General features: G+C 36.1%; 3 protein-coding genes and 2 long non-coding RNA genes across 7 annotated transcripts; 2 read left to right on the top strand and 3 right to left on the bottom strand.

Annotated features, from left to right (window-relative positions):
• The first annotated feature begins 29,298 nt into the window (after window positions 1-29,298).
• LOC149782511 (bromodomain-containing protein 7-like) lies at window positions 29,299-98,949 on the top strand. Of its 2 annotated transcripts, none has more exons than XM_089933937.1 (16): window positions 29,299-29,617; window positions 32,928-33,100; window positions 40,333-40,574; window positions 41,940-42,084; window positions 46,003-46,113; window positions 49,417-49,571; window positions 55,647-55,764; window positions 58,147-58,219; window positions 60,611-60,721; window positions 61,708-61,843; window positions 73,052-73,163; window positions 76,698-76,745; window positions 77,716-77,758; window positions 86,914-87,075; window positions 91,096-91,136; window positions 97,011-98,949. In XM_089933937.1, exons 1-16 carry the CDS (start codon window positions 29,557-29,559, stop codon window positions 97,224-97,226), a joined length of 1,947 nt encoding a protein of 648 aa, XP_089790063.1. In that variant the 5' UTR covers window positions 29,299-29,556; the 3' UTR covers window positions 97,227-98,949. The 2 variants fall into 2 exon arrangements, with proteins under 2 accessions (XP_089790063.1, XP_089790064.1); XM_089933938.1 differs by having other exon boundaries at window positions 76,701-76,745.
• An 8,691-nt stretch (window positions 98,950-107,640) lies between these two features.
• LOC149782512 (E3 ubiquitin-protein ligase MID2-like) lies at window positions 107,641-179,916 on the bottom strand. The gene is made up of 8 exons (XM_089933939.1): window positions 179,497-179,916; window positions 166,422-166,651; window positions 140,872-141,036; window positions 135,670-136,220; window positions 122,766-122,861; window positions 121,538-121,836; window positions 117,289-117,410; window positions 107,641-115,067 (listed from the first exon to the last, which is right to left on the bottom strand). Exons 2-8 carry the CDS (start codon window positions 166,495-166,497, stop codon window positions 114,511-114,513), a joined length of 1,866 nt encoding a protein of 621 aa, XP_089790065.1. The 5' UTR covers window positions 166,498-166,651; window positions 179,497-179,916; the 3' UTR covers window positions 107,641-114,510.
• On the bottom strand, window positions 152,729-156,210 carry LOC149782513 (uncharacterized). The gene is made up of 3 exons (XR_016414372.1): window positions 156,021-156,210; window positions 155,243-155,337; window positions 152,729-153,271 (listed from the first exon to the last, which is right to left on the bottom strand). It is a non-coding gene; the product is annotated as an uncharacterized LOC149782513 (long non-coding RNA).
• LOC149782514 (uncharacterized) lies at window positions 156,651-159,395 on the top strand. The gene is made up of 3 exons (XR_016414373.1): window positions 156,651-156,786; window positions 157,453-157,549; window positions 158,408-159,395. It is a non-coding gene; the product is annotated as an uncharacterized LOC149782514 (long non-coding RNA).
• A 47,991-nt stretch (window positions 179,917-227,907) lies between the features above and the next one.
• On the bottom strand, window positions 227,908-231,068 carry LOC149782515 (ubiquinol-cytochrome-c reductase complex assembly factor 2-like). 2 transcript variants are annotated; one of them, XM_089933942.1, is made up of 2 exons: window positions 230,982-231,068; window positions 227,908-228,982 (listed from the first exon to the last, which is right to left on the bottom strand). In XM_089933942.1, exon 2 carries the CDS (start codon window positions 228,948-228,950, stop codon window positions 228,597-228,599), a length of 354 nt encoding a protein of 117 aa, XP_089790068.1. In that variant the 5' UTR covers window positions 228,951-228,982; window positions 230,982-231,068; the 3' UTR covers window positions 227,908-228,596. The 2 variants fall into 2 exon arrangements, with proteins under 2 accessions (XP_089790068.1, XP_089790067.1); XM_089933941.1 differs by having other exon boundaries at window positions 230,953-231,068.
• Window positions 231,069-288,358: the final 57,290 nt, after the last annotated feature.

Genomic DNA, 288,358 nt, shown 5'->3' on the forward strand with positions numbered 1-288,358 from the left:
GGCCAAAATTATACAAGAGGGGGTCAAAAGAAGAGAAGGAAAAAAAAGTCTGACAGACAAAACTTTAGAGTTAGAAATAGTTGTTGAATCAGGAAACATAACCAATAATGCTTTATAATTTTAGTTATAAGCAATTCATTTTTAAGAGAACTGGCATATACTGAAAAAATAAAACGTATACTTTTACAATTCAGCCCAAGTAATATTCATGTTAAAATACAATGCATGTATGGTGATTTAGCAAAATACATTTGGCAGATATGCATACAGAAGAATGAAATATATATATTCTCTCAAACATATCAGTACCATATAATGATTTTAAGTTTTGGCAAGAAATCTATACCATTTCAAGTACTCTGTATAGCTGTAATTGTGTAACTGTGATTTACGATTCTGTACAAAACATACTCTGTAGAAAAGGTCACTGTGGTCACTGAACACTTTTCTATGGTACTTTGGTATTTTAGACTCTGGGTTCCTAGTTGGGGGGAGGGGGAAACTTTTCTGAAAATTAAATAGAAACTAGTCTGATATTCTATTGTTCAGAAAATATAAAACTCATTTATATCAAATAATGCATTGACACACTCTCAGTATTTTCTGCCTCTAAATGCATAGAAATCACTTACCAGGGATCATAGAAAATAAAACTACATGAAGAGTATAACTGGGAATGTCATCTGTCATTTTCTGTGATTGTCATAGAACCCTTAATTTAGCACTTTTGTATTAAAAAAAACCAATAAAACAACAACAACAACAACAACAAAGAAATGACTCCTTTTCAAGATAACTGGAGTGGAAGCCATATTTGATTTTGCATACGCACAAATTTAATGGTAGACTTTTATAATGTGACCATGTCATTCCGTATACCATGTAAACCTGACATTTTCTTAAAGAGTCACCGACACGGGAAGACTGCCCCCAGGAGCAAATGGTATATAATGTGATCAATGTTCCATCAGTGTATTTAAATTTATTCAAATTTCTCAGACACTATTCGGATCATGATACTTTCTCATTGTAACCTTATTTAGTATTATTATCTTTATAAACTGTGTGGTATTTCTTTCAGTGTTAGAACAAGGAATTCTTTTATTCATTACTAACTTTAGTTATTTGAAAACTTTCAGACAATTTTAGCACTACAATTACGCAACATGGAAAAGACACTATCAGTAGTCTTTACTGCTTTATCATATATGCTCAGAGTTCTTGGTACAAATCCTCGTCACACGGCAAGTGAATCTTTGCTTGGCATTCTTCTTAGCAGACTTTGGTATCTATATTGTCTACCTAGTAGATTCAATTCTCGAATCCATACAAGTGGGATAATGTGTACAGCAAAATGGGTTTTTCGCAAGGTAGTCCTGTACTCAACAACTTCGGACGCGATGCGTGTTCCACACTTCAACAGCCCTATCTAGTTCAGCCTATAAAATAGTCAATACAATTTTGTGAAATCATCTTCACTGTATCGTCTTTTTCGTTTCAAGTGTATTAAGGAAATGTTGTATTTCAGAAGAATAAATCAGTCAGCCAATCAGTATAATTATTTTCATGGCAAACATTGCATAAAACTGCATGCAATTCCTATGTTTGTTGTCGGTGACAAAACCATATTCTTTCTGTCTACGTTGACTCATTAAATTACCGAGTTTATATTTTAAAATGTGTCACTTCTTTTCCTACTTTTTTATCATAAATAAATCTAAGATTTCTGTTGCACATTTTATCAAGCTGCACATTAAATCATTACTCATATTTAGCGTCGTAAATTTCATAGAATTTTTTTATTGATGAAAATAATATGGATCCGAGTTAAGTTATGTGCATCCTTTTTCTGTTTCTGCAGGCTCCTTTGCCATTATTTCTTTTCAATGTGGCGTGGGTATGTCAATCGGTGGTTTGAAGTCATGACCCAGAAACCGGTTCCAATAGGGCGGAAACAGACCCATTGGCTTGTGCTGACTTCATGCATATATACATTTGCCTTCGCATGCTGAGAAAGTACATATATGGTTATATGGTGGGCATCTCCGATTTTCCGAAGATGACAGTGAGGTTTTGTCCCCAGGGACAGGAAGGTACAATGGGACATAACCCATGACATGATTCTATGGAAAGATTGGTTTAGATAGAATGCGAACTGTTTATATATACAATAGTCCAAAGATAATAGCATAATTCATGCAAATTTACAATAAATTGTAACAAAATATACAGTAATTAGTGGTTGCTTTAACCTTCTATGAAAAAAGGACTCCACATTAATGATAATGAGTACTCCCCACTCCATCAACATTAAATATTGAAAGCTTCATAAAGCTCGAAAGAGTACTTTTCGAGTTATGGGCACGGAGAAAAAAATACGCCGCAGAAAACGTGGGACCTAGTAATCACTATGTTTGACATTTTTCTCCTGAAGAGAAGAGACAAGCATGGCGTGCTGTCATACTGACTTATATAAGTGAATGGAAAATTGGATGAAAAGCAAATTAGCTAGCTTATATTCCTTTCCGATTACCCTTTTCTTAGCTAAATCATGCATAAGATAAGGCTTCAATATTGAAAATATATGTATGTTAACATATAATCACTTGAATAATTTCTAGGAAGCAAACTCGTAACAAATGTTTATCCAGATAGTCGCTTCTAAAGTAACCATCTTGTTGCACTTGTCGAAATAGATCGATCCAGAATTATAGGCATTGTTTCTTGAGGACACTCCGCCAAAATTCAACACGCTGATTTACCATGTTATCTCCACATACAACACTATCATCATCAGCACGATCGTCATGACGACATGTCCTGAGAAAAGCTTGCATTTTGTATAAAACAGTATTCTCCACTCCCAGCTCTATGCACACTATTCGAGGACAACCTTTCCAACAATTAATCGCTTCTATTAAATAATAATCAATACTACGTGCCATTCCTCCACCACTAACCTGTAATTACACTAAATGTCGCGAAAATTCATTAACGCATCCATTAATGAATATCCCGCATGCTTTTTGTTGATTATTAGAATCCATAGCCCCTTGTACATGGATACATGATTAAAGTCCGTGCAGCGTCTCAAACGGCGATTTTTCCGCAAATCGACTTCTTCAGGATCAATAATTTGCAACAGAACTCTGACACTTTCATGATAGACAACAAGACCTTCACTATAATATTTTGTGTCCATCCATCTGTATGTGTGCAAACAACCAGACTTCTCTTTCTCTTTCTGACGAAATGCGGCAACCTGGATGAGATTGGTTTATATTTCGTCCTGAACAGTCAGAAAAATTCAGTTTTCTTTGCATCGTGCGTCTGCTTATTACGATTTGATGATTATGCGCTAAAGGTTCTAAATATGTTTTTGTTAAACATTTAATCTAAAATAGAATCTTATCAAAGTGTTTAGGTTCAGTATAACCAAAGAGACGGAAGACCTTCGCATGTCTAAAGTACGGCAAGTACCGGCAAAACAGGTGCTTCCTAGTAGACTGGAAAATATGCCTGCAAATTTTTGTATGCCACGAGTGTTTCTTGTACCAATACTTAAGATTCGTGCAATCTCTCATAAAATTGAACAATAATGCTTAGTAAACTATAAAACGTTTCGTTGCTTTTCATTTTAATATGGAGGATGTATGTATATGCGATATCTGTTTCTAACAGGAGTGCCGCAAAATGGACAGTTGAGAAGCGTCTCTGCGCAGTCCAGGCATGTTAACTGTCCACACTCATGGACATATCTGATGCGGTTTAGTCGGCATATTCTACGTGTTAAGAGATTCCTCAACTGTTGGTTTGGGGTTGTAAAAAATAAAATATATATTCAACAATGCCTACGCTTGTCAATACCACAATAAACTAGATAACTTACGTTACATTTACAAGGAATTAAAAGTCTTGTGTTTCCAGCGTTATCAGCCCCAGAAATAAATAAAAAGGAAAACGGACTATATTCGCGGAGAGTGGTCTATTTAATCATGCATTTATTGTATGGGGAGTCGGGAAAGATAATTTAGTCTGAAAATTTCATATAAGACTTTTAGTTTACCCACTCAACCAAAACTATGTCGAATTTTCGAACACTCTTGTTCCGATTAAGGAAATCATAATAAACATTGATTAACAGCCACCAGGAATATTTCTTTTTATCATTAATTATTTGTTATCAATGTAATGTTTTACCGTTCTTTAAAGTCTATCTGAACAGGTATAAAGGTGATCTTTCTTAAATATCTAACTTTTGACGAGCTTGCGTCAGAATAATCACATTTCATTAGCAGCAGAGAGACTGAGCCCACCAACTATTTCGTCCAACAGAACCTTCTATCGAAAACACTCTTGATAGAAGTATTGTCTTCACAAAATAAACCCTTCTAGTCAGAAAACACTGATAAATAGGCTTTCTTCGCTGACCAGAAGGGTTATCTCATGAAAAATATCTACCTATATAACTACTTCTCGATACAAGGGTCTACTAGACGAAACATTCGGTGTTGTTTCAGTCTCTCTGCTGCTAGAAATACAAAGTATTCTAAAAATCCTAGGATTTCTAACTAAAAATTGTATCTAACCCAACTCGATACCGTGTCCGAGGATCATGTAAATTTATCGTTACAAATCCGTGTGGTTTTGCCTGAGCACGACTAAAGAAATTTCTGAATTTATTTATGTCCATGTCGCCGCTGCACCAAGTCTGATGAATATTTCGTAACGTGTGTGCGTCAACGCCGTTAAATACCGCGAGAACGTTACAGTTATCTCTGATCACTTTTGGTATTTGTGTATACCGTTGAGTTACATAAATCACATCAGTGTTTTTATGCCTGCCGCGTGAGAATATCCTGGCGGGGTTTGATGGTCGTCGCCGTTTCTGCTGCTGTGAATTAAAAATTTAAGTTAACAATAATGGCCAACATTGGAGAAGCACATTCTGCTAGACTGGCTCGAGAGCGACTAGAAGCAATAAAAAAAATCTCTTCCTGTGCGAGACAGTGTAAGACAAAAATTACAAGCACGGCAGCAAGCACAAGTTGAATTTGCAACAGGTGTAGAAGAATTATTTAAACCCGTTACAACAGCTACTGAGAAAGCTGCGGTGGTCACTGAAAGAGCTTTACTGGGAGATCCAGATGATATAACAAAACCGGGTATTCTTCCAGTGCTAAAACAAACCGCTGAGCAAACTGAAAAGATTGCTAGGAGAACTAAACAAACAAAAAAGATTTTACGAGAGCTTCCAACTGATATAGCTGCGGCAATACCGCCCAAAGAAGAAGAAGAAGATGCTTCAGAAGTAGTACCAGAAACAGCTTCAGCTAAGGCTAAGGTTGATTTGGTTGATAAATTTATAACGGGTGCTGTTGATGGTTTTAAAAAAATGCCAGAAAATCTGTTAGGTCCAATGGCTTATGTGCTTTTTAATAAGCGAAATAAATTTTTAAAACCCGAGCACGTGAAGAAAATGGGTCGTGAAGAATGGTATAAGGGTATATTTCGTGGGTATTATGATGTTCCTCAGGCTAGACAAGACAATCCTAAATGGTCTGATTTTATTGGCGGTATTAACAATTATCTTGCGAGACCTGTTCAACAACAAGAACAACAAAAGCAAGATATTCTCGTGGATCTTGGGCTTATTGATCCTCCTAAAAGTTTAACACCATTAAAAACACAATCGACTAGCATAAAAAAAACATCTGGTAAAGGTTTGGGGGTGATTTTATTCCCTGCCCTGATAATATTATCAATGATGTATCACGGTTAGAAGTTCTCTTAGGAGGAAAGCGAGCTGGAAATAACTCACCAGAAATAATTAATGAAGCAGCTGATATCTGTCAGCGATTATTTCAAGGCGGCATCATGGATACTCACATCTATCGAGAACTTATTGATGAACTCGTGGACAGCGATTGAAAATCGCCGCGACTGAAAATCGCCACGACTAGTTAAATAAATAACTAATTAAATAAAATGATCGTACACAATTCTCATCGTAGACCAGTCATGGTCAGGGTGGTAAATTCACGAGTACCCGTATACAGGATGACTTATGGAAACGGATTAGGCGATGTTGTTCAGGGTTTATTTGCGAGAATGGCACCTAAAGCAATACCGATCGCAAAACAATTATCAATGAAAGCCATTGATGTTATTAAAGATAAAGCTACTGGCGCTGTTGGTAGCGCTGCCAGTAAAACACTCCTGGCAATCAAGGACAGACTAGCACGATTAATACGTAGAAAACCTCCGCCGGTAAAATTACCAGCCACCGCAGACATGCCAGCAAATGTTAGTAAAGTAATAAATGAAGCCGCAAATCAAAAACTAACAGCCTTGATAAATCAAGGGATAAATCCTGAACAAATAAACACAAGTTTGATTGCGGGAAGTGGTCTTCGTTTTAGACGACAACTTCTATAATAAAATGTTTAAACGGGAATCCGACCCAGCATTCGACATAGACGAACCGGTTCTTAAAAATGAATCAGTGCGTGATTATCAGTATTACTCTTATGACGCACGAGAACCAAATAAACAAGGACGAATTGAACTTCAGGTTCAGGATACAAGTAGATATTTCCTGCCCGCTGAAGCATTTATTGAGGTAGAAGGAGAAATTATAAAAAAAAGATAATACAGAATATGGACCTGAGGTTAAAATCGGTTTTGTCAATAACGGAATTATGGCCTTGTTTGATAGTGCTATCGACATGATTGATGGAAACAATATTGAATCAATTCAAAAGGACGTCGATGTTGCTACAAAAATAAATGGTCTAGCAAGATATTCTGATGATTATACAAGATCAGCCGGTCCATCAATGATGTTTGCCAAGGACACTTCTAATTTTCCTAACAGTGATCAGTACAATATTAGACGACCAAGAAACGATACCAATACCGCTGACGCTGCTGTGTGGCCGGTGATTCATGGTGCTAATGAAGAATTTAATTTAGGTTTCGCTGCACGTAGACAAATGCTAAAAGGTAATCGTAGAAATTTTTCATGTGCCATTCCGCTGTCGCACATCTTTGGATTTTGCAGAGATGTCAGAAAGGTGATTTTTGGAGCAAAACATACGGTCGTGCTTGTTAGAAAAGCCAACGACAATGATGCTATATGGCGACCTCTAGGTGACGCTGGTAATGTAAACATAACAAAACTATCACTGTGGATGCCGGTAATGACTCCTGCAATTACTGAAGAACAGCGACTGCTTTCTTTTATGGATCAAGGTGGTAAAATGTTGTTATCGTGGCTTACAACAACCACAGATAGTGCTCAAAGTACCAATAACGGTTTATTCACATGGCATATAGCAACACAGCAGGGGGTTGCCGCGCCGCGACATATTTTCATTGCTCTTCAGGATGCTGCACGGGTGGGTAATGAAACACGTTCGCATATGATATTTGATCAACTTGGTATCACTGACGTTTCTCTGAAAATAAACGGGCATCAAGAACCATCTGAGAACATACTATTAGATTTTTGTAATAATCATGTTGCACGTGCATATCAACGATTGACAAAGTATCTAGCGCGTGATCTAAATATCGATGCTGGTTTGCAAATATCACAATTGGATTTTATATCTCATTATCCAATCTATTACTTCTCGTTAGAGCATCTTGATTTAACCAGACAGTCTGTCGTTGATATTCACTTTTGGGCTACCGTGAATAGAGACGTAGGAGTTATAGCTAATTACAGAGCAATCGCGGTCATACTTTCCGATAAAGCAATGTTGCTTGAAGGTGCTGGCGGCCGAATGATTTTCGCTGATGCACCAGTACAAAATATGTAAACAATTAGATCAATCTCTTATTAAATAAAATGTCATACAGTCATGTTAATGTCACTCTGACTCCTGGACAGGTGAAGAAATTGCAATCGAAGAACGCGAGCACATGTGGGACAAAAATAACACTAAAACACGATCAGCTAATGGGCGGTCCAAACAAACTGTCATTAACTAAAACCCAACTAAAACATTTCAATAAAGCAAAGCAAGCAACGACTGGAACTCAACTTGATTTCTCTCCTGCAGCTGTCAAAGATATGGTTAAAACCGGTGGTATATTTCCTCTTCTCGCCGCGATACCAGCACTGATAGCTGCTGCTGCCCCCGCAGTCGCTAAAGCAGCCGCGTTAGGGGCTGTTGGAACAGCTGCTGGAATGGCATTAAAGAAAGCCACAGGGAAAGGATACAAAAAAAAAGGGACGAGGGCTAAGACTTCCAGGAACTCCATCCTCATGGTACCCAAAACGGTTCTGAAAACCGCTGGTTTTCTACCGATGTCAAATTTTGATTTGGTCGATGCTGTTAAACAATTAAATATAAAAAATTTCAGAGCCGTCTTTATGCGAGATCAATTACCAACACGACCAAATAATCCAGAAACCGGAATTATTAATCTTGATAACAGTGATGGTCCAGGAACTCACTGGGTTGCTTACGCGATCGATCCACGTGGAATTATCTATTTTGATTTGTACGGGCTAGCACCGCCAATTGAGTTTCTGAATTATGTCAGCAGAGTACAAAGTACTCTGGTGCCAGGCACTGCAATTTGGTATTCAACGTTACCAACACAAACACTGACCGATCCTCCGATATGTGGCCTTGAAGTATTAAATGTTCTTGATGCGATCTCGAAATCAAAGATTTCTCCTCAAAAAATCGTGCACGAGTATACTATGGGTCGATTTAAACAGTTTCCTATCAAATAATGGTTGATATTCACGGAAGATCTCTTCTCAACAGAAAAGTGAAGCGCGCCGATGTGGATTTATCAAAATATGCGACCAAAGATGAAATCGATAATCTTTTAAGTCTGACCGGGATAGATCCAGATGAGGTTGTTATTTTTCAGGACCGGCACGGAAAACTAAAAACCAGCGATATCAAATGGCATGAAATAATTCGTAGGGTTCTTGGAGCTACTCCGGGTAACATCCCTGTGTTCACCGACAGCGGAAAAATCAGAGATTCGCTGATATCAATCGCGGCGCTTCGAGATGATATGCAAAAACTTGCACTAGCCCGTGTAAGTACGTCCGGTGATACAATGACAGGTGAACTCAGCATGAACGGCAACAAAATAGTGGTTTTAAGAGATCCAACATCCCCGGAAGATGCCGCAAACAAGCAATATGTAGACACGAGTGTCCACACAAGCACTAGGGCCGTTGACAGTAAACTAACCACGTTGCGGACAGAGTATGATGTTCACGTGGGCGCGTTTACAAGACTTCGAAGAAACTTCGCAAAAACTGATGATGCCGTGGATAAGTTCTTTGGGGTTCCTCCAGTCATCGATATGAAACTTTCTGAAATCAAACAAAAACTTACTGGTAACACCAGCTAAGTCAACGCGATTAATACCCGGTTAGGTGTAGTCAGAACAGATAGAAGTTTTTCAGATCAAATCGCGTTGATACAAAATAGCATTGACACGATCAAACAAACACAGCAAGATATCGTATCGGGAATTCCTGAGATCGTTAACAAAACCAGTCTGATTCAAGTCCCCACTGGAGTTACCCCCGGGCATATCACCAACATCATATATACAGTATCATCGGGATTCGCAACATAGTCCAAACAAAATAATACTATCAAATATACAGCAACAGCCACTGGTGTGTATAGACTGTCTGTGTTCAGTGCCGCTAAATTTGAAATCTTCACAACATATCCCTGGAGACATTCCACCGATAAGTATTCCGGGGTTGTGACTATCATATTAAACAAGGAAACCGAAGGAACATTTATACTGGAAGCCGCAGACAAGAAATTAACCGCACATCTTACTGGTGGTGTTTGGAATTTGTAGCTGAAACGCCTCAATTGGTTACCGCGTAAAATAATAAAATGGCATCAACGACAACTCTAATGACAGAGTCATTAAGTGCGCAGCAATATAGATATGATCAAGTACGCGAATGGCAGTCAGAGTTAAAAGATACTATTGACAAATGCGCAACAAAGATAAAAAATACAAACGGCGTGTAACTGTATTAGACACAATAGTGTATTCGGTGTCCGCGGTAGTTGCATCTACTGGGGTGCTATTATCAGCGCTGACACCAGTGACAACTGCAAGCGCGATTACAATTACAGTTTCAACATCAACGACATTTGCAGGAGTTGCTAATATTATCGCGAAAAAAATATCCTCGTGTGCGCTAACAAAATTGCACGAATATGAAAAGTTAAACAGTGCGGCCACAAGCACCTACTCGAAATTGTCGTCGTTGATATCATCCAGTCTTGACGATACAACAATATCAGATTCCGAATTCGCGCAGATGGCAGCCGCGTACAACGATTACGAAAACACAAAGTGTTTTTCAAAGAACTTCGATTTGTAACGACAGCAAACGAATAATGACGGAATTACTTCAGCAGATAGTCGCAAATACAAGCCCGGCGCGAGCATCTTTGTTAACAGTAACATCAACTAAGCCAGAATTCAGTATTAATTTTCCAACTGCGATTCCAGTAAGCGAGATCGCGTTAGGACAATTACGAGTATATCACAGTTGGCCCAATATCAGATCAAAATCGTTTGGTGGATTGTCAGCCAATAATTCGTCTGTGTTTGCATATAAAAATAACACCGATGGCACCAGAGACTGGAACGTCATTGTGTTACCAACCGGGAGCTATCAAGTCGAAGAAATCAATGAGGAATTACAACGTCGAATAAAAAACATCACCGGGAAGGAATCAAAGATAAAAATTGATGTTCATGAGCCAACGCTGTCTTCTGCGATCGAAATAAGCACCCCAGACTACGCCGTGGATATATATAATAGTTCAATCAGAACAGTGTTAGGATGGCCTGAAGTCGCTCCACTGGCACAACCAATACCACCTGAACCTAAAACGTCTGATTATATCACTGACACGCAGTCATATCACGGAATTACACCGTCATATAAACAAGAATTAGATGATCTAAAAAGGGCAACGTTGCTTAGCAGACTTTCGAGACGGGATGATGAAATCTCATGGCGATTTATACATACCATAAATCCAAGTGGGGATCATTATGTAGCTGAGTTTGTTAGATTGAGTGACTTTACTAGATTGTTTAAAATTATTAATCAGGAACATAAAACACAACTAACGCGACTACGACAACGCTTCCAAGAATATCTTTCAAAAGTAACAGATTCACGTGGAGAAATCATCAAACAAATCGAAATATTAAATCAGATTGTCGCAGACATGGAATATTTTAACTGGCGAGCAATTTACGCAATGATCAATCACACTGACGACGAAATAGAAGAATATAAACTATTTCTAACCCGTTATTCACTGACCGAAGACACGTTGCCAGATTTTAAGCTTCCCGGATACAATGTTCCTGAGCTAAAAAAATCAGTCACTGATCTCATCGATGAGTACTTCGAAGACATACTCGCACGATACAAGCAAATACTACCACCGCCAACTATACTCAGACATAGCAATAACCCCGAAGTGCAAGGCCGTCATATATCCCCGGGCATCGTAAATATAACTGAAGTGGTCGCGGTCAATCTTGTGTGTGGTGTCATTGATGGCAGTTACAGCACAGACACGACAGTATCAAATCAAGCCCAGCAAGGATTTATTCTTTATTCATTTACTCCGAAAGATATACCACCTGGATTTCTGATTGTGCAAGAACCGATCAATCCGGTTTATCTTCGATGTCATAATCCGTGGCTGACCAGAATAAATTTCGCGCTGACAGACCAGTCTGGGAATCCCCTTGATTTACGGAATGAAACGCTACATATTAGCCTCCTGGTAAAATCCTAGGATTTCCAATTAATAATATTATATTATAATAATGTCCCAAAAGTCAAAGACTTCCAAGAAAAAATGTGATGATGATTTCATTGATGATAGCAGTGACATCACAGACGACGACAGCAGTGATGTAACTGACGATGATAGCAGTGACATCACCGACGACGACAGCAGTGATGTAACTGACGATGATAGCACTGATGTAACTGACGACGATGTCACTGACATCACCGACGACGACGATAGCAGTAATGTCACCGTCAACATAAAAAATATTTCAATAAATTATAAAAAAAATATAGCATGACTCATGCATTTCACGAGATCGTCTCAATAAGATATTGCAGTAAAAATATTTTACTTTATTTTCTGCAACACTGACAAATTCACTGAAATTTATAGGGTATTTACTAGTAAAAATCACAGAAATCGTCTAATTTTTCAACCCTGATGGGGTATTAGCTAGTAAAAGTCAGTGCCGGTGACAGATTTCCTTGCATTTTCCATCGCCAATGACAGATTTCCTTGATTTTACGGGGTCTTAGCTAGTAAAAGTCAGTGTCAGTGACAGATTTCCATGACGCTATACAAATAAATAATTGCAAATCCCGCAGAAATCCCAGAAACATTTCAGTTAGTTCAGTTATTATATGCTTTTCCTGACATCGACAGATTTCCTTGACTCGAGGGGGTATTAGCTAGTAAAAGACCATCGCCGGTGACAGATTTCCTTACTTTATGGGGTATTAGCTAGTAAAAGTCAGTGTCGGCGACAGATTTCCTTGACCCGAAGGGGTATTTGCTAGTAAAAATCACAGAAATTCACAATTAATCAAGCAAGTATCATATAATGTATCACCACGTGAAATGTTTTATATATGATAAAGTACTTCTTGATAACGCTGTCAGAACCGGAAAAGTTACCCCGGTAAAAATAATTGTTGATATATACGGTCATGACGATTTTATACTGACTGATGCACAACTGAAAGTATTGATAAAAGATCATGTTGTGATCGCGCATCGCGATACACATCAAATCTTCGAATATATACGCTTATTTAGATCGTTAGATTTATATAAATCTCAAATATGTACCACCACATAAATGTTTTTGTGTATGACAAACAAGCACTCGAGCAAGCAGTCAAGGCTGCATTTGCACAAGAAGAAATTAACGTTAAATTGCTCATTGATGAATACGGAGAAGAAGATTTCTTACTAACACAGCAACAGTTAGATAGTCTCAGATGCGAGCATATTACCGCAATAGTATGTGACAGAGATCAAATTCTCAATTATGCACACTCCTGCATTGAACCCGACCAACTAATCACCCTGTTTTCATCTCCTTGACTTCAAAAATGCAAGCATTTTCAAGGGGGAGGTAAAAATAAGTAATATATTTCTTTTACTTTCGATTTCACTTCCAAGTATTTGACTTCGTCCCTGATTTCATCAGGGTGAGGTATTTACTTCCTCGTCAGTGACTTTGTCATCGCTGACTTCTGAAAATCCTAAAGGACTTTTAATGCAAACATTTTCAAGGGACATACAATGTTTCAATTTTCTAACGCGATTATTTATTATCTTTTTTGTTTCATACTCGGCTGCCAATGCCAGCCTGATCTTTTCAATTGCACGAGACAATGGAACAAATTCATTTATTTGTGCTTCTTCTACGCTGGCCAGTGATTTATACAAATCATTTTGGATCATCTTTATGAATCGATATTGAGCAGGAAGAATATAACGCCCTGCGCATTTAGATTCATATAACGATTCAAAATCGGATAGAATTGTTTCAGGATTTAGTGATATATTAAATCCTTGTTTTTCTAATTTTTTAATAGCATCAATCACATTATTGATATTTTCGTGATTCATATTTATATATATTTTTGATATTTGATATGCTAGCAAGGTTTAAAATAAAAAAAATCACATCTCCTTGAGCTTCTAGCTTATCATATGATAGGCTACCAAACTCAGGAGCGGAAACACGACCCCCAATAAGCCCCTAACCTGTCAAATAACAGTCTAGAGAGCCCAGAGGGTGTGTTTGCGAACGACGAGACATTCCCCATTTGTGAACCCCTAGCTTATTTGATATGCTAGCAAGGTTCATATAGGGACAACACATAACATATAACTTATCCTAGGTACTTAATTCTAACTTATCCTAGGACGGTACAAACACATAGTATTTACAGCATTGTATTTACAGTAGAAGCATATTTACAGCAATTGTTTTTACAATTATATAACTTATCCTAGGACGGTACAAACATATAACTTAATTCTAACTTATCCTAGGACGGTACAACATATAGACAACACAGACAGATGCGGGGTTATATTCTACGTCCAACAAAGTTGCACCCCCTCCCAAAAATAAATCCCGTTGGGTGGTAAAAGACCACCCCTGACGGGGCGATAACGGAGAAAGTTGTGCAACTTCGTTGGGTTTCGAAACCCCGTATATTATTCGGACGATATTGTATATAAACCGAATGATACTTGGGAGTTCAAAAATAGCTCAGCGTGATTTGTTTAAAACGTTTTTTCTTAAATATGATCGTGTGAAAAATACAGATGAACCATAAACCCGAACAAGTGTAATAAAATAAAGATTTCATCCTTGATTTCATCAAGAAAAAAAAGATAAATACGCGTTTGTCCCTGACTTTGTCATTCTTGATTTTATCAAGGTGATAAAATAAAGGGAAGTTTTTTACTTCCTTGTGCAGAAAACCGTCTGCTGTTACCTGTGAAGTGTTATAGCGCGCTGTCATCCTTGACGCTGTCAAGGTGACAAGGGGGAAATAATTGTATCATTGACTTTCACGCAGTCGCTGTAGAGTTATCTCCGTTTGGAAAATCCTCGGATTTTAGGGATAATGAAAAGCAATCTTCTGCTTATATGTTTTTGATAACGCGGATTTATATACATATTCTGCGACTTTTCGTACTGAAGCCACACAAATATCAAAATGCTTACTGGCTGCATTCATCGAATGAAATGTTTTTTGTTCTTTTGTATTTAAATTTATGGAAACAATCTTCTTGGCGTATTTACTATAACAACCAGTGTTTCCGAATTGACAGTTCTCGCGCTGTGTGACAACTCTCAGATTGGATAAATTATTATTAAGTTTCTGTCCATCAATGTGATCAATTACGAGACCATCTTTGATCTCTCCAAAGAAACACTTGTACACGACCCTGTGATTATAATAGTTTTTGCCTCCAGAAACCCTAAATTTAAGATAACCAGTATTATTAACAGCACCAACTGGTTTTTTCAATTTACGATATCTGACTATTCCCTCGCGAGATGCTTCATAATTTTTAATGATAGGATGTGGGATAAGTTCTTGATTCATTTATACTTCATGTATTTGTCTAATTTATAATTTGTCTGAAAACTTAGTTATATAATCGCTCTCGGATTTCAGCGCATCTCCATTATTTTTTTTTATTGTAGTATCGCTTGAGTTCACGGTATCGCTTTCCTCCGCATCCCGCACATAACTGCGTTTTACCTCTGACCCCAATACCACATCGAAGACACGGTATAGGTCCTGTGCTTCCTCGTTTTATGCTTTGTATGTGTTCACCGCAGAATTCCTTCCTGCAGGGCTTATTACAGACTGTTACAGATCCAACTTTTAACCACTTGCAGTTATTCATTTCTATATATAATATTTTTTATTTAAATATTTGTCTTAAATATAATATGAAGGAGTTATTTGGCGCCGGGAGATTCGATCTTGACAGACTAAACAGAGACTCACGACGACGGAATCTAACTGATCTATTTAATATTATCAGGGATGCCAAAAAAGAATTCCGCGACGACGGCGCTTCTCATGTATGGTCGTCATTTAAAATTATCCGCGATATTGACGAAATCATCGATGACAGCATCGATGTTGACGAAGTCATCGATGCTACAATAACTGATGCCCGAGCAAAAACAATTATTGATTATCTTCCCCTTGATAAACATCAACGCGGTAAGAAATATTTTTTCAGAATAAACTTTATTGTGCAAACAGATTCCGATACGTGGATTATCCGTGACAAACTCGACCCTGTTCTTGCTAACGGAAAGACCATTCTGTTAAGTAAAGATTCCAAACCAGGAATGCTGACCGGGATTGATAAACCATATTACGCTCGAGCGTATCCTGTGACCTCAGTCGTTTATGGAATCTATCCGGTAAAAAAACCAAAAATTGATAAACTCACCCCGATGAAAATGACTTCGTCAACATTGACAAAGTCAATGTCGGGGCTGAATTGTGTAGCCGAGCGAGTAATGGAACATTTTAAAACGAGGAAACGGTTTAACCGATCTGCGACGTGAAAAAATATTAGCATGGGCTGAGCAAGTCAAGGATACTGGGGCATCAATAAATGATGTTGCTGTGCTATCAAGTAAATTAAAATTTTCAATAACAGTAAAAACACTAACCGGGGAAATATTATATAATTCGAAGCATTATAAAAAGTCAGGATCGCCGATTGAAATTATTGATCATAACTCTCATGCATGGACTGATGCAGTTACAATATTTCCACGAGATCGTGTTGTAAAACTTTACTCGGAAAACATATTTGATGTTATTTACACGCTGAGTAAAACCGACCCTGTGTCAGTGTGGTTATTTAAGAGTTCCGAAGATGGCGAATATGATCAATTTGTAAAACCCAACGATGAATTATACCGGGCGGAGTCGTTGCAACAACAAATGAAAAAACTCGCAGAGAAATATGTGAAAGAAAACATTGAGCAATTATTGGTTAATTGTTTTACAGTTCCAAGTGTTGCCGCTCACGCCGCAAGAGAAAGAAATTCGTGGAGACCAACCCGAAGTCAGTTTCTTTCGGATATACAATTAAGTTGTGTCGAGTATGGGCATGGCGGGTTGTGGAATACCCGGTATGACTACCGGGATATGATTTCCGTGAATATGATTGCTTGCTACCCAGGAAGCTTTCTCGGGATGGGCGAGTGTCGCGAATACTTTAAGCGATTTGGACATCCCACGAACTTGATGACACGAGTTGCTATAAACGTTCCTTTACCCGACTTTGACCTGACAGGATTTGCTCGTGTGACTTCGTTTGAATTCGCCGCGAGACTTCATCCGTGCTGTTATGTTTGGTTTGGCAGACATTTCAGTGAAAAGCGCTGGGTACCAATAGTGTTATTGCGATATATGCTTGACAGCCAAATACTGGTATCGTTGACTGTCAGTGAAGCAATCATATCATATCGACCGCAGACCTCAGTTTGGTTGCCAACACCGGAGCGTGTCAGTGTAGATGAAGTTATTAGCGAGTATGCACGAGAGAGTCCAAATACCCCGATGGATGTCATTGTCGGTGAGGCTCCTAAAGTTCTCAAGATCAAACTCGGTAATAGTGAAAAAACAGCAAAAGATCTTGGACGAAGAATAATCGGTAAATTTACTCAAGGTGCTGCATATGATCACAAACTACATCACTCGCGACTGATTATCGATGATGCTGAATTGGATTTTATAATTGCTGACGCTGTTGCGAGAAATATATTGTGTAATCGGGAGGATGCGTTCTTGTCCGACGGGAAAAGGTTGGGCACAGTTGTAAGTTATATCGACGGAGAATCTCCTCAGTACACACATTTAAGATCTTCAATGCTGGCTTATGTTTCTATAAATTTGCTATCAATGATAAATCGATTCCCTGACACCGCAGTTAGAGTTGCAACGGATTCATTTTATCTAAGTAAAAGATACTTAGAATCATTGGCTCGTTTCACAAGGAAAGTCGAAGACTTTTGCGATGAATCATGGAGTTTGTGGAGAATAAAAGCGGAGATGTTACATGAATATTGTGAATCCGCTGATGTTGCAATTAAGGATGATTATTGTAAATTATCAGAAATGTCTTCGACATTGACAAAGTCAATGTTGCCATCTGTGCATGATCCAATCACTAGACACAAAACCGTTTATTTAAACGGGCCGGGTGGGTCTGGTAAGACAACTCGAGCGATTGAATTATTTGGAAAATCGGATATGATTGTGCTAACACCTACACACAGGCTCGCCAGGGAGATGAAACAACGAGGAGTCAATTCTTGTACTTATCACAGCTTTTTCAAATACAGCGGCGGTGTGTGGACGTCAGATCGAATGGGAACAAAATATATTCCCGAGAAAATAATTTGGGATGAGATATGTACGGTGCCCTTGGAAACATTAAAAACATTTCTTGATTGGCTGCTAACGAAAAATACTGCAGTGATTATGTGCGACGATCACGGTCAACAACCTCCGTTTGTCGGCGCATCTCCACATGATTGGTTAAAAGATTTTGTTGATTATTACGAAGAAGTGTCTGATGATCATAGAGCACTTGATGCAACGTTGAAAGAATTTAAAACATTAATCAGATTACAGCCGAATAAAATTCAATGTGAAATTATGCGCGAGATGATTCCTGAAACTTCGATGAGCGACTTTTGGAGCTCGTGGAAACCAGACGATTTGATAGTGGCAAGTAGAAAAATAGTCAGAGACACACTTCAACGGCAGCTATTTCAATTACAACAAAAAAAGTTTCCAATGTTGCCAGTGCCGTTATGTTATAGACCAGCTGATACGCGGTTACAAAATATAGATGTTGATAAACCAGGGCGCCTGACTGCGTCAGGGACCTTGACAGAGTCAAGGAAACAGAATTTAGTATTGAATGATATTGTGTTAGTTGATATTAATGCTGTCAAAGATGCACTAAAAATGAATAATTCCCCGTGGACGCTAGGATACGCAATGACAATTCATTCATCTCAAGGACTAACTATCAGTGATACAACTGTCTGGATTGTTGATGATCGAATCGAATAGTCAAACTTAGTCTGCCTAGCGGTGTCCAGAGTCAGAAGAATATCTCAACTGCGAAGAATTGTCTTGAAAAATCCTTCGGATTTTGAGTCAATAACTGATAAAATTAATAATGAAAACAACAGCATCACCGATGGTGATGTAATAAAAAGAAAACTCGCCGGTTACAAACAGAGTGACAAAAAAATAATCGCGACTTTGATCTTGATGTTGAATTTATTATTGAGTTAAAACAACAGCAGAATAATCACTGCGCGGGCTGTAATTGTATAATGCTATCATGGCAGTATTCGAATAAAAATTCAAGACAATTTACCGTAGACAGAAAAGATAACAATCGCGGTCATACACGTGATAATATCATGTTGACCTGTCTTGAGTGCAATCGACGTAGAGGCGCTAGCGCTAGTTAAGTGATCGCGGTGGTAATTGTGTATCCTCGGGAATTACTTGTAATTGCTCACGTGTGAATCCGCGTTGAGGAGCAGTTGAATCCAACCTGTAGATTGCTGGTCTACCAGTGGATCTTATCACAATGGATATCTTGTGTGTGGTAACACTCCAAATAGGATCAGCCGCTCTTCGTTTACCACCTTCAAGTTCACCCGGTTCATATAAATATCTAACTGTAACATCACCCAGTATTTTTTGTTTTTCTTTCTTTCGTGGTATATTTTTTTGAAAAACACCTTGTGTTTTCGTGATTGCGATGGCAGGTTTCATGTTGGTTGTTCGTGCAATCTCATTATTTAGTGCAGCTATCACGCTTGGTAATCTTGCAACCCATTCGCGCGATCTCGTGTCCTGAATAAATTCCTTCGCGTATTGATATCCAAATAACCGCTCAGCAAGTGTTCGATTGAATCGCTCAACAATTGCCTGATCCCGATGAATTTCAGTATGTCCTCGTCTGATGGTGACGTTATGTTGTTTCATCAGTGATGATACTGCACCCTGAAATTCTTTGCCAGGATCAACTTGTAATAGATTTGGCCATCGCAGACCACGTTGATAAATTCGTTCAAACGCAGAAGCAACCTCGGATGCTGTTTTAGTCGTTAACGGTTCAGCATCTTTGTATCTACTTGCAGCATCAACTACAGTTAACGCGTACTTGTATGTACGTCTTCGGATAGTATCATGTGTCAGAAATAATATATCAGCCTGATGAACCTCATTTGGCACACTAACATTAAAATGTGCAAAATGAATTTGTTTAGGGCGCGGTAGATAAATTTGCCATATTGCCTGTCGGGATAACCACTTTTTAGCAGTAACTTTTGTAACTTTTGCTGCTTCAGCGAGTTTACTAATTACTGCGTTACCTCTCCAGTATCCGCTTGGGGAATAATAAATCGACTCCATTATATACCAGTACCTAGCGCTAATTTACCTTTCATTGCGGATTTTATTAACCAGGATGCTAACTTTTCTTTGAAAGATTTATCAGTGATGGCATTTAACGCATGAATTAATTTCACGTCCGCGAGATGGCGCTGTTGTAAATCCTTACTTCGGTAAGCTACATCATGAGCATGACACGCCTTATCAATAGCATTTATCGGATATTCACCTGGATTTGGCTGATCCTGAGCATCAAGTCTGATATCAAGTCGGGTTCCAGGACCACAGTAATTATATCCTGGAAGATGTTTTTCTCCTGTGTATTTCCCCCATGGTGTTCCTGGTAACTTGGCTAACTTGGCTGCAATATCACCTCCTTTTTTTTAAATAAATTTAAACTTTTTTGTGCCACATCGTTCACACTTGCCTGTAAGCGCTTGTCGATTATTTTTTGTTGTAATTGTTGTCATATCCGCAGTTGGGGTACGTGCTCGGCATTTCACACAATATAAATCCATATTATTTTTATGATATATAAAAATGTCAAAGACATTTCAAATGGAGATAACTGACTTTTCTGCGTCAAAGCGACGAGAGCCAATCAAACATAACTCAGTGCTACCAAATTCTGTTCGAATGATTATTATAGGTCCATCTGGGTCGGGTAAGACACAGTTGTTACTTAATTTAATAATGAAGTGGATGAAGTGGGATAAATTATATTTGATAGCCCCATCTGTGGACGATCAGCGATGCTACAGCGTGTTAAAAGATTTTGACGAAAGTGCAAAATCGATAAGTGAAGAAGATGTTGTTGATTTTATAACTGATATTGATGAAGCACCGAGTATCGATGATATTGATAGGAGTATTGATAATTTAGTTGTGTACGATGATATCATGTTGGACAAACAATCAAACCCCGCCAGGATATTCTCACGCGGCAGGCATAAAAACACTGATGTGATTTATGTAACTCAACGGTATACACAAATACCAAAAGTGATCAGAGATAACTGTAACGTTCTCGCGGTATTTAACGGTGTTGACGCACACACGTTACGAAATATTCATCAGACTTGGTGCAGCGGCGACATGGACATAAATAAATTCAGAAATTTCTTTAGTCGTGCTCAGGCAAAACCACACGGATTTGTAACGATAAATTTACATGATCCTCGAACACGGTATCGAGTTGGGTTAGATACAATTTTTAGTTAGAAATCCTAGGATTTTTAGAATACTTTGTATTTCTAGCAGCAGAGAGACTGAAACAACACCGAATGTTTCGTCTAGTAGACCCTTGTATCGAGAAGTAGTTATATAGGTAGATATTTTTCATGAGATAACCCTTCTGGTCAGCGAAGAAAGCCTATTTATCAGTGTTTTCTGACTAGAAGGGTTTATTTTGTGAAGACAATACTTCTATCAAGAGTGTTTTCGATAGAAGGTTCTGTTGGACGAAATAGTTGGTGGGCTCAGTCTCTCTGCTGCTTTATTCAAGGTCGTCACTATAACATAATTAAACGAAAATTAATTTCTTGACACATCTCAAGACCAAACTAGCAGGAAATCGAAATCCGCCTTGAATTAGAATTAACTTGAACTCAGTAAAGAGCACGCCCTTATTCACTCTCAAAAGCAAAAGAACTGTTTTCATTTACTCTTTTAGTTTTAGTTTTTTATTTTAAAAAATTATGAGGGCAATTTTACATTTTTTTTTAAAAAGCGGACACCATAAAAACCGAAGTTTAAGCAGAGCATGTAGCCAGCCAATTGACCTTGAACAACCTACAGCTTTGAAGAGTACAAATAAAACACAACAGGGAAACACACACGTGCATTGCAATCGTAATCACCCGATAATATTATAAGTTGTGAATAAACACAATTTTCTCAGCTTGATTTGGTTTTCTGCAAGTAAACTCAACTATCAGTCCTGAATACGTGCTTGCTACCTTCGTTCCCTCGTCTACAAGGCTGAGGCAGCTGACAAGAACCGAACAAAATCTTGATGAAAAGGAGAATAAAGTGAAAATAACCAAACGTTTTAAGCTGTCTCTGATACCATCAAAATAACATGAAGAACGATTTTATCAATAATGTTTTGTTTCCAGCTGAGTGGTATTTTTCCACTTCGCCAAATTTGGTTGAGCAGTTTTATAATGGTTGTTGTAATGGTTGTTTGGAAGATTTTTCTATATGACATATCCAATTTAATCTTTCCCAGATGAGGTTTATTTTTTAGACCCTATCGCTATTTTCCATTCGTATAGGGTGATTTTGGAATTTAAATCTGAGTTCTTGAACCCTAGGTCTTTAAAGAGGTTAGGAAGTGTTGTTTCAGCTTTCTGTCTGTGTTCTTGGAAGTTCCTGGTGTGATTGTTATCATTGCTCATGTCCGAGGAAATGGTTAGCAAGTAGGTCAGCTTTTCATGGTTGGCTATATCATTTTTCAGCTTAAGTGTTAAGTTAATAGCTTTCCCCCGGATAGATTTTATTTTGTCCCATACTTTTTTAGAATTAGATTTGAGGTTCAATTTGGAGCAGAAGTGTTGCCACGTTTTTCCTTTGGCTAGTTTTATGACCCCTTTAAGCTGTTGTTCTTTGTCTTTATATTGGATGAAATCTATTGAGTCTCGTGTTCTCTTATATTTGTTAAGTCCTTTTTTATCTCTATTTCCTTTTTAAATTGATCATCGCGCCATGGTACTGATTGTTTAGTTTGAGTGGGTTTTTTTGTCATCTTTTTGTTGTTTTTTTTTTTGTTTTTTTTTTGGGGGGGGGTATTTAGGGTAGCTGCATTAAGTATAGTATTAATTACATTGTCATGGAATATTGTTATATCTGGGTCTTCGATCTCTTCGGTATTAATAGCGGCTAGTATGTTTCTAAAGTTATCCCAATCAGCTTTATCATATCTCCAGTTGGGTGGGGCTTCATGGGGCTTGTGCTGAAATGATATTTGGAGGGAGATTATGACGGGGAAATGGTCGCTACTTAATGTTTTTATCTTGATCAACCCACCAGTTTGTAAGTTTAGGTGCGCATATAGTAAGATCGATTGCTGAGAGGGAGCCATCCTCAGGATTAAGTCAAGACCGCTCCGGTGGCCTAGTGGTTAGAGCGTTCGCCTCGGATGCGGGAGGTCATAGGTTCGATCCACGGCCGAGTCATACCAAAGACTTACAAAAATGGTACTAACAGCTGTCTTGCTTGGCGCTCAGCATTAAGAGGTTAGTCTTAGGACTGGTCGGCCTGGTGTCAGGATAATGTGACTGGGTGGGACATCATGCTACATGTCTGCAGCACTAGACATCACTAGACATCTGCAGCACTAGACATCACTATAACCTGTCACAATGCAGACATCGTAGCGATATGACTGAAACATTGTTAAAGCTACGTTAAAAATTCAAATCACACACACACACACACACACACACACACACACAGAGGATTAGGTCGAGTTTTAGACCCATTATTGAGTACGGTTAGGTTTGATTCAGCAATCCATTCTTCCATTAATTTGCCTCTTTCATCCCTCCTACTTTCTCCCCATATTTCATTGTGAGCATTGAAGTCGCCACAAATGATTATGTTTCCATACTGGTTAGTGGAGATTTGTCAATAAGATTCTAAGTCGATTGTGTTGTCACTGTCCCTGGGTCATATATATTAGTTATTATTATATTATTCGATCCAATGTTTACTAATACAGTTTGAATTTCAGTTTTGTTATTTATGTCTTTTGACATTGGGATCGATAATGTTTCAGAGTAGGGCAGGGAATCAATTAGAAATATTGCAAGTCCTCCTCCCTTATTCCCATTGCTACGACTTTTGAGTATCAGAAGATTTTGGGTATATGTTTCGGATTCTCTGGTAAGTGTGTTTCCTGGAGGCAGAATATGTCATGTTTATTCATTGTATTAATGATTTTGTGTATTAGTTCAGGTAGGTTTATGGAAAGGCCATTGCAATTTAATTGCCAGATAGTAAGTGTTTTTAATTGTTGTAATCCATTGAGATTGGTGGGGTTTGTGGTTATGATGGGGGTCTGAGGAGTAATTGTGAATTTAGCATGATAATGTTTGGTAACACTTGAGTTTAAGTGTTCTGTGTTTTCTAATGTGGGGGTCTGGTGCTGTTAGATTTAATTGTCTCTTTGAACAGTTCAATCCACATCTGCCATGTGATGATGTTTTGATAACCTTGGTGGGGGGGGTATGACTGTGTTTTATTGGTGTTATTTATGGCTTTGATGTTTTCCTGATTGCATTCCTGCCGATTTGGTTTCAGATTCTGGTACAGTTTGGGGCGGAATAGTTTTTTTGTGGAGGTGGATTTGTTTTTTATGTTGGAATTGAGAGGTTATGTGACTTCCTTCCTTCCAATTTTATAGAAGTTGTGTTGCTGTTATTTTTTTGTTTTTGTTTTTATTTGTTTATTTTTTTTTTTTTGCTGCCTGATACGTCAAATGTTTGGGATTCATGAGGTTAATTATTTGATTTTCTTTGATAGTATAGAGGCATTCAGATGCTCTGGGGTGGTGTGGTTCTCTGCAGTTGGGGCATTTGATAATTCTCTTTTTACATGCCTCTCTATGTTGGCCCCCGCAGCGGCCGCATTTATATCTGTATCGACATTTGTTGGCGTAGTGTCCCCAATGTTGACAGTTGGTGCAGAATCGGGGTTGACAGAAGATTCCAGTCTGTGTCTTACTCCGGAGGGACCTAATTTTATCAAGGTTGTAATTGGTTCTTTTGATACTATAACTGCTTTTGTGGTGGGTAGTCCTTTACAATTTTAAGTCGGTATGCTTTTTCTAGTTTTGCCCCATTCTCATTGAGTTTTTTTTAAAGCAATGTTTGGTCATTTAAATCCTTATTATATACCTTTAGGGTTAGTACTGATTTGAAGTTCGTATTAGGAGTGGTTTGGTAGTTTTGTTGTCTGTTTTTAATTCAGAGGGGGTTTTGCTGTCAGGTTTAATAGGTTTATTTTGTATTTTGTGGTGCCTTTCGATATATACTCTAATGTGGCATAGGATTTCCAGTTGCAAGAATTTTTCCACTTGGTTGAGCGTGCTGCAGTGAACATTTAGGTAGTCAGTTTTTGGTCTAAATAACCTAAATTGCCCACCCTGTGTTCGGGAAAGGGCGCCTATAATGCTGTCGTTGCTTAGGTGGAGCAGTTGCTTGTCCCTACTGTTTATGTATAACGTATGTTAGTACTTGTATCCTGTTTCCCAGTCTGGGTTGGAGTGGTGGTGTTTGTTTTTTTTTCTCCATAGGAAGCTTTCCTTTACTTAAATAGGTTACTTGTTCCCTGGTGATGTCCATAGTAGGGGGGGGGGGGGTACTTTTAGGTGGTTGGCTGTTGGTTTTATTACCTTGATTGATCCCTGAGGGGCTTTGAGTTTGGCTGTTGTGGATTTTTTTTTTAATTCTTTGAGACATCCTGTTTTCAATTATTGTTGAATTTTGCTGCGTTGAGTGTGGATGGGGCGGGTAGTAATTTAGTTGGTTTAGCTGTGGTTTGGGTGGAGTAATAGTGGTTTTTGGTTCTTTGCTTATCAGGATGCCAATTGATGTTTTGGATTGGGTAATTTCAAGTAGTTTGTATGTTGATAGTATTGTTTTGACATCTAAGTGTTGGTCCAATTGGGGGTGGGGGTGCGATTATGTGTTCCACGTATAGTGTGGGTATTGTGTCATCTAATTCTTCATATTCGTATGACTGATCTGGGTGCTTGAAGTCTATAGGTGGGGTTGGGTCAAGATCGTTTATTGCTGCGATTGTGAGGGGAACTGGTAGTGAATGTTATATTTTTTGTTGGATTTGTTTTATTGAAGGGCTCAAGCTAGTGTCTGGCTGTCCTTTTTTTATTGGGGAATTGTTTTTAGTTTGGTTGGTGAGTGACGTTTTTCTGATATTGTTAAGTTGCCTATCTTGGTTTTCTTCTGACGTTGAGCGCCATTTTGTTTGTATACTTGTTTTGAGCCATATTGTCTAGTTGTTTGACTAAGTGGGAATAATGATTTGTTACTATTAAATTGGGACCTTTCTTTTGTAAATTCCTTAGGTTTGGACAGTTATAGATTTAGGTTTAGTTAACTTTGTGTATAGATTGATTTCAATTGATGGTTTTTATTGTAAATTTTGGTTTTATGGTATTGTCTTATTTAATTTCCCATGTAAGTTGGATTGCTTAATAATATTGTAGTAAGGTAGAGCGATCAGTTATATGCTGTAGGTATTGACTGAATTCTGTTTATTTAATAAGATTTTAACTCTTGATTAAATAGTTTATTTTTGCTTAGTGGAGATGAGAAAAAGTGGACTTGTTTTCCTTGTTTTAGGGTTATGGTGCCAATAGAATAAGATTGTTATTGTTAGTTAAGAGAAAATAGAAATATATAAGGGTAGTGCTAAGAGTAATGAGATTAAATATTTCAAAACAGCACAGAGAATGCAATTGGCCGCAGGCTTAAACTATATTACGATCTTACTGCGTGTTCCTATCGTTCTTTGTTCGAGAGTACCTTTGTTCTGTGCACTTCCTTTGTTCACGGCTAGGCGAGATGCTATTCTTTTCCTCTTCTTAGTATTATTTCTTTGTTCTTGTTTTACTGTTCCTTTGTTCTTTGGTAACTGGTGATTGTGGTAGCCGCACTCAGTAGAACTTTTAACATTATACACCAAACCGGTTTTACACAGTAAAACAAATCAAGCAAATTCAGAGATAGTTTTCAAACTTGACGTTTTGAATACTGAATAACAAAAAAAATATGTATACAATGCTGATTATGTTAATACACAAACTAATTTCATTTATGAAATAGAAATACTGATTAATAGTTTCTATCAGTAAAAGCATTCTCGGTCCTTTTTTTCAGAAAAAAAGTCCTTTTCGCGAAAGGACTTGTCTTTGATGGACCTATTGGTTTCTTTTATAATGGAGTAGAGTATCCTGCCTTTGGTAGTGGAGTTCCAGTGCTCCTGCCATTTCTGGTTAATATAGTTTCTTGTTATGCTTTGGGCTTCTGTTATGCTATATCTGAGTGGGGAAGGGTTAGGGTTCACTGACATGTTGTACGACTTTGTCGGCTAGCTCATTACCATGGATTCCTATATGCGAGGGTATCCACATGAATTCAACTATCTGATCCACCCAAGGCCTGGAACAAAATATTATCAATCGCATAGTAACCGGAAAAAACAAAATTAGCAGGAAGTTTTGGCAAACATATAGAACCCAAGCCTGCTAATATCAATTGCTATCACTACAAAACCACTGAAGACCTGCCACATATATTCAATAGCTGCTCAAAATATCAGGAAGCTAGAATGGAATTTCAAAAAGCTCAAAACAAAATTGGATCCCACCACTTACCCAGATTTCCTTAAAAATAACAACCACAACATAAATATGACCTACCAAAATATACTTAAATTCCTAGAGATTCCTATATAAAAAAAAAAATACAAAACACCCTAAAATCATAAAATAAACGACCCAACCTCACTTAAAAATACATTTCCACTAACAGATGGGCACCTTCGACAGGTCCTCTGGGACCTGAGTACTCAGCAAGGGTGTCCCTCTAGCTTAAAAATAACAATCTGTCAAATATACAATACCCACCCAAATACTCTCTAAAACCAGATAAATATACATAGACAGACTGGCGCTTTTTATACGTCCCTAGGGACCTCAGTACTCCGCAACAGTTCCCGTGTTCTTAAATTCCAAAAATATCCTTAAAAATCAACAAAAATAATATTTCTTTTAAAATTTTCTTCTCTGCTCTCTTCCTAGCCATAACATGAAAGACAGCCAAAGTAATACTGCGGCCTAATTCTGTGATACAGACCATACTAACACTAAAGCAGTACAGAGTTTTCCATCCAGTGTAATCTAGCTCATCTTTAGAGCAATTTCAGACACAAGAACCAAAACTCAGTACCCTGGAATGAGCGGACTCCTGCCTGCAGATGGTCGCCTGCCTTCCTGGTCACTACCTCCTTTGCCTCAGTCGGACACAAATAAGCATGCAACGCGCGCATGAAACACCTAACATAAATAAAAGCAAAAATAAATGAATAGCGAGTGGCACTATGGTGTCAGAATCCTTACACAATTCTATCAAGAGGCCTACAAGAACTACCCAGTCCAGCAGCTAGTAGAAGCAGCTAACTACAATCTTACGCTACACAGCTACCATTTCCTGACATTTTGTTGTTGTTGTTCTATGGTTTAACGCCATTTTTCAGCACAAAATAGGTTATACATGGCGGCCAGTATAACAGGTGGAGGAAGAACCCTGGAAAACCCAGGGAAGAACCACCGACCCACGATAAGCTACTGGCAGGCTTTCCCACGTACCCACGCTAGCCGAGCCTTGGACTCGAACCCACGCAGACAGAGGTGAAATGGCAGTGATCCGGAACGGTGAGCGCTTTCGACCACTCGGGGTCCCTCCCTGAAATTACCTGAGAGGAAGAAGGACTGTGGAGAAATGTAAAGAAGCAGAAGAAAAACGGGGAACTTCTGCTTCAAAAAAACCCCAGCCCTTCTAAGGGTTACCAATACTGCCTCTTATCCAGGGAATAATTATAGCTTGGTATCCCGTTTCGATAAAACTATTATGTACACTAACTTGATCCGTCAATCCACCGGTTCAAAATTCAAACCTGTTATGACCTAACAGAGACCAAACTTTTTATAGGTCGCTCAGACATATTAGTTATTACAAATGTGTAGGGTATCTACAACGTACACTGTGTACTAGAATTTTTACGATTATTAGAACGTAGGAAAATTTTACAACTTGTTTTGATTTGACCCAATTCCACAGGTGGCTAACACATTATTGACATTTTGTATCGTCCATTAGTACAACTAGGCTGAATTTGACTAAGTACGGACTGACGTTCTTCGGAGTGATGACATCCATTGTTGGCTTGCCGAGTTCCTTGCCCTCTTGACTCTCGGCCATCGCATAACGGTGGAGATGTGGGACAATTTCCACCCGCCTAAAGCTAGGTGTCTCTATGTGACGTCATCGTTGCGACCATTCGCAACGAGCGTTACATACTGCTTGGGTCGACACCTAGTACAGAAAATACGGACTGAAATCAACTCATTGTTAACATAAGTGTCTATTGGGCCCATTTCCACTCATGAAAGCCCTTCATTTAGGTCGTTAGAGACATATAGTCCTACGACCTGACGGCTAAATTAGCAGTGCTCCTTGAGCACATAAACGCCTGGGGGATGTGGCACTAATTCCTTCCCCCAAGGAACATTTAGCATCCCGCTGTGCGGGAATAAACCCGTTGCCCTTCTGGGCGAACGCGACGTAAATCCACTAAACCAAAAGACGTCATTTTAGCGCGTTATACCAACTGAACAAAATTTTCCACTGCGCATGCGCTAGGAAGTAAACTTCCTTTGTCTGCCGATGTAAAAAATAATGGGAAAGAAACACAAGAAGCATCACAAATCGGAGAAGAAAGCAATTGATTCATATGATGGTAGATTATAATTTTTAGCGTTTTAAACTTTTCCACATAAATACTGGAATGAACAGTTATACAATCGCAGTATGGTCTAGTTGAAAGTTCGGTGGCACCATTTTTCGTGATAAAATGACGTATTATTCTATACTATATTACACTTCATATCATACTGTGTGAAAGGTTCATCCCAGTATTTGTGATGAGAAAGGGGCGACGTGCTTATGCTTGCACAAGCGGTGTTCTGTAGCGTGTTACGAGGTCAACACATTTTTTAAATTTAAAATTAAATCCTGAGATATTTTTCCACAGCTGTTAAAATACTGGTAAAGTATCTTTTTGAGTCTTTCATATTTTTTAAAACTAGTTAAAGATTTTGTACAGGTTATAAACAGAAATATAACTGTTATCTGTCCTGAATTACCAGCTGCTGTAACAACGTCCGTTATTGTCATATTCACATGCAGTGTTCAAAGAACAAATGTTTTAGACACGGGTGACTATAAATAAATCGCAAGCCCTTACTCAAATTCCACAAGCCCAGACAACAGTTAAACGCCTCTGTCCAGTATGCTTTATCAACACAAATCCCTGAAAAATGGAATTTTTCTCAATGGCTTGAATTCATTGACCCAGAAAACTTTTTTCTTCAGTTATTGTAAACAATATCCTAGACTGGCACAAGTCGGAAACTCAACCAATGGAACTGACAAATTCAGGATTCTCTTGAGAGAAGTTGCACAAAGATGAAATTCCAGTAAAGTACTTTGACTTCCATATCAAGCAAAAAACTATATTACATATACTTGGAATGATTTATCTTCCTTTCAGCTGCTTTTCAATTCTTTATATTTCTGTTATTAGAATTCAACTTTTAATCTTTCACTGTATAGCCAGTATTGTGTTCACATGCTGTTAAAACCTGTTACATACATGTTTGAAAGTATTTGGCTTTGGTTTGTGCACTCTCATCTAGAATGTGTTGAGTAATGTAGCATAGATGAACAATGGAAATGGGTCTAAGCTTTATCTTAACTGGGTATTGCTGTTGTTTTGTTTGGCATGTCTTTAACCATTTGTCCTACTTGTTGATTGAGGTTGAGACTGAATTGTTCCATACTGTACCAGAGTTGACATGTCATGGGGACTGAGTTGTCCCTACAGGTTGTATGCTTCAGTATTTCCCTTTACCCTCATTTGTGCATCAGAGTCCTCCTAATTTTCAATTTTACTACCAGTTTTGACACAAGGTTTGTTTTATACTCAGTTCTGACACCAAGGGATTCATGTCGATCAGTCTCGCACTCCTATGGGATATACAGTGAAACCTGTCTTGAGAGACCACTGCTATGAGAGACCACCTGTTTTGAGAGACCAGATTTTCCATGCACAGATTCATTGATTATTTAGTGTTATGACCTGTTATGAGAGACCACCTGTCTTGAAAGACCAGTATTTATTGGCAGAAGGGGTGGTCTTTCAAGACAGGTTCTACTGTACTGATAACTGTATAGATATATAAAAACACAGTAACTGTATAGATATATAAAAGCACAGTATTTCTAACTAGATTCATCCAAATGTCTTCTGGGATGCAGGATGAGAAGGTATGAATACTGCAGGAAAGGTTGCTCAGGGACATGTCGGAAGGTGGCCAAACAGTATGAAATGGCTTAGTCCTACAAACGCAAAATTCTTCACTCATCAAAAGCTAGAAACACATTAAATATCTGTTATCAACAGATATCAGTCAGAAATATTCCTGGAGGATTTAATTTCTTTTCTTTTTTTTGTAGCTATTGAATATCCACACAAATAAATCAACAAAAAATAAGATTGTTGATTGGGTTTTAAGGTATACAGTTTAGTCCCATACAATGTTATCTCCATAAGTATGTCTTATTTTACTCTATTTGTTATGCATAGAAAAACTAATTCTGTAATCAGTACAACCAGTCATGTTTGGCTTAAAATCATTGTAATGGTTTTCATTAGCTGTAAGATTTAAGTTATCTTATTCATATGAAAAGAATGGACAGACAATGGGAAAATCACTTTATTTACATTTATTTTTCTCTTGCCTATATTGTAGACCTTGGCAAGAGGCAGGGTTCCTGCAGTCATGGAAATCCTGGAAAAGTTTGTAAATTACAGAAAAGCATTTCAAGGACCTTGACATTTTTAAAAGTTTCGTAAAATAGAGTAGGCTTCCTTAAAACTTCATAGACTATATCCAGGGATCTTACCACAGTTAAAAAGAGAATGTCATATCCATTAGGATGAAGTATGCCCAAAGTCAGCAGTAAAAAAAATTGTGTTAAATTTATGTGGGAACACTGCAAAGGTCACCTTCATTAAGCAGTCTCCAGTTTTTAAACAAGTGATTTAAGAGTCCTAAAGACTCCATTTTTTTTAAGGAAAGTAATTTGATTAAGCAGTCATCTGGTGTAAGAGACTGTATTCTCTGCTTCAGACAGTTCCCTTTTTAACATAGGTATATCTTTGTTATCACAATGACTAGTTTTTGTCTCATTTATAGATTTGGAGACATAATTATCACTTTTACAGTAGTGTCGAGATCAATTGACGTGTTTTACAATTAGAATACATTGATCTGTTACGGATGCTTAACTTCAAAATTAGGTAACTGTTCCCAAAAATAGATAATTCATTGAAGACAAACATACTTGTTTCATTATGATTTTGAGTGAAAATATTGGATAAATTCACTATTGCCTATATATCATTTAGTCTAGAAACTTATTTAATGATGTAATATTTAGTGTGAGAGTTTAAAAAGCTATGGATTTCAGTCACTAATTAAATTGTAACATTTTTTGCATCATTTGCAATAAAATTGTGATTTGGTACAACTTGAGCACCTGAAGGTACTGAATAAAGCACGTTTCTATGCTTGATGCATTATGTGGTGCCAGATCAGAGTCTGTGTTGTTTGTTCTACTGATTACTCTTAACAAATGGCACAGATACATACCTGCCAGTGTACTATGTGATGACCAGTGTATGTATGTGAAGTTGGGATAAGCTATCATATGTGGTATAAAAATGGTTTGTTATATCCATGAAAAGTTTAACAATTTGTAGCAGAATATCAACTTGGAAATGGGTGGAAGGTGCATATTCATGGCATGGTGAAGTTGACTTTCCTGACACTTTGAAGGCGACTATTTCAACCACTTCACCTGACAGTATGATCCCTGATGTTGATGTTGACAGTTGAGACAACTTTCTAAAGAAATCTTGACCATGTTTATTTTGTCCAATCACATTTTACCAGCCTCATACATTTACATTTTGCAATTTTTAGATGAGAGGCCAGAGAAAGAACCCTTGAAACTTGTCCTGAAAGTAGGAGCCCCAGACCCGTCCCCAGATCCCTACCGGCAGTCCCCAGCTCATGAGGAGAAACGACACAAGCACAAGAAGAAGAAGAAGAAAAAGTCCAGTGACAAGGACAAAGAAAGACATAAGCATGATGAGGTTTATAAATGGAAATGCATTGACCATCTTCATATTCTTTGAAGAATAATTGACCATAATCATTAGAATAAGTTTTTGTTTTAAATACAGTAGTCCCCCTCTTGAATAGCCCCCCTGACCAGCGGCCACACGCTCCTTACGGCCAGAATCTGTTGGCACTGACGAGTTTGTGTTCAAAAGTACCCCTCAAGAAAGACCACCCTGCTAACGCGACTAGCGGTCAGCATATTAGTGCAATAATATAAAATTCACCCCCCTCACAAGTGGCTGCATTTTATTTTAATATGTATCCAGAACCAGTATTTTATTTATAATGTGTGTTAAGTAATCCAATTTCTGTTTCCCGATGAAAGGTTTTCGTTACTGAAAGAAGTGTTGACTAAAGTACTTATACCACTAAGGTTAATATTGTATCATTTACGCCTCACGAGAAGCCACATTTATTCCATAAAGCAGAGAAAGGCTCAAACTTTAATCCACACAAACAGGTTAGTACATGTTATCCGATTAGCGTTATTGCTATGTTATCATAAGATGTCCGGTTTAGTCACTCTGATAACTGTTAAGATTACAATTATTGAACAGTAGTAACAGCTGAGAAGTGGCAGTATCGATGTGCAATACACAAGTCAGCAGGAAAATGCTTTGATAGCCTTTATGGCATCCCTTAGATGTTGAGCTTGTTCTCTTTGATAATTAGTGGCTATTACTACTGATAATAATTGTCAAGATTACAAATCCTAACGGCCACAAGGTCATATCAGCATGATGTTAATGGTGCATGATGAAGCTGTTTTGGCTTTTCTCACTTAGTGTAAAGAAATGTATAAAAACAATAGGATACCAGACTATGACTAACGAATCACGTGACAAGATCACTTCCTTTAAAAACACATGGCAATTTGTTTAAATGCATAATTGTTTTATCAGTCTTGTAGCTGGCAACTTGAATAACTTACTTCAAAAAGATCAACATGTCATCGAGGAAAAGAAAAATTCTCAGTATGGGAGAGAAAGTGAAAGTAATTCAACTGACCAAAAAGTGGAGTGGGAGGGCGAAGAACCTTGCAGAAAACTGTGATGTCAGAAAGACTCAGATAAACAATATCATGAAAGATAAGGAAACAATTCTGCAAAAGTGGGAAGATGGAATGGATGGAGAAAGGAAAATTGTTTGAGCCAGGAGATGTTTGTATCCTGATTTGAATGACAAGGTCTTTGAATGGTTTGGCACTGGGCATGCTAAGAAAATTCCACATACCGGTTGAATGATCCAAGAAAAAGCACAGATTTCAAGTCCGACACAATATTAAGTGTTCTGTCCTTAGCAGAGAATCAGCTGATGATAATAATGAAGGTGTCGAAGATTGGAACAAATGACTAATGATATATGCAGGGGATATGATAGCAAGGATATTTTTTATTGTGACTAGACTGGTTTGTTTTGTAGACTGTTACCAACAAAGTGACAGATGATTTGATCTGTAACATTATTATAAAGACAGTTTTCAAACTATATCAATGGTTATTCATAACATTCTTTTGAAAATGATGAAGCAGTTTGTTTTACATTTATTTCACAACATGCATGTGATTTTTAAATGAAAATATTAAATGTTTTAGAATTAAATGTACTTGTGACTTTCTTCATATGTATTTACTATTCGCACTAGTCATCCCCCTCTAGAAAGGCCACCCTCATTATAAGGCCAATTCCCTGCTGCAATAGGGGTGGCCTTATAAGAGGGGGACTACTGTATTACTGAAGGAAGACTTGAATGAAACAGAATATAATATATATTGTATATTTCTTAAGCATATGTAATACATACAGTCAAGCCTGCCCTAACAATTACCTTTATATAGGTTATACCTGAACTCACTGGCCATTCTTGTTTTGCTTCATGAAAATTCATCTATATAAGTCATGTATTAAATGAAAACCAGCTTTCAGAAGTTTAAGGTCAGGTATTTTCCATGCAAATAGTGGTTTCTTACTTCATCAAGCACTCTAGTGTATTAGCCATAGAAATGGAGCATTTGCTCTCCCATGAATGGCATTGTTCAGGTAAAGACAGGTCATGTGAATTTATTTGTAAACAAACAATATCATACTTATACATACATGCCAGCCATTAAGCTTTTGGCGTAGCAATTATGCTTTTTTTTCTCACTAAATTACACCTTACGTGTAACTGTATTTGGATTACACATTTTCAGTATATCCCCCTCCCAAAAAATTAATAATTTGTTTTCTCATCTTTATTAACATCCCACATACCGTATTCTAGAAGAGATGGCTTCTATGTAACTATGACATAAGTGTATGCTTGTCCAAAGACTTGTATGCACTTTCCTAACAGCATTATGTTCTATTTATAGTAGTTACCCTACTTCAAGAAACATGCTGGTTTCTACTTTCAACTTTTGACCTCGGTTTCTATTTGTAGTAGCTTCTATAGCTTACTTAGGTGAGAACAGACTGGTTTTCTGACTTTTAATCTTTGCTCGCAGATTCTTTGTTCTAATTCAGTCTGTAGGTATTTGGCACTAAAAGTCAAGTCAGATTTATTTTAGTCAGTGTGTGTTAGAGCAAAAATATTTTAAAAATAATTTCACAGATGGATTAGGAAAAGATGAAAAACCAATTCAGAGATGAATATATGAATTATACAATACAACATTCCATTTTAGGGATCTTCATGCCCCTTGCAGGGTGCATGGAAATGATTTTAATATTGGTCATGGTGGTAAAACAAGAAACCTTGAATTAGCTCATTTACTAACTCCAGTGCTAAGGTAACATCTTTTATACAGCAGAACTAAATTGTGGACACGAATTTTATAAATGCAGATGTATTATCTACCGAGTTCTTAAAAAAACATGGACTAACCTCAGCGGTAGAAAACTACATTGGTCCTTTGTTCAGACAGATGTTTCCTGATTCCAAAATTGCAGAAAATATGCATGTGCAAGAACAAAATCATCAAATATTGTTAGGTGTTTAGCAGAAGATACTTCACTTAAAATTGCAGAAGCCATGAAAATTGAGCCATTTAGTATTGCAACAGACAGGAGTAGTGATTATGACAAAAAGTTGTACCCAGTCTGTGTAAGAGACTTTGACAACAAAAAGGGCAAAGTCAGAGTGCTCTTCTTTCATAATCAGAATTAACAGTAGATTCCATGAAGAAAACATTTTATTTGTTTGCTTATAACACTTTGAATAAACTTAAGTTGGCATAATTGTATGGGGTTTTAAGCTGATACTGCATCAGTGATGACTGGAATTCATAAAGAAGTTGCATTCTATATTTTGAAAAATGTCTCCATCGTTGTACATATCAGGTTGTCTCCGTCATATGATGCACCATGCTGCAGGAAAAGCTGCTGATAAATTAGAACTCCTGAAGTATCAAGTTGTTACTCCACTCTACCTGACAATATAATTCATGCGGACATAGTTGATTTTTTTCATCTTATTTCCCAGCTAAAAGACCCAATAACTGTAAGATATAAATTTCATCGTCTTTGTCAGGTTATGAAAGGAATATTGGTTCTTTACCATTCTAATCCTGATGTGAGAGATTGTTCAGTATTGTTTACAAAAATATAACTGACTTCAGACCCAGGCTCTCTAACCCAGCACTTAGTGCTTTACTGGTGTGCAAAACATTCATAGTCTCAGCTGGTACAAAGTGTTTTGAAATGTAATATGAGAGTCGGTTGCTTTTTAAAGCTCAAAGTAATATATACGAAAACTTGAAGCAGTAATTGGTGTTAAAATTCCAGAGGGATAAAAAAATCATTTTGTACATATGCTCATAGATTTTTTATCATGTTATATGTGGATTACTCATTTTCTGCTTGGATTACTCTTTTTGTCCACTTGGACTACACTTTTTGTCCACTTGGACTACACTTTGTGTCACCAGGGGTTGGCATGTTTGCTTATACTCATTGTACTTTAGTCAAACGTTAAGTGTAACTTTAAATTGACTAATTTCTTCATTGCCTTGTTTTTTTAAATAAAAAAAAATTTGAATAAAGCCAAATTATTTAGAAATTTTGGTGTCCAGAGTAAATACCTGAGGTAAATTTTAATTCTGATGTGTGATGGGGAAATGTACTGATTACTGTACTTAATACATGTATCAGGATTAGGATTAATACAGAACTGATTTTAACCAGAATTTGCTTTACATTATCAAATTTGACCTGTTGAACAACTCCTGTATCTTTACTGCATGATCATAGTGAGCAGATCAAGATCATGGCAGGTGCCTCCAAAATATTGTTTACAATGCAAATAAACAAATTTAGCTTTCAAACATGGCTCATTTCCTTCAGAAAAGTGACTTGTAATTATCGTATGTTATAAAACAAATATGCACCTAAAGTAGTATTATAGTGTTGATATAAATCTGTATGCAAAAAGTGCATTGTGGTCCAAGAAAAACAGTTACAGTCTACATAGCAGATTTTTCTTAAATTTCCATCCATGTTTGAGATGAATGTATTAACAGACATTGAGTCATTTGGTTACTCTTTTTAATCCAAGAATAGATCATGGATCAACACTGTATACTTTAATTCATATAAGATATTACATTGATTCAGAATATTTGTGGAATGATATGCTGAAATCCTCAGAAACAATATAGATGATGAAAACTGCACATTTAGTAGTGAACATACAATAGGAATATTATTTTAACCTTTAAGTCATCACAAGTCTTTAAACAAGGTGACACATCAGTATTGGGTTAACACTTTCTATACTTGGACAAAGTCTGTTACTTTTTAAACATCTGGCTCCAAATGCAATATACAGGCAGCTGAGCTAGTTGCCTCCTTACCAGATATATAAGCAAACATGTACTTCATAAAAAAATACAGGGAAAGCTTGAATAAATCTATGAGTGAAACCCTTTTCAAGGATAAAATAATAATATACAAATGGTATATTTGTTCAAGAACCATGTTAGAGTGATGAACCTTCATTCATAGGTAACCTGTGTACACAGCCTTTTTCCATGGGTAGCTGACAGGTTTGACTGTATCAGTAATTGATGGAGTGGAACTTTGTATGAATTATATTGCTATCATTTGACATTTTTGGTTTTTACAAGTGGAGTTATGGCCCATTATTGTTGGATGCATCCCATTTGCATTCATGAATTTCCTGTTTAAGGCCCTCCAGAGCAAATTGTTGTAAGGGTCCTTTGTAATGAACCCACCATAAATAGCTCTATTTTTTGTAAAAGCTTGTATAACATTGCTGTTTATAAATTTAATGAAGTAAAGTGAACTTTTTAATGGTCTTTTTATTAGGGCTCCACTTGACAAAGCTTGTAGAGTCCTATAGTAACTATTTTGTCCATCCAGCAGTCTGCCTGTTTCAGATTTTATTTCTGCAAGATAACTTGACTGGATTTTAACCAGATTAGTGCATCTTTAGATTATAAAGACTTTGAAAGAGCTGGATTTCCAGCCTTTTGAGTAATGTTTTAGAATTGCTGCCCCTGATTACTTATCATTCAAACTTTTGTTTCAGCAACTTAACTTGATCTTTGGTTATTCTGAATCTGAAGCATACTTTTGCAGAAATGCAATCATAACATTCAGGGCTCTGAGCACCACTATTTTTCCATTGTCAAACGACTGAAGGAATGATCCCTGATAAGGGTCATGTTTCATACCTACATGCCAACATTACTCATGATATTAATTTTAGGCAGTGCAGATTTTTGATTAACACTTTGACCAAAAACATGATAAGGATTAATTTATATTAATCCATAATTTAAATTATGTCAGTCTACAAAATTTCACTGTAACGACGTTTTAAAATAAGGTGTTATTATTATAACATTATCGGGATCATTATTTATTTATATCTTGTATATTTGCTTTCATCCTTGAATATTTGATCCACTTATGTTTGAATAATGTGATTTGCAGTCATCTATATAGAACAGTCAAGAGTTAGACAAGAATGTGAATTAAGGATAAAAAAAGGATTGTATGAGTTATAAAGCAATTATTTGAAATATTTAATGTATAGAGACAGGTGTTATTGCTGTCAATTTAGTACAGTACTCCCTCTTCATAAAATTGTACATGGGGATCATAAAAGTGATGAATGTTCAGTGTTGCACATTGATCGTGGGATCATGGATTTGCTGCAAAATTTTGTCTATTTTCCCCTAAATCTTGACCACCATGCACCATCATGGCACACTTTTTTTGTCATGTGCAAATAAATACATGTACAACTTTTCTTTAGTGGCTGTCCATCCACATCTGAGTTGGCACTAGCTGTGGCCAAAGTCACTAGATGTGACTATAAGATGGCATACAGTGTCCATTTTTAATGCTATATCTGTCAATGAAAACATGAAAGATTTGTGGTAGTCAGTGCAATGTCAGAAGTTATGTGGCCTAGTGAAACATATTTTCAAGGTTAAAGTCACACCTATGGTAACAAAAAATGTATTTATTTCAGGTTGAATGAATGACAGAAGAGACTAAAATTTATTCAAATACTCAGATTGTCATTAACTGAGTGATTTATTAATTAAAATCATGCAGAACATTTGGTATTTATTATAGTAAATTCTGATTGATAATGAGTAAACACAAAAGCAAAATTGGAGCAAGATCCAGAACAGAGGATTGCATGATGAACCTTATTTCATGTTACCCAGATATTCAAACACCATAATATTTTCCTGAGTTACATGAGCACACAAAATAATGTTTATTACAATAATGTTATGTGTCCTTGATAGTACAGTACAGATGAAAAAGTTGAGGTTGCATAGCTATCAAAGCAAATGTAAAGGTTTCATTGCATTACGTACAGCTGTTCTCCTTTGTCCCATTAAAATGATGCAATTCCGCTGCCGAGTACAATACTGTGTGTTATGGTGAGGGAGTCACATCCTGCAGGATGTTTTAACAAGGTTGTCATAGCAGTGCATAAAAACAGAACAGAACTGGTATTTACTGATGTTAAATCAAATTATAATTGGTTCTGGTTAGCCAAATAAGCAATTCAAACCTGTTAATAGAATCCATGACCATACCCAAATTATATGAGTCATAGAGGTTTACTACGGTTCTGTATTGAGCAGGACCACAGTACTTATTAATGGATTCCCTATTAGAATAAGTTTCACCTTATTTTTTCCTCAAACACGACCTAAACAATTGCATCATTATTTAGGAGAAAAGACGAAAGAGGGACCGTGATTATTTGGATGATGTGAGCATTAGTCAGGAAGATGAGGTAGAAGAAGAGGAAGCAGATGAACCTTCCCGCAAGAGGACATTATTAGAGCTTGATGATGATACTACCAGGGATAGTGAGGAAATACCACACAGAGAGCATCGTTCTACTGCTGTTAAAGAAGATGAGCATGGAATCCTGAAGCAGTGCCTTCTTTACATTCAGAAAAATCTGCAGAAGTATGATTACATTTTATATATTTGTCTAGATGATAAACCGCTAGGTAGACAAGTTGAATATTAAATGCTCCTCTGTTAAACTTATTTAGCTTTTCTTCTATTCATTGTAAGAAGCAAACACAGTAAGTTCATTTGTTTGCAATAACACAAAGCTAGTTTGTTCGGGCCCGAACACTGAAATAAAAGCCATCAGTTTCACAAATCACCATATCAATTTATGATCTCCTTTTATATGTGGCAGTTCCTTTAAAAACATTGAATTCAAAAGCATCAGTTTCACAGATCACCATATCATATATGATAGTGCAATGATTGTTCAGTTTTTCTAATGTGGATATGATAATTTCTGTTAATGTTTATTTAAATTCATACTGTAAATGTTAAGATAAGCCAATGGATTTTAAATAAGTTCGTTCTTAGCAGCTCCATTGTGACCCCGAGTAATGTAGTTATTTTTGTTCATTTCCTACCCGACTTGAATCATTGATTTTGGTTTTGTAAACATGTTTATCTCAATCTGAAATCAAAACTTTGGAAATTCCCTATGCAATGCTGGTCTACCTTTGTTTACTACATTTGATATATTTTTATAAACAGACTTTCTAATTATAAATAAGATTTTATCTTGTAAACATTTGGATCCTTGAATGAAAATTTTCATTATGCAGTAGTTTTTTTATAAATAGAAAATGTTAATTGTGACATGAGGTCAAGTAGAGGACTACATAATCTTATTTTTCTAGAATTTATTCATCATGCAATAAGATCTTTGGCAGAATCATTGCTGTGTCCAATATTTCATTTGGGCTGGAATTCAAATTATTTAATTCAAGTGATGCTTCTCTAGAAATACAAAGTGATAAAAAATAACATCATTGTAAATAGAGACTTGGATTCAATATGAAATTCAAATAAGGATATATTCTTGAATTGTATTATTGTGATTCAGCAAAAGACTGTTGGCACAGCGCTACAACACAGGCCACAACAGGCACATCAACACTTAGAGTGTTTAATTTATTTTGGAATGTCACTATTAGGACTTGTGTTATAAATTCAGTTATTATTTAGGATTTAGTTCACAATACCATAAGTTCTTTTTACATTTTCACTTTGTATTCTAATAAATATTTTTTTTGCATTTTACAGAAGTTGTTGATTTTTGCTCTTTTCTGTTGTTTATGACCATAGAGTTGTAACATGGAAGCTGAGTAATGTTTTATGATGTCAGTTGACTGCTGTGGCTATGTTGCATCATCATTGTCAGTGTTCAGGTTTTATTTAAGTTTTATATTAGGAAACATTACTGCAAAGAATCTGGTGAGACCCTGAATTGTGCAGAATATTTGTGAATTTACTTTGTAGAAAAGATGTAAATGGTTTCTTTGCCTACCCTGTAAATGATGTGATAGCTCCTGGCTACTCCAGCATCATCCAGCATCCCATGGACTTCAGCACAATGCTCAGTAAGATTGAGAGTGATGAGTACAGAAGTGTTTTGGAGTACAAAGTGAGTATTGACTACTCAATATTTTACCTATAATACAATGATTGTTGGTGCATAATATTTTGCATGAACCAGAAAATATCCATTTATTTTGCTCGTGTCCCTTTGATTTGTGGTTGTTAAATAGTTCCCATGAGTCCTTCTGGATGGTGACATGCCTAATGGAGGCAACATTTTTAATATTGCCCTGGACGTATATCCCATGATGATGTCCCAGCCTAGAAGGTCGTGAACATTTAAATTAGTGAGGATTATATTAAATATTTGACCATTTTTTACAGATTTTAATCTGGTTTGCCTTTATCTTTGTGTTATTTTGGGGATTTATAAACTTACTTGGTAATATATAACCGTGATTGTGCCTATGTGCTATCCAACCTATTTATAAACATTTCTTATTACTTGACATTATGGAATCTAAAACTCAAAGGTCAAAGTTATTGAGGCCTGATGGTCAGTAATCTGCAGAGTCAATCGTTTCCCTATTAGTGCCTACAGGGAGCACTATTCAACACAGGGCAAATGTCCTCTGTGCTCTTGCTGCATTGTGCTGTTTTTCTCTTATACTGTTGTATGTACAGCCAATGAAACTTGATGGGTGTGGGTATTCATTTTGGAGGATGCTGTTTTTATTATAGGCAAAATGAGGTCACAGTGACTTACTTTTCATGCTTTATTGCCTTATTGTATTGCATTTGGATTATTCAGTGGTCACTTAAAAACAGAGAATACAGGTTTGACATGTTTATCATTTTCTATTTGGATTATTTGACACTGATAACATTTCCAGTCAGAGAGGTTTCTTTAAAACAGACAGATTGCTAAATGAAGCATACTTTAATGAGTGACATGTAAAAGTTTGCTGTATTTTACAACTCACGTATGATAACTGCTTCTTCCCCATATCATTATCATTGTACAGCTTGGTCATTATTTTAGGAAAAATTCACTTCTTCCTCTAGGGACTGAAAGGAGGCATTAATAACTCAAATGGAGACATGTTTTGAGTCAGCAAATATTTCTTATATGAACTTATATGTTAACTATGTTTATATATAAATGTATGTATGTACATATATGTGTAAATTGGCTTCTTATTCCAAGTTAGATATCATTGACAAGTTCAGTTTTATTATTTAACATTGCTGCAGAGGAAAATTCTTTCATTCATTCATATCATAATATTGATTTCATCATGTCTGTGTGTTTGTCTGTCTAGAGATGCTTGTTAGAGAGATTTCATAGAAACCAATCAGTGTAGATAAATAAAATTTTGCTGACATATATTTATATACAGATGACCTGTTTAGAATTTCAGGCCATTACAGCAATTTTTCAATTTTGTTTTACACATTTTTTTTATTTTTGACAAAAACCTTGTTAGTATATATTCTAATTGAGGTGGATAAATTAAATTCAATTAATTTATATCTGTTTATATGTAAATTAGCTGATTAGATGCTCAGGCCATTACAACAGCTTTTAAATTTCTTTACACTTTTTTCTTGTTGGGGCTCTGACTTCTTGACAAAATTCTTCTTAGTGCACTGAAGCAAACGAACACTTGATACAGACAAATGAAATTTGTTAGACATTTTTGTATGCATAAATAAATGACCTGAATAAATTTCAGTGCCAATATATAATTCAGAGTTTCAAACTTTTTTGAACTTTTAAGATTTAGACTTTTGGGTATGGAGAGGAGCAATATGGGCATTGTGGACAGATAATTGATGGAAAGTTTTCAGGTGCCGACATTCCAATTTCAGTTGTTTGCATTTCACAGGCTATCAGTTTCATCAGCATTATAACAAATCCCAATATAAGTCATTTGATTAGTCCTTTTGTTAAGCAGTTATCTTAACAAATAAAGCAACATTATTTGTATCAACCACACTGGTCTCTGAATACAGGTATTGGATTAGTCATGAATTATCACACAGTGAGTATATGTAGAATTTACTCCCTTGTTTCTTGTAAGTCAGCTGAGAAGAGCGTGACCAATTTTATCACTGGCAATTAAAAAGAACAAGGTCAATTAGTTCAGCTTGAAGTTTTGTTCCTTGTTGCTTGAGCCCTTTTGTACAGACTTGCCTAAAAGTCTTGAAAGATTTCTTTTGTAACAAGAAAATAAAAATGGGGATTAATGTTTTTTCAACATGTTTAGATAGATTCGTCTTTTCTTTTTTCACTTTTGGCAGGTAGCAATACAGGGCAGATGTACACCTCTTCATCAATAACTCAAGCACAATGGGGTCCACAAACATAGACCACATTATAAGCGAGGCTCGAGTTACCAAGGGACCTCCAAAAATTGAAAAAATCGCTTTGACATCGAGAAAATCGTTGGGGGTGTGTGTTAGGGAATTGGGCTGTTTAATGACTGAATCCTCATTTTACAATTATGTCAATAATTTTTGATAACACTCTTTTTCTAATGAAGTTGTTCGTATTCTGTTTAAATAACATGTAATTTCAAAATGTCCAACATGTGAAAGATCGTTTCAACAACCATCACATGTATGCGAAAAATCTGTGTATTATGTCACTGCTTTTTGTTTTCTTGATGAGACTGGTTCCTATACTGGTATTTAATAGTATCCTGCCAAATCAAAGCCGACAGAGCAGGGAACTAGACTAGCTTTTGATACACCACCAAACAAGATTCCTCTTTTTAAAAAACAATCAACATTTATTTCGTGAGACAATCGTTTACTCAATTTTTGTATTGTTCGGTTAGTACAGTATTGATGTCATTATATCATTTGAAGTAATAATGAAACTTCTTATCATCCTTGAGGATATCTCTAAGTGCCAGTTCAAAAATTCTCTGAAACTCGCTTGCCCACAATAGTCCGTATCTGTGAAATCAAGCTCTTTATTTTATAAAGTATTCATTTCGCTTGGCTGCCTTGTTATCTTTGATCACAGTTATGAAAGAGTCGGTTAATTTAAGGTAGTATATGTTGCATACACAATAACATTTATAACAGTGTTCGATTGACCATATGAAGTGAGTTCACCCGACATACGACTGGGGCCGCTAGACTTTTCTTTTATTCCACCTCCTTTATTTGATTCAAAAGACATAATTAACACAATAATACAAAGGAGGCCAGCTTTTAATTCAGTGCAGCAGTACAACAGATACTTCCGCAAGTCAGTTATCAAAACACGGTCGACACTTAATTAGGTTATCTGAGAAACGTTTGTGGGCATAGCTGTTACAGTAGATTGATGCATTTTACGTTTAATTACAAGAGTACACCTTGCATTTATGATGATTACACTTAAAAGGAAATAATAGATAGAACTAGAACACAAATTTCAATTGATAAAAAATTAATAAATTTGTATTTATTCATTAAGGTACTGCCTCCACTTGGCATAACTGACATTTTCATTGATCAAAATTTCTACATATCATTAATTGCGGTGTACTAGGAATGTCATTTGGAAAGAAAATGTAACAGATTGTATGACCTTTTTTTTAAATTTGATATTTCATAATGTTGATTAAAATTTTGAGGTCCTATCTACCGTTTTCAACGATAAAATGATTCCGTTACCAATTTTGATCGCGATTTTCTTCAAGTTCAACAAATAGGGATCAATTTTGGGGGTATTTTCTAGTTTTAAAAATGGGATCCACACCTGACCACGCATTATAAGCGGGTTTGCAAGTTATCAGGGCGCAAGTTATCAAAGGAGTGGTGTATCTGTTTTCAAGCAATGTTGGTACATGTAGTGGCATTTTCATAAAATATTCTCATATTTTTTTGTAAACATTTTCTTTAAATTTACATTATAAACATCATTGCAATATTCAGAAGTATTCAATAATACCCTTGTTTACTATTTTTTGTGTGTCTGTGGCTCAAGCCATTTAAATTCATGTAAACGCTATTTTTATGTTTGCAGAAAGACTTTGTATTGATGTGTAACAATGCCATGACATACAACAGGCCCGAGACCATTTATTATAAGGAGGCCAAGAAGCTTCTGCACAGTGGCATGAAACTGCTTAGTAAGGTGAGAATACCATATATACTCACTTATAAGACAAATCCAGCCACAAACAACATACACCCTTATATGCCATTGCATGGTGCACCTGAATATCAGGGCCTATATTGTTTGTTCTACTGATTATTACTAGCAAACTGCGTAGACCCAGATATGCCAGCATGTGCTGACACTTGGATCTGACTTATAAACATGTATATATGGCATTTTGACTGTTGTAAAAATAGATTTCACATTTTCCCATCTTTATTTTTCTTTCTTTTTTTCAAAATGAACGACAGAATGTCACTTTTCCCTCTTTTGAGTAATATGTAGGAATATTTGTATGTATCGGTTAGTAAGTTTCTGTCCCTTTTTCACCTGCCTGCAAAATGGCAAGACATTGTATCATTTCTTGCAGAGTGTAGATAGTAGTATTGTTATTGACAATGAGAGAGCTGCAGTAATTCAGTTGACAGGCACATCAGATTCCTAGTTTAAGTGTTGCTGGTTTGATGCCATGTCAAACTATGCATGACTAACCGCCTGTGTTTGTCCTTTGGAAAGGCACTTAGCTACCATTTCTGCAGCATGAATTGTGTTGGAATTGCTTTGAAGAACTTAAGACTTTAACACTGTATTATTGCTTAGTTAAGCGATGATGCAGTGTTAAAGTCTAAATTAAATTTTGAAGGTCATGACTTCATTAGTTCCTCAAATTTTGGTGTAACATCTTTTTAAACCCGAGTCTTGTTCACTGCTTCCTTATTTTAGCACAGAATGACAAACTCACATACCATCATAAAATATGATTACAGGTGTGGATCCAATTTTTCATATAAAAATACACCAAAAATAGATCCCCTATTTCCTGAATGTGAATAAAGTTGTAATCAAAACCATTTACCACCACCACACACACTCTTTTCTCACTATTGATGTCCACCCTTTCTCATTTATTGGTCCCATGGTAATTTGCGCCCCTCACTTATGTAGCAGTCTGTTATTTGGATCCCATTGTGTGTGAGTTATTTAGAGAGAGGCATATTCAGGTTTTCTCAGATTCCTTCGTGCTTAATATGCAGAAAGTTATGTCCTCATAATGCAGGAGTACACAACCTTTTCGGCCAAGGGCTAGATTGCATTTTCCAAGACCACTCGAGGGTCGCAAACACTATTTCTAAGACATCTTGAGGACCACAAGGACAAATTTCTTTAGTATAATTACTGTTCACGGGCCAGAATTCTGTGTTGTTTTAATTTGCCCTGTGGGCCAGACAGAACATGTTTGCAGGCCGGTTGTGCACCCCTGTCATATTGCCATTTATGGGTTAGATATTTTGTGTAGAATAATGTGCTTAAATCTATGTATAGTGCCCATTACATTTACATGATTGATCAGGTGTTCACTATGGATGTTCAATCCATATTTCTGTATCACACACTCAGACAACACCTGTTTAAGTATTTTCACTGATGTGCATACATTGATATACTAAGGTGCACCAAATCAAACCTCTGTAAGTCCCAATTTGTCTGAATTACATTCACACTCACACTGTAAAGATGCAGATATTTGGAAATATAACATAAGGGGTATGTAATAAACTCAAAACTGCATGCATGTATTGATCCCATTCAGGGGAAAGAACTTATTTAATATCGCGTGTGAATATGTTTTGGCTTCGCATCCACAATATATTGCAATGCCATATCAGTGTTGTTCTTCTGCTGACTCAAAAAATAAAGATAGTTTATGTTCTTGGATACATTTTCTCTCTTAGAGCATGTGACTTTAATTCCCCAAATAAATGTCTGATGTATATTCCAAAGGCTTTGTTAAAGTATTTAAGTAGTTATAACATTCGGCTTGTGTGGTGAGCCTGAGAAAATGAGTTCAGTTTTGATATTTTTATCATCTGACATGCTGAAGCCAGATAAACGGTGGTGGTTGTTTAAATAACATAATCATAACAATAAAGGCATCAGGTACCAAAAGCATGATAATGACATCCCATTCATAACAGTAAATGTCCAGAGGCCTAACAAAAACACCAGGTAACAAATGTGTAATAATCACACCTCATTCATAATTAGCAGTTTAAGCATGAAAAGAAATGTTTCTGTTTTGTACTTTTTAACTAAATGATTGTACCTATCTTTTAACCAACTTTCTGTACCTGAATGTTGACTAATTCTAGTATGGCTTGATGTATATTGCTCTTTTGTTCATTTTGAATTCTGAAAAATGTCTGAAATTGTGTCAGTAAGAACAAAAGAAAACAAAGCTGCAAATAAAAAATAAGGAACAAATATAACTGTAGCAATGTGCTCTAATGCAAAGATACCTAGTGAGTTTGGACCCCAAAAAAATCATGACTGAAATAAATGCACTGTCTGCAATCAATATAAATAAATCTGGATGGTACAATGTTTCCATATATTGTGTTGCACACTGTTTTGTTAAGGCAGGGTATATAGAGATCAAATGGATGTCATTACCAGTGATAGTAATGATGAGGAGGAGGGTTTTCCCCTTGCTATGGTGCATGATGCCTAGTTTAGACTGGTAACAAGGATGTTGATTTCTTGGATTAGGTTCATTCTTATAGTGACACTATCATAACAGTGATACCAATTATTGAAATATATATTTGTTGTACCATGAGGATATTGTTTGTGAAATTGGGGATAGCTACAGCAGTGTGAAAGAAACCAGATTATATGGATATCTTAAAATCATACAGCATTTAATTGGTACGTATATATTACAATTCTTTACTTTCATTCCCTCTATCACATTCCATTCAACTGTCTGCCCCTGACACGTTTTTGTCCACACTATACTTGATCATCCTAAGATTCCTGTATAAAATATAGGATCCTTTAAAAGTTCTGTATTTTATACAGTTGTCCCACAAAAAAAATTTCAAGATACTTTCAGCTTTATTATTTGGACTATGTCAATTTTCTACTAATTTCTGTTTAACCTGACAAATTTTGAATATCTTGATATCTGTCACATATAATTTATCTACATAATAAAATGTACATTTTGTCCTTTTGATTACAACTTACATAAGATTATTTTCATACAGTTGAAGGGAAATTGTCTTTTGTTGGTTCTGTGTGGGGCATGTTTTTATTTTTCACATTGGAAATATAGTCGGTTTGTGTTCCATAATTATTCTGTGCTTTATGTGTTCTATAATTATCCTATATTTTATGAAAAGTCCCATACTTGTTCTGTATTTGAGGTAAGAAATGTCTGTTTTTGCTATTAAAAAAATTTAAAATTGAAGATATATTCAGGTGTATATTTGACTTCAGGAGAAGCTGTTGAATATGAAGAGAAGCCTTGTCTTCATGGGAAGCATCACAATGGAGGAACTGGGGATAGATGAACCAGATGACACCAATGCTGTCATGGAAGCTATTGCAGAGGAGGAGAGACAACTCAAACAAAGAGAAAAGGAGAGAAAGAAGTAATGGCATTTGAACCCACTTCCATAAAACATAACATTTTACTGTCATTAAATCCTCAATTTCAATCACTATTTCACATTTAAAAACTGCCAATACTAAAAGTGTGTTATGCATGTTTTGATTATCTGATTATATTGTGATGTCTTTCAAGCAAATTATTTTATACTATCAATGTGGGATATTATAGTTTACCATCATCTGTTCAGAAAGGCAAGAATCTGTTTTGGTTTCTAGGTGACAGCTCTGTTTGATGCATTTTTAATACCTCTTGGTACATGTGTTTCCCTTAGCCCAAGGAAGGGGAGGGTTTTGTTGCTCCATTCCAAGATCACTGTTGCTAGAAATTGATTTTGTACTTTCATTTTATTTCCAGATGATACCTTTAGTTCAGGGGATTAGATTCCAACACAACTTGCTAGATGTGTTTCTTTTAGCCCTTGGAAGAACCCAGTAAAGAGATACTTGGGTCATTCACTCCAAGATGGCTAGAAATACACACATTTCATCTTTAGTTGATAATTTAAGTTATAATGATCCAGTTTTAATGCATCTTGATGTGTATGTTCCCTCTAGGCCAAAAAAGAACCATAATAATTTGAAAAACAAAAATTACAAGGTCAATGTCACTGTTGCTTAAATAAATTCGGTCATTGTTTTTAACTTTTGGTTAACTTAAGTTCTTTCTAGTTAACAGAATTCAACACAAAATAAATTGCCCTTGTTTCCTTTAGTGCCATGAAGATTCCACCTCTATTTGGGGGTTAGTACCTCCAAAGACAAGGTTACTGTAAAAAATAGATTTAGCCATAGCTTTTTATTTCCAGATATAACTTAAGCACTTCATGATGGATTAATACAAAACATTTTACATTTCTTCCTCTTGGACCAAAGACCCCTACTAATTTCTGGGGGTCCCTGAGTGGCCAAGTGGTCTAAAGCTCTCTCCATTACGGATCACTGCCATTTCACCTCTGTCTGCGTAGGTTTGAGTCTCCGATTCAGCCAGTGTGGGTATGTGAGAAAACTTGCCAGTAGCTTCTCATGTGTCGGTGGTTCTTTCCATGGTTTTCCCAGGTTCTTCCTCCACCATTAATACTGGCCGCCATGTATAGCCTATTGTGTGCTGAAAAATGGCGTTAAACCCTACAACAACAACAACAACTAATTTCTGGCTGTGCTTGTCCAACATCAACTTTTTGCAAATAAATCTTGGCACACGTGACATAGTTCTTTTACCTGAAAAGCATCCTGTTGATTTGGGAGTTGAATTACTTGAAATATAGGCTTATGTTTAGTAAAAATTAAATTTGTCCTTGTATTTTGTTTCTGGACAATAACTTAACTTATCGTTAATCTTAAGGAAATTTGGTATATATGTTTTCCTTTGCCTATAAACCCCACAAAGGATTTCAGAGTTGATAGCTTGAAGATCAAGGTCACTGTTACTACAAATTTAGTTTGACCTTGCATTTCATTTCTGAACAAGGATAGTGCATGTGTTCTCCTTAGCTGGCAGAGCATTATGTTGTTTGTAGCACTTTTATGTGTATTTTTTAGTTTATTTTATCCCACAGCAAGCAGTGGCTGGAGGGGAGGAATAGATCTTGATTTGGTCGTGTCTGTCAATCCTTCCATCACATAAGGATTATCAGCAAGACTGCAAAAACCACTGAATATACATTAAGTTTTGTAGTATATAAATATTTACATATATATGACCCAATTAGATTTTGCAGGCCATAACAGCAAATGTACAAGTTTTTTTTACATATGTAAAGCACAACTGGCTATCAGCAGTTGTTATTTTAAACTTCTCAAAAACCACTGGACAGGTTTAGACCAAATTTGGCACAGAACAGCATCCTGGCATGAAGGGGTTTCAGATGTGTACAAATGACGCTAATCTGCTATCAGTATGGCCACCGTTACTAAAAATAATAAAAACTCTTTAAACAAATTATAATAAGAAACTGTGGATCAGAATTTGATCAAATTTGAGAAAAAGCATCTTGACATCAAGACCTTTCAAGTTTATAAAATGGATAACATTCTGACAACAAATATGACCACCATTACCAAAAATAGAAGTAACTTGAAATGATGCCTGAACAAAATTTGATCAGATTTGACAGAAAACATTCTGTCATGAAAACTTTTCAAATTTTACAAATGATTCCAATCTGCCATCATGATAAAATACAGCTGCCATTATTAAATATAGCAAAACCATAAATTACTTCTCCAAACCACAGAACAGAATTTGATCACATTTGACTGAAAGTATCCCTTCATAAAGATCTTTCAGTTCGTACAAATGATGCCAATCCAACATAGGCACCATTACTAAGATTTGAAAAACCTTTGCACAGTTTCTTCTCCTAATCTGCTGAATAATATTTGACCAAATTGGATTTTAAAAAACTCTTCAGATTTTGTATCCACCATCAGATATGAATAGTGCTAAAAATAGAAAACCAGCTTCTTCTGACAAACTACTGAACAAAGTTTGTTCAGATTTGACACAAATCACCCTAGTAAATTCCAGTAAAACATGCTTGGGAAAGCACTTTCAACACAGAGTAGTCACCATAGATGCAGTATAGAATTTGTATCATTTTCTTTTAAACTCTTCGAGCAATATGAGTATCCTGACATATATTTTGTATAAAACTGTCTTCCCAGAGTACCTTGTATGTTTAAATAGAACATCCTTTGTACAAAAATTCCAGGCTGTCATCATAAATGGACAATATTACTTAAAACAGACCAACCTTTAAAAGTCATCTAAAAAACTGCCCACTACAATTGAATCAGACTTGACAGATATCATCATGATATAACATAAAAACCTTTCAGATTTGTACAAATGTTGCTTCTCCACCATCAGATATGGCCACTGCTACTACTAAAAATTGGGAAACCATGAAATGACTTCTAAAAGCCACAGAACAGAATTTGATCAAATTTGACAGAAAGCATCTTGGTATGAAGATCTTTTTAATTTGTTTAATGATGCCGATATGCCATCAAATATTTATGAAGATACAAAAACTTGACACTTTAAAACATTTGGTAACCTAACGTGGAATGAACAGACTGGAGAAATTACTGACCCAGATTTCTTGGACAAGTGCTCTTGCGTTTGGCTATTAGACCTATGTCAGTCAGATGATCAATATCAGGTCCACTTGGATCTCTTGCTTTCATTCCAGAAGCAAACATTTTTACACATCATGTTTAGCAGGTATCCTAGATGTTATTGTGCATCACTTGATATGAATCTATGGTTTTGTTTTCATGTGCATCCATCCATCCATTATCCAAACTTTTCTGTCTGGAGCAAAACTCAAACCAATCAAGTTGTCTCAATGAAACAAATGGTACACTTGTTCTTTGTATTATTCACAATTGTTCAGTTTCAGTATTTTGTTTTCACCACTTTTTTTGTCTGTCCATCCACTATTTACACTTTTACTTCCAAAGCTAAACTAAAAAACCACTGAAGATACCTCAATGAAATTGGTGTACATATTAAACTAGTGGTATAGATGTGTCTTTTGTAATTTACAGTTTTTTTTGTTTCAGTATTTTTAACATTTTTATCCATTTGTCAGCTCATCCATCATTCCATCATTCATATTATCAATTATAGAGCATGACATCAAAATTATGTAAGACATCTTATGAAATTTGGTACACATTGTTTAATTAGTGGTTCAGATGTGCATTTTACTGTTGAGTTTTCAGTTTCAGTATTTTTGATGTTCTTATCTGTTAGTGCATTTATCCATTATCAGCACTTTCCTTTTTGGTTTGAGACTCCCAAAGTATTTCAGATATATCTCAGAAAGTTGGCAAACAAATCAGACATGCAATAGATGTGCCTTTTGTTGTTCAAAATTCTTCAGTTTCAATATTTTTTATGTTTTTATCTGTTTGTCCCATGATCCATTATGCACACTTTACTTTCAGTGGCAAAACTCCAAAACTATTTAATAGATCTTTTATTAAATTTTCTACGCATTGGACTAGTGGTGTTGAAGTGCCCTTTGTTATTTTCATTTCTTCAGTTCAGTATTTTCAACATTTTAATCCAACTTTTTGTTCATCCATCCATCATTTACATTTTCGTTTCTAGACCAGAAATATAAAATTGTTTAAGATATCTCTGATAATCTTTGTAAACGTACTAGGTCATGATGTATATTTGCTATTACCATTCATCAGTTTAAGTATTTTACATGTTTTTGGTCAATTTGTCCATCCATCCATCCATTGTCCACATGTGTTGTTTCTGGAAAAGAGTAAAAAAAACTTTAAAATATCTGTGTGAAATTTGATACACATATTGAACTAGTGATTTTTCAGCTTCAACATTGTTGTGCATTTTTCTTTGCATCATTCATTCACAATTTATACATTCATTTCTGGAGCAAAACTGATGATCCCTTTGTCCTATTATGAATTTCCAATAGGTGAAGTCCTCAACAAATCATTCTGGCTTGTGGCAGACATCTTTGGCAGGGCATGGGCATGTTGGGGATTCTTTGTTGTTTTTTGTTTTTTTGGAGGCGGGTGTCCCCTGTTGTGTAATACATGGATCACTATGTCCATCTGACTTTATTTCCATAAACATAGGGTTTCTGAAACATAACCCTGAAGCCGTTCAGGATATTTCAACCAAACTTGGAACACATTTCAAGCAAGCTGTGTAGATATATATTTTGATATTTAAAAATTTTCGGCATTTAATTTTTTATGTTACTAAGGAAACCAAGTGTAGCATAAGTAGTATATAAATTTAAGAGTTCTATACCATAGGGTACTGCCATAATAATTAATATACTAAATGAGAGTGATCTACCATAGTGTGCTGTCATAAGTAGCATATAAATTGAGAGTGACTTACCATTGTGTACTTTCGTAAGTATTATACTAATTGAGAGTGACTGACCATTGTGTACTTTGATAAGTAGTATACTGATTGAGAGTGATGTACCATAAGGTACTGTCATAAGTAGTATATAAATTGCGAGTGATATACCATAGAGTACTGTCATAAGTAGTATGCTAATTGAGAGTAATCTACCATAGGGTATTTTCATAAGTAGTATACTAGTTGAGAGTGACTGACCATTGTGTACTTTGATAACTAGTATACTAATTGAGAGTGATGTACCATAAGGTAGTCATAAGTAGTATATAAATTGAGAGTGATATACCATAGGGTATTTTGATAAGTAGTATACTAGTTGAGAGTGACTGACCATTGTGTACTTTGATAACTAGTATACTAATTGAGAGTGATGTACCATAAAGTACGGGGAGTGGCTGAGTGATCTAAAATGCTCTTCATTACGGATCATTGCCATCTCACCTCTGTCTGCGTGGGTTCGAATCTTGGATTCAGCCAGTGTGGGTATGTGAGAAAGCTTGCCAGTAGCTTCTGGTGGGTCGGTGGTTCTTTCCAGGGTTTTACTGGGTTCTTCCTTCACCATTAATACTGGCCGCCATGTATAGCCTAATGTGTGCTGAAGAATGGCGTTAAATCCTACAACAACAACAACAACAACAACAACCATAAAGTACTGTCATAAATAGTATATAAATTGAGAGTGATATACCATAGGGTATTTTCATAAGTAGTATACTAGTTCAGAGTGACTGACCATTGTGTACTTTGATAACTAGTATACCAATTGAGAGTGATGTACCATAAGGTACTGTCATAAGTAGTATATAAAATGAGAGTGATGTACCATAGAGTACTATCATTAGTAGTATACTAATTGAGAGTGATCTACCATATGGTTTTTTCATAAGTAGTATACTAGTTGAGAGTGATATGCCATCGGGTATTGTCATAAGTAGTATACTAATTGAGAGTGATCTACCATAGGGTACTGTCAGATGTATTATGCTAATAGAGAGTGACGGACCACTGTATACTTTCATAAGTAGTTTACTAGTTGAGAGTTATGGACCATAGTGTACTTTCATTAGGTGTCTTTACATAAGTGTGGGACTGGGGGATATATGTTGTCTCTTGACGGCTGTAATGTTTATTTTTTCAGCTTAGGAAGGTTTGAGGCAATTCCAGACAATATGTCTGCAGAGGAGATTCTAGCACAGGCCCAGGCAGCTGCAAAGGATGCAGCAGATATGCTCACCCTTCGCAAACCCCAGAATGTGGTGTGTACTATTTATATCTTCTGAAATTTTATTTAAATTTAAAGAAAAATGAACTGCTTATGGCAGACAAATTTTATTGCATATAAAATGTGTAGAAAGGGCAAATGGCTCCATTACTTGTCTGCCATGACAGACTTTCCCAATGCACAGGCTGTTGCCATATTTGTAAGCTCAACACCTGTCAGAACAGTCATTACATACATGTGATGTTCACTCTATTCCAGTTTTGTGTTAGGATGACAGTCAGTTAAAAGTGACCCTGAGTTTTGATAGTTGTTAGAAAGATTACATTTAATTTGGATATAATTTGGTTTGATATGAAAAAAGTACACGTCTTCACATGAGCTTGGAATAATTTGCTATAAATTTTAGTGTACCTATTGAATCATTTGTAGTTCACAGAGAAAGTTGCACAAATTTGACAGCCTTATAAATTGGCTCCTTGTGTGTTTTCATCTTCATTATTTACTGTATAGTTTAATAGCAATGTTCTGTGTGATTTTTTTAACAGTCCCAAAATGAACTTTATGGCAGCAGGGAATTGGTAGAACGTTGTATCTGGGATAGATCAGAATGTGATTTAGTGATGTTACAACTGTATTGTATCCATCATGGAAAAGACTTGATGCAGATATATGAAATTAATCATCCTTATCTTTAAAAATGTTCAGTGGATTGTAATAAACCTCATGTATTGCATACTTCCATTCACTTAGTATATTCGTTCAGATCAGATATGAAAATTAGAGTTAATTTTCTTTCAGTTCTCTTCCTTTTAATGTCCACTTTACAGTAAGATTTCACAATTAATATTTAGTCCTTTTCAGATATCTGTTGTCAGTGGAGAATGGTTTTTGAGACAGAGAGAAACTGAACACTTGTAAAAAAAAAAAGTAACTTTGTCCATACATAAATGACAATTTATTAGTATACCTTTATGACTATGATATTGAATGCAGCAGCAGTTCAGAGCAGATAAATGTTCATTTGTTTCTTGCTTCTGGATTGCAAAAAGTACAAAGAAGTACTGTAAACTAGTAATATTCCTGAAATATTTATCATTTTATTTTGGTGGATTAATAATAATGATGGAATTAAATCCATTATGATTAGTTTTTGTTGAGATTGGGTATTACTATAAAGACATTGAAATAGGTAATGTTACCAGATCAGCACTTTGTTTCATATGCATTCCATTAACATTTGCATTTCATCTTTCATCTCATCATTTTTCTTAAGTGATCTTAAAATGTATCACTTTCATCCATAATTTCCTTTCAGTTTCGCTCATTTGAAACTAAATTGAAATGCATTTACCAAAGCTGTTTTCCATTTTCAGGTGTTAAATGGAGAGAACTATAGCTTTTATGTCTTGTCTTATGAAACGTTTGCTTTAATGAAATATCAGTTGCATAAAATGCAAATGACAGCATCTAATTTGCACAAAATTAAAACATAATTGCAACTGCAGTAATTGTAAAAAATATAATTCTAGAGTATTTGTCGGCAACTTTTTGTTTTTACTTTCTTTAATTATTTCTGCCTCGAAAGGAATAATGTCACAACTTGTATAAGCTGGCTGTTGTTGTAAAGAAACATCCAGGGTAATCATTTTAGCCATGGAAATTTAACATCACCTTAAAATTGTCATTTCAAATCCGTTCATGAATGGAATTTTGTTTATGATTTATCATTCTGAGTTTTGCATTAGGGCTCTGTTTCCTTCATAATGCTTTTAGAATTTCCCTTTCATTTCTTCTGTATTATGTTTGCATTCATTTTGTATTCAGTTTGCATTCATTCTTTGCTTTGTCTTTGTCTCATGCATACAAATTATCCATTTCAAGTTCCGTAAATAGTGTGGCCCTGCAAATTTCACTTCAGATAAATCATCCATTTACTCCCACACAGTGAAATTTTATCCACTTGAATATTTCATTTTGTTCTTTTGTTTATCTCGTCCCTGAATAAAGTAAGCAAAAAGATGAAATGTAATGGTCACATATCTGCTCTCCGACATAAATATGTGGACATCATTTCTTGAATGGCAGTATCCACAATTAGCATCAATGGATGTCACCAGACTTTCTAGAGAAAAAGGACATCTAAGGTTACAAGTCTTGAATGGATCAGAAAAATGAAACTATATGAATACTTTAAAATAGGTAAACTCTATATTGTGAAAACTTTTATTGGAAAAGGCTGGTTACTCTCTAGCATCAGAAGCATGGTTCAGGAGTTTCTTTCCAGTACATTTGTTTTGACTTTGTATAGTCAACCTTTAATGCATTTTATTATATTTGTCTAATGTTGTTCTGCATAGTATGATGTTTATAGCAGTGATTTGAAAAACATGCAGCATTTATGATTTATTCATTTCAGTTAAGTTTTCTGAGGAGGAGGGAGGATGGTACAACATCACTGACAGTTTTAAATCCAGAGAATGAAGGAATTGGTAAGCCGTCCTTTACTTCTCTATCATCCTGTGGATTGTCTAACCCCTAGCAGTTCGTAAATGTTGAATATGCCTGATGCGCACCCATAGGAGATAATTCATGGAGGTAGTAGTCATTGTGATTGAGTGGTTATCACAATGGACTTGTGAACAAAAGGGTGTGGGTTCGAATCCTACCATTTGATCATTCCAGGTCGGCTAGCATGGTACATCCTTGGGCAGGGCAGTCTACTCCGATTGCCTCAGCACTATATAACCTATCGGTGTTGCTGTGTCATAAAACACCAAACAAACCAAACCTGTTCTCTGATTGTAAGTCAGAACACATTGGTTTATAACAATGTTGAGATTCCCTCTGTCCCTCCCTGCATTTTTTGTGCTTTAAATGAAGCCTAGTATGGAATGATATTCACCACTTTTATCTGCTCTCACAGATGGAAATAAAACTTCACTTTTAGTTACTGTGTTAGATAAAGTTTTCTTTGCTTTTTCATATAACCTTTTTTATAATAGCTATTGTTTTTGAAATAATAATATGCCTTGATGATGTGTATTCCAATTTGTTTATGCAAATTTGTGAATAAAGGGAGATAACTTACATTAATAGTAGCTCAGATTATCAGAGCATCCAAGAACCAATGAATGTTGTTGTTTTATTAAACACAGATAAAAGAATAAAATTCAATACAGATATTTAATTTTTTTTTCTTTACTTTATTGTATAGCTATACACAAAATATGGACATGTCTTAACAAAAATGAGGACTCGGATGTTTTTATTATATAAATTGTTCATGTAACATTTAGTTTTTAGCTTCTGGTTCTGTTGTTACTAGGATAGATGAATAAAATATATCTTGATAATTGGAATCAGTTTTTATGAATATTCTGCATATTTTTTGATAATATTGTGGTTATTCTCACAAATAAGCCAAATCACTGCTGTGTATCCATGCCCTACTGAGAATTTAAGCATACCAGAAAGCAGACACATTCATTGATTCTGGTTCTTGGGGGAGGGGAATAGTTAAGTCTGTCAATAATTTGCTGTTTGCTTGACATTCAGATCATACATTTTTAAATATTGTTCTATATAAAAAAAATTATATCTTTATTTGATCCTATTTAAAACAGATTTGAAATCTCAGATTGGGTTTACTTTAAATAATTACAACTTCATGCATGCTTTACCTGAAAAGATATGTGTCATTTAATATCCAGACAGTACATTCTAAAATAAGCAGATCTTACTGTGATTTGAAGAGTAATGTAAATTTAAAATTGTGTTTGTTTAAAGTCTGAGAATTACCTGGCAAAACAATTTATTTATTTATTAGAGCCTTCAAACATTTGTTCATTTCCTTTTTTTGTTTGATGAGAGTAAATATACTGTACGATCAAGCTCTGTGGTGTAAATACCAGCATTAACAAATTAGCACCTGCCTGCCAGTCCATTGCTGATATGGCCAGGACAAATTATTTAAGTAGCTGGGCCTTGCAGCATGCTCAAAATTTTACAAGGTAATGAATGCAAATGAACCAGTAAATGTTCTAGAGGTCCATGAACCATTTAAAGTTGCTAGTCTTTCAGGCCAGGTCGACATTTATGGAAAGTGAGAACACTAGCTAATGCTTGACGCCAGAATTGCCAAAGGCTATTTAAATTTTCAGATGAGTAATCATTTCAATTCAAACTCCAAAATTGGCAACAGAAACATCTGAGTCTTGCCCTGTTGTCATCTGATGTTTGATTTTATAAGCCACTGTGACCAAGAGTGTCAAATTTTTGAGATAGTGCTAATACTAATAGGGGATTTATTTTCTTATAAAAACAACTTTCAAAACTGCATAATTTGGCATTAAAGAAAATATTAATTTTTAAAGACAAATTTTAGAGAAAAAAAACAGAATTATTAGAGAAAATGCTAGTAGATTATGGACGAAGAGGAGACCAATATCTGGAATGGAGAATTCCATTATGCAACCCATTTCTAGTATTCCAAATAATCAAACATTCTAGGGCAACATTTGGGAACTACATTGGATATTCTAGTGCCAACATAGCCATAAATGAGTGTGAACTTTATGGATTAACCAGAAATTCAGATGAACAGGTATGGTTTATGCATTAAAATAAATAAATAAATGCTAGACTTATCCCATCCCAATCTACTTTACTATTAATCATCAAGTCATGCTCCAAATACTTAATGTAGCGCAAATAAAGTGTAAATGCATGGTAGGCCTTGTTCTCCATTTGCATTTAAGCAATGAAAAACATGTTAGTTGAATTTTAAGAAACAAATCTGGATTTTACCTTCTTTTACATTTTTGTTCCTGGACCAGCTTTATGAAGTAGATATGCATAACTATCATAGTCTTCTCCTTCAGTGAGTGAGACAGAGAAGGTGGTCAGCCTTGGTTCACTGGTTGGAAAACTCACCACAGGAACAGGATGTATTACTGGATTTAAAGAAGACAAAAGAAATAAAGTGTCAGCAGGTATGGACAGTAATATATATCCAGTAAATACTAGAGTGTGGTTTTTGCATCTCTCATTGGAATTATTCCTTATCATTTTCTATACTTCTCCATATTTTTCTCACCGTCAAAGAATAAATCGGATGGAGTAATCACTTTTTTGATAGCCCTGTTGTTGTTAGTCTTATTATTCGATGCACATGAGGTTCAGATACTGTAACTCTTTTCTGTTTATTCTTAAAATATATGTCAATGTGGTCATGTAGGCATATTTAATCAAATTAAATATTAGTTCTTGTTCTTAAATTCAATACTTATATTATTTAACCAAAGTCTGCTCCGATTGGATTGTTGATTGCACCTTAAATGTCATCCCAGAACTCCCAGTCAAAAATTATTTATCGCAGTGGACGTTTACAATGGTGGCCAGGTACTAAACCGGGTCAAGAAAAGAGGATGTCAGGTCTATCAAAACTAATAATAGAATAGTACACATTTTTTCAACATTTGCTGCTTTCATTCCAGTATCACAGCGTACAACATTCAGTCTGGTTTGTAATGGATCTCACCTATAGATTGAAATCATCCAAAAACATCTACACAATTTAACTTTTGCCATATGTACTTCTAGGGTTATATAAATAATGACCTTCCAAAAGAAATATGGTTGTACAAAGATCCAAAAAAAATGAATAATCACCATTTAAAATTATGTGGAACCAAATTCTTAAAAATTACACCCATTACTGAAATTGTTGCTATTGAACACATACAAGACCTGTATAATTTGTATTATATAACTATATGACAATGGCTAACCAATTTAATTGCTTTTATGCAAGAAATCCAATCATTTTCATTCTCAACACACAAATTGGTTGTGGGCCTCTTCATTATTGTTTAATATTCTTTTCTTTATTTAATTTAACATGTTGCTCATCATAGGAAAATATTAAGTTAGGCAGAATCGTAATGAAACAAGTATGTTTTTTCTCTGTTAATTCCAGTGAATTACCTGAATTATGGACCCTTCAGTAGCCATGCCCCCATGTATGACACTTCCTTTGCCAATGTAACCAAGGAGGAGTCTGACTTGCTGTACTCAACATATGGAGATGAGTCTGGTGTGCAATATGCCAAAAGGTAATTGTGCACTGAAGAATTTTTCAATGGATTGGGTCAGATGTACATATATGTGTAGCTTGCAAAATATTTGATGGATTTTGTTTGGAAACAGGGTATCACCACTCTTTAGGGCTGTGCATCGAGGAGTCCCGAAGAAGTTACCTTTTCTGTCCATCTCTCAGTTAAACCTGTTGTAACCACTAAATTTCTGCAACCTTGCATATAAAATTGAATGCTAGTTGGTAGGTTAATTACTTGTTACATATATTTGTGCCTTTTAAATTTGTTGACTTTTGAGATCCAATTTTCATGCCGTTTTTTCTGCAATTTTTCCATTAGTTTCAGTTCTCCACAACAGAAGAACCATATAACCAGCATAGCTAAGGAACCATTCAACATATTCTGATGCTGTCAACTTAATTTTGAATATAATTATGGGCTGTTGCTTGTAACCAGTAGAGAACCATTCAGTATATTCTAATGCAGTTTGGTATGAATATTGCCAGATAGACTATTATGTGTCTTTTATTGCATTTAATATACTTTAGAAGAGGTATGACCCACCTCTACCACCACCACTTTTACAATTGCTTGTCCTCCTGACTTTGGTTTCCCTAGGAGAACTTATATTCTTTTTACACCTTTCAATGATATCATTTATGACCCCAGGTTGCTGTCATTCAGGCTTTTGTTTCCATGGCATAACCTTACTAAGCTTTGTTGAATTTTGACAATTACAGCTTTGTATCTTGAAGAGTCCTTGAATTAGATGGCTTTCCAGCATCACATGGCATCATATACAAAGGTTATGGGCACTGATCATCCATCAACCTTTAATTTACACTTTCTGAGCTTTGTTGGATTTCAGCCTGTTTTGGTATGCTGCTTTATATTCTCGAGACCTTATGTGAGTTTGATACCCAGCATTGTACAACATTTACAAGAGTTATGGCCCATGATAAACTGTCCTCCTGATTTTTGTTCCGAAACAAAACTTTACAAAACTCTCTTAGGTTTCAACTAAGTTTGATATGCAGCTGTATATTGATAATACATTAAATTGTTTTTATTTCAGGCATTCTACAATATTTACAGCAGTTGTGGAACCTGATTGTCTGTCCTCCTAATTTTGCTTTTAACAAGAAATGTTTGATTTCAACCAAAGATTTCATGCATCTATATGTTGATGAGACCTTAAATGAGTTTGATTTTGGCATTCCTACTCAATATGTTGAAGAGTTATGGCCCCTGAAATTTTGTTTTCTCCAAAGTTGGATTTTCCAGCAAATCGTAGTGAACAGTCACCATTGTAATGCACCCATCACTAATCTGCTAGTTCTATTCCAGTATAATGGGTTTTGTTTACAGATTTTTTGCTTTACTGAGCAAGATGCACATCAGCCATGAAATGTTTCTTTACATTAGGGCTATTCCAGTAAAACATATATCCCCCCCCCCCGACGACACTTCAAAAAAACTTCTGTAGGAGGTTGTGTTTCAAACTGTTTTGATTCTGACAGTGGAAGTTTGGTTAGGAAAATAACTTCTGTTGTGGGTTGTGTTAACAGAGAAATCCTCCTAGTGGTCCTAGGTGAATAAAACATTGGGTCAGAAAATAATGCCATTGCACATGAGTGCACATAATTTGTACAAATTTGCGTACTTTTGCTTTAAAAGTGATACGTGTTCTGCAAATTATGTCAGTGTCGTGGATATAAAACGTGCTTTGCGCAGTATGAAATTTTTATTAAATTTTTTACTTTAAATGTGCACTTCGCGACATAATTTGCGCTGCCAGTAACAGTCTTGCAGCTCTTGATGTGACATCCAGATCGCTTGATACCTCGGTTCGGCATGAATGACTGTTAAACTAAATTTTATTGGTTCATTTGGCCTGGGAACAAGCATTTTATGGTAGTTTTAACCTTGTTTTCATCGTGAAGTTTTACAAATGTGTGTTTTGAATAAGGACCACAAAGGAAACCAAAATGGCTGAATCACAACAGGGTTTGTCTTCCGACGACGTTTTCAGGTGGCAAATATTGGCTGGTGATAGCTATGATGACAATGAATTTCATGTATATTGGTCTGTTGGACATTGGGAAAATATCACTGGAAATACCAGTGTGTGATTTTGAGCCCAAAATTGATTACACTGTGTGGGAATAAACCTGTCGCACATGCCCTTTTGGGCACATGTGACGTAAATCCAAGTATCAATCAATCAAACCAAAATTGATTTTGAGTGCGAGTCTGATGTACCTGTTGGATGGACAGTCTGCTGGTTAGATTTATTCAAAATACCCATGTCTTAACAAGCAGACTATGGGAATGTTGGGCGTAAAGCCCTAATACATCATTATGGAAGAGAAAAAAGTCTGGCATAAGAGGCAGCAAATCACTGCTTCAAGGAAGTGAATCTTTGGCAGATCTGATGTTAGTGAAAAGTCAGAGGTTTCGGAAACGCGTAATCACTTTTATTTGGATGCCAATTTATTATTGGGGATGCAGAAGATCACTTAGGCGAGAGTCCTCCATATGCATGTAAAAGGTGGGCAGCAAAATTCAAAGACTTGCCAGTCCTGCTTCAGCCACCTGCTTAGTGGGAAAATGTGTTGATCAGTTAGCTGTGCTGATATTTACAATGACAGAATTTAGTGGCTGAAACAACACCCCCTGCCCCCAAGTACATGTCACCATTATAAGAGTACATCAAAAGAACATGCTGCAATAGCTGGGCAGCAAGATCAAAGGCTTTGACTGGCAGCTGGGTGGGAAAATCTACTGATATTTACAGTGACTGAATTCAGAGGCAGAAATACCTAGAGATGTACATGTGGTCATTTATAACAGTACATCAAATAAACAACTTTAGCTTTCATTATTGTGTTCGTTTCCGAGTGTAACAGAATAAGCAGTGCACGTAACCTCGGAATCATGACATGTTGAGACTTAGACTTAAATGAATATTTTGGGGTTCAGTGGCACACTGACGATTGTAACGAGATTCAGGAGAGTGCTAAAGTTGCTAGAACTGATATTTTGGATGGGACACTAACCAAGTGTAAGAAAGTGTGTAATGCCTAGCTTAGTGCTTTGAATAAGACCTTCCTTGTATTGACAAAATTCAGACACACTATTTTGGACAAACAAAAGCTATGTCAGTGTTATAAAGAATGTAGAAATTAAACTCGATGGAAACCAATAGTTATTATAATTTGCATAGTTTTCTGGGAGGGGACAGCAACTTTTGTTGGTGGGACTCCTATTTTTATCCAAATGAGGGTCCTGGACTCCTTGTTTTAAAATCCTAGCGAGACCTCTGGAAAACTTTTATTTTTGGAACAGAGATATCCAAGAGAGAATACCCATGGGGCCATACCTGTGAGATGTTGAAAATTGCACAACCATAAAGCTAGTTATGCATATGCATTTCAGACAGCAGGCAATGAGAGGAGTTCTCAGCACAGAATAATATTTGTACACTGAGGAGGAGGATCATATTAAATTCAAAAACAGTTAACAGAAAAATGCTCATAGGGAACATCAGAGAATCCCCATACAACATAATTAAGTGTGTAGATCTCTAGTTGACAGAACCTATTGCAACAAAAGAATAACAAGACAAACTTTCATATCATGCAGATGTATTGCCAAATGAAGTACATGCTCTCTATGTGCAAAAACATAAGAGACTGACTGATCTGTGTAAACTCAAAGCAAGATGGATAAAATTTGTTCTGTTTGTGTTCGGTTCTTCCTATGTATATTTTGAGTATGGTGATATTTTCTGCAGACCTTTTGGCACTTAGTTCCAAGCCATCATTTGGTATTTGTATTACAAATTAGATTACTGTTATTTAGTACACAACATTTTGAATCAATGCCATTAACTAATGATGAAATTGATGACAAAATACTTGATGTCATTCTGGTACATGGATTGTTTACTACACTACTAATCTGTTCATCCTGATTCTTTTTTACCATCTCCTTTAGTTTTACTGGTACCAATACTTTTAATAAAATTGTAACTTCTATTTTCTTGCAGTGTAAATATTTGTAATCATGTATTATTGTGTAAAATGTGCTTAGTTTTGTTGTAAAATCTAAAAATATTAATTAGCAAGGAACTAAGTAAAAAGTGGTTCAACTTCATGTGTGCAGAAATTATTGCCATACTACAGTATTGTTAGAAACAAGAGAATAGTTGTACAATATGTATTTTGCAAAGTTGTAGAATTAGCATTCGTATTTTCACCACATATTCCATTTAAATAATAAAATCATTATTTCTGCATAATCATATCTGTATTTTCCCAGTGGTATTAATTTTCTGATCTGATCTTGTTCGTTTCTTGTGCAATTTTTACACATCAAGAATTCTTACAGTATCATTAAAAAACAAATTACAATGTAATCTGCACTATATTGAATTGTTTGAGAAGAAATTCATTTTTTTTAACCCAAAATCACTGAAGCTGTGAGTTCTGGCATTAAAGTCTCACATTAAATAAAATTTGAAGTAGCCATGATAGTAATTTATGATGCAACTGTACTAATTTCACCTTTGGTACATTCAAATCTTGAATGTGATGGAGGAACATGGCTCCAAAATAAACATATCAATTTTAGAACCTGTTCATTGACTATGAATCAAGTATATAATCCAAGTCCAACTGTATAGTTAGAAATTTTTTAATTCTTTTGACAATATCATAATTAGCTGTCAAATATGGAGTAATCCTATGGTCTTTCTGCCATCCCAACCAATACCCCACCACATGTGACCAGGGATCGTCCTGGGCTTCGCCAATGTCGCAAATTGCGATTTTTTTTCCTTATTGGCGACAAAAATATCCCATCTGGCGATTTTTTTGGCGACAGACTTTTTGGTTATTTAATTTGTACATACAATCATAGATTTGGACTGGATAAATTAAAAGGGAGAACGAAAGGAAGCCACAAACTTGACTAAGCAATGCATTGGAATCAATCTGTTACACAAACAATCCTTTGTTCGTATTGACAACCCCATCTTTACAGTGCATTGTTACATCATAATCTGCTTATGCTGACATCTGGGCTGAGTACTGTATGCTGTGATACAGTCAATCATGCTACCGCACTATACCTACAAAAATGACCGACTTCTGAAGACGTGAATAGAACAGATACAATTAATTGAATGGCTAAATCTTCTGTTGGTTTTTTTTTTTTTTTTTTTTACATATACCAGTACAATAGTTTTGCTGAACCTTCATAGAAAACCGATAACCTTTGAAGTACCGACTACTGTGTATAAATACAAAGCAAATGGAAAAGTCTCAATCACAATTATGTCTGTTGCCAGTGCAGCATTTTACTCACTGATCTTTTCCTTTTGCCATCAATGCGTGTTACGGCTGCTGAGACTTAAACTCCGAAACAAGAAATAGCACAAAAAAACCAACAACCAGTTTTGCATAATTAATAATAATTATTTATTTCTCAAAATACAAGAGTGAAAGAATCTCTAAATTGGGTGTGAATTTATGCTTATATATACGGTCCAATATTGCCAGGTGTTGACTCGTGTAAGTTTCATTCGTGGGAATGGAGATCATATTTTGTTTGTCGAGAAAATTTATACAGCATTCGGTGATCATTCTTGGGATTTAAGAAGCAATTCACTACAAGCTTTGTGAAGCTAGCCAATGGGGGGGGGGGCTGCTGATAGACTACTGGTGTCACCTGTCAGTGCTGTGGACTGTGAACGTGGATTCAGTAAGATGAACCTCATAAAAACTGACATCAGAAATAAACTCTGCATCTCGTCTCTTCATAATTTCATGAGAATCAGCACGTACAGATGTGAAAAATTAGACTTTGAAACTGCATTCAACAAGTGGGCAGTCCTAAAATTGCGACGGATCTTCATGTAACACTTTGTAACATTTTGTTAATGCTTGTTGTAATTAAAGAATTAAGTAACCCATCTTTTGTCATTTTCATTGCCTGTTACATTAATAGACTAAATTAACACTTGGAAAAATGTACTCTACTTGTTCTGGCGACACTTTTTGAAAATTGGCGACAAAATATTGAGGTTGGCGATTTTTTTGGCGACAGCTTTTTAAAAGCCAGGACCATCCCTGCATGACCATGCCCAATGACATCACAGTAATAATCGCTATATAAATAGAGGTGACATCTTTTTGAGTATTTTGATATCAGTAGAGCCTTAACAGAGTGGAACAGTAAGAAAGAGTGACAGATATTTAAGTGTTAGGGAGATATGGAACAATGGCTTTTCCTCCCACTACCACCTCCTCATCAGAGATCACACACACACAAAACTTAGATTAAATCCTGAAATCCTGGCAGCTTCCCTGCAGGGGAGATAACTTGACTATTTTATTTGATTTTATTGGTCTCTGGTTATCCCATGGTATTTCTTTTACTCGAACATTATCTTACAGTGTGTCCAGTCAGCATAATCGGAAAAGGTTTACAGCCATTGAGAGTTGTTGAAGGACTCACATTACTACAGATATGAAAGAACAAAAACCATACTATAAATCAATGAAGATAAAATAGAGTATATGTGGGTTTGAATGTCCATGATTAGTTGATAATGAATGTAAGATTTTAGTAAAAAGAATCTTTTTGAGAGCTTGTCCTACTTGCAACTGAAAAAGTCGGAGGAAAATTGTTTTAACATAATTTCCATCCCTTTACAGACTTGAGTTTGGAAGACTCATTACTGAAATCAGCACCTGACTCTTTGAAGTATTGAAAGCACACATTTCAAACTTGTTTAGATCCAGAAAATGGTGCGGCTGTTATGGTGTTTATGGTTATCTTTTCACATAAGCTGTCATCATAGATGTGTCTATACTGATACAAATTTGATCATGAGCACTCAAAATTTTAAGTTACTGAATTTTAATATCATGGTGTTTGCACAGGTTTACAGTGGGAACTGAATTAGTACAGCAAGTCCTGAACTCTTGAATTTTGTGCAGGAACATGGAATCCAAGCAGAATACATCCAGAAAGGTTTTCAATGTTGGATTTAGTCTCCCCATTACATTTCACATTGATATGCATATTCACAGACAATTTGTATAGAAGTAGGAAAAGTAAGTGAGAAATTTAGATACATATCATAGACAAGACAAACAGTATGTGGGGGGGACAAGATCATAAGAACAGGCTGGAATAGAGAAGTATAATAAAAACAATGTTTAGAAGTGTGCCTCTTTTTTGATGTGTGCAACATTATTTCTCAGCTTCAGTAAGAAATTGCATCAAAGGGAAGACAATAAAGGGTGTACAGTTAACTAAACCAGTGTGAATTTAGCTACTTAAAAGATGTATCAAATTGATTTTAACCTTCTGGTTATATCTGTTCTGGTCTGTTTCTGTCCATTCTGGTGATTATGTCCACTGAATCAGTATGGTTTGAAATTTTTTGGCAAATTTAAAGATTGAAAAATCTTTTGGCAGATTATGTTTGTTGATTCTGGTTGTTGCTCAGTTCAAATGCATCATTGAAAAACAATGATGCAATTCTTATACTTTGTTACAAATATTTATTACAGATGCATATCTCCAGATATCGGTGAATATAGCTTGAATAAGTTATAACAGTTCTAGTTGGAACAATGGACGTTGTTAGAGAAACTTTAAGTGAGCTAAAATGTAAACTTGTTGGCAGTGTGTGATGCAGGAATTGCTTAAGACTTCTCCATCTCATATGCTCACTATGAAAAATCCATTAGTACCAACTGATGATGACTTAGGTAACTGTCAGAAAGGAATAATTGACGATATTCAAAGGTCTACAAACATTACTAGAGATAAAATTTATAAACTCATACAGATGTGGCAGAAATGATGGACTAGTACCTTTGCTGCTGTTGCCACAGTTGATTAGTAGATTTAGTTTGGTTTGGGGTTTTTGGGGTGGGGTAAAATATATTAGGTGGAGGAAGAACCCCAAAAGACCACCAACTCAAATTGGTTGATCTGTGACAAAAACTCTCTGTGAGATGTGCAAGTGATGGAAAAGCAAGCACCTTAGTACACTTGGGCACATGGAGCCTCTGTTGATTTGATGTTTATCTCCAACAGCCAAATTCATTTAGACATGAGATCTCGGGTTTCAGTAGATCATTATGGCCTTTACACCATTTCAGATGAAGGGAATCGATATATGGCAGCCAGTTTTACTGCTGAAGAAAATCCAAGTACTTTTGAGACACCAAACACCACTTATGTAGAATCACTGACTTTCCACAAGTAACTGGCAACATTCTCATTTACACATTGGAGGCAAGTAATCACATGACAGACATCTTGTACCTCTGTGCCATGGATTCTGGAAGCCCCTCAGATCTGTATCACAAGACAAGCATCTTATATCACTCTGCCATGACAGCCCCTCAGGCCAAAGGTATAAGTCTTATATGAAAGACTAGATGTGGGAGATAGAACCTGTGATAACTAGATTGAAAGTGCAGAATGTTACTGCTAGGCTAGGCCATCAGTGGTGATATAATGCTGTTGACAATACAGTTAACTGCAGTTAACTGTAATGACATTGATTTTGCAAGTACTTGACTTTCATCCATTTTTTAAAATCTAATTAATGATATAAAAATGAGGTTTTTTTTAAAACTTCATGTTAGTCTTGCAAGAAGGCATAAAAAAAAGACATTGGTAACTGAAATACATGTTCTTACAAGAAATGATATAGTGTAAAAGTAGGCAGAAATAATGCACCATCACTTCCACAGCCATTAATGTGTTTTTTCTGACAAATCATGTATTATAAGTTTACCAAAACATTTATTGAAAAACATAATAACAAGGAATCATAGCATCTGACCACACATTTAAAGCAATACAAGATTTAACTATTATTATAATCAAAAGCAGCATGCCTGAGAGCAAAGAAAAATAGCAAAACGTAGTGATCACTTTAAGGTTACAAATTCATGATTTCTGTATTAAAATAGAAATCCCTATTATTAAATCTGTATTCATGGACGTTAAATTAGTAGGTATTAAGGGACTGATCAATGACATCTACAAATAATAAGCCACCATGAAAATTTGTGATTTCACAGTATCAGAGACATACATGGCTGACAGACAAACAAACAGAAGACAAGAGATTGATTATAATGAATGAATACAATATAAAATATGCAGTAGATTATATAATCTATAAGAATTCAGTAGATTACCTCCAGCCAGCTGTCATTTAAATCACCTCTGTCCCCAACCCAATATTAAAATCGCCTCTGCTGCCCACTAACCCATAGCCAGAAATTATGTTTTAAAAAAATATACTTCTGTAGGGGGCAGTGTTTTTTGAATGAAACATATCTGACAGTGGATCATAATTTTTTAAAATTGCTTCTGTTGTGGGTTGGTTGAATTTGAAAGTGTCTTCCCCCCTGGGGGGTATATGTTTTACTGGAACAGCCCATAGAATGATTCTTTAAAAGTGTAAAAATATCAGTGACGTTCAATACTTGGAAATTTCATTTGCATTCATCATTTATAACTAACAAGTTAAGTTCCAGCTTTGTTGTTACTAGTTAGCATGTTTTTTTAATCAGTATTCCATCATCAATCCACGAGTTTGTTAGAACAAGTTTGTTGTTGCTACTCCTCAGAAACTACCAGGAGGTTTGCTGTGAAACTTTACACACATTCATCCCAAGGTCTGGTTGATCCTAGATGAAAATGGTTGTGTCCTGACACCCAGTATTGCTACTCCAGCTGAATGGATGGTCATAGTAATATAAGATTCTCATTAAAATCCTTCTTGTACTGTCTGGTTTGGTGGTGAAAATGGTATGAATAAGACACCCAAAATGGTCACTCTTGCTGTAGGTCCTGCTTCAGAACATAGAGTCATGTTGAACTTCATATGATGTCCAGACTAAAAATGATGTTGATCTGGCATCCAGTGTTACCACAATGCAACCCATCTTAAAAGGTCTTGTTATCACTACAGAAAGTCCTATCAAGATTTGGTTTTGCCAGAAGATTATTTATGCTGTCTGGTTAGTCCTAAATAACAATTTTGACATTTGCTATGCTTTCCATGGAACCATATTCAAAATCTTGCATTGCTACTCCTCCAGAATTTATGGTTATATTGACATGGGCTTTTCACCAAAAGACTTCTTTGCACTAAATTCAAGTGGTACCAATCTTGAATCTAATATGGCCACTATGACAGCCATTTTACCACTCCATTGGCCTTGTGGTGGTTAGAGTGTCCACCTCAGATGTTGGAGGTCATGGTTTCGAACCCTGGCCAAGTCATACCAAAGATTTAAAAAAATGGTACTAACAGCTGCCTCGCTAGGCACTCAGAATTAAGAGGTTAGTGTTAGGACTGGTCGGCCTGGTGTCAGGATGATTTGACTGGGTGGGACATCATGCCACATGACATGTCTGTGGCATGATGACCCAGTGCTAGACATCACTATAAACTGCCACACTGCAGACATCGTAGCGATATGACTGAATTTTTTTTACAGCTGTGTTAAATGTCCAAATCACACACACATACACACATTACAGCCAGTTTGAAAATCTTGTTGTCACTACTTCTGCTGAATTGAATGTCATATTGACATTGGGTTTTGTACCAAAGACTTCTTATGATGTCTTGTTGGACATAAACAGAAAAGGTTCAGATCTTGCGTTCAATATGGCCACCTCAGTAGTCATCTTGAAAATCTTATCTTAAGAATATAAGCGATGTTTTCAACACTCAGCAGGTAAAAGGATGAAATGGTCTTATCATTGATTACCGGAAACTTTTAAGTTGGTATTGCACCCGTCCTCACAAGCTACTCGTTTTGTGCATAAACGGGTATGCATATTAGGTAAATACTGGCAATTCTGAGACAGTGTGTCTCCTGATGTTTCTTCCCAAGCAATTCAGCCTGGATAGTCTTTCCCAGTTTCAGATATTTACTATTACATCAAGAATTGTAAACTGTTATGAAAGCATGTAGTATTGTGAACTTATCACTTCTGATGAGTGAATTAAAGTAAATGATTTACTACATTGGTGTCAACCAGCACTGTTATAAGTATACATTGATGTTGGAGCCAGCCTTTGATGTTTGAGTTCATTATCAGCCTTTGATGTTTGAGTATATTATCAGTAGAAAAGAAATCCAATTGTCCTTTAAATTTTTCATGTTTCAGTGTGATGAAGTTTGTAGAGGATGCAGGGGAATGTGCCATTAAAATTGTAGACAATCTACTGGACATTTTTACCAAAGGAGAACACACCAAGACAATGAAATTTTTAGCTCAGGTAATTATCACTCCTTGGTTAGGGGATCAAAATTTACAAAGGAAAACACACCAAGACCATGAAACGCTTAGCTCAGGTAATTATGACTCCTTGCTTAGGGGATCAAAATTTACAAAGGAAAACACACCAAGACCATGAGATGTTTAGCTCAGGTAATTATGACTCTTTGGTTTTGGGGATCAAAATTTACAAAGGAAAACACACCAAGACCATGAAACTTTTAGCTCAGGTAATTACGATTCCTTGGTTAGGGGATCAAAATTTACAAAGGAAAACACACCAAGACCATGAAACTTTTAGCTCATGTAATTATGATTCCTTGTTTAGGGGATGAAAATTTACAAAGGAGAACACACCAATTCAATGAAACTTTAAGATCTCGTAATTATGACCACTTGGTTATGTAATCAAAATGTACAAATTCTGTGGATGACCAGACAACCTCCAGGACTGTTGTACAGCTAAACTTTGGGCCATTTGACAGTTATTCATTCAATATAATATATAGATTTGCCTAATACCAATAAAAGTGATTCTCTGTTCAGGTAGACATGGCAGTCCAGTAATTTCCTGACAAAGAGATGAATGCATACTTAGAGTTAAGTTCAGATACGGAAATCATGGATACTGTGAACTTTATAATTTTATTTAAATTTTTAAAATTCTGTTTTCTTTTCTCTTTGTTGTAGGCTTATTGGATACCATACATATAAAAGCAAGCATTTCCCTTAACCTTAATATCAGTGTATCTTTGCATAAATGGTCAAAATGTGGTTAAAGGATTTTTGAACATGGTGGCTTTGCACAGTGCAGGAATTGTATGATCAATGTTAACTAAGAATTATATTCCAGCTGGGCTGAATGTTAATGTTTTAGTTTGATTTATCATTGTCTCATAATATATTGTTCTTTTGTCGTTTGTTGTTAATTCTAAATACAGTAAAACCTGTCTTGAGAGACCACTGCTATGAGAGACCACCTGTCTTGAGAGACCAGATTCTCCATGTACAGATTTATTGATTATATAGTGTTATGACCTGTTACGAGAGTCCACCTGTCACAAGAGACCATTGTGTTTTGGCAGAAGGGGTGGTCTTTCAAGACATTTTCCACTGTATGTAGTTATTGATTTTAGAAGTAAACATTTCAGTAAGTTAATTTGTATGTGTAAATAATGGATGTTTGGTCATCCCATGGTTTAATTTTCATCATATTATGGAGGTTTTTTTTGTGCCTGTCTCTGTGTTTGCATTGTTTGTTTCAGAGGGTTTTATTAAAAGAGTATCAAATATGGAATGCCTGTTTTCTTAATTGCACATAAATCATGATAACTTCCAGTGATACATTATAAAATCAATCCATTTAATGGAAATTTTTATTTTTCACTTTGTCTTGTCCTAAATGTATTTTGTGACCTATGCAGTCAGGTTTGCTTGATCTCATTTGCACAAATGACTAATACATGTAAATCCTGCCTAATGTTCAGTTTGTTGGAAAAGTGTCATTAGTGACTTTAACTAGTTTATTAAACATCAGCTTTATTACACTGTACCAATAAGACCAGAACTAAAGCAATTGGAAGGCACTAGTTTTTTTCCACCATCAGTAGTTATATCAAGATAAAAGGGACATTTTTATGACATCTTTTGCACAACAACAGTTGTATGATGTTTGTAAACTGAACACTTCTATACAATGAATTGATTATTGTTTTGCTTGCTAATGGCGAAAGATTGCTGTCACTTTTCCATGCCGTCAACAGCATTGGTTAAGGTCCTGTGGCAAAAAGTTTTTCAGTCACATATCTTCTACATCAGTTACAGTATTCAACTGAAATTTTGATAGAAACATTAGTACATGTATAAAGTTTTTGCTCTGATATGAAGGATTCCTGTCTCATCTGCATCAGCAGAAAACAGTATCATCATAATATCACTCAAAGGCAAATAACTCCATTACTTTTTATAGGGTACCAGTTTCTATGGTTTTCATGGTTCTCATTCCATACGGCACATGTTACTTGTTGGAGCCAATTTTTGTGGTTCTCATTGATCATTGCATGTAACATACTATTTGCTGAGGTACTAATGTTTGTGGTTTTTGTGACTCATTCCATGGAACATTTGTTATTTGTAGGGTACGATATGTTATAGTCTTTGTGGCTCATTACATGTAACATCTTTTTTGTGAGGTATGAATGTTTATGGATTTAGTGACTCGTGACATGGAACACTTGTTATTGGTGAGGTACCAAGTATTGTTTGTGAGTCACATAGCTTCTACAGTTGTTGCTACATTCAGCTGAAATTTTGGTCTAATTTTTAGATTAGGTCGCTAGTTTAGAGGATAATATACAAGGAATTCCTATCGTGCCTGTTAAAGCAGAAAATGTGTTCCACTGTTTTAAATAGTATTTAAGATTTTTATGTTAGAAATAATTAAAATCACATATCACCAACATCAGCTGCTGTATTCAGTTGGACATTTAAGATATTACCTTAGGTTATAAGGTTTTACACTGATATGCAAGGAGTTCCCATCTTTTCTCTGTTGAATAAATAAGCATCATGGTCAACAATGTTAAATTTTTATGAGAAAGTTTATGAAAATAAATTACAGGCATTATACCATGAAGCATATGGGTGTATGTGAGTACCAGGTTTGGCAAAACACTCATTTGCAGTAAGAGGGAAATTTGAAATATTTATAGAACTGACTTTTTTATGTCTTCAGTGTATCTGTAGTGAGGAGTATACAATATATGAAGTCCATCAGTTCCAAATTTCATATCTGCTCAAAAGCTTTTAATGAACAGTATGGATTGAAACTATGTTTTAGCTTATTTAGCCTGAATTTTGCCGAGATATGGCCACTGCTTGGCTTAGAACTTTGCCTTACACTTTTGGCTGTTATTGCTATGTTTGGGCTGTCAGATATGTTGAGTTTCACCTCATCATTGTGTAAGAGAGAGAAGAGGTATATAAGTCTGAGTTTTTTATGTAGGTACAAATTATTGATATATTGTTTTGTAAAATAACAAACAAAATGTAAAGAATGAACAGCTATTATCCACTAACATCATTTAATTCATAATTCTTACAATCATTAAAAAAAATTATTATGTGGTTGTATGAAAAGACAAATTAGCCATGTCATAGACACATTCTAACCTTGATCAGTCTGTTGACCTGGTTTGTGAAATGCGATTTAAAATTTTAGATCACAGGCCTTTTATTAATTTCTTTTTGTTTTTAATCTGTCACCAGCAGTTAGAAGATTTTGATTAAAAAAATGGATCTTGTATGGATTCTGTATCAAGAATTGATTTACCATATATATAAATGTATAATTCTTATACAAAAGAATTTTTGAAAATATTGATCTAAATAAATATAATATGCACCATAGTTTCAAGTTGTAATTTATAATATCAGATATAATAAAACATAAAATGTTTCATCTGTCAATTCTGTAGTTGAGTATGATTATTTGTGTTGTTGTTGTTCTCAGTGACTTAAAGTGGTTATGTTTCAGAAGAAAGAGGAAGAACTTAGGAAGCCAGAAGAACAAGTGAGTGAAAAGGTAAAAAGAATTTACTTTTATCAATCCAAATTGTCTTAAGGTGAGATGTTGAATATTCACTTTCTTTTGAGGACCTTATGTTGGAGGTTTTCTTCTTGTAACTATGGCAGAAATGGAAATACTGTCAGGTATGTCTAGAAAAATGCATTGCAAAATGACCACTGAAAAACAGTACAGGACTACAGTAAATTCTGCTCCATCAGACTTGTAATCCTCCAATGATGAGGACCAAATATTTAGGTTGTGTTGCACAGTGAGGCGAAGTACTCAGTATCAGAACTAAAATATGTAATATGGAACAGATCAAATTGTACGGCTGATTTCAAATGGATCTGTGATATTCAGGTATAAAGTTAAACAGGCTTCACACTATAAAATTGCATTGCTTTTTACCTAATCCTGTTCAAGAAATGAAATACTTTATTCTGGATGCTGTTATCCTCTATGTCAAACACTCAAAATGTCCAGAGTCTAGTGCAATTGAAACGAATTACGGTTTCGGAGTTTAGGAAATGTCTGTCAGGCTTATGTCAAGTGATAATTTCAGCTACGACTCTTTTGAGTCCTGCTTGAAATCCATGTCAGTAGTAAAAAAATGTCTTTTATCCTCTATTCCATAAATTAATTTGTAAAAGCAAATAGACTTTATATGCATTTTCATCTTCAACACTTGAAAAATTAATTGAAGAAAGCTGTATCTCTGTGATAATTCTAATTGAATCCTCTTGCTGTTTCCTAAGAATGAATCATCCATGCTTAGGACTTTAATTTCAAAATATTTTTGGCCTTTGAATAAAGTATTATTGGTTTAAATGCTTTCTTATATTTCACTGGTTGGTGAAGAGACAACTTTCCATGGATAGAACTTTTCATATGATATATTCTTTGAAACTGCTTTAAAAACTGACCGCTTATCAGTTTCAAAATATGTGCATGACATCTAAAGATAATTTACATGTTTATTTTACAGCAAGAAAAAAATTATCAACATTTTGACAGTACAAGATTCTCAGGTATTTTAATTTATGAAACATTTTATTTAAGAATTGAACTTGATATTTTACAGTATTCACGAAGCTTGAAGATTGATTTCACACTGCATGAAAAGCAAAGGTTGTTTATAAATAGTGAGTAATCAATTTTCAAACTTCATGACTTCATGAATCTTGTGAAATATGAAGTTCAATACTTAACATTATAGACAGTTATCAGAATTGTAATGAATCTCAAGAAATAAATAACAGACCTATATTTTTACCACTGCTTAGAAGTATTGTCAAATCACATGAAATTATAAGTAGTTCTTTTCTGCTGTTGTGAACTGTAACTTCTTGTTTTCTACATCTCATGATGCAATTTAATCAACCAAAATGCATGTTATAAAGGTTTGGTAAAATTTGTACAGTCGTAACTAATGGGTAAACATGAATTAAGGGCATTGCTTTAGTAACAGTCATAACTAATGGGTAAACATGAATTAAGGGCATTGCTTTAGTAATCGTCATAACTAATGGGTAAACATGAATTAAGGGCATTGCTTTAGTAACAATCATAACTAATGGGTAAACATGAATTAAGGGAGTAACAGTCATAACTAATGGGTAAACATGAATCAAGGGTATTGCTTTAGTAACAACCATAACTAATGGGTAAACATGAATTAAGGGCATTGCTTTAGTAACAGTCACAACTAACGGGTAAACATGAATCAAGGGCATTGCTTTAGTAACAACCATAACTAATGGGTAAACATGAATTAAGGGCATTGCTTTAGGACACACGGTACTAATTATACGGAAGAACTGTGAACCAGTCTAGAAATGGGTGAAGAAATAATAGAGTATTTACAGGTTTGGTGGTCCATAATTGGTTAATAATGAAAATTAAAATTTTAGGAAAAATATCTTTTGAGAGCTTATCCTATATGTAATGTAAAAAAAATATTGACAAATTTCTACTGATGCAATTTTAGCATTTTTACAGGCTTGACTCAGGAGTACTCAATACTGAAAGTAGCACCTGATTCATTTGGTGCAGAATCAATAACACGTGTTTCATGCACATGTATGTAAACAAATTGCCGCGGGTCATATGGTGTTCTCCACACATAAGCTTGCACCAAGGTTAGATGTGCACGAAAAATTATAGGTGTCATTATCAGCACCCATAAATTTTAAGTTATTGAATTTTGAATATGATAGTGTTTCCATATGTTTACCATTGGAGTGGAATTAGTACCGTGAGTCCTATATGCGACCTATACCATAATAGGAGTTTGTTGTTTCCATGGTTACCACGTGCATACAGGGTATCAATTTGGTGGTTTTTACATATGACAATCATAATGGAGTCTTTTTTATCATGGTTTGAATGTGGTTTTGGAGAAAAATTCTATACAAAAGACAGATGGGGATGGTTTTATACACTGGAGAGTGGAAGTAGATAGCTCAGGCCATAGGGAAAAGAGCATAGTATGGCCTGATGGCAGAATTTCATATGATGGTACCCATAGATTGGCCTATATGGTTAAATACCATTTAACACATGCAACAATTCCCCAAAAGGGGGTGGGGGTGGGGGAGATTTTATATGTAAGCCACTTATGTCACAATCACTTATGTATCAGTACTGATCATTTAACTTTAGAGACACACTCAGCAGATCAAAGCAGAGAACATTGTAAAAATAAGGACTGTGCACAAAACTGCACATGCTGCATTGCCTCAACCTGTAAATTGAATTATTATATGTCGAGTCACATTGAATATCAATTATACCGGTCTTATTTCTTATCCTAGAATTAAACTCCTTGACACCTATTCTATGTTCAGCATGTTTCTCATATTGGTACATTACATTTTTGGGTAAACAGTATTGGAACTTTTCTGCATTCCTTTTGTTGAGGGAGCAGGGAGGGATATTTTCACTGAAAATAATAGTTTTCAACCCTTCATTCCAAATATAACTCTGCAAAAGTCCTATCTGTATTGCATTCTTTACACAGGCAGTTTTTCTTCCCCAACCTCTCTTCATACAGTTGAAACATTCTTGATGTATAACTGCATGGTGAACATACTGCTCTCTCCCACCAAACCAGATCTCTTTTTTCTTCATGTACCAAGTCCCATGATAGAAAACCTTCATACTCAGGGTGTTGCAACTTGTGGTCTCAGAACACATTATTCCAAATCTCAGCATTTGATTACTGCGTGCACTAAGCGATATGTGTTTTGTTCACCATATATGTTGTTGTGAATAAATGAAAACAAGCTTCATGTCAGAAATATGGTTTCATATTTGAAACAAAAGCTATTTATAAAACCTACATTGCTCTGTTCTTACCATCAAGTAATAGTAAGGAATCATTTAGCTGTAAATTAGAGCTTGCTATTTGGTTTGCCAAATCAAGGTGTATTACCTCCCCTTTGACTGTAATTGAGTGATTGCAATGATTGCTTTGTTTCTCTTTTGTTCAATAATGTATGCATTTTTTTCAGCTTTATATTAAAAAGTAAGTAATTTAACACTGCTTATAGTGGAAAGCAGCCACAGTAATGATTTTTAGACTTTTTCTTAACTTTTTATGAGCTTTGGGTAAATGTAGGTATATGTTTATGTATTAGACAACTTCAATATGCAATTCAATTTTATTACTTAAATTTAATAAGTAGTGTATTCAGTGACAATTTTTATCAGTGTCTGCATATTGCATAGAGACATGAACTTGTCTTGGCATATCAAAGTTTTTCACACATTTCTCCACCTCCAGCATACCAGCTTGAGTCATAACAGTTTGTGCATACACTTTCTGTCTCCAACATCAATGTCAGCATTATAGGAACTTTGGATAGCTTTTTCAAATTTGACTCTTGATGTCCTTATGTAACATGCCTCATGTTGATGTGTTATTTGGGTTGATACACATTCCCCCCACCCCCTTAGTTGTGGGGAACATTACCAGGCTTGAAGAAATTACTCTGTCTATTCTTTGCTTATTCACCCTTCCCCATAGTTTTATACTAAAAAGTAGCACTATGTTATTTAATTATTCAGTATAATACAGCTGATGGAACTCTTCCTTGGCTTTTATACCTTTTTATTAACATTTGGGGGTCATGAATCACATGTGATGATAGTTTAAATAAGTTTGGAATATCAGCATCTCTTGATGCTTCATGGGTGTGTGTATTTGTTTTAGTCACAAAAGGGCAATGGCCTCGTATCATTTTGACCTGTCATGTGGCACACTTATTTGTTTTGTTTGATTGATGTGAATAGGGATGCACTGTATGTTATTTCTGTGAGAGTCAGCAAGAAAAGAAATGCAATTTTGAAATTTAAAACATTTAAAACTTGTCTTATAGCCAGTGAGAGATGAAAATACAATGCGTCATGTAATTTGATACCCTGTGATGTCATACTTGCTGATGTCAGCATGCTTGTGTTTCTTTTGTGTAGCATGCATGCCATAGAAAGATAACATGAAGATACAAAGGCAGAAAACAATTATTTTAATAACAAGAATAATCCATTAATAAGTACAATACAACACAGCAACATGTAATGCGGATGCAATTTAACTACAGATATTGGTATCACATAAAATGCTATTGCACTATTATCCATGCACAAGCATGGCCAATTCTTTCTTACAATTATGCTCTAATATCAAGGAGTAAAATACAACTTTTTCAAAAAAAATTAAATCTGGTTATAGGACACACGGTACTAATTATACAGAAGAACTGTGAACCAGTCTAGAAATGGGTGAAGAAATAATAGAGTATTTACAGGTTTGGTGGTCCATAATTGGTTAATAATGAAAATTAAAATTTTAGGAAAAATATCTTTTGAGAGCTTATCCTATATGTAATGTAAAAAAAATATTGACAAATTTCTACTGATGCAATTTTAGCATTTTTACAGGCTTGACTCAGGAGTACTCAATACTGAAAGTAGCACCTGATTCATTTGGTGCAGAATCAATAACACGTGTTTCATGCACATGTATGTAAACAAATTGCCGCGGGTCATATGGTGTTCTCCACACATAAGCTTGCACCAAGGTTAGATGTGCACGAAAAATTATAGGTGTCATTATCAGCACCCATAAATTTTAAGTTATTGAATTTTGAATATGATAGTGTTTCCATATGTTTACCATTGGAGTGGAATTAGTACCGTGAGTCCTTTAGTAACAATCATAACTAATGGGTAAACATGACTTAGGGGCATTGCTTTAGTAACAGTCATAACTAACGGGTAAATATGAATTAAGAGCATTGCTTTAGTAACAGTCATAACTAATGGGTAAACATGAATCAAGGGCATTGCTTTAGTAACAACCATAACTAATGGGTAAACATGAATTAAGGGCATTGCTTTAGTAACAATCATAACTAATGGGTAAACATGACTTAGGGGCATTGCTTTAGTAACAGTCATAACTAACGGGTAAATATGAATTAAGAGCATTGCTTTAGTAACAGTCATAACTAATGGGTAAACATGAATTAATGGCATTGCTTTAGTAACAATCATAACTAATGGGTAAACATGAATTAAGGGCATTGATTTAGTAACAGTCATAACTAATGGGTAAACATGAATTAATGGCATTACTTTAGTAACAATCATAATTAATGGGTAAACATGAATTAAGGGCATTGCTTTAGTAACAACCATAACTAATAGGTAAACATGACTTAGGGGCATTGCTTTAGTAACAATCATAACTAATGGGTTAACATGAATTAAGGGCATTGCTTTAGTAACAGTCATAACTAATGGGTAAACATGAATTAAGGGCATTGATTTATTAACAGTCATCACTAATGGGTAAACATGAATTAAGGGCATTGATTTATTAACAGTCATCACTAATGGGTAAACATGAATTAAGGGCATTGATTTATTAACAGTCATAACTAATGGGTAAACATGAATTAAGGGCATTGATTTATTAACAGTTGATTTTAACCTTACTTTGTGGATAACTTGCACTTGGGATAAGGAAGAATTGATGGTTCGGGAGTCAAATAATCAAATATGAAGGTCACTAATTATAACGGAAGACAAATGGTTTCTGTGTGATAACATTTGGTTCCACATCACATAACCAGACCTAACTTTGTGGTTGGCTTTCACGTCAGGTAAGGATACAGCCCATCTCTTTTGGGGCCAGAAAGTCAAGGTCACTGTGACTGTAAGATGATTTTGGGGTATGCTTTAGTACGAGACCTCCCACCTTGGGCAAAGTTTTTGGAGGGCATGCAGTTAAGGGATGGGAGAGACATAGTCATTCTAAAGTCAAAATCATTGTAACTTTTAAAAAATGGATTTATTAGAATACATTTTGTTTTAGATTAAGTTTATTGATCAAACTTTGTGGATGGCATGCATTTAGTTTTAAAACAAAAAAAACTCCAAAATTGTAGATTCTGGAGTGAAAAGCTCAGGTCATGGTAAGTCTAATGAAAAATAATAGTTTCTGGACGTTAAATTTAATGTACCAAGTGCCAACATAAGAGGTGTTAAAAACTATACTGGCATGTAATCCACTGTTTTTGGTACTCTTGTTGCAGAAGTGTTTTTTTATTTTATTTGGACATTTCATGCCACTTTCATTTTAGTAGTGACTGTTTTTGATGTTGTAGATAAATAGACCATTTTAACTGTTGTTGAAAGCTTGACATAACAATTACTTTGACATCTGTTTGCATATCTGTGTGTCCATCTGTCCATACATCCACACCCAGGATTATCCTTCAGTTACCTAGGCATATGTTTGCATGTCTATGTTTCCAATTGTACATATATCATTACCCAAGATTAGCCTTGAATTACTTAGGCATCTGTCTGCATGTCTCTGTGTTCTTTTGTACATATATCCACACCAAAGATTTGTTGTTGTTGTTGTTCTAGGGTTTAACGCCATTTTCCAGCACAAGATAGGCTATACATGGCGGCCAGTATAACTGGTGGAGGAAGAACCCTGGAAAACCCAGGGAAGAACCAGCGTCCCACGAGAAGCTACTGGCAGGCTTTCCCACATACCCATGCTAGCCGAGCCTTGGACTCGAACACACGCAGACAGAGGTGAGATGGCAGTGATCCAGAATGGTGAGCGCTTTAGACCACTCGGCCACTCGGGGCCCACACCAAAGATTTAACCTTGACATGTTTGTATGTCTGTGTGTTATTTTGTACATATATAATAATAATAATAATGAGGACTTTGTATAGCGCCTAATCTTCAGAAGCTCTAAGCGCTTTGCAACATTAGACAACACCTATAAGATAAAAAACATATAATAATATTATTTCATAAACAAACACCATGAAATTAGAAAACATTTAAAAAAAACATGCTGAGAATATTTAAGGTAGGAAACATTATTAGGTCTTTAAGTTTGTTCTTGCAGTCGAAATAAATGAGTTTTGAGAGCCCTCTTGAATGTGATCACTGTGTCTTTGTGTCTAAGTTCAGTGGGCAATTCATTCCACGTTGCTGGGCCCTGGTATGCAAAAGAACGCTGTCCATATGACTTTGTTTTCATAGTGGGAATAATGAGTATACGATTGTCAGAAGAGGAGCGTAAGTATCTTGCTGGTGTGTACACATGGGTGAGGTCGGATAGGTATGTTGGACTAGAGTCCGACAGTGAAACATAGCACAGAGAACAAATTGTTTGTTTGATTCTGGATCGAATGGATAGCCAGTGTAGGGTACAGAGGAGCGGGGAGGTGTGCTCTGATCGTGTTACTCTAAGTATGATCCGAGCAGCTGTGTTTTGAACTCTTTGAAGTTTCTGGAGCAGATATTGAGATGAACCAGACAGAATTGAGTTACAATAGTCCAGTCTTGAAAGTACTAATGAACACACAAGTGTTTTAGTGGCATCAGCTGAAAGATATTTGCAAATTGAGCTGATACGTCTCAGCTCAAGATATGCAGCCTTGCATATGTTCATGACATGTTGGTGCAATGTGAGAGTACTGTCCAGAGTAACACCTAGGTTTCGTACTGATTGTGGGAATTTAATGTTGGTGTTGCTGATATTTATTGTTTGAGGTAAAGGATGTGAATGAGAAAGTCTTTGTGTTGTGATCAGAATGGCCTCAGTTTTATCATCATTCATCTGCAGCTTGTTACATGTCATCCATGATTTCACATCAGAAATGCACCTCTCTACACCTTGGATGGTAGTATCAACTTCAGTTGGGTGGCTAGATTTGTATATTTGGGTGTCATCAGCGTACAGTTGATGAGACACTGGATGATGATCTATGACACTTGAGAGCGACTGAGTGTACAGAATGAAGAGAACAGGTCCAAGAACAGACCCGTGTGGAACATCACAACATAGATCAATTGGGCTGGAGTGTATTCCATTTGCAGATACAATTTGTGTCCTGTTGACCAAGTAGGACTTGAACCACAGTAAGGCTGTATCATGAATGCCAAATACATGCTAGAGACGGTGAAGTAATATATCATGGTCTATTGTGTCAAATGCTGCAGACAAATCAAGGAGGGTAAGGACTTTTAGAAGAGATAGTTTCAGTACTGTGGCAAGGGTGATATGCAGATTGTACATTGCTAAAAAGACTGTTTGGATTTAGATGAGATACAAGCTGGGATAGAACAACCTTTTCTAAGATTTTTGATGCGAATGGGAGATTAGAAACTGGGCGGTAGTTCTTTAAATTGTTATGGTTTAGTGTTGGTTTCTTCAGCAGAGGCTTTACAATGGCAGATTTGAAAAATGATGGGAATTCCCCTGATGAGAGAGAGGTATTAATAACATCAGTTAGTGAAGGCAGTACTGGATCTATGCACTCAAGCAGCATTGATGTTGGAATTGGATCAAGTTCACATCACTTTGGTGCACTCTCCATCAGGATTGACCAAAGATTAACCTTCAGTTACTTAGACATCTGTTTGTATGTCTGTGTGTTCTTTTGTACATATATCCACACCCAAGATTAACCTTCAATTACTTAGGCATCTATTTGTATGTCTGTGTTTCCTTCTGTACATATATCCACACCCAAGATTAACCTTCAGTTACTTGGGCATGTATTTGTATGTATGTGTTTCTCTCTGTACATATATTCACACCCAAGATTAACCTTCAATTACTTGGGCATGTATTTGTATGTATGTGTTTCTCTCTGTACATATATTCACACCCAAGATTAACCTTGGATTACTTATGCATGTGTTTGTATGTCTGTGTTTCCTTCTGTACATATATTCACACCCAAGATTAACTATGGATTACTTATGCATCTGTTTGCATGTCTGTGTTTCCTTTTGTATTTATATCCACACCCAAGATTAAAGTTCAATTGTTTAATCATAAACAACTGTAAACACATTCACACCCAGGATTAACCTTCAAGTACTTAGGCATCAGTTTACATGTATGTTCATCTGTACATCTGTCCACACCCTCAGAATGTTTTGGGGCACACTCAACATGCATGCCATGGCCAGGTTCATGTTTGTACTTGCATTTTGTCCATTGTACTTGCTTTTCCAGATCACTGGGTTTCCTCTGTCTTTGCAGACTTACATGCAAGTTTTTATTCATCATACAACAGAGCCACCTTCCTGCCTAAACACTTATCTGCTCCTGGATTTTTGAATAATAGGAACATGCACAAATGGTTAATGTATTTCTTTTAATCCATAATCGTTGTATACAGCAGATTTGAAACACAAATCATGTGATCATAACGTTTTCATGCAAAATTATAGGTGTATTATGGCTGCCTGAATTTTTCGAGTTTTTCAGTTAGTGTCTGCCCAGAAGTAGGAGGTCATGGGTTTGAACCTCAGCCAAGTCATACCAAAGACTTACAAAAATGGTACTAACAGCTGCCTTGCTAGTCGCTCAGCATTAATAGGTTAGTGTTAGGACTGGTCAGCCTGTTATCAGGATAATGTGATTGGGTGGGACATCACGCTACATGTCTGCGGCATGATGCCCCAGTGCTAGACATCACTATAAACTGCCACACTGCAGACATCATAGTGAAATGACTGAAAAATTGTTAAACCTATGTTAAAAATCCTAATCACACACACACACACATTCAGTTAGTGCAGTAGAAAAGACCATCAGTGTCAGGAAGCTGAAACCTTTTAATCTGTTTTCAGAGAAGAATGTAGAGGAGGGTAGTGGTGGGATGCAGGACAAGTTAGATCATACTGCCAGTCTACTAAATGAACTACAGGAATCTCAACACCAGCGGCTCAGTCAGAAACCTCCACTACATCTGGCCCATGTTCCTGGTCCCTCTGACAAGGAAATGCAGCTTGGTAATAGCAAAGAAATATGCAATCTACTCAATTTAATCAGACCTCCATTTAACAAGTGATGTCATTGATATGCCAAAGTTTCACAAAACATTTCTTTTCTTACATACAACTGTTTAACTGAATTGCATTTTCAGACTTAAGTGTCTTCATTTTCATAGAAAATGTTATATATATATATATATATATATATATATATATATATATATATATATATATATATATATATATACACATACAGAGTGTAGTATGTAGTATAAAAAATTGTTGTGGTGGACCACTTATCATGGTTTTTTTGTTGTTGCCCTGAACCAATGAACAATTAGCCACATATGATGATAACCACTCACACACCACCCATTTTATTATTGTGTTTTGTTCCTGGAGATTAACGCCAGTACTACTGATTGATAAATCAACATCCATACTGTAATCTGGAAATGTTAGCCGCTATATGTGTTGTTTTATTTTGATCATTTGAGGAAATAATTATAAAGCATTATATATTGTTTCAATGCACACACACTGACAAGGGATCCAGTGTCTAATTTCCAGTCACTGCCTTAAATTGATAGATGAGATAAGTAAGAATGGAGAGGAGCATGAAAAAGAATTAGGATATTCAGACACTAGTAATACTGAAAATGAAAGAATAATAAAAAGTACTGGTATATGAAAATTAAATTTAATACTTATTTAAATCAATCCTTGATTTGAGTACAACTGTTGTTTAAAAAAATTGAATCCTTCTGAAAACACATTTCTTTTTATCCGTGCATTTTTAATCCAAAAGAACAAGAAGTCTTTAAAATACTCAGACTGTTGATCGAAGCATTGTTATTAATGAAACACTATGTCTAGACACTATTATTGCAGAGTATGAGAGTTAACACTTCACTGACTTTTGGACAAAATTGATATCAATATCAGTTCGCTGAAGTGTCATGGTACACACAGATGCTTGTCTGGTAAATAATCCCTAAATTGCAGAATTAAACAAGCCCAGCATTCTTGAAACCATTGATAAATAGGTCCGATTTTTCACTCGTTGGTGTATGAGCTGCAGTTATCCATTCATCGTAAATTTTCTTGATTAGTGAAGTTGTAAGATTCACTAATACTCTGCATTGATCATCACCAGTAACATCTTCCTTTTCCATGATGGCCTGCAGGACCTATTTAGCATACCAGTTGTGGAAGTGTGATTTGAAGTGTTCTTTGTACTCATTATTTATTGTAAAGTCTAGTGGTTAAAGTTGGCCTGTACTTGAGTCAAGCACCAAAAGGTAGTGATTCCACTGTCTTTCACATTTTGGTGGCATCGGCTTTCTTTGATGATGAACACTCAGATGAAGAAAAGACATGTAAGTATTTGATCTTGACAGGTGTTTTATTTGTGCTCAAAGAGGTGGTGGTATTGTTTTAATGTTTTTGGTTGTGTTGGCGTGCATTCATGTTATTCACTCTGATGAAAACAGGGTGTACGTATTGAACTTGTCAGGTCTTTGATGTGCTCTTATATTTGGTAGTATTGTTTTTTACATTCAGGTGACCACCATTTGTGTCAGCACAGCTTTATTCTTGAGTATTCTTTTTTTGAAAAAATTTATATGAAAAAATTGAGCCACAATATATATATATTTTCCTTTAATGTTACAACAGTCTGAAATAAGGTGAGATACTTTCATATGCTGCAAAGTCGTGATAACATATAACTGACATCCAACATGATAGTCAAGGAGTATTTCCTGTCACAAAAATTAGGCCTGGTTAGTAATAGATAAATGAAGCATGATGTGAAACAGTGAACTCTGGTAAAATTTGTTATCCAACTGTCATGATTATCCAGCCATTTTTAGTGTAGATGACTTTATTGAATGACCAGAAGGAGACTGTTTCCTTATGTATAAGGTCCATTGAACTATAAGCAATGTAAACCCATATTTCATGTCTTGTAATGGGCCAGCAAAGCAGATCTATCCGGTGCATTACACTTATTATTTTAAGAGAACAGATTAGACACTTATCTGCTGGCACACAATTCTATTAGCATCTGGATACACATTTATATAGGGGTATTTATACTTATTAAAAAACAACTAGATAATAAAATGTTTGGTAAAATTAATTTGATTCTATGGCCATGTTTGATTGGTCAACACACATAGCATCAGTAACAATCATATAATATTGTTAATTGAATATTATTTGATGGGGTACCAATTTGTGAATTTTATGGTTGCAACAAAGCAAAGATTTAAAAATTCAACAAACACAGATCCACCTGTTGTGATAATTGGACCCCCTCCATCAGAGGCATGTCCTTGAATTTAAGTAGCAAAAAATGTAATTTTCTGCAGAACCACAGAATTGTATGCCCTCAAAAATAAGCAAATTCACAGATTTCATTGGTGTTGAGTATTGCATTCATTATATTCTTTATTGGCATCTCTGAAGACACAATAATAATATTCACAATGTCAATGAACTGGGATAAATATAACATATCTATTACCAACCTAGTTTGTGTCAAGGTAAAGTGTGTTCTGGATGGTCTTGCCCACTTTAATTTTGACAGATAATTTGCATGACTTTTGAGCTCAGCTGCCTGATTCAAATCCAGTACAAAAACTAAAGTAATGTGTAATGTTAATACTTTGTAGGTTATTCCATTGAAACAATTGTTACTCAGGGAAGGCAGTTTTAGAAATATATTCCAGGGAAGAGTTCATATGAAAATGAGACCAAATTATAAATTGCATCTAAGGATGACTACACTACATTGAAAGTACCTTCTTTGGGTCCCAATTTGTTTTACTGAAACAGCCCCGAGTGTTCACCAGTCTGTCCTGCCCTTTTGTTTAAATAAGCAAATCTTTCCTTTTAAAAGAAAATTGGATGTTGAAAGAGTCATTATCTAATAACACAACTCTTGATACAAATATTCTTACAGAACCTGAAATGGGTAATTTTGCAAAGTTTGTACTTCATTTACAGTTGAAATGCATTCATGAATGATTTCAGTGCATTCTGTTTACATTCCATTCATGTTTGCATTTAAGCTTGCATCTTATTTTTAATTTGCACTCTCAGAAATGCATATGATCTTGCATTTAGTACTTCCATTCCTTTTTTTAAAATGTTTTTATTCACTTGGAATGGTATGGAAATACATTTCCTGAAATTGGCTTTTCCTTGCTCCAGTGTTGAAGGGAGAGAACTATTGTTTTTATATCTTTTGTCATTAAAAGGGTGTTATTGTAAAATATCAAATGCAACAAATGAGAGCATGGATCTTGCTGCAAATAAAAATATAACTGCAACTGCAGTAAATATAAGTAATAATATCCATTGGTAAATTATTTATTTTGGTTTTGTTCAGATAAAATTGTACAGCTATGACAACTAGTGATCATATCATCACATTAGTAGCAGTTGTTATCTTGGCTTTTAAGAAGTCAGTGTAAAGAATCTGATCTAAATGCAGGGCATCTGACTGAAGATTTAGCTGTAGTGTGAAAATAATTAATTTTCAAATATATTATTGAAATGCATTAGCCTTTAACTCCATTTTAGCTTATCATTCTTTGTTCTGCAATTTGCATTTTGCTTCCTTTTCTGAAAATATATTCATTTCATTGTGCATTTTCATTTGCATTCATTCTGCATTTTTGCTGGTATTCATTCTGCATTGCGTTTGCATTATACTTTAATTTTACTGTAAAATCATCCTGTTCCTGGTTTGTAACATTTCTAAGTTGTGTTATGTTGTGTTTTGTAGGTTAAAGTATATTCATAAAAAAGTATTTTGTTTAATTATTCACTGTAATTGATACAGTTCAAATGCATTACATATAAGATTCTGCCAGTTAGTTTATTTGACCTTGAAAAACCCACCTCCTTCAAGTGTTGTTGAACAGGTTGTAAAAAATAGGGAGGGAAATATAAAGAAGAAAACGAAACATCAATTTAATACTATCACAAACAATTAAGCCCTAACTTAGAATATTTTTTTCTTTTCAGCTGGCCGAGTTACAAAAGAATTGACAGACCTAGTCAAAACAGTAAGTTGTATAATTCCTATCTCCCCGCCACCATACACACATACACACACACACTGAATAAAGTTGAACATTTGTGTCATATGGCTAGATGGAAAGACTGATGATGGTATAAGACCCTGGTAACTTGTCAGGAATAAACTCGTCATATATTTATTGATATTTTAGTAATATTTGATAGTGTTTTAACTTTAAAGTCACACACACAATAAATATAGAAAGATAACCCGAAGCCTTCATCCTTGTTCTAAGGACGTCATCAGCAGAATGATCCATTCTCTACTAACTGGTAGCATTACCCAATGGAATAGTGAGTGATGTTAACAGATTGTCCCAGATATGTGGCAGGTTGTAACAGCCCCCACCTCTGTTCGGCTTTGGTTGGTGTGCATGTATGTAGGTAGATTCTTTAAACACCCCGCTCAAACCAGGCTGTTTTTTATATCTATGATACAGTTTGGCCATGGTAAACATTGTGGATCTGCTGTGATACCTCAGATAAGCTTGAACTTGGTCTTTGATGTTCATTAAATCTTGCTTTCAGTGGCCTTTACTTTTCACCAATATTGTATTAATAGTACTGACTATCACCCTGTCCTATGCACTTAATGTGTTAGATAGGTCCACAAATATCTTTCATATCAGTCGTATCCTTTGGGTGATCTGTCTTAAGGTCTAGCATGGTTTTAAAAAATTTTGTCACTAAAAAATGTGCTTCATGCATTCAGAAGTCACTTTTCATATGGTAGGATGATACTACCTTTCAAGTCAATTTTCCCAGTTAATGGCAGACTCTTCCTGGTAATGTCATTCTGACCAGTGTTTAGCCTGTTGGAAACCTTAATCGCCCATTCTGGATAATAACACCTCTTGAGGGCAGCATTGGCATGATCGAGTTCTTATTTTAAATCTATGGGGTCAGATGTAATGACTATGATGTATAATGTTCTGATGACCCCATGTTTCTGATCTAATAGATGGTGCGAGCCAAAATCATATCAGGGACAATCTGCTAACATTGTTGAATATTCCTTCGGGTGATATTAAGTCAGCTGAGAATAGATCATTCTGCTGATGAAGTTCTTAGTACGAGGATGAAAGCTTTAGGTTAGCTTTCTATATTTATTGTGCATATTATTTAGAATTTAAAACATCAAATATGAATAATACTAACCAGTTATGTTTTAACCAAAGTAAAACTATTTTAGGAATGTTGTTTCCTTCTTACTGGTACCAGTTGAGGCTTCTTGTGAATGATTCTAAAACCTATGAATGAAGACCCATAAGTATTCATCGTATTGATGTAGGATGCAAAGCTGTGGAAGGAGAGGGCAAATAAAAATAAGACCATATTCATCAGTGAAATTTGTCATGTTTATTAACTTTATTCAATTAAAAAAACATGGAATACATTTTTTTTTGTAAAATGGCTGCATCAGTGTGCTCCATCCATATGTTATAGATGGGTCATATATTTGTAGGCTGTGTCCTTCCATGTGTACATAACAGGCAGTAATTTGTATGCACATTTTGTGTTTGTAATGACTTTATGGATTGAAACTAAACTGGACAAGGTGTTTAATATCATGGACAAAAGTTTGAGTCATTGCTCCTTAATAACAGAGGAACTGGCTTTTGCATCATAAGTTATGTTTTTACCCAGTAATTGAAACCAAATTTGCTATGGAATTTACCATCTGTACTTGCTTTTATATCGAGTCAATTGCAAACTGCACAGACCCAGATCCACCATCGCATAATATGCTGGCAGATTTGGGTCTATGCTGTTTGCAAGAAGTCATATGTAGAACATTTACGTTATATGTAGACACATTATGCAAATGGTAGTCTGTGTTGTTTGTAGTTGGACCAGACTTAAAAGAGATAGTAAATGGTAATATTATGAATACTTTGATATTATTATTAGTAGTAGTATTGAGCAAAATTTATTTTTGTTATGTTTTCAGCCAAAATTGAAACTTTGAAGAGTTAATGATTGCCATTTGGCTTAAAAGTTTTCCATGCATCTGGATAGAAAGTTTCTTTAATTATATGATTTTCTTTGTCCTCCCATTATTTTTCTTTGTTCATTTTTTTAACTTTGTTGGTCAAAAATTTAAAGAGCTTATGCAGTAGCTTGTTTTCCATCCATTGACCATCCATCCCTCTGTCCACCCATTCATTTGCACAGTTTATTATTGCTCCTCCTTCAAATCAAATGTGGAGATTGCCATGAAATTTGGCACACATGTATTTGTCCTAGGACCTAGTTGGTCTTGAACAAAAAAGATGCAAATCAAATTTCCAGTATGGCACTTTTTATTGTTTATCTCTCCTGCACTGTTGGCCATATAAACATGGGGTTTTCAAAAGAAGATTTTGTGTGACATGATGATTGTCCAGAATGAAAGTGGTGCTGATCTGACATCTAACATGGCCACCATAATGGACATCTTAAATATCTTGTTATCACTACTCCACTTCAGTGTATGAGACCTTGGGTTCAGTCATCAATAAAAGTTGTGAATTTCCTTCTTCAGTACATATACTATATAAGAGGAAATATAGCAGAACCAGCCTTTGTGCATACAGTAAAACCTGTCTTGAAAAACCATTCATGTGAGACCACCTATCTTGCGAGACCGCAATTTATTTGCGGTAGTGGTGGTCTTTCATGACAGGTTCCACCGCTCCAGTTGCCTAAGTGGATAGAGTGTCCGCCTTGGATGTTGAAGGTCACAGGTTTGAACCCTGGCGGAATCATACCAATGATATATAAAAATGGTACTAGCAGTCTGATGAGAGTAAGATGCTATTTTTGCTTGGTGCTCAGCATTAAGAGGTTAGTGTTAGGACTGGTTGGCATGGTGTGAGGATAATGTGACTGGCGGGTGGCATGATGCTACATGTCTGCAGCATGATGCCCTAGTGCTAGATGTCACAATAAACTGCCACACTGCAGACATTGCAGCAATATGACCAAAATTGTTAAAGCTTCATTAAAACTTTTTTTTATAAAAATAATAATAATAATGAGGACTTTGCATAGCACCTAATCTTTAGAAGCTCTAAGCACTTTACAACATTAGACCATGATATGATTACAAAAACAAACACCATGAAATTAGAAAACATTTTTAAAAAAACATGCTGAGAATATTTAAGGTAGGAAACATTATTAGGTCTTTAAGTTTGTTCTTGCAGTCAAAATAAGTGAGTTTTGAGAGCCCTCTTGAATGTGATCACTGTGTCTTTGTGCCTAAGTTCAGTGGGCAATTCATTCCACGTTCACCTGTACCTCTTTGTTGTGGATGCTTATCCATGTTGGACATGTTTTTAAATCCCTGTTGAAAATCAATATACATTGGTTCCTTACATTGCAGATAGAAGTCTAATGAGAGTAAAAGACTATTTTTTGGTCCAAGTTGCTGCTTATAATGCCTAAGAATCTGCAGATTTGTCTCCCTTTAGCTCACTATGAACACCATGTTGTTAAGTCCATCAAGGACCAGCTTGTTTTGACAGTAAATTGCATGGCAGATAATGTTAATTACCCTCTAATGCCACATACACATAATGCACAGGCAGCTCAGGATCTATACAGTTTGTTAGGAGTCATCAGTAGAACAAACAACATAGACCCACATATGCCTGCGCATTATGCGATGGCAGGTCAGTGTCTATGTTGTTTGTAATTGTACTCGACTTAGGGTATACAGTATGTATGACAGAATACATAGCTGCCAACCCTCACGAATTTGGTGTGAATTTCACGACTTTTTCAGCGATTCACGGATTCACGCCCTAAGCCAAAAATTCACTAATTTTCCAATCCTCAATTATTTTAAATCTTTAATAAAATAACCGATTTCCCGTTAAGCGCTAGTCGTGATATTCGCAGTTGCCAAAACGGTCCGGTACTGCTGGTCACGATATTAGTAGATCTACAGACGATTAGTACAGTTGGCCCGGTAGCAAGCATTTTTAGCCTCTTTTAATCTATATGTATAAGAGTAGTTTTACAAATGCTTTTGAGAGAAACTGGGGCCTAACCGGAAATTCGCTCCTCGCATGCGTCAAAAAACTGATTTGAGTTACCGTTCAGCCTCGGATGTAAGATTTTGAAAATGTCTTCACCACCAAGGAAAAAGAAATGTATTACTCAAAAAGTGAAGTTTAATTTGGAATATATCAAAAATTGGCCGTGCATTCTGCCATTAAACATTGATGTTCATTCATGCTTTTTGCACTCAATGTGTCATCGCAGAGACGATGTGAGGAAGAATGTCGGTTGCAAAAAACGTAGAAGTTGGGAAAGTTAAGAATTCGCAGATTTCAGCTCTGGAATATTTTAAACCATTGGCGGAAGACCTGCAGGCTACCAACGCTGAAGCATTATTTGTGAGTTTTCTTATCGAACACAATCTACCTTTATCAGCGGGAGACCATGTTAAACATTTGTTCTGACAAATGTTCCTGGACTTGAAAATCGCTTCCAAATTTTCCTATGGAAGAACCAAAAATGATGCAGCTCCTGTGCATTACTCACAGCAACAGAAACAGCGAAAGAGTATTTTCTTTAGTGAGGAAAAGTAAGACAGACTTTAGGGCCTCCTTAGCTGCAGAAGATTTGTCAGCAATTTTAGTCCCCAAGATCAACCAGCAGGCAATAAGTCGGAACTGTTTAGAAAACAAATTTACGATCAAGCAGTTGAGGAAGTTCAAGTCTGCCACAGTATCATGTATTGATAAATAAATATTTCTGCATATATGTAGTGTTTTATTTTTATTTTGCGAACTTGATATAGTGTAGTATTGATGGTCGGAGTGGTCAGAGTGGATGGAGTTATTGTCATGGTATTTTTCACGAATTCATGTCCAAATTCACGACTTTTTATCCCTATTTTCACTAATTGTGAGCCTGGAAGGTTGGCAGCTATGCAGAATACCCTTGATGCATCTACTCTTAAGTTTTCATTAAATTGCATGTTATTGTCATCATCAGAAGAGGTGCATGTTGACCAGTCATTGCACCTGCACTATTTTAAAAGTAGTTATGCACTTTATTTTTACCACAGAATTATTTTCAGCATGTGGGTAGTGAGGATATTCTATGTGAGCAAATTGTTCACCATTTTTATAGTTGTATTTCATTTATGAATGCAGTGGCTTGTGCACATACAAATAAACTTTAACCATTCTTTGCATTTAGTTGCATTCCAATAAACAAGTTGATAATTGGCACTCTGAGACTGATTTCAAGGTCAAAGGTCTTGACTTGTTTTTTTTATATTTGTGATGGCTTAGGAGCACGATTGCAAACACAAGTGTGAATGGATATTTATCAACGTCAGTTTGTAAATATATCTAGGAATATATTGCTTGATGCCAGTTCATCTTTTGTTTTGTTTTTCTTTATTAAAAATTAAGATGTTAATAAAGGATTAAACTAAACTGTGCACTTCTTAACAGTATCCATGACTAGGTCAGGTGATCCATGATATCAGGCTTACAGTATCCGTAACTAGGTCAATTGATCCATGATATCAGGCTTACAGTATCCGTGACTAGGTCAAGTGATCCATGATATCAGGCTTAAAGTTAAAGGTTAAAGATCTTGAGAAAGGCTATGTTTACTGCACATAAATTGTGAACATGTTCATGCAAAAACATAATAGAAAATATTTGTGTTGCCACATTTGGTATGTTGGGGTGTCTCAAGGATAACGGAGATAGTTTCATTATTCAGCAGTTAACAAATGTAAAATTAGAGAATAATCTAATTACTCTTAAATTCCTCAATATTACTCATGATAAGTTTGAGGTTTCTAGAAACCCACAAAAATTGGTACCCATTGAATGTATTTCTCTTTGTAGGTCATACCAAAAGATGTAATCAGCCTAAGAGGCATTCGTAATGCAATGGGAATTTCTTTGAGCCCATCAGAGACCCACACTGATGTTGTCGAAGACGACAGCCAGTTAAATTCATCCCAGAATGATGACAGCCCATCAACAACTGATTCTCAGTCACAGGAAGAGGGGACAGATTTAAATGGACTTTTTTCTAATGAAATGGAAGACTATGACTAGCCTTGTTCAGTACTCATACATTCACTGGACAAATCTTGTTTTAATTTCAATTTCTTATATCAGGCTGTTATGTGTTTATGATCGATTTATCGACTTGAGGGAACAGTAAATGAAAACCATTGTGTTTTTATAGTCTGATAGTAAGATAAAGTGCAAAATAAATTATAAAGTTCACTGCAAAAGCAGGAACATATTGTCATTTCACTAGGAAGTGTAATTTTTGCCCCATTCGACCAGTCACTTCTTATCCTTGGACAATATTGTGTCATATTCACCTGCCTATCTTGAAACACCATGGATTCAAATCATAGACCTGTATGTGACATCTTTGAATATATTAGTAGAACAGCATCAAAGCTGTTGCCTTGAAATCACAAATTGAACAGTGTAGACAGTGGTCATATCTGTTGGCATGTTATGTGAATGCAGGTCAGAATATGTGCTCTTATTTGAAATCAAATTGAACAGATGCTGATCTGCCAGCACATTTTGTGAAGGTAAATTAGTCAGTAATGTTGACTTTACAGGTCTGAGTCTATGTTGTTGGCTTGAAATCTGATCTGTTGGTATTTTATGTGAAGGCAGATCTGGGTCCTGCTGTTGGGTTGAAATCATTAGGGTAGACACATATCACTGTAGTGAAATCATTATTGAACAACACCACTTGCCTGCTGGCCCATTATGTGAAGACATATCTAGATCCGAAATCATAAATTGGACAGATAGGGTAGACTCTGATCTGCTGGTACAGTATGTGAAGGCAGATTTGGGTCTATGCTGTTAAAAGTTGGGTTTGTATCAAGTGTAAGCCAACAGGGTACATGAACAAAACAGTTGGGTAATGTTTTGGTTCAAGTTTTTCATTTGCATTTATTTCCTAAACCCCTTTATAGATTATTGTCATACTTGGCATGAATTGTTATGAAGCCAAAACAATTGTATTCACCTTATGCTTGCTTATCTCATTTACATTGGGGCCATGGCCCCAGTGATATAAAATCTGCATTAAGGTTTTGCTTAATAATTGTTTCATTTTCTTATGTTTCACAAAACCATCAATGAATTTTCTCAACTCAAATGAATCATTAAGAAGTTGTTTCATTTGATGACATGTACACTTGCCCCTTGAGTTGAAAATCACAGTTGTACAAAATTTGTTTCAAGGTCTTGGTTTATTTTGCCTATGTTTTCTAAGCTCCTTGATACATTGGATCAATCATTATGAAGCTTAGACAGTTCATTGCTATGCATTTTGACCATGGGGTCAAGGTCACATTTTAGAGTATTGCTTTGATAATGGGTTCAGCATGCCTCTGGCCCTAATTATAAAGCTTTGACATTTGGCATCAAAATGGAATATTTAATTTCATTATTATATCACCTGCTTTATTAGCAGAAATAGCTCTATATGTTCTAGCATCAACAGCAGGAGTGGCAGTGCTGGGATTTTGTGTTCAGGTTTGCTGTTAATGTTCTTGAAAGTCAATTGTCAATGTAAGTCACACTACATAACCTTTGTCATGAAATATTGATGTTGTATTTTGATGTATTTCTCACTGACCTGTATGTGTGAGAGACAGAAAAGTAAATAATTCCATGGACTAATGTTCATATGTATGTACTTGCACCTATGTCATTGCCACAGAAATGAGCTGTACATAGTAGTCCTTATCAGATGAATTCTCATCACTATTCTGAATAAACATTGAGGTTTTTTATTAAATGGTGTCTTTGATATTACATGTAGTAATTCTTTAATGGTGTTTGTAGGTTTAAACAACATTTTTAAGATATTGGCTGTATGATGCAGAGGGCATACCAGTTAGATGCATTCTTTAGGGCACACATGGGAGTCAACTTAGGCTGACCTGGGCAGGTATCAAACCCGAATCCCTTTGATTATGGCTCTGATGCTATTCCTTCTGAGCTCTTGCAGCTCCCCATTTTTAATGGTAAATCAATATTTAGTATTATTACAAATGATGTTAATTGTATATGAACATTGGACATTGTCATCTTGAAACTCTTATTACTATGTTTCCTTAACAGGCAAGAATGGATGGGGGTCACAATTATTTGTTCCACCATTATGTTTTTGTTTTTTTTTACAGCACAACAACCGAATAGGTTATTTAGTTCAGAGGTAGTTGGAGTAACTTGCTTTACCTAAAAGATGTACATGGTAGCAGACCTGGACTCATCTTATCCCACATCCTTTTCTGGCATGTAAGCCACTGCAGCCAATCTTACTGTGAATATGAAAAATTTCGTTGCTAATTTTGAAATCCAGTTACTGTTACTCTACTAAACAATTGTTTATGCTTACATCACAACTGATATAGCTATTGCTTATAAAATTTGTCTTTAGAGAAAACTGGTATTATAAGGAGATTTGTGCTAGAAGGGGTGTCCAAGTTAAATCATGAACATATAGATACTGTAGACTTTCATGCCTGGCAGAATAAAAGGATGATGCAATAATGAGCACTTAGTGCAGACAACTGCAGTTTGTCCAAGTTCAAAACTGGCAGGTATTACCTGAAAATTGCAATATGGAGTTGGAATGAAATATGGAGAAATCCTGGTCCATTTGTTGGCAATTAGGGTAGCATAATTATGCATGGCATTATAATGGGTGTAAACTGAAATGGGTTCTTGCTGAAAATGGACCTGAACTGATAACTTCTATTGTCAGGTAAGTCTATCCTTGGCACTTGCCAGGTTAATTCTTTAGTTCAGAGAAATCTGCCTTTAAAATGTCTATAAAATGCCTATGGTAGTTTGGTTGAGCATCATGATGCTTTTTTGTAATGTAATGAGTTACATTTAAAATAATGAGCTAGTCTTTGTCATAATTTTCACCTTTTTAGCCAGCCGTCGTAAAGTTCTATATATGTATATATCTGCATATGTATATCTATGTGTGTGTGTGTGTGTATATATATATATATATATGTATATATATATAGTGTAACCCCGCTATAACAGGGTAGTTTGGAGCCATAAAACCCAACCACATTATATACCGAACCGTGTTATATGCAACCAAGTCACTTAGCTGAAGAAAATGTACCCCCCCCCCAAAAAAAAAAAAAAATTGTGGGGGTGGGGTAATAAATGCGGATGGTAAAATACGTGCTTTGTCAGCACAGTTACCATCTTAAATTGATACATATTAAATGAGAAATACACCTGTAGTGAAAACAGAGAAAACATAATATAATAGTTTACTTTATTTAGAGAACCATGAATTGGTACATATACGTGAATCCTGTTTATATATAAATGTCTAATGTATAGCATGACAGGAGTATCAACACCATTTACTTACCTGCGAACCTCATCATATACATTGAATCCACAATACAAGTGATTCCATCGAAAATATGCACACACACAGCTTTAAAATATTCATTAATTTTGTAACAGGTCATATTGGTCTGAATTCAGTGGAAAAACATAACACAATTACGTAACGAATGACGAAACACATTTACTTTAAAATGCGTTCCAAGTCGGTAAAAGTTAGTTTGCATTTTAAGCCACCGTTGGTAGCGTTCATAAGCATAAACTTTTTCCCTACAAAAAGGAAACATTCACAGCACAGTTAACTTGTTCCAGTCATGTTGGAAAATGCAAAAATCCATCAGATTCCATCGCTTTTATTTAAGTTTGGTGCTGACTTCCTTTGAAGAAAAGTTCTTTGCTGTTGTTGAAAGATTGTAGTCGGCTTTCATTGATGAAGGGTGCATGCGCTATTGAAGTCACCGCTAAAGGACAGCTTTGGAGAACCAAACGAATGTCCATTTCTTATTGTGGCGGCAACATCAAATAATTGTATTGCATGATTGAGACTGGTATTTTTACCATTTGCTGAGTACGTTTTCAAAACAGTCAATGCTTCAAAGGTAATCTGTTTCCTTTGAAATTTCAGCAAACTATTTTATCTGGGTACATTTTTAAAAAGGAATTGGCCATCGTTTAGACTATTCTAGTTACTGTCCCTCCATCCTACTGAATAAACCAATAAGTAAGATGTATTTTTTTTTTTACATTTGTGGTAGCAGCGTGATGCTGCCTTCCATGTATGCTTCTGAAAATTAACAAAGGGTCAACGGACGATAGAGACACAGGTTTTCTGATGACATGGATTATTACAGAAAACATGAGTTTTCTGAAGGATTTAATTCTGAGTAAAAAGAAGAGGAAGTTTACTTACCATCCACATACAAATGTCAGTTTTTGTAAATATATTAATTACTAGCGAGCGGCCGAAAATAGGATGAAAGATAGATAACGAGACAATGCCTCGTGCAGTTGATGTGTGTGTATGTGTATGTATGTATATATATATATGTGTGTGTGTGTGTATGTATATGTATATATATATATATATATATGCCTACCCCCATGGGGAGAGGAATAAAGGGCTAGCATTGTACATCCCTCATGATCACAGGTTTTTTGTATACTGTCACACCTGTAATCATGAAACTTGGCAAGGGGACACAACTCAAGAAGTACTACACCATCATTAATTTTTTTTTACCCATACATCAAGCTTCACTGATGTTGGTTAAATTTTGTATTTGAAGTTCATTCAAGTGCTGTTCTGGCTACAATCATTAAGGCATCAGTTCCACACTTTAAACATTTCAAATTTTACCTGAGTATGTAAAGTCTTGCATTCAGGTCATGCATTGTCAGCTCCTTGTATATCTTAAATCATGGCACTTTGTGTGGGGATGTATCTGTCTAGGTTGGTACAGTTGGTCACTTTGACCCATATTTCACGCTTCACTGAATATTGTTATACTCTGCATGAAGAGTTCATTTCTCAAGAACTGCTCATGCTAGAATTGATACATTTTAGGATTATGTGCTTATCTGTTAGTCCCATACTCACAAGGTCACCATTATTTTTCCATACCTCATGGGCTTAGGTTCAGTTTTTGCATGTAATTTGTGATCACATTGCTTTCTTCCATGCTGTGTGCATACTACCCTCTCTAGACTCCTGAAACTTGGTGAGAGGATGCATCTTGATGAAGATGGCATGTTCATTGCAAAATTAGGGCAGTATGGCCCATAATTTTAGCATAAGTTGGATTAAAACACAAAAAAACAATATGTTTGTTTTCTGGCACTGTTCATTCTAGAATCACAAGATTGATAATGTGCATTTCTGTCAGTACCATATCCTTTAAGAAATGAGCTCAGTGTGACCTATATTTCACCTTTTACTGGTTTTGATTAAGTTCTTACATTTGGCATCAAGGATTTAACAAACGCACATTCCATTCATGATTTATCATTTCTAATTCAACTGACACCAAACAGTCCCTAACATTGTCACCTGTGTGTTTCAGTCCTAATGAAACTGCAACACCAACGTTGCATACATATTTGCACTGGCAAGTACAAAACATGAGTGATGTAGTTCATAGTGTTCCATAAACGTCTGATAATTGCTTAAATTTCCTTAAGACGTAACAGCATATTTTTCCCTCTTTTATCAATCTTTTTTAAATAGAATTAGACATTTCATACATTGGATGCAGATGAGAACGTATTTACCTTCTATATTTCTACAGGCCTTGCATCCACTCCTTCATAAAAAATGGACTCTTACAGCATTCAGAAAAGGGGAGTGAGCAGGCTCCCCATTAACATTAGAAACTTCTATTTGGTTGTGAGTTTAATGTCATTTTTCAGCACATGATATGCTATACATAGTAGCCAGTGTAATTGGTGGAGAAAGAACCCACGAAAACCTGGGTCAAAACCACAGGAACTTATGGGCAAGTTTTCTCACATACCCACATTAGCTGAACTGAAGACTAACTCTTGCAGACAGAGGTGACATAGCAGTCATTGGTAAAGATGATGACTGTAGACCACTCGGCCACCCATGGCCTTAATATAGGTTGTATATCATGACAGGTTACTCTCCACAGGTCACAGTGGTTAGAGCATCTGCCTTGGATGTAGGAGGTAGCAGGTTCGAACCCAGCCAAGTCATACCAAAGACTTATAAAAATGGTAATAGCTGCCTTGCTACGCGCTCAGCATTAAGAGGTTAACATTAGGACTGGTTGGCCTGGTGTCAGGATAATGTGACTGGCTGGGACAGAATGCTTCATGTCTGTCGCGTGCTGCCCCAGTGCTAGACATCACTATCAACATCCACACTGCAGACATCATAGTGATATGACTGAATTTTTTTAAAGTTACATTAAAAATCCAAATCACACACTCAGCAGGTCAACTGTATTGTATATGAGAATGAGAAGGTATTAGAAAAGTGGACCCCATACATTTTTATTTAGCTGTAATGGCTGATCAAGGTATTTACTGATGCATCAACTGTACCGCTGATACTGGTCATATTGGCCGTCACTCCAAGCTTACTTAAAGGTAAAATCAGGCTTTTGTAGGAAGACAATAATGATGGCTTCTGATGCTATATGGACAATGATAGCACAGTAAAGAATGTTCTTTTGTATTTCTTTCATGTATGTTATGCACTGCCTCAAAGGCATTATTATCGTGTAAATGTATCATAGAGATTGGGTCCATCATCTGTATATACTTAAGCATCTACTCCACCCTTAGAACTGGTTTATAATCCCAATACAACAGTCAAGAAAGTCTACAGTATATCCATAATAATATCCCATCATACTACCATATATACTCACTTATAAGTCAAGACCAAATGCAAACAATATAGACAGTATTTTCTTTGGGCATGACATTACTTTGATCCTAAACAAAATTAAGCAAATAATATCACAACCAGTGAAGTCAAATTCAAATGATATTGTTTTTATTGTATGTTTCAGGAACATAAACTAACCTTAAATAAATTGCACCAGGTATGTCATCATATACACATTTGTAAGTCAGGTCTAACTGCAAACTGCATAGATCCAGACATCATGTTACCTAATGCAGTGGCACATCTGGGTCTAAGCAGTAGGGAGTAATCAGTTGAACAAAGAACAAAGACCCTGATCTGCCAGCACATTATAACATAATGCACCAGCAGATCTGGTCTATACAGTTAGGAGTAATCAATAGAACAGGCATAGACCCAGATCTGCCAACATGTTACATGACAGTATACAAGGGCCTATATTGTTTGCAATTAAAACCCAACTTACATACAGAACATGTCAATATCTGAATGTGATTGCAAGCTACAAATATTCTATATCACTGAAAAATTTCATACTGATTTTTTGTGCCACATACTGAAACGAAGTCCAGCAGTCAAAAGTTATGTCCCAAACTGACCACCATTTTTGACTCTAAATCCATGGAAAATCTTTGTACACCCAAATCATTTTGCAGAATGGATTGATTCATATTATAGTCTTGTTTAAGGGCTTGTTATATTGGAAAATACTAAAACTGAAAGTCTGTTGAATTTATTTCCAGACTGAAATAATAGTTTTCAATAATAAAAAAACCTGAAAAGATACTGGTATAAGCTTATGTTAAGGATGCTATAGGATTTGTACAGCCCATTACCTCGTATTTGTAGAAATATTTAAACTTATTTTACAGCAGAAAATGTAAAAGTTCTTCAGACTTAATGCAGTTACTGCAAGTTCGCTAGGTACAGTTTTTGCAGACTTGGTGCTGGTAATCCAATGAACAATGATCAATTTGTGAAGTCAATAAGACACATACACCAATGCAATAATTCAAGCACTTACTCTTTGGTTGTTGAGACAAACTGCAAACATCAAAGACCCACATCTGATTTTGCATAGGACACAGGCAGATCTGTGTCTATGCAGTTTGCAGTTGGATTATAGTCAAGTATTGACAGTACCCAAAAAATATTATTTTGCAAATCCACAAAAAAATCTGATACCTACAAAAGTAAATTATTTCATAGCATCAAAAAATATCCTTTTGAAACAAAATCTGAAAATTTATGAATAAAAGAGTAGTTGAAGAAATACTTTTGAAAATAATTCTTTAAAATCAAGTTAATCAGGAAGAAATGAATGTTTAACATGCGAGTACTAATTAAGGTATTAACTTTTGTAAGAAATAAATATTTATGAAAATGAAGACCATGCACAATTGGACTTGAATACTGAAATGCAATCCTTTCAAATAATAACAAGGTAACATGTAAACAAAATCATCTTTGAAATCATTTATTTCTGTGGGTTTTTTTTCTTCATTGGAACTTGAATTTGTTAACTGGGGATGAGGAATGTTTGAGAAATGGATCACTATTCCTTGGGTCTTTAAATCTGGTTTGTGGTAATTACAAAATCAACAAAAATTGGTGGTAAACCACAAAAAATGTAAGGAATACATTGCATACAAATATTTACAAATAAATTGCACATGTATTTAAACAAGTTTGGAGGGGGGAACATCAACAAAAACTTACCCTAGGAGATTGCACATGTATGAAATGTCTTACTTGGAAATTTGGGCATCACCTATATGCTGTAAATTGCTTATATATTGTATATAAGCCAAATAAGAAACAATAAGGGGCCATCCATTTAGTACATATGCAAAAATCTGTTAAAGCTTGACCCCTCCCTATACACATGCTTACTTTTTTACACGCACCCCCACCTGCAGATGAACGCTTGATGCACCACCACCCCAATTCTATAGAATGGCCTAGATTTAATCCATGCAGAAACGATTAAGGATTAATAATATTAGTGTGTAAAATAAAACATAGTCCACCGACGTTGAATGTCTGGCTGCATCAAAGATATAAACTGCGTAACTTTAAAAAGTTTGTCTAGTGTCTGCTAAAATTCAAACGCCAAACAGGTTACGTATTAGATAAACTATTATCGAGGTTTCACCTCACACACACACACACCATTTCCTATGTATACGTCCATTATCAGTAGACAGCCCCCCCCCCCATATGCAAGCATATGCATTTGGGTTAACCTCCCTCCATGCGTGCATACTAAATGGATGGCCCTTAATTTGATACGTTATTTTTTATGTCATAAATGTGTATGAAGTATCAGATCCAAAATCTTTGACATATGTGGACCTTTTACAGTGAAATGACTGCAACATCTGTTGCCCTTCAAGAATAGCCACTGATAACACTGTTATCAATAACTAAGACTGTGTACTCGGTGTCCATAGGATATCAAGCTAAGATCGCCTACACTATGAGCTCACCAAGTTTAAATTGGAAAAAATGCAGTTTTTTAATTTGACCACTCCTGTTCTGCATTTCAGTTCAGCATTCAAGAAATTAGCAATAATTTCTCGATAAAGGTTTCATTGACACTAAGATTCAAAATCTAATTAACCTCAGAAACATTAATAAAATAAGAAATCAATAGTAATAAAAGTATTATGCATGTCTAGTTTTTGTTCAGTGTATTTATGTTGTTACCGATTAAAGATGTCTGAAAATAAAAGGAAGCAACACAATGTGACTTAACACACATTATATATATATATATATATATATATATATATATATATATATATATATATATATATATATATATATATATATGCACACACACATACACACACACAGATTAAATAATATATATACAGACAGATCAAATGCACCTGCATCAAAACAAACCCTGGATTGTGGGGTGGGGTGGGGTCCTTGAACAAATTTAATCTTGGGAGATGATAAGGATGATACATGTAGATACTGTTCCATTTAAAATGGTGAATACCTTTGACACTGGGGAAGGCAGCTTTTAAAAAGTATGTACGATGTTACTCTGGTCAATGTTGGTTATAACCAAGATATACAATTCCAAATCTGCTGACGACTACCATGTCTTTCCTGGGTTCCATGTATATTTTACTGGAGCTGAAGCAGCCCTCTCAATTCAGTACAAACCTTCACACTGCAAACTGAGGATCTTATGTGAGTGTTCATTAGATATGAAACATACATATTACAAACTTATGAGTGTTCATTTGATATGAAAGTTATTAAATAAAATTTAAAAAATATGAAATATGCTACAAACTGCTTGTATAGAGTTTTATATTGTATTATTCAATAAGTTTCATGATGTCAAAAGAACAGGGGTTTAATGTTCTGTTTATCACATTACACCACTCAGTGATGATGCTTTTGAACACTGTATATACTCACTTTTCACTTGAGTTTAGCTGCAAACTGCAGACACCCAGATTTGCAACTGCATAATGCCCTGACAGATATGGGTGTATGAAGTTTGTTCTAAGTAATCAATAGAAGAAATAATAGACCCCCATCTGCAGGCATATTGTGCAATGGCAGATCAGGTTCTATGTTGTTTGCAGTTGAACTATGCTTATAAGCAAGCAAATGTAATAACTTACACCAAAGAGTTGCAATCAGTTTTTAAGATTTATGTCATGACACTAATAATATGTTACAAAATACTTGTATTTCAAACAAAATTTATTGTTAAATAAATATGAAGAGTTTCTAATGAAATTAAAGTCCCTTACAATTATTACATGACAGAAAATAGTCATCTGTATTTAAGTGATTCTCCATCTTACAACTGTACAATCAAGTATTTGCAAAGATAAGTTACTCTAAAGAAAAACATGACAACAAAATAATGCCCATCCATAACTTTTGGACAAAGAAAACTCATTTATGGTCAAGGTCAGCTAAACAATAGTGCACTGTGAATTTGACTAATTTAACAAGTGACAATACTGATCACACAAATATGTATAAAAATGAGATCTTTAGAAAACTGATTGATTTGTTGGCCCAAACAGGTGCATATTTTACTCTAATAGTACAATATACATCATGTAACCTTTTTAATTCCATTTAAACATTCAAGCACTTTTGAAAGTCACAAAGAAACAATTAAATAGTTGAATCTACTGAATGAAACTTTAAGATAAATTAACACTACATTTTGAAAAAACTTAGCAGTTGCTTTGAGGGCATCAGCCTAATTAAAGTAAAGTCAAATCTCGTCGCCTTGAACACCTAGGCACTTAAAATAAAGAAATATTTATTATTATACTGAGCTTCAGTGCCCTAAAGTGCCTACCTCTTCAACTGATTTACAAGGTCTCTTAGAGATCTGAGCTATTTACAAGAACGTTTACAGTCATATATCAATTGAATACAGTTGTAGTATTTAAAGAAAAGTACATTTATGTTGGCCAAGTCAAGAATAATTATTTTGGTAATGGTTTGCTATACTTGCTTGGAAGTGGTTGGAAGACTCAGAAAAGAATTTGGTCCAGGGGAGTCTTTACACATAGTCAATTACTTGCATCTTTGTTGTTGTTGTGAATCTTTTCCAGACAATATGACTAAATATCTTATGACATTAGAAAGGGGCCCCGAGTGGCAGAGTGATCGAAAGTGCTCACCGTTACGGATCACTGCCATCTCACCTCTGTAGTGTGGGTTCAAGTTTTGGTTTCAGCCAATGTGGGTATGTGAGAAAGCTTGCCAGTAGTTTCTCATGGTTCAGTGGTTTTTTCCAGGGTTCTTCCTCCACCATTTATACTGGCTGCCATATATAGCCTATCTTGTGCTGAAAAATGGCATTAAACCCTACAACAACAATAACATGACATTAGAGAGATAACTTTAATATTTTTTACAATAAAACACAGCTGAAAATTATGCTGATGATGACATCAGTCAGATGACAGAAATTCTGTATGATACAAGACAGCTAAAATCATGATAACATCAGGCAGAAGGCAAGAACTTGATACGATACAACATGCAGCTGAAAATCATGTTGATATCAGACAAGAATTCTGTATGATGCAATACAGAGCGGAAAATCATGCTGGTGTAAACACAAGTCAGAAGACAAGAATTCTGTATGATACAACATAGAGCTGAAAATCATGCTGATGATGATATCTGAATTCATACAAGGATTCTGTATAATACAACACAGAACTGAAAATCACTTTTTGCCTATTACAAAAATAGTTGAATGAAAAAAGACACAAGACATCTTTCAGGGCAGGTCCAAAGCTTGCAGTAATATCAAAACATATACCATATTTAGCATATCAAAATAGCAAAGAGCAAAGACCCAGATCTGCTGGCCCATTAGGCAACAACATATCAGGCTCTATGCTGTTAATTTGAAACTATAATCGGATAGAAAAATATAGACCCAGATGTGTTAGTCTTGACCTGCACAGACCAAATGTGCATAAAATGTATAGATGAGTCAGGGCAAATTGTATCAAAAACTCTGCCCCTTTGCAGACTACTTACATCAAACCAATGAATTGAGATATCATCTCTTGAGTACATAATGACATCGTTCAAAACTTGCATCTTAATGTGTACAATGCCAAAAGACTAATATATAATTACATTTATCCAATAAAATTCGTCCAGGCTCATATAAATTTTTAATTTTGTTAACCTCAGTTGTGCAAACCAGAATGCTTTGGTTTCACTCTTTTACATCTGCCACAGTCAACTTTGCACTGTTACTTACCTGACAATTTTGGAATACCTTGTTCTTTTTCTTTTCCTTTTATCCCAGTCCCCAGTTTGACTTTCTGTTAAACAGCAATAAAAGCCATGGTGTGTCAGATGACCAAGGCTATCTAATTTGTCAGCTCATTACATAACAAGAAATATGGGTCTGTACATGATGCCAATAAGGTAATACATAATCCAGTGTGGTACAGAATTATCCACAACATACATAAAACACCAATTAAATGATGAAACAAGTTAACCTATTAATTATTTATGTTATCATTTTTGTGATATTATACTATTATATAACAAAACAGAAAAGCAATTGTCTCGAAACATCACTGCTATATTTGCAGGATAAATAAAAAGACTGCCACTCAATTAGTTTATAGATTTTATACACCCATCATAACTAGGCACATATAACATTATGATGTTGTCCATCTGTCTGTCCACTGTTTTATTTCTGCACAATAACTATTTCTCTGCCATCTTCTGCCAAATGTTTTAATTAGCTTGCATTTGGGGACATGGAAGAAATGATTGATTTTGGGCTCAAAAGTTGAAGGTTAAGCTCACAAGGACTGAAAGAAGTAAAACTGTTTCCACACAATAATTTTATAATCTGAAAGTATGAACAAACTTTGGAAATGGTGTGTATTTTAGATAATAAACCTATTGATTTTGGGGTCAAAAGGTCAAAGATAAATTTTGGTGATTCTAAGAAGAAAAATAGTTTCTGCACTATATCTAGCATTTTGGGGTGTTTTTTATCAACTACTTCAACCAAATGTTTTGGATTGCTTGCATTTCAGGCAAGGAGGCAACTATTCATTTTGAGGTCAAAATGTCAATGATTAAGGTCAGAGGGACTCTATTAATGAAAATGATACCAACAAAATAACTCAAGTCTTTTGCCACAAACCATGACCAAACTTATGAATTACCTGCTTTTGGGACAAGAAAGGCATCTATAAATTTTGGGGTCAAAAGATTACAGATTAAGACGACCGAGACTGAATGAAGAAAACTGGTTTCGGCAAAATAACTTTTAATGTTTTCTCATTTCATGGGGTTTGTTTTTGTAATCATATCATTATATGTTTTTTATTTTATAGGTGTTGTCTAATGTTGTAAAGCGCTTAGAGCTTCTAAAGATTAGGCGCTATACAAAGTCCTCATTATTATTATTATTATTTTACCATGAGCAAATTGTGTACATGACATCCACTTGAGATAAGGAGGACACATTCTGATTTAGAATTGAAATGGTAAAGTATCTGACCCATAAAAGAGGGGTTTAGGTAAAAAGAATAATAATACTATTCACCACATGGAAAGTGTATAACATGCTATTTACAGTACTCTTGTTTTTGATTCTCATGGCAAGAGTGAACCCTTTTATCCAAGAAGCACTTTGTATGATTGATGGGTAATCTTTTTCAAAACAAAATGATGGGCTATTTATGACATTTTTTCCAGTATTATGTTTTTGTTCTAAAACAAGTAAAACACATTAAATTTTTATCTACTTAAGGATAAATAAGAAAATACAAAATAAACCACAGCTATGAACAGTGGGAGCATCTCACAGTCCACTAATGACAATTATCTCTGCAAGGCCTTAAAACAAGATCATGTGTTGGTAAGCCAAAGTTATTAGAAGATGGACAAGAGATTCCATGGGCAGAGGGCTAGGGCTTAAAGTACAGAGGGTAGGACTCGAGATGAAGTTTTGTTTCAGAATCTCTGTGATATCTTTAATTTTGATTTCATTTCATAAAACTATACTACAATTATGTTTGTCAGTTGATTACTTTTATACTTGTTTGTTAGCCATTTCTTTTTTTTTATTGCACTTGAAACTACTCAGTAAGCCACAATGCTAACTATATCCATGTTTAGAATGTAATTAATGCAGAAGTGGGTAAACCAAGAAAGCATTGCTATCTCATTAAAAAGTATTTGTTTTGAAGGAAAAGTATTTCAAACATACTGAAAAAAAATTCTTGATTTTAGTTTCACCTCACGGCACAATGGATGACATTTAACTGGAGAAAGAAAAAAACGTTATAAATAATACAATTACTACATAAATTACCAGTATCATATATATTCAGTCTCAAGCCGAGTCCAACTGCAAACAAAATTACACCAGCAGATCAGGGTCTATGTTGTTTGTTCTACTGATTACTTCCAACAGACTGTATAGATCCAGATCTGCTGGTTCATCATGTTATGTCAGATTTGATTCTGTACAGTTTGCTATTGGATTCATAAGCAAGTATATATGGTATGTGTTCTTCTGGTTTGAAACGGGGTTAAAATATTTAAAGATGAGAAAGAATGTTCAGGGCTGGGAATATGTACCATATGTACTCATAAGTGGAATCCACAGCAGCACAGACCCAGATCTAATGCTGCCTAATGCTCCTGCAAATGCAGTTTTGTTATGATTAATCAGAAGAACAAAAACAACACTGTCTGATCTGCCATTGCATGTTGTTTGATTTTATAAGTGAGTACTTGCAGTATATACATATGCAAGGTCTTCTTCCGCAGTGCTGATAAAACTAAATTCATGACATTATAACTTAAATGAGGTTACCCTGATAGTTTATCTGGCAATTAGAATCCAGATCCTCAAAGAATCTCTTTTTTAAAGAACAGCTCTCATTATAATGTTCTTTATTATAATGCAATTCTGGACACAAGATGGTACGGTTATAGACAATGTAACCAAAATCAAACCAATGTTATCTTAAGTGATTTATCAATCCTGGTTTGTGCAGGTTTTTAAAAACCACTGAATCTGATGTCTGGCCTTTAAAAAAAAACCTTGGAACTTAGAAAAGGTGGTAAAAGCCCATTAAAATTAATTAACTTCGTATTGGCAACCCTTTAAAACCCCTTAAATTTGAAAAATCTCCACTAATATTTTACTTATTACTATTTCATTTTTTTAATCTACTGAACTAGGGGGAAAACTAAGTATAAAGGCTTGCTCTCATTATTCATTTTATCACACATTGTTTGTTTGGATACCTTATTGCCCTACAGCCAGGTTGTGATATGTTTTCCTTGCTGGAACTTCCAGAAGCATAGTTCAGGTACCACTCTCAGTAAACCAGTCAGTAGAAATAGCAGATGAAGCTTGGTGAATGTAGATTTTCAGTGCATGTTTAATTGAAAATAAATCAGAGATGCCAAATACTCTTGGATTGGATAGTTCATAACAATGTGTAGCAAGATAACATATTTAGAAAATTTGGGGAAATATGCCTTTTCTTTACTTATGAGAAGTTAAAAAAACATGAATCATTAGAGAGAACTCTCAGGTCCTCATTGATTACTGTTTTAAAGATTTATTTTATTCTGTGAAAAATTATTTCAGCTACAACCCAACCCCCCAGCAGCTACATGGGCCAGACCTCCCTCTCAAGCAATCACAGTTAACCCTTTATCTCATACGGTCAATGATTGTGTATTAGGCAGTTGATATACATATACGAAAGTCATACATTGCAGTGCACTACAACCAGAATGACTATTACCTATCTGACTCCATACATAGGCCTGCCTGTTATATATATTGCTGTGTGGTATATGTTAAGTTCAACATCAATTTAAATCATTTTATATTTGTGGTACACATCAATTATCCGTAGAAAGCTGTAAGAGTAAAACCTGATCTTTATAGTTGAATAATTATTTTGCACAGAAGATTTTGTATGTGCTTTAAAAACTTGATAAAACAAGTCCATCATCAAGACAGTGAAATTGTGAGATCAACCACAGCAGACATTTCTCAACCTTGAAATCTACCAGTTTGTTTATGTCTACATCACTGAATCGTCTAAAGTTGACAATTTCTAAAAAATCAGTGTTGCCTACATCAGCATCAGAGCCTCTAAGTGTTCATAGTCATATTTCTAATCAATCAAACTCAAGAAAGAACTTAACAAAATCTGAGGCCTCCATTTACTGAAGCTTAGAATTATATATTCAAATCCTTTTTAAAAATGTATTTGAAAAATGAATTGCACAAATTCCATGAAGTTAAATATAATTTACAGAAACAAAAATTATTATTAACCTATGGCTGCAATCTTTCTTGCTCCCCAACTTTCTCCCTCTCCATATTCCCTCTTACACATACATTCAGTTTTTTAACAGAACAATTTATAATTCTCACCTTGCCAGTTTGATACATAAGCCAGTTCTCACTATATAGTTGTTCAGTTTATAATGTAGTCATTTCTACCATATGTATGTGCTTATAAGTCTTGTCAAACTGCAAACTACACAGACCCAGATCTGCCATCACATTAATGTGCCAACAGATCTGGGTCTGTGCAGTTTGTTGGAGTAATCAGTAGAACTAAAAAAGATAACCCGATCTGCAGGTGCGTTGTGCTATGGCAGATCAGGATGTTTGTTGTTTGCAGTTTGACTTGACAAATAAGCTAGTTCTTACGGTATAACATGGTTGTGTACATAATGTAATCAGCAGTTATGGATTACAACCATTGTAATGCAATGAGGGAGAGCTGGTGTTATACCACTTGTGAATATTACATCCAATTATAAGCTGACCCCAACATTTCAAAGACAATAAACAACTGACCTGCTCTAATCACTAAACACATTGTTTTATAGTGAGTAAAAATTGTATGCAAATTAACAAAAGGGACCCATAGACATTGTCCCCTAAGTGCAGAGATGTCCTTGCAGTTGAGGTGTCTAATGATTTAAGCCAAGATTTACATTAATTAATTTTAAAGCATATTGTTAATTAATGTCAATATTTATAACTCCTCATACATAGGTAGGAAACTGCATTTTGACTCTCTGACTGACTGTAAATACAGGATACAAAATAGTTTTTAATGACTGATCTATTATTATCTTCTTTCCATGAAGAGTATCACCCCAAGAGGAATTGGTTATTGTGTAAGCAAGGATGACTCCTTCTGATTGGTCCATTACTGTATAGATTGTAACTGACAAGGGTAAGTTATCCAATGGCATTAGGTGTTCCATTTTGCTGTTGTGACAGTAAAGAAGATTTCCCCCTGAACATATTATACCATGAGAGGTACTACTGAGTCCAACTTGATCCTTAAAATTCAGTTTATCAAAAGATATACCAACTCCAAATAGATAGCCATTTTTTATATCTCCTAGATGGGCCGAATTCTTCTCGATGGTGACAGACCAAAGTGAGTTCTGTTTCAGTGCCTCAGCTGTGAAACTAGTGGAGTTGAATCCCCATGTGATCAAGCATTTGTTCTGTACACGTGGCACATCCTTCCCAGGAGAAGTAGTGGAGCGAATAACAGGAATTATGCTCTGACATTTTTTAACATCATCAGCTGTCAACAAAAAGAGAAATAAAGTAGGAAAAAAGAGTCACACAGATCACATCATACTGCCTGTCAATGTAACTATTATTCTGTTCATATATGTGAATATCAACTCCTTGAATACAAGGGTATGAACTTGAGACATAGTAACATTGTACCAATTTGATAGAATATTAGACTGAACTTTAGACATATAGTAACATTGTACCAGTTTGACAGAATATCAATTGTATGAGCTTTAGACATATAGTAACATTGTACCAATTTAATAGAATATCAGGGTATGAACTTTAGACGTATAGTCCCATTGTACCAATTTGATAGAATATCAGGGTATGAACTTTAGACATATAGTAACATTGTACCAATCTGATAGAATATCAGGTATGAACTTTAGACATATAGTAACATTGTACCAATTTGATAGAATATCAGGGTAAGAACTTTAGACGTATAGTAACATTGTACCAATTTGATAGAATATCAGGGTAAGAATTTTAGACGTATAGTCCCATTGTACCAATTTGATAGAATATCAGGGTATGAACAATACACATATAGTAACATTGTACCAATCTGATAGAATATCAGAGTATGAACTTTAGACATATAGTAACATTGTACCGATTTGATAGAATATCAGGTATGAACTTTAGACATAGAGTAACATTGTACCAATTTGATCGAATATCAGGGTAAGAACTTCAGACGTATAGTAACACTGTACGAATTTGATAGAATATCAGGGTAAGAACTTTAGACGTATAGTCCCATTGAACCAATCTGATAGAATATCAGGGTATGAACTTTAGACATATAGTAACATTGTACCAATCTGAAAGAATATCAGGTATGAACTTTAGACATATAGTAACATTGTACCAATTTGATAGAATATCAGGGTAAGAACTTTAGACGTATAGTAACATTGTACCAATTTGATAGAATATCAAGGTAAGAACTTTAGACATATAGTCCCATTGTACCAATTTGAAAGAATATCAGGTATGAACTTTAGACATATAGTAACATTGTACCAATTTGATAGAATATCAGGGTAAGAACTTTAGACGTATAGTCCCATTGTACCAATTTGATAGAATATCAGGGTATGAACTTTAGATATATAGTCCCATTGTGCCAATTTGATAGAATATGAATGTATGAGCTTTAGACATATAGTAACATTGTACCAATTTGATAGAATATGAATGTATGAGCTTTAGACATATAGTAACATTGTACCAATTTGACAGAATATGAATGTATGAGCTTTAGACATATAGTCCCATTGTACCAATTTGATAGAATATGAATATATGAGCTTTAGACATATAGTCCCATTGTACCTATTTGATAGAATATCAGGATATGAACTTTAGACATATAGTAACATTGAACTATTTGATAGAATATGAATGTATGTGCTTTAGACATACAGTCCCATTGTACCAATTTGATAGAATATCAGAGTATGAACTTTAGACATATAGTAACATTGTACCAATTTGATAGAATATGAATGTATGAGCTTTAGACATATAGTCCCATTGTACCAATTTGATAGAATATGAATATATGACCTTTAGACATATAGTCCCATTGTACCTATTTGATAGAGTATCAGGGTATGAACTTTAGACATACAGTAACATTGTAACAATTTGATAGAATATCAGGGTATGAAATTTAGACATATAGTAACATTGTAACAATTTGATAGAATATGAATGTATGAGTTTTAGACATATAGTAACACTGTACCAATTTGATAGAATTTCAGGGTATGAACTTTAGACATATAGTAACATTGTACCAATTTGACAGAATATCAGGGTATGAACTTTAGACATATAGCAACATTGTACCAATTTGACAGAATATCAGGGTATGAACTTTAGACATATAGTAACATTGTACCAATTTGACAGAATATCAGGGTATGAACTTTAGACATATAGTAACATTGTACCAATTTGACAGAATATCAGGGTATGAACTTTAGACATATAGTAACATTGTACCAATTTGACAGAATATCAGGGTATGACATGTATTACCTTGTACCAATTTCACAGTTGCAGCTGCATACAGCCACTGTTGTGTAAGATATGTGACTTTTAAAAACTTTAACTTTATTTGGGCTTGTTATGCTTAATTTATGCTGATACATCCCTTATCTGGAGTAATGATTATTATCATCATTATTTTTCAACACAGTTTAACTCACCAATCATGATCCTGAGGCAAGCGTGGGAAGTGTTTCTGAACTGCAATACAGCTTGCTTCATGTCCACCTGTACCGTCTTGTCTGTCACCAGGTCAGTGTATTGCTGCTTGCTGGTCTCCAGCCTGAAACACACATCAGAAACATGGTATAACAGAATATGTATTATGACTGCTTATTTTTTATGAAATTTATCAGCCTAAATTAGTAGCACAAGTCAGTGATATATCTTGTAATTATATAACAAGTCAGAATACATGTACAACATGAAAGTTTATTTGTTATGAAATGTATAAAATACAACTGAATAACCCGAGTTTCTTGCTTTGACTCTTTTTAACAAAAATATATTTTCTATGAAATCTGCAAAATGAAACACAGATTTTCATCACACAGGTTTTCATTTAGACTTTATTCCATTTCATTATGCAAAAATTTCATTCTTACAACATATAAGATGTACTACAGTGAGGACTTTGAGGCTGGCTGGAGGTCTCTGAGATAAAGGCAGATGTTGGTTGATTGGTTTATCACAGCACTTCAATTCATTGTTGCTTCATTATGCGAAAGAATAGACAAGAGTTTCTTCTGACCCCACCCATTTTAGATACTGGGACATTTATGTTCCTGTGTACATAAATGGCAGGCCATGTATTAAACTGGCCAGTTATAGGCTGCAAGCTAGAACAGAGTGACGTAAAGATGACAACTTTAATGTAGAAACTTGCCATCTCACAAATTGCATCTGTCCAATGTTTTATCATAAAACTTTGTATATTCTTGAACCCAAAAAATATGTCATTTTCAAGAAGCACTGAAATGGACATTCAAATAAGAACACTCTTGGGCAAATATTCAAATTGGAAATTGGTATTTGAATATTTGTTGTACCATTTAGTTTAGTTTAAACATGTTTTATTTTATAAATTTTTAATTGGATTATACAAGAGTTATAATATAGAAGGTGAAGCATCATGCATATGTGACTATACTTAATAATGACTATTAAATACTCCAATACTGCTTAAACTAAGAAGTACATATTATTTATTAAAACAATAATACATTTTCTGATTCATATACAGGTATGATAATTGTGATTTCTTGACCAAAAGCCAATGGTTTATAATGTTCTTCTCATTATGGTACAAAAATTGTAAATATATACAAATATAAGGTGGATAATAATAAGTTTTAATGACAAAAAAAACAAATCTTTTAATAGTCAAAGTGGGGAGCCTCATGGTTACAAATTAGCCACGATGTATAAAGCAGGAGGATGAACAATGAGGGAGTATCTGAAAGATGAGGAAAATGAAAAGAAAGAAGTGAAAATGAGAAATTGTCAATAAAAATGTGTCAAACATTTGGCAGAAAGTTGAGAAAATAAGGAGAAAGAAAAGGGAAGAGTCAAAAATAAATAAATAAAAAGGAACAAACAAGATTAAAAATGAACAATGCTTCATTCTCGAGCGAGTCACTGTGGAGGCAATGGCAAATCTTTTGGAAAAAATAGGAGAAATAGCTGTTTGCAGCTGTTTGTGACCCGTGGAAATGCATGCATGATAGTAACATGTGTGCATAAGGAAATCGTCTTGACTTTTCAATAAATTTATAAATGGCATTGAAAATGTCAACATACTATATTGCTATACAAGAAGGAATTTAAAGTTAAATAACCATAAGGAGATAGGGATTGGAACAGTCCAATGTTTTGTTCTTGGTAAGAAATGCAAGATAAGAATTAGTGTTGTGTACTTTCCACATAACCACATCTACAAAGCAGTGATCCAATTATATTCTTTATATATAAATGTTAATCAAGTGAACTGCAATTTGTTCTAAGATGGGCATGAAGAATTTAGATTTCTTTTTACCCAAAATAAAAGTTGTCTGGGAACATAACTGTCACAAGTATTTTATGTGCTAATGAAACTGTTAAAGGAGTCTATTTGATGAGTCTCAATAGATACTGTTAAAGGAGTCTATTTGATGAGTCTCAGTAGATTCTGTATTCCATTCTTGGATGGTCAAAGGAAGAAATGAGTTACTAAAGACATGTTCAAGCCCATACTAACTGGAAATTGTTTATATTACATAAGTCATAGTGAGTAATATCACTAACAGCTGGTGGAATCAGAGAGGAGATAGTGAGGACTTGAACCAGAGTGTAAGATTTGGGTTTTTGTCATCTGGATTCAAGACTTTCCCATCCAATTTCTCTGTTTAATGTTTCAACAGATACTAATTTTGTTGCATCAGTCACAATTCTGGGTGTCTCATTTTGTATTTTTTCGAGTCCTCTTTTCTTGCATAATGTTCTGTTGTACCATTTATATGTAAACATGTTCACTTTTACAGTACACCACTCCCTTGATAACTTGCGCCTGGATAACTTGCAATCCAGCTTTTAAAGCAGTGTCTGGCATGGCTCCCAATTTTTTTCCCAAAGAAAATATATTTTAAATATCTTTAAAATATGCTGAACATGAAAAAATTATGATAAGAATTGGTAAATGAAACCTTGATACATCGCTCGTTTTATCGTTGAAAATGGTGATTAATGCCCGTAAAGATAGAATCCATATTGTGAAATTTGCAAGTTCTAAATAAGATATCAGATATTATCTAAGTTTTTTAAATAATAAATAGTACTCAATCCACTGTACATAAACAGTCTGGTGAAATATCGATCAATGAAAACTTCTGGTAAAATGCTAACAGGTGGCTAGTAAATGTCTTGCTATGTGAAATTCATGTTTTCATCCTTTAATTCCATTTCAGTGTAAACATTTTAATCCCAACATATTCTGTTCTATGAAAACATGAAAAGAGTCAATCAACCATCACATCGAAACCAGTGAGTACTTCTGTGAGAACCTAATTACATACCAGCTTTATTTTGATCAACGCCAACATGGAATTAAACAAAATTCGTTGTCTGGTGAGATACGCTTAGCGAATCAGGAAGCCACATGTAATTATCCAAACCAGCTCAGAGAGTTAATCATCTGTGACCAATACACAGAAGACCAAGTCTTTAAATATTGCCATACATTGGCTGAAGACCCAAAATGTTGACTATGTAAAGATCATACAGTTGAGAAATCTGCGAGATTTTGCTTGGCGGCAGAGAAATCAAGGAGTAACACAAAAATTTTTTACTGATTTTTTCAAAATGTGAAGTTATATTTGTCAAGCGTGTAACAACTGGCAAGCATTATCATGTTCAAATTTACATCGTTTTAAATTTGTAGACCCATTAAATAAATTCATGTTGGTAATGATTAACTCTTGTCATCCATCCACCCACCCACCCATCATCCATCCATCAATCCACCCACCCTCCCACCTACCTACCGTTCAACAATGTTTCTCGAAAAGAGTGTCGATCTTTTGTATTTAAAAAAATGTAGCCCAACAACAACCATGGGCAAACAGTGAAGCACTAGTTAGTTTGTTAAATCAAACTCCCAAACTGCAGTTCTAAATTCAACATAAAAGAGTAATTTTAATGGCAGTAAAAATACCTTCATACAGTATCAATAACCTAACCATTGTTACCTAACCTTTTAACTATTTCATCCATCAATTAACTAGCTCAACCTATGGAGATAGGTCTCAAAGTCTCAAACAAAAAGATCCAATATAAAATCCCTACCATATGTACTCATTTATAAATCCAGTCCAACTGCAAATCAACATAGACCTTGATCTGCCACTGCATAATGCATTGGCAGATCAGGTTTGATATTGTTTCTTCTACTGATTATTTGTAACAAACTGCATAGACCAAGATCAGCCAGCGCATTCTGTGCAAATCTGGGTCTATGCAGTTTGCAGATTAATTTGACTTATAAGCTAGTATATTTAGTGTACAGGCAGTATGCAACAATTAGGGAGAGTTCTTCTACTTTGCCTTCTTTTGTTGGCAATGTCACTACTGACTACCACGAAAAATATAAATTGTCTTTGTGAAAAGTCATCAAAATATGAAATTTATACAAATGTGATATATTTTGTCTAATTTTCATTAAGAGAATGTGCCGTTGTAGAGCTTTTCCAGTAGCAATAACACCAGCATCAGTATTATTGTAAACTGAGGTTTTGTCTTAAGATTCTGTCTCAAAATTTATTCAGATTCATCCATAAAGGCCATATCTAGCTGTTTGCAAACAGCTGTAGAGTTCTTTACAACCCTGATTAAAAATACTTTAAACCATTTTACTTTTTTAATAAAAAGGTTGCTTACAATTGTGACATGTCCTCTACTCTCTGCACGATTGGGCCAATTTCACCAGCCCTTCCCAGAAGCCCTTTCATGTGGTCCTCATCCAAAAGCTTTTTGCATGACTCGATCAAATTTTCAACCTTTTTGGATTCTTGACGATTGTCATCCAGCTGTTGGTGGATCCGCCTTGTGACCCTGACCTTTGATCTTTCCAGCTGATGCAGGAGCGAGCTACGGTGTTGTTTGAGGCAAGCTGTAATGTCTTCCACAAGTCGCCTGTACTGTGTGTCTATCTTCTGACATGCTTGTTTATGGATGTTCTTTAAAAAGACAAAAAATGCATTTGCAATAAATTTAGCCATATTATTGTCTTAACCTTCAAGCTTCGGACTCATAAAATGTATTTCTTAGAACCATTGTGTGAGCTCCAAATTTTGATATCTGCCACTATGGTCTCGTAACAGTCTAGTGATAAAGATAGAAACTGTATTGCTCCATATCAAATAATCAAACAAACAACAACAAAAACATCAACCAAAGTTTTACATGAGATAATATCTTACCCAAAATAATTTTTCTTATGAAAGAAACAAATGTAGAAATGTGTCTAAAAGACCTGCAGGCCCCTGTCAATATTGTATAATTTAAGAAATCCTGGTACAAGGTGCCAGGTCAAATGAGTAAAAACTGAAATGTCCAATAGAGGGCAGAGCTCACTTGCATTTTGAGATGGAAATAAAAGTGAAAATCAAATCAGACTAATGTAGACTGATATTCAGCAACTTCTCAAATTTGTTTTAAATCCATAATGTCCTTCAAAAGTCATTCACTAGGGCTAAAAAGTGTCATTTAAAGGACAGAAGTAGAAAAATTCACATTTTTTTCAAACATCAATGGCATTATATCTTAAAAGGAAAAAATATACTATGAACCCAAAACAATGGACTTTAAATTTCAATATTTTTACAGAATCCAGAATAAGAACAAGATGACCATATATATCTGCTTATAAGTCAAGTCCAACTGCAAACATCATGGACCCTGATCTACCATCACATAATGCACTGGCAGATCAGACTATGTGATTTGTTCTACTGATTACTCTAAATAAACTGCATAGACCCTGATCTGCTAGTGCATTATGCAGTGACAGATCTGGGCCTGTGCAATGTGCAGTTGGACTTGTAAGTGAATAATGTTACATACAGTATCTGATTACAGCTATCAGAGCTCAAAACCAATCAGCTACCTCTACATCCTCTGAAACCTCCTCCATCTTGAGGCTCTGATCACTGAGAGTGGACACCATCATCTCCAGCTGTTCTTTTGTCTTTGAAAGTGTCTCCTGTAGAAAATAAAAGTGATTATGATAATGATTATTGTTATGTCTATACTGTCATTGCCCTAAAAGATATATGAACTCCTAAGCATTGTCACGTTCTAAAAGATTTATGTACTCCTAAGCATTGTCTTGTTCTAAAAGATTATGTACTCCTAAGCAGTGTCATGTTCTGAAAGATTTATACTCCTACGCATTCCAGAAGGCCCTTACTAAATAGGTGTTATGTGTGATTTGTATTTTTTTAAACGTAGCTTTAACAATTTTTCAGTCATAGCGCTATAATGTCTGCACTGTCACAGTTTACAGTGAATACTGAATAGGTTCTAACTAATGATTTGTACATGTAGGTCATTGGACAAACTCAGCTGGCACGTTTTAAGGAAGCAAAAATGATAACATCCGTTCTGAACCTGTAAAAGAAGTGTTTCAGTTTTTTACAAATAAATTTCCCTCTGATGCACCACAAATATTGTAGCAATATATATATATATATATATATATACATGCATCAATGCAAATTTGCAGAAGAAAAAAAAACATTACAATTTTCAAATTTTACAGTTGTAACCAAAATGTGATCCTGACAACCTTTCTTTCCTTAACCCCAAAATCTGAGAACAATGCGAAAAGTATTACAACATTGCTAGGCAATTGCCTCATTTACAAGTGTACTTTGTTATTCTCAAAACACTATGTGATAACAGAGAAAATTCTAAATAGAAACATGTTTTTCTTGTTCAAGATAAACATCATCAAGGGTCACCATAACATAGAAAAGTCACTGTCATGGAATTAAATTCTTTTATTTACTGAATACATGTACTCGGGTTTCGTTTTTCGTGTACAACGATACCCGAGGGTGATTTATGTATAATGTGTCATATTTCTAAATAGTGAGTTCAGTTTATCCCATGCCGCACGTGCAAAGTGCTCTCGGTGGGACAAACTGAATGCCTACAATGCATAGACTGTCTGTGTATAAATAACTCACCGTATGTACATTTCTTTACAATACGAAATAGTCTTGTCATCAGGCAATCTGCTTCAAGTACTTGCACATCTTCAGCAGTAGAGGTATGTAAGTTTATTAATTTCTAGTCTATAAGTTATAGCTACTGTATTATCAGTTGTTTTTTTTAATGTTTGCTAAGTAGCTTTGGTTTACGCAGTATAAGGCACCTATTTCTATTCTTGTTTGCGACTTAGCAAGGGATTTATATTAGTAATGTAAAGCTACATTTTTATTAAGAACTGTTTAATATGGTAGGATTCTTATCGAGCAGGATTAGGTTTATTTTTGAACCTGTCATTTTGTAATTACTGTGCTGATAATGTAATCTATATAACTTACTGTGTATAATGTCATTATGTTATTATGCCCGTGTCATGTATAGTACACGGTATTGGATATATTTTCAGCTGTCTGTGACCAGAGTGTCTGTGTCTGGAGTGACCAGAGTGTCTCTGTCTGTGTCTGTGTCTGGAGTGACCAGAGTGTCTCTGTCTGAAGTGACCAGAGTGTCTAATGCCCAGAATGTCCGGAGTGTCTAATGTCCGGAGTATCTAATGTTCGGAGTGTTCCGAGTGTTTTGAAGTGTTCCAAGTGTCCGGAGTCTGTAGCAGCTGTGAAGCTGAATTGTAGTAGCCATGGAGCTGAAAAAGTGTACTGATGACGGAGTGTATCTCAGTACATGTAATTTGTTAGCCGTGGGCTAATTTTGGGGTTCATAAAACCCAGTGTATCTTCGGGACTGTAAAGATAAGTTGTATATCTGTTCCTCTTTTTTTTATCACCATAATTTCGCTACCCGAGTGAATGCATTTTACTACATGAGTAAACTTTTACATCGTGTACTACCTGAGTAAAATATATCCATCGTTTCATTGTCAAATCGTTGTGAACCATTCATCCCTTGTCTTTGTATTTGCTAAATTAATTTATTTGTATTTTTCATCATTAAGTCTGTTAAGCGTTCCTATGTTAATTAAATCCAATATTAGGATTACATATACACGCATATTTTCATAATTAGTTTCTCATTCAAGTCATCCATTATTTAACATTGTATTTATATCATTGTTAAAAGTGTTCTGTTATGAATCCGAAAATACCACCTGGTTATCTTGTTACAGTCACCTCTCTCACCTGGCTTAACAACAAGTGAGTGTGCTCTTTAAGAAGAATTAATTAAATGATTACCTTTTGATGAAACATTATTACTATTATTATTATTATTGCTATTATGATTAGCATTGCTTTTATTATCATTATTATTATTATTATCATTATTATTATTATTATGTAGGTGTCGATGATTTTGATGAAACATTATTACTGTTATTATTATTATTGTTATTATGATTAGTATTGCTTTTATTATCATTATTATTATTATTATCATTATCATTATTATCATTATTATTATTATTATGTAGGTGTTGCTGATTTGGTACTTCAAATCTTTCTGTGATCATTAGAATTAAAAAATTGATATTGATCTTAATGAGAAATTTATCATAAAAAATACCAATCAAGAGCAGCCACTCTTAACAATCACCTCCTTTAACACATTAACCCCTAGCGACAACCTTACGGGGCAGGAGGTAGTAGCCTACTGCCGCGCTCTGTAGTGTCATGGTCATGCATGATACACTAAAATGGGTGGTATTATAGAAAGGTAGACAGATGTAGGTCTACAATGATACCAAATAATCTGGAATATCTAGTTGCACTACAAAATACAGATTAAAAAAAACTCATTTTTGGGACCCGACTTTTTTTCCCCAAAATTTGCCCATAGTCGGAATCTGATTTTGTGTCTGGATTTTAGACTTTTTGGTCTCAGATCTAAGGCAAACTGGTATGAACTGCAAACATGACAGATGAGTCTTTGTAAAAAGTAGGATAAGATGGGCATTTGGAATAAAGAGTGGTCTCCATACAAAAATAATGGCTTTGTTTAGCAACAAAAAAAAAAAGCACTCCAACTTTTACCCTTCTGCTCATGCGCGAGTCAAATAGCCAAGGAAAAACGATGTTTCTAACACAACTAGGCAGCATGTTATTGAAAGATGTCCGGGGATTTGATGTCTTCGAGTCTATTCAGAAATACCTTTCAAAATGTGTTTCCTACTCAATTTTCAGGCGAAAATGTCAAAGAGCTCCAGGGGTTAATGTGTTAAGCAAAAACATCTCATATTGAGTCAATAACCGATGTTGTAATGTCCAAATGCCTTATCTTTGCATCAAGAAGTAGTACCCTTGTTCGAGGGTCTGTGACATCACCATAATTCACGATAAACCAAAGTGGATGGTATTAAAGAAAAGAAGAAAGATCTAGCTTTACAGGTTGGATATTCCACTCACATTAAACAGTATAGCTGTCTGTAAAGCAGAATTTTATAAGATCTTGTTAGAGAAAAAAAATCACCAGTTTCTCTGGAGTTTTGTATTCAGATTTGAGACTTTATTATATAATAATAATAATAATAATAATAATAATGAGGACTTTGTATAGCACCTAATCTTCAGAAGCTCTAAGCGCTTTACAACATTAGACAACACCTATAAGATAAAAAACATATAATGATATGATTACAAAAACAAACACCATGAAATTAGAAAACATTAAAAAACATGCTGAGAATATTTAAGGTAGGAAACATTATCAGGTCTTTAAGTTTGTTCTTGCAGTTGAAATAAGTGAGTTTTGAGAGCTCTTTTGAGTGTGATCACTGTGTCTTTGTGTCTATGTTCAGTGGGCAATTCATTCCACGTCGCACGGCCCTGGTATGCAAAAGAACGCTGTCCATATGACTTTGTTTTCATAATGGGAATAATGAGTACAGTAATACCTCGTACATTCGCGTTTCTGGATTCGCGAATTCACGGATTCGCGAACTTTTCATTGGTACCCTCTACATACATGTTTTCTTTATTTTATTGAATTGTACCTTCGTTATATGACTTCTGTGACATATGAAGTTTATCTAGTTTACCTTCCTGACAATGACAAAGAAAACGTCAGTCATTAAGTTTACAGTCCCATTCGTTACTTGGTTTTACCTTACTGTGGGTGCAAAACGGCAGCCAATGAATTAGTATAGGGGTAATATTAGTATACATGTACCATACTGTAAATGCGCTAGTGTGGCAAATGCCCTTTAGGCGATACTGTACTCTATTTTTACGTCAACCATTTATTTCTCTTTTTAAGGGTAATGTATTAAGCTAATTTTTAAATGAAATTAAAGTGCTTTGGGAGCATGATTTGGGTCATATTTAGGGTTTAAACCCTAGAAATAAGCATTTATTAGCATTTTTAGTGACTCGTACCAAACATTTGCGATTCCTCCTGATCCGCAACTGGTTCTGGAACCTAACCTCGTGAATGTTCAAGGTATTACTGTATACGATTGTCAGAAGAGGAGCGTAAGTATCTTGCTGGTGTGTACACATGGGTGAGGTCGGATAGGTCTGTTGGACTAGAGTCTGACAGTGAAACATAGCACAGAGAACAAATTTTGTGTTTGATTATGGATCAAATGGATAGCCAGTGTAGGGTACAGAGCAGCGGGGAGGTGTGCTCTAATCGTGGTACTCTAAGTATGATCCGAGCAGATGTGTTTTGAACTTTTTGAAGTTTCTGGAGCAGATATTGAGATGAACCAGACAGAACTGAGTTACAATAGTCCAGTCTTGAAAGTACTAATGAATACACAAGTGTTTTAGTGGCATCAACTGAAAGATATTTGCGAATTGAGCTGATGCATCTCAGCTCATGATATGCAGCCTTGCATATGTTCATGACATGTTGGTGCAATGTGAGAGTACTGTCCAGAGTAACACCATGGTTTCATCCTGATTGTGTGAAATTAATGTTGGTGTTGCTGATATTTATTGTTTGAGGTAAAGGATGTAAATGAGAAAGTCTTTGTGTTGTGATTAGAATTGGCTCAGTTTTATCATCATTCATCTGCAGCTTGTTACATGTCATCCATGATTTCACATCAGAAATGCACCTCTCTACACCTTGGATGGTAGCATCAACTTCAGTTGGGTGGCTAGATTTGTATATTTAGGTGTCATCAGTGTACAATTGGTGAGACACTGGATGATGATCTATGACACTTGAGAACGACTGAGTGTACAGAATGAAGAAAACAGCTCCAAGAACAGACCCCTGTGGAACACCACAACATAGATCAACTGGGCTGGAGTATATTCCATTTGCAGATACAATTTGTGTCCTGTTGACAAGTAGGACTTGAACCACACTGGCACAGTAAGGCTGTCTCATGAATGCCAAATACATGCTGGAGACGGTGAAGTAATATACCATGGTCTATTGTGTCAAATGCTGCAGACAAATCAAGGAGGGTGAGGACTGTAATCTTTCCGCTATCCAACACAGAAAGAATGTCATTAACTACTTTTAGAAGAGTAGTTTCAGTACTGTGACAAGGGCGATATGCAGATTGTACATTGCTATAAAAAGACTGTTTGAATTTAGATGAGATACAAGGTGAGATAGAACAACCTTTTCTAAGATTTTTTATATGAATGGGAGATTAGAAACTGGGTGGTAGTTCTTTAAATCGTTATGGTCAAGTGTTGGTTTCTTCAGCAGAGGCTTTACAATGGCAGTTTTGAAAAATGATGGGAATTCCCCGAATGAGAGAGAGGTATTAATAACATCAGTTAGTGAAGGCAATACTGGATCTAAGCACTCAAGCAGCAGTGATGTTGGAATTGGATCAAGTTCACATGACTTTGGTGCACTTTTCATCATGATTATATGTACGAAATCCATAGAGACAGGTTCAAATGCTGCTAATGGTTGCTGCTCAAATTCTGTATCCCAACTGTATGGTGACGATTGAAACTGTGGTGTCAAGCTTATCTCTGATGGTTTGTACTTTGTCACGGAAGAAATTTGCAAACATGTCCCGAAGGTCGACTGGAGAGAAGGTAGTTGGAAGTGGTGTAGATATCTAAAACAGACTGCTCCAAACAGCACATGGACAGACTAACCTTTGCAAAAAAACAGGATGAGTTTGAGATTTGGACAAAATAATAGAGCAAGGAGGCAACAATTGTGGGTCCACTGCACAAAGCGCAATTTAAAAGATCAAATTTTCAACCATCTGCTAATATGCAGTCCAAATAGCCACTCAAAACAACTTTTTTAAAGTATCTTCGCATCTGGCAACATGAAAGTCTATGAATTAGACATGCTTGGATTTAACTGAAAGTAACAAGACAACATTGATGCCCAGCCCTATCTCAGGTGAAAATGAAAATAATCTCCAAGGTTCAATAAGCTAAGCATCTACCTCTCTTATCCATTTAAACTGTTCCACAGGTAACCAAGACTGCACTGTATTATTTGATATTTCACCCCAGTCTTATTCCGGGGCCCTGAGTGATCTAAAGCGCTCTGTTATGGATCACTGCCATCTCAGCTCTGTCTGGGTAGGTTTGAGTCTTGGATTCAGCCAATGTGGGTATGTGAGAAAGCTTGCCAGTAGCTTCTCGAGGGTCGGTGGTTTTTTCCAGGATTTCCCGGGTTCTTCCTCCACCATTAATAATGGCTGCCATGTGTAGCCTATCGTGTGCTGAAAAATGGCATTAAACCCTACAACAACAACAGTAAGTGCCACTTGGTTTACCCTATGATTTTGCACTTGTTCCAGTGATGTGCACTATATAAATTGCTCTCCAGCTACATGAGTAAACAATGCCACTGTATGCACAGGTCATCTGCCTCATTTTGGGTCATTATCTACCATCAAATACAAGTCGAAGCAAACTGCAAACGACAAACATCCTGATCTACTGTAGCATAATGCACATGCAGATCAAAGTTGTTTGTTCTACCGATTACTCCTAAAAAGTGGTACAGACCCAGATCTGTCAATGCATTATATGATGGCAGATCTGGGTCTGCGCAGTTTACAGTTGGACTCAACTTATAAGCAACTATATATGGTTCATCACTGTTACACTGAATGTTTGGCTTAAGTAGATGAAAAATGCACGACAACAGTGACATTTCAAGAGAAGCATGAGTGCTATCTAGAAAGGAGTTTGATGTACCATGGTGGGATTTCTAGCAGTCAATGGTAATCAATTTGACTGAGGACAATTATTGTACGGAATGATGTTTAAAGTTACTACAGTGTATTTTTAACACAAATGTTTTAATACATTAGAGAAAACACAATTAGAGCTGTATATACCCATTTATATATCAAGTAAAATTGAAAACAGCAGAGATCTGTATCTGCCATAGCACAATGCGCTTGCAGATCAGGGTCTATGATGTTTTTTCTACAGGTTACTCCTAAGAAACTATACGGATCCAGCTTTGCCAATGCATTAGGCAATGACAGATCTAGGTGTACGCAATTTGCAGTTGGACTCATCTTATAAGCAACTTATAAAGGTATATGATACAATGCATTAAAATGAATAGAAAATATACATCAACCAATACAACAGTATTATTTACTGACTTTGAAAGGGGTTTCCATTCTATTTCTTGGAGATTTTTGCACAGTGTCTCTTAAGTTTGGTCCAATAATACAACACTGAGTGAAAACTTTTTTATCAAGATATCACACTGCCTCAATTACTGAAAATAAGTTTCTTTCTGAATTTTTTAATACTGCTTGAGGATGTAGATAGACATGGTGACCCGATCTCCCCATATCTATAATTTTTATCTCCATGAACTTTAGTTATCTTTTTAAAATGCAATATAGAGAAAGAGTTAAAAATTTAAAACAAATATTGTGGATAATACAACATTAATCCTTGATCAGTTGATGGTAGCAAATCTTCAGTAAATTCGGTTTAACAAGTTATTGAAAATCTATACTATTCTTTATGCAAACCTAAAACAAAGATTACCAAAACAAAAGCTGGTCTCATTAGTACTAGAAAACTTGGTGCTGAAACATTTCATCATAGATTAAAATTAAGGTGGGCAATAGAGCCTACATTACTATGTATCCCATTTTCAGTTACCTTAAAAAATGAGATTAAATATAAATCATTTGTGTCCCTCACATATCCACTAGGTCAGATACAATACAAAAATGCAATAAATTTTTCATTTTATTCATTTAAAACAGACCCCAATTGAGATATAATTAAATGGGATTAAAAATTATTAATGTGTAAATTTTTTAAGACCATGAAAATTACAAGGACTTATCATCACTTTTGGAAAAATGACAAATTTTTCAGAATTTTTTAAAGAGGTCCATGTGGGTCTGACATCGTTCACCTGCCTCACCTTCTTCCTAGAAGCTAAATGCAAGAGCAAACCATGAAATCAGGGTCAATGGGATGCTTTCTATTGAAATTTCTTCCAATGCTGCTAATTGCACATGTTTTGAAAACAAATATGTCAAGATTTCTCTAGTTTATCTACATTCACCCATACCTGACTGCACATCGGCATCATTTGTCAGATATTAACAGGCTTCATTGTTGGGACGTGTTGTGCCAATGTAGGTCAAAATCTATTCAGCAGTTTTTGATAAATAGTTTTTCTATTCAGCAGTTTTTGGTAAATATTTTTTTTTACTTCGGGTTGTGGATTGGCATGATTTGTACAACTGTGAAAGTACTCTATACCAAATTTAGCTGAGCAACTTTTATAAAATAGTAGTTGTTAAATGTTTATCTACTTTTAGTAACAGTAGCAATATTTGATTATGTATAGATAACATTCATATAAATGTGAAAGGTTTTCAGGTCAAAATGATTTTGATCAAGATTAGTCATATTCTATGTAGCATTTGTAAAAAAGCTATTTAAACCTTTTTATGTTTTTAGTAATGGAGCCATAATTGATATTGGATCATCATCATCCAATGTACAAACTTAAAATGTCTTCATACCAGGGTGTATTATTTCACATTTGGACATATTCTATTCAACAATTTTGAAGAAACAATTTCAAGAATTCTCTCTTTAGTTGTTGTTGTTGTTGTTGTTGTGTTTAAACACCATCTTTCAGCACAAGATATGCTATACATGGCGGCCAGTATAGATGGTGGAGGAAGAACCTGGGAAAACCCCGGAAAGAACCACCGACCTATGAGAAGCTACTGGCAAGCTTTCACACATAACCACATTGGCTAAATCCGTGCAGACAGAGGTGAGATGGCAGTGATCCATAATTGTGAGTGCTTTAGACCACTCGGCCACTCAAAGCCCCTCACTTTTTAGTAATGGTGAAAATATCTGATTGCAGTTCAGCATCACCTGTATATATTTAAAAGGTCTTTGTGCCAGCACGCTTTCTGACATATAAAATTCAGTTAATGGTTCTGAAGAAGTCATTTATACTTTTCTATTTTTAGCAATGGTGGATCAGCATCATAACTTCAAAGCCCCAAATTCCAGGATGTTCAAATTTTATTAAGCTGTTTTGTAAAAGTTGCTTGCTGGTAATAAATTTTGTTCCTATTTAGTAACAGTGAATACAAATGAAAGACCTTAATGTTGGGATGCTTTCTATCAAGTTTCATGAATTTCTATTCAGTAAGTTTGAAGCAGTCATTTAAAGGCTTTCTTACTTAGTTAGGGTGAACCTTGTAGGTCTTCATTCTAGAATTATATTAAGTTTCAACAAATTCTATTCAACAGTTTTGGTGAAGAAGTCATTTAAAGTCTTTTCTAATTTTGTTAGTAGTGGATTCAAACACTGATTTAAATGTGCATGATGACAAATACTTAGGGTATTATAGCGTAGGTACATGGGAAAGCCTGTCAGTAGCTTCTCGTGGGTCGGTGGTTCTTCCCTGGGTTTTCCAGGGTTCTTCCTCCACCAGTTATCCTGGCCGCCATGTATAGCCTATCTTGTGCTGAAAAATGGCATTAAACCCTAGAACAACAACAACTTAGGGTATTAAACTTTGTGAACTGGAAACGTTAATGCTGGCTGACTCAATGAATCATCCAGAATTGTACCAAATAATATTTTTAATACTCATATTATTGTTGAATGAATGCATTTTGTACTGGCAATTATGTATGGCAATTATGGCATTTTGTACTGGCAAGAATGCATCATACTTTGACAACTGGAAAATGTGGAATTAAGGCAACTGGATGTCAGATCATCATTATTTTCATTTAGGACCAACTAACGGGTATACATCATTACAAATCTTTCATTCTGATATAAGGCCATTCATATATGCATGTAGTAGCAATGACAAAATTTTCAAGCTGGCCACAGTGGTGGCAATAATAGGATGTCTGAACAGCATCATTTTTATGTACGATCAACTAGGTATCATAAGAAGTCTTCTGGTAAAAACCCAAGTTGATATGACTTTCTGTTCAGGAGGAGCAATATTTTCAAAATGACTGCCATGGCAGTCATAATGGGCATCAAATTGGTACATTTTCATTTTGGACCTACTGGACATCATATGAGTCTCTTAGTGAAAACCACCCCTCCTAGAGTAGTAAATATGACAAAACTTGCAACAAGATTTTATAAGACTTTCAAGATACCGATCGTGGCAGCCATATTGGATGTGTAAGCAGTACCATTTTTTTCCTCCCGGTTCAACTAGACCATGGGCTGAATATGTATCTAAAGTTTCATGGCAATCCTCCAAGTAGTTTATGAGGAATAGCAACAACTTGTGCTAACAGACAGACATCAGATGAGACAATGGAGAATAGACCATCCAGAAGCTATTCTGACCTACAACCAGCAGAGTTTTAAAAAATCTTCAGGGAGTAAAAATGTCCTGGTCACAGAAACGCAATATCAGAATCATCATTTGTTCTGAATGGTATTTCCAAAATCTGAAACCAATGCAATACAGAAAACCTAAGGTGTACATGTAAACTAACTGAAATACAATGTAGTCTGATATGCACAACATATTTTTTTAATAAAAATTCTGTGTAAAATGGGATGGTCCAATCCCTGATGTGAAATGAGACAGTCTAGCACAAGTATCCATGATACCAATATAATCGTCAAAAGAAATGTCATGAAAAGAACAATCTCGCCATCCTACATCGTAATCATGCCAAATGCTTGTTGTTGTTGTTGTTGTTGTTGTTCTAGGGTTTAACGCCATTTTTCAGCACAAGATAGGCTATACATGGTGGCCAGTATAACTGGTGGAGGAAGAACCCTGGAAAACCCAGGGAAGAACCACCGACCCACGAGAAGCTACTGGCAGGCTTTCCCACTTACCCACGCTAGCCGAGCCTTGGACTCGAACACACACAGACAGAGGTGAGATGGCAGTGATCCGGAACGGTGAGCGCTTTAGACCACTCGGCCACTTGGAGCCCCCAAATGCTTGTTGCTTTCTAGCAGTGACTTTATGCATCAGTCAAAGTGTTCAAAGAAATTAATGCATCTAACAGAGGTAAACCAGCCACATAAACAGCAACCAAATATAATTCAGTCTTTGGTGCAACCAATTCAGGCTTTGGCATGCTACATAATTTTTGCAAAGCATTCAAAGGGCCTGATGCTCTACATGACAAAAAAAAGAATATCCAGGAATCCTGTAAATGGTTGGTGTTGAAACAATGTCAGGTGTCTGCTTAACACCAAGATTTTCTCTGGTCAACTGTACCAGCTTTCATGGAAATCAACTGGTCATGCTGAAAATCCCTATCATATAAAAATAATTTTATTCACATGTTAAGTTACAGTATTCTGAAAGCATGAATGACAAAATAATGGAATATACTTGGCATCTGAAAATAATGTCAGATGAAACTTCATGATTCAATAGCATTTAATAACGACTTAAGAAAATTGAATTGGCATCATGGTTATGTGTTGTCAGTATTAAGTCATCCTTCTCAAAACGCACAAGCCACTAGCCAGTGGCTAAATTAACCCTGCATATTGGATGTAATCAATACGCTTTTCATTTGGGACCAACCAGCGATCATCATAACCTTCTGGTGAAAACTCAATGTCAGTATGATCATTCATTAAAGAGTATTAGTGATTACAAGATTTTCAAAAAGGACACTGTGACAGCCATATTCAAAATAAGATTGGCGCCATTTTCATAAAATATTTTATGAAGTCTTTTGGTGAAAACAAAATGTCAATATGGCCATCCATTCAGAAGGAGTAGCTAAAAAAAAGATTATTAAGATGGCTTATATGGCAGCCATATATGTTGTCAAATTGATACCATTTCATTTACACCAAACTAAAGCTGTCAGCATACATGTACTTCAGTTACCAAATGTCATAAATGATTATTTTGCCCATTAAATGCAACCAGTGAAGAGTAAACGGTCAACTGCTATTTTGTGAATCATTTTGTCTAATACCTAAGGTGAAATGTATACATTTGTAGCTCAATGTATAGTTTGTGTCTGCAAACAAAAGAAACAGAACTACATACACCTGTATTACACCCAATTCTACAATCTTTTACATTATCTTCAGTCACATGTTCCAAAAACCAAATCTAGTCAATAGAACAAGGAAAGTAGGTTAGTGGGTTTTTTTCATGTTCATAGGCATGAATATTATACCTAAAAATTAATGTAGTTATAAACTTGCATCATCATACAAGCAACAAAGTCAGTTATATGGAGCTAAATGAAAAGCATATGTGTAAACACTGGATCAAAGAAAGTTGGTCATTGTGACATACTTTTCTAGCAGTGATATACTGATATGTACATCTCACATGTATATGAAATGCATGTCAAAAAAGGGGTCAAAACTCTGACCAGCCAAAGTTCCCAATGAAAGAGATTAAATTCCCAACTGAGTAAAACACTTACCTTGGCTTGTCTCCAGGCTGTATCCAAAGAGAGAATTTTATGATGAGAATGTTTCCCAAGTCCATCACAAACACATAAATGGCAAACAAGAGATTTGCACTGATCACAGAAAATAGCAGCTACTTCCGTTTCATGATCCACACAGAATGCTGGTTTATCAATGGTCTCCCCCTTAGCAGGCCTCCTTATTCGATGGTGAACTAAGGGGCCCCGCTTGGGGTGAAAGTTTTGTAAGCACTGTCTGCAATATGCCACACAACACTGTTCACAGAAATTTTCTGCTAAGTTCTGAGAATTCCCTTCACAAAGTCCACATATTTCTGTCAAATCCATATCACAAAATTCTGGTATCTCAAACACATCAGCACCTGAAGGGCTATTTAGAAGTGGTGTGTCCACTGACAAGTCTAGACTTCTTCTCAAAGTCAGATTTTGGCTCTGCATTTCTTGGAAGCGAAACACAACATTTTCCAAGGCAAGATTTCTTGGAAGTTTGGACACCATTTCTTGATCCAAGGCACAAGTTTTTCTACATGATGGACAGTCTAGCCCTGTAAAAGAATGTGTTGTCAATAATTTTTTAGTTTAGAAACCTATGTTTGAAAATATATTCCCTTTATAGTTTTAAACAAATATGCTAAATCAATATGCAGTTCTATTTAAATTATGTATCTACATATACACTGTAACTTTGTTGATCCAAAAAGACCAAATGAATGATAAGTTTCCAGATTTTTTAAAATGCATGTACCCTGCAATGTTGCAAATAAGCAGATACATTTTTAAATGGGTAGAAAACAACTGGGAACCATAACAGTAAAATTGGTAGAAAACAACAAGGAACCATAACAGTAAAACTGGTAGAAAACAACTGGGAACCATAAAAGTAAAACTGGTAGAAAACAACTGGGAACCATAACAGTAAAACTGGTAGAAAACAACTGGGAACCATAACAGTAAAACTAGTAGAAAAAAACTGGGAACCATAACAGTAAAACTGGTAGAAAACAGCTGGGAATCAGAACAGAAAAACTAGTAGAAAACAACTGCGAACCAATACAGTAAGTAAATGGTAAATAACAACTGGCAACCAATACAGTTAAACTGCAAGTAAATAACTGGAAACTAATACAGTAAATATCTGTTATATAGATATCACTTCTCTGAACTTCATGATCCATCAAACCAATGGTGTGTCCCCTAAATATATATTTTATTCTACATAAACATATCGATCAAATAGTTAAACCCGACAAAGGGTTGAACTTTATATTTTAGGTGACTTTAAAAAAAAGATTTACTCGAAACACAAATCGGAAACCAGTGGATTAATTTAATGGAAACAAACTGGCTTTCACACCATGTTAATATTCCAACTAGAGTAATATTTGTTTCACAGACATTCATTGATCAAGTCTACATGAACTCACACAATAATATTACAAAATGTTAGGAAGTGGCCAGTTAATTTCAGAGGAAGGGGAGCTTTAACATTTTGGAAAAAAATTAGAGCTTTGAAAAAGCTCTAACAAAATTATTCTCATAGGGACTGATGATGTGTTGGCTAAAAAAATGTTTAAAAAATTCTAGACAAGACCATTTACTCCTTTCTAACTGGAAACCATCTTTAATATTCTTCAGCAATGAGATTTTCAAATTAGCTGCTGTGGTGGACACACTGGATGTCAACTTGGCACCATTTTCATTTAGAATCATCAAGGCATCATAAGAAGTCTTCCAGAGGAAACCCATGTTGATATGACTCTCTATTAAGAGAAACAATGATAACAAGGTTTTCAAAATTAATGCCATTGTGGACATATTTGATATCAGATTGGTACCATTTCTATTTAGTACTAACTAGATAGATATCATAAGGCTTTTGGTGAAAGCACAATGTCAATTCCACCAGCCATCTTGGAGAAGTAGTGATAAAATGTTTTCAAAATGGTCATTTTTGGAGTCATATTAGAAGCAGGATCGGCACCATTATCATTTACAACAACTCTACATCATAAGAAGCCTTTCAGTGAACACCCGATACTGATATGACCATTCATCCAGGAGAAATAGTTTTACATGTAACAAGATTTTAAAGATGGCCACTCTAGCAGGTATACTGAATGTGTGAATGGCACCATTAGGACCAACTATACATCACAAGAAGTTGTTTAGTGTGCAAAACCAAGCAACTTTATAAAATTTACCAAACAATTTATTTCCTTAAAATACAAAGTCAAAATTTAAAAGGAACTTATTGTATCGTGAATAAATCCACAAAAAATGCAAAATATTATATCACAAGCCCAAAAGTATAGTGATCCAAATGAATTCCAAGAATCCTGAATATGCTGATGTACCAACAGTCTTCATGTATCATAATCATATAGTCCAGAATGTTTCAGAACAAGTCCACAATAATCCCAATTAAAATTTGTCTATCAGAACCTTACATAAAAACCATATTCACAATAATATGACCAGGATGTGGTCATAAGTTAGCTTCCAAAATTTTCTACAGTCAAAAGGCCATATCAACATGTTTACAAATATTTATATTATCTTAAAGTACAACCCACAACCATGGGCAAAAGATAGCTACATCTATCTAAATATCTGTCTACATATGGCCATCAGCTTAAAATACAGCTACAACCCTGGATAAAAGTTAAGCACACAATATAGATATACATAACATAAATATCACAAAGTCTTCTAGTGAAAACCTCGCATCAATATGACTTTCTGTTTCTGAGGAGCAGCGATAACAAAATTTTCAATATGGCAAACTGTGGTGGCCATATTGGAATCAGACTGTCACCACATTCATTCATGACCATAGACATCACAAAAAGTCTTTAAGTTAAAACCCAATGTTGATATGACCATCAATACAGGAAGAGTAGCAATAAAAAGATGTTCAAAATGGCTGCTATGGTAAACATGTTGGATGTCTGAGCAGCACCATTTTCATTGAGTACCAACTAGACCATAGGGTGACTGTATGTGCAAAGTTTCAAGGCAATCCTCTAAGTAGTTTAGGAGGAGTAGTGATAACAAATTTGAATTAATGACACAGACAACAAACCATCCCATAAACTCTTCTGGTCGATGACCAGTAGAGCTAAAAACAGTAATGATCCCCTTTCACCCTCCTCAGGGTTAATTTTAGGTTGTGCCCTTGTGCCAATGACCCTCATCTGTCATCTCAGGCACAAGGAAATTTCCTCTATCGTGTTCTGAGGGCACATAAAATAGACTCCAGAAAATAAAGACAGAAGATTGTTACTGTACATTTAAAACTGTATCAAACTCATCCAAAGTTTACTGAAATGTGTGTACTCATTGCCAAAGAAACATAAGATGATCTATTTCACTGGCTGATTAACATAACTTAATGATTAGGCACTAATCATTATATAATCAGTCTTTCTTGAGTCAGATAAGAGCAAGGTTTGCTATGATTTCCTTGTCCACTAAAATAACTATGTCCTAAACAGAAGAAAATATTGTGTTACACCATGCTGTAGTGTGACTCTAAATAAACTGGTTTAAGGCTTATAATGCTGGAAAATTGATTAGTTACTGCAGAAATGAATAAATTCACGACACAAGTACCTGTGATAATATGTCTTTTGGTAAAGATATTTATGAGCTCCATTTTTTTAATCTAAATTACCCCCCACCCCACCGTTAGACCTGTTGGAGGCCAATAGGCTCTACTTTTTCCATTTATGGAATGAACACTGCACTCTTCTGGTCATTCCCTGAAATACTTGTCATAGCTTGGTCTTGGTTATAGTTCAAACTGGCAGAATGCTATCCTAGTGTTGATGGAACTTCAAGGCATTCTAAATATCATTCCACAAACAGCACTACATCAAAGAACCGAATGGCAGAACAATGTGTCTCCATGTCTTCAACATTTGGGGGCCACACAAAATTTCATTAGGACAAAGAAATATTTTAAATTCAATATACCTAATGGATTCGAGTGGAAAAACAAAAAGAAACAAATGAGATAATCTTTTTTTAACAGTTTATCATCTATTCCTTAAGACATGTACATCATTGTTATGTTTTATCATGTGTTCATGTAATCCATCAACCCAGTACAGATTCAATACAATGTTCATCTAAAATATGCTATACAATGAAATGTTCCATTCTGGATATTGCTCAGTTACCTTTAGTGTGCACTTGTTAGCTACCAGTATTTATTATAATAATAATTTTTTTCTGAATTATTTTCTTTCCAAACTTTTAATTTAATTACCAAATACTAAACTGTAAGTTTCTTAAAGTTTTTCACCTAATAAATTCTGTCCATTTTGACAGTTATTCAATCTCAGTAATATGTTACATTAGCGGTCATCACTGACTCTGCATTGAAACTCAACGGACTTAACTATAAACCTTGGATGTTTTGATTACTGAGTGTATCATTTTAAAATGGAAATAAACCACTATTTGAAACTTTTTTAGCCTCTGGTGACTCTGCCCATTTCTATCACCAACATAAACATGGACACATATGTGCTAAAGAAAAACTGTAGTCTGTTTTTTGTTGTTGTCCCTGACAAAATAATTTACATGGGGGAGTGGGCAAAACAGGAGTCAAGATTTTGGGAATGCAAGACAAAAACTTGCATAAACCTCTCAATCCAAGATGCAAGGTGCTAAATGTACTAATGTAGCAAATAGTTTCAATTCAAAAGGTACCATGATTTCAAGGTATGAAACTGTTTACGATAATTATTTTGTTGTTATTGCTGTTGCTGTTGTTATGGGGTTTAACATCATTTTTCAGTACAGGATAAGCCATACATGGTGGCCAGGATAACTGGTGGAAGAAGATTCCAGGAAAACACTGGGATGAGCCACCAACCAACAAGACGTTTCTGGCAAGCTTTCTCACATACACAGGTTAGCCGAGCGCAAGGCTAAAAAACATGCAGACAGAGGTGAGATGGTAGTGATCTGGAATGATGAGTGCTGTAAACCACTTGGTCACCTGAAGCCCCTAATTATTTTGTAAAGTCTGCTGACAGATGTCTCTCTTGTGACTAATTCAAGTTCAAATTATTGAAGGTTGACTGCAGTTGTTAGCACAATTGCCTGTCTAAATAACATCCACATGATTTCTGAAATGGGCAAATTGTATTAAAAAAAATAAAAGAGCAAAACAAATGCTATCCATACCTTCCTTCCCCATTTTAGTGCTATTGTCAACTATGTCCTGTATGCATTTCTTACAAATACTGTGTGAACAGGGCAGAAGAAGGGGGTCGGCATAGAGCTCAAGACAAACCGGGCAAGTCAACTCCTCCTCCATACTACTGGCATTGTCCCCAAGACTCATCATGTCTGCAAGTCATAAGCATATAAAGCAATTATAACAGCTGTTGCAAAAATCTATCAAAGTACTGAGAATACAGGTAACTTGGAGTGTTCAAGGGATATTAATGTACACATGTTCTGAGAGAAGAACACAGCTCCAGAGATACTGTTATTCATGTTATTTTAATTACTGTAAACAAAATTCTCTACATAATCTTTATACAATTTTTGTGACTTTGTTCAAAATTCTAATGTTCATTTAAGTTTTTATCTTCAAAGAAAAAGAATGACCTCAAAATCTTACTGAAACATTAAAAAAAATAGGTCATTATCAAATACTGTTTATGGGTATGAATATGGAGTATTAGCCCTAATCAGCCTAATTAGTATTAGCCACATCAAGTTTAATTACTGAAAATGACAAGCTGAATATGAACAACAAATACAATGATGTGAAAGACTTAAAAGAGCTAACTTTAGTTTTCGCATGACAGAATATTAAACTGTATCACAGTAAAAGTTATAAACAAAAACAATTTATCATAAATTAGTATGTATTCATTAAATGTGGATGTTTGCCAAAATAATTCATTTGTATACATTTCTGGACACATTTTTATACAAAATATTTTTTAAAAAGACACATTTCTTATACAAAAATGTGTAAAAACAAGACACAAACTATACAATGGTTACTATTTATTTAAAAATTTAATATTCAAGGCAAAAATTACTACCCCAAAAAATGGTTCATGAACAATATAACAGTAAGGAGTTAATGCACAGTCACTGCATAGTCACTAGTGTTGAAATAAGTAACTGAATAAGAATATAAGAATAAGAATACTTTTTGGCAAATATTTTAATCAGAAATTGGTATTTGAATCATCACTACAAATATGTCCATTTTTTATGCACCTTGAGATTAATCAACTTTGAGACAGCTCTGGTGTAATCTACGGTAGTTTTGCCACTCTGTATGACTTTTTTTCCTTCAGATTATTTTTTTTTCTTTCTCAACATCAAGCTCGCATCAAGCACCTGTGATTAGCGGTTCAGTAGCGTTGTTTCACTTTTACAATTTAAATACATCAAAAAATAAAATGACTTTGTAATGTTGCTTCTCCAAATGATTGAGATGACAACTCTGAAGCTCATTTTTATTTATTGCTGCGCTTGCCAAACTGCAGTAATCAATACAGTGCTGTCAGTTGTCGACATTAGGGTTACAATATTATAAAATTAAACGCACGCTTGTGAATCTCATTTCCGTTATTCATAGGGTCTCTTTTCCTCTCGCATATCAAATTCAACAATTGTCCAGTGGGTTTTACATTTAATTCTTTTCATTCTCAAAGAAGATGGCAGTTATTTTATATCAAAATGTCTTTTTGTATCAAGCTCTGAAGTGCCATTCGTTTGACATGTGTCAAAGCCCTTTCAAAATGGATGGTAAAACTAAAATTTAGCTCATTAAAGGATGATCTTGAATAACACTTACTGGTATATTTTGGACTTGATAAGTGATTTTGGAATGCTGAACTGAAAATGAAATGCTGTTGCCAATGAGGTAATACTCTGGGGTTTTTTTCCTGGTTACAAAGTACATGTTGCTGTAATCCATTTCAATGGGTTTTTTTTATTCAAGTCTTTATTTCCAGTAACTAACAAAGACAAGAAGGTTCAAAGTAACTAAGGCATTACCAAAATATTAAAGTGCTACAGTTAAACGTCTTGATAATGCTTTATACATTAACTAATGAATAGCAGTCCAATAGTTACTGCTGCATAAAGAACACATTCGCTTTTTAAAAAGAAAAATGAGTCTCACAACAATGTCTGTCAGTAGACAGCATCTTTTGTCTGACAAGGTGTTGCCAGCAGCACTGAATAAATTACACTTGCGACGCTTGTTTGATGCACTACTAGAAAATGCTGGGTGCAAAGGAAACCTGTCAGCATTGGTCTGCCACCATGAAACTGAATTGATATGTCTTGGGATACAAGGCTCAATCAGAGATTTGTTCAATTGGTTGTCAGTACAATTTGAGGTATTCTTTTTCTAATTACAATGGTTCTGCTATTCATGAAGGTTGACTTAATTGGACTATTCGTATTCAGCTACATCATACTACTCGGCCAAATAGGAATACCTCATCTAATAAACTATTCAGGGCCAAAGAAAATATGAAGTGAAAAGATATTCAGTACAGGCCTAATGTATGTATGTATGTAGTTAAGTATGTACTATATATATTCGCTTATAATTCCAGCCAAACTGCAAACATCAAAGATCCTGATCTGCCATATCATAAAGCACCTGCAGGCTAAGGTATATGTTGTTTGTTTTACTGATTACTCCTATTAAATTGCACAGACCGAGATCTGCCAGCATATTATGTGGTGGAACATCTGAGTCTGTGCAATTTACAGTAGGACTCATCTTATAAGCAAGTATATATGGTATGTATGTAGTGTTTTATGGTCCTCAGCACAGAAGTGGTTATGCTGTACCAATAAAAGGTCTAGCTCAAAAAGTACAAAAGCAAACAACTAAAATTTGTCAAGTTAAACCCCTGCCGCAAATATAACATAAAAGACAAAATATCATAGAGATGTCAAAATTCTGTACAATTCTTTGAAAAATAAACTTGGTTCTTTGCTCAATCACAGAATCTGATGTTTGTTTGTGACTTATCAATGATTAATGCTTTACTGACTCAGTGTGGTATTTCCAAGGTACACTGTAATAAGCGCTAGATACTGTTTTAAATCAGTGTGGTGTTTCAATGTACACTGTAATAAGCGCTAGATACAGCTTTAAATCAGTGTGGTGTTTTCAAGATACACTAATAAGCACTAGATACAGCTTTAAATCAGCGTGGTGTTTTCAAGGTACACTAACAAGCACTAGATACAGCTTTAAATCAGTGTGGTGTTTCAAGGTCCACTAATAAGTGCTAGATACAGCTTTAAATCAGTGGTGTTTTCAAGGTACACTAATAAGTGCTAGACACAGCTTTAAATCAGTGTGGTGTTTCAAGGTCCACTAATAAGTGCTAGATACAGCTTTAAATCAGTGGTGTTTTCAAGGTACACTAATAAGTGCTAGACACAGCTTTAAATCAGTGTGGTGTTTCAAGGTACACTAATAAGCGCTAGATACAGCTTTAAATCAGTGGTGTTTTCAAGGTACACTAATAAGTGCTAGACACAGCTTTAAATCAGTGTGGTGTTTCAAGGTACACTAATAAGCGCTAGATATAGCTTTAAATCTGTGGTGTTTTCAAGGTACACTGTAATAAGCGCTAAACACAGCTTTAAATCAGTGTGGTGTTTCAGGGTACACTAATAAGCGCTAGATATAGCTTTAAATTTGTGGTGTTTTCAAGGTACACTGTAATAAGCGCTAGACACAACTTTAAATCGCTAAGTGTTAAGTACATATACAATGCATTGCCTCTGACTTTGGAATTCAATAATTGTTTTCTTTTGGCAAATAAACATTGATCTTAGTTTTATTCGGGGGAAAAAAACATTGTTCTTTTTTTAATTTTTGATCTAAAATCACAGCATTTGATACTTCTTTGTGACTTTACAGTAGTCAATGCTTCACTGACTCAGCATGGTATTTTTTACCTCAAGTTGGATTGAATATTGTGGTGCACATTATAAACACCAAAATACAAAATTTTGAGCATTTTTAATACACTGTAACATGGATTCTGAACAATCAACATGGTTCTTGTTAAACATATCTTCTGAATTTAAGAGCAGTGCAGACTTGGTAAACCTCATCCAATCAGGCTCAGCTTGAACAAAACATCCAAATTGCATGTATTTGTCTCGATTTTTTAACAGCTGTCTCAGTAACAGTGTAATACTAAAACAAGAGTACCAAAAATGGAATATTATATACCTGCCCCATGCTTAAAAATCTTCTATGCAGTAACATTATCTGAACAAAAACTAATTTTTCTTGTTTCGGTCGCTGTGAAATTAATCTTTGACTTCTGACCTCAAAATAAATAGGCCTCTTCCTTTCAAGGCATAAACAAAGTCTGGTACAGGTCTGTTGATGTAGAACTAATGCTATTGTTCAAAACCATTTCACTTATTTAAGTCACCCTGACTTTGACCCCAAAATTAACAGGGTTCTTCCTTTCCTCAAGTACAATCCATCCACACATCTGGTAAATGTAGATGGCACAGAACTGGAGCTATTGTGCAGAAACATCTTTCTTTTCTTTTTCATTCAGTAACTTGACCTTTGAACTTTTGAGCCTAATTCTAACTTTAGATGGTGGACAACACAATAACTGTGCAGAAGTGATATTGATAACACATGGTTGGACAAACCAGCACAGATATTACAACATATGCTTCACCATATGGCAGGCATATAAACAGTCACTCAACAGCATTACCGTTTCTTTGCTTATTTAATATGGAGTCTATAATCTTCAAGTTTTTTCAAATTTTTAAATTTTGTAAATATCCATTAGATGAATTTTTTAATACTCATTCTACAACAAGGTGCTTTTGCCCATACAATTTTTGTATAATGACCCTAGCATGGGGGCTAGTAGATATTCAACCACAAAGTGCAAGTGTGTGTGTGTGTGTGTGTGATTTGGTTTTTAAACGTAGCTTTAACTGGGGCATCGTGCAGCAGACATATAGCATGATGTCCCACCCAGTCACATTATCCCGACACCAGGCTGACCAGTCCTAACATTAACCTCTTAATGCTGAATGCCAAGCAAGGCAGTTGTTAGTGCCATTTTTGTAAGTCTTTGGTATGACTCGGCCGGGGATCGAACCCACAACCTCCCTCATCCGAGGCGGACGCTCTAACCACTAGGCCACTGGAGCGGTGCACAAAGTACAAGAGAATATACATTAACTTATAAATTGTAAGTGATTTTCGATTGCTTTGCCTCTCAGCTATGTAAAAAAATCTATTTTGTCTTTTAAAAGTGAAACAGTTTAAAGTTTCACAAGCAGTTATCCTCAAGAACCAATGTTAATTTCAACTACATAATTCTCTTAAAGTAAACAAAAATGCTACTTATAATTTTCTCATTTTTAATCAATTTTAATAACTGTGATTTCTGTTACAATACTGTTGTATAAATGGCCCTCTCTAGCCTCACAGTGGGAAATGTTACAATACTGTTGTATAAATGGCCCTCTCTAGCCTCACAGTGGGAAATGTTACAATTAGCTGCTGTCAGACCACTGAAACATTATAGCCAAAGATTTAATTTTGTGACCATTACTTGTAAAATTTGTAGCTCTTTTAGTAGGAAGAAAGTAATTATATAGAGTTAGTTACAGTTTAATTTGGAATTAAACTAATATGAAAATATCCTACAATTAATTCCACACTAAATAAAACATTTCTGAAATCCTGTTTCACATTAAAAAATATCTTACCAAGGTGTATGTGAGTGGGGGGGGGGGGATATATGGCTATAATTTGGTTACATAATTCGGGCTTTGTGTTTGGTTTGTATATTACAGATAAATATATGCAATTTCCTAAATCTGACCATGGGTTTAACTTATAAGCATAAATTCTAGAAAGGTCTTCAGGGAATGCTTTTTCTGAGGTTGCCTTGTTTCATTTATCAGCTAGGGTCAACCAAAGTTCAAGCAAGCTGCCTAAAGAACAAAACAGGTTCAATCAGAATTAAATGTATACAAGGAAAATTCCCTATCTTGAACTTTGCCAACCAAAGTATATTTACAGGAAATGTGCACTACAAGACAGCTGTGATGGAACTGGCATAACAATATGTTAAACAGTTACATGTGTCCTGAATTCATACATTTAAAACTGAAAACAGAATTGAAAAAAAGGAAACTATCACAAAAATCATTCCTGAGCTGGACTGATAGCCATTATCTCCAGACCAGTCATGAGGCTACAGATTCACTGGTTGACAGACCATAAAACACAGTAACTACTGCTGAAATTGTAGAACAAGTCTAATGAAGACTGTACATGGAAAGAAGCTTACCTACCATGGGATTTTACTCAATTTTAAACAGAATTTTCTTTGATGATAAACTGAAGATTTTGCATTTGTGATTATATGTTGTACACTGTATACTGTATAGATGTTTATATTGTACATAACAGCTAGAAAACCTCATGGTTGCAATCAGTTCTACCTAATAAGGTTACTTTCTCTAAATAGTCTTTATTATTATTATTATTATTATTATTACTATTATTATTTAATGGACTATGGACTAATAAATTTACAGCAGTCTGTTGGACTACAGACATATTAAGAATTGAAGAACAATAAATCAGTTTATGCTTTAATAAACTGTAAGTTGAGTATCTGAAATCCATTTCTGATCAGAAATTCAAGAGGGAAGAGTGGATGGCAGAGCAAGTTGCTGGTGTTTCTAATAATCTGTTTACAGACTTCAGAAATGATCACTGACCTAGATTTACTACTACTATAATAACAAATTTATTGTTCTAACTGCAACTTTACAGACTGATGGGTGTATGAAAAAATTAGAAGGTATCATATATACCCATTCAATGAATTAATTAGCTAAACTGCAAACAAATATACCCTAATCTGCCATCACAAAATGCTCAAACAGATCAGGGTCAATGATGTTTGTTCTACTGATTACTCCTAACAAACTGCACAGACCCAGATCACATTATGTAAAGGCAGATCTGGGCCTGACCAGTGTGCATTTGGACTGGACTTACATGCGAGTATACACAGTAAATGCACAGTATGACATGCACTGTTATAATTTATGGCATAACTTTTATGATTTATCAGCATCTGAAATCAGTTTTGGTATAGACTGATCAAACAACTCGGTAATACTGAACATGGTCTGGTACTTCTACTTGTGGTTTATACAACTGTAATATGGGTAACTCCATTTTGCAAATCCCATTTTCACTGTAAGACAACCCTCTGCAATGAACATGAAATTGTTGTTAAGTGATTGACATTAATAAACTGGTTTAAATTATACTTATAAAAAAAATATTTAGCAGAGTATGTTCTACACTCAATTTTATTGTAATGATTTATAGTTTAGCTGAGCTGGAATTTGATAAACTCTCACCTTATGGAAAACAATTAAGGCTAAATTTACTAACATCATAAATGTGTTTATATGGATAACTGAAATATCCTTGCTGTACTCTAACAAATAACATTAAAAATGACCACATCATTAATTATTAGAATGGTACCAAATTCATTGTTACTCATGGTCACAACCCTGAAAGCCAATATTCACTCTGATCAGTCCATACTCTTTATCCATATTTCACTATACACTGTTTTACCATGAAATGTACATGTAATCTAAAGACTTATTTAAAATAAAATAAATAAACAGAGATCAAGGTGGCATGAGACTACTCAGATGCCTTGGTATGGACTTTAAAAAGTCATAAAGATGAAGAATATATGTCATGCAATGTAAGTAAGATACCAGATAAATGTAAATTGTAAATTTATGTATTTTCATCTATCTCAGTTCTCATGGTTTCTACAAATAAGACATTTTTGTTTACACTATTGTTTCAATAAAACAAGAGACCCAAGTTTGCATAATGTTACTGACCTGCAATATAAACCAGCCATCTCACTAATTAACATAGTATAGTAAGAACACAACCCTATGAAACTTTTCTGCATTCAGTACAGCATATTGATTTTACTATAGTATGATAATAATTATTTTATAAGATAGACATAACATTATTTTTAGATGTTGCACAAAATCGAATTTGTCCATGAGCTTGATGGTAGAAACCTATTTGCCAATTTTGTTAATATATACAGGGTTCCCACGCTACCGGGAAAAAGTTGGGAGAAATGATAATTTTTACCGACCCTGAAAAGTCCTTGAATTGTGGAAATATTGACAAAAGTCAGGAAAAACCCATGAATTTTTCTTCACAACCTGATGCCTGAAACAATTACGTAATTCAGTCATAACTGAACTGATCGTGAGTTACAATTATCGAGTTCTAACCAGAATATTAGGAGGTTGCAGTATGGATCATTTGGGTGCTTGCCATAAATATATTTGTCGAGACAATCCAAACGCTCAGTGGATTATATTCATAGAGTAGACTTTTTATTTCACAGACAGCTCGATATCTGTATTTATTTTTATGGAAGGTATGAAAACCAGTCTAGCATCACAAGAGGTTAACATGGTGGCGTTAAAGAATAGCCGCTTAGAGGATGGGCTAGCAAACTTAAACGTTGTTAAATCGAGTTATACCTGCATGAAATCAATAAGAAAATTATTTATTTCTCAGAAATCATCATGTCTTTGATCTGCTGAAAGATGATAAAACTAATGCGTTGATGAAATTTGAGCTGGTACTAGCGATTTCGATTGCTAGTAACATAAGCACAGAATCTCACAACTGTCATTTTCAAATATTGTAGAAAAAAATATTAAATGAAAGTCGTATACTGGTTGCAATAGAATTACAAAAAGAAAAGAGCACAAAATTCCCTATATTTATTCCAAGACCTACTTCTGGAGTTTTGTTGCATCATGTGACTACCACGTTGACACATGCTCTCTCACGCAGGGAGCATACGAAGTAGAGAACCGGACTATTCTGCTTGATGAATCCAACTGGCCAGGTTTCTTGTACACATAGTTGTTCTCGAAAAAAATATGTTGAGAATTATATGTTCTTTCTGGTTTTTAAGAAAGGTATCAGACTTTCATTTAATATAATTTAAATTTTGTACAGCAACATTAAAAAGGAGTTTGTTGTTGATATCATGTGACTACTGGACTTCCGATGCCGTTATTTGAGAGTTGTGAAGTCATGTGACTATTAATGCAAATGGCAAGTACCGGGTCATGTTTCATCTATGCCAAGTTTCGTCTAGTCTGTCAGCGGATTAAAGACATAACGAATATAATACTTGCCATTTTTGAGAAAATAAATAATTTTATTTCATGCATGTATAAGTCGTTATAACATAGCTTAAATATGTTAGGTCCACTGGTAAGCTATCTTTCTGTTGCGGCAGATTCCAATTTTTTTATTTGTAATTGTTCTGAACCCACACTCCATTCTAAATGTCCAAATGTGAAAAATGAGGTTGGAATATTCAGAAGAAACCCAGATTAGAAAAATGTTGAATATCTGAGCTGAACGTTGGTGCGAAACTATTACAAAGTGACTTGTAGCTTGAAGCATTGGTTCCAGATCTTAAATAAATTGCAGAAGAAATGGGAAAGTGTCATCCCTTTTATTAAGAAATGATAAGAGCCCATGTATCAATTCAGGTTTTGGGACTGGTTTATTGAACTAAAAGACAAGATGATTTTACAGAAATTTTGGTCCTTGTTTATACAGCAATATATAATTTTGAAGGACTTTTGTCCAAATTTAAATCAACCCTTTTGTAAATGACTTTAAATGATGGAATTTTTAACCAAATCAGAGTTTAGGTTGGTTGAAAAATTTTGTTTGAGATTTTATTGGCACACATAAATTCAGGGTTAAACCTTTTTCATACTGTGATAGGAAATGTTTACTTTGTATAACATGCACATATATTGCTCTAGAATTCTTTAAAATTAAAGGTTTGAAAGGAAACAAAATAATTTATGCTCATTATGTTGTTTCTACATAGCAACATAATGCAGGTCAGCAAAGTAAAGTTAGGATTTGTATTATGTACACTGAAATGGCTTTAAATGCCAGTTTATGGGAATATAGTAAGATTTGTTTCATGTGACTCATTTTCTGGTTTTGTATGTGATCTTTTCTGACATGTTTTTGAGAGTCTTGAAAGAGAAACATCTTAAGATTTTGAAAATGCATGTTTTATAATCCAAAATATTCTTTAATTCCATTCAGTAATGGTCATATGTTAACCTTGAAAAAATTAATTTCATCCTGGAAAAGACCAGGAAATTTATATTTAGAAAAGTGTGGGAACCATGTATATAAATTAGAGGAGAAATATTGTCTCTACAGAGGGAACAGGCTCAGCCAATCAGAAGCAAGAACACCTCATTAATAACATATGCACAAATCTCACTTGTTACAGAATTGAGGTAGTTTGATAACAATATAATGATGAATCACAATATTTACTCTGATGTTAGTACTCCGATCTAAGAAAAAAACAAATGATATAAATTGGCTGAAAGTACATCAATTTCCTACAAGCTTTCTCATCAGCAAATAATTGAATGATGGAGGAGGGAGTGCCAAATGTCTCTTTTGCACAGGGCACCATATTACCCTGCACTGGCCCAGATCAATATATACTGGCAACAAGCCAACCATTTTAAAGAAATTGTATCCATGTTATACCAACTGTCAGTATCATTAGCTGCTCCTTTAAGTTTGTATTACACTGAAATAAGATGCTCTACCAGATGTGTTCCCCAGGGAAAAATTATAGGAGAATGTGCATGCATGACCAAGGAAAAGATGACATTTAAAGATAAGTAATTATCAACTGTCACAGATGAATGATGTTGATGAATGTGTGTGGTATAAGCTCATGCTACTGAAGTGCCAAAAGTAAACTAAGTCCTAAAAATGTATCAATTTCACCATCTTCAGTTTGTTTAAAACCTAAGCATGCCCAAACATTGCTCTTTGCCTGTTTACAGAGCTTAAGATCTGGTCCAGGTTCAGTCAGCTGATTGTCATTCAATCAGTAAACCATGCAATCAACTGGTTTATGGTGTGCTTTCATAACACCAAATAATACTACACCAAGTAATACTCAAAGCAAACAAAAACGGTAATCCACTAGGACCCAGTGTTTTCCTCAAGCCATTTACCATTGTGATCGCATTACAATATCTACACTATCACTTCCGATAGGTCTGATTGTAGTATACTGACAAAAATGGTCCATTATATTCTGCAGCTAAATTAAGTGTAAACCATTTAAACTATAATGACTAGATAATCATATTTTTGTGTTGCTATATTTCAACTAAAATCTGTGAACTAAACATATCCATGAAGGCTTTGAGCTAACTGGAATGCATGTTTGTATTTGGTGTGTTTATTAAGATTTTAACATGCACACAATACTTCATGACTGAAATTAATCTACCATCCACATGGTTGATTCCTCTACAAAAAAACATTACAAGAAGAATAATACCACAAATCCCGGCTGTAGAATGTCCATCATATTCCATGAAAAACGATGGAAAACGCTGGAAAATTCTAGCATGGAAAACGCTGGAGTATTTGGACTAATATTCCAGCCTCTGTCCAGGGTAGGCTGGAAAACCCTGAACAATTCTTGCATGGAAAACGCTGGACAATTCTAGCATGGAAAACGCTGGAAAATTCTAGCATGGAAAACGCTGGAGTATTTGGACTAATATTCCAGCCTCTGTCCAGGGTAGGCTGGAAAACCCTGGACAATTCTAGCATGGAAAACGCTGGAAAATTCTAGCATGGAAAACGCTGGAGTATTTGGACTATATTCCAGGCTATGTCCAGGGTAGGCTGGAAAACCCTGGACAATTCTAGCATGGAAAACGATGGAAAACCCTGGACAATTCTAGCATGGAAAATGATGGAGCATTTGGACTAATATTCCAGTCTTTATCCAGGGTAGGCTGGAAAACCCTGGACAACACTAAAATTTAGCTGAAAATTGTTGAAATATTTTATGAAAACGAGATTTTTAACAGTGATGCAACTTTTATTTGATGATAATTTCAAAAAGAACATGATCCAAATTACCCCAACCAACTCCTTGTATTGACTGTGATGTTTAGTAACTTTTAAACAAGGAAACAAAAATTAAAAACTATACTTGTCACTGGTAGCTTAATAGGGTGTGCACTAGTATTCAGAAGACAACATGGCTTAAGTTGTCATAAATGTCGCTACACTTCTATTGGTGCGTCATAAAATCCAGATTACTGGCTCCTTAACATCATCCGAGTTTCTAAAAATATGTTCTCTTACTCTAGTTATAGTTTGAATTTATTCTAAAGCAATCTTAACAACAAAATAACAGAAATTCACGTTAATTTCTATCTCAATTTTAATTTAAAAAATGTAAAATATTTTTTTTTACACGTGTTGTTTCATAGTTCATTCACCACATTTCTTATTTTTCTGTTGTCACCACTGGAGTCTGTGGAAGTGATGGTACTCTTGATGGTTTAACCAGATCGCAAAGCTTCTGCCTCGCCATCATCTCCCCAATGTTATACTTCTCCTTGATGATTTCTGAAATACAAATCATTGTATATTAAAGAATAGAATCAAGCAAGATTTCAAATTTATTTCAATCCCATATATATATATATATATATATATATATATATATATATATATATATATATATATATATAGATATATATATAGATATATATAGAGAGAGAGAGAGAGAGAGAGAGAATGAGAGTTATGCCCGAAACATATCATGCAATTACAGTACTTTTACAATCCCTGAGGTTGGTAATTGTAATGAGGCACTTGGCTTGATGACTAACTTAATAGGCTTAAAAACCTGTGGTTTCCATCACAAATTAAACTGGCTACCTAACTGCTCCTGTGGCCTAAGCCTAAGTAGTTAGAGCGCCTGCTACGGGTGTGAGAGGTCACAGTTTTAAACCCTTAACCGAATCATACCAAAGACTTATTAATAAAAATGGTACTATTCGCTGCCTCGCCTGGTGCTCAGCATTAACCCTTTACCTCATGCAAGCGTCTTTTGACGCCTCTACTCCATTCACATGGAAGCGCCTTTTGACGCCTGCTATAAACATCAGCCATTTTAAGCTGGTTTTCATAGCGCCACCTTCGGGGAAAACCCCCATTTAGATACTACATTCAATTCTGTGAATGACAATCACATCAGATCACGTGGTCACTGTTTATGCCCTGGTCGATATCTGCTAATTAAAGTAACTGGGTCATAATCTCCACTCTCCAAAATGGAGGTCACGGATTTCATTCAGTACTTACGAAGTTTTCACGATTAGAATCACAACTAAGAAAGATTCAATAACTTAGGTAAAGGCTCTGATATTGATGCAGGCAGCAATTAGTTTTCATAAATTATCAAACTCAGATGACTTAGTGATGTAGATGAAGACGACAAATTGTAAATTTCAAGTATGAGAAATGGCAGCTACGATTGGTCATGCGGCCTCACTGACATGACAGTGAATGAGTCCTCTCAAGGTTTTAAAACACGTAAAAAATTCTTCAGTGAAAAATAATTACGCAGCTATAACAATCAGACTTTTAATCTTAAATTTTTCCACACATAATAGATGTGTACCAAAAATGTAAAATGGTTACAATTGCTGTTTAACGTAAAATACACTACATTGCTTAACAGTTAACAGGCAGGCCTATGCATATGGAGTCGAATAGGTAACAGGTGCTCTACTTAAAGCATGCTGCACTTTGTAATTATGCTCTATAAGGTAAACGGTTAAGAGGTTAGTGTTAGTACTGGTCAACCTGGTGTCAAGATAATGTGAATGGGTGGGAGACATTATGCTACATGTCTGTGGCATGATATCCCAGTGCTAGACATCACTATAAATTGCCACACTGCAGACATTGTAGTGATGTGACTAAATATTTGTTAAAGCTACGTTACTAAACATCTGAATCATGCACACACAAACTGGCTACCATATACATGCAGTTGTGATTATACCATTTAAACTGAAAGTAGATTTATATTGTCCATTTGAATATTGCCTGTCTACACTATAATGTTTCAAGTAGTAGTTGTGTATATGTTTAAATTTCATAATAATGTTCCAGCCTTAGTTCATAAAAAAATTTTGTTACAATTTGGCATATATTTTGTCATAGGTTAACAAAGTTTAAAAAGCATGGTTAATAATTTAAAATATACCATAAATTATTTGAATTCTGGACTAGTCTTGGAGAGGTGGCCTTGTGTGTACTTATTATTGGCTCTTGCCCCAGTTAGCGTCTTGCCAATATATTCACCAGAGCTGTACAGCATTCTGAATATTTATTTAGCAGCTTTGTTAAAATCCAAAATTTCACATATTTCTGCCTCATGCTGGGTGTGAAAAAAAATTTAATCCAAATTTTCACCATGATGATTCATATGCACTAAGTTTCTGATATATTTACTTATCTACATACACAACTCCAGGTTACAGCTAATGTTCTAGACATTTGAATTTGAAACAAATGTGGTATTACCTCTTGCTTGCTTAATTCAAATTAAAAGATCGAAGAATTTCAATGAAGCTGTCGCCATCAAGTTGTTTACATAACTGTGCCTTGCAACTTTTTTTCTGAAATTAAAGGACACAAACTAAACAAGTATTTTTGGTGAGGAAAATTGATAATCATTTCCAACAGTTTACAACTGTACATTCTCATTAATTACACAATAAGTTACTATTAAATATTACTGAAATGGCTGAATATAAATTGGATAGACACAAGCCATAATCTGAATTGAAAATTAATTGGAAAAGGTATCTACCGGTATATTTCCTAGTCAGTCAAAAATTAATTAAAACAATTATAATTTATTGCTACAAATAGCACATTGTCTGGAAAATAATAACGAAAATGTAAAAAATACAAATACCAGTCAGATCATTAATAATATCAAGGGTGAATAAAATTTAAAATGAAATTTACAATTTGGAAATGTATATTCGCAAGGCCGGCACGTACCAACTTTTTGAAAGACAGCCATGAGATGGCTGGTCATTGTGCATTAGGATAAGTAACAAATGTTGCCAATTATGTAAACAAAGCTTAAAACATAACACATACCTTTCAACATCCTTACAAGTTTGACGTTTAATTTGTCAGTCTTCAAACAGCATAAAAAAAAGAAATTGTTCCATAGGATATATTTCGTAATAGCTTTCCGTAAATTTACGTCACGCGAAGTCTTTCGCAGCTAAGGTACGTGGCGGCCGTGCAAATAATTTTGCTACATTTGGACTGAGTAATGACTTACCTGCAATTTTCGCAATAATACACTTATGGTATCCCTTGAATCCACGACAAACTGCCGTCACTTTCTCTCCCGTGCGATATTCCTTCATTTCTTTTCGTGGCGAGTGTACATCAGCCATACAGATTATGCCTCCCTGAATGGGACGATTTTTCACCCATATAACCAGGGATATTTCTGGTTCAGTGGTCATCTTAAAATCCTGGGATATTTTATATTGTATAATTTCAATGACACTCCAATCGAAAATTGCGCCTAAATTCTAGACTGGTTATCCAAAGTGTTTTACGGTGCCCAATTTGGAACCAAAATTTACAGAAAGGGTTTTATTTTTTCTTTTTTTTTTTTTCTTTTTACAGAAAATTTGGTTCTAACGCATGAAATCGAATATGCCGGCTTTTTCAATGTAGTAACTGGTTAAAAAAAAAATAAGTTCATAATTTTATATCCCATCATAGTCAGCTTCCCCAACCATCATCATACGGAACAACCTCGGCTATTTCTGCGTGACAAAAACGTGACTCCGATACATGAAGGCGAATACTTGACAGAAAAATCAGACATTTTGTTCTCTTTTGATTTATGATTTATCTAAAGAGTTAATATGTATACATCGGATACCAACGCCGTGATCTGGATATGTTGGGGAATGATTGGTTTACAGTAAAGTGGTTTTAGAAGACAAAGTTTACGACCAAGAGGCAATATCGTGTCGAGGTGTGGAACACAAATGGAAAGACAACACAAATTGGACACCCAAATATTATAGGTGAGTATGAAATAAACGGAGTCTCGACTTTATCTCGTTTACCCAAGTATAAACTGACTATATGATTAACCGCCCAACACTATATATGTATGGCTGGTAATTAAATTGTAAGCAAGTATTTCAGTAAATGTGAAAAGATATACAAGGTCAAAAACAAGTTTTCTTTTGCACCAGTTTTAAAATTAGAGTAGGTATTTTTGTTTTTCAATATATATATATATATATATATATATATATATATATATATATATATATATATATATATAACTTTCAAAGCAACCTAATTTGTGCAATTTTATTTTAACAGCCATAACCTTGTAATTGTCAGTCTTGGAAATGTTAACTCCAGTGATACATGTAAGCCCAAACAGGGACTGCTCTGGTATTATGATAAAGTTGTGAATTTCTTGAATATTTGTAGATCTAGTCCAAAAAGATCTTTAGGTTACTGCTAAATTTTCAGACTGTTACATATATAAGTAAAATCATAACTTAAGTAACTTAAGTCCTGGAAAAAGAAATTTTGAAAAAATTTCACATGAATCTTAGCAAGATTAAAATGTACAAAAGTTTTACCATGAAGATGATTTTTGAATGATATGTTAATGTTTTAATCAGTCTGACTGTACAGTCTGTAAATGTTTTAATGCTGTTTGTGTATTACAGGTACTGGCGTTCAGGACAAAATATATAAGCAGTTTGAAGTTAATTCCACAAAGTCCATTCCTAAAAGTACCATGTACTGGAGGAAGAGAAAACAATGGTAATTCCAGGAGTAATAGAGAGTTTTTTTACAATTTAAATAATGTATGCAGCTGTCTCCCACAACATTGTTTATTTGTGTGAAGATAAGCATTATTCTTTATACATTTGTTCTTACCTAGTACATTCACAGCTTAACGTGGCTCATATCTTAAACACAGTTTCATTACCATATCAATAATTTAAGGAATAAACAAATTTCACTATACAACACTAAGTGGAATTTTCAGAGTTCAACAAAATCTGAGTATATGGTGAAATCATTCAGTATTTACAGACAGAATATTCAATGTACGTGTTTGAACAGAACATTCACTCTGTATGGGTTATCCAACACACCATACACAATATGTGCACAATGTACACCATATTTAACCAAATCAGCCAATTACAGAAATTCCAGGAAATATTTGATCAATATTGATTCTTGCAGAACAAGATATAATAATTTATTATTATGCATTGTCATACTTCAGTTTTTAATTATTGAAAATGTTAAATATAATTTTTACTTTCATTTTTCTTATAATGCCCTAAAACGTTATGAAACTCAAGTTGTTTTTCTGCAAACATCACATAAATTTATGAAGTGCATGTTGTATCACATGTACTTTGTATGATTGAGTATATTATTGTGTATCAATTACTTGTCATTTACATGCATTCATTGTGTATCATGTTTGCATTACCCATGTTTAAATGATGCATGCATTAACATTGGATTTGTTGAACTAAACTACTGTAACAGTGTAATATTAACTGTACATATTCAATTCCCACAACAAAACAATAATGTTTGAATGTTAAGATTTTAATATGAATTATACATGTTCACTAAAATTTGTATTTCTCATTACAGTGTTGTTGATCTAGGTGAATCCAGTTCTGTTGGTCTTGGATATTATGAAATTGGTGACTGTACGTAATACTAACTCTTCAAATATAATGAGAATATCAACAGATGAACCAACTAGATATGGTGACAGTGACATGAGTTTTTCATCTGACTCAGAAGAAAGTATAGAGTTTTAATCAAGTTCAGACGATGAACAATATCATGAGGTGAATGAAGCAACTCAGTCTTACCCATCCCATGTCACAGATCCCCCACTTCATGTCATAGCCCCATAACAAGATATATATTGTAGTGAAATCACAAAGTCTGAACATGTTATTGTCCTTGAGGCTTTGCCAACAAGACATAATTTGTCAGATGCTAAATATGTGACTTTCTGGACTTAATTCAGTTGCATCTTCCTTCAGCAAACACAGGATTGACAATTGTCAAAGATTTGAAGGAAAAATGTGAATTCAGTAAGGAGTATCTCAAATACAATTTTTATTGTGAGATCTGCGAAAAATTGTACTCCGATAAAGAAGAAATGTGTGAAACTTGGGGCTGTACAGGTGTACAAAACTAATAATTATGAGCAAACATCTCTTTGGAATGAAGTTGGCTCTGACAAGAAAGAAGACTTCCTTTCGTCATCAAAAATAGGATTGAGTGTCTTCGAGAACCTATTATTGTTGTTGAAATTGGAAATGCCATTTATGGTACTGTTCTCCCCAATCATCATGAAAAGGACTAAAATGGCTCTCACTATTGCACAGCAGATCTTCATACTTATACACTGTAGTGTCAAGCTCATGTGGTGAACAGATTTGGACATATTTATGATTTTATATGCACCAGATATTTTCTGGTCAGGATTTAACTAATTTTTCAGGATATCTTTTCATACATGTATAGTTTGTGTTACACCAACATTTTTGTATAGTGATGTTCTTTTGATAATGAACATTTAATTACATATGTGGTACATACAATAAATGATGTACTACTTCAACACTTGTTTTTTTTTTTTAAAGCAGGGGTCAAGTGTGTGTGTGTGTATGGTTTAGTTTGTTTATTTGACTTGTGTCCTCTATTTCTCAGTATATATTTATCATAGGTTTGAAATAATAGTTTAGTTTCAAGTTCAAAAATCTGTGTTACAGCGCAGTTTAGTCATGATTGCTCTTTCTTTAGGTAATTAAAAATAATTCTTAGTACCAATCTTGAAAATTGACTAAGTTCTTTTCCAGGGTTTTCCATGCTGAAATTTATCCAAAAAATTCTAAGTCCAAACTGTCCATCCTTTTCCAGGGTTTTCCATGCTGAAATTTATCCAAAAAATTCTAAGTCTAAACTGTCCATGCTTTTCCAGGGTTTTCCATGCTGAAAAAAATTCAGAGTCCAAAATGTCCATCATTTTCCAGGGTTTTCCATGCTGAAAAAAATCAAAGTCCAAAATGTCCATCGTTTTCCAGGGTTTTCCATGCTGAAAAATTTCAAAGTCCAAAATGTCCAGCATTTTCCAGGCATGTCCAACATTTTCCATGCACAGTGTCCAGGGTTTCCATGCTAAATTCTGCAGAATATTTCATGTTTCCATCGTTTTCCAGGGTTTTCCATGTTTTTCCATCGTATTCCATGCTTTTCCAGAGTATACGATGGAAAAAGTACAGCCGGGATGGTACTTGATACCCTCCCTGTATAAGCTTAATACAGTGTGTACATCAGATTGCTATGCATATTGCTGTCTCACAAATATAAATGTCATCAGATTGATATGTATATTGCTGTTTCACAAATATAAATGTCATCAGAATGCTATATACTACTGTATATATTGTACATAACAGATAGAAGGCCTCAAGGTAGATTAGTTCTGTAACTAAGTGAGTTACCTTCTCTAAATAAAGTCTTTATTATTATTATTATTATTATTATTATGCTATGCATATTGCTGTCTCACAAATATAAATGTCATCAGATTGCTATGCATACTGCTGTCTCACAAATATAAATGTCATCCGATTGTTATGCATATTGCTGTTTCAAAAATATAAATGTCATCAGATTGTTATGCATATTGCTGTCTCACAAATATAAAAAGTGTCACAATGCTGTCATTGTTGAGTTGTTGTCCTGTGTCTTCCATGTCGTCTATCCATGCGTATTCCTCTGCAGACATCTCAGCCTGAGTGGGAAGGCTTCTCAGTAGATCTCTGAGCTCACTTAATGGTATGTCATCTCCATCATCAATATCTTTGACAGTAGTGGTTGGTGTCGGTATGTACATGTCTAAAGCAGTTTGAGATTGTTGTTTGTGTCACTGAACCCCACACTGTCATTACCATGTGTATTGCCTGCCTAATGTCCACAGTTTGAACCTTGCCTTGCTCAGCACAGTCAATGTAATGCCTAACCAGTCGTTTCCTGTAGTAAGCCTTGAATGCATGTATCATGCCAGCATCCATTGGCTGAATGTGTGCCATTGTATTTGGCAGAAGGAAGTGTAGTTTAACGCTGTGTAATCGAATGTCCCATTGTGTGGCGTGCAACGTTGTCTACAAGTAAGATGACATTGCATTTGGCTTCCCTCATCTGTCTATCGATGTCATTCAACCAGTCGATGAAAAGTTCTGCCGTCACCCAAGTTTTGCGGTTGTGTCTGTATCTCGCATATGTGTCTGGGTTATAAGTTTTGCCAAAACACCTAGGTCTGTTGACTTTAGTGATGACAAATGGTTTCAGTTTGATGGTCCCTGTTGCAGTGAGCATCACGGTGATCCTATCCTTTGACTTTTTGTTGCCTTTAATGTTGTGGGTTGCTAAACTGTAGTTTGGCCCCAGTTGGAAAAACAATCCAGTTTTGTCCAGGTTGAATATGTCTTATGGGTCATAGTCTTGCAGTAGTTGCTGTAGTTCTTCTCTGCCGGCCTGCACTTTGTTCATGTCGGCACTCGCTGCTTCTCCCTCATACAATTTGCATTTGATGCTCCACCAATTCTTGAAGCACTGCAGCCAACCACGAGAATAGACAAAGTCAGTGATGCTGAGTTCATCGTTTATGGCAGCATGGCAGACCAACATATCTGAGAACCACATGAAGAAGGCATCATCGACTTTTTGATATTTGGCATGGCAAGCGCAGGTTGGGTCTGCGGAGTCGGCAGGAACGGACTACCATTTGTCCTTGTTTTTTATCGATGTCCGCAACTTTCGACTTGCCAACGTCTAAGGATAAGTAAACATTAATATACTAGCGTATATCCTGAATGGTAGCTTTTGGGTGATCTTCTTTATGCTGGCCGGTATATCTACTTGTCTATGCCTGCTTGATGGTGTCACCATAATATACGTAAAATGTATGAATACAAACTGATATCTCACGGTTAAACGCATTATGATAAACCAATAAAATGCAGTCATTTTTATAGGTCATATTTTACAGCTGTTACAGTTGCTAATGAGCTGATAAATGATGTCCCCATTTTATTCTGATATGAAGCCCTATACTGTCCACAACTTAAATCAATCAATTGTATTTTTTACAGCCATCAATAAACTGTGATTGTTACGTACAACTGGTAAACAACAAAGAGGCTTAATGATACAAATAATTTATTTACCACATGTCAAAAAGCGTGGACGATTTGATCCCAGTGTGTTTATTTAATTATTAACAATCCCGTCGGTGACTAACTAAAACAGACATTGTTTATACAATCACTGGGAGCAATATGGTCACGCTACTTTGTTTTTCCACACACATGATCATGTGATCAATTGATAACTTTATGATACCACTAGAATTTGACCAATCAGAGATTGATAAATTGACACACATCCAAATTTGCATAGGTGAATCTGTATTATCCAACTGACTGTATTTTCCTATACAATTTTCGAATTTTCTTATTTTTGGACAAATTATTTCCAGATTATCAATACAAGTTTTAAAGTAATTTTACACTTTGGTCCACAATTTTGATTTCCAGATCCAGAAAGTGGATTTCTTGATTAACAGAGTAAATTAACATTTAGGAATTCTGTTTCCGTTAAATTATGTCCAGATAGCAAGGTTTCCGGATAAACGGAGTCCAGATTAATGAGGCTGCACTGTATATATATATGCATATATTATAAACCAAAGTTACTAATATAATTTGTTATAAAACAAAATTAGTTATATAATTTATATTATGATCCAAAATTAGTTATATAATTTTGCTCATGTTTTGCAGAAAAGTTGCCTTTTTAAGTAGCACAGGCGGTATAAGTTACTTTTTTGTGTTCTTAGTATAAGCAGGTTTTTTTTTTTCATGACAAGTCCTCAAAAAATGAAACAAATTTATCTGTTTATTCATCTATAATATAAATTTATAATAATTCTGCTTGTTATTTATAGGTGCTATTGGAATACAGGTACCCTAGGATTATTATAGGCTACCACCATTGTACAAGATCTAAAAAGAGAGAAATTTTAACAACATATTTACCAAGCAAATGCAAATCAATAAACTAGAATACTAAACATTATTTACTATTTATCACAAAAATAAGCATGAAATTGAATGTCACAAAGAAACATCATTAGCTTCGTTAGAAATAAAGTAGTCAAAATAGTCATTAAGCATTACACACAAAGACCATGGGATTCCGAGCATAACTGGTAAACAAATAAATCTTAGGCCATGTGTTGAATCAAAGTGCCAAATGTGAGTACCAACCATCAACAATCATGTCAATTATCCAAACAAAAACACTGTCCTAATCATGGAAGAAATATGTCACTATGAAAATGGGGTAATGTCAGCAGTCTGGTCAGCTTTTCAACAATGCACATATGTTGGAGAATCTGAATATGTGCTGGTTACATGCTAGGGGCTGATTCCGGCAAAATTGTCACTTCTGAGTCTGTCGTTTCACCTGGACAGGCAGAGAAAGAGAAGTTCACTTTGCACTGATTTCATGACATTACCAAATTGTCCACACCCCATTTTGTTTCAATGCAATGCCTTAATAACCCAAGTAAATCGCTGACTTTTGCATCAATTTTCCAATCAAATAGGAAGGTGGAAGACAGAAAAAAGGCCTCTGTTCTGAAGTCGATTTAGGTGTTGATTTGATAATCATAAATACTAGAAATTACACTGCAATCTACAAAATTCCTGCCGAAGTTCAAACATGTTCTTTGGAAAAACAAAAACTTACATTTGTGTAACATAACTAGATTTATTAATAAAAAAATGATTCATTGTATCCAATGTTTCATCATACAGACATTAAAAGTGGACTTATGCTATGGAAGCTGTTTTCAAGGTTACCAATATTTGTTATACAACAATTGTGGTGAAGCAAAATAGGATGTTTTAATATTTTTATAAACTTTTAATAATATTTCATCAGTATTTTAATAACTGGGCATTAAAATATCAAAAGTATTAAAGTGACTGTTTTGAATTTGCATACTAATATATCTCTATATTAGCAAATTTCCCCCTATATGAACTGTAAAGAGGTAATTTTGCCCAAACATTAGGGTGCAGTATGTACCCTAATATAGTATAATTAAATGCACCTAAATACAATGCCAAGCTTTTGTATGATTAAGATGATTTCAGGTAAGAAAAAAAAAGAAATCAATATGGTTCTGATCAAGCACTAAATGCTACACATGTCAAAAGGAATCAGGGAAAAATTCATGAAAGCAAGATATAATATTTTTTGATTGGGATATTTCATAATAAACATTTTGGGGTCAGTAATAATTAATTGAGTAGATATTAATTTATCAAATTAGCTTACTTCCATTTCAAATACATGTAAATATATTTGCCAATACACTTAAGGAATAAACAAATTGCCATATTCCATTCACTTTTTTAATTACATCCGTAAACAACACTACTCTATATTCGTACTTCTCCACTGAAGGTTTAGGAGAAAAATCTGTATGTTGAGGGCCTTCCTCCATCACCCTCAACAGTTTAATTCCAGTTTCTTGTTTTAAATATTCATGGCCCTCAATCTCAATTCAATTACCATATTTGCTGGTCTATAAGACAATACTCTGTTAGCTTCATCTTATACTCAGAATCGACTTGTATATGGATTTTGGCATCCAAATCGCTTTATTGTACATCACATAATTTTCCGTATGGAAAAAATTCTCCAAAAGTACAAAAAATAATGTGTAAAGAAATATTTCATTTTGGGAAAGAGATCATGCATGAAAAAATATAGGACCCCACATTGAAAACGATACTGAACAATTAGATGATCATCAGTATTAAAAATTAACATACATCAGAAGTAATTACGCTAAAGCAGCATGCATTAGTAATATTCATTGATTAAATTTGAGTGTCTATTGTTCACTTACTTGATGACTGTAATCTTACTCATGTACAAAAGTGCAGTGCCATATTCTGTCTAGTTTTAGTTATCACTTCCCTTATCCAATAATCACAAGGCTTTGTAGTGGTATTTACATGATATTTAAATAAGCTAGATCTGTAGTCAGGATTTCCAAGCTAACACTTGTTTGAGCTCAAGATTCAGCAGACCAGATCAGATTAGTGAGGCTATCCCAATAGGAAAATGAGGCTGACCACTGGTATTATGAATATGGTACTATATAATGAAAGGAAATGCCAGGTGGTTACTTGTGTAAATTTCTCAACCAGTGACATCTTTTGAACTTGCCGAAAGGACTGACAGTAATTAGAAGTGACATAGCATGAGCAAAGATCAAAAACATTGCTGCCTCAGTACAGGAAGAGCACATGCACTTTTTTAAAAAATCTTATTTGTTAGGAATGGAGAGGTCATTGTACTTGCAATGAAAATTAGTATATGAAATGGTCATTCTTGGGTTTTAACATAAATGGAGTCTTTATGGATATAACTACTGTGAATGTTTAAATCCTGAAGAAGTATTGTATTATTTTCATAGTTTACATTTACTACCTAATTTATTAATGTTTTCTCTGTTTTACAAAAGCTTCAGATAAACAGGAGCAATAAAGTAAAAGAAAAACCAACCAAAAAAACGCATGAATAACTGTAATTCTCTCTCTCTCTCTCTCACACACGCACACACACACACACACACACATATATATATATATATATATATATATATATATATATATATATATATTGGGCCAAATATTATTTTGATCATGAGGTGCAATTAGAAAAAGGTGATGGAATACATATGCATCTCTCTATGTATCTCTTCCCCCCAAAAATGTGAAAAAAGCATTCTTTCACCTTTACCTACAACTGACTTCCCACCATAAAGTGCTTAAAGTTCTATGAAGGGATCTATTCCAAAATCAGGCACATCTAGTCTTACACTTGGCAACAAATAAAGTATGAACACATTCCACTGTAAAGGCACTCATTTGATAATCACTAGAAAATTAAGATACATGTTTGCGCATGACATCAAAAAGCGCCTGATTTTATGACAATTCATAATGATTAACATGGGAGTTCTTATTTCTCTGACAAATATAAATCCCCTAATCCTGGCACTATTTTTCTAAATAAGCCATACAATAAAATGCATTCTGAAAGGATTTAATTCATTATAACATGATGATGTGTATGAGTGATGCTGTTAAAGTGAGGTGTCCGAACACGTGTAATTAGTCTTTTGATCAAAATGTTGTTAAGGCACTGAAATCAATTAACAGGTGTCTTATCTCCTCACATACTAAGATCTGCCCTATTTGAGTTCACCAATTCCTTTTACAATCACCCAATATCTAGATATCCTGCACAGTATACAAATGATACTAGCCACACAAACAGATGCAGAGTTAATGAAGACTCAGCAGCTGGAACTTTCGTGCATCCCAAACTCAGGATATACCTATATGGATTTTGGCATCCCATAGAACCCTGCTGCCACTTAATGGATAAAAAACATCATCCTGCAAATACTGGAATATTGATTTTCATGAATTTGCAAATATTTTATTTTCATGAGTTTGCAAATATTTGATGACATTAACATTCTGATTTTCTGTACCTGAAGAAAAGCATCTTCCTTGACAAGGAGGAGGTGAGATACACTTTGGTCGTACAGCTGCTGAATATGTTGACATTTTTCATCTGTATACCAAATCTCCAATGCATCCAAAACTCAGTCCGCTGGACTTGTTAGCAAATATTGATGACTGTCATTATGCTTCAGTAGATGATGGAAATGTACATCTTTTTTCTGGAGGTCCCAATTATTCATTGATTTATACCTGTAGCCTGTAAAAACAAGGATATTTTCAAGTTACAGAACACCTATCCTGTTAATTATGTGTCTAATAATCAAATCAATGTCATCTAACTAAATTATTTATGTGATGGTATATATATATATATATATATATATATATATATATATATATATATATATATATATATAAAAGATTGCCATCAACAAATTTAATTTTGGGTCTCCAGCTACTGCAAATATAAATGGGGAAACCTACATCATTAACATGTTTTCCATGTGATATGTCATTCCAAAATGGCACATTACATGCATTAGAAATAGTTCAATGTGATCTACATTTGGCAGCAAAGTATTACTCTATCAAATGAATGGAAGTACAATGTTTTCTAACTTTATTACAATATATGTAACCATGTATACAACAATCAATATAAATTCATATTCAACCCAAAAATGACCCAGAGTTTGATTATGATTTTGTATAATTAACTTTAAACAGTGATAAATTCCTTTCTTGTGACCCATTTGCTCTGAATGGGATGATACTATCCAGGAAAAGTTTATAATGGTTTGGTTGTTGTTGTTGTTGTTATAGGGTTTAACACCATTTTTCAGCACAAGATAGGCTATACATGGCAGCCAGTATTAATGGTGGAGGAAGAACCCAAGAAAACCCCGGAAATAACCACCGACCCACGAGAAGCTACCGGCAAGCTTTCTCATATATCCACATTGGCCAAGCCCGAGACTCGAACCCAAGCAGACAGAGGTGAGATGGCAGTGATCTGTGACGGAGAGCGCTTTAGACCACTTGGCCACTCAGGACCCCAGCTTTGGTTTGGTGTATTACAGCACAGCAACACAAGTGGGTTACTGTATAAACTTGCTTATAAGTCAAGTAAAACTACAAACAATAAATGATCCAGACCTGCCATAGCATACTGTGCCTGCAGATCAGGGTCTATGCTGTTTGTGATACCGATTACTCCTTTTAATTTGTAGAGACCCAGATCTGCAGGTGCATTATGTGATGACAGATCTGGGTCTGTGCAGTTTACAATTGGACTCATCTTGTAACTGAGTATGAATGGTATTGGTGCTGCCCAGGGACACACCAAAGTAGCTGACCCAGGCTGGTCTGATAATAGGATTTTCAATCCCACACCCTTTTGGTGATGAGTTAGTCATACCAACCACTGAGCTACTGAGGCTCCCTCCATGAAAAATATAATATGTATAACATCATTCAATCAATACTGCCTTCAAATGCAAAGCATAAACCTAATGCCAGCCTTGCAAATGACAAATGCATCGGCCAACCAGTTATATTTACGAAATACAACAAGCTGGAACATTTCCGATGACAAATTCAATGGTCAACCATTTAATTGGAACATTGCAGATAAAAAATTCATTGGCAAACCACTGAACTTAACAGGATACAAGCATTAACAATGCAGATGACACAATCAATTTTACAGGACACAAGCTAGAACATTACAGATGACAAATGCATTGGCAAATCATTCTACTTTACATGATACAAGCAACTCTATGATTACCATGTATGCGAAAGTTCACTAACATAACCAAGTGAAAAACACAGCCAATTTAGATCTGCAGTTGAAACCATACTGAAAGATAGTGTGTAGACCCTGATCTGCCTGCACACAGTACAACCACAGCTGTGGGTCTATCCTCTCTGCAGCTGGGTGTCTTACACATAAGCTACATTTATATGCAAATGTATATTCAAGAAACATATCAATAATCTGAGTAACTTCTAAAATTCTTCATTAACGACTTAAAATATTTACCTGATCAGGAGCTGACAAACCTGTCATGACCCAGATAACCATAATCTATCATTCTGTTTAGTCAACATTCTGCACAGTACTAGAGAATAACAAGTCTCTGACAGTACATATGTGATTTTGCCTTCAGATGTGAAATAAAAACTGTCATGACCCAGATAGTGATAATCTATCATTCAGTGTAGTCAACATTCTATCCAATACATACATGATTTTCCCAAGAAATGTTAAGTATTTCATATATATATATATATATATATATATATATATATATATATATATATATATATATATATATATTAGCTTGAAAGTTGACGCAAACTGCAAACAACAATGATCCTCATCCACCAAAGCATAATATGCCTGCATATCATGGGTCTATGCAGTTTTACTCAACTTATTAGTTTGTATATATATATATATATATATATATATATATATATATATATATATATATATATATATATGAAGCAGAATTTTCATGCTAATGATTTTGTGGATGTATGTTTAAATATTAGTTTCAAAATACAAAATTGGAAATCGAAAATATTCTGATTTAAGGTAGCGAAATGTGAAACAACGAAACCTATATCTGGCCAGAATTTGGTGGTGATCAGCCACCATAATTAACAGTCAAACATTTATTTGTTGTTAAATTTGTAGTTCTTTCAGAAACTATAACTGTCTTAAAACAGAATTAAATACTAGTACTTTAAGTGTCATTTTGAATTTATCTAGCTAATTACATGTAGATAATTTACAAGCAATTTATCACTAAATATAATTTAAAAATTTGGAAATTTTACTACAAATTAAATGTTATAGCAGAGCGTGTGTGAAGAGTGCATGTAAAATTAGGTTTCAGAATTTACATATTTGTTTATAAAGCAGTTTACATAAATACCAGTATTTGCTGATGACACAGTCTGAAAAGTTTATCTAAGTGTCAAGCCTGACCTATTTCACAGGGAATATCTTCTTTGAGGTAGATAGTTAAACCGATAAGCTGAGGTACAGGAGAGTCAGCATGCAGTACTATTAAATAAATGTCAAAAGTAGTTGTTGTTGTTGTTGTTGTAGGGTTTAACGCCATTTTTCAGCACAAGATAGGCTATAAATGGTGGCCAGTATTAATTAATGGTGGAGGAAGAACCAGGAAAAACCCCGGAAAGAACCACCGACCCACGAGAAGCTACTGGCAAGCTTTCTCACATAACCACATTAGCTGAATCCGAGACTCGAACCGACGCAGACAGAGGTGAGATGGCAGTGAACCATAACGGTGAGTGCTTTAGACCACTTGGCCACTCGGGGCCCCAAATGTCAAAAGTAAACTTCATGCTCATCCAATTCCCCAACATCATTACACCACTATATCCATTTAGTTGCCCTTTCATTTCCTTAATCCCAATGTGACTAGGCAGAGAAGCATACAAAGTACTTTTCCAAACAGTATTGCTTGTAATTTATTTAACATTATATGCTTGTAATTTTTTAAACATTATAACAAAGCATGTTTCTGTAAGATTTGGAATATAACAACTGTCACAGTTAAGGTTTTGCAAAGCTTTTAATGGGGAATGGATATCAAATTTTGTTTTATGAAAGGTTTCAAATTAGTTGAGTATGACTGTAATTTCTGTATTTAAAATGAAGGCTTCATTGGGAAACAAGCTTGAGAATTGCCATAAGAACATTTAATTTTGTAAACAACTGCAGTAAAAAGCACTCCCCTTTTTTTGGTCAAGAGGCAAATCGAACTTTCAGTACTCATTGACCCATACTATACATTGTTTTACCTATTGTTGGTAAAATACTTAAAAGACACATTTCCAAGTGATTTTACAGGTTTTTATAATAATAATAATATTAAAAAAACAATTTAATTACACCATGTCAATCAGGCTTCCATTAAAAATCATTCCTGTACAGTACTCAGTGACTCACTGGTTTGATTCATCATTGGTGATGGGAAATTAACTGCAGTTTTATTCTTACATCTATGCAAATCTCTTGAGAAAGTTAATCATGATGTTCTACTACATAAATTACAAGCATATACAGTAATGTTAAATAAATTACAAGCATATAATGTTAAATAAATTACAAACATATACAGTAATGTTAAATAAATTACAAGCATATACAGTAATGTTAAATAAATTACAAGCATATACAGTAATGTTAAATAAATTACAAACATATCATGTTACAAAACCCTCACTGCTGTAATTTTCATCCTTTCTCAGCTAGTTACAAGCTGTGAATTTCCATTTAAGTTCCACAGGGATCAATTCTAAGGCCCTTTTGTTTTTGTACATTGTGTTGTTTTGTGTGTGTGCCATTTTCGAGAAATGTGTGAATAGCAGATTCTTTAATAAACTATTTACAAAAATATGCTAAAGGATTAGATCTGACACCATGATTTTATATCAATCAACGTCATAGGCAGCATTCCATTTTTAATAAAAAGAAGAAGCAGTCCTCTCTGAAGCTAATAAAAAGGGTTTATGATGTGCCAGTCAGGGTGAGTAGTGCCTGTCATGTGAAAAAACAGCAGTATGAATTATTTTCTTCCCAATGCTTTATTATGCCCTTCTGTCTGCCAGCAGAGTTAGTACACACTAGGGCTAGAGATATTACACATTAGGGCTCTACTTAGTGCACACTAAGGCTTAGAGTTAATACACACTAAGGCTAGAGTTAGTACACACTCAGGCCAGCGATAGTACACATGGGGATAGAGATATTACACACTAGGGCTATACTTAGTACAAACTAGGGCTTAGAACTAGTACACACTTGGGCTAGAGTTAGTACACACTAGGACTATACCTATTACACACTAGGGCTATACTTAGTACACACTTGGGCATTACTTAGTACTCACTAGGGCTAAACTTTGTCCACACTAGGCTAAATTTAGTGCATAATAGGGCTATACTTTGTACACATTCGGGCTAGAGTTAGTATATACTACTGCTATACTTAGTACACAATAGGGTTATACTTTGTACACATTTGGGTTAGAGTTACTACACACTAGGGCTACACTTTGTACACACATGGGCTATACTTAGTACACACAAGGGCTATACTTTGTACACACTTTGGCTATATTTAATATACACTTGGGCTATACTTAGTACACACTAGGGCTATACTTGGCATACACTAGGGCTTAGGGGATTGGAAACTTCAGAGAGCTACAACCTTACAAAAGCTCTCTTTGGATATCCCTGTCTCATTAGTACTTATCACATGACATCAAAAAGAGCTCAAATTAATTTTGCCATAGGCTAGTAACCTACATTTGATATTCTAGGTTTGAGATCAAGGGGTTATGATGAAAGAGGTATAAAATGATTTCTATACTTTGAACTTTAGATTAAGACTGGTTTAATTCATCCGGCTTATGTAAAAGTACCACAAGCAATCCCACATACAAGTACTTTTAACTACCACATAACTTGCTTACAAGTCAGGTCCAACTACTGCACAGAGCCATATCTGCCATGGAATAATGCACTGGCAGACCTGGGCCTGTGCAGTTTGATACGAGTAATTAAGAAACACAGACCCTTATCTGCAGTTACATTATGCTGCAGCAGATCAGGATCTTAGTTGTTTCCAGTTTGACCTGACTTATATGCAAGTATCAATGGTACATACAATTAAAATAATGTTTATGCATGTATGTTGAGACCTACATGGAAGACTGGCATATGGCCAAAACATAGCCTCTTCAAAATTTCTACACAGAAAATAAATAAGGAGTTTAATCACTTCCCTCGGTTCCAATATTTTTGTTTTGTAATTTTATGATGGGAAGTTAAAGAAATATTGTTCAGTAAAAAGACTGCACATGTCAATGCAATTGTGAAGTGTTAAGTGTGAATTTAAAAAATACTAAATTTAGAAAATTACATTTATTTCACTAGGCCAACATACCAGGAAGTAATTATGCATTCTTTTAGCATGCATACATTTTTCCCATATACCATGCACACATGGTAAACTGGTTAACACACTAACTTCAATGCAAAGAGTTCTTAAGTTAATGAAAATTGAATGTTTGTAAATTTGTGTGAAATAAGGCCCTGTGAAGAACATTTACACTGCAAGTTATTATTTCACAGTTTAAACACACATATCTCCACAACCAGATATTATATTAGAGTGAAATATTTTGTTTTGTCACTTTTGAAAAACACGCTTTTAATATAAAATAACTTCACACTGGACTGGATGATTTCAGTAAACTTTATAGATGAGTAAAAAATTAAGATTAGGCAACTGACTGTCACAAACTGATATACATGTAGAACCAAGCATTCAAATTGACAACTGACAGCATCTACCCTAGTCAGATGTGTGTGTGTGTGTGAATTTGTTCAGCATGCAACTGTATGTTGCTGAAATATAGCTGCTGAAAAGACTCATTTTCAGCAGAGGCCCTGCATCAAACAATTAAAATGCATGGAAGTTGAGGTGCCCATAGGCAAACACACAAATGCATGGGAGTTGAGTGAGGTGCCCATAGGCAAACACAAATGCTTGGGAGTCGAGCAAGGTGGCCATAGACAAACACACAAATGCATGGGAGTTGAGCATGGTGCCCATAAGCAAACACACAAATGCATGGGAGTTGAGGTGTCCATAGTCAAACACACAAATGCATGGACGTTGAGCGAGGTGCCCATAGGCAAACACACAAACGCAAACATGCAAATTCATAGGAGTTGAGCGAGGTGCCCACAGGCAAAACAAAAATGCACAGAAGTTGAGATGCCCAAAGGCAAACACACAAATGCATAGGAGTTTAGTGAGGTGCCCATAGGCAAACACAAATGCATGGGAGTTGAGCAAGGTGCTCTTAGGCAAACACACAAATAATAAAAATAATAATAATGAGGACTTTGTATAGTGCCTAATCTTCAGAAGCTCTAAGCGCTTTACAACATTAGACAACACCTATAAGATAAGAAACATAATAATATTATTACAAAAACAAACAACATGAAATTAGAAAAAACATTAAACAATAAAAAACACGCTGAGAATATTTCAGGTAGGAAACATTATTAGGTCTTTAAGTTTGTTCTTGCAGTCAAAATAAGTCAGTTTTGAGAGCCCTCTGTGTCTTTGTGTCTAAGTTCAGTGGGTAATTCATTCCACATTGCCGGGCCCTGCTATGCAAAAGAACGCTGTCCATATGACTTTGTTTTCATAGTGGGAATAATGAGTATACGATTGTCAAAAGAGGAATGTAAGTATCTTGCTGGTGTGTACACATGGATGAGGTCAGATAGGTATGTTGGACTAGAGTCCGACAGTGAAATGTAGCACAGAGAACAAATTTTGTGTTTGATTCTGGATCATATGGATAGCTAGTGTAGGGTACAGAGCAGTGGGGAGGTGTGCTCTGATCATGGTACTCTAAGGATGATCCGAGCAGCTGTGTTTTGAACTTTCTGAAGCTTCTGGAGTAGATACTGAGATGAACCAGACAGAATTGAGTTACAGTAGTCCAGTCTTGAAAGTACTAATGAACACACAAGTGTTTTAGTGGCATCAACTGAAAGATATTTGCGAATTGAGCTGATGTGTCTCAGCTCAAGATAAGCAACCTTGCATATGTTCATGACATGTTGGTGTATTGTGAGAGTACTGTCCAGAGTAACACCTAGGTTTCATACTGATTGTGTGAATTTAATGTTGGCGTTGCTGATATTTATTGTTTGAGGTAAAGGATGTGAATGAGAAAGTCTTTGTGTTGTGATTAGAATGGCCTCAGTTTTATCATCGTTCATCTGCAGCTTGTTACAAGTCATCCATGCTTTCACATCAGAAATGCACCTCTCTACACCTTGGATGGTAGCATCAACTTCAGTTGGGTGGCTAGATTTGTATATTTGGGTGTCATCAGCGTACAACTGGTGAGACACTGGATGATGATCTATGACACTTGAGAGTGACTGAGTGTACATAATGAAGAGAACAGGTCCAAGAACAGACCCCTGTGGAACACCACAACATAGATCAACTGGGCTAGAGTGTATTCCATTTGCAGATACAATTTGTGTCCTGTTGACCAAGTAGGACTTGAACCACAGTAAGGCTGTATTATGAATTCCAAATACATGCTGGAGACGGTGAAGTAATATATCATGGTCTATTGTGTCAAATGCTGCAGACAAATAAAGGAGGGTGAGGACTGTAATCTTTCCGCTATCCAATGCAGAGAGAATGTCATTAACTACTTTTAGAAGAGTAGTTTCAGTACTGTGGCAAGGGTGATATGCAGATTGTACATTGCTAAAAAGACTGTTATAATTTAGATGAGATACAAGCTGGGATAAAACAACCTTTTCTAAGATTTTTGAAATGAATGGAAGATTAGAAACTGGGCGGTAGTTCTTTAAATCATTATGGTCTAGTGTTGGTTTCTTCAGCAGAGGCTTTACAATGGCAGTTTTGAAAAATGATGGGAATTCCCCGGATGAGAGAGAGGTATTAATAACATCAGTTAGTGAAGGCAATACTGGATCTAAGCACTCAAGCAGCAGTGATGTTGGAATTGGATCAAGTTCACATGACTTTGGTGCACTCTTCTCACAATTGTACATACAAAATCCATACAGACAGGTTCAAATGCTGCTAATGGTTGCCGCTCAAATTCTGTATCCCAACTGTATGGTGATGACGAGTCAATTGAAATTGTGGTGTCAAGCTTATCTCTAATGGTTTGTACTTTGTCATGGAAGAAATTTGCAAACATGTCCGGAAGGTCGACTGGAGAGAAGGTAATTGGAAGTGGTGTTGATTTGTTCCTTGACATTAGCTTGTTAGTAATCTCGAAGCTCTTTGCAGAAGGAACTTATGGCAGTCGAGCGAGGTGCCCATAGGCAAACACACAAATTCATGGGAGTTGAGTGAGGTGCCCTTAGGCAAGCACAAATGCATGCGAGTTGAGATGCCCATAGGCAAACACACAAATGCATGGGAGGTGAGCAAGGTGCCTATAGGCAAACACTCAAATGTATGGGAGGTGAGCGAGGTGCCTATAGGCAAACACACAAATGCATGGGAGTTTAGCAAGGTGCCCTAAGGCAAACACACAAATGCATGGGGGATGAGCAAGGTGCCCATAGGCAAACACAAATGCATGGGAGTTGAGGTGCCCATAGGTAACCACTCAAATAGTTTGTGGTGTTATAAATGCATCTCTAAAACCTTCAAGTAAGATAGTAGATAGTTTTCTAAAGACACTAGCATAGTAGTTAGTTGTACTGCAAATTTTCATACTCTTGCATTATTTTTGGGGTAGATCAATACAAATAATTATAGATAAAAAAATTATTTGTAACTTTCTTTATTGAGTGTTGAATATCTGCTTTCCAAACTCAATTTGGTTTAATAAAAATTTCTGGATGTCAAATGAATTTCCATCACTCAACTGATCCAACAAGGGCTGATTTAGTGCTTATCGGTGCATCTCATTGATAAAAAATAGGTTCTTTTGACAATGTTGACAACTTGTTCATTGAAGGAGCATATTTTTCGGTTGTCCATTTGTTTGGATCAAACTTATACAACTGTTTTAATTTCTCACTACTGAATAATAATAAACACTTTGGGATAGCAGACTGGTCACAGTATGTAATTGCTTACAAATGGCGTTAAAAGGGTTATATAACTTCTAGAAAACAACCTTTCACTCAAGAGCTATTAACATCTATAGCTTTTGTATTTCTATAATAGACTGTTCAGTATGAGTTTATTGTGAATGAGTAAAATATTTGGCCTATTTTCCTGACTGGGCAAGAAGATTTTTAGATTTTCCAAACCCTGCCTCTGTACCTAAAATAAACCAACTTTTTAGACTTTAAAAAATATATGTACAAAATAAATACATGAAAGAAAATGCTCATGACTTTATTGGATTGGTTATTTATTTTATAAAATTAGGAGGCATGAAACATTTCTGACAATATGGCATTATAAATGTAGTAACCAGGTCCTAATAGATTACCTGCAAACTTTGAAGCCTAATCCAAAGTGACCATGCTTCTCATAAAATCATGCCATCAAATTTACACCTACAGCATATTAATCATCAAGATGCTCATCCTAATTATCCGAATACATCAAACAGCTTTGTGACCAAGATTATCGTAATTCTTGGGTGTGTTTGATTATATTCTATGCAAGTCAGTGTTCTCAAACTAAGTACCTAAGTACTTCACAATCATTTCGAAAGTGAATGGAACATCTAAAACTTGAATTAAATAAAATAGTTTACAATTTATAAAATGAACCATCATACAACATGGGTTGTGTTTTCAGCAGGAATAGCATGGTGACAACTTTGGACCAAATGCTTAAAAAAGGTTTTATTACACAATAACTTGATGCATTTAGTCAATCTTGCTGCATAAGACATGCAAATACACTGCTTATGGACAACTATTTCATTTCAGAATGCTAGAGTGTCCTCTTCATTAGAGTGATCATTCAAAAGTGGGTATTTTGGGTTATTTTTATTTCTTGAAGTGTAAGAGTACTTTCATGTTGGGCTGTCTACCTCACGGCATAAAGAAAATTTCACCTTAAATAAATTGTGTACCTGGCACATGTAATAAATGGTGTGCCTCAGAACAGTGGATGCACGTAGCTTTCATGAAGTAAAAGTGAAAAAGTACATGAAAAGAATATAGTTTTATTAATGATATATCTTCTTTCCACCTAATGGGCATGCAAAATGGGGTGAATGGAGGATCAGCTGGAAAGTAGAATACTGCATGTTCAAACAGGACACTAACAATAATTTGGTCAAATTAACTGATCTTTTTTTTCCCATTGACACCCTTCTTAAGTCAGACATCATTTTTTTTCACAAATACATCAGACACTTTATTGGGTCAGCTCAAAACAAATCTGTTCAGATTTGTATTATGTCCGCAGTTAAATTCAAGAGCAACACTTTAAAGCAGGGGTGCACAACCTTTTTCAGCCAAGGGCCAGATTGCATTTTCTAAGACCACTCGAGGGCCGCAAACACATTTCTTTAATATATTTACTGTTCACATGCCAGATTTATGTGTTGTTTTAATTTGCCCTGAGGGCCAGACAAAACACGTTCGCGGGCCGGATCTGGCCTGCAGGCCGCAGGTTGTGCATCCCTGCTTTAAAGCATTGCTCAATTCATTTTCATGAATTTAACCTTGCATTTGTTTGTTTTTCTGTTTGATTCAATTTGTTCATAAAATTGTTAAATTAAGATTTCCCAATCTAAAAATATAACTTGTCTATGTTTAACTGTGGCAATGAAATACTATTTACTGTCAATGGGATGAAACAGTTTTAATGCACAAAAATGAATTCTTCAATGAATAATAAAGTTCTGATTGGCTATTTTTGAGCGATAGATAAACCAAGTCAAGCTTACTCTAAAACGTTAACTCTCTTTCATTATAGTTACATATACTGAGCAATCACAACATGCTGGTAAAGTACACCACATGATCTTTATCGCTTTTACTTCCGTTTCTAAGATGGCTGCATGACTATCACACAAATGCACATCCACATTTGTCACCACTCATAAAATAGGACTACCATATTTGAACTTGCATTTTAAAAAAAAGGAGAGTCCAGAGAGTGAATGTGTTATCCTCGTTAAAGATAGTTTATTATTATTATTATTATTATAGAATGGGTGCATCGATATCAGTATCTGTATGGAAATTTAACAACAAAAAAGATCATGTCTGGGAAAAAAAGAATGTATGGCAACCATGCATAAAATGTAAATTGTTGTTGCAATAACATGCATTTCTTGCTAATGGGATCTGAATGTTTTGAATAATGTATTTTACAGACAAAGATGGCAAGACATATTACTATTTGCAACAAATTATAACTATAAACATGATGAAGACAACATTGTTATATTTATAAATTTTATACATGGCAGATATAGTAAAAACTGTTTCATGCAATATTTCTCTCATGTTGTCTCAGAGTGCACATAATTTGTAAAATGTATTTATATCGCCTCAGTGCCTATAATCTTCTTATCATCTATAATTCTTTTTTTAAAATGATTATTGCCATGTACTTTGTTCTCTTTGTGTCTTACATTTCGAGAACATCATTCTTCTATTATATTCAACAGATCTCTAGACGAAATACCAAGTCAAAATCACAGGGGTTCGTTAAAAAAAAAAAAAAGTCAGGAGTATCCGTCAATGAATCAAGGGATTGGGGAGGGGGGTAACCAGTAACACTATAAACCCCCACCCACCCCAATCCCTTGATTCATTGACGGATACTCATAACTTTCTTTGTAACGAACCCCTGTGGTAAAAATGTGACACAAATACATTTGTATAGTGGGCGTACCATTACAGTCCATCTAACTTGTACGAGAAAGACAGTTAAATTGGAAGGCCTTATTTACTTCAAGAAATAAATATCCCACAAATACCGGGATGTAACAAACCAAATCCATTCACGTGGATACTCTGACTGCCTTTATCAGTCACGTGGCTTAGTGTGGATTACACATATTGTAAGACAATGAACGTAAAACCAATTATATATACTAGCAAGCTAAAAACTCATGTCACACTTTATAGCTCTGTGTTTCAAGTCCGAGTTAAATTCACCACCTGATTTTTATTCAAAACAGTCATACGTGTATATGTATTATAATTCAATGTGCTGTGCACATGAATTTACCAGTATTATATTAAACTATGGTACAATAAAACCTAACCGAATGACAATGATCAATGACCTCAACATAGTATTTTAGGCGCACCTGTTCTTATGCATGTACATAATACACGGTATGTAAATACGATCCACTGCACTGATTATTATTACCTAAATACCTTTGTTCTAGCTCGTTACACTGCAGTGATAGGGGTGAGCCCAAATTTAACAGACATGAACAAAACTGGGCCAAATCCATTCATTCGAATTTCATTCATAGAAAATGAAGTTTTCAAATAGGAGAACATCGCAAACCCGTGCCTGCCTTAAATACTAACCTTCTACTTAGCGTGTTCACGTTGTTGTACCGGGCTTCGACCCCAAACACATTTCTTCATAAATTCTCATCGTTGAACCAAATTCCTAGTCCAATCTTCAGTATTTGCGAATCAGTATTAGCAAACTAAGTTAATAATGACTGGTCTCAGATCACTGAGAATTATTATATATAAAAAAATTTAAAAACAAGAATGCTCCTAATATCCAGACATGCCCTTTCGGCTTTCTTTTTCACGATCACATTGCCACTAATTCCATTGACTGTCGAACGAAATTACGCGTGTGTTAGCTGGCGGTCCGCTATTGCCCGCTGGGCTTTTACGATCAATATTTTAAATATTTTCTATCGTGTATGCAGTGCAACGACACATGCCAATTGCAATAATCAAAGTGTCTTTCTTCACAATTTACCGTATTGGTGTGTGAATGTCAGGTGAATTCTCTCACGTGACACTGGAGGGTAAAGACAAATGCAATTACTACCTGGTTTTAGAGCGAGGGTCTCAAGGGAAAAAGTACGGTGGCTGGATAGCGCCACGAAATAGTTTAGTTTTTTTAAATTATATTATCTATTGTCTACATGCGATTTGTTTAGTTTTGATAAAAAGGTCTTTGTGATAAATGCATCAATCCAGAACGCTGTAAAAATGTGTGACAAAAAGTTGTAATTGTCTCAAAACTTAAGCAGTTTATAAATATAAATACTGATAAACCAACCAAATTTAGTTTGCCCACTTGAACATTTGTTCTTTTCTATTATTGCTTATCGTGCCAACAAAGTTGTGTAAATTACAACAAACAAAAAAAATTCCTGCATAATTTCGACATACACGCGAAAACGAGCTCGACGCCCGGTTCCGCAGAAGAAAGCATTTGGATTACTTAGGTCTTGCCCTTCGTCTTTTCTTGTAAGTGTCTTATTCCGTCATCATAGAATCTATCGAAATAAATCTTGGGAATTTATTTCAACATGTTATGAGTCACAAATATTTAGTTTTAAAACAAAAATAGCAGGCTAGAATGATTGTCTTCGCTATCAAAGACAAAGGTCTAAAAGGATAAAAACGGAGTAAATCACCTACTCGAATGAGACAAGTAGCGGTTGATTGCTAGGAAAGATGTCATGACGAAATTATCAATACTGTAATGGCCTGGAGATCTAATTACGTCATCTACTTATGATAAAGTTTGTACAAATTTATGGATACTACCGTTGACTAGTTTATGTGCTAGCAATAAAGCGGATCCGGGATGGATGTACAGACGGACGTACATCTGAAGAAAAAAAATATGCCTCTTCTGCTATCGCATTGGGGGCACACACACACACACACACACACACACACAAAGAGCTTACATTTGTTACAATTAGGACGGCTTAGGCCCAGTACATAAAGAACTACTCATTACTTCACATTAAGGGCATTTGATATTTCTTGATTTTTTTAAACCAAGTTACAACATATTTTACAAATCCAAACCATTATTATTATTATTATTATTATTAATTTTCTGTCCTGGCAATTTATTTTAGGGTTCCTAAGAGATGTGCAGCGCCTGACCTCCCATGGTATATTTTTTCTTCAGCTTCGTACATTCGTGGTAACAATGTGAATATTGTAGAATTCTAAAAGATACACATTTTACTTTAGGGTTATTAGGGTCGGTCAGCTTTGTGCACGATGCATATTGAAAAGTAAACTTTGTTCATCGTGCTGTCATATCGGCATTTCTCTGGTGTGTTACATTAGTATATTTATGGAAACAGTCTGCTGATAATTAACATTCACACAAGTAAATCCGTACTTACATTAAGAAAAAGAACACAAGGTAAAGGCAAACTGACCAAATAGTTTTTGCTCTAGCACGAAAAATAAAATAACAGGATACCATTTTGTCCAAAACAAGCAAACAAAATATATTGCACATTTACTCAAGGTATGTAAACATGGGGAAATAGGACAATAAAATAATGTATACTCTTTTTGGAAGATAATGATTGGAGTTTTCAAAGTGGGAAGGTGGGTGGAGATTTAACTGTCCACCGCACCAATAACCAATCTATTTCATTCATATACTTGAGCTATTCTGAATTACTAACACGCTGATTAACAGTGGTTGGGTCTACTTAATTTATTAGTTCAACCTCTACTAAGAAGAACTAGGTCACCGCCTGGCGAAAATCGTCAAGACTACCGAACTCGTCCTGGCAAAATACATGTCGTTGTCTGCAGAAAAAGACAAGATTGCCCTTCCTTTGACATGAGTCAGATCGCTAAGCCGGGCGAAAATAAGCATCTGCCCTAACCTTGACACGAGTCAGGTCGCTGAACCGGGCGAAAATCAGTGTCTCCCCATACCAGCTCACGTGCCGATCTCGCCATCTCATCCATATTAACGATAGCTGTACTTCTCGAACAAATCTGACTGCAATCGAGCGGATATTGACAAGACTGCCTTATAGGGCGGAAAATGGCTACTTTATTCAACTGCTGTTAAGTGAGATCGTTTGGTTTGTGGGGTTTAACACCATATCTACAGCACATGATATACATTTCGGCCAATATTTGTTAGAGAACATACGCGAGAAGAGCCGCACCAACGACTATAGGCCCCCGCACATCTCCCTTGCCGCACATAGTGGCAAGGGGGATGTGCGAGAAAGGGGAGCCTCCCCCCTCCATTTCACCTATAAAGATTTTTTGGTCTGTATCCGTAAAATTTAATAACTGACCACTACATGTTGCCCCCCCACCCAAAAAAAAAATCTGCACCCATGCCAACGACATACAGGAAGCTACTGGCAAGCTTTTTCCCATACCCACCTTTGTCAAGCAGAGACTCGAATTCACGCAGACAAAGGTGAGATGTGTGAGTGATCTGTAAAGGCAAACGCCATAGACTACTAGGTCAGTTGAACTCGACAACTGTTGAGCGAAAAAGGGTAGACCCCAATATTCATGTTGAGCGCCATGGGATCGATATCGGCAGACCGCGTTACTACCCACAAAGTTGGGTTCCTATTTAGCCTATACCGGGAGAATGATCTGCTTTTGATAGTAGTTGGGCCGCTGTCTGCGCAAACGGTAAGACAGAAGATATGGTTCGATGTTGGGCAGAAAGCAGCAAGACTTTATTTTTACTGACAAGAGGTGCAGTCGAACATCGTCGGCCTTTTTCGTCAAGTCGAGAAAAAAATCGTACTTAATTCGTCGCTATTGGAAACTATATTCAAAACTATTATCGTTCACTTGGAATACAATGTCGGCTAGCCTGGTGTGCAAAACATCAACGTAAGACCAGGGTTCCAGGCTAAATAGCGCAAGAAAGAGACAAAGTTGCAATCGGAACAATCTCATCCTTTGCTTTCGTAGCGTATGTGGTACACTCCTCCAAAGGAGAATCACTAAACTTTTCCTGAGTGGTGATTCGTCTCGGGTGGAGTGCGACACGTGTTCATCATCAAAGGTCGAGATTGTCGCGATTGTCACTTTGTTTCCTTCCGCCGCCATATATGTTATATGAACGAAAGCAGTTCAGAGTATATTTCTCACTGGCGAGGAATTACACACCATGTTTCCTTCTCGACCTAATGGAAAAAGCAGACAATTGAAACAGGATCGGTCTTTTCATTTGTTACATATGTGGTGCACTCGCACGAGGCGAATCTCCAAACCATTCAAATGGGTGTATATCTACTTCTATGTTATTTTTTGTCGCGACGGAAGTAAGCGAGCCATGTTCAGATCGACGATACATATCTGGTTTAGCTCATACTTGGGAACATCCGGTAGATGTGTATAATTTGTATGCAAATGGAACAAATGGAAAACATCATAGTCTAGCCTCGCCATTTAGAATGAGCCATACAAAATTTAAATCATTTTCTCATTCTAGTTACAAACGCATAGGTGACAGACATCGTACGACTGTCATGCAGTCGTTATTTAAAGTTGTGCGATAGTAGAACATGTAAAATTGCATGTAAAAGCATTAGTATTGTAAGGTAGTTGTAAAAATTGAAGCTGTTGCAATTAATTTTAGGATTTATTTTCAGTAACAACCACATTAGAGTGACAATGAAATGAAAGCACAGTTTAAAGTTATATAAAACATGCAGGCGTATAAAAATGGAGCTGTCAGAAGACGTCAAAGTGGTCACACATTGGAAAATGAGAGGTATTTTTTGTCACCGATGATCAATAATGGCTGATGATCACGACAAACCAAGTGCATAATGTAAGTCACAGTGATATACTTGAGTGCTGAAATTGTAAGTAGCAATAGGGGGCTGTTTACGGACAATGGGAAAATGCATCACAGAACACCCTGGGGCTGTTTACGGACAAAGGGAATTCAACATGGGATATTTAACATAGGATTATATAGGGACAATGGATTGGGCCTGTTTACGGACAATGGAAATTTAACATGGGAAATATTGGGCTTGTTTAAGGACAAGGGAAAGTGGAGTCTGTATAGCGTCTGACGTCACGGTATGGGAGATTGGTAACAATGTTGCAACCATGTGAGGTGATGTCACAGTACTGAGCAAAGGAGTGGGACTTAGATTAGATTTATATAACACATACAAAAGACATCATACAACAGACAAACACTTGTACAATATTTTTTTTTTTAAATTTGAGACAAGGAAACAAATCTTTTCGAGGCAAATGAGTAGCCATGAAAAGGGCCTTTGGGTTCTTATGCTTCTTGGGGGCCCCGAGTGGCCGAGTGGTCCAAAGCGCTGTCCGTTACGGATCACTGCCATCTCACCTCTGTCTGCGTGGGTTCGAGTCTCGGATGCAGCCAATGTGGGTATGTGAGAAAGCTTGCCAGTAGCTTCTCGTGGGTCGGTGGTTCTTTCTGGGGTTTTCCCTGGTTCTTCCTCCAACAATAATGCTGGCCGCCATGTACAGCCTATCGTGTGCTGAAAAATGGCGTTAAACCCAACAACAACAACAACAAAAACTTGTGCTTCTTCTTCTAATTTCTCCACTTCTTCCACCAGCTCCTGACTTTTCCAAATATTCCTTTCTTCTTCTTTTTCTCATCATCCTTCTGGAATCCAGTCAGGATGGCCTATGGCTCTAAATTTCTCCTGTATCTTAATCCAGTTCTTGTTTATAGTCTCAAAGTCCTCTTTCTTCTTTATGTTTTCTTGTTCCTTTCTCTCTTTAGTCCATTTTCTTTAGTTTTCTTTACGTCTACTTCCTTCACATTTCTCATCAGTTCTTCAGCCTTTTTTAGTCTGCCCAGACCCCTTTTGACAAATGGCCACTCTGACCAATACACTATACCTTCCAAGATACACCTGACTTTGAACAATTTCAAGAGCCTGTTTCAACGTCCACGCTCTTACATATTCAGTATGGATGAAACCTCTCAACTTCTTTACTTCCTCTTCTATCATCCCTTCTATCTTCTCCCTGGCTACTTTCATGTTGGTAGCAAAGTCCAGGCTGCCTGGGAACTTCCATTCTCGTTCAAGTCTTTCGGCTACAACCTCAGCATCTACTATACAATGCCAACTATCCACCAATTATTAAACAAATCTGAGGCTGCTACCATCTTCTTTGTTATTCAATGTTGAATGGCGGGAATGACGGACGTTTGAGTTTTGATTTGTCAAGCACGGACGTGACGGAAAACATCCATTACACTCACGTCTCATATTATCTACTATCCACACACGCGAAGGAGGAAAAACAATCCCTTATTGTACTATCAAAAACCAAAATATACTATCCACACAAACGCGATGAAGCAAAATCAAACCTAAATATACTATCTACACACGGAAAGGTGCCATACCTAATCACAAATATACTCTCCACACACGCAAAGAATCAAAAACCAACCATAAATGTACTATCCACACAAGCGATGAAGCAAATCAAAACCCACAATATACTATCCTCACACACGCGATGAAGCAAAATCAAATCCAAATTATACTATCCACACACGGAAAGGTGTCATAACTAACAGCAAATATACTATCCACACACGGAAGAAGTCAAAACAAAACTCAATATTACTATCCACACACGGGAAGGAACAAAACCAAACCCTGATTATACTATCAAAAACCAAAATACACTATCCACACAAGCAAAGAAGCAAAAAAAAAAATTTAAAAAAAATTATGCCATCCATACAAAAGGAAAGTTAAACAACCAAACACTACTATCCACACAAACGTACGTCAGCGCTTACAAAACCCCAATATTCTACTATCCACACAAACGTACGTGAACTCATACAAACACACACAAACACACACACACACATACACACAATCACATCAGTAAAGGAGTGAGTGTTTATATTCACACTAATCCACATTCACAAAAATTGGCAACTTGAATAGTGTCTCTTTTCTAGAGTTTTGGTTAGCCCTGAAAAGGGATGGGTTTTTTTAAACTCCAGATGCACCTGGCTAATGATGACATCTCCCAGGTCTATCACTGCAGACACATCGACGACTCCAATCGTTATCCCAATTGATACACGCGTCTGGGATCGCAGAGGGGGTATGACTGGCTTCAGAATCCCAATTTTCCGTTTGTGGGATTCTGAAATGTTCTTGGCTTCTATGCCACACACGTAGATGATCAATTTGTGGTACTGCTACAGGTTGTGGTACTGCTACTAGTGGTTGTTGTGGCAGTGGCTGTCGCGCTGGTCCTATCTGAGGAAGCGTCTTCACAATGGGTTTTACCTCACAACTCTGCCTTAGCCTTATGTGAGGTAGGATTTTTTCTTCCTTCTCTTTCTTCTTTTTTCCTCTTCTCCTCCTCGTCTATCTCGGCTTCCTCTTCAATCGCCTCCATGGCCAGCTCATCCAGGAGCCGCCTGACATATTCCAGATCCATCTGGAGTTCAATTAATTCGCTAATCCTGCTCATCTTCTTTTTGCTGTCTCGTTGAGAATAGGTAGCCAGACTGACGAGCGTTCTCTTTATATAGGTCAAGCACGGACGTGAAGAAAAACATCCCTGTTACTGAAACTAACATTACTCATGTCATTACCCCAAAGTAACATAGATCGCGTGGACTTAGAAACACTCAATCATTTTCTTTTATACTGACAATCACTAATTACAAATTTTATAAGCTACGGAAACGAAGTGTTTATACACGCATTTCTAACAAATATAAACCAATGATGTGCACATAGACGCACTTCTGTTTCTTCTAACTTAATAACATACCATTGGCAATTGAATTGTATCTCTTTTCTAGAGTATTGGGTAGCCCTGAAAAGGGATGTTTTTTCTGGACGTGGAGCTATGGCAATCTTTTATGATCTAAGATTGCTGCCTCGTCTGGCGGCAGGCTTTCCCACAGGACAGGATCTGCTTCTTTGGAAAGAGAAGGAGAATTCTTTGGTGTCGACACTGCAGTCGACACCACCTCTGACAGGTTCCTGCTGATGCCATTGCTGCTGCTGCTCTTCCTGCTCTCTCTGCTGTTTGTGAAGTCTGTACTTTTCCGTCCATTCTTCTTTTTCCTTGCTTATTTCCTCTCTGAAGAGCTCTTCTATCAGGTCTTCAGTTACTTTCAGCATTAAGACATTCTCTATCTCTTCAGGCTTCGGTATCAGGCTTTGCCTGACACGATGCAAATTCACGTAAGCTTCGTTCAGATTGGCTAATCTTGAGCACATCTTCATAGAAGGATGAGTCACCAATGGATGGTCAACCTGGAAATTACTCCGCTTTATACGGTTCACGCGCGGACGCGATCGAAAACATCGCTACACTGTTTAGAGTCGGAACACTAAAATAGTTTCATTTGAGGGATAGGGAGAAGTCAAAGAGCACGGTTCATGATACAAATGGCAAACAAACGACAGAAGCATTTTTTCAAAACATAACATATTTTATTCAAATAGCTAAGGGGTCCCCGAGTGGCCGAATGGTCTAAAGCGCTCACTGTTACAGATCACTGCCATCTCACCTCTGTCTGCGTGAGTTCGAGTCTCAGGCTCGGCTAACGTTGGTAAGTGCGAAAGCCTGCCAGTAGCTTGTCGTGGGTCGGTGGTTCTTCCAGGGTTCTTCATCCACCAATTATACTGGCCGCCATGTACAGCCTATATTGTGCTGAAACATGGCGTTAAACCCTAAGAAAACAAACAAAAAAAAAACAAAAACAGCAACAAATAAATATCAATCAACAATTAACACATTTTATTAAATTAACAATTCAATTAATAACAGGCATTTTTTTAAAAATAACTTTCTATTTTGGACAAGGTTGACAACGTTGTGAACTGAAGTTAGACTTCCACTGTTGGAAGTCATTGGACCATTGATGTACACTACGTTTCGAACTAATTTCTCGTAGTTTCTAGAGTGACAATCAAAATAAGTCACTAAATGTTCTAAAGAATATCCAAGACTGCGTTGATGAAGAAAATACACACAATATTGTCCACACACCATGGAATATGTGCCTTGTAATTTCACATTATTGAATCGTGTTGTCTAAGCATTTCTTTTCATAAAGACAATGATGCAGTCTATCAAAGTAGGCAATCTATAGGAATCAAAATACTCTACACAACCATCTCGGGGAAAGTAGTCGGCTATCCAGTGGGTTCCTGGGAGATGACTATCGTCCGTGTTGATGACATAAGCTTGATGGTCTTGACGTTTGCGATGAGGTAGTTCATCTTTAGCACACACAAGAGGAATCCAAGAAGAAGTGTTCGAACTGTGGTTCAAAAGGTAATAAAGTTCCCAGGTATCCATTTTTTGTGTTGTTTTTCTTCACAATTAATGATAAGTGATCAATTCAATCCTGACTTTCTCTCTGAATTTGTCTGACAAGTAACCGTTTCTTCGTTTTGTCTCTGTACTCTGAGCCAAGAGAGTTTCGATGCGATAGATCTCTAGAGTCGTTAATGGAGGAAAGGAATGTTCACGCAAGCCTTTATACCACTGATGCAACACGGCTGGTTCCGAGATGAGACTCCAAGCTTCTTCCAGATACTCGTCCAATTTTTCTTCTTGACTCAGCATCAGACATTTATCGTGTTGAATTTGACTCGGATGATCGTTTTGACATCCATAGCAATCTTTCTTGATCAATTCCGTATTTTTTCTGCCAAGTGTTTGGCAAAACAGGAGACTAAATGCTGTTCTTGTTCTGGCCATCTGGACTTTATAACTATGTCCTTTTCGTCTTTGTCTTGGGATTATATTTCCACGGTCTTCTTACATTCAATATCCAAAGATTCTCCACTATGTAAAGAGGGAAAACAATCTTCCTTAGCTTCTAATAGTCTAGAATGACTTTTCTCAAACTGTTGATTTCTATGGTATTATCTAATTCTGCATACAGGCTGACGTTCGTCGTCTGGGGTAGAGCTTCTGCAAACTGAAGTTCCACACGCAGTTGACCAGATTTTATAGGGTGAAAATGTCCCTCGTCACTGCCTTGGTCTGGAGTGAAATCAAAGCCCACAAAGTGTAACCTCCTGTATAATCATCGTACGAAATGCCGTGACTGGTGTTGGTCCCTAACTGCCCCGTGGCTTCGTACAGGGACAAGTACGACCTCATGTAATTCTTCTGCGTAAAGTTAGGTTCGAAAGGTCTGGTACACAAGGCTTTGCAATCGCGACTGACTTCGATTTTGAACACTCTGTAGTGCTTAAACTGGAATGGATTTTGATCGTGGGCTCCGTTGAATGCTGCATTGCTCACGATGCCAACGATTAAACGTTTGGGTAAATGTCCTTGGAACAGATGACCCAAAGGCAGTGGTGAAAGTTTTCACTTATACGCGTCGTATCGGATACTTGGCGGTCATTGTACTCAAAGTGTGACTGATGTCGTTTCCCACTTTATGTAACACTTCCACACGACGCACGTAGAGCCTGGCTTCATGGATGATGGTTTTGTATTCGTTAGCATGGGCCATCAAATGGAATGCAGTAGTGCTACAATTCAGCCTCAGGCGGATATCCAAACCGTTCAGCAGATACTTCTCTTGCAACCACATGTTCAAATGCAAACGATCCATCAGTTCTAAACGTCGTCCTTGCAGGATTTTCTTTCTACGGTCGTTAAAGCCAACATTGCGAGGATCGTCATCTGCTGTCAGGGCTGTGTCGATAAACGTGTTCTCACCAGCTATGTCAGCTTTCCATACCACGCAAGCATCCAAATGAGTGTTCTTGGTCTCTTTCCCGTACGTCAAGAGATTTTCCAGATACGCTCGGTAAGGGTAAGTATCCATGCTGCTGCTGACCAGTTTGTTATTCAAGAACAAATCCACTTCACTGAACAAGGAATGCATGAAATTGTTGACGGGAGCTACTCTAGCATCAGCTCCTGGAGCAGTGTCGTCCGTTTTGATCAATTTGACTTTCAGGTACAAGTAACTGTTATTCAGATCGATGTAATCTTCGGGTTGTCCTTTGATTTCAAACTCAGTGGGAGCTGAATCCGTCAAAGAGGAAACGGGATGAAATTCGACCCATTGGGATTCTTGCATTGTCATCATAGTAGGTGGCATGGCAAACAGATTCAGTTCCGACTCTGAACAGGCGCAAGACTCTCGGTGCATAATTTCTGTTTCTAATACTTAATAATCAAAAACGTCTAAGTCTCGAGCAGTTCTTTTTTTCTTTGTTTTTCTAGCTTTAGGAGTGTGAAGGTTTTTGAAGGGGTGTTTTCTTCGTCGTCTCTTTCTGCCTTGTCCTTGCTGTGATGTCAGGGAAGCGGGAATGCCTGACTCAGTACCGTCCAGGGCATTTATAGGAGTTTCTCGTGGGCCCAAACTATCTTTACCCGTGCGCAGCAAAACATTTTCGCCTGCTCTCAAGAAGGCTTCTTTAGGGTTTTGTTTGTCGATGATGATTTTGGAGAAATTCTTTACCTTATGTCAATGCGGCATCTTTCAAGGCGTGCAATCCTCGTGTCACCATTGGTTTCAACACCGGAGCCACCGAACGAAAGGCTGATTTCAACATATCTCCTAAACCGTGTCCTCGCTGTCGAGCAACACCTCGGTACACTGGATACATGACTTACAGTTTGTTGGAGAATGGTTTTCGAAAATGAAATTTCACCCTGCCTTTTCCTTTGGAGAATGGAATATTTTGTCCCAGATCTCCTTTTATAGTAATGTTGACAGTGTCGAAATACGACTTACTGACGGGTAAATAGTGAGGATGTACAAATTCACGGAGTACGTGATAGGTGTTTGCACCTTCCTGGTCATTGGCCGTGGTATTATACACTTTGAAAGGAATGGGCAAACAAAGATCAAACTGAGAACTTCGTTCAGTTCTACCGGGTTTCCAAAAGAACTGTAAAAATCCATATTACTGTTGATCTTGGGACTAAAATTATGTGCTACCATCTGTGAATATCCACCCAAAATTTCAAACAAACTATCTTCAAACCAGAGGAACAATGTTTCGGTATCCTGTAATTGATTATGAGGCGACGAGCCACTTTATGATACTCAATCTTAACACTTCTTTTGGCTCTGTTCAGAGCTTTGCCAAAGGCTAAGTCGAACCTATCCGCAAGAGTGTCCACCAAATGTTCATCACTAAAATAATAACCTGAAGGAATTTTCAGCGTGTAGATACTGAAGGATAGATTGCTTACTGACTTGTTGTCCCCAGAAAACCCGATTTTATTTATTTCTTCTTGCAATTGGGCATTAAGGATTTCGACCTGGAAAGTGTTTTGCTTTTCATTGATGTTTTTGATTTGTGTAGGGTGAATGATTTCCACCAAAGCCACTTCCAAATGGGCTTCGTGATTTAACTGGATGGCCTGAGGTAATTTGGCCGTGTAACAGCACAAGGTGTTATGGGGACATCGCCATGGCACTGTCACAGGGTAAGGTTAAGTAAAACTGGTTATTGTTGTTCATAATTCCAGAGTTCTGTTGCTGTCCGAGGTGTCAATGGAAGTCAGAGATGTGTCTCCGCCCAAAATATGGTTGTTGTTGTTGTTGGCGTAGTGACTGACACTGGACGCAAGATTCCCGTTCGTCCCGTTCGAGAAGTACTTCATGGAAGGACTGGGAAGAATGTAACCGACGCAAATGCTCAATAAAATGGTCTACAATTGTTTGTCTCCTTGTTGCAAGCTCAAATTGGCAATGGCTGCACCGATGACACAATACACCACAAAGATTTGGCAGAAAAAGATGATTTGCGTTTTAGGCACACATCCTCCACACAACAAATACAAGGGTTGTTTTTGCAGATCTTGCAGAGAAGAACTGGGTGAAGGAGTGGTCGCTGTAGCGGAAGCATAGGTGTGTAGCGGTAGCGTAGGTGTGTGAAAGAGCATGGTGGTCACTTCTTTTTATAGTCGATGACTTGCAAAGCGTCGATCTAAGAATCAAAACTGTGAGGATATCCTTTCCAACTCACTTTGACTTCTTTGACACGTCGTTTTCCCACTTTACGGATACTTCGTCCGAGAATGCTTTCGATGTCGTACACATCGTCTTCCTTTTTGATCACGCGTTGTAACTCAGGCAAGTAAAACGTTCCATTTAACACTTCCCCGTTCATGTATTCCAATTTATAGATGGCAGGATGACGACCATGCACTCGTCCAGTGACACGAAACAACTGGGTGGTCCAGTTGGGTAAGTAACCTTTGTCGAAGGTGCGTTTGGATTTGCCAATGCGCACCCAAATTCCTACGGCCAACACTTCACCTTTCTTGGGGAAAGCAACCGTCGGGGACGTACCAAACAAGCGTTCAGAAACGACCACTTCGTTGTCGGGAGTCACTTTTTGGGGGCAAGTCCAATGCTTCGATGGTAAGATTGGTTGTATGCTTGAACCAGGTGCGATAAAATGTCGATGTACTTGAGAGTGTGGTGATGCGTAAAATATTTCCACATGCGTTCTTTCAAACTGCGTTGAAAACGTTCCACGATGCTAGCTTTAGTTTCGGGATTCTCGGTGGTGAAAAACGAATGTCACGTTTCTTTAATTCTTTTTGGAAAGCTTGGTTCAGAAATTCGGTGCCTTTGTCAGTTTGATATCGAAGAAGGTGAGGACCGTTTTGTTCCAACACCAGTTGCAGGGCTCGCACTAACTCACTGCTCAATTTGGAAGTCAATGGCACGACCCAGGCAAATTTGGAAAAGACATCGATGACACAAAACAAATATTTGTAACCACGATTGTTGGTGGCCAAATGATAGACATCGGCTAAATCGACTTGGCATTGATGATCGATGCCTTCCACTTGGGTGCGACTTCTGGAAATCTTTCGTCGAATGAGTTTGTGTAAAGTGTAGGTAGCTTGTTCTTGTAACCATCGCTGAATTTGTGGTAAACGGAGACTTTTTAGTCGAGTGTTGGGAGCACGATGCAATTTCTGAACTACTCCGTAACATGCAGGATGGGATGGATCGTAGTATATGTTGGCTAACACCTTCTCCATTTTTGTTAATAAGTCACCCACTCTTCGCGGATACTACTTTGGACGGGGCGAAAGAGTAGTTTGGAAATGAATTTAAGTGTCCGATGGGCCACGGTAGTAGAAGTCGAAGCTAGTGGTAGAGGTGGTAATATAATGGCTTTGGTCTTCTTTTCTTTTTTCACTTCTGATTTCCCTTTTTTCTTTTTCACTCCTGTCGAAGGAGGAGTGAACATCATCTTTTTAACCCAAGCTTTCATTTCTTCTCGTTGGGATGTGGAGGTTGAGGTCAACAAGGACGCTGCAATCTTACTAGGAATGGGAGCTGCTGACGGTGTTTGAAAAACTTCTCGTACATCTTCTTCCTCAAGCTTTCGTGGGTTTGTGTCTCTGGGGGTGGTAGGGTATGTGTGGGTGATGAATTTTTCATCAAGGTTTTGAAATCTTTCAGAGTGGGTAGATTTGTTTCGTCTAAAGCTTTCAGGTGAAAGAGTTGTTGTAGTTGCAAGAGTTGAACGTACCTTTGCGATTTTTCTGTTTCGAACAAATCGTGGCGAAATTTGTGTTGTAACTGAGACATCTCGGTCAAATTTGGATTGGGATGCAAATGCGGGGTCCGTTGTTCTTGCCAACGATGGCATTCCATCCATTGTGTGTAAGGCACTAAAGCCAGTTTTCGTCCTTCCATTCGATTTCAAGGGTCACGTATGAGATCTTTGGACTTCAGAGGTCCCATTTACCATGCTCCCACGAGTTCTCCCAGCATGGTTCCCAATATTCCTTTCAGCAAAGGTCCTAACAACAGAGGCGAAATTCCTCCGCGTTATACCAACATCTTCTTTTGACGAATAGGGATTTTCTTTTGAACCATTTGACGAAGAACGTGACGATGTTTGGCTAAGCATAGTTTCTGGTGTTTAGACAAAGGTATCTTGCCTTTCAAGACGTTCAAACAACATTCGCACACGGTATCGATGACATATTTGGAGGCAGTTTGAATGAATTTTTTTCGCATGGGTGGAAAAGCTTTAGATAGGACAGACATGTCCCAATGTTTGACTAAACGAGGAGACAGTCCTTTCCTTTTCTTTACTTTGGGTTTAGAAGAGGGATGTTTCTTGGGGGGGGGGGAACATCTTTCCTTGTTGGTTTCGGGACACACACCAAAAATACACTGGCGTCGATGACTTAACACACACACCCTTTTATCTTTTTTTTTGGGGGGGCGGCTACTGTGTCTTTTCTTAGGGTAACGTCCATGCTTGTCTAAGCGCTTTGTCGAATAACGAGACTGTCCTTGACTCTTTCCTTTTTGGACAATATAATGACGATAGTGACGGTGTGCACTTCTTTGAGGTGACATCTTTGGTCGTTCAGGAGCACAAAAACACCGACACCCATGCTTTGACTCATGTCTTTTTATACTGAAACGCATCCCCACTGACTGTCTTTACGTCGTATCAACTTGATGACAAGCACCACGCGTCGGGGAGGGGTTCGCAACGGACTAAGTCGAGAGAGTTCTTGCTCGGAAAAATCTGATAAACTCTGCAACATACCCAGTCTCTCTTGGACTTTGATTTTGGGAGCAGGCACTTAGTGCCACTGCAGCTAAAGAGCAAGATAGTGTCACCGCTGTATACGATTTTGGGATTTCCATGGTTTCATCAACTGAGGAAGAACGGGTGTCAAATTGGGTTGGTCTGGCATCACCAGCAATGGAGAAGTGGAAGAACCTGAGGCTACAGGAGAGGCGGTCACCGTCACTGCAGGTCGTGGTTTGCGAATGTAAGGTTGCGTCCTGGTCGAAGTGTCTCTCTTGCAGGTGGAAGCTGTTTTCTGAGGGCTTTTCTTCTTCTGTGGTGGTTACCTGGTCTTGACACCGTTGCTCTTTTTCTTCTTTAGGCTTCGCAATGCTCTTTTGGGAGTGGCTTTTTTCTTGGAGAGAACTTTGGGGGCATTAGGATCCCATTTTAAGAGGGAGCAAATGATGACACCTCCTAGAGAACCGCTCCCTCCAGGTTCCAAAATTATTTGCTTTTTGGTTTTAGTGTCGATATGGAGATCGGCCTGTTGTGTCAAGTCTACTTTGTTTCTGTCGAAAAAAGCGTTTGGTTTGATGATGAGTCTGAATGATGCATTGCAGTAATTGACGTGCTGTCACAGTAAACCATCGTAAGACTTCTTTGAGACTGGCTTCTGAGACACGAGCACGTATTTGTGGAATTTTTCGCGACTGATGCCATACAAGGCACGAATCAATTTGACGGGAAGATGAGACTGAAGGGACGTCATGTTGACGATGTTTGAGACAGAGGAAAAGTGTCTAATAATTTTATAGATTTTTTTTGGTTAAGTCGACGACGGAGACATGTACAGGACAGGCCCTCCGTCTTGACACTAGTGGTGAAACAAATGGGCAAGAAATCGCACATAATCGGGGATGGGGTGGGTTTCAAATCCACGAGTAGATAGTGTGGGGTTTGAGTGGCATCGTCGTACACATGAATCAGCCAAGGCGTTTCTTTGCACTTGCGATTCATCTCTAGGACTTTTAAACAAGAGCATGTAATGAGCATTGAGACTGATGGTGCGATGGATTTTACTTTGTTGAAACAAATTTTGAGTAATGTAAATGACATTGGCATTACGATGATGCCCTTTGCACGTAAACCACATTTTAATTTCTTCTTCGTCTTCTCCTAACATGTCGTCGAAAATGACCAGAGGGTTTGACTGGGGTCAGACACGATTCCGTCGTCTTCGTTAGGAATGCCTTCCACAAACACGATAGAATAGCCTTGACTTTCTCGCAAGAGACTGTACGCCGATTGCCACTCTTTGTAACACCACACGACTGAGGCGGACGATCGACCAAATGATGTTTATGTTCGATCAAACGTTTGACAAATTCGGTTTTACCCGAACCGCTAGACCCAGCAATTAACATGTTAAAGGGATGGCGAAGATACAAGGCCTCCCAGCTGGCATGATCTAAATGTTCGTCGACGACTTTGAAAGGGGAGGAAGAGGGAGCAGAGACAGCAGAGGTAGCCATAGTGCAAGGAATGTCCCCTGTGACACGAAGACAATACAAGAGTTTTTATACCTTTGTCAGGACACGTTTATTGATTTTTTTAAAATAAACGCGAAAGACAAAAATACAGAAAAGCCAAAGGGTTTAGTACAACGATAAAATACACATCAAAACGATCAAAGTGGAATATAAACAAGACTCCGTACAAAATGTTTTTGGTAACCAAGGTGTCCTAGGGACAATGTGTAATGTTCTTACAGACTCTACATGGGGTAATGTCACACAAATGTCCTCCCTGAATGGTCTTTCCGGAATGTCCATGACAGTTCTATCCTGAAGGAAGTGGTTGTCCTCGGTGACGGGTTCTTCTGTCGCTGTCACTAATACAGGTTTAAAAGTAACTTTTTTTCTCCTAGGACGTTTGAATGGAGGATCACAACTCTCGAGCATAATGGGCCACTTCTTGGGTCGTGCCTCAAAACCCCAATTTTTCCATTCACGTACATCTGTACAATGAGGGTATGAGTGACAAGCTACGCACACATCGTCATACACATCTGCGGTAACTAAAAGTTGTCGAATCTTTTTTTCCCGTACAGGTCGAGAAGTATTTAGATGAAAACGCAAGGATTTGAGCAAAATCAGTCTCTCGTGGACATTTAAAGGAACCATCCTCAAGTTTTATTGGGTGTATCTCGTAGTAAAAAAAATCATTAACATACCGATCCTTCCCGTCCTCGAACAGTTTAACAAGGTCTGAATACTGGAACACTTTCATCTGAATCAGTCCTCTTATAGCATTCAGGTACCAATGGTTTAAACACCGGTGACGTAACGGATGTAATTGTTCTTTGCGTTTCATTTGAATTTTGACCAGTTCTTGGTAAATGCGTTCTCTCAACTGCACAGGCAAGCCCCGAATGTTCTCTTGTAAAATATCCATGATCACGTCCTCCTTTGGAAACACTGGGTCATGGCCAATATCCTCGTTTATATTTGTGATATTTCTAGTTTCCTCTCATAATCAGTCTTCTTAAACTTTGCAAAAAAGTATAATTTAAAAATCGAGAAATGATTTGAGTTTGCATTTCACTTGTATTTTGACCAACTCTCGGTAAATGCGTTCTCTCAACTCCACAGGCAGCCCTGAATGTTCTCTTGTAAAGCATCCATGATCGTGTCAGTCAGTATTATTGTATTTAAAATCTTCTCCTAGAGCGAAAGTAATGAACATAGTGAGTAATTTCTGACCACTGCCATTCATCGTAACGGTCAAGAATGTCAATAAAATCTTCTATTGTAAACGGCCTATAGCAGTAGGGTGAACGCACACTTGATCCGTTTGTTGACTTCTTTCACGTTCCTCTTGTGAATTTCTCGACACAAAAGTTCTACAGTCACCCATTGAGATTTCGCTCTGGCAAGTCCCTGCCAAACGTCCTTGTAGATCGTTTGGTAATGCTTTAATATTACTTTTTAAATGGGGTTTAAATACTAGTCTCGGTGGTATCCAACGTTTGACTCCTAACCAGTCTGGTTTCTTAATCGACATGGTATGTCACTTCAATAGCTCGGTCCCACTAAAGGTAGGTAGTGGCAATTCGAAGACCATCAAGCATGTTCTAGGTATGCTGAATCGTGTTGCTCCCACTGGTGTAGTGACACACCACAACTGAAGCACTTGACTTTATACCCTTCGCCCAAGTAGGGAAAACCGGCTCTGGCTAATTCGTCAGGGGTCGGTCCTCCCATATATTTAGGTCATTTTCCTTGGAACGATAGAAGACGATTTTCAAAGTCGCAGTATTCGGGCAAACGCACGGGGAACGAATATTCGTCTTTAACAGGTTAGTTTCGATGAGGGCAGGGTGACATCGACAGGAGTTTGCTCAGTGTTTGATGACATTCGAAGGGTGGTAAACGCATTGCCTCACGTGAAGGTGGACACTGACAACGAAAACCAGTAAAGAGTCCACGATAACGAGTGGCATCGCTTTCGCATCAGTCAGGTTTGGCACGCACAGCATCACTATCTATGGTAGATGTAGTGTTACTAGTAGTGATAACAAAGTTCCCACGATGCTTTACTGCATCGCTCTCATTGCAAGGCACAGCACCGTACTCCACTGCAAACTCCGCTACTTAGTTACAATGGTAATCGCATGCACGCTTACAGTTTCCGTCCAGATTTTTTTCGTTGCAATGCATGGGTCTTATCCATCCATTACAATCCCCGAACTTGAATGATGTCTGTTTTCAAGGATTTATCTTGTTCGCTTGGTCTTGGTAGTGACAATGAACTAATGATCTTGCATATTGTCCCTTTTTTATATGCTGACCAATATCGACGTGACCGTACGGCAAAGTGAAGTGGTTGGGAAGCCGCACTCGCTTCTGGTACACGATTTCATACAGTTTTTCCAAGGGTCGACTGACGATTTGGTGAGTGGGTGCACGTACAGTCTTGTTCGGTTCGTAGGTGGTCACTTTAAAGTTTTCATCCTGTCCAGATTGCAAGGCTTCGTTCAATACCCCAAAGTTCACTACTTGAGTGGTGCGATAATTGAGAGTTAATCCTTTGCACTTCTCCATGTGGGTCACGGTATTCGTAACCGTAAATTTTAGGACCGCCACTAGCGAAACTTAAAATCTTGTCGTCCGGGAGTTCGTCTGTCCATGCCCCTAAACGGTCTCCTTTGATGTCAGGGTGATGTTGACCCGGGTGATCGATGTAGATGCAACTGTCCGTGTCAAAGTACAGGACATGAACTCCTAACAGTTCTAAAGCTTCGTACAATTTTAGGCGAGCATGGGCTGTCACGTAAGCCGCAATGACATTTCCAAATTCGTCGGCATGTACAAAGTCCATATCTTCGTAATTGACTAAGATCAAGTCCTCGCGAACGATGTCCTCGTGTTTCATGTATTTGGTTTTGTCATGAATCATCTGGAAGTACCGGGAAGGTTCTGTCAAATATTCTGTCTTGGGTAAACACGGTACTTGTGCCATTTTGCCCCACAAGCAATTTAACATCACTTTGGCAAACGATCGCCTGCCTTCGTTTTTCTCGATGTGGTCTAAAGTGATGCCTTCCTGCTCCCAGTATTTCTCTTTGAATGTATTTTGGTCTTCGAGAGTCTGGCACCAGGAAAGATAGCCGCTGGCTTCTTATTCCTGTTTCAAAAAAGCATCCAAATAGTCTGCGAAAATATCTTTCTGAGTCTCGTCGCCCTTGTGGTATTTTTGTGTCTTGGGAATCTTTGGTAACTTTCGCACACTTCTAACGGTTGGTATCCCATGTCCGAAGCTTTCAGCAATTCAACGCTGACCCACTTTCCCGTCAAGGTGCGTTCTTCCTGGGTGTGCTGACAAGGTTGGACTTGGTTACACGTTTTAGCACAAGTACAACACAAGGGACACACCAGTTTTCCTTGACAATGATGAGGTAACACGGGATGGTACAAGGCCGTGGGAGGCAAGACTTTGCATTTGATCAAACCTTCGTATTGTCGAATGTTGTCCTGGTCAATGTGTTTCGTCAGCAATTGCGGGTGCCCTGCAGGAAAGTGACAATATTTGCACACGTACGGATACGGTGAACACAGCAAAGAGGTGACATTTGTCCGTCCTCCGTACAAACTGTCTCTCGGGTCCAGTGGATCCAACAACTTGTAACTTTCTAGGATGCGTTTAAACTCGGGATCGGTTTTCAAATGGTGATCGTACTCGTGTTCCCACATTTCCACCACTTGCTATCCTTGCTGTTTTAACTTCAGTCGCCTCGAACAAGTGGTCTCGTACAAGTCTTCCATGGTTCGTTGTAAAACCTGATTTTTAGTGTTACGTTCAAGGTAGCAGAGGAGACATCCGTGAAATAAGCAACCGTTAAATCGTACACGACCTTGGGGTTTTCTAAGTCCCAGCCAACTACTGAATACGTTCTGATGGTTCTTTCGCATCCTCCGTTGCGGGCGTGCTGAATCCGTTTGTCTTATTTGTCGCACAAGTAATGTAACCAGCGTAGGCCTTTGACCGAGTGTTGACGTTTGACAAAGATGGTTGTTTGAGGGCTGATGACAGCCAGGGTGTTTCCGGGCATGAATCGTTGGCGGTACACTAAGGAACAGGCTTTGGCAATGGTGCAAGCTTCTTTCAATGGATCGACCCATCCGTGTTCCATGAACAGTTCTCGAAATGTTCCACAGCAACGTCGTAAAATGTCCACGTCAGAACGACAATACTTTAACATTTCTTCCTGAAAGTCGAAGGGGTCCGAGGCGTGAGCCTGGTACCAAGCGTAGAAAGCTTCTCGTTGTTCGGTACGCATGTTGTCGGGGTCGTAGTGGTTAGTCTCGGACAAATGGGGTAGAACGGCGTGTTGATTGGCTTCGGTATTGAAAAAGTGAGGAAAATAACCTTTGCCATTTCTGTCATTCCAAACGTTTTAGGCATTCGGCGCAAAGGCATGGCCAAGTAACTCATTGAATCTTTAAATTGTTGTTGTTGTTGTTGAGTTTAATTATAGTGGCGAGCGCACAATTGTGCATGTGCCACTTTTTTTCTGACTGCACCGCAGCCTGCTAGTTGTTCCTGGGTAAGGGAATGGTGCCACCTCCCCCAGGCTTTTGTGGGTTCAAGGAACCCTGATAGTTTGGCCTCAATCTGTGGTTCCATAAAGGTCCCTTACAGTTGAATGGATGGCTGTCATTAGTGGGAAAGAGAGCTCGGGAACGGTCCTGGTTGCTTCAAATCGCTGGTTTCTTGTTGCATTTGCCTGGTGTTTCTTGCGCTTTTAATGTTTTTTAATTTTTATTTTTATTTTTATTTTTTTCCCTTCAAAATGTTCTAAAAAGGAGGGGGGTGTTCTATGCTGTTTATAGAGGTTGTTAGTAGAAATCATGTACGAAGAGAGATTTTCAAGGTTATTATGGTATAGCCCATTTCATGCAGACTTCGGTGAACTTCGTAATTTCCTCGGAATTTTGATCACATGGCGGGTGGTCAGCTGACTATAATAGGTGGTGGGCAAAATATGGCTAACGCTTCAGCGTCAGCATCAACTTCTGTAACTACTTCAACATCGTTTATCGAGTTGAAAAATGCATATTCAACAGCGATGCTGCCGCAGATATTGACGAAATTTAATATTGGAAGCATCCTGTCTTATTTTCTGGAAACCAGGGCCGATTTCGAACCCATACGAGAGAGTAGCTTTGAGCTGTTTACATCTGGACGTGTACATGTAAGTAAGGAAACAGTGTCGAAGTAAACAAATTTAATCCTGGCAATCAAAGAGCAAGTTGTTCAAACTCTTTCTGTGCATCCGAAACGTCACTATAATAAAATGCGTTTCATATGAGTTTATCAAATCGGTTTTTGAAAGTCTGTGGATAATTTACGTATAAATTTCAATCATTTAGTTCATTTTATTTCTGAAATATTTCTAAACAACAATGAGCGCCATTTTATTATGTACATGTATCCACCAGCGTTTCATTGGCTGGAGTATAAAGTAACTCGGGAGGTTATTCGGATAATTACGGAGCAACTCGGTTAAATTCGGTATGAAATGGACTTTTACTAGTCGAGGTGTTTAGGGTGAGCTTCCTACGTTATGTTATTTATATGTTTTTAGATATTGTCTCTTTAAGTTATTTATTTATTAATGTATTTAGAGACTGAATGTTATTTATACTTTTTTTTTAGCAACAGACCAGAGTCCTAGCCGATTAAACGGTTCGTTAAGGATATCTAGGACCGGAGTCCTAGCTGATTACTCAGTTCGTTAAGGACAGCTAGGACATCCCATTTTGCGGTTTCCTTAGTTTTTGATAGGTGCTTCGTAAGTGAATTATTTATTAATATTGTTATAAAATTGAATGATGTGTTATGGGTTTTTATGTGGGGGCTTCTAAATTTATTTAGCTAGTTACTGGGTCTTTTGGTTTTGTTGGAATAGTAATTATATTTTGTTCCAAAGTCCTGCTAAGTCTATGAATTTATTTATATCTTTATATTGCTGATTGTTTATTTTTATTAGAGCCCATAAGTAACTTTGGGTATGTGTGTGGTGATCCAATCTCTTTTTGGTTTTTGATAAATATTTTCCTAGCGGGTTGATATTTTGGGCATATATTGACTATGTGGTGTAGATCTTCGGTGGTGTGGCAGTTAAAGCAGCTAATGGTTTGGGTCCTATAAACCTTCCAAAACTGCTTGCTAGTTTAGTTTTTCCAGTTATTATCCTGTTTATGATTTTCTGTTCTAAATAGGTACCTTTAGGTAGCTGTATGTTCCTATCAAAGGTATTTTGGGTTTCATGGTGCTTTTTACCTTTTGTGGAGGAGTTCCAAAAATGTTGCCATTACTGGTCTTCATATGTTTGTGCGAAGCTTAATGCTTCTGTAGAGCTATAGTTAAGCTTGATAGAGTTTTGATCTAGTTTGGCTTGTGCAACTTTGTCTACTGTTTCGTTGCCAGAGATTCCAATGTACGACGGTATCCACATGAGCTCGACTAAATTGATGTGATGTGGTGATATCGTCGATTCATTGGCATGCTCTGTCGAGGAATTGTTCCCTAGAGTGTGTATTGTGATTTTGGATCGATTTGATAACGCTTAGGGAATCGCTTATAATGACCGCATATTATCTCAAAAGAAACTGTCCATCGTATCCATAGAAAGTGTGAGCCATCACTGTGGCATGGTGATGACAATCTCCGTAACGTTCGATGTCCTCTTGGTTCCAAGTTTCGTTAATGGGGTCTAAGATCCATTGGGTAAAATCGGCTAGCGTGTTCCGTCCCCGAAAGATTTTTTCACGTCCTCCAGGAATCTTGCTGCAATGAGAGCAATGGCTAAAGATAGGTTCTTGGATGCACTTTTCGCACGCTCCATAGCCACACAGAAATTAGGAATGTGGATGCCGGTCTCTTGCATGCATTCGACATCGAAACAGATGAAATTCCCTTTCTTCTGGTCATCTTCCTTTTGATGTGGTTGGTATTTTTGTATGTAGCATTGGTGTTCCAAGTCCACGATTTGGTGACAAATGTGACATCGTTTCTTTCCTGAACATACATGTAACTTGGCACTATTGGTACGTATGCCTTGTCCACAAATAGGACACAATCTCAGGAGTTGACAAGCACGTTTCTGCTGTGAACCTTGCGTCTTTAGATGTTGTTGGTAACAGGTTGGACTGACAAAAGTGCGCTGACACGCAGGGCAATGCACTCGTAGTTGTCCTTCGTCCAGACAGGGTTGAGAGGCCAAACATCCTGACGATTTCGATCCACAATGCTTGTGATTCTCTCAATTGTTATAGCCATAGTCACATTTCTCACAGTAATAACTGTATCCCAGGAATGGGGCAATACTGATAATGGCATCGAAATGTTCATCGTGATGATAGACGTGAATGTATTTTCCGTCTTTGAAATCTTTGACTCGAAACAACAAAGGTCCGCGCACTTCTTGAGGGTGCACTTTCAAGGTGTAGCGTGGAGCTAGGACAACTTGCAATTTTTGCATTTCAAGAATGCCACAGGGTGTGTCTTTGGATAACCCCGCATGCTGTAACAGGAGTTCTGCTTCATTTCGATGTTTGGCACGATTCTATTTTTGAATTGTTTGCCAGGCTCTTTTCCATTCTGACGTGTCGTTCTTGTCGGCATATGTTCATCCCACCACGATGGCACGGGATAAACACGTCTGGTCTTGAGGGTTGTTAATTCGGACGAGACTCTTTTTGGTGCTGCGAAGGTCGTCCATCAATAACACCTTTCTGCATCCTGCTCCTTGGGGAAGAGACACGTGGATCATGAACAGTGTGGCTTTTACATCGGTGATGTGAAACTTGTCGTTGGATTGCTGTACGTGCTGAATCTTGTCGATGACTTTGGAAGGTGTGAATTCTGCTGGACTGCTAAACTCGATTCAAACGGGGGACTTCAAACTGTCGTGATGAATGGAAAGTCCCAAGCGATCGTCTTCTTTGGCTTGACATTGGTGTTTCAGACTGGTTAACAAAGAATCCCACACCTCGGTGATGAAGCCCTCTGCTTTCTCCAGTGGTACGTTAGACTTGAAATCTTTAAACTTCACCGAGTAGGTGTAAGTCGTCGTTCTAAATTTTCTAGAGGAGCACTTTTCCGTCTCTCGAATGTGATAGTAATTTTCAGGGTTTACTAATGGTGATGAACTTTGACTGGGTGAAGAATCTCTGGGTCTGGTTTCTTGCTCACTCATGTCATCTTCAAAATCACTGGCAAGACATCAGCATTATACGAGGTGATAAATCACGTTTCTGCCTCTTACTTTCTTCTCCTTTCTTCACTAATTTATGCGATAGGTTCAGCTTGACTGCGAAAAGTCAAATGGCTACATTTTAAACGCCATGGGTCACTTTATATCCATGTCAAACCAGCGTATATATAAAGGGTGTTTGTCTTCCCTTCCAAAATTCATTTCACTCTCAAACCGAGCAGAACGATGGAAGAGCCTACACATATCGAACTTTTGATGAGAGCTTTGCGAGGTGTCATAACAAAATATTCTTCAGACAAGCCGACGGACTACTCATCTTCCTTTCGAGATAAAAGTCAAGATACTTGCTATATCTGTAAGAAGAATGGGCATTGGTCTTCAGATTGTCCAGACCGTCAAGAAACCAAAACAGGTGCTAGAAGAGACAAAGGTCAAGATACCTGTTATCATTGTCAAGAAAAAGGACATTGGTCTTCAAATTGCCCTAAGAAACAACAGGAGCAAGAAGAGAGGTGTTCCGAACGAGAAGAAGAAGAGGTACCCTCCCCAAAGGAAGAACCCAGACACCGTGCAGAAAGAGAAACATGGGGAGAAAAGAAGACGAGGAGAAAGTGAGGAAGAAGTGGGGGAAAACATGTGAAGGTGAAGAAATTTAACAAACAGAGAGAGCGAACACATACACAGAAGAAACCTATGAACTTTTTAAAGTGTTGTGCTGTGAATTGAATTGTAAAATTTCCACCAGAATATACAAGGCGTAAAACGTAAGTATATCTTGGTTTTGATTTTTAGAATATGGATCTACACTCGCACACACACATACATCATGGGTTAAAAAGGGGTTTTGAGTTTTAATTGATTTTGGCAAGTGAAATACCATATCTTTTCGAGGGAAGTGAGTGGCCCTGAAAAGGACCTTTGGGTATTTTTTGTTAAAAACAAACTTAGGAACGGGAAGCAATCAGCTTTAACTACCTTAAGCCTTTGCCACGGTCAAGGCCTACTTCTGGACTGCCTCCTGTCGATGACGATTTGGTAGAAATCACTAGTGGTGGTATGTCAGACGTAGTTACAGGGTTGGGTTGTTTAGTTCGGGAATGTCTTTTTCTCATCGGTGTTAATAAAGAAGTCTGATACATTTGTTTCAGACTCCTTAACTCTGCTAAAATGTCTAAGAGCACCGTTACCGTTTGACTTTCACTGTCCTCCTTCTCTCTCAGACAGTGTTTCTTCTCTGCTTCTTCTTCCTGTCGTTTCTTTCTTGCTTCTTCTTCTCGCTGTTGTTGAAGAAGAAAAGCTTGTTCTGCTTCCTTTTGCTGCAATAAAAAATTCTCCAATTCTTCTTTCTGTGTCTGTTTAAAATTTTCCACGTGTGATAAAGAAGGAGAAGGTGGCGAAGGCACTGGTACCGGAACAAATTCTTGTGAAGAAGAAAGAAAATCAACAAAATCCCATTTCAAATCAACCTCTTCTGGACGTAGGTTTGTGTTGACTTGAGTAGTACCATCACATGTCGTCTCCACAGCTGGTGCACCCCAACACATCGTCTTCTTAGGTTCCGTCATGATTGAAAACTGTCGCATGGATTGACTGCGCACAGACGCTAGCGCATCTATATAGGGAATGTGACGTCACAGACTGCTCTTCGGATTGGAAGACTGACTCCGTGTTGTGACTGAATTTTGTAACGCGTGTTTGGATTGGTGAATAAACTCAATCTGTTTCGATCTTCCCTTCCCCTATAAATAAACGCAGTTCACTGCAAACCCTTCACATGTTCTCGTCACAAGATGTGGACCAGCATAGAATCATCTACCCTCGTTTCGTCAATGCTGTTCCGTACGGACTTATCCATGTATGTGAAATCGTCATGGACAATTATCAGGATCACGGATACCAGCATTTGGAAAAGAAGAATTTATGTGGAGAAACAAGGCTGCTTGGAGAGAGTTCTGATTTACGGACCAGAAGTCACACAAAGTTTGAGGAAAAGAAGAAGACCTATGCGATGACCTCTATGTTAACGGAATAATGTTAACATAAACCCAGAGGCCCATTTCAGGACCACTCATATGCTTCGAAAAGATTTGGTTTCTTGTCTCAATTTTTTTTTAAATTATTATGTTGTATAAGTGTTTGTTGTATATTGTATTTTGTACGTGTAATATAAATCTATGTCCCACTCCTTTGCTCAATACTGTGACGTCACCTCGCATGGTTGCAACATTGTTACCGTGACGTCAGACGCTATACAGACTCCACTTTCCCTTGACCGTAAATAAGCCCAATATTTCCCATGATAAATTTCCATTGTCCGTAAACAAGCCCAATCCACTGTCCCTATATATTCCTATGTTATTAAATTCCCCATTCCCTTTGTCCGTAAACAGCCCCAGGGGGTTCTGTAATGCATTTTCCTATTGTTCGTAAACAGCCCCCTATTCCTACTATTGTACTTCCCAAGACGCTTGTGCATGACTTCATGCAACATTTTTTTTTTTTTGGGGTTTTTTTTATAATCTTGTTTGGAGAAACTGAAGTAAACGAAAAATGTGCACATGGTCACTGAAGAATTAAGAGGTCAAAAATGAGCTTTCTTTTGGAAGGTTGTGTGGCACGTATCAGGATAAATTTACATATCAAGTTTCATGACTGTACCAGCAACAGTCACTGAAGCAGAACATGTAGGCCACAATGACCTAGATAGTTTGGCAAAATCGTGAATCACTACGTAAAATGCATACATACACAGTGTGGTGACCGCATAACCAAGTTTTTGTTTGTTGTCGGTTCAAAAAGCAAAATGGGAGCTTATCGCCTTTCCTAACGGTAAACCAAAATACCCGTCCATGCTAGCAAGGGTGTGTGTGAAACTGAAGAAAAATATGTAAGAAAAACAACATAAAAGGCGTATATCTTACGGAAGAGCGAAAAAGAAACCACGATGATCTTTTTTGGCTAGGGGTATGTTACTCTTCAGGATCCATATGCGTACTAGATTTAATGACTTTAAAACACATAAAAGAAAACAAATAAAGTGTTCACAAAACTGCCCTGAACTTAAGGTGGCGCTATACAGTTTCGCATTTTGCATAGCTAAGGATTTTAAAGAAAAAGAATATCACTGGCTTTCCTCACTGGTTATACTGGCTATTTAGAAAAGACCTTGTATATCTTAGATATAACGCAAAGAACCTTTAATTCCCTTTATGTTGGTGTATGATTGATGGGTGTACTATGGGTTATAGAGTATACAGCTTGGCCTTACTTCAAATGTGCACCTTTCAAAAAAGTGCTAGCTCTACTTGGTCATTTTCACTTCCTGAACTTCAGAGGTAAATTGTGTAAAAAAAGAGCCGATAACTTTTTTTACATTTTATATATTTGGTAATTCATTCATTGCACTTTCAGAAGCTGGTATTGTCTAGTCTGGCAAAATTCATTTTCCCTATTTTAATAGCTGCTATGTATAGTGTACTTTAGACTAATTCAGACTGATTTTTTAACACAAGGGAGCAGTCATTTTAGTTAGCAGTGTGCTTAAATCATGTAAAATTTCTAAAAGTACAATATCCAAAAGAAATATCATCCACATTACCTTAATGTAGCATAAAGGTATGCAAACATTCTCTCCACTGTGCATGTTTTAAGTGCGAACTACTTCACCTTACATACGTCACTCTCTCAAAAGTACATATTATCTGGTGAGCGCCACCTAAGTTGTACATGGTCACCGAAGAATTAAAAGGTCACAATGAATTTTGTCTAGTTTGGTTGCGTGGTACTTCGAAGGATGAATGTACATAACAAGTTACAATAATGTACAATCTAGAGTGATAAATCAGTTATTAAAGCAAACAAATAGTTTACAGAGTCCTATTTTCGGGAAAATTGTGCAGGACTACTTAAAATATGTATTACAAAGTGTCATGACAACACAAGCAAATTTCTTGGGTCGTTTTGTTGGCGTTAACGGCAAATGAGAGCTAAGTTCATTTCCCAAGGACACACAGAAGTACCTACTCTTTCTGCACAAGAAAGAGTATCCGTGAAATTAAAGAAAAAATGTGTACATGTTTTAAGAGCTCAAAAAGGAAACCAGCGTCCTACTTTTGTTTTAGTAGTAAAATACACCTCTGGATCCATATTAGGTTTCAAGACTAAAACAAACAGCACAAAATAAGCTAACGAAACTGACTTGAACATAAATAGTGCACGTGAATACTATAGTCTGAAGGAAGTTTCACAGAGACTGGCCTCAAACACACAATGTGTGTATTTGTTAACGCCAACGACGGTATACGTACCGCCATTGTCGAACTGTTGTGAACAACCAACAAATATCCATTGCCCCTGTGTTCGCAACGTGTTAGGCCGGCATCGCTTTTGATCTATAGCGTTTGAATATTATCACTGTATTATACATTGTTATCACCGTTTTGACTCCGCCAATATAGATCTCCTGCATAAATCTCGTTTTCTTTTGCAGCCTTACTTTTTGTTCACAGACAACCCCAACAAAGTTACTCTTCTATGCAACGAGCTCTATTTTACTGAGAGATTCGCCAATAATCGACTCTACGATATATTCCGTCGTTAATCTGAGAACAGTGGGGTGTTGCAAAAGTATATTCCTACTTACCATTAACTCGATTCAGCTTTAAGAATTCTGTTCCACAGAAGAATTATCTTAAGTCCACAAACATCGAATACACGTTACACTCATTTTTCAAACATTCCAACTATGCGGCACACACGTTAACGGCGAAATATAACTGACTCAAAGGGTAATAAATAATACCCAAACATCTGGTTCGTGACATTACCTTTAAAGCCAATCATATTACGTAGCACGGGAGCGTAACTTTGTCCCGGCAGACAAAATTAGCAAAATTCGTACGTTTTGGATCCCGTACCTACGGAGCCCCAGAGAGAACACGATATAAAATATATGATTTCGTTCCCTCGAATTAATATTTAATTCCCTCGAATTCCTAATTCGTTCGCACAAGTTATTATTTTGTTCCCTCAAGTTAATATTCGTTATCTCACATTCATAATTTGTTCCCTCAAGTTAGCATTTCGTTCCCTCGAAATATTAATTCGTTCCTCAAATTAATATTTCGTTCCCTCAAATTCCTAATTCGTTCGCACAAGTTATTATTTCGTTCCCTCAAATTAATATTTCGTTACCTCAAAATAATAATTTGTTCCATCAATTTAGCATTTCGTTCCCTCAAATTGTTATTTCGTTCGCACAAGTTATTATTTTGTTCCCTCAAGTTAGTATTCATTCCCTCAAATTAATATTTTGTTCCCTCAAGTTAGCATTTCGTTCCCTCAAAATATTAATTTGTTCCCTCAAATTAATATTTCGTTCCCTCAAGTTACTATTTTGTTCCCGCAAAATTCGTTCCCTCAAATTAACATTTCGTTCCCTCAAATTGCTAATTTGTTCTCACAAGTTATTATTTTGTTCCCTCAAGTTATTATTCGTTCCCTCAAATTATTAATTTCTTCCCTCAAGTTAGCATTTTGTTCCCTCAAAATAATAATTCGTTCTCTCAAATTAATATTTCTTTCCCTCAAAATAATAATTTGTTCCCTCAAGTTAGCATTTCGTTCTCTCAAAATAATAATTCGTTTCGTCAAATTAATATTTCGTTCCCTCAAAATAATTATTCGTTCCCTTAAACTATTATTTCGTTCCCTCAAGTTGTTAACTTATTCCCTCAAATTAATATTCAATAAATAGAAACACTGGATTCGTCTGCAGCGCAATAGAGAGACGCTTGTCAGCGAGATTTGTTCAGGTGTGGACATCGAGTTATTACGGAGTACGGAGCCCCAGAGAGGACATGAGATAAAAAAAAATATTATTTCGTTCCCTCAAATTAATATTTCTTTCCCCCAAACTAATAATTCGTTCCCTCAAATTAACATTTCGTTCCCACAAATTCCTAATTCGTTCGCACAAGTTATTATTTCGTTCCCTCAAATTAATATTTCGTTACCTCAAAATAATAATTTGTTCCCTCAAGTTAGCATTTTGTTCCCTCAAGATAATAATTCGTTCCCTCATATTCCTAATTCGTTTGCAGAAGTTATTATTTTGTTCCCTCAAGTCATTATTCGTTCCCTCAAATTAATAATTTGTTCCCTCAAGTTAGCATTTCGTTCCCTCAAATTAGTATTTCGTTCCCTCAAAATAATAATTCGTTCCCTCAAATAAATATTTCGTTACCTCAAAATAAAAATTCGTTCCCTCAAATTGATATTTTGTTCCCTCAAGTTAATATTTCGTTCCCTCAAGATGATAATTCGTTCACTCAGATTGACATTTCGTTCCCTCAAATTGCTAATTCGTTCGTACAAGTTATTATCTTGTTCCCTCAATATAATGATTTGTTCCCTCAAAATAAGCATTCGTTTTATCAAGTTAATAATTCGTTCCCTCAAAACTTCTAGTGGCTTAACAATTTGTTCCCTCTGTATACATTGTGTACTTGATTATTGCATTACAGTGGCGGATGCTGGATTCAGAATTGAGCTTATTAGGTTCTACTTCAAACTAGGACTTCTTTATAAAGACAGCATCACTGTTCTTTCAGTTCAACATGGGATTACCATCAGTGAACGTCATCCAAGACGCATACTAAAATGTAGTGGTCTTTCAAGGCATAAAGATTACAGCGATGTAGCAAATGTCGTATTCTTTATATCCAATGAAATCAATCGTTCAGGTCAATTACATGGATATCGATGAATGCACGCAAAATGTGTGGCTAATGGCTTAAAACTGAGAAAAGAAGACGTGCGACTCATTCTATCCACGTTGGAACCTAATGGGTGCCAGGCTAGAAGAGCACGACGTCTCAATAGACGGGAATATTTTGCCAAAGGACCAAATTATATCTGGCACATTGATTTGTACGAGAAGTTGAAGCCGTACGGATTCTGTATCAATGGATGTATCGACGGATATTCAAGAAATATTGTATGGCTTTATGTGCATCATAATTCCAGCAACCCAAGAATCATAGGTGGTTATTTTGTTGGAAAATTAGGTGGAGTACCCACTTTCATAAGAGGCGACCTTGGAACTGAAAATTGTTACGTCAAGAGTTTCCAGCGTTTTCTGAGGAGAAACAGGCAAAATGAACACGTTAAAGAAAATGCATTCTTTGAAGGTGCTAGTACCCATAACCAGAGGATTGAGTGTTGGTAGGGACATTTTCGAAAACAATGTGCACAATTCTGGATTGATCTCTTTCAACGTATTCGAAATGATGGTTACTTTGGTGGAGACATTTTGGACAAAGGCATTCTTATGGGCAGCCGTCGCCGCCAAAATTACATTAATCAAATGATCTAGTATGAAATCAAATGATTTAACCTAGCAAATGAAATGATAAATCCAGATTCCAAATGATATGGTGTCACATGAAATGATTTAACGAACAAAACCAATCATTTGATTAATGTAATTTTGGCGGCGACGGCTGCCCATACATTCTACAGTTTTGCTTCATGAGAATGATTTAGGTATAAAACTAATTACCTTTTCTGAAACAAAATTTAGGATATAGATGATTGAACATGATCATACATTATCAGAAGTGAAGTGAAATGCCAAATCCCATGAGGTCAGCTCTTATCCCTTTGGATATTTCAGGTGGGGCTATTTTTTTTTTTACTGCACTTACGCTGTGTACCCTCACTGAGATGTCTTTGCATGTTTTAAAGCGGATATTCGAGTAAGTTGTGTCTTTGGTATGGTTAACATTACATCTATTTTCAAGGTTGCTACGAAAATTTATACCAGAAAACCAAAGATATTGTTGGGTAAGATATTTTATTCTCACATATTTTTTCTGTTTTCAAAGTTGTACGGACCGGAGCGGTTAGAGCGTCGGCTTCGAATGCAGGAGATCGCGGGTTTTAACCCCAGCCGAGTCATAAAGACATAAAAATGGTACTAGCAGCTGCCTCGCTTGGCGCTCAGCATTAAGAGGCTTGGAGTGGCCAGTACCTTACAGCAGATGAAGTATTTTTGATATTTGTACATTTATGTTGGGGGTGCTATGTGCACGTTAATTGTAAAAGTTGCAATAAAAAAAAACTGTAACTGCAGTGGGATTAATAAACTTGCACTATTGCTGATACTGGTCAAGACTTAGTACTGACATTAGACAGCCTATTGACAGAAATATGAAGTGTTGATACTGTGAAGCCAGCTGTTTACTAGCTACACTAACGAAGTAACAGGCTGGGAAATTTAGAGTGGGATACCAATCCTGAATGCTTATAATAATACACAGGTATACTCATGCATGCTTATAAGAACATACAGGTATAATCATACATGCTTATAGTAACATACAGGTATAAACATGCATGCTTATAATAATATGCATATATAATCATGCATGCTTATAGTAACACACAAGTATAATTCTGCATGCTGATAATAACACACATGTATAATCCTGCATTCTTATAGTAACACACATGTAATCCTGTACACACATGTATAATCATGCATGCTTATTATAACACACAGGTATAATCCTGCATGATTATAATACTCCAAATGTATATTCCTGCATGCTTATAATAACACATGTATAATCCTGCATGCTTATAATAACACATGTATAATCCTGCATGCTTATTATAACACACAGGTATAATCCTGCATCATTATAACAATACAAAGGTATAATCCTGCATGCTTATAATAACACATGCATAATCCTGCATGTTAATAATAACACAAGGGTATAATCCTGCATGTTTATAATAACACAGGAATAATCCTGCATGTTTATAATAAGTTAACACACAGGTATAACCCTGTATGCTTATAATAACACACAGGTTTAATCCTGCAATATTATAAAAACACACTAGTATATTCATTCATGTTTACATTAACATAAATTTAGTCATCTGAATTTCTAATGATATTTTATAATTAACTGAGGTTGAATTCTTTTTTTATGTTGCTAGTCTAATTCTTCTTTAGAGCTAATGTTTGATGCTATTATATATATATATATATATATATATATATATATATATATATATATATATATATATATATATATATATATATATATATAATAATAATAATAATAATAATAATAAATCAAATTTATCAAGTAGTATATTCGACATACATTATCATTTCCTCAAAAAGTAGTCACCCAGAGCAAATATTTCATCAAACATTCCCTATTTTGTATCATTGGTTTACAATATATATTTCTCAGATTCAGCCAATGTGGGTATGTGAGAAAGCTTGCCAGTAGCTTCTCGAGGGTCGTGTTTCTTTCCGGGGTTTTCCCGGGTTCTTCCTCCACCAATAATGCTGGCCGCCATGTATAGCATATCGTGTGCTGAAAAATGGCGTTAAACCCCACATCAACAACAACAACAATATATATTGATTCTCACATAATCCTGCCAAAAAGGACACGATTTCGTTCTGCAAATCAAGAGACTACATAATTCAAATTTGTATTTTTCTCTTTAGTGCATTATATCTATTCTATATTACCAATTTGAATTTGAAGTTAGTTTCAAAGTTTACGTTCTGTAGGCAGTTCAATATCTTGGATCTACATAGATCTATACTTTGTCTTCTGGATGTATCATCGAGTTTAGACTACAATTCCGTGGGTATATTTACAAAAGAATTCACATTTGTATTTGATCTATATTTATACTCCAACATTGTATTATTGCGGGCTCTATATTATCTCAGCAAACAAGATTTTCTAGTTAATTTTATACACATGCCATCTAGCGGTTGTTTACAGAAGTAAGGACTTAAATATCTTATAGCACAATTTTAATTCCTCTAAAATGTCAATATTTTTTTAAAGTTCACACTGAAAAAAGAATGAATATCGCTTTTTTTGTAAAGTGCATGCAATTCCATTGTTCATCATATACAAAACTCCAGTTTAACTTGCTATACCTGCATTGGCTTTGATTACGAAATATATTCAGCATATCGTTTGATGTTTGATGATTATAGTTCATTTACAGATGGTGACATACATGTCCTTCAGTGGTCTAGTTTTAGATCATCTGTCTCAAACATTGCAGGTCATGGGTATGAACCCTGACCGAGCCATACGAAAGACTTACAAAAATGCTACTAATAGCTGCCTCGCTAGGTGCTCAGCATTAAGAGTTAATGTTAGTACTGATCGTCCTGGTGGCAGGATAATGTGACTGGATGGGACGTCGTGCTACATGTCTGTATCATGATGCCTCAGTGCTAGACATTACTATAAACTGCCATACTGCAGACATCGTAGCGATATGACTGAATAAAGCTACATTAAAAATCTAAATTACACACATGCGTCACTACAAGGTTATGGTTGCAATTTCATTTCATGGTAGCCGATATGGACCACAACTGACAACATATGCTGCTTATGATCGTACTTCTCGTACGTAAATAAGAAAACAACAATTAAACTTTCTTGAAATCAGTAATATTTCTATAATAACAATAATAATAATATTAATATTTTTTTATATATTTATATTTGCTTGTCCACATTGCATTTAAAATTCATATAAGTTACATAATAATTGTTTTTAATTTGTAATGTTGTTAGTCATAGATTTCCACCTTAATTACATTTGTGTGTTCCATTTTGTCATTGGATCCTTTCATTTATTGTTGAAATAGTCTGCCAGTACAAACATGGACATTCCTTCTCATAGATAAATTGTAATTTATGTTTATTATAATATGTGCGTGCTATCATACCTAAGTTAGGCGAATACCACGATAATAGAGTTTTTCCCCCATGCTACGTTAAAATATGAATAGAAAGAGGGAAAGTCAGTGAAACTTTACAAATTATAAGTACGCAGCAATAGCAATACAGTTTTAATATGTAAACATTAAGTAGTTACATTAAAGTACCACGATAATACAGCGTTCCGGGCTATTGTGCATTTTTCAGGCAAAAGTCACTTTCGTCTTAAGTATTTGACGATTAATTTAAATTCATATTCAGTCTACGATAAAAATCTATCGATTGTTCATAATTTTAAAGAAAAAAACACTTCAATTAAAAAACAACAGAAAGTGCAGTCCGCAACAGGCTTCGCAAATTCATCGTACATCATTACAATTCCAGATGTCTGACATGTAAAGTGAAGGAACCATTGAAGAACATTTATCACAAAATATCACACTATAATTACATATCTCGCATAAAAATGGCATTCATCATCCAAACTAAATAGTAACCTGATGCACACACCTCAACAAACCTCGCTGGCAAACGTCTCTCTAATGCACTGCAGACGAATTCAATGTCTCTATTTATATAATATTAATTTGAATGAACAAGTTAACAACTTGAGGGAACGAAATAATAATTTGAGGGAACGAATTATTATTTTGAGGGAACGAAATGCTAACTTGAGGGAACAAATTATTATTTTGAGGGAACAAAATATTAATTTGAGGGAACGAATTAATATTTTGAGGGAACGAAATGCTAACTTGAGGGAACAAATTATTCATTTGAGGGAACGAATAATAACATGAGGGAACACTATAATAACTTGTGCGAACGAATTAGCAATTTGAGGGAACGAAATGTTAATATGAGGGAACGAATTATTATCTTGAGGAAAAGAAATATTAACTTGAGGGAAGGTAATATCAATTTGAGGGAACGAAATATTATTTTGAGGGAACGAACTGCTAACTTGAGGGAACAAATTATTATTTTGAGGTAACGAAATATTAATTTGATGCAACGAAATAATAACTTGTGCGAACGAATTAGGAATTTGAGGGAACAAAATAGTAACTTGAGGGAACGAAATATTAATTTGAGAGAACGAATTCATATTTTGAGGGAACGAAATGCTAACTTGAGGGAACAAATTATTAATTGGAGGTAACGAATATTAACTTGAGGGAACAAAACTATAACTTGTGCGAACGAATTAGCAATTTGAGGGCACGAAATGCTAAATTGATGGAACAAATTATTATTTTGAGGTAACGAAATATTAATTTGAGGGAACGAAATAATAACTTGTGCTAATGAAAAAGCAGTGTGAGGGAACGAAAAGTTAATTTGGGGGAACGAATTATTATTTTGAGGGAACGAAATATTAATTTGAGGGAACGAATTAATATTTTTTATCTCGTGTCCTCTCTGGGGCTCCTTAACTTAAGTTTGGTGCAACTCTGTAAAAAATGCAATGATGGCTTGATGAACAGAAAAATATATCAGGAGTAAAACTATCTATAGATTATGGTCGTGTGCCTTCAAAGACGGAAATAGCAGAAGGAAAAGGTCAAGTTTAATACCGAGTTTTTGGAAGTTACTTACCTTATCTTTTTTTATAGTATGCTAAACAAGGCCATATATCAGAATCATTCATGAGGGTCATCTGAGGTAATTTTGACACTCGGTAGGATTTTTTCTTTCAGATATTGCATCTTTTCAACATCAAGCTCGCGTTGAGCATCTGTAACTGGCAGCTTTTCCACATACCCACACTGGTCGAGTCCGAAACTCGAACCCACACGGACTGGGGTTAGATCGGTAAAGGCGAACACTTGAGACCATGCAAGGCCCCGGAGGAAGACGTGAAGTTATCACGTATTAAGGGTTCCATACCTTGCTGAACCAAAAAGTTATGAAGGGACAAGAAATGTCTTAAACCAAAAACCAAACTAACCACTGTAACGCACAGGGTTGAATAGAAAGGGAAGTTAACTTGTACAAGTTGCTTCCGTTGGTATATATATATATATATATATATATATATATATATATATATATATATATATATATATATATATATATATATATGGTATCACGGTACCAATTGTTTTTCCATATACCTCAATGCTAATGTTTTGTGAAATAAATATACTTTCTGTCCTACTTGGGCATGCATGTCACACACTGTCATATAGAACAATGCTAGATTGTCAATTTGACAATGACATAACCAGGTACTCCATTGCATTTAAGAGAGATAACTCTACTGGAACTAGACAGGGGTAAGAGTTATCTAGTCACAACAAGCACATTTTCAGCCATGTGTACCATATTTTAAAAAAAATCATAAAAAATACAAAATATGATCTAGATAGAAATTAACACAAACTCACATGTTGCCAAGAGGCTCAACATTTTTTTAAGCTAAACAGAAAGTACAACTCTTACATAATGCACCAATCACAGCTAGTGTTGTTCTTTAATTCTGAATACAATGTTCCATATACCTTAAGCTCCGCCCACCTGGACTTGCGCAATTGGTACCGTTTTACCATATATATATATATATATATATATATATATATATATATATATATATATATATATATATATCGATAACTGTCTGCGTTCATTGCTTGACAAACATGTCCCAGCTACCAAGTGCATAGTATCAATTCAAAAGTGTTCTCCATGGTATAGCAGTGTTAGGGACCAGCTTCGCACTGCTAAAAGAGACCGCTGTAAAGCTGAGAGACTCTGGCTTTCCACCAGACTCACTATTCATAAGCAAATCTATGAAGCCGCTAAGAAGAATGTCACAAATATAATCCATGCAGCGAAATCAGCCCACTACACTACTAAGATCATGGAAAGTTCCAGCTGCAAAGAGCTCTTCGAGATTACTAACAAGCTAATGTCAAGGAACAAATCAACACCACTTCCAACTACCTTCTCTCCAGTCGACCTTCGGACATATTTGCAAATTTCTTCCCTGACAACGTACAAACCATTAGAGATAAGCTTGACACCACAATTCCAATTGACTCATCGTCACCATACAGTTGGGATACAGAATTTGAGCGGCAACCATTAGCAGCATTTGAACCTGTCTCTATGGATTTCGTACGTACAATCCCGATGAAGAGTGCACCAAAGTCATGTGAACTTGATCCAATTCCAACATCACTGCTGCTTGAGTGCTTAAAGCCAGTATTGCCTTCACTAACTGATGTTATTAATACCTCTCTCTCATCCGGGGAATTCCCAGCATTTTTCAAAACTGCCATTGTAAAGCCTCTGCTGAAGAAACCAACACTAGACCATAACGATTTAAAGAACTACCGCCCAGTTTCTAATCTCCCATTCATATAAAAAAATCTTAGAAAAGGTTGCTCTATCCCAGCTTGTATCTCATCTAAATTAAAACAGTCTTTTTAGCAATGTACAATCTGCATATCACCCTTGCCACAGTACTGAAACTACTCTTCTAAAAGTAGTTAATGACATTCTCTCTGCGTTGGATAGCGGAAAAATTACAGTCCTCACCCTCATTGATTTGTCTGCAGCATTTGACACAATAGACCATGATATATTATTTCACCGTCTCCAGCATGTATTTGGCATTCATGATACAGCCTTACTGTGATTCAAGTCCTACTTGGTCAACAGGACACAAATTGTATCTGCAAATGGAATACACTCCAGCCCAGTTGATCTATGTTGTGGTGTTCCACAGGGGCCTGTTCTCTTCATTCTGTACACTCAGTCGCTCTCAAGTGTCACAGATCATCATGCAGTGTCTCACCAATTGTACGCTGATGACACCCAAATATACAAATCTAGCCACCCAACTGAACTTGATGCTACCATCCAAGGTGTAGAGAGGTGCATTTCTGATGTGAAATCATGGATGACATGTAACAAGCTGCAGATGAATGATGATAAAACTGAGGCCATTCTGATCACAACACAAAGACTTTCTCATTCACATCCTTTACCTCAAACAATAAATATCAGCATTGCCAACATTAAATACACACAATCAGTGCGAAACCTAGGTGTTACTCTGGACAGTACTCGCACATTACACCAACATGTCATGAACATATGCAAGGCTGCATATCTTGAGCTGAGACGCATCAGCTCAATTCGCAAATATCTTTCAGTTGATGCCACTAAAACACTTGTGTGTTCATCAGTACTTTCAAGACTGGACTACTGTAACTCAATTATGTCTGGTTCATCTCAATATCCGCTCCAGAAACTTCAAAAAGTTCAAAACACATCTGCTCAGATCATACTCTGAGTACCACGATCAGAGCACACCTCTCCGCTGCTCTGTACCCTACACTGGCTATCCATTCGATCCAGAATCAAACACAAAATTTGTTCTCTGTGCTACCTTTCACTGTCTGACTCAAGTCCAACATAGCTATCCGACCTCACCCATGTGTACACACCAGCAAGATACTTACGCTCCTCTTCTGACAGTCGTATACTCATTATTCCCACTATAAAAACAAAGTCACATGGAAAGCGTTCTTTTGCATACCAGGGCCCAGCAAGTGGAATGTATTGCCCACTGAACTTAGCCACAAGGACACAGTGATCACATTCAAGAGGGCTCTCAAAACTCACTTATTTCGACTGCAAGAACAAACTTAAAGACCTAATAATGTTTCCTACCTGAAATATTCTCAGCATGTTTTTTATTTTTTAATGTTTTTCTAATTTCATGGTGTTTGTTTTTGGGTTGGATACAGTAATAGCAGAGAAAGTTATCATAATGTAATGACATCATGTAAAGTATTTGATGGTGAAATAGGATCCAGTAGAGTGCATGTGTAATAAAAAAATAACTGTAAATACAAAAGTTACTCAAATATGCAAATTTTGTCACATTGACCTAGTTTTGGTATGGTCGAGTTCCTCTTGCTGAGATGTATTTACATACCATTTTTCCTGTGTAGGTCAATGTTACGTGTTTAGGCTTGAATAAACAATAACACAGAAAGAGTGAAAACAATAAGCTTTCTAAACTTTAACAAATAAATTATTTTCCTGGACAATTCTGTAAAAATGAAAAAAAAGAAGAACTTACGGTTTCAAGACTCAAATCCAAAAATAATCTAAGAATAATCCACGAATTAAATTGCAAAAGTCCTAGTAATAAATGTTTTAATAATATCAAATTCGAATCCTGATGTAAAATCCAAGATGGATGACGATGACGTATGCTGTAGTCAGTACTGTGCTTATCTACAGTTCCTTGTAGAAATACAAATAATGGCACTCCGGTGTTGGAAATCCAAATTAAATTTGTAAGCAATGTCTTTCCAAAATTTCTGTGTGAGCACTCCTCAAAATATTTCCAGAGAATAAAGAATTAATCCTTTTGAAATCCAACTGATCTGAAGAATTTTTATAGCTCAAAACTGGCAAAATCTTGTAATGTCAATATCAAAGCCAAACATTCCTTCTCGATTGTTGAGTAATTCCTTTGGTGCTTATTTAATTTCTTGGAAAAATAGGACACTGGATGATCAATAACACTTTAATCTTCGTGAATCAAAACTGCTCCAACCCCAATATCACTTGCATCAACAGACAGTTTAAAAGATTGGCCGAAATTTGGAGCTGTAAGAACTGGCGCGCTTCTAAGAATGGCTTTCAACTTGTCAAAGGCCTCCTGACATTTTTCAGTCCAAAGGAATTTGTTTTTCTTATTCAATAAATTTGTCAGGGGTTCAGCAATGTTAGATATATTGGAACAAAATGTTCGATAGCCTCCGGCCATACCCAAAAATCGCATCAGTTGCTTTTTATTAACAGGCACGGGAAATTCAGAGATAGTTTTGACCTTAGCAACTATAGGTTTAACCTGTCCATGTCCCACGATGTGTCCCACAAATGTAACACTAGCACGGCAGAACTCACTTTTAGATAGATTAATTGTCAAACATTGCATATGTGAGTCTGTCAAAGAATTTCTGAATCATTGCTAAATGTTCTTTCCAGGTGTCGTTGTAGATGATGACATCATTGATGTAAGTATCACAATTGTCTAGACAAGAGGTGATCATATTCATGAGGCGTTTAAATGTACTCGGCGACCCTTTCTATTGGTAACGTCCATCTGGAGTCACGAACGCCGAAATTTTCTTTGCTCTCTCCGTTAGTGGAATCTGCCAACATCCCTTCAGAAGGTCAAATTTGGTGGCATACTTGGCATTCCCAATCTTATCAATAAAGTCATCGATTCTTGGTAATGGGAATGAATCTGTTTTTGTCACACTATTCTTATAATCAGTACACATACGTAAAGTTTTATCTGGTTTTCGAACAAGTATTCATGGTGAACTCCGGTCACTTTTACTGGGCTCTATAAAATCATTCTCCAGCAAATACTGAATTTCCTTATTCAAGTATTCCTGTTTGAGAGGGTTCATCCTGTACGGGTGTTGTTTGACAGGTTTCGAATTACAATTTCAACGTCATGGAATATTTTGTTTGTCCTTGTAGGAACATCTGGAAATAAGTGCTCATATTCAAATAATAACTGTTTAATTTCATTTCTTTCTTGCTCTTGCAAATGTGAAAGCTTCTGGTCGAGATCTTTCATAATTTCTGAATTCCGAAGATTTGTCACTCCAATGTCAGTAGAATCTGATGATATTCCTTCACTTAAATCTTCACTGAGTGGGACAGGTACACATAAATTAATTGCATGTTATACTTGGCTATCTCTTTCAATATAATGGTGCTCCTATAATTTATTTAGATCCCAGGAACACTAATATTATAAATTAACTCATTCGTTTTCTTCTTAACTTTGTACGGGCCGTAATATCTAAACTGAAGAAAAATTTGAAGAATGAGGAAGAGAGACAGAACTCAATTATTACAAAACTCAAAAGTTCTCCCCATTTTAGGTCTGTCAAACCATAAATGCATAACCATAAAGTTCCAGACCTAAAATTTGACCCTTGACCCAATTGGATTGAGCTATAAAGGTCAAATTGAGTAAACGACTTTATCACAGCTTTTACTATTATTTCAGATTTTATATTCATCAAGGGAATTGCTTCTGGAAACTTTTTTGACGCACACATAATGGTCAACATGTATTGGTTACCTGACTTGGTCTATGGTAAGGGACCAAAACAATCTACCATAATTCTACTAAATGGTTCATCAAAGGCAGGAATAGGTTGTAGATGAGCCTTGGGAATTTTCTGATTTGGGTTTCCTACCATTTGACAAGTATGACAAGATCTGCAGTATTTGGCAACATCACTTTTGATTTTTGGCCAATAGAAATGACTTAAGATCTTGTGATAAGTTTTATTGATCCTTAAATGACCAGCCAAAGGAGTTTCATGGACCAAACTAAGTATTTCCTGTCTGTAAGGTTTTGGAACTACAATTTGATAGTTCACTGACCATTCGTCATCAGCTGGTACCTTGGGAGGTCTCCATTTTCTCATAAGAATTCCATTTTTAATGAAATGACAGGAACTTCAGTGACTTCAGTTTCACTAATGGCCCTTTGAAACAAACAGGATATCTCATTAACTTTTTCCTATTCAACTACAAATCACCCTGATTAGAATAAAGAGAATGAGTCGTTAAAGAGGATCACTGTGATCAATACCTTCTGATTGATCCAAACAAGGAGTAAAAGTGACCTCATCAAAAGCCTGACCAACATATGTGTCAGCTAAAGGAATACTGCCCTTATCAACATCATTCTCAAGAGCTTTCTGTGCCATAGCTCTGGTAACTGCACAAGTTGTAAATACATTAGGGAATTCTTTTTCGATTGGATCGACTTTCTGATCCAAGCATGGTTTGTCAGTTACAAGTGGATTAACCACAACCTTGTCTCCAGCTAGGTCATTGCCTAGTAATAAATGGGTAAAATAGAGACCATTCCGACTGTCACGGGTCCTGAAACTAAGTCTAATGACAAATTAACGCAATGGAGAGGAACATCAACAAAGCTGCACTCTACTCCCTGAATAAGAACACTCTCATTAGAAGAAGACTTCTCAGAAAAAGGCAAAGTACCCGACAATAAAAAACTCTGAGAAGCTCCTGTGTCCCTTAAAATTTTAACAGGGATAGGATTGGCCGAATCACCCAAGAGTGATATAGAACCCATCGATATGAATGTTAGACCCAACAAATGTATTGCTTTCAATACATGACCGTGACCTTGACCTCTTAGAAATAAGAGCATTTGGAATAGGTCTGTCTTGATTCTAATGCCTATTTTTCAGTTTGTAGCAATCAGAAATAACGTGTCATTTTTTCTTGCAACAGGCACACGTAGAAAGAGACAGGGATCTTGAATCAAGCTTCTCCGAAGTTTGATGTTTAGAAGTTGTGCCAGTTTGAGTTTTAGAAGGGCTTGTATTAGGTTGAAATACTTTTCTGCCAAAAGACTGTTGAGTAGAAGTCTTATTTACAAAAGAACTTTACGAGTTAAAGAATACTCATCAGCAGCATGAGCAGCATTTTCCAAGGTTTCAATCTGATGCTCATCAAGATAAGACTTAATGTCACTATGGACACAGTTTTTGAAATCTTCAAGTAATACAAGTTGTTTGAGACTTTCATAATCTCACTCAACTTTCTTGGCTAAGCACCATCTATCAAATAATTGCTCTTTTTCTCTACCAAATTCAACGCGAGTTTATCCAGCTTCTTTATTATAGTTTCTGAATTTTAACTCATAACCCCTTAGGAAGCATTCTTTAACCACATCATAGTCACCACTTTGGTGAACTGACAGTGAATTATAAATACCGCTAGCCTTACCAGTGAGTACACATTGTAACAACTGAGTCCAATTCTCCCTTGGCCATTTCAAATTTTCAGCAACTTTTTCAAAACGAATAAAATATTTGTCTACTTCTCTTTCTCTAAAAGCGGGGACTAACCTAATGTTCTTTGCAAGATCAAAACTCAAATCTGAATTTGAAGTATGAATGTGTTTTTCACTTGCCAGTTCCATTTCTTTCATTTTACATTGATATTCTCATTCATTTTGTAATTCCATGTAACTGCATTTGAATTTGTTTTTCTCTTTCTTCTTTCTGAAGTTCCAGCTTCCTCAACTCAAATTCTATCTTGTATTTTAATTCTAATTCCTTAAACTGAAACCAAAGCACTTTTATCCAAAACATTCTTTTCTACCAAATACTGAACCAAAATATTTCTTATTTCCTGTTTCATTAAGGAAGCCTTTACCTCAGAAAGATCGTATTTTCTGGCAAGTTGAATCAAATCATCTTTTTTGAAAAGATCTAATTGTTCCTGGGTAGGATCTGAAAGAAAGATTTCCACTTTTGATGCCATTTTAGAAAAAGCTTGTCGATCTCACTAAAGATTTCAAAAACATGAGGAATTCAAATTAAAAAAACACAGTTTTCTGAAATATTTTAGCCAAAATTAAAATATCCCGGATGAGTCCCCAATTTCTAAGTTATGTGTTTAGGTTCGAATAAACAGTAACACAGAAAGAGTGAAAACAATGAGTTTTTTCAAATTTAACAAATAATTTATTTTCCTGGACAATTCTGTAAAAATGAAAAATTTTTTTTTTATGGTTTTCAAGTATCAAATCCAAAAATAATCTAAGAATAATTCACTTATTAAATTGCAAAAGTCATAGTAATAAATGTTCTAATAATTTTAAATTCGAATCCTGATGTAAAATCCAAGATGGATGACGATGATGTATGCTGTAGTCAGTACATTACTGTGCTTATCTTCAGTTCCTTGTAGAAATACAAATAATGGCACTCCGGTGTTGGAAATCCAAATTAAATTTGTAAGCAATGTCTTTCCAAAATTTCTGCGTGAGCACTCCTCAAAATATTTCCAGAGAATAAAGAATTAATCCTTTGGAAATCCAACTGATCTGAAGAATTATTATAGCTCAAATCTGGCTACAACAAATTAACTTGACATCAGTATGAAAAGCCCAAAACTGGGAAATCTCTCTCAAAACAAAGATTATATTATACCATAAGATGCAGTTTCGAAATTTCCCCAAGTTGCAAAATCAAAGGGGGGAGGGGGCATATGATCTTGTTTATATCACATACACAGAATATGGCCTTGATTAGACCAATGATTTTTTTCCCCAGAATAAAATTTTTTTAAAAGTGTTTATTTTTTTAACCCATGTAGCCCCAACATGACCTTGACAACAACCAATCATTTTAAAATAAAATAGAACTTTGTTTACTAATTTTAAATCCAGGTCATAATTTAGATCAACACCTGATGTTTATAAACTAACAGTTAAGGTAAAACAATTTTCTCAAAAAGTATCATCTCTAATGAAAAAATGTACATTATAATAGAATAAATTTTTTAAAACTGACAAACAATTAAATTGAAAATAAACATGATTAAATCAGATATATGTTACATTCAAATAGGGTCCAAATACATGTTAATATATACATGTATGTATGTCAAGGTAATGTTTTGTCAAAATGGTGAGTTGTTGTTGTTGCTGTAAGGTTTAACACCATTTTTCAGCACAAGATAGGCTATACAAGGAAGCCAGTATAATTGGTGGAGGAAGAACCCTGGAAAACCCTGAGAAGAACCACCGACCCACAAGAAGCTACTGGCAGGCTTTCTCACATACTAACGTTAGCCAAGCCTGAGACTCGAACTCACGCAGACAGGTGAGATGGCAGTGATCCCTAACGGAAAGCGCTTTAGACTACTCGGCCACTCAAAATGATGAGTCAAATTTACTCACACTTTACCTTGTACACTGTATGAATGAGACAATAAAAGTTTCTGTTAAATCACAGTCACTTATCAATCAAGGCTAGAACTTTCAGGGCCAACGCAACTTTGTGTGAGCATCACCTATGGTACCCCCACCCTCGAAACAAATACTACAAACCCTTCAAAATAGTACCTCTGCAGTCACCCAAACTGCCTGCATCTTACAACAACCCTAGTTAAACTATATTGCTGATAATGTATTTTTGTTATGCATACTCAAGAAGAATAAGGAAATATATGTACAGGCACTAGTAGGTCATAAAGTAGCATAGCAGATTATTGCATGTGGTTTGCAGCCTTGACAGAACATGTCAATTGATTATATAATAACCAGCATGTAGAATATTTCATTCAGAAATGAGTGGATGCTTGGCAGATTTGGCTCCAAATACTAATGGTGTAAATCAGTGGTTCCCAACCATTGTTTGCTTCGACCCAAAAAATATTTTTTTCTGAGCCTCATGACCTGGTTTCCACATTTTTATGTTTTGCCACCCTAAAAAAATCCTGTCAATCCTCCAGAATGTCCTCACAACCCTGATTTCAGTGGTGAAAAGGGGTTGGGAACCACTTGTGTAAGAAACATACAGCTAAAAATACACAAGTTTGCAAAAGCATGCAAAATGGATCACAGTGACCTAGTTTTTGTGCAATGCTTGATGGAACTTTCATATCATAGGTCAACATTCATCATTAGCAAGCAAGAATGAAATGCTTCAACTTGACACTGTTATGGAATGCAGTCCTGGCAAGTTTTTCTTTTCCTTATTACCTCCAAAACATATAAAACTTCCAATCATCTACTTCACTACCAATCCCTCTTGTTTGGGCCCAAATCCCTGTGTGCATAGAATGATTAAAAACACCCGCATTTACCAATGCATTACATACAACCAAATGCAAACAGGACAGACTTAGATCTGTCATGCAGCATAAACAGAGTCTAGTGTAGTCTGATAAGCTGACCCCCAAACCTAAAGTTATTATTTGTTAAAACTGCAATGTTTACCAATGTTTATAAACATGTACATGGTATACATTAGCCTAAATAATGCCATTTAATTTAAACAATATGAATGTCAACCTTTCCAAATACCGCTAACAGCTATTTTATATTTTTTAACCAATGGCAATGTTCATCAACACCTCTCTCAATGGTATGTCCTTTACTTCGTGTTATGACATGATTCAGTTCTTCAGACATGTCTTTGCTTCCAACAGTTTTTCTGACATGTCTTTGTTGAATGTATGACATTTTCAGTAAAACATCTTAAAACAGTTTTGATAATGTTCATACTGCTACGTATATCTATATGATACCAAAATTGATCATGTAACTTGATGTAATGTCTGGACATGCATATATTATGCTTTTGTAGGATCTAGGTAACTATGAAACCAAAACGGATTACAAACTTTAAATAGTGTTTCTTCAAAATTAAAACTCAATAAATCAAAGGTGCTGTTAACAAACATATGGTTCAAAGGAAAATATTGGAGTTTTAAAGCCAGCCAGATCATTCAATCAACCTGATATATAATGATGTGTACTGTCTGGCAAAATCAATTTCTTGTCAACTTTGGCTTTTTCCTTGCAATGCTACATTTAGAGTGTACATCATATATATTTTAACAGAAAAATCTTACTAAACAGTCACCTTGGCAGAGATGTGGAAATATATAATTTAATTGGAATGGGTCATTCCTATGTCACTTACAGTCAGGTGCATGTCTGTTTACATGTTTACCTATTCTGTAAATACTGATAAGTAGCAAACTAAACAAAGCTCATTGGAGGATGATAATCAAAAGAAGAATCTACACAGTTTAATATGTTCTAGATTCAACAAAATGGTATAAACACAGATCTACCAGGCTTTATGTAGGCCTATGCTGTACACAGGTAACAAATATAAGAAAAAGTAAGGCATTTATTTTGTTAAATCTTCGTGCCTCAATCAAGAAATATATCAATGGCCTGCAAAAAAGACCAATCCATACAACTAAATCAGCATGTTAGCTGTTTGCCATTTTGATTCTGTTGCAGACAATAAATATTAAGGTAAATGAAAACTACAACTTCTGTGCTCACTTATTTTATTTAAACATTTCTAAGATCTATTCACAGTTAATCAATAGCTAATGTTAACATAAAAAAACACTGCATAGAAAGGCAATGATAAATTTACTGAAAATTCCTGTTATAAATGTACATGAATATATTATTTTAAAAAATAATAATATATTAGCACAATGCAGATTTTATTAATGTCTCTGTCTGCACACTTCATCCATATCATAACTAGTTATAACATTTTTCTGTCAGAAACAATGTGTTATTTAAAAACAAAATTTCTCAAACCCACAACTATATACAAGTGTTACAGCTGGTGCAAATGCAAATGTCTACATAGCCAAAATTCAGTTTTAATCTTTTTTATACTTCTTTTTTTCTTCTAGAATCTTTCACATACCTGTGATGAAATCTTCAACATATAATGCCTTTCTCGGCTAAGGAATGTATGTTCCCATAGCCAAGACATTCTGGGCTGTTATACTAAAATACCTTATCTGGGCTGCCAAGAATGTGGATGACATATTTCTAAATTATTCAGAAGAAACATACTGTATGTACGCAAGGAATCAGTTAAATATCAGACTATTAGCTGTCAACCGTTTCTGAGAATGAAGAACAAAGACACAAAGGATTGCATGTCAGCCAAGCAAAGAGAGATTTGGAGCTGAAGAGTTCTTGAATTTCCTGGAACACTATTTCTTTCTGATCTTGCCTAGTATTCTTCCTATCATGCCCTTGTTCTCTTCATTCATTTGCTTAATACCTTCATTTGAAGTAACATAGCTGCACATCGTGGCATCAAGGCCAGTAACTCCTTTCTTTGTCTCTCGAAAGTACTTTTTCTTATAGAAGTCAATGTTAATCTTCTGGAGTGATTCATAGGCTCTGTCACATTTGTCCAAGTCTACTGTAGTGTGTTCTCCCTGTTTAAATCCATCAGCTACCTTTTTACGAATCAGTTCTGCTATATTCCTTCCTGCTTTGGATTTGTCGAGTGGCCATTCCTCAAGAAGACGCATAAATTGTCTATATCTTGTTACAGACATTTTGAAAGCTGAGTAAGTGAGACAACCCTAAGCTGTAAAAGAAACCAGAAAGAAGTAAGATATACAAATACAGGAAAGTTCATAAACTAGTGGGGTTTTTTAAGGGTATTTTTGAGGGGTTGAAAATAGGTCCTGGTCCTATGAAAGACTTCAAAATCAAAAAGAATTCCCAATTTAACAATTTAATCCTGAAAATATTCTTTCGAAATGATTTGTCCTAAGCAAAATTATAGGTTCTAGCCACAAGAAATATCACTTTAACTCCATGAAGCTGTTGTAAATATATATGAAAAATGCTAGGATCTGATTATTTATGTTCACTCTCCTGGTCCAAGAAATTTTTGTTTCCATTTGGAATTTTAAAAAAAATCAGTGCCAAGGCATTCTGTCCAAATATAAACTAATAGTTTTTTTTAATACATTTTAACTTTTAAACATCATACTTTCTCCACTTTCATATGTACAAAGCTAACATTATTACATCCAATTGTATTCATGGACAAAAGGTTAAATAAGAGGTAAAAGTTAAAACAATCTGCAGAATTTGGAAGAAACGAAAACCAAATTTGTGTCATCTTTTGGGAATATCAGTATGAATAGTCATAAGAACAGAAAATTGATCAATAGCTTTCAGCATAATCATAAATATATCTTGAGAACCAACTCTGCCAGTTCCTTCTCTCTCCACTTCCACATTAAACACTTGTCTCTTCTTTTCGGGTCATAGATTTTACCATAAACATATCACAATTGACCAAAAATATCTTATAACTAAAGTTTAAAATGGCAATTTAATAAACTGTGATTTCAGTTCAATGTATATATGTACAAGAACAATGTAATGAATATGCACTATTAGTATTAAGAGCAACACATAATTTCAAATTGTGTATCACTTGAGAATATGGAATTTCATGCAAAAATGTTATGGGAGCACTTGGTAAAAATGCAAAGAAAGGTTTCAGAAATACCTGAAACACATAAAAAGTAAATTTATTCTTAAGCTGAACGATCATAAAACATTTCCACAAAAATATGTCAGATACATGCAAATTTAAGCACAAAATGCCAAGAGGTCAAGAATTTGCAAAAAGTAAGCAAAGTATCCAAAGACCAATATTAAAAATGGTAGATGGTACATGTGTCTGAAGCTTTCTACAAATTTATTTAATAAGATATCATAAAAGATTAGTTCATTTTTTAATTCTGCACACAGATTATGCAGAAAATATTCTATTGTAATATATTCTATTCATTCTGAAATAACCTAACCCATTGCTATTTTACGACATGTTAAAAAATACTTGTCACATAAACCATCAAAAGTACAATAGGACTAATTTCCATAACCCATTTTCTGTCAGTGTTCATGAAGTCTCTGTGGAGCCTTCGATGAAAATAATTAAGCTGCAGTTTACTAATGTTAAGGCTGACACATTTTATCAATATATTAGTCCAAATTATCCTCAACTAAAGTCATTTGCTTCAAAAATTGTGTCCATGTTTGTGACAACATATGTCTATGAACAGTCTTTTTCTAAACTTAACAAGACTTCATTCTCAACATTTAACAGCCCTGTCACTTGCTCCAAACTTTGCAAGAGTGAAGTACTAGTCCTACAATGTAAGGCATTGCACGTTATTTTTGTTTTAGTGCTATGTCCCTGACGCCCAAAACATAAATATCAGCATCGAGGTCTTGCAATACATGTAGGACCAAGTACAGATATACATCAAATCTAGGCCTCCATGGCAAACGAGTTTGACACACGTCTTTCACTGTAATCTATCGTTCGGTTTCAACATTTACAACAGAAATACATTTATTATTTTTATATTCAAAACAGGTAATTGCTGTTTGCTGAGTTTGTAACGGTTTTCTTCAAACAAAACATGAAAGGTTATCGAAATCTGGGAGAAACCTAATAAAATAGACCAAATATTTCCATATAGTTTTTAAATTATTTTTTTATCAGTTCCAAAAAGTATAATTATTGCTTACGCCAACTGGAAATAAAGAGTCAAAACAACCTTAGGTCTAACTGGAAATAGTCATATTTCCACCATTGCAGACTATATTTTCGTAGCACACCACCAAGAGTCGGTGTTAAGGCAATTTTCTTCTACTGAAAATAGGATAGTTAAAAAACAAAGCATTTAAAACAGATAAATAGAAAGGACAGCATTTTTTGTTAAAGCTGAAAACGATGTCAATATTTAATTGTAAATGGCAGATATAAAATTTCTTCATATATTCTCCCTCTCTTCTTTAGCTTCGTCCTTCATTGCTTTTGACAAAGTATTAACTCAGAATGTGCGACTAGACCAGCAAGTGGGTCTCCACTCTTCTTTTTTTTTTGTGACAGAAAAAAAGTGGAAACCTACTTGTTGGTCTAAATGTGCGACTACCCATCATTCTTTCCAGTCCATGTATTTACCACAAACCTACAGCAAACCACCTTTAAAATTCATTATAATGCTAATTTATCTGTGAAAATATGTTGTAAGTAAACAAAATGTGAAACTTACATTATATTAAGTGAAGAAATTTTGAAATGAGATTGTTAATTTTACACAGAGACAGATTTACAGCTGTAAAGTGTTGTCACGATATGTGCATTTCTTTTTTCTTTTTTTTCTCTTTTCATAATCACTAAAACATCCAGTACATTCATTAGATAATTTAAATAAGTAACTTTATTTGACTATATCTGAGTGTACTTTAGTATATTTCATTGCATTTTAGGAACTAGCTACGAAGTCGTAACCAGGGACGTTATTGGGGGTGGGGGTGGACAGGGGGCCCTGAATTTGCATCTGCTGTAAAATTGATGTAGCCTATATACGAAAATTAACAAGCCAGTCAAGTTTTGCCTTCCCCCCCCCCCCCGAAAAAAAGTTGAAATGACGTCCTGGTCGTAACCTCAACGTCCGCGAAGTTGGGGTACTAATATTAGTACCATTTAGTAACTAGATGTGCATTTCTTTTTCATAATTGTTATTATTTGATTTCACCAAAAATTTGATCGTGCTGATGATTGCTGTCTAAATCATTTTTGAAAACAAAATGTTTATTGGAGTTCTGTGTATCTTATTCTTACGTATTAGTTTAAGTGTTTATAATTTTCCTTTCTTAATTCCATACCTTGCTGGCGTGTTGGAAGGAGAGGTTATTTATACAGTATTTCACGACATATATTATTTGCTGTTTTTTAACAGATGTATATGAATTTTAAGAGTTTTCACAAAAGAGCTTGCCTCCTCCCTTTGAAATTTAGTAATAAAATTTAAATCACGTGGACAAATTCATTCTACATAAAGCTTTTGAGACCGGGATATTGATTATAATTCGTCATATGATAGATCATTTTTAAATCTATGTTTAATTCAAATGGATTTTTGTTTCACTTTTGCGTTCTTGTCTAGTTGTATATAAATACCGCAGAAATGTTCAAAGGGAACTAAATCCTTGTATCTACCATCTCAATCTACCATTTCAGATCATATGCTCAGATGTAGTATGCCATTTTTATTGACGTAAAAACCAGAGAAAAGACAATATTTTTTTTTATCAAGACAGATTTTGCAATAACAAGTCCTTAAATAAGATTAAAAACTTTGCACGCGCGCGCGCGCGCGCACACACACACACACACATACACACACACACATACATTATAATTACATGCCAGAGTTGATACTCAGGCAAAACACACAAACTTCCTTTCTGTAATGATTTATAATAAATGAATCATGATGAATGATTTAAGGATGAGCTACTATACTGACCGACGATCGACTGAGAATAAAAGAAATTAATAAAACGTCTTTTATATACATATAAATACACATGGCAGAGACCCTCCCCCTTTAAAATATTACAGTTCAGCATTGCAAAAACCAAGACAATCAAGTCAAGAAAGAGATTACAGAATTAAGATACATTAAGTTTAATAGTCAAAGGCATTACCCTATCAATTCATTCAAATTGCTTTTGTTTTGTTTTTTCACTTCTTGGTCTTTTCCGTTGCTTTGGATTTCTTAGCGTCTTTTTAAGCATACTTTTCCGTTGGTTAAAACTGTTTCTGTTATGCCTTGCATTTTGTTTTTCGAATTCTTAAGGAATTTCAAGAAAAGTTCTTTGCGTTTCTCCTCAATTTAACAAGGCCATATCATGTATTCACGTAAGAAGCACGCGCTTTAACTCCACATCCGAAACGGATCTAGGTGTATGTTTTATTCAAAGCAATACTTTTCACTAAAAACATAATTCAAAGGACAATGATACTGACTTTGTATTGAAAGCAAATGCAAAATCTATAGAATTATTTCTCATTTTTCATGTACATAAAAAAGATAGGTAACATATTTTCAATTCGAGTTACCAAGATACAGTAGGCCTACAGTTAAATTAGCAGGAACGAATGAAAATTATGACCAATCAAAAGCATATCTCATACATGTTCCAGTAATCGAAAAGACCGCTCCATTTGAACGAATTGAACAATATAGTTAAAATCTCAAAACATGAAATCAATGTTTTTTTGCAACTATAATTGTATAACAGGTATAAGTGCAAAAAGTTCGAAGTTAGTCATACACTGTGTTTTATATAATATCTCGAATATGTACAATCTAAGCATGTTATCGTCAGTACATCGTTCAGAATAAAATAATTAACATAAACATCAGATCAGTATTGACATGTATAGTTAATGTGCTTGCTTTTTTGTGAAATACTTTGTCATGATCCGCAACCAAAGATTTGCCAATGGCTTTTAGTGCTCAATGTAAGGAATAAATACCTCTCTCCCAAAAGAAGGTAACCTTTCATGTAACAATTAGGACAGTGCATAGTCCTTACCTTCTCAGAGTAATTGAGATTTTTAAGTGACATTTAAGAATAAGTCTCGGTTTATAAAGCCCCCAAATCAAATGGTTCCTGATGGTTTCACCCTCAATGTTTCGCTGCCAGAACAATTTGGCCAAATCAGTTCCAAAAAGTGCGAAAAAACTATAAATCTTCAACTCGCTATAAATTCTTTTGGAAAGGAATTAAAAAATATGGGTCTAATTTTGGGGACTATATGGTGGTGGAGGCGCGGGTCCAAGAGTTTCTTTCCTTGATTTGTAACCGGATCAGGATGTGGCGCAGGTGGTCGGCTGCTCGTACGCATTAGTCCCAGTCTGAGACACGTTTGGGTTGTTCACTGGTGTTCCGGTCACCCCTGAATTCGAAAAAAACACCCCATACATATTAAGAACTCGCAAATTGAAGACTTTAATACATACAACACTAAACTACTTGTTTGGGAATTACAATATTGCTAATGTATATATTGCATAAATAAAGTGACATTTAACTTGTGAGATTCCTTTATACGTTCGAATAATTAAAAGTATCATCATCTTAATATGGGGTGAGAAAGCTTGCCAGTAGCTTCTGGTGGGTCGGTGGTTCTTTCCGGGGTTTTTCCGGGTTCTTCCTCTACCATTAATACTGGCCGCCATGTATTGCCTATCTTGTGCTGAAAATGGCGTTAAACCCTATAACAACAACAACAACAACATTTTAATATGGGACAATACAAGTTCACCGTCCATGGTCAATCAATATATTCTTATTTAAAAGTTACATGTTTTATTTCTGACATCTGAATCGTTAATATTTATTGAATATTTATTGTGAATCGGTCGCGCATACTTTGTTGCGAGAAAAAGATGTAATCATAAAAATTGTCATATCAAACACATAAAGTCAACAATATAGCCTTTTATCTGTGTATTTGATATAAGGTGTCCATAATCTTCAACATATTCAAAATTGATGAGTTTTCAAATAGTCATCCAATATTATTTCATGGCCAATTAGTGACCTAATACCTGTTCCCATACAGTTCAATGTGTGTGTGTGTACATACATACATACATACATACATACATACATACATACATATATATATATATATATATATATATATATATATATATATATATATATATATATATATATATATATATATATATATATATATATATATATATGAACATTGAACATATATATATGATTTTGTTGTTGTTGTTGTTCTAGGGTTTAACGCCATTTTTCAGCAAAAGATAGGCTATTCATGGCGGCCAGTATAAATGGTGGAGGAAGAACCCTGGAAAACCCAGGGAAGAACCACCGACCCACGAGAAGCTACTGGCAGGCTTTCCCACGTACCCACGCTTATATATATATATATATATATATATATATATATATATATATATATATATATATATATATATACATACATACATCACAAGAAAATGGGCACTAACCTATAAATTATTTAATGATTATGGATTGGTTTGACCGTTAGACAAGTAAGAAATATGTATCAAAAACAATTTAAATGGTCCAACATTTCACACAAGATCATCCTTGTAATATGTTCATCTTATTTTAAAGTTCAAACCTTCATCTCATTTCGAAATGAAATATAATATTTATATCTTCACTTGATGATTTGATCATAAGCTTCCCCTAAAGAATTGGAAATTACAAGAACTCTAGGATTCTTATATAATTCTTCAGGATGTTATTTCTTCCAACTGCTACACATTTATGATAGCCATATTCCAAGTATAATTTTTTAAAATAAATTTGTTTCCTAATTTTATAATATTCTTAAGTTTTAAACAAACACAAAACTATTAAACATTATGATACTTAAAAAGGACAAAAGAGAAACACCACTTACAAAAGCCTTGACACATAAATGGTCTAACTCAGACGGTCAAAATTAAAGATAAACCTTGGGTATTTAAAATAGTTTTATCGAAGCACAAGATTTTGTTTTCTGTTAGCGAACCACGCCATGAATCGAACGACCACCACAATCACCGCGGCGAACACATTTCTAAATACAACTAGATCGTGCCATTATTCTGTTTATCTAATGTAGCCTGGAACAAGAACGCTACATTGCAACAACGAAGAGACCAAACTGCTGTATTGTATCTACTCAGATTCCAGATGTTTCCTATCACTCCCGGTTTCGTACGGCTGCTATTTGTATCTTTAATCTAGTACACTGTTTGGTAAATTAAAACATGAACTGTATAGTTGCTAATGTTTGAAATTGTACACACTAACACCGATGCAAATAGCGACCTGACGACCAGAAGTCAGAGTAAATGCAACAGAGTGTACATAATTTTGTGAAATTCGAAACAACAGCCTCGCATGCTCAAATGTGGCAACTGTTTGTTTCAGTGGCACGTTTACGATAACTAATGATGTATTGATTTCGATTACTATAAAAATTAAAACTAGAACAGTTTTGCAAAAGTATAAAAACATATCAAATACCGAGATGATGAGTTGGTACCTGAGGCTTATCGACAAAAGTTTAGGAAATATCAAAAAGAAGCCGGACAAACCCCTATCGAATTTGCAATAGATAAAGAGCAAATATTTCATAGGTGTTACTAAGCCAGGAAAGTTAGTTACGATTACGAAAATCTCAGAAAACGCTCCAATTAGTTGAAGAATTCAAGAGTTGCGTCTATAGTGACGTCAAGACTTATCTTGATGAACACAGGGTCGAATCTTTAGAAAATGTCGTTCGTACAGATGACGAGTAGTCCTTAACTCAAGTTTATTTTGTCACTAAGTCTTCCAATCAGCAGTATACAGGTAAAAACTTATTTTAAGCCAAATACCGGCCCTTCTAAATTTCAAACTCGCACAACTTTTAGAAATCAAGTTTCTGATAAGACTGATCAGAAGTCCTTATCTCTTCTTACATGCACATATTGTAAGAAGAATGAGCGCTTTATTTCTGATTGCTACAAATTGAAAAATAAGCATCAGAATCAAAACAGACCTGTTCCAAATGCTCTTATTTCTAAGAGGCCAATGTTACGGTCATGTATTGAAAGCAATAACTTTGCTGGGTCAAACAAGCCCAAGTCTGATTTTTTTTATGGAGAATTATGTACCATCCAAAGGGTTCTATATCACTCATTAGTGATTCTGTCAATCCTATCGCTATTAAAATTTTAAGGGACACAGAAGCTTCTCAGAGTCTTTTATTATCAGGTACTTTGCCTTTTGTCTGAGCAGTAATCTTCTAATAAGAGTGTTCTTATTCAAGGGGTAAAGTGTGGCTTTGTTAATGTTCATCTCCATTGTGTAAATTTGTCACCAGACTTTGTCTCAGAGCCCATGACAGTCGGAATAGTGTATGCTTTACCCACCGAGGGTATTATTTTATTACTTGGCAATGAACTAGCTGAAGAAAATCAAATAAAATCTACCATGATGTTGAAATTGTAGATTCCACACCTGTGAAACAGCATCTGTACAGGATGAACCTTCTCAAACAGGCATGTTTGAACCAAGAAATCTAATATTTGCTGGAGTATGATTTCAAAGAACCGAGTAAAAGTAATTGGAGTTCAACTTGTATACTTGTACCAAAACAAGATAATACTTTCCCCATGTGCATGGACTATAGAAAGGCGAACAGTGTGACCAAAATGGATTAATTTTCATTGACAGGAATCGATGAATGCATTGATGAAGTTGGAAATGCAAATTATCACCAAATTTGACCTTCTAATAGGATTCTGGAATATTCCACTGACGGAAAGGGAAAAAGAAATATCGGCAGTCGTGACTCCAGATGGACTTTATTAATGTGAACTGATGCCGTTTGGGATGAAAGGTTCGCCTTGTACTTTTCAACGTTTAATGAATATGATCACATCTGGTCAAGATAATTGTGATGCTTACATCGATGATGGCGTCATCTACAATGACAGCTGGAAAGATCACTTGGCGCAATTCGGAGATTCTTTGACAAACTCACTGATGCATATTTGACAATCAGTTAATCGAAAAGTGAATTTTGTCGTGATTCTGTTACATTTCTTGGACATATCGAGGGAAATATACAAGTTAAACCTACATCTGAATTCCCTGTCCCTATCAGTGAAAAACAACTGATGCGATTTTGGGGTATGGCTGGATACTATTGGAAATTGTGAGCAAGACATTTGGAAATAAGCTGTTAAGCAAGTTTTATATGATATTGAACTTAAAATTTTCTTCCATCGCTTTACAATTACTTTCTGTCTCTATATATATGTTTAAAAAATTACTAACGCGTGGGGCCTCTGTGAGCACGGGGCCCGATTGGGCCAAACCGGTCAAAACGGCCTAAGGCCCGCCATTTATATCATCAGACGGGTGTAGTCCGCCACCATTAAGTCGGGGGGGGGGGGAGAAATCATGAGAACAACTTGTTGGGGGGGGGGAATCATGAGAACAACTTGTTGTTCGAACCTATGTACACAACTACGTCATTACCTCAGGTAAGCATGGGAGTTTGTTTTCATTAAACGCAATCTGGAACAGATCAAAAGCCTGCAAAAACTATAAATAAAAATTATCATATTTTAAATATTTGCAAATGTCACATTTAGATCTGAGACAGACGTCAACATATTTCACATGACCATAATCAATCAGCTAGTTCTACGATTCGAATTTGACTGGTCCGAATTAGGCAGGGTCTGAATCATCCTGCGACCTGATTGAATGTGGTTCATATAGGGAAACATATAATATGACAACTGTATTCCCCGGGTGTTTTGTACAAGCTCTTTTATGTTTGATAAACGTGTAAAATAAGACACAACATACCATTCCTGGTCAAAACAATTTTTATTCTCTACTTTCTACCCGGAAATTCATCGTACATATTTCATGGCATAAACTGGTCTTATCAGTTTGGGTTACGCGTTAGAAGAAGCAGCAGAGGAGGCGAACAGACCACTTAAGGGAAGGGTCACCCTTGTTGTACAAAAAAATAGTGACCCTTCATAGAGGTCAAATACCATGTCTACGATTATTGTTTGTCCCCAAAATAATTGTAGACGAGCCTCCTCTGCTGCTATGTTATTCTGAATAATCCTGGGAATTTGTTTTATGTTTCAAGTAATATTCAAGTTCTGATGGTGGTTTTTCTATTTTTGGATTTATGTTTTTTCTTTTTCTGTAATATATCATCAAACTTCTGTATCGATCTCCACCGCAATTTTTGCAAATCTGATATAATCCTCTAACGCCGTTGTTACATCCAACACAACTTTGTGGACCAGCATGAGGGTTTTTCTTTATAAGATAATTATGTTTTTTGCAATATTCTCCACGACATTTTTTATCACATTTGTTAGTGGTTCCTTGGCGCAGCCACGCACAATTGTTCATTATATTAATGATATCAGTTTAATTTTATCATCACCCCTTCTGCTGTTATAATAATTAAATCATTATGTTATAATAAAATGGTACATCCGGAATCTCATACTGCAAGGATAGCTCGAGAACGATTAGAAGCAATTAAAAAATTTCTTCCTGTTAGAGATTCATTTAGAAAAAATCTACAAGCGCAGCAAGAAGCAGAAGTTGAGTACGAAGAAGAAACTAAAAAACTGTTTAAGCCCGTCACTGCAGCTACTGAACAAGTTGCAACAGTCATCAAAGAAGATCTTCTTCCGGTATCAAAACAAACTGCGGCGCAGACTGAAAAAATAGCAAGAAGAACTAAATAGACAAAAAAGATTTTACGAGATCTTCCACCTGGCATAGCCAGGGAAATAGCTGCAGCTCAACCTCCATATGTCGGTGAAGAAATACTTGAAGGTATTGGAAAACTTCGTACTGAAGTCGCCGACGTGCAAAAAGAACATGCATCTGAATCCAAACCAGTAGGAGAAAACTTAGAATTGATTGCAAAATTTAAGGAAGGGTTTGCCGAAGATATTAGAAACACTGAAAGAGAAAAATTACCTGAAAAAATATTATTTGGTATATTTAATAAATCTAGTATTTTAAAACCTAGTCATGAAAAAGTAAGTGATGATAATCTTATTAAATGGATATATCGCATATATGCAGACGAAAGACGGGTTAAAAAGAATGATTTGAGATACAAAGCTCTTCATAAAGAAGTAAAAATACTTTATGGAAAGAGACTGGAACAACTAGAACAAGAACAACCCTTCCACTGGAAGCCTCCTCCACCTCTGCAACGAGCAGAACAAAAACAATCTTTTTCACCGCTGTCGAAATTTAAGGAGATGTTTAGAATAACATCACCTGAGAAATCAGAAGAAGAAGGAGCTACTGGCAGTGGTCTGGGAGATGATTTTGTTTGTCCTGATAATATCATCAATGACGTGTCACGGTTAGAAGTTCTCATAGGAGGAAAACGAGCCGGAAATAATTCACCAGAATTAATTAATGAAGCATCTGATATTTGCCGGCGACTATTTCAAGGTGGTATCATGGATATCGGCGTTTACCGAGAACTTATTGATGAGCTCGTTGATGATTAGTCACCGCGATTAGATAAATGGTAAATAAAATAAGATGATCGTACACAATAATCATCGTAAACCCGTATCGGTCAGAGCGGTAAACTCACGATTACCAATCTATAGGGTTATTTACGGAGATGGACTTGGTGATGTCATTCGGGGATTATTCACAAGGATAGCTCCAAAAGCAGCACCTATTGTAAAACAATTAGGTATGAAGGCTATCGATATTGTTCGTGAAAAAGCTCCTGGAGCAATTGTCAATGTTGCTGGTAAGGTGTTCTCGGCGATCAAGGACAGACTATCACGATTATTGCGACGAAAACGACAACCACCAGTGAAACTGGCAAGTACTGATATTATGCCCGCAGACGTAAGTAAAATAATAAATCAAGCTGCAAATCAAAAACTAGCAGCGTTAGCAGATCAGGGACTCGGTGAATCGGGAAATAATGTCTCAAGTTTGATATCCGGAAGTGGAACTTCCCGAAGTGGAACTTCCCGAACGCGGTAATCAACGTGTTAGACGAAATAATTATAATAAAATGTTCAAGCGCGTATCCGACACAGCATTTGACATGGAAGCACCTGTCCTTAAGGATGAATCGGTACGTGATTATCAGTTTTATTCTTATGAAGCACGAGTACCAGATCAACGTGGAAGAATTGAACTACAAGTTCATGACACAAGTAGATACTTTTTACCCGCTGAGGCGTTTATTGAGGTAGAAGGTACAATTATAAAAACGGATGATACTAATTACGCAGGTGCAGTAAAAGTTGGTTTTGTCAACAACGGGATCATGGCATTATTTGATAGTGCCACGTATATGATTGATGGAAAAAATATTGAATCGATTGAGAAAGATGTAGACGTTGCTACAACAATAATTGGTCTAGCAAGATATTCTGATGATTATACAAGATCAGCAGGTCCCACAATGATGTTTGTGAAAGATAACTCCAATAACCCTGAAAGCGATCCGTATAATATAAGACGACCAAGAAACGAAACCAATACCGCTGATGCTCCTGTGTGGCCGGTGGTTCATGGTGCTAATGAAAATTTCAACTTGGGATTTGCAACGCGTAGAAATATGTTATCAGGAGACAACAGAAGTTTTTCATGTACAATTCCACTATCGCACATATTTGGATTTTGTAGGAATGTTAAAAGGGTTATTTTTGGAGCTAGACACACGGTTGCTCTTGTAAGAAAAATTAATGATGACGACGCTCTGTGGAGACCTGCTGGTGATGCTGGTAAAGTAATATTACCGAAACTTTCACTGTGGATGCCGGTAATGACTCCAACGATCGCAGAAGAACAAAAATTGATTTCTTTCATGGACACAGGTGGTAAATCCTTGTTGTCATGGTTGATAACAAGCACAGATAGTATGCAAACTAACGTTAACGGTCAGTTTACATGGCATATAGCATCACAACAAGGTGTTTCTGCACCACGGCATATTTTTATTGCGTTTCAGAACCATGATCGATTAAACTCACAAACTCACTCTCATATGATATTTAACCAACTAGGTCTCACAAATATTTCCTTACGGATAAACGGACAACAAGAACCAACAGAAAATATACAACTAAATTATGCACAAAATCATGTAGGACGTGCATATCATCGTTTGATGTCATTTATGGGACATGATCAAAATGTAGATACTGGGTTGCAAATATCACAATATGATTTCAGAACCTTGTATCCGATTTATTATTTTTCATTGGAGCATCTTGATCTATCAAAACAATCTGTCGTTGATATACATCTTAAAGCAGCGTTAAATACAGGTGGTGTTGATTATAGAGCAATCGCGGTTATACTTAGCGATAAAGCCATGTTACTTGAAGGTGGTAGTGGTCGAATGAGAGTCGTTGATGCACCAGTGGAAAATCTTTAATCGTGTTATTTAAAAACACGAGTATTATCATAAAATGCCATATCAACACGTTAGTGTCAGTCTGACTCACGGTCAGATTAAAAACCTTCAATCAAATTCAGCAAAAAACTGCGGAATGAAAATATCACTAAAGCGAGATCAGATCACGGGTGGTCAAAATAAACTATCATTATCGGAACGCCAGCTTAAACATTTCAACGACGCTAAACAATCAAAAACAGGCGTCAAACTCAATCTCTCTGCGGGTGCGGTTAAAGACTCAATTAAAACAGGCGGTATATTTCCACTTCTCGCGGCCATTCCGGCATTAATAGCTGCAGCTGCTCCAGCCGTAGCAAAGGCAGCCGCGTTAGGTGCTGTTTGAACAGCTGCTGCAATGGCTCTAAAGAAAGCAACAGGGCAAGGATACAAAAAAAAGGGACGCGGCTTAAGATTGCCAGGATCTCGTTGGGGAAGAGGCCTAAGGCTTCCACGTTAGACGTTCCAGCATCAAATTTTGATTTACTTGATGCCGCTAAACGATTAAAAATATCTGCCTTTAGAGGTGTTTTCATACGAGATCAATTACCAAAACAACCAAACAAACTCGAAACAGGTATTATTAATCTCGACGAACGTTCCGGACCTGGTACTCATTGGGTATCATACGCGGTTGATCCACGTGGAATCGTTTATTTTGATTCATACGGGTTAGCTCCGCCTGTTGAATTTATCAAGTATGTTGCACCACTTCACGCAACAACCAAAGTTTGGTATTCAACGCTACCCACACAAACAATGACAGATCCGCCAATATGCGGCCGTGAAGTAATTAATGTACTCGATGCTATATCAAAATCATCCAGGCCGCCACATAAAGTCGTGCATGATTATACAAGCAACCGATTCGTTTTAAACAACAGGTCTTATTATAATGGTTGATATTTACGGAAGATCTTCCTCACGTGTTAAGAAAAAGCCCGGCGACGTTGATCTATCGAAGTACGCGACTAAGGATGACCTCGCTGATATTATGAACCTGGCTGGAGTTGACCCAGATGAGGTTGTTATTTTTCAGGATCGACATGGTAAACTAAAAAGCAGCAATATCAAATGGAATGATATAGTTCGACGAGTATTTGGTGCAGTTACGGATAATATACCCGTGTTTACTGACAGCGGCAAAATCAGGGATTCAAGTATATCGTTTACAACCATTAGAGATGAAATTGGAAGAAGCGTTGCTAATCGCGTAAAAAACACAGGTGACACAATGACGGGTGAACTTAGCATGAACGGAAACAAAATAGTAGTTTTAAGAGATCCAACGTCCGACGAAGATGCTGCAACGAAAAGTTATGTTGACACCGTAGATGGTAAATTATCCACGCTGAGAGCCGAGTATGATGTTCACGTAGGCGCTTTTGGAAGATTTCGAAGAAATTTTCAAAAAACCGACGAATCCATAGATAAATTCTTCGGTACTCCGCACGCCGTTGACATAAATCTCGTTGATATCAAAACTAACCTAGACACGATCAAACGAACACAGCAAGACATCGTAGCGGGAATTCCTGAAATCGTTAATAAAACCAGTCTGATTAAAATCCCAAGCCGGAATAACTTCCGGGCATATTACCAACATCGTATGCACGGTATCATCGGGATTTGCAACATGGTCGCAGCAAAATAATACTATCAAATATACTGCAACAGTCACTGGCGTGTACAGGCTGTCTGTGTTTAGTGCTGCAAAATTTGAAATATTTACAACGTTTCCATGGCGTCATTCCACCGACAGGTTTTCCGGGGTTGTATCTGTTATATTAAATAGCGGAACCGAAGAAATATTTATTCTGGAAGCAGCTGATAAGAAATTAACCGCAACATCCTTCTGGTGGTGTTTGGAATTTGTAGCTGGAACACCTCAATTGGTTACGGCATAAAATATAATGAGTGCTATCGACGTTCAAGGATTTAGGTACAATCAAGCGCGTGAATGGCAGGCAGCGTTGAAAGATCGAGTCGAACAATATACAGTAAAAATAAAAAAATATCAACGACGATTAGTTATCATCGACGTTGTTGTTTATTCGGTATCCGCTGTTGTTGCCGGAAGCGGAATAATATTATCCGCGGTAACAATGATGGCACCAGTAGCTGTGACTATTTGTGTTTGTGCAACTACGACAATTGCAGGTGTGCTTAATATCGTTGCAAAAAAAATATGTACTTGCACGAACGAAAAATTATCCGATTACAAGATAAAATTACACATAGCAACTGTCGCATACACGAGGTTATCCTCGTTGTTATCAGCGAGTCTCAATGATGGAATTATATCCGATTTTGAGTTTTCAATGATGATCAGCGTATACAATTACGCTGGTATTAAAGGTACGAGTATCAATAATGACGGAATTACTACAGCAGATCGTGACAAACACAACCCCGCACAAGACCACGATGATCTCGCTAAGTTCGATTAATCCTGAATTTAACATCAATTTTCCAACAGCAATTCGCGCGAATGAAATTGCACTAGCACAATTACGAGTATATTACAGCTGGCCAAACATCAGATCGAGATCATTTAATGGTACACCAGCAAATAATTCGCTTGTATTTGCTGATAAAAACAAACCCGATGGAACACCTGACTGGGTTGTTGTTGGAATACCAACTGGTAGTTATGAGGTCGAACAAATCAATGATGAATTTGCTCGTAGAATAAAATCAATAACAGGAAAAGAAGCAAAAATATCAATTAATGTTCATGAGCCGACGCTGTCCTCGACGATTGAAATAAACTCGCCTGATTACGTCGTTGATATTTATCAGTCCACGATAAGATCCGTGCTAGGCTGGCCTGATATCGTGTCAGTGCATGAAGGACCACCAGAACCAAAATTAATTGATTTTATCGCTGGCAGTGCCGGGTTTATAACAACTCCAGAATACCGAAATTTGTATCCATGGACTAGTAGGGATTTTCGTATTATTAATGATGGAAAATATTATCCTATGACACCGTTTTCTATCATTGATTTTGATGCAAAAACATCAACTAATATCGTTTATGAAAGAGAATTCAGATCAAGGGCTAGCGAAATTAGAACTGAATACACAACTACATTAACGACACTAGCACAGTTGTTTAAAAACTATATCCTGGAATATCCTAATGACGATCTAAGACATCAGATCATTGCAACGATGCAACATTTAAATCAAATTGTATTAGATCTTAAATATTTTAATCAGACCATTATTGAGGTAATAAATGCTAATAATTATATAGATTCAGGAAGAAAAAGTATCAAACAAGCATACATTGATCATTATAAAATAACTGAAGCAGATTTATTAAATTTTACACTACCAGGATTTGAAACTGGCGAATTGATAAGATCACTCAATGATCTTGTCGCGAAAAACTTTTCTGAAATACTAGCTATGTGGACAAAAATAACACCACCAGCAACTGTTCTCAGACATAATAATGATCCACTCGGAGGCGGTAGGCACATATCTCCGGGAATCGTTAATATAACGTCGACGATCGCGGTTAACCTAGTTTGTGACGTAATCGAAGGCAGTTATCAAATAGATCTTGGAAAATCAAATCAGGCTCAACAAGGATACATCCTATACACGTTCACACCACAAGTCCCCCCTGGCGATTTGATCGTGCAAGTACCAACCAATCCTGTCTATCTACGCACACATAATCAGTATTTGTCACGAATAAATTTCAAACTCACGGACCACCTTAATCGCTTAATTGACCTACGTAGAGAAGAGCTTGTAATAAATCTGTATGTAAAGTCGTAGAAAGATCCAGCACGTGAGGGTTTTTATACACTTGAAAACGCGCGTTTTCACAAAACATAGAACAATTTAGCCACGGAAACGAGGATTTCTTATTAACACAAGAACAGTTAGATGAACTCCGGCACACTCCTGCATCAAAGTCGAATAAATATATCCGATGAGGTAATTCATCTTTTTTAAAATGTTTTATTTTTTTTTCTGAAAATTTGATCATTTCACATAAATAAGAATCTTTGATTCTAAGTACCAACTCACCCATCAGAGTTATAAATAAATAATAATTCAGAAATAAAATAATAATTCAGAATAAATAATTTGTAAAATTAAGAAATTTGTACAATTTTATGTTTTTGATGGGGTAAATGGTAGTCAAAATTAAGAAATTTGTACAATTTTGTAAATTTGATGGGGTAAATGGTAGTCAAAATTAAGAAATTTGTACAATTTTATGTTTTTGATGGGGTAAATGGTAGTCAAAATTAAGAAATTTGTACAATTTTGTTAAATTTCAGTAAAAAAAACCCAAATTAATTCAGTAAATAAATAAATAATAATTCAGAAATAAAATAATAATTCAGAAATAAATAATTTGTAAAATTAAGAAATTTGTACAATTTTATGTTTTTGATGGGGTAAATGGTACTCAAATTAAGAAATTTGTACAATTTTATGTTTTTGATGGGGTAAATGGTAGTCAAAATTAAGAAATTTGTACAATTTTGTTAAATTTCAGTAAAAAAAACAAATTAATTCAGTAAATAAATAAATTAATTCAGAAATAAATAATAAATCTGACTACCAACTAACCCATCAAAATTACAAATTGCATGAATCTAAGTACCAACTAACCCATCAAAATTACAAATTGCATGAATCTAAGTACCAACTAACCCATCAATTTTAGAAATAAATAATAATTCAGAATAAATAAAATAATAATTCAGAAATAAAATAATAAATCTAAGTACCAACTAACCCATCAAAGATCTCAGTCATCTTCAAAATTACTACTTTGGACGGGGTTACTCGCTAACATAATTTTTCTTAATAGTCTTATGCGAGTACTAATTGTTTTCTTTTCCTCGTACTCGTGGGATAATAGCGATCTAATTTTTTCAACCGCGGCGGAGAAAGGAACGAATTCCTTCACCTGATTATCTTCTACGGTAGCTAGCGACTGAAACATAGCTGCCTGAATCCGCTTTATGAACTTATATTGAGATGATAGAACGTACTTATTTTCATTCTTAAGCTCTTCTAACGTTTCAAAATCAGATATTATTTTTTCAGGATTTAGTTCATCAGATATATTAATTCTGTTTTCTTCTAGTTTTTTGATGGCAGAAATAATGTCTTTGATATTTTCATGGTTCATTATATAATATATAAATCTTTAAATAAAAAAAAATATCCCTAAACCCCTATCGAGTCTTTAGCGAGTTCGTCGGGATGTTTCAAGGACAGTACAAACATATAATGAAAGACAGTACAGCCAAGAACTCATAGATTGCCATCGCATTCTATCAAGTTCACCAGGCATATGAAATATTCCTTCTACGAGAACTTCTAACCCGTCAAACAACGGTCTAGAGGCCCAAGAAAGGGGACGGCACAAACATATATTATGAATGAACCTCTATTCGAGTCTTTTAGCAGGTTCAGTAAATATGTAATGAATGAATGAATGTAATGAGATGTAATGAGATGTAATGAATGAAATATATATAATGAGATGTAATGAATGAATGGCCATTTTCTCCGCTCAACAGAACCACCTACCCCAATAATCAACCCGTGGGTGGTACAAAACATGTATCAACCACTGGTGATACGTGGTTTGGATGGTTTTGAGAGCGGAGAGAGGCTGGCGGTGCCCCAATTAATTATAAAAATCGCTAATATGCGTAACCACCGACCAATTGTCAGTCATGGGATTCGATCCTGGACCGCGAGCGTCACAGTCCAATTCGATACGGATTGAGCTATCAAATCTTATTACAAACATATGTTTCGGAAGTTAATATATAGCTACAGCAATTCTGAATTAAAACAGCGGAATAGTTTCTACATTTAAATAACTGTTTCTACATTAAAATGACGGTTTCTGAATATAACAAACGGTTTCTGAATATAACAAACGGTTTCTGAATATAACAGTGTTTTTCGTAACAGACTGCAAATATAAACCTGCGTGCAGTGATTCACTGCATATCGATTTGTGCATAACAACGGTTTGTAAATGCAGCATATACAGCTACTTGCGGATCAATAACAACGGTCAAGTTACCTCAGTTCCTCGCTATGTTGTATGATGGGAAATTTCTATTTTGTAAGTTAGAAACCATAAATATACTTCTACGAGTAATTAATTACGACGTAAATGGTTAATCTGACCATAAAAATCGGAAATTTACGAAGAAAACTATATATTACAAAGTAATCTCCCTTTTGCATAATTAAAAATTCAGTAGTATAAGGGGGACATAAAGCAACTAATATAATTCAATGTGGTTAAATATAATTCGAGGTGGTAATGATAGTTAACAATATTGAAAGGTGATTTTCTGCTTATATTTCTTTGAGGAAGCAGATTTGGTTATATTTTCTGCGACGTATTTCACCGCACGCGAGTTAATATCAAAATATTTCGCAGCCGCGTTCATAGACTGAAATATAATTTCTTCGCCAGTTTCTGTGTTTGTAGCCTTGATCACCCTTCTAGAAACTGTCTTACATCTTCCTGTATTACCACGCGCAGAGTTCACGCTTTGCGTGACAACACAAAGGTTGGATAAGGAATTGTTCTGAGGATCCCCGTCAAGATGATCAATAACAAGACCGTCATTGATCAATCCGTTATGACACTCATAGGTAAATCTATGACACAGATAATGTTTCTTTCCAGCAGTAAACATTAGATAACCAGTATTAGTGACAAAACCAACCGGCATTTTAAGCATACAATTTCTGATGATACCATTAATATTTGATTCGTAGTTTGTCACGACAGGATGTGGGATAAATATATTTTGCTCCATATATGATAATATTATTTGTTTAAATTATTGTTTGTCTGAAAACTTAGTTAGATAATCCTCCACGGATTTTATAGCATTTTCACTATTATTATTTTTTTTGTCATAATATCTTTTAAGTTCTCTGAACCGTTTTCCCCCGCACTTTCCACATAATTTTGTTTTTCCTCGCACTCCAGTACCACATCGCAGACATGGTATTGGTCCTAAGCTTCCACGGTTAACGCACTGCATGTGTTGTCCGCAGAACTCCCTTTTACAGGATTTATTACAACGAGTCAATGAACCCACCATGAGCCATCTGCATTGAGACATTGTAAACATAATATTTTAATTTAAATACTTGTCTGAAATATAGTATGAACGAATTCGATAGATTATCCCGAATAAAGCCCTGGAGCGTGGATAAATTCAACCTCGACAGAATATCTCCAGACTTGCCAGTACGAGATCTGGTTGATCCGAAAAATAAAAGTCTGATCTCGAAAATTCACGACGCCAAGAAAGAATTTCACACAGATGGTGCATCTCATGTCTGGTCAACGTTCAAGATTATACGCAACGGCGCCATTAATGCTATGATGAATGACAAACGAGCAGCAATTATCATTAACTACCTCTTTGATATTCATCAAGGTAATCGCAAGTATCTTTTCAAAATAAAATTCGTCGTGTTGACAGAAACAAATGATTGGATTATCCGTGACAAATATGATCCTGTCCACGGTAATAAAAAAACTGTCGTACTAAGTAAAGATTCCAAACCAGGTCTATTGACAGGTATTGACAAACCGTATTATGAACGAGCATATCCTGTGACCGCGGTTATTTATGGAATCTATGTGATAAATGAAAAACCTAGCGTTGATAAACTAACGCCGATGAAATTTTCAAAAATAAATTGTGTAGCTGAACGAGTAACAGAACATTTTACCGTTTTGACTCGTGGAAACGGTCTAACGGATAAGAGACGTAAAATAATAAACACGTGGGGAGAAATGGTTAAAGATACTGGTGCGTCTATGAAAGATGTCGCTGAGTTAGGAAAAAGATTAAAATTTCCAATAACCGTAGCGACGATAACTGGAGAAATTTTGTATGAATCAAAATATAGATCAAAAGGAGATTCGATCGAAATTATTGATCATAACTCACACGCGTGGACTAACGCAGTAACAATATTTCCACGAGATCGAACTGTTAAATGTTATCCCGTAGATAATTCTGATGGAGGTATGTTTGATTTTATTAACGAAATAAGTAAAAACGATCCTGTGTCAGTATGGTTATTTCATTCTTGCGTGGAAGAAAAATTTGATCAGTTTGTGAGGCCAAATGGTGTTATTTATCGAACAAATCATCTTCACGAGAAAATGAAAAATCTTGCACTGCAATACACTGATGACACTGACGAATTATTGACCAACTGCTTTACTGTTCCGTCCGTTGCGGCTCATTTTGCTAGAAAGAAAAATTCGTGGAAACCAACTCGGTTTGATTTTCTCAATGACATAGTATCCAGTTGTGTCGAATATGGACACGGCGGACTATGGAATACTAAATACGATCATAGAGATGTTATTTCAGTTGATATGGTTGCGTGTTATCCAGGAAGTTTTCTTGGATACGGAGATTGTTCTGTGTATTTTGAGCGATTCGGTCATCCCACGCACGAAATGACGCGAGTATCGATAAATGGACCATTACCGGATTTTGATCTGACTGGATTTGCTCGTATCGAGTCATTCGAAATGTCTAAAGGACTCCATGCAATTTGTTATGTTTGGTTTGGAAAACATTTTTCGGAAAAAATGTGGACACCAATAGTACTATTAAGGTATATGCTTGATTGCACGATGTTAATATCGCTGACGATCAGCGAAGCAATTATATCATATCGAAAACAAACCGAAGTTTGGTTACCACATTCGGATGAAACCGATTCGAAGGATCTTGGTAGAAAAATAATTGGCAAATTTACCCAAGGAGCAGCATATGATCACAGACAACATTGTACAAGATTGATCATGGACGACGCTGAGTTAGATTTTATAATCGCTGATACAACGAACAAGAACACGTTTGTAAGTCGAGAAACAGCTTTCTTGTCAAATGGAAATAAACTAGGTACAATTGTGAACTACATGGACGGTGAGTCACCTCAGTATACTCATTTAAGATCATCGATGCTCGCGTATGTTTCAATAAATCTATTATCGATGATAAATAAAGTTTCTACGCATGCCGTCAGAGTTGCTACCGATTCGTTTTATATAAGCAAAAAACATTCAATGCTGTTAGAAGGATTAAACATAGGCACTTATGCATCGTGGGGTTCGTGGAGAATAAAAAATGAATATATGCTCGATTATTCCGAATCCGCTGATGTTGCGGTTAAAGATATTTACTGTAAAAAATATCAAACGTTGACGACTTCGTTGTTACCATCGGTATACGATCCAATAACTAGACACAAAACGGTTTATCTAAACGGACCTGGCGGCAGTGGTAAAACCACTCGAGCTATCGAACTATTTCAGAACTCGGATATGATCGTGCTAACACCCACACATAGACTCGCGCGAGAGATGAAACAACGCGGTGTTAATTCCTGTACTTATCACAGCTTTTTTCGATGGAAGTGTGATACATGGACATCTTTAAGGATGGGTGAGAAATACATTCCAAGGATTATAATATGGGATGAAATATGCACTGTACCGCAAGAAACATTAAAAACATTTCTTGATTGGTTGTTAACAAGAAATACTGCTGTGATAATGTGCGGCGATCACGGTCAACCACCACCTGTAGCTGGACCATCTCCACATGATTGGCTAAAGAACTTTGTCGACCACGCTGAAGAAATAACTGATGATCATAGAGCACTTGATGCAGCATTGAAGGAATTTAAAAAATTAATCAGACTACAACCGAATAAAATACAGTGTGAAATAATGCGCGAGATAATTTCAGAAACACCCATGAAAGACTTTATGCAAACGTGGCGACCAAACGATTTGATAGTTGCAAGTAGAAAGATAGTTCGTGATACACTTCAGCGGGAGTTGTTTCAGTTGCAACGAGAAAAGTTTCCAACGTTGTCAGTTCCACTATGTTATCGACCAGCAGATACGCGACGGCAAAATATCGACGTTGATATACCAGGAGAGTCAAAGAGGAAACAGAATCTTGTATTGAATGATATTGTTGCCGTCGACGTTGATGTTGTTGAAGATGCTCTACGTGCTGATAAATCCCCGTGGACGCTCGGATACGCGATGACGATTCATTCATCTCAGGGATTAACTATTACTGACACAGTTGTTTGGATCGTTGATGATCACATCGAATGGTCGAACTTGGTTTATCTCGCAGTGTCTCGAGTTAGAAAAATATCTCAATTGAGACGAATAGTCATGGACTCGTCAGTGATTAGTGATGATGTTGACGGTGATATAATAAGAAAAAAATTATCGGGTTATAAACAGTGTGATAAAAAAAATAAACGCAATTTTGATCTTGATGTTGATTTTATTAATGCGCTGAAACAACAACAGAATAATCATTGTGCAAGTTGTAATTGTATAATGTTATGGCGGTATCTGAAAAATGATCCAAGACAATTTACCATAGATAGAAAAAATAACAATCTTGGTCATACACGAGAAAATATCATGTTGACCTGTCTTGAATGTAATCGACGCAGAGGCGCCAGCGCCTTGGGTGCTAGTTAAGTGATTTTGGTGGTAATTGTGTATCCGTAGGGATCACTTGTAATTGTTCACGCACAAATCCGCGTTGAGGAGCAGCCGAATCTAGTCTGTAGATTGCGGGTCTACCTGGCGATCTTGTCACGGTGGATATCTTATGCGTGGTAACACTCCAAATAGGATCGGTCGCTCTCGCTTTACCGCCTTCAAGTTCACCAGGCTCATATAAATATCTAACTGTAACATCACCCAATATTTTTTGTTTTTCAATATCTTTTCGTCGTGTTGGTATATTTGTTTTGGTAATTGCATTAATGGGTTTCATGTTGGTTGTTCGTGTAATCTCATTATTTAATGCAGCTATCACGCTTGGTAATCTTGCCACCCATTCACGAGATCTTTTATCTTGAATCAATTCCTTCGCGTATTGATATCCAAATAACCGCTCAGCGAGTGTTCGATTAAATCGCTCAACAATTGCCTGATCACGATGAATTGCAGTATGCCCTCGTCGTATTTTGGTATTATGTTGTTTCATCAACGATGATACTGGACCAAGAAATTCCTTGCCAGGATCAACCTGTAGCAGCTGTGGCCATCGCAGACCACCTCGTTCATAAATTCGTTTAAATGCGTCCGCTACTTCAGCAGATGTTTTAGTCGTTAACGGTTCTGCTTCTTTATATCTACTTGCAACGTCAATGACAGTTAGCGCGTATTTGTACGTTTTTCTACGTACAGTATCATATGGTAAAAATAAAATATCAGCTTGATGAACTTCATTAGGAACACTGACACTGAAATACGCGTACTGAATTTGTTTAGGACGTGGTAGATAAATTTGCCATATTGCCTGCCTGGACAACCACGCGCTAGCGGCAGAATGTTTAACCGTTGCTGCATCAGCGAGTTTACTAATTGCTGATTTACCCTTCCAGTATCCAATTGGTGAATAATAAATCGATTCCATTATATATTACCAGCCCCTAGCGCTAATTTACTTTTCATCGCGGATCTTACTAACCAATTAGCTAATGATTCTCTGATATTTTTATTTTTTATGGAATTTAATGAATGAACTAATTTCACATCTGCAATATGCCTATCTTGTAGATTTTGACTTTTATAAGCTATATCATGAGCATGACAAGCTCGATCAATGGCGTTTACTGGTTCCTCGCCTGGTTTTGGTTGATCCTGATTATCAAGCCTGATATCGAGTCGAGTACCAGGACCGCAATAATTATATCCTGGTAGATGTTTTTCTCCGCTGTATTTAGCCCATGGAGCACCTGGAAACTTTGACATCAAATTAGCAATATCACCACCGCGCCTATTAGGTAAAAACGAAAATTTCTTTCTACCGCATACAGAACATTTTCCACCATACGCTATTTTTTTATTTTTTGTTATAACCGTAGCTAAATCAGTGGTTGGAGTTTTAACTTTACAGCGTAAACAATATAAATTCATGTTATAATATATATGGATATAATTGATTTCTCAGCAACTCGGCAGCGAGAGCCAGTTAAACACCATCCTGCACTACCGAATTCCATCCGAATGATTATCATGGGACCATCTGGATCGGGTAAGACGCAATTATTACTTAATCTGATAATGAGATGGTTGAAATGGGATAAGTTGTATTTGGTAGCACCATCCGCTGATGATCAACGATGTTATGAAGTACTTAAAGATTTTAACGAAAACACGCGATTACTGGACGAAAATAATGATGTTATAGAGTTTATAACAGATATTGATGAAGCACCGTCCGTTGATGTTTTAAACGGATTTATTAATAATTTAGTTGTATACGACGATGTGATGCTAGATAAACAGTCAAATCCAGCTAGGATTTTTTCCCGCGGTAGACATAAAAATACCGATGTTATTTATGTTACTCAACGATACACACAAATACCAAAAGTGATCAGAGATAACTGTAACATTTTAGTTGTGTTTAATGGCGTAGACACACACACGTTGCGAAATATTCATCAAACCTGGTGCAGCGGTGACATGGATATAATTAAATTCAGAAACTTCTTTTCACGAGCGCAAACTACTCCGCACGGGTTTATAACAATATATTTGCACGATCCTAGAACAAGATATCGTATTGGACTTGATAAAATATTTGGATAACAAGGTGATGATAAAATTAAACTGATATCATTAATATAATGAACAATTGTGCGTGGCTGCGCCAAGGAACCACTAACAAATGTGATAAAAAATGTCGTGGAGAATATTGCAAAAAACATAATTATCTTATAAAGAAAAACCCTCATGCTGGTCCACAAAGTTGTGTTGGATGTAACAACGGCGTTAGAGGATTATATCAGATTTGCAAAAATTGCGGTGGAGATCGATACAGAAGTTTGATGATATATTACAGAAAAAGAAAAAACATAAATCCAAAAATAGAAAAACCACCATCAGAACTTGAATATTACTTGAAACATAAAACAAATTCCCAGGATTATTCAGAATAACATAGCAGCAGAGGAGGCTCGTCTACAATTATTTTGGGGACAAACAATAATCGTAGACATGGTATTTGACCTCTATGAAGGGTCACTATTTTTTTTGTACAACAAGGGTGACCCTTCCCTTAAGTGGTCTGTTCGCCTCCTCTGCTGCTGAAGATTATCAGGCATAACAAATGAGTTTGATCCCGATCAGAAGTCGTCCACGAGCATCAAGCTGGGTGAACAAATTAGTAAATATCCTGGTTGAATTACTGAGCTACGTGTATGTGGAAGAAGAAATTTTAAATAACAAAATCAGAACACAGTAAATTGCGCTTTAAATATCGATTCATTAGGTCAGTTCGTTTGCCAGATGTTTGACATGTAAGTGTTCCGTTTCATTGTTCCACGACGAACATTCTTTACGCTTGTTCGTGTATCTGATTTAATATATATTTATTTTAATTTAATTGTTTGTTTGTGAGTTTTAAATTTTTATTCTGTTACATAATATTATAATATGAATTTATTCCCTGGAGATGATATTTTTCCAGAAAATCGGTTGACCTGAATCATTCTTTTTGTAAACACCAGGTGTTGTCCTGGATCCTGACCTTGATTACAAATTGCTCGCAGCCTTGTAAATAAGTTCTATTTTTATTTTAAAATGATTGGTTGTTGTCAAGGTCATGATGGGACTACGAGATTTAAGAAGTAAACAATTTTATTTTATAATTTCTATTCTCGGAGTAAAATCATTGGTCTAATCAAGGCCATATTCTGTGTACGTGATTTTTATATGTAAACACGATGATGTGATCCCCCTTTTTTGATCTCGCAACTTGGGGAATTTGGGAACTGCGTCTTAGAATACGATAAAACCCTTGTTTCAGAGAGAGATGTCTCAGTTTTGGGCTTTTTACACTGATGTAAAGTTATTTTGTTGTAGGCAGATTTTGAGTTATAATTTTCTTCAGATCAGTTGGATTTCAAAAGGATTAATTCTTTTTTTCTCTGGAAATATTAGAGGAGTGCTCATATAGAATTTTTGGAAAGACATTGTTTACAAATTTTATTCGGATTTCCATCACCGGAGTGTTAATTCTCGTATTTCTACAAGGAACTGTAAACGACAACACTGTACAAACTACAACATACGTCATCGTCATCCATCTTGGATTTTCCATCAGGACTCGAACTTGAATTCATTAGAACATTTTATTATTAGGACTTTTACAATTTAATTCGTGGATTATTCTTGGACTATTTTTGGATTTGATTCTTGAAACCGTAAGTTCTTATTTTTTCATTTTTACAGAATTTTTCCAGGGGAAAAAATTATTTGTTAAATTTTACAAACCTTGTTGTTTTCAACTTTTTCTGTGTTACTGTTTATTCGAGCCTAAAAACTCTAAGTAATGAAAACAAGCAAAATGGAGGCGGGCACACAATTTCAGTAATGGATGGCTATTTTCAGAAGTTAGTACCCTTAGTAATTCATACGTTGAGTTAGAAATATAAACTGCCGTTAGAATATACTGTCACTTTAGAAAGGCTTTAACATTTCAGTTGTTGTTGTTGTGGGGTTTAAAGCCATTTTTCAGCACACGATAGGTTATACATGGAGGCCACTATTAATGGTGGAAGAAGAACCCGGGAAAACCCCGGAAAAAAACAACCGACCCACGAGAAGCTACTGGCAACCTTTCTCGCATACTCACATAGACCAAACCCGAGACTCGAACGCACGCAAACAGAGGTGAGATAGCAGTGATCCGTAACGGTGAGCCAAATTTCTTAGGGATCGACCATATCATCTTCGGGTGTGGGCAGGGATTTGCTTCCTTAATTTCTGGAGCTTGAAAATATATTCTTGTTCAGGTATATAGCAAAGGAAAAACCCATGGGTGTCCGCATTCTAAACATGTTTTAGCCTACATCCATAAAACTTAATAGTTGACCACTACATGTTTCCCCCTCCCCATAATTATGTGGGCGCCCCTGGAAAAACCTATTAAATCCAGTGGCGTAGCAACCACGGGGGAAGGGGCCAGGCCCACTGGGACCCCAAAATTTTCATAAAACATGCAAACATTTCTTTTCTATTGAGAGTTTGGGTAGAATTGGGTGGGTGGGTGTTATAATTTCTTGCTATACTACCAATAATATTCATTGAAACTAAATTATCTTGAGATTAAAGACAAAGTAATAACGGATATGGTATTATACCATCCAAACCACCTGAGAGGGTCCAGTGTGGCCACAATTTCCTGCTAATCTACTGAATATTCCAGTTTAAAGGAAAACAATCACAGGCCTCCCCCATTAAATGGCCGCTCCTAATTATGAATCCACCTTCCAGTTGGTCTTGAGGATGCAAGGAACAGTTTTCATGCACAAATTTGATGTCACGTTAACCTTTCTAATATACAAACTCACAAAAGCATAGTACACCAGTGAGATTGTTGTTGTTGTTGTTGTTGTGGGGTTTAACGCCATTTTTCAGCACACAATAGGCTATACATGGCGGCCAGTATTAATGGTGGAGGAAGAACCCGGGAAATCACCGGAAAGAACCACCCATCCACAAGAAGCTACTGGCAAGCTTCCTCACATACCCACATTGGCCGAATCCGAGACTCGAACCCACGCAGAGAGAGAGGTGAGATGGCAGTGAACCGTAACGGAGAGCGCTTTGGACCACTCGGGGCCCCTACACCAGTGAGGTCAAAAAGATCCAATCAGATAGCTGCAATAAATTAAAATGCCACCAGCTAATGGTTGTTCCTTCACCACACAAACCGTGACTATGTGCAGGTTTCAGCATTAGAAGTAACTTGAATGTACCCTTACAGTCTGGTGTTGATACAGAGGTTCCATCAGGACTTGACTACTAAGGAAAACTCAGCTTCATTCATTCTGGCAACAGTCCTGGGCTTTGGTGAGTCATAAGCAGTGGTGGAGTCCTCACTGCACAGATTAATACCTTTATATCAAAGAGAATTACAATCTGGGAATTGCTTTTCTTCTCATGTCATTCCATTTCCTCAATGCATTCAGTAATAAACTTTGTTTGATAAGATAAATTTGGTACCGTGTGCATACTGACGTTATTTTGGGTTTACAGTTGGCTGTCTTCACAACTAGGTACATTCCCAACATCTAGCAACGTTACCGCATGGAAAATGTCAGTATTTGTTTATTGCGAAGTCCAGTACCTGATAAATTGCGTGCATTGATATTTCCTGGCCCTGCTGTCCTGAACTACTGCCATTATATTTAATACCCATACCGGCCTATGCATGAATGAGTCAGTATTTGTTTATTGCCCAGTACCTGATAAATTGCGTGCATTGCGTATTACCTGGCCCTGCTGTCATGAACCACTGCCATTATATTTAATACCCAAGCTGGCCTATGCATGAATGAGTCAGTATTTGTTTATTGTCCAGTACCTGATCAAGTGTGTGTATTGCATATTACCTGGCCCTGCTGTCATGAACTACTATCATTGTAGTTAATACCCAAGCTGGCCTATGCATGAATGAGTCAGTATTTGTTTATTGTCCAGTACCGGATAAATTGTGTGCATTGCATATTACCTGGAATTCTGCATTCAGCTGACATGAACTAATGCCATTATATTTAATACCCAAGCTGGCCTATGCATGAATGAGTCAGTATTTGTTTATTGTCCAGTACCTGATCAAGTGTGTGCATTGCATATTACCTGGCCCTGCTGTCATGAACTACTGCCATTATATTTAATATCCAAGCTGACCTATGCATGAACGAGTCAGTATTTGTTTATTGTCCAGTACCTGATAAATTGTGTGCATTGCGTATTACCTGGCCCTGCTGTCATGAACTACTGCCATTATATTTAACACCCAAGCTGACATATGCATGAATGACCACCTGTTATACTTAGCAGAGACATGTCCACTTTGCTGTCTTAAAGTATAACTTTTAAGTTTTCTAATAATAAAAATTAAATTCAAAGTTTTATAATTATTGCTAACTTTAGTAAATATATTATTTACCACATATCTCATGAGCATTTTTAAATTAAATTTTCTCCAAGAGATGATTTTAAATTTATTTTAAATGAAAGTTAACTACATGAAAGATTCCAATAAATAAAACAAATTGTTGCAAACTGAATATTTCACGTGTAAACACATCAGACGGCAACATTGTTCCTTGCCTAACACCAACATTACAGCATTTCAGATGGCTGCAAAATTTGTTTGCGGTGCATGAAACTTGAGTATGTATATTAACTGACTGGGATTTGTTGTCAAAGGTATGAACTGACAGTTCTCGGGCAACAATTACCACCACCACCCTTCTCAACAGACTGACCAAAATCAAGAAGATATTCCAAACAAATAGGGCCTTGTTTGCATGGTCTGCATCATGCCTTGTTCTCATGGTCTGTTCATCGCTGACTTTTTGGGTAAAGTTATATCATTTAACAATTATGAAAGGGTAGACCATACATTTTACGAAATTGTATAGAAAGTTGCCTTTGCATTATGTCTAGTGAAAAGAAAAGGATGCAAAAAATGCCCATTTTATTTGGTAACTTTTGATGCAGATGTCATTATTTGGTTACTTCCTTTATGTCACTTTGTTTGCATTAATAATACACAAAACCAAGCTCGTCAGCCTGTGAAGAAACCTTAAAATAATGAAATAACATGGGTTCATGTGTAGCAAAAAGTGACAGAAGTACATCAGTTAAAGTAAACATCACATACTTGAATGTTTATAGATGACAAAAAAGAAAAATAAATTTGGTCTGCTGTCAGTTCCAGATATGACGTTATCTATATGTAAAAACAAAAGAATACACAATGTATAAGGTGCAGACAATTACTTTCCACAGTTAAATAAGGACATCATACATACAAATGACAATAAGTTACATAGAATATACGAAGAAAACAAAATGTACACACGAAGCAAGGGCATCGATAGAGCTACTGAGATTAAACTTGACAAGACAACTCATGAAAAAGACAAAACGTGGACAGTAGTCCGTTTTATTGCACTTCTTGGTTCCTTTTTAATGACAAGGGAATGACAACAAACTATTGGCAGCAACATAACAATGAAAACACATGCCCAACCACTGGCAAAATACTACATATTAATATTCCTCTGTCTCATTATTGTTGAGGGAAGAACAAAGATGCGCCAGGAGTTAAATGAAGAAAACAAACCAACATGGATAAACTAATTTTCAGTATAATTCATCTGGCATAAAAAATAATTCTTTTAACATTTAATGAGGACAAGATCACTAAATGTTTATTTTGTTTACTTCTTATGAGATGTAGAAAACTATACAATTAGGTAAAACTAGATTTCCAGAATATGTTTTCATTAACTGGGCATACTACAGCTTGCCTATCTTATCTAGTTCATGCAAGAAACCTAACAGGAGCAAACTCGGCAATTTCCAAATAATGATGGTTATACAAGTGCTCTTTTTGTAGAATTTCAATCATGATGTTACTTATAGAATGGTAACAAGCAAAGATAATTAAATGCACATTGATCAATTTTGGCCTATATTCTCTAATTTTGTTAAGTTCCAAGATAAATTGTGACTAAAGTGAAGCTTGGCCAATCAGATAGAAGATAACCTCATTTATATGCATGGATGTCATCCATCTCTTATTAGATTTTGCTTACATTTGTATCTAAAGTTTGGTAAAAATCCATCCTAAACAGTGGCTTCTATAATGGTAGCAAACTCATCCATCAAATGGAATAAGATCTAATTAGTACATGTTGATCTTACTCCTTATCAAACACCAGAATATGAATCGTATTTGTTTTAAATGCATGTTTCGTGTAAATTCAATTATAAATGTTACTTCTAAAGTGCCAGTATTTAATGATGATAGATGGACAATATGCAGATGAGGCCACAAAAAAAGTATGTGTGGTTATGGTTACCCAGCTGAACTTATATTTCACTGATGACCGTACTGTTTCGGGGGTGAAAAAAAAAATTTGTTGAAAAAAACAAATTTTCCTGGAGAAAACAAAAATAATGAAGTGATGTAACTATTAAATCCAGGATGCAAATTATATTTTTTTCTAGTCCTCGTTTAAATCCATCCTGACCCCAAAAACCTACCAAATTAAAAATTTGTCTGTAATAACCCTAAATATTTTTTTCAATGTAACCAGAACCACGTACAATTTTGTTATATTTGACATGAGAGACAGCAAGCTTTATCAGAAGCTCATTTGGTCTTGAAATTCTTTCAGAGAAAAACCTTTCAAAGTCAGGATGAGGCCTTTATCCAAAACACATGAAGACATCTTTCTCATTGATTCTGTGCTTTAGGCCCTTTACGCTATTTATTATACGTGGAAGCAGTTAATTTATGTATTTATGATGGAGTGGTATATGAGTAACTGAGATCAGCTAGTATGGCTTATTTATTATACGTGGAAGCAGTTAATTTATGTATTTATGATGGAGTGGCATATGAGTAATTGAGATCAGCTAGTATGGCTTATTTATTATACGTGGAAGCAGTTAATTTATGTATTTATGATGGAGTGGTATATGAGTAATTGAGATCAGCTAGTATGGCTTATTTATTATATGTGGAAGCAGTTAATTTATGTATTTATGATGGAGTGGTATATGAGTAACTGAGATCAGCTAGTATGGCTTATTTATTATATGTGGAAGCAGTTAATTTATGTATTTATGATGGAGTGGTATATGAGTAACTGAGATCAGCTAGTATGGCTTATTTATTATATGTGGAAGCAATTAATTTATGTATTTATGATGGAGTGGTATATGAGTAACTGAGATCAGCTAGTATGGCTTATTTATTATACGTGGAAGCAGTTAATTTATGTATTGATGATGGAGTGGTATATGAGTAACTGAGATCAGCTAGTATGGCTTATTTATTATACGTGGAAGCAATTAATTTATGTATTTATGATGGAGTGGTATAGGAGTAACTGAGATCAGCTAGTATGGCTTATTTATTATACGTGGAAGCAGTTAATTTATGTATTTATGATGGAGTGGTATAGGAGTAACTGAGATCAGCTAGTATCGCTTTCAGTAATCGTTTATAAATATAGTTAGTCAAAAAACAAACAAAAAATATGCGTGTTTCCTGTTGTCCATTACTGTGCCCGTTTTTCATTGCCGTATCCAGCACTTCCCCCCACCCATGGTATAAAACAAAATAAGAAAACTTTCCAAACTTGATTTGTGCAGCTAATTCAGCCAGTTTTGCCTAGTACTTTGAAGTGTTTGAATACGTCTACATACACTGTATATACTAATCATTTGAATATGTTTTATGTATAAGAAAACCCCAAAACCTACCTACCCTAAATTTAAAACCAGTGCAATAGGAAACACACATTGTTTTATGTGCCTTACATTGTACGAAAGGATGGAGATTAAAACTCCATAGTACAACCTACTCAGGCTGTCTACTAAGCCATTTTAAACAGTCAGAGAATGAAAAATGTGACAAGGAATATAGGTCAGTGGGATAAAATGTACTTTCCCTTGCTCTTAAGAACTTGGGTGTCACAAAACAGCAAAATGAAATGAGTCTAACACAAAATGCATTCCTTTTTATTGTTCATTTTGGTATATTGATTGTCCAAGTGTGGCACGGTGCCATAAGCTGATGTCACATTCTACAATAAGCATTATAAATCACTAATAATAATTATTAACTGACACTCTAAAATTACACCAGAAATGTTCCCACATGTACAAATGTCTTTGTTCACTCTTAGTTGATGATATAGGACATATTTGTACCTATAGTTTCTCTGTGATGCAAATATTTGGCTATAAGCACTTGACAAATTGTTATTTCCATTGTAAATTGTCTAACTTATGGTAATATCTTTTATAATACTAATAATAATGATAGGAACTTTTTTAAAAGAGTGACGCAGTTGCATGGAATTAATCCTACTTGTGGCCCACTATTATTTGCAAATTTACATACAGAGTACATGAACTGTTTTTTACACAATAAAAAAGCACTGATAATAAGTTACAATTATGTTGAAGTGTGTATGAGAGGATAACAAGAAATCTAGGTACAATGTATGTGAGCAACAAGATTATAAAATAAATATTTGGTAAAAATTAGGAGGACAGCTAGGGGTAAAGTAAGGAATAATGCTGGAAAATGATTTGTTGATGCAGGCCACACAGGTGACAATTGTATTAAAAACAATATTATGTTAATATGATATAAAATGCATAGAGTTGTTTACAAAATGACTTTTGTAGAGTACACGATAAAACAACTTGGTTGAAATTCCGTAGTAAATTCTACCTCTGAAAAACTGTCAGCCGACTAGGCTTTATCAACCTACCCAGACCTGTATGTAAATATTTTTAACCATCAAACCAAAAACAATCCATTTGGGAGTTGAGGCAGCCATACCAATGGAAACAAGCAGGTAATCCACTTTGCATGGGGTTTGTGTGTGCAACTTCATACTGTCAGATCAAGCAGCAGGGAGGGTGAACAGACCATTTGCTGTAAAGTCCATTTACGAAAAATAAAGCTTCATACGAAAATGAAAAATACAAGGTCAATAACGTCAAACCGAAGCCTCTAACGAAGACAGAGTTTCTCTAATTGGGTTAGTTTATCTTATTACTCTGTCGTCCGTGTTTTTGAAAAAAAATTGTATATGATTTGTTTACCTACCGTGACACTCATTCTTGGTCGCACCCTCCCTGCTGCTGTATTGTGTGAGTAATTAAATCATTATTATAACAATAATGGAATCTCGCACAGCTAGATTAGCTCAAGACCGATTAGAAACAATTGAAAAAGATATTCCAGTCCGTGATTCCGTCAAACAAAAATTATAAGCTCTTCAGGAATCTCAGGTTGAATTTGCAGAAGGTGCAGAACAGTTATTTGAACCAATTGTCGAACCAACAAAGAAAATTGTTACAGCAAATGAGGCGACTCAAAAAGCGCTTGAAACATCACCTGTGGATACTGCTGGCCGTCTTCAAGCAGCTCAACCACCACCCCAGGAACCTCCTCAACCACAACCTGAAGTTCAACCTTCTCCACAATCTAGAACCAAGATACTAGATAAATTTACGCCCGATGGTATTGTCCCTAACTATGACCCAGACCAAAGAATTGAGATAGCCGCGTTTGGACACATTAAAGAGAAAAAGTTGTAAACCCCAAATATGTTAAAACTCTAAAAGCTGCAGATTTGATTAGGGATGTATATTGTGTCGCTAATGATAGACTCAAATCCAATCAAAGGAAAATATATATAATTTTAATATTTGTAACCAGACTGTAGGTGAATATCTTGAGCAAAAAAAAGACAAGAAAGAAGACAATAAGAAGAAGAAATGAAACAGCAACGTACAAAATCAAAAGCAGAAAGAAAACAATGGAAGAAATTTTCACCGATTAAGAACAAAGCAGATATAACAAGTGAAATATAATTTTTTGATACAGATCCTGGCACCAGCTCCACTGGAAATGGTCTTGTTACTCGAGGAAGTGGTCTTATTACTCCATGTTCCAACAACGTCCTTGCCGATGTTGAACGATTAGAAATTCTGATTTGCGAAAAACGAGCCGGTTATAATTCACCAGACATCATTAATGAAGCAGCTGATATTTTTCAACAATTATTTACAGGCGGTATCATGGACAATAATGTTTATTGATCTTTCATTGATGAAATCGTTTATGATTATCACAGTGATTGAGGGTATACAATAAGATCAGTGACATGAAAATAAGATGATCGTACATAATGTTCAACGTGGACCTGTAATGGTCAGAATAATAAATTCGCGATTACCAACGTACAAAGCATCCTACGGTGATGGAGTCGATGATGTTTTTCAGGGTCAATTCAGAAGGATAGTACCAAAGGCAATACCGACTGCAAAATAATTATCAATGAAAGCTATTGACGTTGTTAGTGATAAAGGTATTGGTGATGTTGCTAGTAAAGCATTCTCGGCAATCAGGGATAGACTATATCACGATTAACACGACGATAACAACAGACTGTAAAATTGCCCAGCACTGAAGTTATGCCTGCAAATGTTAGTAAAATAATAAATCAGGCTGCAAATAGAAACTAGCAAAGTTGGCTGGTGAAGCAAATAAAATAAAATAAAATAAAATAAAATACAAGTCTAATAGCAGAAAATGGCTTTATACGATAATAAATATAATAAAATGTTCAAGCGTATATCCGATCCAGCGTTTGACATGGATGCACCAGTTCTCAAAGATGAATTTGTGCGTGATAATCAGTGTTATTCATATGATGCACGGCAGCCAAATCAGCGTGGTCGAATTGATCTGCAAGTTCAGAATACAAGCAGATATTTCATACCCGCTGAAGCATTTACTGAAGTAGAAGGAGAACTTGTAACAGACGTCGTCGCTAATACACCATACTGAGCTGATATCAGAGTTGGTTTTGTTAATAATGGCATCATGGCGTTATTCAGAAGTACTATATACATGATTGATGGAAAAGAGATTGAGTCAATTCAGGATAATGTTGACGTTGCCACAACGATATTGGGTCTAGCAAGATATTCAGATGATTATACAAGATCAGCTGGTCCGTCAGTGATGCTTGTCAAGGATAATTTTGACCAACCTGATGACAGACCACATCTTAAGGTACAAGTAACACGAAATACTTCGACTGATCCACAACCAGCTGGAATGACAGACAGACCCAGCGCTGATTTTTTGATATTATATGGAGTCAACCCAAATTACAACTTAGGGTTCACAGCACATCGATTAATGCTGAAAGGTGAACGTAAAAGATTTTCATGTGTAATTCCATTGTCACATATCTTTGGATTTTACAGAAATACTAGAAAGGTTATTTTGGAAGCCAAACACACAATTGTACTTCTGAGAAAGGGCGATCGTAATGATGCCATCTGGTGCTGCTGGTAAAGTAATATTATTTAAACTTTCGTTGTTGATGCCGGTAATGACTCCATCGCCCGCTGAAGAACAAAAAATACTTTCTTTTATGGACTCGGGTGGTAAATCATTATTATCATGGTTGACGATTACTACAGTTCAAAGTGTAGTTGATGGTTTATTTACATGGCATATAGCATCACAGCTAGGTGGTTCTGCACCGCTATATATATGTATTGCTTTTCTAAATGTTACACGATTAAACTCTCATAGTCCAATGGCATTTGACAAACTTGCAGTTAGTGAAGTTTCCTTAAGGATAAACGGACATCAAGAACCATCTGAAGATATATTGTTAAATTTAGAAACACATTATGTAGCGCATGTATATCATCGTTTGACAGCATTCATGGGACGTGATCAAAATGTTCATTCCGGCCTACAAATATCACAACTAGATTTTACAACACTGTATCCGATTTATTACTTTTCGCTGGAACATCTTGATTTATTTAGACAATCAGTCGTTGATATACATTTTTGAGTTCGCGTAAACACAGGTGGTGGCGTTAATTACAGAGCAATCACTATTATACTCTCAGACAAAACAATGCTACTTGAAGGTACTGGTGGACGAATGAGAGTCACCGATGCTCCAGTGGAAAACGTAATTAAATCGCTCATGATATTATGATGTCATATCATCATGTTAGTGTCAGTTTGACTCCTGGACAGATTAAAAAGCTTCAATCGAAATTAGCCAAAAAAAATGTGGAACAAAATATCACTAAAACAAAGTTCAGATCACAGGTGGTCAAAATAAACTATCATTGTCGGAACGTCAACTCAGGCACTTCAATGACGGCAAACAATCAAATACCGGTGTTAAACTTAATCTTTCTGCTGGTGCCATTAAAGACTCAATCACGATGGGTGGTATATTTCCACTTCTTGCAGCTATACCACCGTTAATAGCCGCTGAGGCTCCAGTTGTTGCAAAAGTATCTGCATTGGTGCTGTTGGAACTGCAGCTGAAATAGCATTAAAGAAAGCAACAGGAAAGGAATAAAGACTTCTAAAAATAAGGGAAGGAGTCTAAGATTACCAGGTACCCCTCACTGGTACGGAAAAGGACTTACTTCCAGGAACACTTCGCTGATTCTTCCTATGTCCAATTTTGATTTACATGATGCTGCTAAAAATTTAAATATAAAAAAAAATTCAGAGGTCATATTATGCGTGCCAATTACCAATATAATCAAACAATATTGAAACCGGTATCATTAATCTCGATAAAAGTTCTGGTCCAGGTACTCATTTTGTTGCATACGCAATTGATCCAAGTGGAATTGTTTATTTTTATTCGTATGGGTTGGCGCCCCCAAAGGAATTTTTAAAATATGTCAGCAGAGTGCAAAGCACTCATCTTCAAAATATTCCAGTCTGTTATTCAACATTACTAACACTGACAATAACCGATACGCCAATATGTAGCTGTGAAGTAATTGCTGTACTCGACACTGTGTCATCATCAACAATACCACCTCATAAAGTCGTGCACGAGTATACAAGTAGACGGTATAACCATCCACCGTCGTTTTAAACAAATTTTAAAATATAATGGTTGATATTTACGGAAGATCTTCTTCTTAAAAAAAAAAAACTAACGGAATAACTCATGAAAATGTGAGTAAACAGACTAGTGATGAAATATCTGAATTATTAAATCTTGCAAATGTAGATCCAAACGAAGTGGTTCTATTCAAGATAAGCAAGGAACATTAAAAACAAGTAATGTTTCATTGCAAGACATTATTTTTAGAATTATCGGTGTAACTGAAACTAGCTTAGCTGTGTTTGATAGTAATGGAAAAATTAAACCTGGTGTTACTATGTCAACGATATCAGATAATATTCGTGGTCGACTACAAAAATTCCGGTGATACAATAACTGGTCCTCTCAATATGTCTAATAATAAAATTACTGATCTTGGAGAACCAGAATCAGACAATGACGCTATAACTAAGAACAACATCAATAATACGAATCTTCCAATGAAGAACTCTTTAGTTTCAATTAATAATGAAATGACCGCATTTAAATCTGATTATTCTAATCATGTACAATTATTTTAAAATTTTCATTGAAACATAAATAGATCCATTAATGATTTTTTTGGGAAGTCCACCAGCCATCGATATTAAACTCTCCGACATAAAATAATTACCGACAGTGTAGTATATACAGTAGCGTCTGGACAAGCATCATGGTCACCACTCAGTAAATCCATCAAACATCGCGCTGTTACCGTAGTCCGATAAATCAACCCCAAAAATGTTTGTTGATACTGATGGACGATGTTGTGGATCTGATGTCACCTGTTCATTAAAATGTGCAATTTTGCTGCATGCAAATCATTCCGGAACAAATCCGCGTACACTTGAGACACATACCAGTAGTTGGTAACAGCCATATCAAGCGCGAAATTCAAAATGGCCACAGGACAGATGGTTGTACTATTCCAGGTGGATTTACAAGTCACCAAACATATGATTTGCTCAGAAAATATAATCTATATGTCAACAAAAGAACCCTTCAGCCGACGGTAGCTGCACAGCCACGAGAAATACCGGTAAGTGTATAACATTTACACCGATATGTGCAGACAAATTTATATGAAGATAATTTCAGCTTTTAATGAATAGGGGATATCAGCCCCTTACCCGAAAATCAATATCATCATGCATGAAGGGCTGATTTATCGGCCTAAGGTTACCGGTATACAGTGTATACAGTTTCTCAGTAATTATCACGTCAACGATCGCAGTTAATCTTGCATGTGATATAATTGATGGCAGTTATTAAGTTAATCTTGAAGAATCCAGTCAGGCTCAACGAGGATACATTTTATATACATTTACTCCTCAAGTACTTCCTGGATATTTGATCATTCAAGAACCTATTAGTCCGGTTTATCTGTGATGTCATAATCCCCTATTATCAAGGATACATTTCAAAATTACTGACCAATCCGGACATTTACTTGATTTGCGGAATGCAAATTTGATTTTAAATTGCTGCACTAACCTCTCCGGCCCTGCTTATCAGATATCAAAAACGTTTTGGGAGTTCAATGTTGTGTCACATGCGCAGTATCCAGTATTCACACAACAGGAGCATCAAACTGTACAAGTTGTTCTGTATCTTGCTTACTCCTGATATCACCTGATATAATTGTTGATTTGAACTTGGACATAAATTAAATTAAATCGGTACTCGATGGTTCAATTTATTACCTGGCTTATTATCAATGGGCAGGTACCCGATTACCCATTGGCAGCCCTAGTCAAAGTATGAAATAATTAGCATGGAAATGGTGGGAGGGTTGAGATTTCACACCACACAAGTTCAAACCAAATTGTATTAGTTTACAGAAGGCAAATGGATATTTTCAATAGCTTTTTTGTTAATCTGACAGAAATGAGTGCATATGCATGCAACAGCTTTCGTATATGAATTCTCCACTTCAAGAATAAAAAGGCAAACAATTAATATTTGTGCATGACTGGTGTATAGGGTAAATATTTGGTATTGATTCTTCGCCTCATGTGTTGATATAGGTATCGATATAAGAGTATTGATTCATCAAAATGTCAGTCGTTTCACCCCTAGTGTATACTTTCTTAAACGATTTCATATCAAATCTTCCATTTTGTATCTTTATCTCATGAACATTGTCTAAGCAAGGTGTGGGTAAGTTTCAGCACAGGAAACGCGCTTGGGACACATACTGCTTATTTATCCTGTACGCACTGTAAGAGGATGGCTGTCCAGTTCGTAGCCTTTGGTTTGATGAGATATTGCATCCCATGAGACGGAAACCTACCATGCAAGGAAAATGGCTCTGGGTTCTCTTTCCCTCAGTCCCTTGGGTGTCAGAGAAAGATTACCCTAGTCTCCTTGGAGATTCTAAGAATCAGTGGGTTCCCTCCCAGGGGAGGTTATAAAGTAGTAGAGTGAATCACACCCTCCCGAGAGAGAGGAGAAGCACCATTTATATACCATTGGTATAGAGAGCGAATCTTGCCCCTCCACTCAAGGAGAAGCATCATCCGTTTGAATCCAAAAGGGCAGAGAGTGAAGCATGCTCCCTGCACAGTGCCTTTCAGTTCCATGAACCTGTTGTCAGCAATACGATCGTGCCCTCAGACAAGAATACAGACCTTACTGTCAGCTCATCTTTTTCTCTCCCCGCTGGGGACCAGCGCTCTAGAATATCTCGTTCCCCTTAAGAAAGTCTGCACTTGTGTTCTCTCCAGTTTATCCGTTTAGCTGCTTTCAAACCACATACTGGGACCTCTTGAATGTTCTGATTTCTCTAGGTCGGGATATTCACCTTCATCTCAATTGGTGAACAAATCGGGATCAGTTTCTGGCTGGCATCCCCGTGCATACACACATACACTGAACCCCACTCTTACCTGTTCACAGACGCATCGGAGTCAGGGTGGGGTGCTCAGCTGGATCCGGAGGACTGATTGTGAGGGGTTCATAGTCTTAGAAAGAATCTACCCTCCACATCGACAGTTGGAAATGAGGGCAGTGATCTTAGTCGTTTAGGGTGATGAAAAGGCAAATTAAAGGTATCTGCGTGATGGTCTCCGACGACAACACATTTGTGGTAGTGTATCTTGGGAGGCAAAAAGGTACACATGCACATTCTCTCTGCATGGAGGTTAAGAATCTCCTTTTCTGGCCTACTTCAGAAGGAATATTCCTTTAAATTCATCATGTTCCCCATCAGGAAGAAATTGATGGATAGTCTGTCAAGGAAAGGGAAGATAGTCCTTACGGAATCGTCACTCCACCAATACGTAGCAGACTTCTTCTATCTTTGGCGACACTCACACATTGGACTTGTTTGCCACAAAGTTGAACAACAGGATTCACTATTACATTTTCACAGTCCCTATCCAGTTGATGTGTTTGTCATGAAGTGGGATCGTCTGTTTGCTTACCATTTCCCACCTTTGAGGATGAACCCACGGGTCCTGCACAAAGTCAGGCACTTAGAGGCAAAGCTTAATGTGATTGTCCCTCTGTGGCTTCCGTGATCGTAGTTCAACAATCTTCTCAATCTGCTGGTGGACCATTTCAGGACCTTGCCTCAGAAGAAGGACTTCTGTTTAACTCGGGCTATCCTACAAAACAGCCCACAGATTCTCCACCTTCACACATGGCTCATCAGCAGCAGAGGGGGCGAACCCTACAACTTTTAGAAGCCTCCAAACGCCGAAATAAGCCCTTTATAAAACGCGTTGACGTTGTGAACGTAATTGTCGCTGCGTTTTTGTTGTCGTCGTCGTCAGAAGGAGCGCCGCCTACAACTTCCAAACGCCGAAATAAAACCGCGAGGGTGCTTAGTTGTAAACATAATTGTCGTCGTTGCTGCTGCGTGCTGTTGTCGTCGCCCCCTCTGCTGCTGTGAATTAAAAATTTAAGTTAACAATAATGGCCAACATTGGAGAAGCACATTCCGCTAGACTAGCTCGAGAGCGACTAGAAGCAATAAAAAAATTTCTTCCTGTGAGAGATTCAGTAAGACAAAAATTACAAGCGCGACAGGAAGCACAAGTTGAATTTGCGAAGGTACAGAACAATTATTTAAACCCGTAACAACAGCTACTGAAAAAGCTGCGGTGGTCACTGAAAGAGCTTTACTGGGAGATCCTAAGGATGATATTAAAGAGGAAGAGGAACGAAGAAAGGGTATTCTTCCAGTGCTAAAACAAACCGCCAAGCAGACTGAAAAAATTGCTAGAAGAACTAAAAAAACAAAAACAAAAAAACAATTACAAGATCTTCCAACTGATATAGCTGCAGCTCAACCCGGTGAAGAAATACTTGAAGGCATTGAACAAATTCGTCCTGAACTCACGTCTAAACCAATAAAGGAAAATATTGGACTGATTGGAAAATTTAAAAAGAATTTTATTGAAGATATTAGAAATACTAAAAGAAAAGAATTGCCTGAAAAAATATTAAGTAGTATATTTGATAAACCTAACATCTTAAAATCCGGTTTTGAAGGAGTAACCGACGACAATCTTATTAAGTGGATATATCGCAAATATAAAAACAAAAAACAGGCCAGAGATGATGATTTAGAATACAGAAGTCTTGATGAAGAAATTAAGAGCCTTTATAGCGAGAGAATAAAACAACCAGAACCCCAGCCACCTCTGCAACAGATAGAACAACAACAGTCTTTTTCGCCGGAACTTAGAAAAGAGGAGTTTCTTAAAAAGGCAAGATCCTTATCCAAGAAAAGCACAACAGAAGGAGCAACTGGCAGTGGTTTGGGAATTACTTGTCCTGATAATATCATCAATGATGTATCACGGTTAGAAGTTCTCATAGGAGGAGCGCGGGCTGGAAATAACTCGCCAGAAATAATTAATGAAGCAGCTGATATCTGTCAGCGATTATTTCAAGGTGGTATCATGGATGCTCACATCTACCGAGAACTTGTAGATGAACTTGTTGACAGCGACTAGTTAGATAGATAACTAATTAAATAAAATGATCGTACACAATTCTCATCGTAGACCAGTTATGGTCAGAGTTGTAAACTCACGACTACCAGTATACAGGATGACTTACGGGAATGGACTTGGTGATGTTGTTCGGGGTTTGTTCGCGAGGATTGCACCTAAAGCAATACCAATCGCAAAACAATTATCATTAAAGGCTATTGATGTTATTCGTGATAAAGCTACTAGCGCTGTTGGTAGCGCTGCCGGTAAAGCATTCCTGGCAATCAAGGACAGACTAGCACGACTGATACGTAGACCCCAAAAGGGTTCACCGCCGGTAAAATTACCAGCCACCGTAGACATGCCTGCAGATGTTAGTAAAGTAATAAACGAAGCCGCAAATCAAAAACTGGCAGCGCTAATATATACTGAAACAATAAATACAAGTTTGGTGGCGGGAAGTGGTCTTCGTTTTAGACGATAACTTCTATAAAAAAATGTTTAAACGGGACTCCGACACAGCATTCGACATAGACGAGCCAGTTCTTAAAAATGAATCAGTGCGTGATTATCAATATTATTCTTATGACGCACGAGAACCAAATAGACGAGGACGAATTGAATTACAGGTTCAGGATACAAGTAGATATTTCTTGCCCGCTGAAGCATTTATTGAAGTAGAAGGTGAAATTATAAAAACAGATGATACAGTATACGGGGATGAGGTTAAAATCGGTTTTGTCAATAACGGAATTATGGCCTTGTTTGATAGTACTATCTGCATGATTGATGGAAAAAATATTGAATCGATTCAGAAGGATGTCGATGTTGCTACAACAATAATTGGTCTAGCAAGATATTCTGATGACTATACAAGATCAGCTGGTCCATCAATGATGTTTGCCAAGGACACTTCTAATTTTCCTAACAGTGATCAGTTTATTATTAGACGACCAAGAAATAATACCGACAACGCTGACGCTGATGTGTGGCCGGTGGTTCATGGTGCTAATACAGAATTTAATTTGGGTTTCGCTGCACGTAGACAAATGTTGAAAGGAAATCGTAGAAATTTTTCTTGTGCAATTCCGCTGTCGCACATCTTTTGATTTTGCAGAGATGTCAGAAAGGTAATTTTTGGAGCAAAACATACGGTCGTGCTTGTTAGAAAAAATAACGATAATGATGCTATATGGCGACCTATGGGTGACCTTGGTAAGGTAGAAATAACAAAACTATCACTGTGACTGCCGGTAATGACTCCCGCAATTACTGACGAACAGCGACTGCTTTCTTTTATGGATCAGGGTGATAAAGTGTTGTTATCGTGGCTTACAACAACCACAGATAGTATTCAGGGTACCAATAACGGCTTATTTACATGGCATATAGCATCACAGCAGGGGGTTTCCGCGCCGCGACGTATTTTTATTGCTCTTCAGGATGCTGCACGAGTAGGTAATGAAACACGTTCGCATATGATATTTGATCAACTTGGTATCACTGACGTTTCTCTGAGAATAAACGGACGTCAAGAACCGTCTGAGAACATACTGTTAAATTTTGATAATAATCATGTTGCACGTGTATATCAACGATTGGAGAAATATCTAGCGCGTGATCTAAATATCGATACTGGTTTGCAAATATCACAATTGGATTTTATATCTCATTATCCAATCTATTACTTCTCGTTAGAGCATCTTGATTTAACTAAACAGTCTGTCGTTGATATACACTTTCGGGCTACCATAAATAGACCCCTATTAGGACCTGGCGTTATAGATAATTACAGAGCAATCGCGGTCATACTTTCCGACAAAGCAATGTTACTTGAAGGTGCTGGCGGCCGAATGAGATTCGTTGATGCACCAGTGGAAAACATGTAACAATTAGATCAATCGCAAAGTTATAAGAAATGTCATACAGTCACGTTAATGTCACTCTGACTCCTGGTCAGGCCAAGAAATTACAATCGAAGAACGCGAGCACATGTGGGGCAACGATAACACTAAAAATGATCAAATCGCTAATGGTGGTCCAAACAAGTTATCACTGACTAAAACCCAACTAAAACATTTCAATAAAGCGAAGCAAGCAAAAACTGGAACTCAACTTGATTTCTCTGCTGCAGCTGTCAAGAACATGGTTAAGACTGGCGGTATATTTCCTCTTCTCGCGGCAATACCAGCGTTGATAGCTGCTGCCGCCCCAGCTGTTGCCAAAGCCGCCGCGCTAGGAGCTGTTGGAACCGCTGCTGGAATGGCACTGAAAAAGGCGACGGGGAAAGGATACAAAAAAAGGGACGCGGGCTAAGACTTCCAGGAACTCCACCATCATGGTACCCAAAACGGTTCTGAGCGCACAAAGTGTTTTTACTCCAATGTCAAATTTTGACTTGCTCGATGCTGTTAAACAATTAAATATAAAAAATTTCAGAGGCGTCTTTATGCGAGATCAATTACCACAACAACCGAATAATCCAGAAACGGGAATTATCAATCTCGATAACAGTGACGGTCCAGGAACTCACTGGGCTGCTTACGCGATCGATCCACGTGGAATTATCTATTTTGATTCGTATGGGTTAGCACCGCCAGTTGAATTTCTCGAATACACAAAAGACATCCCCCTATCAAAGACAGGGACAAAAGTGTGGTACTCAACACTGCCAACACAAACACTGACCGATCCTCCGATATGTGGTCAACAAGTATTGAATGTTCTCGATGCGATATCAGCGTCAACCAAACCACCCCACAAAGTCGTGCACGAGTATACCACGGGTCTATTTAAACAATTTCCTATCAAATAATGGTTGATATTTACGGAAGATCTCTTCTCAACAGAAAAGTGAAGCGCGTTGATATAGATTTATCAAAATATGCGACCAAAGATGAAATCGATTATCTTTTAAGCCTGACCGGGATAGACCCAGATGAGGTTGTTATTTTTCAGGACCGACACAGAAAACTAAAAACCAGTGATATCAAATGGCATGAAATAATTCGTAGGGTTATTGGAGCTACTCCGGGTAACATCCCTGTGTTCACTGATAGCGGAAAAATCAGAGATTCGCTGATATCAATAGCGGAGCTGCGAGATGATATGCAGAAAGTTGCAGTAAAAAAGACCTGTGATACAACGACAGGTGAACTCAGCATGAAAGGTAACAAAATAACTGTGTTAAGAGATCCAACATCCCCGGAAGATGCCGCAAACAAACAATATGTTGACGCCATTGACGATAAATTATCCACGTTGCGGGACGAGTATGACAAGCACGTAGACGCGTTTACAAACCTTCGTAGCAACTTTAAAAAAAAACCGATGATGCCGCAGATAAGTTCTTTGGAACTCCTCCCGTCGTCGATATGGAGCTTTCTGATATCAAGACCAACATTGACACGATCAAACAAACACACCAGAATATCGTAGCGAGGATTCCTGAGATCGTTAACAAAACCGGTTTGATTAAAATCACATCTGGAGTTACTCCCGGGCATATCACCAACATAGTATACACAGCATCATCTGGATTTGCAACTTGGTCTAAACAAAATAATACTATCAAATATACAGCAACAGTCCTTGGAGTGTATAGACTGTCTGTGTTCAGTGCCGCTAAATTTGAAATCTTCACAACATATCCCTGGAGACATTCCACTGACAAGTTTTCCGGGGTTGTAACTATCATATTAAACAAGGGAGCCGAAGAAACATTTATACTGGAATCCGCCGACAAGAAATTAACCGCAACATCTTACTGGTGGTGTTTGGAATTTGTAGCTGAAACGCCTCAATTGATTACTGCGTAAAATAATAAAATGGCATCGGATGCGCAACAATACAGATATGATCAAGTACGCGAATGGCAATCAGAGTTAAAAAATACCATCAACGAATACACGGCAAAGGTAAAAAAAATACAAACGGCGTGTAACCATGTTAGACACAATAGTGTATTCAGTGTCCGCGATAGTTGCATCTACGGGAGTATTATTATCAGCGCTAACACCAGTGACACCTGCAATCGCGGTCACAATTAGTTTCAACATCAACGACAATTGCAGGAGTTGCTAATATTATCGCGAAAAAAATATCCTCGTGTGCGCTAACAAAATTGCACGAGTATGAAAAGTTAAACAGCGCGGCCACAAGCACCTACTCGAAATTGTCGTCGCTGATATCATCCAGTCTTGACGATACAACAATATCAGATTCCAAATTCGCGCAAATGGCAAAGATGTATGAAGACTACACTCAGAGTATAAAGTACTTCGATTTGAAACGACAGCAGATAAATAATGACGGAATTACTTCAACAGATAGTCGCAAATACACGCCCAGCGCGAACTTCTTTAATAACAGTAACCTCAACTAAGCCAGAATTCAATATTAATTTTCCAACTGCGATTCCAGTAAGCGAGATCGTGTTAGTACAATTACGAGTATATCACAGTTGGCCCAATATCAGATCAAAATCGTTTGGTGGATTACCAGCAAATAATTCGTTTGTGTTTGCATATAAAAATAAACCCGATGGTACACCAGACTGGAACGTCATTGGCTTACCAACCGGGTCTTATCAAATCGAAGAAATCAATGAAGAATTACAACGTCGAATAAAAAATATCACAACAAAGGAATCCAAAATAGCAATAACTATTCATGAGCCAACGCTGTCTTCTGCCATTGAAATAAACACCCCTGACTACGCCGTGGATATATACAATAGTTCAATCAGAACAGTGTTAGGATGGCCTGAAATCCACCACGGGAAGCTCCACCGTTACCTGGTGAACCTATGAAATCTGATTATACCTCCGATAAAAAATCGTATCATGATTATATCCCAAAATATGAAAATAATCCGTTATGGAAAGGCATAAATACAAAACCGGATAATAGAAAAATAATTTTTAACCAGGATTGTTCGATATTTCAGTGGCATTATGGATCACCGTTGCGGCCGTATATTGAGCAAGATAGCAAAATTACTTTTGAAGATATTAGTCACGAGCATAAAACACAAAAAAAATTACGTCAATTATTTACCGAGTATCTCCTTGATACGTCGTCAGCAAAAAATGAAATTATTAAGCAAACTGAAATATTAAATCAGCTTGTATTTGATATGGAAACCGTTTATCGATCTATTATGCAAGGAGTACCGAATTTTAAGCCTCCCGGGTATAATGCTCCCGAGCTAAAGAAATCCGTCACAGATCTCATAGACGAGTTTTTCAATCACATACTTGCACAGCACAGGCGAACACTACCAGAGCCAACTATCCTCAGACACAACAATAGTCTTTCGGGTGACGGCCGGCATGTATCCCCGGGCATCGTAAATATAACCGAAGTGGTCGCGGTCAATCTTGTATGTGATGTCATTGATGGCAGTTACAGCACGGACACAACAGTATCAAATCAAGCCCAGCAAGGATTTGTTCTTTATTCATTTACTCCGAAAAATGTACCACCTGGATTTCTGATTGTGCAAGAGCCGATCAATCCGGTCTATCTACGATGTCACAATCCGTGGGTGAACAGAATAAATTTCGCGCTGACAGACCAGCTTGGTCATCTTCTTGATCTTCAAGGTGAAACACTACATATTAGTCTGCTAGTGAAATCGTAAACGATTTTCAATCCTAGGGATTTTTCAGTGAAAAATTAATTTTATTTTATATTTTCTGCAACGCTGACAATTTCACTGAAATTTATAGGGTAATTACTAGTAAAAATCACAGAAATCGACCAATTTCTAAATTTGGAAATAGTGTTTACTAGTAAAAATCATGCGAATTTAGTAAAAAGCAAAAAAATATATAAAATAAAATATTTTTACTGTAAGACCGAAAATCATTTACGATTTCACAATTAATCAAGCAAGTATTATATAATGTATCACCGCGTGAAATGTTTGATACACAACAAAGAACTTCTTGATGAAACTGTCAGTGCTGAAAAAGTTACCCCGGAAAAAATAATTATTGATGAATACGGCAATGACGATTTTATATTGACTGATACGTAACTACAGCGACTAAAAAAAATCATATTGTGATCGCGAATTGCTGTATACATCAAATTTTAGAATATATACGAGTATATAGATCTTAGATTAGATTTGTGAATATATACCACCACATAGATGTTTTCGTGTATGACAAACAAGCGCTCGAGCAAGCAGTTAGGGCTGCATTTGCACAAGAAGAAATTAACGTTAAATTCATTATTGACGAATACGGAGACGAAGACTTCTTACTAACACAGCAACCATTAGATAGTCTCAGACGCGAGCATATTATTTCAATTCTATGCGACAGAGATCAAATTCTCAATCATGCACACTCCTTCATTAAACCCCACCGACTAAGGGAAATATTATCTAACATGGACTAATGCAAGTAAAAAAAAGTGATATAATTTTTTTACTTTCAATTTCACTTCGAAGTACTTGACTTTATCAAAGTGACTTCTAAGTAAATCAAGGTGAGATATTTACTTCCTTGACTTCGTCAGCGGACATACAATCCTTTAATCTTCTCACACGAGTATTTATTATCTTTTTTGTTTCATACTCTTGAGCTAATTTCAACCTAATTTTTTCAATTGCACGAGACAATGAAACAAATTCATTTATTTGTGCTTCTTCTACTGTAGCCAGCGATTTATACAAATTGTTCTGAATTCTTTTTATAAATCGATACTGAGCAGGAAGAATATAACGCCCTGCGCATTTAGCTTCATGTCGTGATTCAAAATCAGACATAATTGTTTCAGGATTTAGTGATAATTAAATCCGCGCTCTTCTAATTTTTTAATAGCAACAATCACATCATTGATATTTTCGTAATTCATATATATAATATTATATATTTAAAAGAAAAAAATATGGATCCTTTATTCTATTTTAATTGGTGATGGTGGTGGCCGCACTCAGTAGAACTTTTAAAATTATACACGAAGCCGGTTTTACACAGTAAACAAATCAAGCAAATTGAGAGATATATATGCATCTCACAGAAAGTAACATTTCCTATTACAGTGTAAGAAAACAAACAATGAACGCAATTAATTAGAATCTTGTCTTGTAACGAAAAGAGCTTAAACCTGAATTTATCTGTGCCAATAAAATCCCAAACAAGGTTTCTCAAACAACCTAATCTTCTTAAGACGATCTGGTTAAAAATCCATCATTAAAAAGAAAAAAAAAAAAGAGTTGATTTAAATTTTGACAAAAGACTTTCAAAATTGTATACTCTTGTATAAACAAGGACGGGATTTTCTGTAAAATCAACTTGTCTTCTTGTAATTTGTTAAACCAGTATACGACTTTCATTTAATATGTTTTATATTTTTTTCTCGTTAACATCTGAAAATGTGGGTTGTTAGATCTGTGTACTCATGCGATTAGGATTGTAAATCGCAAGTACCCGGTCACATTTCATCAACGACGTAGTTTAATCTTGTTTTTCAGCAGATTAAAGACATAACGATTTTAATACTCACAACTTCCGAGAAAATAAGTAAGTTTCATATCGATTTCATGCATGTATCACTCATCGAACAACGTTTCAAGTTTGCTATGCCATCCGGTAAGCGGCTACGCTTTGCCACCACTATGTTGGCTCCTTGAGCAGAAGGGTAAATTTTGGAAATATATTTTTTTGCTTAATGGACCCATTATTTTCTTATCGAGACCACTCTTTATTCCAAATGCCCATTTTATCCTACTTTTTGCAAAGGTTCATCTGTCTGTCTGCAATTCATACCGGTTTGCATTAGATATGAGACCAAAAAGTATAAAATCCGGACACAAAATCGGATTCCGACCACGGGCGAATTTCGGGTAGAAAAAAATCGGGTCCAAAACATGAGGTTTTTCCCTCTGTATTTTGTAGTACAACTAGAAATTCCAGATTATTGTTATCATTGTAGAGCTACATCTGTCTACCTTTCTATAATACCACCCACTTTAGTGTATCATACATGACCTTGACGCTACAGAGCTCGGCAGTAGGCTACTACCTTATGCCACTTAAACTCATCACCAGGGGTTAATGTGTTAAAGAAGGTTCATTGGTCAAGGTTTAAAAGTCATATCCAGTCGTAAGGCTTCTCTTTGTCCATTCTGTTTAATCATGACTATTACATGACATTCAGTCAAGTTCATCATGCATCAGTTTTGCAAAGGTGATCCAAATGTTCGTTTCATGATTTGAATTCCATCAAAACAACATTGATGATAATATATAATTAGGAGAACGTTATGTTCTCAGCAGATTTTATTTCTTGAAGTCGACAATATTCAACAATATAGCAGACTATGGGAACATAAAATTTAATCAGAAAGACTGAGAAATTGATGATTTGGAAATAAATAACATTCATTCGTTTCAGAAAGAAAAATTTGAGAAAAGAAGAAAACAATTAAATTTTGGGCATTGCTGTAAAGTATGGACATGCCCATATTTTTCTGGTTTATATTATGTGATGAAAGTATCGGTATTTTTCAGAACAAAATATTTGATGTCTATTTGTAAAATGTTAGCACATGTCTTAAAATATTAAAATCTGTAAATAAATTTTGTAATGTGCAACAGAACTAGTTAATATTTATTCATTTTGAAAATGATCGTAACCATTAAAGTTTGCTTCCACCATCAATTTAGCGAACCAGGTATGTGTGTGTGTGTCATCCTCAAAAGTCATTGAGAATTGTTTTTAGAAAATCAACACTTTTTCAGTCCAAGTATAGGTTCAGTCATTTTGTAAAGAGTTTCGTGGCATTGGTGCCAGTTACAGAGCTTGTTGTTACATGCAAGTAGTACCTTATTGTTGAATTTGTTTGGAGAACTTGTTCGGTTACTTATTCATCTTTAGAGTTCGCACCATAGTCTTCATTATCATTAAAAAATAAAAACAGTTGAGTAAAGAATGCTTTTACAATAATTGTCTGCATGATTTTGTACAGTGTTCATCTTCATGGTCTAATAACTTAAGAACTAAAATTAAAATTTTTTGAATTCCCCACCCCCTCTCAAACCTTGTAACATTATCAGTATGTAAATGATGCAGTTATACACATCCTCAAAACTGATGGACAGTCTGAGGATATTGCGACAGCAATGTAATGAACAAAATGATCTTTTGCTTGTGTTGAGAAATATTTGTGCAGATATGAGAATCTTCTGGATCAATATCTGGATTAACAGGTCTAGTTTTGACATTATTATAACTTGAGGATGTACTTGAAAGAGATACTGGTAACACGTAACAATACTTTATTGAACAAAAGGTAAAAATATCACTGGTCAACAGTGAAATCATTACTGACTTGAAAAGGCCCTAATCTGTAGTATTTTGGTGTGCCGAACACGAATATAACCGTGAAAAATTTGTATTGGCTCTCGTTTTGAAGATATTCATATACCTCATTTTCTATGTTTCACTGTGTAAATTTCTCCAGTAGGACTGCAGCAACATCCGGAATAATGATGTAACATTGCATAATACCATCATGCTCACATCATCCACAGTTGATTGCATCATTTTCTGATGCAATGCAATACTAATGCCATGCGGCTGCTGAAGTAAGTTGACGTCAGCAGTGTACTATACATGTGTAGGCCTATTATACTAATGCCAGGCGGCTGCTGAAGCTGACGTAAGCAGTGTACTATATAAAGCCCAATCAGATAGGTTCAGCATTTAAAATATTTTAGACGTTGTGCGAGACAGTTCAAGCTACTGTTACATAAAACTTATTATTTTATCCATTTACGTACAATAAAGAACAGTAATGCCTCGAAAGTGTGTTAATACCGCGGACAATTTTTGCTATATTTGTGGGGAAGTGACATTTGCCAACCAGAAGAAAAGTATCAATTCTCAAGTGAAGAAGGCATATCATCTTTACTTCGGATGCAAGGTTGGTGACCAAGACAAGCCTTGGGCTCCGCATATATGCTGTGCTACATGTACAACACAGCTTTCACAGTGGTTGAATTGCAAAAGGTCATCAATGCCGTTTGCAGTCCCAATGGTGTGGAGAGAGCCAAGCAACCACCTAAATGACTGTTACTTCTGCTTGGTTCCTCCTCTTTCCGGCGGAATAACGAAGCGAAAGAAGTCGAGAATAGTCTACCCAAACATTCCGTCTGCATTGAGACCAGTTCCACATGGTGAGGGACTTCCTATTCCAGAACCTCCAGCAGAATATTCTCTTGATTCATCTGACGAAGACAAAGGTGAGTCGACCTGTTCTTCTCCTGGTCCATCAGCATGCAGTGATCCAGATTTTCACTGTGGTGCATCATCAACCCCACACAGAATAACACAGGAAGAACTAAATGACCTGATTCGTGATTTGGACTTATCAAAGAACAAGGCAGAATTGCTAGGATCAAGACTCCAACAATGGAATCTTCTAGAAGAAGATGTCACAATTACTGCATATCGAAAGCGCCACCAGCAATTGGAGCCTTTCTTCAGAAAGGAAAGTAATCTGATATTCTGTTCCGATATTGAGGGCCTCATGAATGCTTTAAAAATCACTCATGACCCACAAGAATAGAGATTATTTGTGGACTCTTCGAAACTGAGTCTCAAGGCTGTGCTTTTGTACAATGGAAACATTCTTCCATCTATTCCAGTAGCGTATGCTGTCCACATGAAAGAGACATACGATAACTTAAGGCAGCTACTGAATTCCATTGAGTATAACAAGTACAGCTGGCACCTCTGTGGTGATTTGAAGGTAGTTGCCCTTTTAATGGGACTGCAGCAAGGATATACAAAATACATGTGTTTCTTATGCGAGTGGGATAGCCGAGCAAGGGAAATGCACTACATGAGGAAGGAATGGACTCACAGGCAGAATGTAGCCATTGGAGAGAAGAATATCCAACACCCAGCTCTGGTTGAGGCTCAGAAAATCTGGCTACCACCCCTTCACATCAAACTAGGTTTGATGAAGAACTTCGTGAAAGCCATTGACCGGACTTTGCCAGCATTCCGATACCTGCATGAAAAATTCCCTCGACTCAGCGAAGCAAAGATTAAAGAGGGAGTTTTTGTGGGTCCTCAGATTCGAGAGCTTTTCAAAGATGACCGGTTCAACAACTTGCTGGAAGGTGACGCGAAACAAGCATGGAATGCTTTTCGCCTAGTTTCTACAAACTTCCTCGGAAATGTTAGGGCAGAAAACTATAAGGAACTAGTAGAAGACATGTTGATGAAGTATAAGAAACTTGGCTGCAATATGTCTCTAAAGATTCACTTCCTTCATTCCCATTTGGATTTCTTTCCTAGCAACTGTGGTATTGTTAGTGATGAACACGGCGAACGTTTTCATCAAGATATCGCAACAATGGAACAAAGATACCAGGGAAAATGGTCCACTACAATGCTGGCTGACTACTGCTGGACACTCCTCAGAGATGCTCCCGAACAGCTGTACAAGAGACAGGCGAAGAAATCTAAGATGTAGTCAATGACTTGATTTTTTATAGGTAGGCTATTACAGTTGACCTTTTACTATTGGAATGCATTTCGTTATGTAAACATTAATTTCTTGCAGATTACAAAAAAACTAGAGCCAATTTTGCAATTTGACTGTCATATTCGTGTTCAGCACATAAAAATTGATAAGAATTGACTAATTTTATTTCAGTAACATGACTTTTGTAAAAATTTGTTGTCCAGTGTATCTGGTTGCACAGGTCTTTGTCTTTGTTGTATACAAGTGCACATTTTGAGTTTGGTTTCAGAAAGAAAGAAAGGTTTTTGATTTTGGTGTTATTCATGGTCATCACAGTTTGTGTCAGCTAATAGCTTTTTTATCTTTACATCATTTATTGATTTAATATACACATGGAAAAAAAAACAGATTGGCACTTAAAAACCATTTCTTTTTTACTCATCTCTTATTGTACATATATTTAACTAATTGATCCTACAGGTTTTAATATACATTTTCAGCGGGTGACAAGCAAAGTCTGAGATCAAGGCCACATAAATTTGATCGAAAAAGGCGCCTTGAGGATACAATTGACATAGCAGGAACAAAGAAGAATTATGGACATTGTTCTAGAAATCGATCACAGTCCGTGGAAGATGTAAATAGTGACAGTGTTGCAAAGAAGGGTTCAGATTTCGATTCAGTGAGATCTTCAGTGGAATCCACTCCTACAAAAACTTCCCAAAGGACTACACCATCAAAAGAGGTCAATAAGGCAGGAGAAGTGAAAGAAAAAAGACATTTGGGTTGATAAGGGTAAAAGTAAAACCAAAGAGGTTAAAAAAGAACATCAAACACAGAAGATCAAGTGGCTTCAGTTGATTCATCAACAAAAAAAAACTTTATATCCTGCTATAAATTAAGGAAATACAAGATCCCCAAAGCAGAAAGACGATAAACCTTCACTCTCACCAGTTAAACTGGACTTTAAATCAGATGACAAGGATGTAGGTAAAATTCCAGGGAATTCAGGGAAAAACAAGAAGGAGAAACCAAAAGGACAATGTTAACTTAAAAAGGGTAATACCAGAAGTGAAAATAGTGAAAAACTTAACAAAGTAAGAAACCTCAGTTATCTTCCCTCAAACAATCTTCCTCTGAAAAGGCTGCAAAGAAAGAGAGGGAAAAAGTTATTGCTAAATTAACACGAATAGAAAAATGCAGAGTGGATGGTGAAGATAAGCCATCATCTACCTCAGCTTCTGTATCTTCCTCACCCACATGTGATTCGAGTTATGAACGAGCTGATAGGCGGGATATTTTACAAGATTCCTTCAGCGATCATAAACCTGTGAGGTCTGAAATAAATTCCTCAGTTAACAATATTCATAATTCAAATTCAGCTTTTGTTAAAGTTGAGGAGCGATCACTCTTAAGAAACAGTGAAAGTGGATGATCCAGTTCATGAAATCAAAAGATCTAATTCACATTTGGAGGATTTAAAGAAGTTCAAAACAAAGTCCTTCTTCATGTCCACTTATTGTGGACAGATCTGAACCTGTAAACGCCTATAGGGCCCCTGAGCTTATGCGTAAAAGTCCTGTGCAGAGTAATGTGCAAAGCATGCTGGGATCACACGAGTCCTCTTTTGCTTCAGTTCACACACCTGTTCCAATTCTTCAACAAGCAACATGGTTTTCCACATCCCCAGCTCTTTCACATGCTTCCTCTCACACCCCTGTAATACCCCCAGTAGGGAATTCACCCCAGCTTCTGTCAAGCATGTTGCCTAATGGAATTCCACAGGTGGATCAAACCATACTGTTGCACCACCAATTAGCAAAGCAACAACAGCTTGCGCTGGCACAATGCACATCAGCAGCTCAGGCCCAGTTACAGACCATGTCATACCCACCACATGGGAATCTCAATATCAATCAATTAGAACTCATTTGGCAGCAGATGTATCCCTCAGTCCATGTGCTCCACCATGGCTCCTTGCCAAACATCAAGAGGAGCTATTCCGGAATATGGCACTGTTTAGAGAACACAGCTTGGAACGTGAAGGCCAGGAGATGGATCGCCTGGAGCGAGATCAACTCGAGAGAGAATGCTTGGAAAGAGAACGAATTGAAAGGGAAAGAGGACAGGAAAGGGAGCAACAAGAAAAGGAAAGATTAGAACGGTAAGTATATGCATATTTACATTTGAAGTACATTTACACAGTTACACGTAACACAAACACACATATAGACACACACACACACCATTGATAATAAGTTATATTTATATACAAGGGCAGAAAATTTTAAACGAACAAGCTCCAACTAGGTACATGAGTATATACAGTATAAAAGTAGTAAGACGACAAAATGCAAGGTTAGTAAATTTATACTTTAAGTTGTAATGTATTTGTCAAATCGAACAGGTTCCACATCGCATCCATTAAATTAGATTATAATTAAATGTATTTTTATTTGTACTTTCTCTAATTTCCTTTGGGATTCCATTCCAAATGAGTGATCCTGAATATTGAAAACTTTTCTTAAAGAGCTCTTTATTTGGTTTTGGATGGAAAGTTGGTTAGCTGAAACTCTTAAACTGGGAGTGTAGCCTTGTTTTCCGTCTTCGCTAGCCAAGATTCCGATAACCCTATCTACACCTTCCTAGATTGAACAGATATACTGGTGCTTTGTCCTAGAGTCGTCTGTTGGATTTTTTAGCGTGGTGCATTGTACATCAGCTGAAAACGATGGTGGCAATTGATCTAAAATGGATACTTCATAAGTTTAACATCAAAAGTTATGGCTATATACCAGAAGGAAGCCATTACAGGTCTATTTGAGTGAAAGGTATTTGTGCAAACACAGCCCGGTACTGGAAAAAGTGGTTATTTATCAGTCCATTCAAGTTGTGTACTCCCTCTTGTCTTGATCATGTAGAAACAGTGTTCAAATTTGAACAACTTAATTTTGATTTGATGCGGTGGCTTGCCTGTGCATCCAATGAAATTCACAGAACCGAAGCACAAAAATATCTGGTCAATATGGCCAGGTGTAGATAGAGTTGTCGCAGACCTGCCAACCCTTACGATTTTTCCGGGGCCCCCGAGTGGCCTACTGGTTTAAAGCGCTCTCCGTTACGGATCATTGCCATCTCACCTCTATCTGCGTCGGCTCGAGTCTCGGATTCAGCCAATGTGGGTATGTGAGAAAGCTTGCCAGTAGCTTCTCAGGGGTCGGTGATTCTTACCGGGGATTTCCCGGGTTCTTCCTCCACTATTAATACTGGCTGCCATGTACAGCCTATTATGTGCTGAAAAATGGCGTTAAACCTACAAGAACAACAACAACAACAACGATTTTTCCGTAAGTTTCACAAAAATTACCCTTAAATTACGGACTTACGGCATACAAGAAAAAACTACGGTAAAATGATTGTCGCTGAAAAATCCGGATAATCGGTTTATCCGTGTTTGAACTGGATCCGAGTTTCATGTTAGAGTTAGTGAAATTAGTCAGGAAACCAGACTAACTTTACAACAGCACCCCAAACGCTTTACGCTGCACATATTTGTTCATGCGAAACATGATCAAACCATTGATTATAGATATTTTTTAATGGCATCCACATAGCAATGCATGTTTAAGAAGAAAGGGAAAATAAGCTTCTACAAAAGTGTTAATACTCACACAGAAGAATAAAAAGAATATTCAGATTCCTGTGAATAAATGCTGGAAAGGACACAATTGGACATCATGTGCCACTTTGAGTATGTCTCGTGGCGGGAGATATGATTGCCTTCTTCGTTATGTGAAATTGAAAATAATTTCCAAGAACTACGTCAAGTTGAGATATAGCAACAAGCCATTGGGTTGCATAGAGTTTGCAACTGTATCAGTGGTACATAACGTCTACATGTACTTTACTGACTTTTCAGTTGAACATAATGTTTATCGCCGCTGCGTCAAACTTTTAATTCCGTTTTCCACCTTTATAATAGCGGTTACTGATATTTTGTTACACCTTAGTCCTACAACGTAAGACACATCACCAGATATTTTTGTGTTGGAGGGTGGGGTGATGGGT

This window comes from Sinohyriopsis cumingii, chromosome 15 (genome assembly GCF_028554795.1).
Source record: "Sinohyriopsis cumingii isolate HCF-2022 chromosome 15, ASM2855479v2, whole genome shotgun sequence".
NCBI lineage: Eukaryota > Metazoa > Mollusca > Bivalvia > Unionida > Unionidae > Sinohyriopsis > Sinohyriopsis cumingii.

Bases quoted from the DNA above. Each gene is read 5' to 3' on its own strand.
- LOC149782512 (XM_089933939.1), bottom strand. From the start codon at position 166,497: ATGTCAACATATTCAGCAGCTGTACGACCAAAGTGTATCTCACCTCCT. The intron at 141,037-166,421 runs GTACAGAAAATC...TATGACTTGCAG, and splicing joins AGGAAGATGCTTTTCTTCAG to ACATGATGAGTCTTGGGGAC. The intron at 136,221-140,871 runs GTATGGATAGCA...ATTCTTTTACAG, and splicing joins CACTAAAATGGGGAAGGAAG to GGCTAGACTGTCCATCATGT.
- LOC149782511 (XM_089933937.1), top strand. From the start codon at position 29,557: ATGGGAAAGAAACACAAGAAGCATCACAAATCGGAGAAGAAAGCAATT. The intron at 40,575-41,939 runs GTATGATTACAT...TTTACTTTGTAG, and splicing joins ATTCAGAAAAATCTGCAGAA to AAAAGATGTAAATGGTTTCT. The intron at 58,220-60,610 runs GTAAGCCGTCCT...CTTCTCCTTCAG, and splicing joins TCCAGAGAATGAAGGAATTG to TGAGTGAGACAGAGAAGGTG.
- LOC149782515 (XM_089933942.1), bottom strand. From the start codon at position 228,950: ATGTCTGTAACAAGATATAGACAATTTATGCGTCTTCTTGAGGAATGG.